The following is a 288,358-nucleotide window of genomic DNA, read 5'->3' as shown; positions in this document are numbered from 1 at the left end:
GTATGCAGGTTAGTGCAGGATCAGAATAAACATTTCTCCTTGAACCTTCTGAAATGATAGCAGCAGTTTCTGATCATCTGTATTTAAAAATATGCTACAGAATTCCACATAAATAATCCCAGGAACTGTAGTTACACAATTTATACACTTTCTAGTATCTCTAGTTGGCTAGAAGACTCCATCTCATCCAGGCTGACTGTAACAGGACCTGTTATTCATGCCTTCGGGTGTGGTTACACATCGCCCTATGGCAATATAGCAACATGGTATGGTGATGGAGCGATCACAAATCTACATGCGATCACCAGCTATGTCAGCGTAGCGGTGCACTCCCCAGGTACAGCATGCTGCTACGGTGACAGCGGCAAAACTTAGCTGCACGCCATGCACACAGCACAGTAACTGCCCACCCGTACTGTGCCATGCTTTAGTACTTCCAAAAGGAAGTACCAGTACTTTTGGAAGTACTATGCTGTAGCAACATCACCATATGATGACCTGTAGATGCGCCCTTTGTTACCTCTTGGACTCACTACAGGAATGGGATATCTGGGCATAAAGCCTTCAGCAATTAGGAAATTCCTGTTAGTGAAGAATTCTGCAGCAAATTTCTCTGGCAACACAGGCATGTTTAATGAACACAACAAAACTGCCCTTCACACACTACTCCGTCTTCTTAGAGAAATATCAGATCACGGTCAAGGCCTTGGTGGCCTAGGCTTAGGATGTCAAGACCATTTTAACTGCTGGGAAGGCACCTTTGGTCAGCAATTATGCTTCTGTGGCACAATGGAATTTGCCATAATGGTGAAAGCTCATCAGAACGTTCTCAAGGAAAAGTCTTGAGTGTGCAAAAGGCGTTCTCCCAGGAGCTGAGGACTATCAAAAGCCTCCTCACCTGCTTTAACTACAAGACAATACTATTTTTGAGCTTGCCTTCTTTAACATACATAAGTATCAACAGTTAGTTGTATATAAAAAAAAAATAAAAACCTCCTGAAACAAGACACTTCACTGAATCCATTCTGCTGCTGGGGAGAGGAGAGAACTGTATGTGATGTATTAGTCCTATTTCTTAATGTACTGATGGAAGGCACTGAGAAGATACCATGGTGATGAGCATTTACACTAGAATGGGAAGCCTTCTTTCTTGGATGTTACTGTATTTATATAAATGCCAGGGGTCTGAAAATGAGGGAATGCCTTCAGTAAACATATTTTTAGAAACTAGACCTGGTACACACATACCTATAAACATGCCTCTCCCTCTATCTATATATACATATACAGGCATGTTTATAGGTGTGTGTGGAATACATACATGCATATATATACATATATACACACACACATACACACACATATATATACATACACAACATATATGGTATAAGTAAATTAAGTTTCGAACCATCAAGCTGAGTCACCTGGGTCCCCCTTCAGTGGGACTCTGCATGGGCTGATGAAGATTAGCTTGTAACCCTAGGTCTTCAAGTGATTAAAACTACTCTCATGTGCAGAGTTGAGCAGGTATAATTGTTTGGTACCTTGGAGCCTAACTGGTGATTTCTTTTGTCTTTTAAATACAGGAGTAGTTCCTTTGCAGCTCCCATTTTTACATGCTAGAGCAAACTGTGCTACTTAGGCTTGATAAAAAGCTCAGTACTGAACAGTATATAGAGATATAAAAATACTCCTCTCCCAGTGGGGCAGGGGAAAAGCAGCAATTAAAAAAAACTGCAACAGCATTAAAAAAATTAATTTTGTTTTCAATATTTGTTTGTTTAGAAAAGCAACTTTAAGACAATAAAAATGCACACTAGAAACAACCCATTGCATCTGCTGGGCCTCAGACCTGTGGATGTTTCTTTCAGATCATTCACTGCTAGTCTAAAAAGGTATAAATCCAGTGAAGGTGGAGTGGCAGCCATTATGCATCACTAGTGGCAAACCTGACCCAGTAAGAAAGTTTTCCTAGGCAAGGTTCTTGTTTAGATGTTATTTTAACCCACCACCCATGGTCTGTCCTATTTTTGTTTGAGTCCCACAGGTACTAATATTCCACAAGGCTTCAGCTTTCTCTGACATTTGAGATCAGACACAGGCTTTTTCACTTCTAGCAGGGAAACTGAAGCATCTCTTTTTCTGGGCATACTATCAATGCTGTATAATGAGTAATTTTCTTTAATACTGGAAATTAAATGCATCATTACTCCATTTAGTGGCCATCTTTGTGCCTTAAGTCCGACAGAGACAGAAGAGTGGCAAATAAAGATTAATATCTATACAGAAGTTTGTCACTCCTGCTGATGCATACATCATCCTAACTTGATGGATCAGGTTGCTTTGATTTGGGTTATAAATTTGGCACCTGGGAAATAAAAGTTTTTACTACAAACATGACTTTATCAGTCTTAATGCTCCTGTGGTGTAGATAAGTACTTACTCTCTTTTGGGGAATGGAGGTAAAAGTATTAAGTGACTTGTGGCAGGTCACAAAGGGAAGAAAAATCCATGTGATCCTGGATCCCAGCCCCAATAGTTCAACCTTCCCCTTTCCCAAACTCAATGGGAAGTATTTAAAGATGTCCTACTCTGAAACTGAACAATGTAAGAGCAGTACTTTCTTAATCAACAGATGTGCTTTCCTTTATATAAGAGCCCCTCCTTGGCATTTTCTAAGGGGGACCTCAAATCTGCCAACTCTTAAGTTTCACTTGTTTTGTGACTACAGAAGAATACTTAGAGCAGTTCTTTTGTTGCAAAGAACTCAGAAAGACCATAACTGGGCAGGATGTTCTTAACATGTACAGATTCCTATTTGAAATCCCGGGTTTATCTTGTCAATCATAGTTGCACTCTCAATGGAGCTAACTTCGTGTGAATTCTCATAGCACCCTTGGAAGGTTCTCAAGGCACCCCAGGGTGAATGACACTCTGCTTGAGAACCACTCTCCACAGCCATTGCTGCAACAGAAGTTTGCATTGCCTTACTTCTGCAGTCCTGCAGAGCGCCCCCAACCACCACCACCAAGTGGGACAAGCTGGATTCTTTGCTTTGTGCACCCCACACTGAACTGTCGGCCACCTCAAGACCCATTAAGGAGATGATGGTAGACACTCTCCTCGAGCTGAGGGACTGCCAATGCCCTTCAAAACGAGTTCAGTGGAATGGCCTGAGCGTCTCACCAGCACGGCGATTCTCAAACAGCACGCCACGGGTGCCGTGAGACTCTTGCAAGGGTGCCATGGGCAGCCATCCAGTGGCAGGCAGCACCATTCGGCATGCGAATGGGAGTCACAACATCAACCCAGAGACTGCTCAAGAGGAAAAAAAAAAAGCTCTATTATTTTCCTGTAGGCAAAAAAAAAAAAAAAAAAAAAAGTGGAAACCAAGAGCTGGCATTTCAGAAGGGTGCCAGGAGTCTATAGCGGGGTGCTGTGAGCCCATCCCAGGGTGCTGGGAGTCTACCCAGGGGCTGCCGCAGAGCCCCAACCGCTGGCCAGTTCCTACCCTAGCAAATGCTGCCGGGGAAGGGGGAAGGCACAGCCCGAGGCGAGCAGGGAGCCGGGCGCGCCCCGCAGCCAGCCAATGCCCGGCCGCCCTCACCTGCCGCGCGCCTCAGGTCCGCTCCGCACCCCGCGCTGCCCTTCCCCCGGCGGCCGCTGGGTGGCGCCGCTCTGCCCCGGCCTTTGTCTCTCAGTCCCTGGCGGGGCGTGAGGGCGCGCGGCGATTGGCCCGGGCGTCTGCCAATCGGGGGGCTCGGAGCCGCCCAGTGCCCCCGCCCGCGCGGAGCTGAGCCCGGCTGCTCCCGCCCGCCTCCGCCCCGCCCCCCCCCCGCGCCGCCCTCGGCTCCAGCGCGGCCGCCGGCGGGTCCGTGCGCGGCCCGGGGGCGCCGGGCTGCAGCCTCGCGCCGCCGCCCCCCCGCAGCATGCCCCGCGGCGCGGCGTCCCGGCCAGCAGAGGTCGGGGGGAGAAGTTGAAGGCGCCGGGAGCTGCCCGAGGACGGTAAGTTGCACCTCTCCTGCCTGGGCTCTGCCTGCGCCGGGGCTGGGGGGCAGGAAACGGCCCTCTGCCCGCCTGGGGGGCTCCCTCCGGCGAGGCTGAACTCCCCCCTGGAAGATGCATTTCTCGCCCTAAAACGTGAGTGTGCCATTGCAAACCCCCACCTCCCCCAGAAGCATGATGAGCAGGAAAACTGCTCCTGCTCCCTGCCTCCCAGCGGGGCAGGACTTTGTTTCCTTGCGCCCCTTTGCCTAGGAGCCGCTCGGCAGTGGTTCAGATGCTGCCCTGGGACAGCGGCCACGTCTGCCACCGGAGGATGAAAGTTGAACTTCTGTCCCTGTCGCTACTTAAAACAAGGGGCTTTTTAAAAAAATTCTTTATTCTTTAGAGAGCCTGGTTCTGTGCGCCACCAAGGCAGCAGTAGGAAGGACTCTGGACCAGCGAGTCCTCTTCCTTGTTCCCCCAGTTGATTACCTTCCCTAACTCATAGATTTTTTTTTTTTTTTTTTTAAAAAGACAAGGGGAACTATTTGAATAGATCTGAGGTTGTGAACCAGAGAGATGATTGGCATACATGGCCTCTGTAGCAATACCACACACACACCCATGCACATATAGGTATGACACCTGACATGCAGGCATGGTGATCTGTTCACATTATTTTTTTAAAAAGCCCATAAACCTATAGCGTGGAACCATTGGACTTCGCAGTACCGAGTGTCGAGAGCTAGAGCACTGGAGGTTAAGGCTCATGCAGCATCCCTAACTCTTACTGATGTAGCTGCTTTCCCCCAAGACGGAGAGAGCCGAGACAGTGGCTTCTTTATATACTGAAAATATAGCTATAATAGTTGCACCATTCAGTTCAATTTCTGATTTTTTTGTATGTGCGGGCAGTATTTATGTGATGAAATACATGTGCACGCTCTGTTTTAGAACTAATATGCATTGATTTCTTTGAATGGACATCAGTTTATAACAGTTATGGAGATCAACACAAACTGCCAGGAGCATTATAAAATAAGAATCTGGGTTTTTAGAGGGAAGAGGTTGTGATATGTGTAAGGAGTATGTGGAAAACTCAGTCTTGAACTTCCTCTAGACACTAGGTAGGAGAGAGGCAGGCTAGCTATCTGTATTAGATGTTGCATCTCCCTCTGGGAGCAAGTGTGCATCTGAGCCTGTGCCCATGAACTTTACGCATACTTGGTTCAACACCGCTCAGTACAAACTACACACTGCTGGTTTACAGCCTGACAGCTAGCCACTCAGCCCATCTGTTAAAATATAACATGTATACTCCAGTCAGACAACTGGGAAGAGCAAACAAACAAGACGACATAACGTAAGGAGGCATATGTATTAACTTCTGTCTTGATATTACTTAATGGAGAATGAAGTCTTTGAGGACAAGCCACATTTATGAAAGTGCTGGTTCATTTGTTTTGCTTTGTTTACAAGTTTTTTTGGACAGACTTGGAAAACCATATAGGAGATATGTAGAATTTGACATACTCAAATAAAAATGAAGTTAAGGATGGGAAAACTCTTTCCCTATTGTAGTGGATTCTTACTTTAATATATTATGGGGAAAAAAATTGAAGTGTAATTTTACCTCTGCTTCCAGAAACATTGCAGCCAAAAGGCTGTAAGTGTTTATTCAGCTAACTATTCCAGCCTCTAGATTATTCTAGCTACTAGACTTAAGAGTTTTGCAATGAGAAAAACCAAATCTTTATGGATTTATATAAAACTAAAACCAACCCACCTGGAGGTTCAGCCTAGAAGGACCTCTCCCCTTTTTAAGAGATTTAGCCAATATTTGTTCAGCATTCTGAAGATGTAAAAAGGTTATAACTGCCAAATACCATTATCTGCACATTTTGTAAAACAGCTCAACTTCAATCTCAGCAAAATTGTGCTGTTTACCTCTTTCACATACCTTCAAAGATGGTCTGGATATTTAAGAGCAGGAGAAAAAGCAGTTTGGTAAGGAGAAACTAAACGTAGAAATCTAGCCATTTCCAAATCAATAAGCCATATAAAGCAAAGGCTTTCCATCTATTCAGTATTTATCTATGAAAAAGTTATAATACTGTTATGAAGATATTTAAATCACACCCAATGAAATCATTAGCAGCAGTGGAGTTCCAGCCAGTAGTTGCTATACTAACCTTATTAGAAACCAGCCGATGCAGATTCTGTCAAAAGAACCTTATAGGTGAACCCATTCACTTGCACTGATCCCCACTGTTTGCAAGTGGAGGTACACACAGCCCAAAAGATCAGACCCTCAGTTGCCTCAATATATGATATACAGAAAAGTGTTTCAGATGTGAGCCCATCCTGGATGCTATTTTGGGCATTTGAAATAGTGCTCTCTATCTAATTTGTAATAGTTTAGTTTTAAGGCTCTACAGTCTATGGCAGTGGTGATCAACTTTCTGGCCTTGCAGGCAGGAAAAGTGAACATGGTTCATCCCAGACTGGATCCCGTGAGCCAGATAGAATGTGGGGTTGGTGCATGAAGTTAGTCCAGGGGTACACCCCTGTGCACTCAGTGCAGCCACAGAGCTACCCCACATGCCCAGTCTGGCCATGGAGCAACCCTGCAGGCTGACCCAACCCCACATACCTCATCTGGCCACGGGGCCTCCCCACATGCTGGTCTATGTCATCTGGTTCATGGGGCTCCCCAAGGGTCCGGAAATTTGGCAGCCAAGGAGGGGTGACAGTGTGAATTGCCACAGCTTCCAAAGATGTTTCCAGAGTCTTGGCAATTTGTGCAGTTACTGCTCCCCTGCTACAAAATTTCTGGACCCATGGGATGACAGACAGCCCTGTGGAGTTGAAGATTGGGCATCACTTGCCTATGACTACATGTAAGGTATAACCAAATAATCTGTGTGCAGCTATTCTAGTGATGCATATGGTTTTTATAGTTAATTTTACATTAATATGGATGGAAGTTACTAGTTTTAAACCTTTCACATGATGGAACAGGTTAGGATTTATTATAGACAATAGCTATTTCACTCCCACATGGGCATAATTAATCAATGGCCTGGAAGATGGGATGGAGGATTGAGAGAGACCTGGACAAATTGGAAGATTGGACCAAAAGAAGTCCTTATTGAACCCCATGAGATTTCTTTTGGTCCAGTCCTCCAATTTGTCCAGGTCTCTCTCAATCCTCCAGATTCACAAGGCTCACTAAGGACAAGTGCAAGGTTCTGCGCTTAAGTCAGAACAACCCCACATACACACCGCGGTACAGGTTGGGGATCAACTGGCTAAGCAACAGCTTTGCAGAACAGGACCTGGGATTACATTGGACAATAAGTGGAATGAGCCAGCAGCGTGCCTTTGTTGCAAAGGCGGCTAACAGCATACTGGGCTACATTTACTGCGAACATTGCTAGCAGATCCAGGGAAGTGATTATTTGCCTCTATTCTGCACTGGTGAGGCCACATCTGCAGTATTGTGTCTAGTTTTGGCCGCCCTACTACAGAAAGGATGTGGACAAATTGGAGAGTGTGCAGCAGAGGGCAACAAAAATGGCTATAGAGGGCTGGGCACATGACTTCTGAGTAGAGGCTGAGGGAACTGGGTTTATTTAATCTGGAAAACAGAAGACTGAGGGGATTTAATAGCAGCCTTCAACTACTTGAAGTGGGGTTCCAGAGAGGATGGAGCTAGACCGTTCTCAGTGGTGGCAGGTGACAGTACAAGAAGCAATGGTCTAAAGTTGCAGTTAGGGGAGTTGGGAGTTTAGGTTTGATACTAAGAAGAATTTCTCTCATGAGAGTAGTAAAGTGCTGGAACAGGTTACCCAGTGAGGTTGTAGAATCTTGATCCTTGGAGGTCTTTAAGACCTGACAAAGTTTTGGCTGGGCTGGGCTGGGCTGGGCTAGTTAGGTATGGTTCTGCTTTGAGCAGGGGTTGGACTAGATGACCTCCTGGGGTCCCTTCCAACCTTCATTTTCTATGATTCTATCATCCTCAAATGTACATTTGCAGATTTTTAAGGCTGGGAAGGTCCTTTACTGTCACTTAATGTGACATTTTGGTAAACAGAGGCCTTAGAATTTCACCAGGTAGTTTCTGCATCAAGCCCACAACTTTTGTTCAAGGAGAGCTCTCATGCCACTAAATATGCTAGGAATTTAAGGGTGCATAGAATCTTGAGCAGGGTAGAGTCATAAGTAGCTATTAATATCTACTACTCCTTATATCTGTAATTGAGTAAGAACTATTTTGGTATATCATACAGTTGTGTACTTAGTTCCCATTAAAATATCTCTAGATAATCTTGTTTCTTTTGGTATGCATTCTGGTAAGATCCTCTTGCTACTACCCCTACAGAAAGGATGGGAACTTTGTGCTGCTATTGAGATAGAGGTACTTCGTTGAGTTGAGCTACGAATTGGTCTTGGGAAGAAAACTTGTCTCAATCCACAATTCCACAGTGGTATACATCTATCTGCCTTTTCATGCCATTCCTTTGTTTTTGCTGGATTCTGCCTATAGTTACACAAGTCAGATTCTGAGGGTTCTCTATCTTTTCCATGGCTGGTGTAGTTGGAGAGAGTTTGCTTCTGATATTGTTTTGTACCAGTTTTATAGAGCCATAAGTCCACTGTTCACTGGAGGTACTCCCAATTTACTTTGCTTCCTGTGAGCAGCTAGTCTTTACTCTTGTGTTCTGTTTTAGACCTGGTCACTGCCTCAGCTATTGTTTATCCTCTTCAGTGGATTTTGAATCCCTTGTCTGTTCTTCTTTTCCCCGGACTAAAAATGCTTTGCTGGGTAAGATGATTGCAACTACTTATCCTCTGATATGTGCCTTGCTATAGAAATCTATGCTTTTGTAACCTCCAGAGTGGATTACAGCAACGTATCCTACAAGGACCAACCCTTTCAGATTCTTTAGAAGATGCCAAATACAGCTGGTGGTGCTAACCACAGGAAATCTATTACAGTACTTCTCTAAAAATTATACTGGTTTCCTATTTGTATCTGTGACTTGCTTTCAAGTATAGCTAAAGGTGTTGATAGCAACCTATAAAGTATTGTGTGGTTTGGCTCAAGTTCTTCTGAGTGTCCCCCCACAAACACTTTCGCTATATGCTACCATAATCAGTTGTCAGATGGGTAGATCTTTTTGACCATCCCAGAGCAGATTTTGTCAATGGATCCAAGTGGATGGATCAGCTTGACTCTAAAGTTTGCTTCTCCCTTGCTGCTTGGGTTGATCAAGAATGCTGCCTTTTAGGATTCTATTTGAGACCAGTCCCTTTGCCAGAGGTAGGATGATTGAACATCAAAATCAGCAAAGCATCAGTTTAACAAAGAGGTTGACAGAATCACAAGGGTCATGCTACATGCCTAGGATGTGGCTGTGTACACTAGATCAAGTAGGAAAGAGCCACTAGATTATGGGGCTGGGAGGAGATGGAAAAAAAAGTGGCAAAAAGAAGGAATGCAGTATAGTCTCAAACAGAAGCCTAGAGAGATGTGGAAAATTGATTTGGACCAATTGCAGGAGCAAAAAAAATCAGAGACAGCAATGGCATATCTGTACCAGGGGTGGGCAAAGTGGCAGATCCAGCTAGCAGCTGGACTCTGCCCCAGCTCCTTGCAGTGGTGACAGCATGGTCCTGAGCCAGGGCAAGGGCCTTGCCTGCATGCCCCTGCCTGGAGCATGCAGGCTGCAGATTGTGGCTGTGCTCAGGCCCCAGATCAAGCTGTCCCCATCACAAGATCCCAGCAGCTTATGCCCCTGCCACGTGCCTTACCAGCTTGGCTGAGGCCAGTCTCCATGGCAACCCCAGCCTTGCACTATCACAGCACAGGTGTGGCTGGGATCCCCATGGAAACTGGCCCCAGCCATGCAGGCAGGGACTGCTGGGAAATGGAGTCCACTGCCGACCCGCAGGCCAAACTTTTCCCGTCCCTGATCTATACTGTACTGAGTGGCACTAGAAAGCATGCTGTAGATAGATGAATGTGCTTCTATTCTCTTGCTGCATACACCATATGCATTAAAATGACCTACCATGGATACCAGAAACCATTTAGCCACAGTAGCACAAGACTCCCTGGTAAATGTGAGGTACAGTACCCTCCATACTGCCATGGTTAGGTGGTTTCCTGGACTTTTGGCTACACTAGGACTGTGGAGTGTACCAGACCTGAAGGGAGAAAGCAAGGGAAGAAGGGAAAGGGGAGAAAGAGATCACAGTGGGAAAATAGATTAAAGATGGAAGTGAGAACAGAGGGATAGCGCAGCAAATGAAGCTAGTGCAGCAGGAGCAAATAGGAGAATAAACAATAAAGAAGAAGAGAATGATCAAACAAAAATAGGATATGTATATCGGGGAAAAAAAGAAAAGAAAAAAAAAATCAGTCCTGCCAGGTCCTTTCTTAGATCACTAGAACTCATGTACCATTAACACACAGTGGTGCTACCAACATAGGTTACTATTTAAATTAGTTAACTGTGAATCCACAGAGCTTTCACTTTGAAGGCTGTCAGCGATTGCTTATTTTATTCTTGCTCAGGGGATGTTGTGCTGTTCCTGCTGGAAGCTGTTGGGTACTGAGTAGCTACTTCTTTCATTTAGCTCATTGGGGCAGAGCTCACTTAAGTCAGATCTCAGTTGTGGGTGATGAGTACTTTGCAAAATGTTTTTGCTACCAAAAGCCATGTTTTATCTAAAAGAAGGACCAAGATGAAGTCTGCTCCTAATTCACGTAGCTTATTTCTCTCTCCCTGCAGTAGATGCAATAAAAACACACTCAAGGACATATCTGGCATTAGAAAGTATATAAATAATGGAAAAAAATGGTAGGCATTTTTTACCTGCCCCCCTGCCACCCCCAATTCATTTCTCCAGCCTTACCAGATAGCTTGCTAGTGTTTGCATATATCTATCAAACTGGCAATAGTCTAGTGATGTATATTACTCTTAAAGATGGCTGTGGCCAAGCAAAACTAGCCCAAAAGACCCACTATGGAGAACTTAATAAGATAGTTGTATTTTTAAAGTATGAGTTTGATTGTGTGAGAAGTTTGCCACAAAAAACCTCACATTATTTAGAACTACCAAGGTGAAATAGAACTTCTAGGATTATAGGCAAGTAGGTCTGGAACGGACCACATGAGGTCCTTTACTCTAGCCCCCTGCTCAAGTCAGGATCATCCCCAACTGAACCATTCCAGTCAAGTATCTGTCTAACCTGCTCTTGAAGATTTACAGGGGAAAACCTTGCCATAGCCATCTGTATTTCTTGCTATATCAGTTCACATTTTATTGTAGTTTTCTTATTTTGTTATACAATTTCCCCATCTCCTGTACTTTTCCTAGAAAATGGAACACCCTTGATCCCTCTTTAGCTACTGAACTTAAATGTATTTAAATGTAAATTAAAGTAACTGTGGAAGAAAAAAAAAGCTAATATGTCTCTCCCCACTATCTGATAAGTTTATCTAAGATACAAACCCCACCCCCTCCTCGGGTTAATTATTAGTCATGTTTCATGTTGCCGATCAAAGATTTAGCCAGCAAAATTATTAAGCACATGCATAATTTTAAGTATGTTAACAGTTGCATTGAATTACATCAGGCCAAAAGACTTGGTATGTGAGCAAGATCAGCATTCAGTGCAGTAACTTGGGGGGGGAGGGGGCAGAAAAACTGGCTGATAACAATCCAAGGGCATTTTCACACAGGCATGCATCTCAGTGGTGGGCACTTCGAAAAGCTCCGGGCACTGCGATTTATACAGTTGTATAAGTGGCAAAATGAGTTGCAGCGCTGAGAAAGTGGCAGCAGTGTGCTTTCGAATTAAAACACCTTGGACGTGCTTTAGTTCAAAAGAGCATCACCGCCACTTTCCACACTTTTGCCACTTACACAACTGCACACAGCACAGTAGACTCAAGCCTGCTCTGAAGCAGTGGATCTCTGGTGCGTTGCTGGGGGGAAAAAAAGTGTGTATAAATGTCCTAAGGTTTTGTTATTATTATTATTAATTCTTCTTTGTCCAATGCTTGAGTTTTCCCACCCCATCCTCCACCCTGGCCCTCAGTTCTCAGGTGTTAATTCTAGAGATGACCAAAACTGAGCATTTCCACCCTGCAAGACATTGATATGTTTGCATCTAAGCATCTAACTTTGGATGGGGAAAAAAAAGTTGGAAAATGAGAGAAAATTTTCACCTTAGAAGTGGCAAAACAAAATATTTTGTTTTGATCTTAGTTTTTCCCCCCTGTTTGTTTACCAGAAACAACTTTATTTTGGGTTGACTTTAATTACTACTTCTGCCTGAGCCACCACAGTACTTCATGCAGACTTTGGTTCCAGTTCTCTTGCATCTTCACCGTCTCCCATAGCCAAACCTCCCAGGCTGAGCTACATTTCCCATAATGTACCAGTGTCTCCCTGTTGTGGAACTATCACAGTTCATCATGGAACAACCATATTGAGGGATTCAGAATTACAACTCCTATAAAGTTGTAACAGAAACTTGGGTGTCCACAAAGCAGACATGCATTGTAACTCCTCCTGTACACCTCAACCAATAAGATAAAATCCTTCCATGTGCCACAGAAAGAGACAAAACTATCACCATGCCATGGCCACTTCACTGGCAGAGAATCATCTGAACTTATTTCACCTAGGAAAGACTGCAGAAATCCTTGATGACCCTTGCTAGTCTGATTTGAGGGAAAATTCCTTCCTGACCCTAAATCTGATGATTAATTTAACCCTGAGCACATGAGCAAGGTACACCAACAAGGCACCTGAAATTCTCAGTGTTGTGATCACCAGGTCAACACAACCAGTCTTCTACTTCTATCCATGGTAGTGCTTTCAAGGCAAAGTCAAAAAACAAAAACCAAACAATACCTCTCTCCCTTCCCCCCCCCCCAAAAAAAAACCCACCCAGAAGCAAATTCAAGGGTTAGGGGGTTTAGTCCTGGTCTCCACAGGCAACTTCCAGAAGCCCAGAAGCAAAGAATTGATGCAACATACTGTATTCACATGCGGCTTCCCCCCAAAATTAGACTTCCAAAATTGGGGTATATATCTTAGGTAGGGAAGTTGATTTTCTGCCCAGAAAGAAGCACCCCACTTTGATTCCTGCTATATCCAAAGGTTAATACCAACTGCCTTGTAGCACCAGTAGTAGCCTATTCAGGCAGCTGAAGGAGTGAGCTGACTTAATAGCTCACTGCTCTTCACTCCGTATGTGTTAATGGCCTCTACGTTCTCTTTTTTCCCCAACAGTTTTGCCATCTATCAGGTACTCCTGGGCTCTCTTCTCTTATTTCACAGCCTTGCAGATGGCTTTTAGTGCTCTCCAGATTCACAGATCTACTTGTGGAGACCAGTCTTCAACAGTAGCTGCAGTTTCAGTCTGAACAGGAAAGGGAAGGTGAAGGAGCTGAAGATTAGACTCCGTCCCTGCTCTGTGCAGCTGTAACTCTGAAAAAAGTCCATTTTTCTTCATTCTACCTTCCCAAAAACAAGGTATGACAGAGAATGCAGGAAGTAGAAAGCAGAGTAGTAGATTGGGTAGGGAAAGGGAATCAGAGTGGCACTTAGGAAGGAGGGTGTAGGGATACCTTTGGTGTTGCATAGCTGCCAAAAAACTTTGCTTCTCCACTGTACTGTTTGTTGGCTCAGCTCTTCCCAGTTTGATACCGTACAAGCAAGAAATGGTCCTGACTGCAAACAAGAAAAGCAGATGTATGGACTCTGATGCATATGGAATGAGTTTAGGGGGTGGAGGGGTATTACGTAAGAAAGTATGATAATACCATGCAACACATTTTGTAAGCATGTTAAGAATTTGAGAAAGAGAAAAGTGATCAAGAAGCAAACAATACAGAAAATATCATGACAATTACTTAACACAGTCTGCCTTACTTGTGCACACAAGACTAGGATCCTCTGTAATCTAAACTAAAGTATTTCCTCAAAAATATGAACCAATAATAGAGAACTTCTCAAGAGGCTATTGCAAGCCACAATCCAAGTGCAAAAACACTCTGATGCTCAACTACCACCTCTCTCAACCACCAGGAAGCTGGGGCTCACCCTACGGCCACCTTCTTTAGCTTCCCCCCTCTGTGGTCAAATCTTGCACTGTACAGCAAAGTGAAGAAATCCTGTATTGCTAAAAGCCTCCCATGTATGCAAGAAACTGTTGAGGGACCTCAACAGATCATTGAGTCCGACCCCCTGCCCTGGGCAGGAAAGTGCTGGGGTCAGATGACCCCAGCCAGATGCCTATCCAGCCTTTTCTTAATGACTCCCAAGGTAGGGGAGAACACCAACTCCCTTGGAAGCTGTGATAGGGGGCAGCTCTTGAGGGCAGATCTCATGCCAGCCCACCCACCTGCCATGACTTTGATGTTCTCAAACAGAGTGGTAAAATGCAGGAGACTGCCCATTACATGCCCCAATGCCAGGGGGCATTATCTGTGGCTCTGAACCTCCCTTACACCATAGCCCATGCCTCGCAGATGGTGTCCATGGTGGCATTATGCTCCTGGTCAAGCTTAGCCCTCACTGTCAGGCACACCCCCATCCCCACCCCTCCTGTCACTAGGGCCTCTTGCATTCCACCCCCTCTCACAGGGTCTCTCTCTCTCTGTCATCAGTAACTTATCCCACCCTTCTCCCTCTTTGAGCAGCTCCCATAAGCCATAGGCTTTATCCGGATCATACCTGGGGTAGCAGACATACAGTCTTTTGGGCCTCTCCCATAACCCTCACCTGGGTAGTGGCCAGGCAAGTTCCTGACCTGGGCCAAGCTTGCCTTGGCTGCTCCCGGGGTAGTTTTACATAAACATACACAAATACACACACACACTAGGCTCCCTGTTCCCCCTTTCTGGGGCTCCACACTTCTCTCAAATTGCTTTCCAGGGGTTGGCCCATATGCTGCCCTTCAGGCTGACCCTCAGCCCTACTCAGCCCTCTTCCAGGCCCTGACTACCATCCCCTCCTTCAGGGCTCCGGGGTTTCCCTCACCTGTGGAGGCTGCGGTAGCTGCAGCTGTGCCTGGCCCTGCCTGGGTCTTACACTCTTTTTGGGCTGAGGTGGCCATAGCCATGCCTGGACCCCTTGTACCCACAGTGTTGTGGGGGCTAGGGGTTAAGGCATCCCAACCCACCTTTCACCAGGGTGATAACTGGCCTGGTGCTTCCTGGGGACTCCCACTTTACCAGGAGCCCAAACCAGGCCACCCATCCCCAGCAGGGTGCAGTTTTTGGTCATGTCCAGGACCAAGAGCCTCCTAGCCATCCCCACAAGTTCTTGCCCTTACCCCCTAGGTTTTTCCTGCTGCAGCTCAGCTAGGCAGTGTTTCTACCTGGGCTGGCAGCAGCAAACAGCTGTATTTATATAGGCAGCCCATGTCTTAAAAATAGCTGCTGCAATCAAGCACCTGCTGGCTGCTTAACTCAGCCCTTAAAGTGGCAGGCACGGCAAGTGCTCTGCCACACAAGCCCATTCCAAATTCTGGCCACCCTTACTGTGAAGAAGTTGTTTCTAATGTCCAGCCTAAATCTGTTCTTTGTCAGTTTCTGACCATGTTCCTTGTTACCCCAAGAGGCGCCCTGGTGAACAGAGCATAAATTGCCCTTCAAGTATTTGAAAACTTATCATATTTTCCCTCTATCTTCTCTTCTCCAAATTCAGTAACCCTAGTTCTTTCAGTCTTTCCCCATAAATCATGTTTCCCAAGCCTCTAATCATTTTTGTTGCTCTCTGATAGACTTGTTTCCAAACTATCCATGTTTTTCTTGAAGTGCAGGGCCCGAAACTGGACACAGTACTCCAGGTAAAGCTTCACCCGTGCCAAATACAGTGGAAGAATCCCTTCCCTTGATTTTCAGGTGACACTTCTGTTAATACAAACTAGTATTCTAGGATCATATTTCCTCTCACTTTATTTTGCTATCTAAACAAGGCAATCTAACTTAATATCCTTTCATAATATAAGTTTTACATTCCAGTAATTATGCTAGTAAGTAGCCTCTCTCTCCACCTGTTCCAGTTTAAATGAATTGTTATTGGATAAATATGACCAGAAATATACACAAAATTCTACATAGGATCTTAATAATTTGCTTGTATAATAGTATTAATATTTCCATCTCTCTATTGAAAATGTCTCACCTACGGTACATCCTAGAGCCTTTTACACAGTCATATCACACTGGCGGCTCATGATCATCCTATGATTAATCAGTAAAATGAGGTCCCACTCTTTCTTCACCAGCTTCAAGCTATGAGGCCCCATCTTATGGCAAAAGTTCCTGGTATTAGTCCTTACCTGCCTGACTTATGCTATTCAGTTTCATACTACTCCAATTACTCCAGTCCACAAGATGGTCAAATTCTTCCTGTATGATAATCCAGCGCTCCTCAGCATTGCCAGTACCTCTTAACTTCTCGTCATCCATAGAATTTGTGAATCCATCCCTAATTTTGCACAATGACCAGGAAAGAGTCCGCAAATCATTTTCAAACAAAATATTTTATTTAGATTTTTCCCTCAGAGGAAGTTCTGCCAACATGGATCTCATCCTGTGGAAAACTTTCAATTTTGACAAAGCCCCAGGAAAACATTTTGTTCAAAATTATTTGACAAGGTCTCATTAGTTCCTACACCAGATTCTGAAGAATGGCAATTCCAGATGGAGTCCAAACAATAACAACCACAACAATATTTAATTAAAACAAAGTGATCCATTAATCCCTAATTTAATGTGTGAACTGCAGTCTCATGTTTGGATTGCAATATAGACATGCCTTCTGTCTCTTCACCTCAGCTTCACTCAAATAGCTCTCCTTACTCACTTCTCCTCTGCCCTGGCCCCCTCATGCCTTTTCCTTCCATTTAGCTTATTCCTTCCTAAGTACTCCCATTTCTAAACAGTCAAACTAGCATGTTTGTTACCATCACATCATTCATACTATCATCCCATGCCTGTCTTTGTTTAGATAGCATACTTTTCTGGGCAGGGACTGTTTATTGCTCAAGTTTGTACAGTAGCCCCATTCTTGGTTGGTTCATATATGCTGATAATAGCTCATTATGTGCAGTACAATTCCCACTGAAAAATGGAATTTTAGTACAAAACTTGTGTCTTTATAGGTGCTTACACAAATTACATTTTTCGCATGATTGACCCCCTGAAAGTGCTCTACAGCCGTGACATAACACATGTGTGGCTGCATAGCACTTTTAAAATAACCAGTTTCACAAAAAAAATAACCATGGTCAAATGAGGTAATAGATGAAGGAACTTATGTTCCCTCCAGGGTTAATTTTTCCCCCTTTGTGGGGGAGGGAAGGGGAGGGGGAGGAAGCAGCCAGCACAGAGCTGCAGGCTACTTTGACTGGCCAGAGCTGGAGAGGATGGAGGGCATTGGCAGAGTGGAACAGAGCCCTCTAGCCTTGCAGGCCACCTCTCCAGCTACCCTGGCTGGGGTATCAGGGAGAGCTGGGATGGGCCTGAGAGGTGAAAGGGCTCTGCCCCACCTCATTTCTCCTTTCTAGCTCTGAGGAGGCAAAGCAGCTGGCAGCTCCATGCTGGATGCTCCCTCCCCTTCCCCTGTCCTTGTCTGCTGACAGCCCCAGAGCTGTTGGGGGTGGTGCTGGGGAGAGGGGTGGTTCAGCAGCTTTCTCAGAGGTGAACACCTGTTGGGTTGGGGGAGGAGGGGCAGGGGCTCTAACTCATGATGCTTGATGTAAAGCACCATGAGTTAGAGTGGGGCCCTAAATATCTGTAGGCATCCTACATCTCTACTATTTGATATCTTTACACTTCTGTCCTTTTTAAATGAATCCCTACTCTTTTAGCAGTGTGCTTCTTAGTCTATGTTATATTTATATAAGTGATAGTATAAGGAAATTACAGTTAGAATTGGTGCCCATAATACTAGGCATTATAAAATTATCTGATGAAGGAGTCCATGTTGCAAGGAGATTTCACTCTGGAAGGAGAAATAGCCCATGAAGGTCAGGGAGGAAGAAAGGTCATCATGCTGTGTAGTAGCAAAAAATGTGAAGTGTCAGCTATCCACATCTTCCTGTTAGCCTGGCCACTCTAAATCTGTGGATTTTTTGACAAAGGTGGGCCTTGGTCTTCTGATGGAAGACCCACCCTGAAATAGCTGCATAAAAAAAGGCATGAAGGAGTAAGTGAGATTAGCTGGCAGAGAGAGATAAGCCTTTGTGAAGGATGCTTATGCAAGAGGAGCAGATTGGGAGCTTCCTTTCCTATCGCTGCTTACCAGATTTTCATTTACTCATTTACAGAAGTAGGGTCAATTTGAAACTTTGTGGGAATTTGCACACTACATCTTCTGTTAATCTCAGCTCTGTTCTATGAATTTCTCTCTCAATCCCTTGAGGCAAATGAGCAATCAGACATCACCCCCTGCTCAGGAATACTTATTGGGCTGCTCTAACATAAAGTCCTCCCTTTCTACCTCGAAACCACTATGCTTAAACAAATTAAAACCAAGTCTCCTAATTAACTGTATTCAAGACTGCTAACAAATTTAAATTAATCCAGTATTCAGTGGGCAATTGGGCAATGTGTCCATATCATACTGTGTTGCTTAGATGCAAACTGAGCCAGCTGGCACTCTCTTAGGGAAGTTCTTTTTCCCATGTTCATCTCACATTACAGGCTAGTGTCTGCCAGCATATCTAGAGGCGGGTGAGCAAACCCAGACTAAGTCAAATAGATGTTCATTTGTCCCATTGGAAGTTGGATCTCTCCCACACAAAGTTGGACAGTTATGTCCAAAGCCAGTTGTTTTTGGCCATGAGACAAACCTTGCACAGATAAAAAAAACTTCTTATGGCACAAAGCACACGGAATAGATCCAGACATGCTGGTTCAAGAAATGTAAAACCTGCTAACACTGCTCCACCATTCCCACAATAACTATACCTCTAACCCCCCAACAAAACTATCACCAATCCTGGATCTTATACCTACACCTCCAAAAATGTAATACATCTCATCCAGTGCACTAAATGCCTGGATGGAAAATACCTAGGAGAAACCAAACAACAACTGTGTACCAGAATGAACACACACCGAAAATCTATCGGAGATAAAAATACGCAATTACCTGTGGGTGCACACTTCTTATAAAACAACCACTCTCTCTCCAATCTCTCAGTTTTAATCCCCAAAGGGAATTTACAAAACGCCTTTTGTAGATGAGCCTATGAACTTCACTTCACTTCATAAATCTACTGGATACAAAAAATCATGGATTAAATATAGACATTGGATTGGATTTATGGCACATTATAACCTGCCTGCCATTTAATAATCCCAGGTAACCTCTCTACATTTTATCAGCTACATTTTATTGCCAGGTCAACATTTCCCTCCTTCCCCTCACCCACCTACCCGTCTCACACCTATTGTTTCCTATCACCTCTGATCTTTACTGCCATGTATTTGCATTTTCACAGACCTGCATTTTGCATATTGGCTTCTGTTCCACCCAGAAGAGCACACACAACACCAGCAGACTTTCCCTATGTCTGAAGAAGGGTGTTTATGCCCAAAAGCTTGCAAAGAACAATTTTTCCAACCTTGTCTGCACAGAGCAAAAAACATTCATCTTTGCTTTTGGGTCATGCCCATTTTCTGATAGCCAGAAGGTCAGTCCATGCTGCCTTGAAGTTGGGAAAATGGGGGACCAGGAGTAGGGTGATTGTTTGAGAACATAGGTTCTCAGGTTCCTGTTATCATAGAGCTTTTATCCTCGCACCATCCTTACAAGGTAGAGAACCACCATTGCTCCAATTTCACACATGGGGAATAGAAGCACAATGAGACAAAGGGCACAGCTATAGCACAGGTGGTGCTTAACTGAAACACAGAGAGCCACTCCACGCAGACGCTACCCCCTGAGATGGAAGCAGCATGGCTAATTAGCCCAGCTGCTGTGCTGCATGCATGTGGTGATGCTGCTTCTGGTTGGGAAGTAGCATGCCCAGAACAGCAGGACATGATTGTACATGACACTACAAGATATAGCATGTTAACAGTGGCTACAGGTACTTGTACATGCAACAGGGGTTTAGTTCTTGGGGTTTTATTTTATGCCTCCTAAACTGAAATGGTGGGCTTTTAACTGAAACCCACCGTTTCAATTTTACTTCCATCAGATTACAGTGAGGGGCCTGATCTTTTTTTCCTTTTTTTTTTTTTTTTTTGGTGGAGCTGAAGCTTGCCCACAGCCAGGAAGCAAGCTGCTGGGGGCAACCTGCCAGCAGGCTGAGTGGCCCCTGAACTGCGGGAAGCCCCAGACCTTTGGTGGTGGCACCCCCCGCAGGGCTGCCCAGGAAGGCTGCTAGTAGGCTGAATGCTGCCCCAGCTCAGAGGCAGCACCCAGCCCAATCCAACTGTTCCCTGAGTTTTCCTGTGGAGCAGCGCCCAGCAGGCTTCCAGTGGGTGGACTTGGGGAACAGTTGGATCGGGCCGGGTGCTGCCTCTGAGCTAGGGCAGCACCCAGTCGACTAGCAGACTGCTCAGTTGTCCCCAGGACCTGCCACCACTGCGGAGGGAAGGCCCAGGGTCCCCTGTAGCTCAGGTGCGTGTCATGTTATGCGTTAAGCTACATAAATGACATTTCATCATGTGTACATTGTGACAATCATCACATGTGCAGGTTCTTTAAGTGCCCAGCCACACAGGAAGTCTGTGGCAGAGTAGAAAATTGCAGTTGTCTCTCCCAAGCTAGTGCTTTTACTTCTGATCTTAGCTGTAAGAGGGTCTGGAATCTTTTAGGAGCATACTGACCGAAAAGAAGCCTCCTTTTAAGTTTGTGCTGCGCTGTGCAAAGGCAGCAGCTAATAAAGTCACAATGACATGTAATCTGTAATGGGTAAAGCAACTGGCATTTCCTGTGCAATTGAAACCTGGCTAGATATACTAGGTCAGGGGTGGACAACCTGTGACACGTGCATCACAACTGGCATGGACAGTCTCTGTGTGGCATGCAGCAGATCAGGGGAAGGGACAGACAGCACAGCAGCAGATAGGGAAGAAAGCAGAGCAGTAGATTGGATAGGGTAAGGGGATCAGAGTGGCACTTGGATACCTTTGATGTGATGTGCCTGCCAGAAATCTTGGCCTCCCCACTGCACTAGGTTAGCCTCTGTTGGCCCAGCTCTTCCCAATTTGATACCATGCAAGCAGGAGATGGCCCTGACTGCAAACCAGAAAAGCAGATGTATGGACTCTGATATATGTGGAGTGAGTTTCACAGTTGTCATGTCCAGATGGTGGCCATAAAATCCTGTGGAAAGCTTTCCTTTTCCAAAATGATCAGTTTGTTGCAAGTCCAAGCACTTGCATCACAAGTCTGGACAAACAATAACTTAGCACTATTCTGAGCCTACCCTGATGGTTGTTCTTTTAATTATTTGTGTGTGTGTGTGTGTGTGTGTGTGTGTGTGTCTGGTATTGTAGATTTGCTGCTGACAGACAATTTTTGATAAACTGCTTGCAAACTTAAAACACAGCCACAATTATATGAAAGTTATTCAGTATGCAAGTTGTAACAAAATCCCATTCAATTTCTATGCATCTGATTTATTTCCTTTCTGGTAATTGCTGCCTACCAGCATGCTTGTCTCCTGAACCTCAGCTTTCTCTTCTAGCAGTTAGTCAGTTTGATTTCACTTACTCTACACACCAGCATTAACAACCTGAGACTTTTTGGTGGAGGTGAAAAATATTGTCTGACACTGAATTGTGACATCCCTGAAGCAAGTGGACAGAATGAAGAGGCTATTTACAAAATGTATCTCTAATTATGCCCAAGTATGTTATAATCAGCTAGGAATGACAAAGAAAACAAGCATACATGAAAGAAGTTGCAATGAAGTACACATGAGAGAGAGAGAGAGAGAGAACATTTTAAAGTTTACTGATCCTTGCATCCTGATCCTTGTTTTCATAAATACAGTTTTGCAGGCAAATCTTCTTTTGATTACTGTCATGTGATGATATGAATAAATACCTATAATTCTAATCTTACAGCTCATTTGTAATGTTCCTCTGTTTTGTTTTAATATCTTATTTTGGACTGAATAGTTGAATTTAGCAGCAGTGCTGAAAGCTGTATTAATTGCAAGAGTAACTTCATTTTAACAAATTAAAATTGTTTTCTGAGCAGAAAGGTTATTCTAATTGCAAATTATTTTTCTGGAAACAGTTTTCTTCTAGAAGTGTAAACTGATTTCATACTCAATTATTCTGTGGCAACTGCAGACTAAAACTAGTTTGAATGGGTAACAAGAGCAAATATATTTTTCCAAATGCTGACAAATTGAGCTTTTTTGTTCCGACTCATGTTCCTGGGTATGTGGCCAAAAATGATTATACAAACTACTGACAGTCTTCCATGTACTTATCAGTGAACACTTGACAAGATTGCATTATAAAACAACATCTTGACCAAGAATGGAATCAGTATGAACAGGACCACGTCCTGAACTCCTACACAACAGGCAATGTTAAATCCAATATTAAAATCGGACATCCACATCTAGTGGTCCCATTTGGGAGACTTCAAATCTATGATGATTTTATTTCCAGATGTCACATCAGAGGCAATAAAAGGCTGGTAGAATACAGACCATTTTCTTTGTACACATCTCCTTGTGAGACTTTGTGTAGTATAAACTGATTTAAAATGCAGGTTTGTATTGAGTAACATTGGACAAGAGAGACCTCAGAGCACTGGTGAGCACTTGTCTGGGTAAAGATGACTTCAGCTTGGACATTGTGTACATGCATGTGAATGGATGTTTTCATGTACAGTGGTAGGTTGGCCCTGTAAGGTTCAACAGAAAAGCACTTTTACTCCTTTGGCTGTGTGGGTGGGAAACAGCTTGAGTTTATAGAAAATACATAGGAGAAGCAGTTGCAATTAGAAAGAATCCATAATGGTTGCACACACATAGCTGAAATACTTCTCAAGTAATATGAGTGAGGCTCTTCTGGAAAAGCCAAAGCTGGGCATGTGCTTTTCTGAGTGTGAATACTGTGCTTTGAAAGCTCTTTTATGATTCACAAAAGCAGCTGCTTTAGAGCTGGAGTGGCCATCATGTTTTTGAAATGCATTTAAATAGGTATACTGCAGACTGCTCCCATCTGTTTTGAAGATTTGGGGAGAGTGGGGTATTGGGGATTTACTTATTCACCAGTAGCAGCAGTGACATGAGTACAGTGTTGTTATTCATTCAAAATGAAGTAGTCCTTTCTTGACTCATTTAAGGTTTTCAGATCAAAGCTAGCAAGAAAACTCAACATTTTAGTAGGGTTCGGAGGGAAAGTAATCACTCTTTTTTTTTTACAAGTCTTCTGAAAGGCAATTCTCATTCAGCCATGCATTTAGAACCGCAGAAGAAGGTTCCTCAAACAGTTCTTCCAGTATTTCTGTATTAAAGAGCCAATGGTGAAATATTATCAGCATCAGCGTCTTATCTTGATGATTAAATAGAAGTAGTTTTGGAGCTCTTCATTTTGATTTTCAGTAACTAGTAACTGTTCACTTTCTTTATGCTTCTGGCTCTGTTTTTGCTACCTATTCTCTCAGTAGTTGGTCACATTGAGACCAGAAAGCCCACTTTTGTGGAGGCATTGCAACTGTAAACCTAAATGGTAGTGCAGGAGTGCTCTGAAAAAAACAGGCTTGTAATGTGTTATATAGCCACTGCTTGCAACTTTTAATTTTGCTGTCTAAACAAGGATAAATGGAAGTATGATCTTCTTTTGTATGCGTACCTGGTTATTAGATTTATGTTAACAGCACTTAGAGAAGAGTCCTGTAGAATTTAATGGAGATTAAACTAATAGTTTTCTATGGAGATTACTATAAAATCTAAACAACTGAATGAATAGACTTTACTTTCCACCAAGAGAATTTTTTGCTATCACATGCTATAGGATTTTTCGTAAGTGAGATGATATACTATCAAATATAAGCAAAATGAGGAAGATCAGAGAGTTTGGGTACCAAAAACTGTTTATATCCTTGAAGGTTCAGTTATGCTGAAGCTAAACCATCAGCTAAGCCAAAGTGGTCCCCAGTTTCAAAAGAAGGAAGGAGGACAACCCAGGAAACTATAGGCCCATTAGTCTTACCTCAGTCCTGGGGAGGCTGTTTGAAAAAGTTATCCAGGAGCACATCTGTAAGGGACCAGCAGGGGAGATTATGCTTAGGGGCAATCAACATGGGTTCATTGGAAGCAGGTCCTTTCAGACCAACCTGGTTGCCTTCTATGACCAGGTCACAAAAGCCCTGGACACAGGTGTCATGGTGGACATCTTTCTGGACTTTAGGAAGGCCTTCTGTCTCTCACCCCATCCTCATTAAAAAATTAGGCGACTGTGGTGTCAACTGCCTACACAGTCAGATGGGTCACAGATTGGCTAGAGGGCTGCACCCGGAGAGTGGTGGTGGATGAGTCATTTTTGACCTGGAGGGACATGGGCAGTGGAGTTCCCCAGGGCTTGGTCCTTGGGCCCCCACTGTTGAATATCTTCATCGGCGACTTGGACGAGGGGGTGAAAAGCACCTTGTTCAAGTTCGCAAATAACACCAAGATGTGGGGAGAAGTGAGCGTGCTAGAAGAGAGGGACAGGCTACAACTAGATCTGGACAGGTTACAGAGGTGGGTGGATGAGAATAAGATGGCTTTCAATACAGACAAGTGCAAGGTATTGCACCTGGAGAGGAAAAACCAGGAGCATACCTACAGGCTGGGGAACTTCCTTCTTGTCAGCACAGAGGCAGAAGAGGATCTTGACATTATTAGTGATTCCAAGGTGAACATGGGCTGCCAATGTGGGGACGCAGTCAGGAAGGCCAACCGCACCTTGTCATGCATCCACAGATGCATCACAAGCAGGTCCAACGAGGTGATCCTCCCCCTCTATACAACACTGGTCAGGCTGCAGTTGGAGTACTGCATCCAGTTCTGGGTGCCACACTTCAGGAGGGACGTGGACAACATGGAAAGGGTCCAGAGGAGGGCCACTTGCATGATCAGGGGGCAGTAGAGTAGGCCCTATAAGGAGAGACTACGCAACCTGAACCTGTTCAGCCTCCACAAAAGAAGACCGAGGGGATTTGGTGGCCACCTACAAACTTGCCAAGGGGGGCCAGCAGACAATGGGAGAGTCCCTGTTCCCCCAAACACTACCAGGAGTTAGAAGGAATAACCGCCATAAGCTGACTGAGAGTAGATTCAGGCTAGATATCAGGAGGCACTACTTCACAGTCAGGGCAGCTAGGATCTGGAACCAATTTGCTAGGGAAGTGGTGCTTGCCCCCACCCTGAGGATCTTCAAAAGGAGGCTAGACAATCATCTAGCCGGCGTTGTTTGACCCCAGCATCCTTTCCTGCCCATGGCAGGGGGTTGGACTCAGTGACCTGCTTAGGTCCCTTCCAACCCTACCAACTATGACACTATGAAACTATAAACACAAGAGGCCTTAAAGTATCTTAGCTTTAAGATTCAGCTAATATTTATCAGTGCAGTTTTCTGGCTACAAGTAACCTAGTATAAAATGGAGTTTTCAAGTTTCAGATTTGAGCTTTAAGCTTTGAAAAAAATCTTGTGTTGGAATTGAACAAGGAGGTCACTCAGTGGTGTAACAGGAGACAGGAAATGTCTCCGTTAAGATTAGAAGCCAAACTGATACATCTTGCCACCCTGTACTCTATTGTCCATTGTGAGCAGCTGAAGACTGCATGGACTAAGCTTTTCAGTCTAACACTATTAACAAGGTCTCGGTCTCATCTCCCATAGTCTCCAGACAGCTCAATTCCTCAGTCAGAAAAGGTAAGGAGTTGGGACTTGTCCACTGCTGAAGTTTTAAAACTCCAGAAAGCAATATTTTCACTGTGTTTGTGAAGAACTGCCTGTGTGGAATGGAAGATCCATTCAGATTTTGTACAAATGAAGAGGAAAGATGATCAGTGTTATGAACAGAGGAAATAGAGAATCCTATGCTCTAGTCTGAGTTGGGACATGGACTTTCCTTGTGGCCTTGGGTAAGTCACCTCATCTGCTTACCTACCTGTACAGCAGGGACAGCAGTATCCAGCTGTCACAGAATAATACTCTGCCTGATTTACTACTATGAAGTGTTTTGAAGATGCAAGTAACTATAAGTGTACAGAATTATCATCTGAAAACACTGCTAGACCCTTCCAAAACAGTTCCCACTATAATGATACTGTATAGTTTGGGATATGTTATCAGGGTGGTTGGGGGAAGGGGAAAGAACTTAGCTGTATGAAAGATGATAAAATATTTAGCAACTTTTTAATCGTATCGACTCAGACACCCAGGTTGCCCAGTGCAATGTTTTATCTTATCAGTGTGCTATTACATGAATGGTTTCCTGTTCTCCGCTCCAAGTGATAAATTCAGTGCGTTGACTAAGTGATCTTGTCAGCATTTGTTGATTGCTTAATTATTATATCTAGGGCTATTTATCCAATTTTGTTTCTCTCTCTCTTTCAAGATATGTGACCCTCAGATATAAAATCTATGCTAAAAACTACAATTTAACTTATGGATAGCAAGATGACCCATCTGTCTTGGAGGACGGACGGGAACACGTTTTTTCACACAGGTATACGCATCTTCAGGATTTTATAGGAGTTCAAAAAAAAAAAATATATACATATACACACACACATATATATATATATATATCTATATATATATATATATATATATATATATATCTTCTAATGTGCATCTTCAAAGACTTTATCAAAACAAAACAAACTTGACTCTAATTTAAACAAAATGCTGGAACAGAACAGCTTTTTCTGAATCTGATCTGCTTATAACACTGCATTTTTCTGGTGCCAGACTAAGACTTAGCTTTGGATACTGATAGAAACCATCCCCTCATGCTAGATTAAGCAGTTGAATACATGCCCAAAAGCCTGGGGTTATTTGGATGAGTAGATGGAGGCATGCAGTGATGATTGAATTTGAATCTGTTATGAGAGCAAGTATTCATTCACTCATTAAACATGGTCCTGAGCAGAAATATCCTAAGCTTATAAATATAGGGTTCTCTGCACAGATGGTTTGGGAGCTGCTGCTATAAAAACTTAGAGAAATTTCTAGACATATTTTCAGGGCAAAGCAATAGCTAAAACAATTCACTTTCCAACAACAGGATTCAGATTACTCTTTTGCATCCTTTTTAAAGAAGCTTTTAAGGAAACACTTTATTTGTAACGAAGCTTCTTGAGGTCTGTTACCTTTTAGCTAAGTTTCAAATCCATAATCTTAGTCATAACTATACATACAAAACTTAAGCTATTTTCTCTCAGCCACGGATTCTTTCCAGGACTGATAAAATGGGTCAAGCTCTCCCAGAAACCAGCTTGGCATTCGATTCTGGTATACACCACAGAGAAGCAGCAGGGTTTTGTTTCTTGTTTGCCTTAAAGACCTCTTAATTCACTAGACTTCCCAAAGGAAAGTAGGAGGCAGGTCGGTAGTGCTCAGCCCATGCTGGGTTCATTTGTATGCTGATTATACCATACTACTTTGCTGCCATGGGTTTGTATACTGCCTTGCCATATTCATTCGGATACTGTGCAAGGGAATTGAATAGGGTAACATGATGGGTCTCCTGAGAGAATGCCAGACTCTCTGCTCTTCAGCCTGTTTTTCTACTGGAGGCAGAAAGTGGTATTGATGCTGGTGTACTGGGGAGAAGGGAGAAGTCATTGTGAACTCCTCCTTGAGCCTGAGTCCAACAGCTGAGGAATGAAATGGAATAAGTGCATCTGGGGTGGAATCCTGGTAACACTGAAGCTGGTGACAAAAGATTGTGCATGGAATATGGAAGAGATGAAATGTAGAATCGATGCAACACTAAGACACCCCAAATAGTTTTCCCTCTCAGAAAACAGAACCTTAAGTAAATGAGTGACCAACAGCTGTACAGGTGAGCTACTATTTGTATACTGGCCTACTTAATATAATACAGGTGTAACGGGGGCCTTCTCAGGGCCAACTTCCCTGTGGTCTGCCCACCTGTTTCTGGACTAACCACCCACCTTCTCACCCACCACACCTTGATGATAATTAATTGATGTTTATTAAGCAGGAGGCTGCCTATTTCTTGCCTTGATGCCAGGGGTCACTATCCACAGCTCAGTTCCTCTCCTACACCACAGCCTAAGCCTCACAGATGGCATATAGATGTTATCAATATCACCAGCCCTGCATTGGGCCCCAGAATCCTACTAGTTGAACCCCACTTAGATCTCACCACTCAGGCAGCCTATTCTGCCTTCATTCCCAGCTGCATAGCTCCCCAAGCTGCTTCCCCCTTATGGGTGTGGTTCCCCCCCAGGATCTTCAGCTACTAGCCCTTGGCTGTTCCTCACGGTGGGCCCCTGGCCCTTCAACCCTTTTGGTCCTGGCCCTAGCTTCAAGCAGTCAAGGGATATCAAAACAGGTTACAAACCCAAGGCCCTACTCTCTCTCTCTGGGGTCTACCTTCTAGACCCTACAAGGGGGTAACCCACCCAATTGTGGAGGCTAGGGATTATGGTGCCCCAACCCACCTTTCACTGGGGGGCAGGGTAACTGGCCTGGCACTTCCTGGGAGCTCCCACGCCACTGGGAGCCCCACCAGGCCACCCACTCCCAGCCAGGTGCAGTTTTAGGTCATACCCAGGACCAGGAGCCTCCTGACCATCCTCTACAGCTCCTCCCTTACCTCCAGATGATACCTGCAACCAACCAATGTTATTACCTGACCTCCCAGCAGCAAAATGCCCTGTTTATATGGGCAGCCCTGAATCTAAAATGGCTGCCCTCATCAGGCACCTGCCAGCTGCTGACTTCTGGCTCTTAAAGTGGCAGGCACCAACAGAGCCCTGCCACACCAGGGCTGTCCACTTGGCATCCTGTAGGCCGCACATGGCCCCTTCAAAGGGGTAAAACTGCAGCTCCCAAGTGGGCACCTTTCCATCTCCTGCTCCTGCTGCCCTCAGAGTCTCTGGGCTTCCCCTCCCACCTCCAGCTTCTGCTGCCTGCCCCCGTGCCCGGGGGTGGGTTCAGGGGCACAATTCATGGGACCAAGGGATCCCATGTCCAGGAGGCTTGAGGGGATCTGGGGGGCTGGTGCTCCAGGGAGACACCCACCACAAGGTGTGGAATTGCAGAGGGACCCTGTACAGCATGGCATGAGAGCATTGACATGGTGCAACAGAGGATCCTTCTCAGCACAGCATGGCACATGTCCTATACAGCATATGGCAAGGGTGGGGGCAGGCCACATGGTGTGTGGCTGGAGGGCTACGGCCCCCAGCTAGTCAGACATTGAATGGCCTTGGTGTAAACAAATATTTCCTAATGAGAATTAGCTCAGGTTCCATAGGGTGTCTGTGACCGTTACATTTAATACCTGAAAATAATGTGACAGTTTGAAATAGCTTTTTTTTTAATCCATTCCTTTTGCAGTTTCTTTTTTTAATGAGCTATGGTGCAATTATGACTGATAAAAATATTACAGTCTTCTTAGTATCACACTGAGGTATGAATGAGATGAGAGCAACTAATTCATTCTATAACTCCATGCTGTGTTGATGATCTTTTCTTTAAACTACAGTCATGCCTTCATTTCCAACTTTTACAGTGGGAAATTCTCTCTAGCTAATTAGTTGTTTTGACCTCCCAGAGCCTTTGACATTGTCCCAGTCATAAAAACAGACAGCTGTTGTCATTAGCTGGAGGCTTTTAGTGTTGGAAAAATCTGTGCCACGATAGATGAAGGTGACAAGGCAGGAAAAACTGTTAAAATGATTGAGCAGGCTCAGCTCCCTCAGGGAAAGCAAGGATTAGAAATCCAAAAGCTCCTGCACTTCTTGCTAGTACATGTGCTAAGATCAGAGATTCCTGGGTGGGTGAGTGTTTGGAAGGGGAGGGCATTGCCTCCAGATGACATTTTTTTCATCCACAAATCTCCCTCTCTCTCTCCCTCTCCCTCTCCCTCTCCCTCCCCCTCCCTCCCACACCCACATCTTCCTTTTTGACATGTGATTGATACTCTGATTTCCTGAGACATATCCAAACTGCCCTTCCCTTCAGTCTTTCTTTTTTGTGAGCTCCTTTTTTCCTCTGTCACCGTATATGCATTTCCACAGAACCCTGTCTTGTCTCATTTTCCCCCTTATTTTGGACAGTTGCCTCTGTTTGAACTACCATTTTAAATGACTAAAGTTTCTCTCTCTATACCTAGTCCCCTCCAAGCCCTCTCTACTATCTCTGTCTTCTCTCATTATTCACAACTTTGTCATCACTCCCTAGCCAAGTCACTGAGCTTTTTTCTATTCCTTTCCCCCAAGGCTAAGTACAGATGTTTCTGAGGACATTAAATTGGGTTCAAAATGACCACCTGATTTTAAACTTGGCTCATCCTGGTGCTGCCCTTACACTTGCAGACACAGTCTCAGTGACCAGCAATCAGTCTAAATCTGTGAGTACAGAAGTTCCATGTTCACAAACTGGTCTAAAATTGCATAACCTGGTTTAAGATAAGCCTAGATCTACGTAGTATGAAACTTATTTAATTTAGGTCAGATTGGTGCATGGAACTTTTGTACACTTTCCCTGAGCGGCCCCAGGGCTGGGAAAACTCAGCCACTGGCCCCAACCCCAGGACTGCCTCCGCATCCTGACATTCCCTAATGCCCCATAATGTCTATACTTACCCCAAATGCACAATCAGTCTTCAAATCCTGCTATTTCTTTCTCCACATGATCTTCAAGTTTCCCAATTTTCTTTGTGGCCTCGCAGGTAAAAACAGTTGCTCAGGCCCTCAGTTACTGTAGCCTTGTTCTCACTGTTGACCTGACACCCACATGACCTTATGTGTTGCTTTGACCTTGTTAAAAGTCCAACAAAACATGTCCTCCCTTGTCACCATGATTTGCTCACCATATAATTTGCCATTTATGTCCGCTCCATTATGCTGCTTGTCTGCATCTCCTACAACCATTTTTATGTCTTCTTCTACGCTCCGTCATATGTAGAATGTCCTTCCTGAGCTCATCCTTAAAGCCGCTTTTCTTTCTTTGCTCAAGGAAGCCTGGAAGAAAAGTAAGTTGACTGATTAATGGCAAGTTGAAGGAAATTGGGACTAGTTTATATAACAGTTGTTTTTGGTTGCCTATGTAGTGCTTCTAACTTCAGCTATGTAACTACAGCTGACAATCTGCTACAATTAAACAAACAAAACCCCAGCCCAGACTGTATTGCTGTGGTAACACAATATCCTACTGCACTAAGATGTGTCCCCTTGCCAACTATGCAGTTCACTTGCCTACTGTGCTCCTTTCTCGGCCATCAGTTTACCTTTTGGATGCAGGCTGTGAATTGCTTAAACTACAGTTAGGTTTGTACCACATTTTTCCTTTGGAAAGCACCTACAGCATCTGGAGATAAACAACAGGTAAATTAGAAGTATTCTATATTAGTAATATTGTTGTCACTTAAGTGGATAAAATATTCTTTGGGAGCTCTGTTGTAATTGATGTGATGATATCACCTTGTTATAAAATGCTGCCAGATTTTGAAATGTAAAAATAAAACTGAAGCCTCAGAGCAGAGCAAGGGTAAAGGCTTGCATATTCATTGTGGGTCATTACAGTGTCAAATAACAAATCACTTCAAACAGATTTGGTATTCTTAGACTCTGACTTAATATGCTACCAAGAGTGAATGCCAAAGTTAATTAAGACTGTAGCTCTGGAAGCTGTGAAGTCTTCTCTTATTGTCTAAAAGCTTGAAAAATCACAGAGGCAAGGGTAAGGGAGGAGCACAGTGGTCAGGGAAGAAAGATTTCTCATGTATATATCAAAATGGGATGTGTATATTGTGGTTAGTGCTAGCCGAACAAAATCCTAGTCCTTTTCATTAGGGGTTCATGGGTTCATCAGTGGCAGGTCCTGTCAGACCAACCTGGTGGCCTTTTACGATCAGATCACCAGATCATTAGATGCAGGGGTAGCAGTGGATAACTTCCGGAAGGCTTTTGACACTGTCTCTCACCCTGTTCTCATTAAGAAACTGGGGGGCTGTGGTGTAGACACCCACACAGTCAAATGGGTCGCCAACTGGCTGGAGGGCCGCACCCAGAGGGTGGTAGTGGATGGGTCCTTCTCAACCTGGAAGGATGTGGGCAGTGGGGTTCCGCAGGGCTCGGTCCTCGGGCCCATACTGTTCAACATCTTCATCAGCGATTTGGACAAGGGGGTAAAAGCACCCTGTTCAAATTTGCTGATGACACTAGGATGTGGGGGGAAGTGGGAACAGTGGAAGGATGCAACAGGTTACAATCTGACCTAGACAGGTTACAAGGGTGGGCAGACGAGAAGAGGATGGGTTTCAACACAGACAAGTGCAAGGTGATGCACCTCGGGAGGAACAACCGGCACCATACCTACAGGTTGGGGAACTCCCCTCTTGTCAGCACGGAGGCAGAAAGGAATCTGGGAGTGATCATTGACTCCAAGATGAACATGGGCCGGCAGTGTGGAGAGGCAGTCAGGAAGGCCAACCGCACCTTGGCATGCATCCACAGATGCATCTCGAGCAGGTCCAAGGAGGTGATCCTTCCCCTCTATGCGGCATTGGTCAGGCCGCAGCTGGAGTACTGCATCCAGTTCTGGGCGCCACACTTCAAGGGGTGCAGGCTCCTACCCTGGAGGTGTTTAAGAGGAGGTTAGATGAACATCTAGCTGGGGTCATTTGACCCCAGTACTCTTTCCTGCCATGGCAGGGGGTCGGACTAGATGATCTACTCAGGTCCCTTCCAACCCTACAAACTATGAAACTATTACAAAGAGGAACTTTAATTCTTTCTAACATGTAAGTTATGCATAGTATATATAGTAATTATCTGCAATGGCCTAGGCAGTGATATACAACTTATACAGAACTAAGGCTAAAAATGTACCTGAGTCTTAAAAATAAAATAATGCACGAGCTTGGAAAACTCACCTACTGATAGGCCCATTTCTAGCATAATGACTCCTAAAGGTTGAGACCAGCATCTGTTGTTCATTGTTGCGCAGAGGGGAAATGCATGGTAGCTACAGACTACTTGTTGTGGGTTTTGTTAGTGGGTTTTTTGTTTTTTTTTGGGGGGGGTGGCGTTAAATCAATCCTAGGTAATGGGCAGCTCGTCCAGCCATTTCATTCACTTCTGGGTATGTAACAAACTAAAAATAGAATAATTGGTCTTGTGTTTGTGAATAGAACAATTGATGATAAAGTGATTCTGTATGAATGAAGTGTTGACGTCAGCTGTAAGTTAAAATGCTCTTGTGCTACTCTTTCTCTATTACTAAAAGCCTGATCCTTGGAGGGAGGAGTATCTGCATTGTCTTCACCGGGGATCATGAATGCTTTGCAGTTTTCAGATCTGGTGTTCTCAAGCAGGGCTTTCCACCCAAGGTTTTACTGGCTTCTGAACACACGGAAGAGTCTATGCCAACGAGCTTTTAAAATGTAGCTTTAGTAATAAGCTGTATGCGATTTATGAGAAAGTCATACCTCAGAATTTCTGTGGCATTCCTGCACTGGATAAAGATGAGAAGAAATGGTACTTCAGTCATGGCTGGAGTTTCACATATATAGACTTCATTGTCATAGCAGCTGCAATTTAGAATACAGATAGAGGCAGCAATAAATATTGCCCCATTAAGTGAGCAGTATTTGTTTGTTGCATGATTTAGGTGCTCTCAAAAAAGAACGTTACCCCTCCCCACTGAGGCTGTTCACCTCTATGACCTACATCTGAGTAGCTAGCCAGGTAATCAAAGACTGCAGCATCGAGACAGTGTGAGACAAGAAACCTCCATCTGAAAAGGCTTGGGGAAACTTGTCCTTTACAATATTCTCTGTTAAAGGGAGGCTGTCAGCTCAAAACCTAGTCACTTTTTAAAAACTAAGTTAAAAGTTGATTCCAATAACCAATCTATCCCAACCCTCCTGCCAGGTTTTTTTGTTTCACAGTTTCTAGGGTCAGAAGGGACCTGAGTAGATCATCTAGTCCAACCCCCTGCCATGGCAGGAAATAATACTGGGGTCAAACAACCCCAGCAAGATGTTCATCCAACCTCCTCTTAAAAACCCCCAGGGTAGGAGCCAGCACCACTTCTCTTGGAAGTTTTGTGCTTTTATAAAGATTTTTTCTTGTTAGAGAAAAATACTGTCCTTTGTCTTGTTGCTGTATAAAAAATCCCCACCCCAACATGAAAGAGAAATGACTAGGAAAGTGGAGCATGTACAGAGAACTGTCTAATACAAAAGTTAAATATTGCAGACCTCCCCCCACCTTCCTAATCTTTCGTTTTCAGAATTCACAAATGACTCAGACTTTCACGTGAAGAACCTGAGACTAAACATAAAAAACTTGATGCCAAAAAAAATTGTTTGAGAATGGTATAAGGAAGGGTTGGAACAGAAACTACAACATAACTTTTACAATCACGAGCACTAAGAATACACAATAAAAGCTTACATAGAAGAGCAGATTTACATTTGCAAGTTTCGGGGTCTGATCCTGGACCACTGGTTTTGTTACAGCGCTCTACAAAGTTGCTCACAAACTCTTATTTTGAGATGCATATAAAAATCACATACTGCTCCTTAAGTTGGTACTAACTAGCAAATAGGCTTTTGAACACTGTTATGGGTCTTCAGATTGGTCTTAGATACCAACTCTTTCCTTTTGTGACTTCCCCAGTTCTTTTGCATTCAGTGCTTTCCTCTCTCATAGTTCGCAGCCTGAACCCTTTGCTGACAGCACTTGTGTAAATGGTCTCAAGCCAATTCTCCCTGTAATAGATGCACTGTTTTTCCTCAGTTTGTTTTCTATGGGCAAAGGAGTGGGCAGGACAAGTGACATCTTTGTCTTTAAAATACAGTCTGTCAATTAACAGTGATAGTTTGCTGTTTGTTGGATAGCAGTCAGGGTTAAAATACGTCCCCCGGTAGAATACAGGAGCGTGCAAGTTTCGAGCATCGTCATGCTGGTATTTGTAGTACCATGTTTGTAGCACAGTGCAGGAGACATGCATACACAGTGCTCCCTGAGGTTCCTGCAGGTAGAATGGTACCTAATGATCTCTGTGGCAGAGCTGGTGCCATTGTGCAATCCAGCTTACTTTAAAATGTCAATTAGAGCAAACATTGTTGCTGTGGCAGCATATCCTCTAGGGAGAGCGAGTTTGGTCTAGCAGTTAAAACTGGACACTGGAAGGCAAGATTTCCCATTTCCACCTCTGCCACTGACTCTCAGCATGAAAGGGGGCAAGCCAGTCAGGTTTTTTCCTACCACAGTTTTCTCATCTTATCTGTAAAATGATTAACAGCTACCTCAGAGGCAATCTGAGTGCTGTTTCAAACCATTTTGGATCTTTTAGCAAAAGGACATGAGTAATTGCACATCTTTAATTATGCAAAGTCAGGGGGACAGTGTTCTTTGCTGCTAATTGCTGGGGACCAGAGGTCTTCTGGAGACGCCCCAAAAAGTCACACCAGATTTCTTCCAGATCACCTTCATGACAAGTTTGTTTGTGGATTTGAGGCCCTTTTCCGCAGTGATAGCCAGGCAATAGATTCTTATCTTAATTTTAGCCAAAGGGAAAAATGTTTTTTCTTTTCAGTAGCTTTGCTTCTTATTTACGGTGCTGATTCAATTGCACAATTCACCTCTCATAAAGGTTGCCTCAGCATTTTTACCTAAAATAACTGTATGATCAAGTTCCATTTTAGAAATGGGTCTGAAGCAGCCGTTGAGTGAACAGTGGCAAAAATATAGAAGTTCATTTCAAAACAAAGACAGGCTTTAATTTATTTTATTACTTGAAGGAAATGATTTCTTCCTTCACCCCAGTCAGTTATCCCCTCACCCTAATCATTTTTTCCATTTCCTGCCTGCCCGTTTTGGCCTTGCTGAAGCCATTTGTCTTTTCCACAAGTGCTGAAATGTTGCTGTTTGAGTAAAGCAACCACCTTCCCTTTTTTTGGTGTCTGCCTAATTTGGCTATATGTTCTCTTTCCCTCCTTTTTATCTCCTTCTCTCCTATTGTCCTGGGCACTCTCCACCACTAAGCCTTTCCCCATGGGCTTCTAGCATCCGATTCTACTAGCATTCTCACTGCCAGCTCCACCAATTTCACATCAGCCCAATTAGGAGTTGGGATTGGCTTTCTCTGAAGCCCTAGTACTCAATTTTTCAGGCTGACAAAGAAGGTCTGTAGATGAATGCCACATTCACTAGGGGTGCACCGATAGATTTTTTTGGGCTGATACCGATACTGATTTTTAAGGAGGCATATCAGCTGATACCGATCTGATTTCTGATACACAGGCCGGCAGCTTGAAAAGCAGTGTCAGGTTGGTAAGTCTGTTGTAGTGGGGGGGGAGGGAGAAGAGAAGGGGTGTGGGTGAGCAGATGGAGGCCCTGCGGTGAGGGAGGGAGTGGGGCTGGGGCTGGGGCAGGCACTGCCCAGCCAGGACTGGGTAAGGCATGGTACAGAGCCATGGCTCATCTGGGGGGGAGGGGGACAGCTCTCACTGTTGCGTTCACCCCAGGAGGGCATGGTGAGCGTGTGCCCCTGGATCTGTGTGCGGGGTGGGGTGGGCTGCCGCTGTGGGCTGGGGCCAGGGTAATGCTGTTGTCTTTCTGGCAGGGGAGCTGGTCCTGGCTGCGCTCAGGGTGGGCAATGGCAGTGCTGGGAGGAGGGTACGGGGTGGGGGGGCTGCAGCCTCCCCAAATTTCGCCATAGCCCTCCCAGCCCCCTCTCCCAGTGCTGCTGCCCACCCCACCAAAAGCACAACCCGGACCAGCCCCTGCCTCAAGTGCAGCCTGGCCCAGCCCCCTGCCGGGAAGAGCCCAGTGCAGCCCTGGGTCCAGCCCACAGCGACAGCCTGGCCCACCCTGCCCTGGGGAGATCCAGGGGAACGCACCCCCGTTGCCTTCCCAGAGTGTGTGGAGCAGCGAGAGCCGCCCCTCCCTCCCCCCCCCCAGATGAGCTGTGGCTCCGTCCCATGTCCCACCAGCTATGCAAGGCCTGCCCCAGCCTCTATCCTAGCCCCACTCCCTCCCTCACTGCAGGAGCCTCCATTTTTCTCCCCCCATGCTCTTTTCCCTACCCCACCCCTTTCCACCACAACAGAATTAGCAGCTGGATGCAGCTCTTCAAGCTGCTAGGCTGTGTTCCTCACCGCCAATGTGCTGCACTGTGGTTGCACGAATATACTGGGCATTTATTGGCAACATTATCATCCACATCAGGCAAAAAAAAGCAGATTTCCAATGCAGTCAGTTTTCTTTATATTGGTGTTGATCCAATTTCAGACTGATGTATCAGCGCACCTCTAGCAGTCATTTGTAATGTCAAATATATTTCCCTTAAAAAAACAGGTAGCAGCACTGCAGTCTTGTCTCAGGCTATCGTACCCAAAAGTTCTGGCACATCCTTAGATATTTGCATAGTGGTAAAAATGTACCTGCTTATATTTAAAAATGTTACAGAACTAATGCTTATAATCACTTGTTCTGTATGCTTTGGCTGAAGAATTTTCACAAAAGTCATAGAGAATCATAGAGAAATAGAGCTGAAAGGGACTTTCATGGGACAGCTAGTCCATCCCCCTGCCAGAGGCAGGGTCATCCCTATCCAAACCATCACATACAAATCTATTGTTTAACCTATTAGCAAAACTACGGTCAACTCTGACAAAGCTACAAAATGTAACATCCTAACCTGCCAAAGGGTAGAGCAATGAAACTACAGCAGCCAAGGTCCTGCTTGTGTAAAAGGTTGTTAATATACGCTCAAGAGATCCCAGATAGAAAGCCAAGCCCAGGTAGAGGGGCCATGCCCCCTGCTACAGAGGAAGGCAAAATTCCCCTTTGATACAGAGGTGGATGAATGACAGACAGACAAGGAAGGAGTGTTTATCTTTCTGCGTTTACTCCTCAAAATAGCAGCTACTGTAGGGATGGGTGTGATCAAAGAAGAAATTTAACACAATGGCTACCAAGCCCAGTGATTCTTAACTAGGGTGTTGGGGCCACAAGATCTGTTAAAGGTTGCCAGAAGGTAATGAGGAGATGCAGGCTCTTCCCTGCCTGGGCACTACCCCACCCACTACTGCCTGGCCCCTCTCCAAGGAGATTAGCACTACCATCAATAAGTTAGTTTTTGAAATGGGGTGCCACTTAAGTTATGGAGGGGTGCCTTGAGTATAATGTGTGCCTTAAGTCTGTTGAGGGATGCCTCAGGTATAAAAAGGTTGAGAACCATGAGCTAGACCTAAGATGGCTACTGAGATACTCCTTCATAAAATGTTTCAGAGTTGACGTTCCTTTTTTGTGGGGGGGACACACTGTTGTATGTGGTAGTACCTTGGCAAACAGAAATGATCTACCTGATGAGTTTATTTCCATTTTTGTTATTCATTAGACAAAACTGCTTTCCCCCTGCTTGTTGAAATCTTGTTGAAGTATTCCATGATGCTGAGGAATAGGAAAATGTAGACATGCCTGTCTGCAAATTTTCTTTCTTCCATTGTTAGGTTAGCTCTCATGTTCTGCAGAAGACATTCATAGTGAAATCAGTTAAACCTGTTTTTCTCATTTAGTCAATTAGAAGGAAAGCTTTCAGCCTGCCAACTTTTTGGTCTCCAAGGAGTCATTGATGGGTTTCAGTTTAACCCCAAACCTGCAAGCAGACTCCAGAGCCCTAGTTGGACTTGTGGACATCATTACTTAAGAGGGAAATGTTTGGAAAAGCATTGTTTTGTCTTCTCCAAACTGTCTTAGATATATGCAGATTCCTATCTGGGGAAGATTTCGTGTTCAGCACACATGCAAGATGAGTTCCAGATGGACACCTTTTAAATAAATCACAATAAACAAAAAATAGTTCCCAGTTCAAGCTAGGGCAAGTAAAAGCAATATTTGTCACTTTTTCAAATATCATTTTTTTCTGTTACATTTGGGTTTAAATTAATGCAGGAACTTGGAAAATGTATCCTCCTCCTCTTCTTCCTCCTTTTTTAGAGTAGCATACTTGATTCTTCACTTGTAACTTTATAGTCCTGTCATATCTTGTATCACATCACCACTGGTGTATACTGAACCATGACAAGGGGCAGAGCATGAACTATATAGACGGAAATTTAGGAGACAAACATATAAAAGTTAGTTGGCTGCTAGTGCGCTCCTAACCCAATCTGGCTAATAGGGACATTCAGCAAATACTACTGAAATATTTTAATTACTACCCCCAAAGCACTTAGCAAGCAAGAGACCCTTGAACTGAGTACAATAGTAGAATAATGCATATACATTCTTGATTTAGAACTGCACTTCAAAGACAAAAATATTCTCTGGCACCCACGTGATGGGTCGGATAAGGGATGGTTACAGTTGATTATGGATCTGTGTCAATGAAAGTCCTGGAGTACATCTATAAAGAGCTCAGGGTAGGATTATTAACCTTATACAAGACCCAGTGGTAAAAGTAATTGTGTGGTGGTATTGACTGTTCGGTACAATAATAAGATTTGAGCGCTTTTTTTTTTTGCCCTACTGCTTTGTAGCTGTTAATTAAGAGCACAGGGCACTTTCTCTTATATGGCTGGTAACTTGTTTTACTAAAACTGTCAGCGTCTGCACAGCAAGTAAAGTGTGCATCTTCTCTTTATTTTGCATGGCAATGAATAAAACACCATTGGCATGAGTTGTAAATCAGTTCTGAATGGTAGTTAGCACCCTGAAAAATCTTAGGGGAGTTACGTTAGCTTGGTGTATTAAGAATGCACCAGGTTAGACATTTTGTCACTTTGGGGAATATATTTATCAAGGAACGTAATCTAAGCACAATATGTAGGGGGCAAAGAAACACAGTAATGGAGGAAGCCGTCAGAGCTGTTAACTTTTGTTATTTCGGAAAGGCAAGCTTATATTATGTTACAGAGTATAGAAATCTTCTGCTGTTTAAAATTGGATGTGAGGATGCTGTGCCGTTGCCAACAACATTTGCATGCCAGTAATATTTTTCCCCTCTATGTGTTATGTTTTATGGTTTGGTTCACTTGATCAGTGCTGCTGGCTGCTCACCAAATCCTACACTCCAGCCAAATGAAACATCCAAGATGAATCTGTGCCAAATTTTGGCTAACGCAGTATTGGTTTGTTTGGTTTTTTTACAGTTACAATTTACAGAATTTAGCAGGAAGTCATTTACTGATATCCATTGCATCCCTTGGGTTGTATTTCATAGAAAAACAGAAACTTTAATCTTGGGCCTGAACCTTTGGCCCAGTTGAGATCCAGGTCGTCTTTTAGCCAAAAGAATTGCAACAGATAACGCGTCCTTATTTCATGGTGAAGCTCCTGTCAAAGTCACTCCTTTGTCAGAGAGATGGATCAAAAGCATTTTACATATTTTACTTTGTTAAATGAAAACACATTCTCTGCAGAAGTAGAAACTGACCACTTATATTAATGTGTCAGGGACATGCTGGTCTATTATTTATACCCTCAAATTTCAGAACTTATTACTTATAGATTAATTATTGCCATGGAGGACATTGCATACTCAGAGAGCTCTGATTAAAAAAAAAAAATAGTATGTACCAAAAATAACCAAATTGGAAGGGAAGGAAGGCCACAAGAATAAACAAGCAGGGCCCACTTCACTGTTACCCTTCACCTTGCACAGTCATTTAGATGTGCCAAGCAATTGTAGAACATTAAGCTGTCAGAATATTATTCTGTTACATATACTTTTTTGCTTATTTAAATGATCACTCAAGGAAGGAAGTGACTTTAAATCTGGCATAGCATATATGTTTCTGTGTGAAGAAAGTGACAAGGGAAGCATATTAATTACATACAACATTTTTAAACACTACAGATTATGGATTTTTTTTCCTTTAAACACTCTCCAGGTTTAGGCATGGCGTTAGCTCTAGTCGTCTTTATTTAGCATGAATATTTGAACTGGTCTTCTAGTTCCTTGCATCTCTTCTTGGGAGGTTTTTTTCCTACTTTTGCTTTTGTATAAATGTTTTGCTCTAAGTGAAGAATGAAATAGCTGAAAAACTATCACTGGAGGTATTTAGTCAGCCCTAGTAAGGGAAATTATAGTTATTTGTCCTTCTATAAAACAGTGACTTCATGAAGAGATGGCAACAATCTTAGACCAAGCTCACAGATAGGTTGAGATCAAAATATTCAGAAGCAGCATTATATTCTGTCTTCCTATTTTTCAAGTGTGGGAGAGAAAATCAGTGCCACCTTGGCAGTTGTTCCTGCACATCTTCTTTATAGATTCCTCCAGTTATAGGGTGCACTTGTGGCAGGAGTTAGAGGAGTTTTCCTAGTTCCCTTGGAGTAGGGATGGAGTATAATGAGCCTATCATAGTGCCCACCTTGACACACCTTGTCCCTGGGTTAGAGCTGTTGAGGACCCACCATTTTTGTTGATTCTGTCTTGGATTGTAGGTGCCTTCACTTCTGTGGCATCATGTCCAAGGTTTGTCAAAAGGGGCACCAAACAATGAAGATGCTCAAATAATTATGGCATAAGAGACTTGAAGTTAACACATGAAAAACCAGATTCTTGAATTCTGATTGAACACACGTTTTTGCAATGTATTAGCCAGGTAGCAGAACTCTGGCCCTTAAGTATATTGACTTCATAATCTTCTGTATAACTCTGTCTGTTTTATTACACAGTATCCATGACTAAAAAATGTAATAGAATTTACATAACAGGTTTGGGTACTAACAAAAAGGGGCAGTAGATTCCTTTGTGATGAATAGGAAAATAATGAAGCCGCCAAAAATAAAATGGTGGTAAGTGTGAAGTGCAACTTCCAAAATATTTCCTGCAGTCCGTACCACATTCTAAAGCTATACAAAGACTTGAACCAGATTTCCTTTTGTCTCAGTAGAAGAAAGTATATTTTTGGCTGTATATTTCTTCAACCTTATGCAAAAACAGTTCAGGCTGATGTATGAGATTTTTCAGTAAACTGGTCTGCAGGGAAGAAATAAAATTGTGCAGCAGGGATAGTGATGGGATTATGCTTGATTTCCCATAAAGTGCTGGTCCTTATTTAGTTTTTTTAAGTAGTAAAGGAAATTCAAATCTATAACTAACTTGACTGGAAACACCAGCAGAATCTCAGTATGTGCTGACAAAAGAGAATGAAAGAGTCTTGACCTGCTGATACGGTAATATGTGAGATCTCTAAAAATGGGGAGGGAGGGTAAATCTATTGTGCCTTTTTTTCTCTCTTTCATGTTTCAGAAAAGGCTTTTTTGGGGGTGGGGGCAAAAGTCTGCGTGCTGTACAGGGGGTTAGGGAGGTAAGGGTTATATCTGTTTTCATCTTTCTTGTTCATGCTGTGGGAGTGATGACCTAGCATTATAAGTCTTTTTAGCCCTGACTTGAAAGGGCAGGAATTTTTTTAGGAAAAAAACTTCTCTTACGCATCTTTTTTCCCCCCATAAAGCAGGCATTTAATCTAAAAAGTTTTTAACAACATTAATGTTTTAAACATTCTGATAAAACTATCTTCCCTTCTCATTGGCTTGGGTTTCCATCTTGTACTGCATTATACTTCCCCTAGTTTTCTACCTCTCAAAAGACTCCTACTGAAAAAAAAAACCCAGAGCAGTCAAAAGTCTAATATTTCTAATGGGAATTACAGAGAAAATTCTTTTTAGAATAAAATAATACTGGTATATTTTTGGATCTTTTATTCACTTGTATTACTTTTTCTTGTAGAAACTCTCCCTTTTCACTTGTAGTTCTCCTCTAAAGGACCCAAACTTATGAGCACTTATTTATTCAAGAAAATAGACCTGGCAGACCAGTCCCTAAGTAACTGGTAACTATTGACTTGGGTTACTGTTTCATTGATAATACTTCAAAGATGCACTTGTGTCTGGAGAGTGCAGAGGCTTCTCTTGTACATGCCTCATCTTTTGTAAAATCCTAAACTTTAGTCTGGGGTTTTTTTAGTTGTTTTTAACCCTCATGGTTACAAAGTTGACTCTGAGAGTAAGCCAGGATAGATCTACATTTACTAGCTTTTTGAACCACTCGCCTGGCTCCTGGCATTTCTAAGCTGCCTTAGGTTGAGTACAGTCAGTCAAAAAGCCCAAAGCTGAATTGATTTGATTTTTTCAGGTTAATTTAAGCTGCATAGATTGAACTAGTAAGCAAGTGAGCAGACATTCAGTTTTGATTCCAGAAATGCAGCCAAAATGCCTGCAGTGGCCGAGGCCAGAAGCCAGAAAGCGCTAGAGCACACTTCCCTGCTCAGCTGGAGCAGACAGCTTGGGCCAAGGCTAGCCTGCCCACCCTGTAAGGGGGGAGGAGGCTGCAGGGAAGGTACAAAGTAACTTAGGATTCTGGAGGACTGTGAGTTGACTTGAATCTGGAGGCGTTCTGGGACAGAAGTTTAATAAACTGATTTAACCAAAATCAGTTAAGTCTGATACTACATCCATCCAGGTTTATCTTAAACCAGTTTGGGCTATTTTAAAAGTGATTTACGTACACTGAACTTCTTTTGTGTTATAGATTTGAACCGGTTTCCAATCACTTGTACCAATTCATATGTAATTTCTGTCTGTAGCCTTAGAGTGAAAGTTGATTAGTCCTGTAAATTTGCACGGTCACTGCAGAATTATGAGGACAGCAGGGAAACAGACAAGAAGCAGGTCATTCTAGTTCCTGCCTCTTCTGCTGAACATAATTTAGCCTAACTGCTACAGCAGCATGAAGTTGCTACTACACTGCAGGACTGTGAACATTCATTGAGGGGAATGAAGCAGAGCCTAGGGAAAGTTTAGAGTAGTGGAGATCTATCCTCCCACTTTTGCAACTGCCAGAAGGTTCTGAGATGAAACAAATATAGAGACAGATAGAGAGTCTTGAAGCAGCCAGAGCAAGCTGTGGGAGGCTTCATTTTGATTAGAAACCTCATTGCTGTGGGCTGGTAGGTTGAAGGGATTCCCCAGACTGAATCTGAAGGTATAAACTGGCTTAGGAACCAGCACCTTCCTTTTGTCCAGTACCTCAAAAGCAGGAGGAAGGATTGCCATCTAACCTCAGAAATATAGTTTCAGTCAGTTTGGAAATGTCTTTTGTATGAGCCTTGATTTAGTCCTCTGGCTATTAAATGTCAAAATTCCTAAAACATCTGCGTGCAGTGTTTATAGGAGCTATGTATATGTTGGAGGGGAGGGGTTGGTTGAGGATTTTTGGAGAGGAAAAGGAGGATTGAATGGAATACCTTAGTTTAGAAAATTATAGTGCTGTATTGAGTGAGGCAATAGTGATTGGAGGGAGATGGGGAGAGAAAAGACAGAAGATTAGGAGACGGAGAACAAAATGTAGGTGCTAGTATAAGTAGAGGGTCTGGTAAAATAATAAAATGCACTGAAGACAAGTCAGGAAAATATACACTATAAAAGAAGTGGAATGAAGCCAGAATGGTGGGGAGGGTGGGGAGACAAGGATTGAACATAAAATTGGTTTACTCTTCCGACTAGATACAACACATTACATATAGGCAGTGATTTGTGGGAAGGGAACTTGTTATAGACATGGCTGCTTCCTCTTCCTGCTGCTTCTGAGGTCTCTGGGATTTGCAGTCCAGAATCTCGGCAGCAGGACTTTGTGGGGTTGCTCATCATTTCCTCTTCCTGCTTCTAGTTGCCTCTGGGATTTGTAGTCCACAGTCACAGCCAGCAGTAAGTTTTTAGCAGGGCAGGGCAGCTCTATACTCAGGGGACAGTAAGTTTAATCCCCCCGCTCCCCTCCCAGCCCAAGACCCCAGCAGGGGTTTGCCTGTGGGGACAGTCCATCTCCTCCCCACACCTCCCTAAAAACCCTTCACTGCTGGAGCAGACAGCACAGCCCAGCCCAGGGATGGAAAGCATGCTGGATGCTGGGGGCCTCTGATTCAACGTGAACCAGAAAGGGGTCTAGGACAGAAGTTTCATAAACCAGTTTGACCCAAATCAGTTAAATCTGATACTGCATTCAATAAGGTTTATCTTAAACCAGTTTTAGCCATTTTGAAGTTTGTTTATGTGCACTGAACTTCTGTTCTGTTACAGGTTTAAACCAGTTTCTGATGACTGAAAGTGGTCTATGCATAACTTCTGTCCCTAGCCTCAATAGCAGTGTTAGCATATGGCACTAAAATGGACTTTAAAGCAGTGGGAAATCCCGAGTCGTGCAAACACAAATGCAGTTGTGTTGGCGCAAACAGGAAATTTCATTAAGTATACACACGCCCAATGAGCAAAATGGCACAGGCATTCACTAAAAGTAAATGAATGATATGAGCCTGTTGTTTTATTTTATGACTTTTATATATAGCAACTTTTCATCCAGAAGAATCTGAGATGTCTTTAGAAACCATTGTGTTGGAACAGGCTGTTGCTGAAATTCAGCCACCTCTGAGTAAAATCATTGTTGTGTGCTGTTAAACAGTTCATATATTGTTCAGCAGGATAGAACAGGAAATGAGTAAGAATATCGTATCAAGTTTAGTCTCTAGAGGAAATTACGGTAGAGGAGAGTAATCATGTAAATTGAGGGTTAGTTGTAACAGCAAGGTTAATACCCCTGTTCTTCTGAAAGTGCCATGCTCTTTGACCATCAGGAGTGAAGACCTGAAACAGAACTTTGCCCCTTATACTTTACAAAAGTAACCCTGCTTCCTGCTCTACTGAGCGGTGAGGGTTTCGCATCCAGCCACTAATTCATCCTACCTTGCAAGTTCAGATAGGTTTAAACAAGGGATGCTTTGGGTTTATGTTAATGCAGTTAAAACAAGTGTTTTAAGATTATGACCTGCAATTTCTTATGTGTATTTCTTGAAAAAGGTGATATGGAAGATTTTGAAATTGCATGGGATACCCTGAGTTAGATTTTCAACCAAGAATTCCAACAAGGAATTTTCTTGCCATGGGACTCACCTGAACATTGGTATAAGAGGCAGCTCCTTATATAGCAACTCTAGGATTGAAGATGTGATGTAGGAGGAAAAAACTAGGGAGGGAACATAGGTGATTACTTCTTACCTGTGCTTATCCTTCATGAATATGGTCCATTTGAGTGGGGGAAAAAACACCAGAGCAGTCCTCTCCTTCAGACATGCACAAATGTGCTTAGGGGTTAGGGAGCCAGTTTTCTGAGATGTATCCCCATGCCAGCCAGAGCTCGACCATAGAAATGAATTTAACTCCATATGAACAAGTAAAATAAGTTTATTGTCTTACATTTAAAAAGAAAAAACAAGTTTGTATAGTTCAAGAAAAAAGATTTCTAAAGCAACGTACTTCATTAGCACAACACAACTCAGTAGTTTTCAAGACCGTCACAATGGACAAGACAAAATACCAGCTCAGCACATATTCATTCTATTGCGGGAACATACACTTCAGAGCTTGGCATCTGGGTCATGCAGCTGTAGGTACCTTATATAAGTTACTACCATCTATGCTGGCTCAGCTTCTAGATTATAGGGAAGATAGAGACGGGAAAGCAAAGTCTGCAGTCCCAATGCACAAACTCACTTTCTACTGTAATTTGCTTGTTTATGAAACTCAGGTAGATAAACACATTCAGCTGCCATGTTCCATGCAGTCTTTTTCTATTTAGGGTGTCATGGCTTGCAGTGCCTCCATTAGAAGGTTTTAGAGCTTTTTCCCTTCAGAAAGAGGCAGTGAAAAGATAGTGCCCAATTATAAATGCATATTTATTTTTCAGGGTGAGTTTATAATCTCCAATTTACCTTTGTGATCTACAGCATCTAGCAAGGTAGGACCCAACTGCGACTGCAGCTGCTTTAGTTAAAATACTAGGTACCACTAAGCTGTTCCAGAATATGTCATGAAGATTATCTTTTTTGTCCCATGGGCATATTTGGAGAGGAAGTGTATACAGAGATTGAGGCTTTGAAATAAAAGTGTCAAATTTACATATATCTGTTGCTCAGACTGGACGATTTGATTTTATTATGAGTTGGAGTAACTGGACAACTATTTGTGCAACAAATTCAGTAAGGTTTGATAATTTAAATGATTTATAAAACACTTTGGCCATGTGGAAAGGGTGCTTTTTGTTCCTGTTAGAAATGAAAATGAATGAATGTTATGTCTTCTGTTGTATGAAATGCACTTATTCCCTGGGCCAGGGAGTGCTGCAATTGTCTCTCTCCTTTTTAAGGCACTCTTGCCAGTAGTGCCACAAAGCAGTGTTCTTAATGGATGTCACACGTCTAACCCTTTCAGCTGAAAGAAAAATTGCAGTGTTAATGGATAGTATGAGATGGGGCTTTGCATGCAGAAGCGGGGACCTTCAGAATAGAATGGTGGGCAGCTGTAAACACTTAGATGACTGTGACCCCACAAGCAGGGTGAAAGCTACAAAGATGGAAAGCCATTCAAAACTGTCTTTAATAAAATAAAACAACAGTATAACAGACTTTTTAATCTTTCCTTTCCTTTCCTTACAGTAAATGCTGGTTTAATTTGCTGCTCGAAGGGGAATGCAAATAATGGCGAATTATCCAGTAGTGAACAATTAGCAGCAACTGATCCTGAGGGCAAGGATGCAAATTGAAACAATGGTAAATTAAACCATAAGGTAGAATAGTCCTGCAAGCAAATTAGCCAGAGTGTACTGTATGCTTGCAGCACAGAGACCTTCTAGGTTCTGGATGGACGCATCTAACTTGTATTAACGTTAAAGGCAATTATGCTCCCAATCAGATTACTGTGCTCCGTTGTTGCATCATTCAGATCCTTTTTGAAGCCCATATAACAAAGTGCATTGAGGTATTAGACAAGACATCTGTGAGCTAAAAATGGTAGAGTAGCTTGTGTAGCAATTAGACTTTATGTTTGAAACGCTTGTGTTTGTTGGAAAAGCGAAGTAGCCTACTATTGGTTGCTTTCTAATTTGTTCCATTTGAGGAGCTTCAGGGGAACACGTTTACATGCAGTAATCTTTATGTGCATTATGTGTTCAAGCAGTCATTGCAAGTGTCTTAGGTAACTGTTTTCCAAACATCAAGGTGCTTTTTATTTATGATAAGCCAGCATGAAAAATATTTAAAGAGGCTAGGGAAAGACGTATTTGGGGGCTGTTGAGTCTTTTTTAGTTCACTTAACAGGGTACACAAGAGTGCCTGTTGTATAATCTCCATTCAGTCCAGTTAATATTTAAAGGAAAGGAAAAAGAGTGAATCAAAACTGAAGTCTAAAATCTGGTCTTGTCTTGATTTGCCTTAAATTACAGTGATTTTCAGATATTAAATATGTGACTGATTTGGGCAGAGCAGCAGATTTTAAATGAATACATTTGTTCTTTTTTAAAGACTTTCTTATGCTTAGAAATAGAAAAGCATGAAATTAAGTAGAAAACATGTAATACACATATACAAAGCTAATCTGTGAAGAGAACCTATTAAGGAGGAGCAGAAATTACTTTTATAAGAAGCCTATTAAGGGTTGAAATCTCAATACAAAATGTTCGTGTCAAAATTAAAGATGCGCTGTGAAAGTATATGTAATGTCTTTGTAAAACAGAATTGCAACTTGCAGTACTTGTGGTATTGAGAATTTCAAGAGGGAAGAGCAGGGAGATAAATATTAATGGTATATGGCATGTGTATAAATGCCACACAGTTATTGCCTACAACTCTAGCAGATTTAAATTTCTGTTGCCATGAACCGGCTCTCCTTATCTGCACAGCTGTAGAAGAAACCATGTTAAACATATCTTCAAACTTGGGGGCGGGGTGGAAACAGGCTAGATAGGGTGGCCATCATAGAGGACACTCTGGTTTTCTGCTACTCTGTCCCCTGTTCTGTATAGATACAAAACCCGACGCCTTTATGTCCTCTGTTTTTCTCTCCAAGAGAAGAATAGAGGACATAAAAGTATTGGGTTTTGTATCAGTAGAGGACAGAGGACAACCAGACTGTCCTCTGTGATGCCTGCCGTCAGGCTAGATTTTTAGTTCACAACCTCTCCATATAATATTTTATTTTTCTGCAAATTCAGTTTAATTTAGGCATGAAATATTTTGTTGCAGAGCTGTCAGTGAAAAATTTAAATCCAGCTTTTCAAGGTTCATTTTCCAATTTTTAATTTTCTGTCACTCCATATTTTTGGCTACCTGAATCCATGCCATGGGCCCAGCATTGTCAAGAGAATCCGCTTTGACTTGGTTATCAGAGCTGAGAAAGAAGAGTGAGGGAAATTCTTCCAGTAAAATGTCAAGCAGTCATACTAAATTAGGTCCTCTTTTTTCTGTCCCAACATAATGCCAGATTAGGGGGTTAATATAGGATGTTATCATGTTTTAACAAAGGACAAAGTCCACAGTGGCTGTTCTACATCTGCTTGATTTTTGTTCATTTGGCACCTGTGTGTGCTGTTACGTGAGTATGGTAAAAATATCTATAGCCCTATAACTATGGAAAAGTGAAATTACACAAAATGAACTGAAGACATTTGGGGAAAAGTCCTTTTTTTCCACATAGCTCTACATAAATATAACTTCATACAAGTGTGCACATAGAGTATTTCTGGTTTTGTTTGGATTTTTCAGACTATCTGTTGAGTATTTTTCATTTTGGCTTTTTACAAAGTTAAACAAAACTGCTCCGAGCTTTGCCCAAACACTTGAACTCACTGGTTAAAAAGTAGTGCCCAAAATGCAGTCCTTTCCTCAGTGTGATTTTCAGAAACCTTAATTGCAATTGGAAAGCAATTTCTGTAATTTTATGGAAAGTGCAAGGCAGAATAACTGTTTATATTTATTGCTGTGATTTTAAATAAGCCTTTTGTAGTAATCTGAGAAGGAAGGCAAAATTGTAAGTAAGCAAATAAGGTTCTAGATATTTGGTTTTTATTTCTAAATTATGTAAATTGAGTGCTGCATTACTACTGCTGAGGTGATCCTTCATCAGTCTCGGTCCCATCAAAACCAAAGCTCTGGACATGCTGATAAAATTGAATGTATTCATAAAATAAGATGCTAACTAGACATTAAAAATCTGTGCATCTGTCGTGCGAATATACTGTGTTGACCGAGTTCAACCTATGAAACTAATGTTTTGTCAGGATTTCCAGACAGAAAAGCAAGTACCATGCTGTATCTCAGCCTTCCGAGAAATTTTAATTGTGCATTATTTGTGTGTTTGTACACACAACTCTAAGTTCCTAAAGATAATTACAAAAGTAAAAAGCCAGTTGAGGAGCTGGCTTTTAGGGTTTGTCCTTAAATATTTTGTCAGTTTAAAACAGGATTTTTGTGTTAACTCTTTTTTACATCTGCTACTTATGGATAGGTCAGGTCACAGTCAAACATTCACGGCGGGGGGGGGCAGCTTAAAATCTTGTGACTGAATTACTGACATTAGAGTCTGCTTCTTTCACATGTTTGTCAGGAGCTCTTTACCAAAATATTTTTCTGCAGATCGACCACGATGTTTCATTTCTCCATACTGAAGTAATGCGTGCTGAAATCAAGAACCAAGAATGTAGGTTTAGTCCTCCCAGACTACGTTTTGTCCTCACTAGGATTTGATTTTAAAGCCAGAAGGGATCACTCTGATCACCTGCTCTGAAATTCTACATAAAACAGGCTGTAAAATTTCACCCACAGATTTGTGCAATGGAAGGAACTGTTTTTCCCTGCCACATGAGTAAATACTCTTGGGCCCAGTGACTTGTGGTTGAACCAGAGCAGGTCTCCGAGAGATTCAATCTTGATTTGAACGTTCCAAGTGATGGAGAATGTAGGGAGGCTGCCTTTATCTCCTAATACACAGCATAAGTTGAACTGCCCCTGCTCCGTATGGGGTGCCTCAGTGCACCCCTGCCTTAAGGGCTAATGTGTGCCTCCAGACCTCCCCTTTAGCACGCCCCAAGCCTCGCAGCTGTACCGGACGTTCTCTTGTCATATATTCGCCCCTCCTGGGCTTCTGTTCCCCTCTCCCGGGCCTACTCGCCCCACCTGGGCTTCTGTACAGCTCTGTCGAGCTCTGTTCTGCTCGGCCCTCACTGGAGTCTGTGTCGCGCTGCTCACGCTTCCCTGCCCTCTCTAGGGCTCCCGCCCCCTCTGGGGCCTGTGCCACGCTGCTCGCGCTTTCCTCACCCTCTCTGGGGCCTATGCCGTGCTCCTCACGCTACCCTTGCCCTCTCTGGGGCCTGTGCCGCGCTTCCCGTGGTCGGGGCTCAGGTGGCCGTAGCCGTGCCTGGACCCCTGACCCTCCTTTGGGATCTCACGCCCTACTCGGCCTTTACTCCCAGTACTGCCCTGCTGGGCTGGGGTCAGGATCCCCCACTAGCTCCAGGGCTCTTCGCTGCCCCCTTTTTTGCTCCGGGGCTGGGCCAACACGCCCCCAAACAAAGCTGAGCCCTCACCCTCGCCCTCTCTGGGGCCTGTGCCATGCCTCTCGTGCTCGTTGCCCCCTCTGGGGTCTCGCTCATACGTTTCCCGTGCTTGGGGCTCAAGTGGCCGCAGCCGTGCCTGGCCCCTTGACCCTTTCCTGGGTCGCTTGCCCCACTGGGCAAAATACCGCCCTCACAGGCTGGGGTCCAAAACCCCGCACACCACGCCTCTCCAGCGCAAACAGCTGTGCCCTACTGGCACCGCTCGCTGTGCCACTACTGGGCACCCAGGACCCCCAGATTATTGGGGAGCTCCCATGAGGCCTCCTCACACCTTACAGCCTCACCCAGTCCTCCAGTATTAAACAGTAACCAAACCCAAAGCCAAACGGCTGTAACATAAACACAGTAAGCCTCCAGGCTTGTAACTCAACTCAACAGACTATATGCCAGCCAGCTATAACCCATCATTAGCCCCCGAGCTTATAATACCACCTCCGCTCTCTGCTGGCTCTCTCTCCTACGTCTGTCAGGGTTCTCTTTACCCCTGCATCATTGCAGCCAGTCCAAGTAGTCCAACTGCAACCATCAACCCAAGCTGCCCCTGCCCCTGCCTGGGCTGTTTATAAAGGCCGGGCCCTGCCCTCTTCTAGCCCGCTGACCAACATTAGTTGCCCTGGCAACCCTTACCTGTGCTGCCCTATTAATTGGCAGCTGTCCTTATTACTGTTGCTAGTAGCAAGCACCCTAGTGCTCTGCTACAGAGAATCTACCGCATGCCTCTAGGCTTGAGACTACTTATCTTCACTCTCATAAATGTGCTGCTTGTTTCCAATTAAAATTTTTCTCATCTTCAGCTTCTGGCCATTGGATCTTGTTACGTTGTGGATTTGTTGTGTTAGATATAACCTTCCTGTGTAGGTACTTCTAATCACCTCCTGGTCTACTCTCTAGGACCTCTAATTGGAGATATCTTTCCTCCCCAAGCCAAACCAATAGTCGGGTGGAAGTGTTACAATGGGGAATCTTTGAGCCGTTAGTTGTAGCAGTAAGAGCCCCATTTGAGCAAAGCAGGATAAGTATGTTAAGTCAATTCTGCGGCTCGTCTCTTCAGTTTCTTTCATGGCACATGTCTTTTTCAACTCTTAGATTCTCAGGAAGATACGTAACTTCTAATTCTGCCTCACATAGGCAGCTTAAGCTGAGAAGGTAAAAAGATGTGCATGTGCAAAGCAACAATGTTAAAACAAATTGTTCGAAAAGGCAGGAGAGCTGTGCGTGCTCAACAACTCTGAAAATTGCGCCACTTAATTAACGTATGGATGGTACATTTACCTATACATGTCTAACTTTAGGTATCTATCTTTGACAATGTGGTCTGGATACTTTATGGAGAACTATTTTATAGCTATACTTTTGCTTATTAAATTTAAGCTTTGTCAGCCTTCTTAGAAACCTCATAACGAATTACTGACAGTATTTTGAGAATCAATTTTTTTTGTTCCATGCGGATGTGTGTCTGAAGCAACGATAAGTTCCTTTTTATTATCAAATGTAGAAATATTGATGTAGCAAACACTGGCTTCCTGTGTGCTGGGCTGTGTGCAGGCAACTAACGTTGTCATTGCCACTGCAGCTAATGGGGGAAGAAAGGAGGAAGTGGTATTTCCATGTTAATGCAACACAAATTGGTGCCCAGCAGAATTCTCCATTGTAATCGCAGTCCTATGGGGAGACCAGAGTTTAAGCTGACCACAGAGATCTGGCAGTTGGGACTTGTACTGTAAGTCTTTTATACTCCGAGGGAACATTGTATGTCAGCCTTGAAGAATGTCCCTTCTACTGAGGGCTCCAGAAACCCTAAAGATGTTGCTGTATTGCCAGCTATACAACAGCTACCATGGAGGTGTGGTTCTATAAAGCTAGAAAATGATATAGCCCTTCTCATCTAGGAGGGCCCCTTTCTCTGTGGTGCTCAGTGCCTCAGACAGAGCTGAGCATCCTTGATTCCCTCTGGGCCTCAATTTGTCACTTAGCTTCCCTTCAAGGGCACTTACGCTTCAAGAAGATGGAGCCCCATAGTTACACTCCCTGCCCTCAGGTGGCAACCTGGTTACTTCACTGATGGAAACTTTGCTTTGTGTCTTAGCCATTGCTCTAAAACGCTTACCCCTGTGGCATTTAAATGGTATTCAAAATGATTGGTGAGCCAGGACAGCAAAAGTAGAGAGCTGGCTTTTTTTCTGCCTCTTGCATAATCAGCCAGATTGTTACCTGAATTCTTATTTGTATTCCAGTAATGCGAAAAGTTTCCAAATCCATTCTGCTAGGCACCATATCGGTATAAATATGAAGCAAAAAAAAAGTCCCTTCCCTGAAGAGCATACTAAGTACAAGACTAGAAATGACTTCTTGCAACACACAGGCAGGGGAGGGGCCAGAGATAACCATGAAATGATTCAAATCAGCATGAAAAGAGACAGAACACCAGGAAAGAAATCGTAGACCCACTAAATTCAATAGTGGGTGCAGATCTGCCATTTGATTTAATAGAGTCAGAGTTTCATTGAAGCTGCCCAACTGTGGTGGATCTTTTCTTGGTATTGCAGCAGAAGTGAATTTTAAACAGGGATTTGAAGGAAAACTGTTGCAGTTTCGGGGACACTGGAGAAAGCACAAAGGTAAATGTGTGAAAATTTGGCAAATGGAGCAAGTGGATTGGTATCCCTGCTAAAGTGAATATGGGGATTAATATCTCTTATCATGTAGAAGGTGATATGGTAGGAAGTGGGAGGGTAAGCCAGTGAAAGGTCTTTAAAAGTAAAGCTATATTCACTTCTTGGCCTCTTGAAGGCTCAGATCAAGTCTATGTTCAGTTAGAGGAGGGGGATCCAGTAGAGTGATGTCAAATCGAGGCGAATGGTTGAAGCAGTCGTTGCAGCTGAGTGTTTAAGTGACTGTAAGCGGATGCAAAATGAGGAGGGCATGGGTATGAATTAACTGTGTAAATGGAGAAAAAGGGCTGCTGCTCAGAGCGGTTATGTAGGAAAAGGCTGAAGAATGTAGATAACATCCAGATGCATGGATCTAAAGACAGAGCAGTCAACCCCAATGCCCAAACTGCAGGGCTGATTCCTAGACAGGATGTTGTTGTCCACTCTGACTGTAAAAGGCAGGGGGAAAAGAGTAAAACCTTAATTTGAGATTAAAACTTTGAAAGTGGTTATCGTTCAGGGAAGTGACATCAGAGTAACCTCATCTCAGATTGCCTTAAACTAGAAGAACACATGGCTGGTTCTTTCTCTTTCCATTCTTCTGACCAACCTGTGTCCAAGGAATTATTACACTAAGGCAGTCTCAGTCTCATTAGAGTCAAGCCACCCCTCTGAATATGCCAGGTCTTAGCTTTCACTCGGTTTTTGACTATGGAAAATGAATAGAGTAATTCTTCTGTTGGAAAGAACTCAAAGCCTGCAGTAAGTCTGAATGTTTTTGATTCCTATTTGAAATCCCTTTGTTTATCTTGTGAGTTGTGTAGGCATGTGCACGCCTAACCATGCTAATATTACACAATACCCTGCAGCATCCTTAAAAGAAACCTATGGCATACCAGGATGCTGTGACACCATGGTTGATAGTCACTGAACTACAGGCTGCTGGAGAAAAAGGAGGAGCTGAGTGCTTAATCTGGAAGGCTGGGTCTTGCCTAATCTGCAAGGCTGGGGAGATTTTGTTTAGTCCACTTTTTTTTTTTGCATTACCTTGTTTGGTTTGTGTTTATAAAATATCTCCTGCCAAACCCATCTCACAGTTTGTTGCTGAGCTAGGTTTCTGCTTACTCATCCCTCCAGTTGGAGGTGTAAAATACCTGTCCCCTTTCACCCTGCAACAGTCCAGCTGCACTTTGCAACATGAAAAGCTTGCTTGCATAGGGTGACCTTGCATCCCAGATTTGGGGCAGTCCCAGATTTCATAGGCTGTTCTGCCCTGTTGGTGTAAATTGAAGCAAGAGTCCCGGATTTGGTTGCCACAGGCAGAGGCAGTGCCGCCTCCTGCTGAGCACTGGCTGCAAGGGTGGAGGAGTGGGGAGGCAGCTGGGCTGGGCACTGCGCCTCAGCCAGAATGGCTGCCCGCCACTGGCAGCCTCATGCCCTGCTGCTGTGCGTGGCAGTCCCAGGCAGCTGCTAGTGGTGGTAGGGAAGGGCCACTTCCAGGCAGGTCCAGGGGATGGAGTCTGGCCACGGGCCTCCATGCTGTCTCACCCTGCCCTGCCATCAGGGCTCCTGGGAGTTGCAGGGTTGGGAAAGGGAGGTGTTTTGCACCCGAGATTGAGGTGGGGGCAGTGTCCCTGTCCCAGATTTCCTTACTCCATCCCAGATTCCCTTAATAATATGCTTACACTACCTCCATGGGGCAGGCCGGAGTGCTGCTGTGAACAAGTCCTGCCTCTTCACTCACACTCTCCAAATCCTGGGAATGAGGCGTCCTAGCCAGCTTAGAGCAGCCCTGAACCCATGCTGGCAAGCATGCCTTAAAACAGCCTAAGAGTGGCTCTGTGTACATGCACAGAGTCTGCATAGAGTAAGATTGAGTGGGTGGATGTATTTCTTGGCGGCCCTCCTTGGCACAGCACAGAGGTTGTATAGACATGCCTTGAGTTACCACACTCCTTGCAGCTTAAGAAAACTGTTGGCAACACACAAGCATTTCTGTTTGCCTTGCATTTTATTGCTGTGTGTCTTGGGATGCAATTATTTAAAAATGTAAATGTCTAAAATTAAAAATAGCATTCTTTTTGTTAATAGCAGCCATCGGGAGGACAAACGAAAATAAACACTTTGTATATGTAATCAGGTCAAATAGTCATTAATCCATACATACAGCTAGTTTGGTTTTTTTTGTAAAGAAGATTGTAAAAGTAAGGGAAGGTAAAGAAAATTGCATAAAGGGCACAACAGTTGTAATAATGGTTTATGCAACTGGTTGGTTTTAGGTCTAGAAATAAATAGCTCTTATTAATAGATCAGAACTCTTACCAGTAAGGGATGGAAACTATTTCTTTCCCTAGCTCACTCCCAACTCCATCCCCACCCAGGAACTAAAGGAAAGGAAATGCAGCTTTGAGATAAAGTAACCTTTGTATCTACATTTACAGATCGCTAGCATGGGCCACAAGAGCCAGAATGATTTGTCTGCATAGTATTTTTTAACCAAAGATGCCAGGAAGTTGATTAAAAATAAAGAAACAAAAAAAACCCCTGGGTCCAGATCACATTCTGTACACCGTTGGTAGACCCAGATGAACCGGCAATATTTTCCTATTTATCATTTTCCCAGAGGTGGGGGGAAAACAAATTGTGTGGTCAAAAACATAGCTTAAGAAATAAAACCTGGTGCAGTTTTTTTTACAAAGGTGGGAAATTAAAATTTTGGGAACCCATGAATAGTTTCAATGAAGGAAAAACTGGAGGAAATAATGTTTAAAAATGAAACTTCCCAATTTTTTCCCAGTTTTTGGCACTTTTGTTTTCAAATTGGCCTTAATTAGAAAAAAAAAGACAAAAAGATTAAAGGAGGGGTTTTTTTGCTCCCTTAAGGATCAAGTAACTTTGAAAGCAAAACAGAATGTTTCAGTCCTATATGGAAATATCCATGTGGTTTCATTTTGCTAAAAAAAAAAAATCTATTTTGGTTTAACCAGAACCTTCTTGATCGTGGAACCAAAAATCTATTACTCATCCAGCTCTACTCAGAAGATGATCACAGATATGAAAGGATCTGAACTATTCACTGAAAGGCTGAACTAAGCATCTACATTAGACAGTAGTTGGGGGAGACTGGGGGAGAAAGAAAATGGCAGCGTAGGTCTTTCCTGGTAGGGGCTGTGTACCTGAGTGAAAATAACCACCGTGGCAATAGACTACATTGAGGTATACCACTCAAGAGAATGAGTAGTCTTTACATGACTTTTTCTGTTCATAGGAGGAAGTGGTTTAGTGACATGTGGTTAATGTAATCCTCTTTTTGCCTACACAGCATCTAAAATGCCATGCTTTAGTTCTATGAAGTTGGAGGGGAAAGAACAGAGGTGGGTAGGGTATGCACTGTCATCCCCATCTTGGAGATAGAGAGCTTGTGGTACAGAGATACTGAAGTGAATAGGCACAAGTCAGTAGGATATCCAAGGATGATCTGACAGCAGAAAAGCAGTCCCACATGACAATCACACATTGTTTTTTGGGTTTTTTTCCAGGCACAACAGTATTTTAATAACTCAGATCAAATGGCTAAGTTAAAAATAACTAAGTCACCAGAAAAGTCACCCTTCCATGAAAGTCATATCCCAAAGGAAGAGAATAAGTTTCAGAGTACTTACAGGTCCTTTACTTTCCAGTAACCATCTTCTCCCAACAAAGAGCAACCAAATAAATGCCACTTTAACGTGATTAAACATCCCAGTTTGGTTTGAGATGTGTTCACTTCCACTGTTAATTATGACATGTTCTAAATAGTGTTTGGCAAAATGAAGTTCAGACTACAAAGTCATGCTCCAGATTTTTAAAAGATTCATTTACACCATTTCATGTATGAAGACAAATAGTAAATGTTCATGTATTGTAAGAATGTGCCCAGTACATCATCATGTGGAGCTTCCACAGTAGAACAACTGGAGAACTCCCTGTTGTATGTGATATGACAACACATAAATGTAAATTAAAACATGTACTACTTTGCAGAAGCTACTTTGCAACTGTTGTCTGGGACATCCTGTTGAAGCTCACTCTGAAATAATAAGCTCCTGTACAGCAGCAGTATGAAAATCAGATGTGTATGTATGTCTTTGTGGAGAAAAAAACAGAGAAGGCTTAATGGAGTTTAGTCTTTGGAAGAATAGACAACTCATTGAACTTAGGATCTGACCATCAAGAACACATTTGCTTTTAGGGAGGAAAGCAAAATTGAAAAATTTTGCAATTCAGTTTCGTGTAATGAAATTGCAAACTTTCATTAGCAGAAATCTACTACTGACAAGACTTTAAACTTGACCCATTTTAACTTTTAACTTTTAGGTTATCACTGTAATGCTGTACCTGCTAATAAAATTCAGAAAAAATATTTGGGATATATTCAGGTTACTTTGACATGAAAAAATCACTGTATTCCTAATGTATTTCAGAGGTCTCAGAAGAATTAGTGTTAATTAAGTCCCAAACACATTTAAAAAAAAAATAAAAACCTAGCTGAAGAAAATTTATTTTTTATTTTAAAATGAGAGATTAACTGGTTTAGATCCATGGACAATTTTTATTCATTTCTGACTCAAAGGAAAGGAAATAGGAAAAAGGCAAAGGAAAAAGAAGAAGTAGAAGTATCTAAGAACTTGGGGTTTTTTTTTCCTTTTAAAACATTGTAAAACACGTAAGTTTTTCTGTCTGGGAAACCTTTTATTCTTTGTGTTTTGATTGCTACTAAGTCTGATCCTTAGTTTATATTGCACAGCAGAAATCAGTTATACTACCATGCTATTGCATATCACCTTTATCCACAACTTTTTACTGTGATCATTTCTCCAAAATAAAGCAATGCATGACTTATGCAAACATTTCAGCCTTGTGAAGATTCCAAAGTTCTCCCCAGTCATTGTGTTGACAATACTCCCTATTTGTCCTATGAAATTGGTCAGCTGAGCAGTATGACTCTGTCACCCAACCTCCATGCCCCTTTCAAGGTGACAACCTGAAGACTTTCACCTTACATGTGCTATCACAGACTTTCATCGTGTTCCCCCTCCCACCCTCCCCGGAGTGTCTGTGTAGACACTTGAGAAGGTGGGATGCCACCAGATTCTGTTCTGATAGCAGTTCTTTCAGATAGGGTGAAAGCTCTACTAATGCCAGCTAGATAAAAGATCTACCAATACCAAGTAGTCCTTCGGTAAATAGACTGGAATCTCTTATAAATTAAAACTTGGATCTGAGGTTAGGCAAGGATACTTCGGGTTGATTACATGTATAACCAATCAAAAAGGTTTTCATTTATGTGTGTGTGAACATGCTGAAAATACCTTGTTTCATTTTTCCACACATTCATATTTTTAATTCAATATTTAGATGAAAATGATTCTTTTTAAAAGTGCAGTGAGGGAAACCTTCCGTTTTTAATCCTTCAACTTCCTTTTTTCTATTTTTATTTCTTCCAAAGCTAAAAACATTTTTTTTAAAGTTGAAATGTTACATTTTGAATTTGTCAGAAAACAAGCAAACAAACAAAAACAAAAAACTCCCACACCATACCCCCTGCCCCCCCTTTTTTTTGGTTGAATAGACTTTTCTGTTGAAAAAAAGCAATCAGCTTGTAATTAGCCAGTTGACTGCCCAGACCAGTCCTGTTTGAGTGGATGCAGACACTGGGCAGTGAGTGAGAATAAAGGGATGGAGTGTAGTTTGGGGATGATAGTAAACCGAAGATTTTTGCAGTAACCAACCAATCTATCATTGTATTATTTCAGATAGATGGAGTTTTCACTAGGATTTCTTGAAACTCCCTGACTCCATGAGTCTCTGGGGATAAACCAAAACAATTCACCCCTGCCAAAAGGGAGGCAGGAAAAATCCTGATCTTTGATTGTGGTAGCCAGACCAGGTTAAGTACTGTGGTGCTGATATCTCCATTTGAGCTGATGATTTAGAAGAGTGGTGCTCAACCTTCTAGCTCCATGGGGCGGATGACTGCTGTGGGGCTGCTCCCTGGACCAGAGCCCATGGGCAGAGTCAGTCTGGATTGAATCCAGCATGGGATTGGCATGCAGGGTCAGTCTCTGGGTAGGAGTGTGTAAGCCTTACCCTGTGCACCAGATATGGCTGAGTTGCGACCCTGGACCAGCATGCAGGGCATTGTCCTCCAGCCCATAGGACTCCCCGTGGGTCTGGAAATTTGTCAGCAGGAGAGATGAGACAATGCTGCCTCCACTCCCTCACTGACAAATTTCCAGATATGCGGAGAGCCCTGAGGGTCAATTAACAGCCGAGTGGGATGGAGGTTGAGCACCTTGGTTTAAAATGCATTTAAGTTGCACCGGTTGGTCTAGAGATCATGTGGAAGAAAAATCCTGTGGTTGCTGTTATAGACTATATCACTGGGCCAACAGTTTATGTCTGTGCGAGTTTCCATGAATGGGGAATTTTGAAGTCTCCAGTGTCAGACATTGACAGTAACTTCATTAGCAGTATGGAGAAGCTAGAACCGTTCATACACCTTGGAGTCCTACATTTATTTCCCCATGTGGACCGGTGCTTAAAATGAATGGATTTGACTCTGTCCATCTTCAGAGTTGGGGCTCTCTTGTCTTCAAAGCAAACAATATGACCATTTCACTAGTTTATGATCTCTGGAAGCCTGCCAGGAGTAATCTGTACTGAATCAGTACTGGTGGAGTCATTGCTCAGTTTTTGAAGTGAGGCACTTCAGCTGAGATGAGATTATGAAAAATGTTGTTTTTCTAAGAAATACTGTCTCACTGATCAGCATAAATCTGAGTCTTGTATGTCTGACTATCAGAGAAATGGAGATGCAAAGTAAAAAGAATAGGTAGAAGTAAGTGCTTGTTACTTTATCCTTGTCTGCCAGGGATCTGTTCTCTTTGTATCCCTTGTCTGCTGGGTGAGGAAGTCAAAAACATTTGTAATACTTACCCTCCAGATTATATCCTTCCTTTTTATTGCTGAATTCTAAGGGCTGACTGTTCCTTTCTAACCATATTGTTGACCAGTGTTATGATAGTTGGCATGAGAGGGACTAATTTAAGGCCACAGAGAGAGAGAGAGAGGCGGATGCTGCCTTAAAGCAATTGCTATAGAGCTGGCGTTTGTCAGAATGGTAGGGAAGTAGCAATGCTGAGTAAGCAGTTATTCCCTACAGGTTTGGGCAGATGCCAGTAGGCCCTTCTAGGCCTGTGTGTCAAAGTGTTACTCCTATGTGTTGGCTGTTATGGCTTTTTATTCATATTCATATTCCGTAAAGACATGAAGTCATGACTGCTGACTCTTTCAGCCTCAGTGGGGCTTGTGTGAGTCACAAGATTCATGCAATAGCCATGAGACCTTCATTGCCTAATATATTTATTATGGAATGAAAATAAATGCATAAACTTTCTGCATTTATAAAGCAAGTTTAATATTACAGCCGTTTAAAGTATTCTACTTCTGGCAGTTTATCAGTAGTTAAGATAGGAAAATTCACCATATGACAGCCTGTGATGGGATTATATCCTGCATTTTAACCTTTACCTGGTAATCAGGATAGAGCATTTGAGTAGTGACTGCTGCTCTTATCATGGCTGCCTTCAGCAGTCCAGTTCCCTCCATATGGTCCCCTATGGAGTGGCAATATTTACAGTGTGCTTTTGGCGCTGAAGAATCACATACTTCCCTGGCGGCAGTGTGGGAACTTGGGGGGCGGGGTGCAGCAGCCAGGGAAATCGTCTGCTCATAGTCAAGATTATGATAGTAGCATGATGATAGATGCAGCTTTTATTTTAATAGTAACTGCAGCTGCTTGCCCTTTCTATTGACTTTGGGGTCTTTTAATAGACTTCCAGCCAGTATCTCTAGCTGCAGGTGCAAAGTTGCACTGTCACACAACTAGCTTCCTAATCAGAGTATTTCTGGACAAACCCAGAATGCAGATCAGGTGTCATCATTTTTAATAATCACATGCATTGAAACTCTTCATTAAACTGCCACCAATGAAGCAGGGGTTGAGGAGGTAACTTCAGTTTTCACTTGACATGAGATATGTTTCTTTTTACATCATCAAAATAGATCCCTTGTATCCCAGTTGTAAGCTTTATTTTTTAATGCTTACCTCTGGAGGGGCAACGGAGAGGATGAGGTCACAGCTACAAGTGTGTACTATCTTAATGTCTTTATTGCCCCTCCATCAGAGCAGGAGCCCCCTGAGACTTTTCAATGCAATAGTGCTTTGACTTTGTTGCGGAAGATTTTAAATCAGACAGGAGATTGATATTTTGAGCCAGTCTTCCAGTTGGTATAGATCAGTCCTACACCATTGAAGTTGATCACATTATACTTGTTTACCTTGGCTAAGGATCTGGTACAGAATTTCATTCTGTTAACTTAATATTAATATTTTGTACAATTCTTTGAAAACATAAACCATAGTGTAAGGATAAAATATTCTTATTCATAATGATGCGCTAGCACCTGCAGTTGACAAGCCAAGATTTTATTTGTGGGGCTTGCTTGGCATTTGTTTGCTAGTAGTGAGAGGGAAAAAAATAGCAGCATATTTTACATTTGCGGTATTAAAATTTATGGGGGTGTTGTTGTTTTCCTATTGCCAAATGCTTTACAAGCCCCGGTTAGTTGAAAACTGGCAGATCATTGTTGTCATTAGTAGCAAAGAGGGGAGGTAATTGGTTTTGTGAAGGGTTTTAAAAAATCATAGCAGTGGCACAAGGTCAGGGTTGCTTGTTTACCAATAAACTTTAGGCTATTCATGAAAAAGGATTCAATTCATATTCCTATAAAATGCTGTAAAATAAAAGCCAGAACAGTTAGTGTTTATATACAGATTTAGCAAATACATAAGGCCACATTTAAACATTCCAGTATTGCCAGTCATCATATTGTTTTCACACTGATATTGCATTACAGCATTGTCCCTTGAGATGTTGTGACCATTAAACTAATCTTTAGGATTTGTGCTCCTTTGAACCCTGATCTCTATAAACCCAAATAAAATAAATAATCCATGTGCAGATGGAGCAGTCTAGAGACCTCTGTCTTCCAGGGCCCTGTTTTCAAAATTATCTAGCTAAACGTTCTAGAGCAAGATCATGCTGCTTGCATCATTGCCTTTCTGTAGCATGCACAAGTAATAGCAATTCCTAACCTTGCAGTTTTATTTCAGATTATTTTTATAGGAATTTTCTTTAGCATTACATGATATGTTGTTTCCCAGGACAGATCCTGAAATGAGCCCCTGTAGTGGTCAGATGCAAGGAACAGGCACTTTTCAGACACTGTTGAAGGAGAACCCCGAGGGGCCCAGTATATGGCTTCTGCGAAGGAGGAAAGGAAAATCACCATAGGAGAACATCCCCCAGCCCTCTCATATCTAATTCACTCCTGCTCATAGTTGTACTTGATTCCCCACCTTAGAATCATAGAAAATGAGGGTTGGAAATGTCCTTTGGAGGTCACCTAGTCCAGCCCCCTGCTCCAAGCAGGACTGATTCCAGCTATATCATCTCAGGCAAGGCTTTCTCTATCGAGGTCTTAAAAACCTCTAAGGATGGAGAGTCCACAACCTCTCTGGGTAACCTGCTCCAGTGCTTTACTGCCCTCCTAGTGAGAGAGGTATTTCTAATATCTAACCTAAATTTCCCTTGCTGCAATTTGAAACCAGGGCTCCTTGTTCTGTTAACAAGGAGCTCCTTGTTCAGCACAACTACAGCACTTCTGTTATTAGAGAATCCTCCTCAACCGTAAGGAAGTTTTTCCCATAAGAACAGCTTATTTTTCAAAGTAGCCCATGCATAACTGAAGTTTCTTCAGTAATCTGGGAGGAACATGTGTATAATTAAGGTATTAAAGCTCTTTGCACTCAACATGCAGGAGTTGGTGCTCTTTGCTGGCTTTTGGATTCTAGATGTATGGCAATCCTCACAAAAACAGTACACTGATTTGGAGGTAAGTGCTGGCTGATGCAGTCTTTCAGGTGGTCTTGGTTTTTAAATTGAATGGAATTAGATGCATGGCTGGCTAAATCCAATAAAAGACTTGAGTACTGCAGCATTTAGCTTTGTGGGTGCCCATCTTTTAGGCACCTAGGCTTCCTGTGCACCCATGGTCAGAGTGAGGTGCCTTGCAATCCAAAATACTTGCAGGCTTGCTTAGTTGTAGGCTGCTGACTGCTAACGAAACACAAAGCACAGGGTGTTGTGAATTCCAGCACGGCCCTGAGGCTTAGGTGCCTGAATTCAAGCTGCACAGAGATGCCTCCTGCCACTAGAGATCCACAGCCCAAAATCCTTTCCCGAGAGTAGGTACCTTCAGCTCTTCTTTGAAAGAACAAAGTAGGAGTCACTACTGTCTTTTTTAAAAATGGCAAGACTTTTCTTCTGAAGTTTTACTTTGATTTTAATCAGAAGAGATATATTCCAAATCAGGAAGAGATGATGCCTCTCATATACAAGCTCAGCGGTTAGAGCATTCCCCTAGGAAGAAGGCGACTTAGGCTTAGTACACTCCTCAGCCTAAGGGGATTTACACTCATGTTCCTACCTTCTATTTTGGCCGTCTACAAACTCACTGGGGGGGGATGGACAGCAGGAAATGGGGGATATGCTGTTTACCAGGGCACCCATCGGGGTAGCTAGAAACAGTGGACACAAACTGGAAGAGAGCAAATTTAGATTGGACATCAGGAAAAAATTCTTTATGGTGATGGTTGCCAAAATATGGAATATGCTTCCAAGGGAGGTGGTATGTCCCCTTCCTTCAAGGTATTTAAGAGGAGATTTCACAAACATCTTTTTCCTACCCAGGGCAGGGGGTTGGCCTCGGTGATTTAATAGGTCCCTTCCGACCCTAAAATCTATGAAATCTTAAAGACTAGCCTCTACTACTTCTGTCAAGTGTGCCACTAGTGACTAGGCAGAAAGGCGTAGAAGATTCACAAGGGCAGATGGAAAGTAAGCAAGACAAAGCATGGCACTGTGGCCAAAATGGTTGGGGCATTCAGCTGGGAGGAGAGTGTTCTGGATTTTGGTTCCTTCTGTCCCTAGGATTATTTTTGTGCTTTATCCCAATTACTGGTTAATTAAAATGCACAAACAGTTCAAACAGGTAGGAAATGAGAGACTTGCACTACTTGTTTATTCACAGCATCATTCAGGAACGCGAGGAAGTACGCCTCTTACTCAGATACACGTTGCTGTTTCAACTAGAATGGTTTTCTGTTGTTGAATAAAGCACTTAGTATGGCAACTGACATTTGGCTGCACAACAAATTAAAACAGAAGAGATCTGCCACTTCATTGTTTCTTGTTCTTTTTCTCTTCATTTGTTTCAATTTACCCACTTCTCCAACGAATTCTAGATCTTGGTTTTTGTCCTTAGGAAAGAAAGATACTGAGACATAATGGAAGTCCAGATGCTGTTACCAGAACATGGAGCTTGTTGCCTGTTTTTGCTTTTTCAACCTGTCCAGCAGTCACCAAAGGTTATGATATGCTGGCTGTGCTCACTATAAAAATGAGATGGGTGATCTCAGTTTAGTTCCCAGTGGACACTTTTCTCATCACAAAAACTAACTCCTTAATTAGCACACTTATTGGCCATTTCAGCATTGTCCAAGAATTTAATGGGCACAAAACAGACAGCTGGTGAACAGGGCTGTCCAGCAGACACGTCTTACAAGCACTGAATCCACTTAATCTTTTTAATCAACAGACAATTGGACAGTGGCATTTTGGAGAAATCCTCCCTACTAAGGAAGGACTTGAACAAGATTTGTTCTATTCCTAGTTAATGCAGTGACCATTCCTGTCAGTATTTTTCATTTAGGGTTAGAAGTAAACTGAAGCTTAGAGATTGATGCACACACCAAAAAGTACATCAAGTAGTTCAGAAACATTTTACCTCAGAATACCAGGTCATGAGAGTCAAGACTTAAATGTTTTATCTAGAATTTAATTTTCACACATAGTTGTGACATCTGTTAAACTCTGGAGGAGTTGGATATTGGAGGGTGTAAAACTTCTGACTAAATACGAGGGCTGCTTTTGATGGAAAATATCAAAAAAATTGACATGTATGAACAACTGAGAACAATGCCCAGATGGTGTAGGAAGTATAATTAACCACAAGCACTCAAGCAATCTTAACTAGACAAAGCAACATTTTCACAAACTGCTAAAGGCACTTTTATAAGAAAACTGATCTGTGTACTGATGGAAACATGATTGTGTCAAGTCATGATTGTGTCAAGTTATGGTTTGTGGCTTTGAGGGACTTTTGCAAACCAAACTCATGCATTTAAAAACACAATAGCCAAAGGTTCCAGATGAAGAAGGCATGCTACAGAGACCTAACCCACAAGTGCAAGGTGGTTGCCCATATCTATTAAACTTGTGGGATGAAGAAAGAATAGTTTTGCAAATAAGTAAAAAATAGGAGGTAGATGATGGGGAAATTGTTCCAATTGTTCTTCAAAACAAGGTGTGCTTTCCCCTGAGATACAGGAAGCAAGGTTTTGGGACCTAGATGAGCTCAATGCGTCATTGACATCCTGGTAAAGGGCTGCGATGAAAAGATTTTTTCTGGATGGCAGACCCAGCTGAGTCATCTGTATGATCAGTTTACTCCAGGGGTTTCAAAGATATCGGAGTTTGTGTCTCCTGAGGCAAGGACTCTGGTGTCATCTTTCTTTGTAGCTCGGAGCATGCAGTTCACTGCTGATCAAGTACTAAATCCTAAGATAGAATTGGAAACTGAAAGTATTTGATCTTGTTTAAGGGCTGGATTTCTGTTCTTCAGCCATGTTTGGATTATTGCTGAACTTTGTGTTAGAGACTCAAAACCTGAACAAGAGTTGTACCAGGGGATATTATTGCTGTTCTTTGTTGATGACTTTGTTGTTTGCTGGTTTATTCTTTCTGGGTGCTGTCCAGCCTTAAATAACCTTTTTGGCTCAGTCTTCATCATTTTCACATTTCATAAAAAAGACACTTGTTTTGAAGAGAGAGTGGTTCAGAAAAACTGTTGCCAGCACTGTTTCATTTGTGGCACAGAGCCTGTCTCTCCACTGCCCTGCTTGCTTACTATATATAATCATTGAACTGGTAGAACTAGCAAGGGGAGACCATCCTTGACTGTATCACTTATTAACATGAGCTAATTTGACCCTGACAGAGTTTCTGAAAAGAAAGTGTCATTAAGAGAATTGCAGAAAGCACATAGGAACCTAAAATTTGTGGACTCTTCTTGTCCACAAAACCCTCCCTTCTGGATGAGGTAAAGAAAAGGATGGAGCTCTTCAATGATTTTTTTCTTGTTATAGAACTGACAAGGCCAAAAGCCTGGAAGAGAAAGTTCTTTATCACCTACCACCAGTGCCAGGGAATATCAGGAAGCCTATGTTGCCTCCAGGGATTTTGTAAGTTATATTTCTGCTGCAAATGGAAGTGCTCCAGAGAAGGGAAAACTAAAATGCCCAGGTCTGGCACAGGGTATTCAGGAGGCAGGGAAGCCATTTATGCCAGGTTTTCCTTCCATTCCTCAGCAGTCTCCCCTACTCACCCAGCGTTTGGGGATTCTCAGCCCTGACACTTCAGCAGTTAGGCACTTTTTTTTTTAATGATTTACCATTGCCTTTTCATAACATGCTGATGCCTTCAGTAGGCTGTTCTACCCAAGATCCCAGCACCTACAGCCAAGTTCTAGTATTTCTACACTCTTGAAACCAACAGGTCATTTCTGCTGGGTTAATAATGCATTACAATACACAAAGCGATGCATGCACATGCATTTTGCCGTGACTTAAGTGGATCTATAATAAGTTATTGATTTAAGAGGATAGCTAAAGGAATTTCATAATGATTATAGCCCAAGACGTAATGGGACTTGATGGCCTTTGAACAATTTGGCCTGGGTCCCTGGATCACATCCACTTAAATAGGATGGGTCTCAAGGAGCAGTGCTTTGAGTCAGTAACAGCCCACTTGCCTTCAGCATGAAAGGAAAGATAATACTATTGGATTTAGTATGTGTGCCTCTTTTTAGGATATAAGGGGAAATGTTTCTGAAATGTATGATACATTAAAACACAAATATTTTTCGGTATTCATGTTATTGGGAAAGCTCAGGAACGCCGTCTAGTATAAACCCAGATTTTTGGTTGAAGTCTGTGAAAACATACCTTTTTTAGATATGGTGCACAATAAATTCCCTAAGATTTTGTTAACTTAAATGGTTCAGAGTCATCATTTCACTGTGGTTCCCTTATAAATCATTGTGCATGTTCCATGAGAAATTTCAGGGTGAAGGCAAGGACTTGGAAGGGAAGATTTTCAAACCGATTCAGAACTGGCAACTAAATCTCACTCTTTCTCAAATCTGATTTGCTCTTTTCTAAAGGATTGGTACTGCCCACTGCTGGAGATCACTGCCAAAACAGAAAACCATAAACTGGCTTCCTGTAACTAAAAAGGTTATATAAAGCTCACTTAGTAATACCTCAGCTAGCATTATGGGTCTAGTATCTGGCCATAAATGGCATGCTGAGAATTCCCCTGGTTAGGAGAGAAAGTCCACCTGTAAAGTGTATAGTCAATTAAGCTAGCTCCTACAGCAGCTGTCCTGATCCCATCCCATTTAAGGAACTTATTTTGGAGAGAGATGGGGTGTGCTGGAAGTAGAAGGGAGAAAGAATGGAGTTCTGGTAGCTTCAGCTAATCCCTTAGAAAGCTGAGGGCACAACTTGGAGCGACCCCTAAGCTGTCCAGGAGGTAGTACAGCCACACAGTCTTGGACCAAGCAGATGCTAGACATAAGAGAAGCTGTGCCCAAGAGCTGATTTCCACGCAGAAGCCAGAAGACGAGACTCTGATTCTAATGTACTCCAACTCCCAAGCAGACAATTCAGATTTCCTTATTTTTGTTCCTAATGATGTTTTAGTGTTAACACCAGCGTAGATTTCCTTTTCACTGTTTTTATTAGCTTTTAGCATTTCACTCGGCTTGGAGGATGAAAATGAAGTTGTCCATTTCTATTTCTGGTAAGGTTCACTTCCAATTTCTCATACCTTAGCACGATGCTGTGATATTTAGGTTGACGTTTTTCATTTCAAAGGCCACTTTTAAAATGGGTGAATGGAAATGGGATTTCACTTTACAAAACTGTTTCCAATCTCAAATCTTGGCTCTAATTGACAGGAGAGGGGTGGTTGCCTATGTTAATGTGAAGTCTGGCAGAAGGTACGGCAGGGCGGGACCTTAGGGACTAACTGGTTCAGAGCAGTAGCTTTTGTAAGCAATAACCTATTTCATCAGATGCTATGAATCTGATGAAGTAGGCCTTCGCCTACAGGGAAACTCATGCCTCTCTGAACCAATCAGTCTCTAAGGTGCCACCCTGCCCTACTTTCTGCCTAATTTGACACTGTCCCTTCAAGAAGCTTAGGTGAGAGGTAAAGGGATCTCAACTCTCCAATGAGTATCGGGAGGAAGCAAAATGATGACATGCCTTAAACCAAGAACATTCCTAAATAAAATCTTCTTTTGGCATTTGGAATTGTGTCAGAACACAGCCTCAATCCCTCAGTTCAGTGTTAGGTTTCTTACCCCACAATTCAACTTCAGAAGAAACACATTATCTAAAATTATAGACAAATCTTAGGCGTGCAGTTTGCTCTTACTGAGAAAAATGAACTCTCTTTGTTCTGCTTAGTGCATCTTCCTGTGTGGAAGTGAATAGTAGGGGAGTATTTTTAGTTACTTTTGTCTGGAGGGCAAAAGAGGAGAGGAAAAAGGAAAAGAGCCCTATTTGATATTTTTTATTTTTATTTAAAGAATGGCTTTTTAAACAAAATATTTTTGGAACATTATTTGCTTTTGAGTAAACATCCGAAGCTCAACTGGTGCCAACTAAAATACCATGAGATAAAATAATACAAAGTAAATTATCTCTGTTGGTGGCAGAAGGTTTTTTAGTTGACACCTTCAAAGATTACACAAGTCTATCACACACCCGTATTTTGAGAGATGTTTTACATGTAGATAGGTTAGTTTGGAGTGTGCTTCCTAAGAATAAAGTTCTACATGTGTGTCAAGGTATACATATTTATTAAGTGCCAGCAGTGGATCCAACCCTGGACAAAACACAGTGCTGATTAGACCTTTTCTGAGCAGATGTCCCACTCTTACATGCCAGTATATGCTTTGCTTTACACAGTAAGAGTGATCCAAGGCTACCCTGGAGCGCATGAAGTTAAGCATGTGGTGGAACTTCGTAGGATGAGGGTGTATTGCAGTGACTTCAGTGCAAGAGAGCAGATCTTTTTGCAAGACACAGCAAGGGGAGCAACAACAGCCTCTCTTGGGGTGGCTAGAATTGCAGGCTGAAGCCTGCAGCTCAACTTCCAACATAGACCTCGTATGGCTACAGCTGGAAATGCATCACTCCCACCTCTGACAGAATCCCTCCCTTGTCAGGATGTTTTCATGAAAGATGAGTTTTAACTCTGCAGAACTATAATGCTTATGGAAATCTTGTGGAATCTGGCTGCCCCAGTATGTTGCACCCTTCCTTTCTTTAGATTAGGTTTGTCTGAAGTAGAAAGTTTCATTTCTTACCAGAACAATATCCTTTAATGAATAAACATGGCTTCTTAGCATTGGATGAGAGTGATACTGAACTAGTGGCATCCTGCCAATATGTACAGCTTTGTTGTTGCCAAGACTCAACCTGTTTCTAAATGACCTATTTGCATATTCAGTCATTCAAGGGCATATTTTTAGGGCAGGTTTCTCATACCCAGTTGTCTAAACTTGGCAACTAAATCCATGTTTAGGCATCAAGATATTTAGCCTAATTTTCAGGGATGCTGAGTTTTAATAAATTCTGCTGAAGTAGATGGAATCTGAAAATCAGGTCACTTGTACAGGTATGGATATAGGACTCGGTCATTTGATATCAGATTTGATTTGAGACCTAAAAGTACTAAGAAGAGGTTTAACCATGAGATGGGAATCAAATGACAAAACGTCCATGTTTGATTTTTGGCTGTGTAACTAAGGGTTGATCTTGAAGTCCTCAAACTCGAACTGGATAAAAACGACATACTTCACACCATATTTCTTTATGCTATTTGGCTTCCCCTGGAATGGGAACTGCAACTGTTCTGATGAACAATCCTCATTCCTCTTTAAGTACCTGCATTTTCTGGGGAAATGCTATCTAGCAACTACCAATAGCAAGAGGTTTCCTGAAATGTGAGACAGTCACCTAAATCTGTTATAGCAACAGCTTAGTCGCTAGGATGGCAGAGATGAGGGGGAATGCAGGTGGTCTTCATCACCGTCTCCATCAGAAAAGAGCATATCAGAGTAACGATGTGCTTCATTGGACCTTTAGCCTTCAGGGTGACAGATCAATCCTTCACTTATTTTTCAGTTCTACAATAGAAAGGCAAGAGCCAAACCCATGTGACATTATTTCTGTATAGTAAGTCTTCTCTAGTCCTCTGAATCTTACTGGGAAAACTAGACTAGTACACTTTGGAAGAGCCAAAAATTCAAAGAAAAGCATGTAAATTAACTTATTATACCTTTTTGTTTTAGAACTGAGATCTTTGTTGCTTATGTTATGTGTTGCTTAAGGCTGAAGTGTTACTGAGTGTGTGTAAACCTGTTTAAATATAAAATATATTTACTTCAAATCTTGCTGAAGTTGGTGGCAGGATTCCTGTTCGTTTCACTGGGCTTTTGATCAGACTCTTACTTACTGTAAAACAATTTTGGGATGATTCTTAAACGGACAGTAGCCAAAGTCAAATTCCCATTTACAACCAAAGTGTTACCCACCTAGGGGAATTTTTTAAAAATTTTCCATAAGTTTTCCCCTAGGCTAACAGGTGGAGTGCTAGCAACATTTTAAGCACTTCGGTCTCAATCTTAAAGCATACATTTAATGGTTTATGAGAGTCATTCTCTATTTGTTTTGGTTTTGCAGAGGTCAGTCTCACTCTCAGTAGAATTCTTTGGTCTTTGCATGCTCTTGTAAGCGAGAGGAGAATCTGCCCCTGTGAGGTCCCACTGAAGTCACTGCAATATGCCTTTATCTTACAGCTCGCCCTTATCCTACTAAGTTCTACCACGTGCTTAACTTAATGTGCTTGAGGGTAGCCTTGAATTGCTCTTAGTCTGTAAAGCAAGGCACACACTGGCCTGTAAGAATAGGACATCTGTTCAGAGAAGGTCTAATTAGCACTGTGCTTTGTTCAGGGTTGGATCCACTGACGGCACTTAATAAATATGTATACCTTGGCACACATATTGAATGTTATTCCTACAAAACACACTCCAGACTAACCTATCTACATGTAGAATGTCTCTCAAAATACTGTTGAGGCTGTTGCTCCTCTTGCTGTGTCCTACAAACAGATCTGCCTGCCCTCTTGTGCATGCTGCCTATGGTGCATGGGAATATCAGCCTCAGGGACAGGTAGGGAGGTAATGAACCAGCTTGGGGCACCTTCTGCCCATCCTCCAGTGCTAAGTGGTGGTAAGCAAGCAAAAGGCAGGAGGCCTGATATTGGAGAAGGCATCTCAGGAATGCATGAGGGTCTTATCCACTAGCTTACCCTGAAGGAAGCCAGTCCAGCTGCACTTTCCCAGAAGGAAGCATTCTGAAAAGTAGGAAGTGGAGAGCTGGGCAGGAACTAAGGCTAATATCCTGGAAAGAGAAGGAAAGAAGCAGTGGTCAAGGGGATAGAGACGTAGGCAGGGGCAGAGGAGTTTGAGCACAAACCTTTCCAGAGAAGCAGGATCTGGATGTGGCTGTTCCCAGAAAAAAATGAAAGAGCAAGATGAGAGGTGGTACCTGCTGGAGAGAGGGCCCAGCAAAGGAACAGAGTGCAGTGTTTGGGTTTTGAGGGAAGTGCCCAGGAGTAAGAGAGGAGGCAGTTTGCACTTACGAGTGGTTTGCCCATCTCTGGGTGGATTTTCTGGGATGCTCACACACAAGGGGCAGTTCCCTGCAGGTGTCACAAATCAGAGGAGAAACCAGAAAAGCAGGGTCTGAAAGTTTATGCTTTTAACTCAGTCTCATAATTTTGAACTTGCATAGTTGGTGCTATCCCAGAGCAAAGTGAATTTGGATACACTGTAAAGCCTTGTCCTGATTTTCAGCCCTTGGTGACCTGATGTAGCCAGTGGCATTGGCATTAGTGGAGTTAACCCTACTTTTAAGCAGAGGTAACTTGTACCAGTGTAGATAGCAGCTTTGCCCATTTCTGGTAGAAATAGTGCAGGCTGCTCAGAGGGCTGAAATGAGAGTAAGGAGAAATGAGACCTCAGCCTTCAGTTCCAGATGTTCTTAGTTTTGTCAGTTAAATCAACTCACTTGCCATCACCAAAGCTTCTCTAAATTATTTTAATATGGATAAGAAAACTGGATGTTGGAGAAACAATCGATCAAATACTTCATTATTTCAATCCCTCCTACATAATGTCAGTTAACTCTTAAATGATCAAGCAATGAAGAGCTTTGCTTTAGAGCCAGCAAAGGTACCGTCTGAAATGGTATCCAGACTTTTGACTCACAGAATCTGCATGTGTAAATCAGGTGATTGTAAGACTGCCAGAAAATTTAACCACAAGTGTTTGGTGTGTCAATGGGAAGGGCTCCGTTTGGTTTCACTGAGGTAGATTGGACATTTTGTGTGTAATAGGGCAGGTGCAGATTAAGTGGACTGTGTGAAAGCTTGGCTCATGGTACCAACCTGTTGCCAGGAATTTGCAAAGCATAATTGGCAGCACATACTGAAACCCTACTTTATTTTCCTGGATTGTGCTAGTTATAACACTATTAGACACATGGGGCTTTATCACTCTTGCATTCTACCAGCTTCTGCTGGCAGAAGCCCAGGCACTGGAAAGTCCAGGTACTGGAAGGGTGCGTGCAGAGCTGCAGGCTATCTGCAAGTCATGCTTTTTCAGGGAGCCTGGAAACAGCTGGGACGGTTCAAGAAGCATAGTGACAAGGCTGGGGAATCTGGTCAAAACACCACATTATGGCTGAGTCATGGCTTCCTCGTATTTGCTCAGTAATCCAAAAACATCTTTCCAGGAAATTGAGACAGACATGTCCTGAACTTCTGTTGTTACAGGATTAAGAAAAAATGTTTCATAGTCTCTTCAGATATCTAAAGGAAAGAGACAAAAACCCTGTTTCCAGGACATCTTGTATTTACTGTATTGTTATAAGACAAGCATTTCACTCAAGTGGTCAGTTTTTTATAAATGAATCGTTTGGCAAATATTACAAGCCTGCTTTTTCACTGGTGAAAACGTTCACTTATGACAAGTGTCATAAAAGAAGCATACGAAATTAGCTGGTTTATTTATACGTAAAGAAACGCGTAAAGTTCGGCAGTGCCAAAAAAGTAGTAATTTCCTTTTATTGAAATCTGTTTTTCATATAAATACAAGACATACAAATGTTAGTGGCGATTTATGGATGGGCAACGAAGTTTAAAAACAGATGAGGACTGAAAAGGAGTATTCACGCAGAATTGCTTTTGTGTGACTGCCCAATGCTAGCATAGGTTTCTGTTGGGCATGTTTATACAACTGCACTTTACACGTGCTGTGCCACAGAGCGATGTTTAAAAGGCCCTGCAGCTCTATACGTTCAGACCAACTGAGCTGAAAATTTTAATCTGCAACATAAAAAAAAAAAAGAGTAAAACGTGGGCTGAAATAAAGCCAGCCCGAATTGCTCAATAACATCAATGACATTTAGCATTGCACTACTTACAGATTGTACAACATCACAGTGAAATCTTGCAAGCATTATGCAGCATCCCTTTGCTCAATGGTAAAGATGAATAACATCTACCCATTTCAACATTTCCAAACCTTTCCTACCACTCCCTCCAAGCTATTTTTTCTCATACGATGAATACTACTTAAAACGGCTATGGATTTAAACAGGATTTTTCTTCAGAACCGAACAGTGGTGTCATGAGAAAAGGTAAGCTGCAGCTATAGTTGTCCAGATGTAGTATTTATACTCTCAGAACATCCCTCTCTGACATTCTTTGTGAAAGGTAGCTCAGGTTTAATAATAGCACTTTGCACTTATGTAATTCACTGTTCAGTGTGTACTTTTTGTGCCCTTTTCTAGCAGCTTATCAACAGAGAATACCCATGCAGCTGTCAGCTGGGGGAATTATATCTTGAGCTTCTGTTAAAGCTTATGCTTTTTAACTCTAGAAGTCTGGTATTCAATCTGATGTGACTCCTCACGATGGAATTTGTTGCCTTTCCTCTTAGGTTCTATACTTTCCTTGTTGCAGACAGAGTTGGTAGCACTGGTAATTCAGGTTTCCTGACATCTTCCACACAAGATTTGCTTCTGGTTGCTTTTAATTCTGTCAAGCAGAAGACAGAGTCATCAGAGGGAGGAGAAAGCGTGAGATCAGATGAGACTGGAAGAAAGTCTGGAGGGAATCGACTGAGATCAGGTGAAGAGCTGCAATCGGGTGAGAGGGCTAGGCTAGACAGATTGAGGAGAACAGAAGTAGAAAGCTTGGTGCCCACAAGAGCATGCTGGAACTGGAAATGAGCCCGAGATGCTAGGGTAGCACCACCAGCCCTTAACTGTCAGCAAATAGCTGTGAAACCCGCTGGTGAAATGTTGCAATGGTTCCCAAACTCTGGCAGATTGCGCACCACCAATTTAAAATGATACAACCTTGAGTACCACCAGCAAATTTTTCAGTTCAACCTTAAGTACCACCAGCAAATTTGTGTCATATAAAGTAATTATAATAAATCTGTTAATGTGTACCACTGGCAGGTTGTCTGTGTGCCACTGGTGGTACCCATACCACAGATTGGGAACCACTATCGCATCCGCCATCCGCCACATTCAGTGTGACAACTTGCTGCTGCTTTGTGTTGCTCCATTAGTCCTAGTAGCAGAGATGTGTGCTGTGGATCTAAAGGGTCATCAGGAGGCCTCACTTCATTTAAAAAAACCCCAAAACTAAAATCACTGAAAAGACCTACCCTGAAAGAACAATTAAGGCCATAGAGGCAGCACTTTGCAACCCTAACACAGATTTCATTGTGGTTTTCTGCAGGTAAGAATTCTTAAGTTTCATGAGACCACATTACTTAAGAATCATGACTCCTATTTTGTTCTTAGTATGGGAATATGAGGTGCAAAGAGGCTAAGGGACTTGGTCACATAGGAAGCCAGCAGAACCAGGAGCAGAAGCCAGGGCTTCTGACTCCTAAGCCTGTTATACCCACTAGACCGTCTTACCATGATAGGCATCTCAATGCAGCTGCAGTAGCCTAGAGCTCCGTGTGGACTAACAGCGCAAGTATTTACCCAGGTCCTGGAGCAAATTATGCCATTGAGGTCAATGCCTACATGGCTGCAGCTTCATTGCTCACTAGGTACAACTCAGAAAGCTGAGTCACAGCAGTGACTGCAGTGTGAAGATGCCCATAGTCCCTCACTGCATAGTGGAGCCATCTAGTGTCTGTGGGAGGGAGAGTTAGCAAGCAGTGAGAGAAAGCAATTAGGAAAAGGTGACAACTATGATGCAAAGTTTTCAGGGAATCCTTGTCCTGGAAGTGGTCAAAGATTAAATAACTAAATAAATAATTAATTAATGTGTTTACCTGGGAGCTGGGTCATACAGAAATAAGGGGTAGAGGAAGGTATCCCTTTCAGACAACAAGACTGGCCTTCAAGAGAGCTGGGCTAAGCTGTAGTTATAGAATGAATGGGAAATAATACAAAATAAATTACAAAGCCTTTGTATAAACCAGTGGCATGGCCTTATCTAGAATGTTATCGTAGTTCTCATTGTTGGCAATCCCTTAGTACAAGGATGACAGTCTTCCAGTTAATAGGGAAATCATCAGTGAGTCCAGAGATGACCGAAGAGACAGATCTGAGACCCGCATGTTCAGCTGCAGACATGGCAAATAGTTCTGGGAGGAAAGAGTGGTGATGTCAGGTCACAGCTTTGTCTTTCTTGTCTATCTGCCTCCATAATGCGGTGAATTTGTGAGAAATGTTTGATGCCTTGTTGCACATCACTGCGCCATTGGGGATGATTCAGCGCATTGATGTTAATAGCATATTTCTTGAGATTAGCCATCAAAGAAATGCTTGAATCTCTCCTTTTTCCTTCTCTAGAGCAGTGACCATCAATGAGTTGTGAGTGTAGGAACTGTTTTGGGAGCCGGTTGTCAGGCAGTCTTATGGCATGTCCCGTCCAACAGAGTTAGTGCCATATAAACAAAGTCTCAATGCACTTGGCATTTGCTTGAACCAGAATGCTGGTGTTGGTTCTTCTGTCCTTCCAGTTGATACAGAAGATTTTCTGAAGACATCACTGATAGTAAAGTTCCAAGGCTTTCAGATGTTTCTGATGTCATCCAAGTTTTACATCCGTGCAGCAGGGTAGAAATGACAACAGTCTGGTAGAGGAGAATTCCAGTTTGGGTCCAGGTCATCAAAGACACAATGTCAGAGATGTCCAAAGGCAGCACTGGCAGATTTTATCTGGTGTTGAATATCACTATCTATGTTTAATTTTTAGGAAGGTAGCTACCTAGGTAGAGGAAACGTTAAACATTCTCCAAAGACTGTCCTCTAATTGTATATATGGAGGAACAGCTGGTTTGGTTGGTTTAGTGTGGGTTGGTAAAGGATCTTGGTTCTTTTGCGAAGTTGGTAGTGAGTCTAAGTAATTCATATGCTTTGGAGAAGCAGTTGGAAGCGAGCACTCTTCCATGGAGTGGGCACACATGATACAATCACTAATATACCGAAGATCAATAATGGAGGTGTTGGTTCTCTTGGATTTGGAACATAATTTGTTGATGTTAAAGAGATACCCATTCATGTAATGTTGAGCGCTGACTCCAGATAGAAGTCTGTCAGCAATGAGTTGTGAGATAGCTGAAATATAGATGGGAAAGAGTGTTGGTCCAATCACTCATTCTTGCTTGATTTTAGTTCTAATAGCAAAGGGGTCTGTTTCTGAGCCACTGCCTAGGATAGTTATTGCCATGTCATTGTGAAGAAGTCCAATGATGGTAATTAATTTTTACAGGCATCCAATCTGGAATACTGTATGCAGTGCTGGATCACTGTCTTAAAGAGGATATTACAAAATTGGAAGGTCTTAAATTTTTTTTTGCAAAAATCTTGTTGGTCTAATAAGAGATATCATCTCTACTATGAGTCCTGATTGACAAATATAGAAGAACTCCTATGGGGAAAGAAAAAGACAGATTCCACTGTAGAGAGAAAATAAGAGGGGACATAAAAAATAACTGAAATAATGAATGAAAGAGAGAGAAATCAGGAACTTCTGTACTTCCTATTTCAGATGCAGGAAAATGGCAACATTCGTTAGAATTGAAATGGGAAATTCAAGGTTCATAAAAAGGAAACAGTCTTTCCCCACCCAGAAGACTTGTATAATAATACAAAGTGAAAATTTTGATGGATAAGAATACCCAAAAGTTTTGTAATTGGCTATGAAAGTTTTTGTAAAGAATAGTAAAACCTTCCATGTCATGCTTACAAATCCCAGTCTAAAACGTGGAACATACAGCTACCATTACATTTCAAGATTGCCTTACCCCTTCACCTCTCTTGGCATTTACCTCAGTTTCCCCACTCTGAGTCAATCTGTAGTCCCCAGTAGTTTGATGGCTCCAGCACTGGTGGATTTGTGACAACCCAAGGGCTTAGGAGTAAGTCGCACAAGTCTGCCCCAGTAGAGTTAATAGAGCTAATCTAGTGGAAACAAAGCTATCACTCCTACTTCTTCAGATAACACAGTGCTGCAGCTAACTCTGGGTGTATCTGCCTTTCTGGAATAGAGTGATTTCTAGCACCTTCTAACCCTAGCATCAAGTTTTCCTATTGATTCAAATTCATTACAAGGAATTTTCTACCTTCACCGAAAATCTCTGCCTCATCCCCATGAACAAGTGGAAATATCAGCTCCTTCAACTCCCTACTGATTTACCTTGCCTAGGCTAATTCTATTCACCAGTACCCTTCCACAGGGCATCCTAGTTATCCAGGTACCCAGATTCTGCCAAACCATCCCTTACTCAGGTTAATTCTCTCTTCAGGGAACCTTAAATACCTTCTCTCTGAGGAGACGCTTAACTAGACACAAGTGAAGTTGAGTTCAACTTCCTTTTAAAAAATGACTGCATTTCTGGCAATCCCCAAATTAGACTTTACCCTGCAAGGTTAAATACTCCTGTTCTGTGATTTAGGCTCTTACCTGTGTTTCAAATCTATACAACTTTCCTGAAATAAAAGTTGGCAGGTTTTACAACAGGAGAAGAGTACAAACGCATATCATTGCTCTTTTTGTGCCAAAGCTCCACAAAGACCTCAGTGGAAAATGGGTTTGTAAAGCAAAATGTTGATGACATTGAGAAAATGTGGCATTATCAAGTCAGGCAAGGATTTGTAAGGGCAACATGTGTCTTGATTTCATTATTGGTCTTTAGCTCAACTGCCTTCTCATTACTACCTGATGCTAAATTGTAATTTTAATAATGAGCAGTGGGTAGTGTTGTACTGCAGGAAGGGTGGAGAGGGATATAGATAGGGGTCTACTTAAAACACATGGTGAGGGAGTAAAAGTTGTGGACCGCTCACAGTGCCTGGTGCAATTTTCACAGTCTTTCTTTTCTAGCAAGTCCTACCCCCACCTCCCACTGCTAATTGGCCAAAGGTCCCCAGCAGTCTTGCCCCTCACTACTGATTGGCTGAGGGCTGCCCTTCATGTGGCCCCACCCCTTGACACTGATTGGTGAAGAGAACTTCCCTTCATCCAGCCCTGTCCCTCACCACTGATTGGCGGAGAGAAGTAGGCACGCACAAAAGGCAGCCCTCTCGGCCAGTCAGTGGCAGAGGGAGGAGGCGCAATCACCATTTTGGCTGCTCCCTTTCGTGCGGGCAGCTTCCCCCTCTCCCCTGGCAGGCTGTGCAGCTGGGCATTTTATTTTTAGTAACTTTTTTTTCCCCTGGCAATTCTACCCAAAATTGCAAGGGATGCCAGTAATTATGGAAACTGCCTTTTTTTTTTCCCCCCCAGTTTCTGTGGAAATCGCAAATTGGGTAGATCCCTAGGTATAGACTTTCATAGCAAATGTAACAATGTGCTGATAGGAACACTTTGGGTAACCAGTTAGTGTGGGGGCTTTTTGGGTTTTTTTGATTTTGCATTTAAAGTGTCTAAGTTGATTGATATAAGTCGGAGTTGCATTTCTGTAAACCAATAAGAAGCGTATGGAAACATGGAATAGGGAAAAGAGAACAGATTTCCAAGTGTGTGAATGCTACAGATGCATTATGTGCTGTTTTTAATCAAGGTGCTGAAAAAGCACAAATGGGCAATTCAGATAAGAGCTCCACTTCAATATTTGTGTAACTTTTGCCTCCCACAGCCTCTGCATAAGAGCTTTTAGTCTCATGTGAATCAAAACCACTCAGGGTTTCAGAAAAGAATCTCTCTGGGTTAAAACTGAAAATCCACTATGATAATTGAATTCATCAGCATGATAGTGCTTTATGCTTTAAGAAGCGAGTTCAGCGTATGCACAGTAGCCAAAAGTGCAATGGGGATTCCAGTGTAAGCGCAGTTGAGCTTTTATTGAAACTCTCAGTGCCCTACTAACAGCTGCTTATGACTTCTCTAAAAAGTCTAGAAGTTAAGTCTCCTATAAAGAAAAATTGTTCATTTAAGCAACTCTCTGTTGGAGACCTGTTGTAAGGACTACTCCAGTGCTGACAAAGCCCAAGTATGAAGGCACTTCTATACTGCAGATAGCTAACATTAGGATGGAGAATGATTTATCCCTCTCCATCCTTGGGCAGTAGCATTTGTTTAAGGGCTTAGCAGCAACCTTTGCATCACATTTTGCTTCCTTAATGTACTGCTAAAAAAAGGGAAAGGCCCTTAGATGAGTTTATTATCTGCTTTTGTGCCTGTAGAAAGAGATCTGCATTCTGCAAAGCTAAAAACAAATGGGCAAGATAACATTTTGTTGAGCTGTATTCTAACACTAGGGGTGGCAGCCAGCCAGTAAAAAGAGGAAAGAGAGCATAAATTAATGCTGATGTTTTCTGGAACAGCTTCTTGTGCTTTTCAGTGAGTCAATGTGGGGAGAAGGACTGAGCCTCATGGCTAAAGAAGATAACTGGAACTCAGGAGATGTGCTTCACTCAGCCATAAACTTGCAGCATAACCTTGGACAATTCACTTAAAACACTGCCTCAGGGCTTTCTCTATGCCCTGTACTTCCCCATCTCACCGGGGCATAGTGTGTAGTGAAATTAAATTCATTAATTGCTGTAAGATGCTTAGGGTTTCTGAGAGGAAATGCTACAAATAAGTGCAAAGTACTATACTCATTCAGCATCTACACATATATAGTCCCACTAGGGATTAGTCTGGCAATGTGTGCTTTTCATTTCTGTCAGTGAAGCCAAGATCCAAATGCAAAATGTGCTCTGTAACTTGTGTAATATTTGTGGCACTCCCTGAAGGAAAGTTAGTCCATAAACAGATGAGTGGATCCCACCGAGTCATAACCTGTAGTGCTGTCATCAGTGACTAACATAACCTTGTTCCAGTATATTTACTTCCTAAACTAGACCTGGACCCGCTTTATGTCAGCAACCTGATATTTCTAGAGGGGCAACAAAATGGCTCTAGGTGGAAATAAATTAAGAAATAACAGCTAATGTATTTTAAAGTTTCAGACCTATGGGACGAGTAAAGTACGTATAGTATCTTTTGTTTTACCCTGCTGATCACAGGACAGATGTACTGAAATGGAAGCTATTTGCCTCGGAAAGTCTCATACTTCATACAGTAGTAACTGAACCTCTGTAACAACTGACACGCACAAAACAAGCTGACACAAATACAACTTAATGAGGAGAGGCTAAGGGAACTGGGCTTATTTAGTCTAGAGAAGAGAAGACTGGGAGAGGATTTAATAGCAGCCTTCAACTACCTGAAATGAGGTTCGAAAGAGGATGGAGCTAGACCATTCTCGGTGGTGGCAGATGATGAAACTAGAAGCAACCGTCTCAAGTTGCAGCAAGGCAAGTTTAGATTAGATATTAGGAAGAATTTCCTTACTAGGAGGGTAGTAAAACACTGGAACAGGTTACCCAGAGAGGTTGTAGACTGTCCATCCTTGGAGATTTTTAAGACCCAGCTAGACAAAGCCTTGGCTGGGATGATCTCTGTTGTGGATGGTCCTGCTTTGAGCAGGGCTTTGGACTAGATGACCTCCTGAGGTCCCTTCCAGCCCTCATTTTATGTGATTTTATGATTCTAAATGGCGGAGGGACTAAAAGAAATATGCCGTGCCTTTGCCATGCCAGCTACCCATGCTTGTCCTGAACTCATTTTAGTGGGGTCATCCCGAAGTGTAGTTGTGGTTTAATAATCCTTTTTCACTTCATGGCATCTTCTGTTAGAGGATCTCGTAGCCTGAAAGCAAGGACAAGAGCCTGATGCCAAAAGCAAAGTGAAAGGACTAGAATTAGGGAGATTATATGGCTTGAATGGTACAAGAAGACAACCGTTTTTGCAGCACAAGGTTGGCTAGTGTTGCAGTAGCCTCGGAAAGGAAGGAGCACATAATGAGTATTCTCTCCAATAAAGCCCTTTCTCTCCGTGTTCAAGCAGCACAGGCAATAACAGGGTCAAGTCTAAGGCCCGGCCTCCACCAGGTGTTCATTTTCAAAACTAGAGGGAGGGATGTTGTGTGGGAGTTTGTCTCAACTATTTTTCTTGCTCAACTTGGTCCCTCCCTAGTCGGGTCACTTGTTACAATGCCAGCTTACTCCACAACTGCTGGTATCGGAAGTAACCTTTCAGTATTACAGCTCTTTCGCCTCAGTGTTACAGCACTCACTAAATACCATCTTGCCTTTGTTCTTAATCTCTCCCCTTTTGCTAAGATATTGTGGCCCCAGAAGAGAGATTTCCAGATATTTCAGATGGAAAAACATTCAGAACGACTGTAACAATACACATATTGACTTTTGGATTTTGTTAGCTAAAAAGATTTACTATTTTTCAAAGTCCACATTGACTTCAGTCAGTATGTACCTCTCAAGACTAATAATATTGGTATTTACCCCGGAGCGCAATACGTACGTATTATTTAACCTTGCAGTTGTATGACTTTTAAACATAGAGTCTGGGATGCAGTTTATCTGAAAGACACGAAAGAGGACTGCATTCGGAATCAAGCAAATTACATTTTAGATTCATGCTAATGTGGCGAGGAAAAAAAAGAAAGAAAAATGATAGTCTCAAGGCCTGATTTAATTTCATTACTGAAGTCAGAAAAATTGTATTTTCAGTAGAAAAGTGAAAATTATAGTGAGAGAAAAAAGGATCGTGAATAGTTGGCTGAACTGGGCTGGAATGTCATTGCAGTGCTATATACAAGGATTTGAATTAACATCACAGATGGGGGAGAGCTACAACTAAGAAGAGTTCTACATGCTTTAATTTTCTGCATTTAGTTGCATCATCTGGTGTTTCAGCAAATGCTCTTAAACTCATCAAGTGTCTGATGGATGTGTTTGTAAAGGCTTGGATGGTCACTTTATATGGAACAATAAACCCACTATTGTACATAATGAGGTCAGTGAAGCAACCAGAAGAGAAATATATAATTCCATAACATGGGTCTATAAGCACAGTACTGTCTAGGCTATTTCAGTTTAATGAAGCAGATGCTCTGCTGCTGCATATTCTTTCTGAATAGTCTCAGCATGTATTTTAAAACTAAAATGATGCTGGTAATCGTGTCCCCACATTCTCTCTTTGGAGAGTCCATTGGTGCTATTCCCATAAGAAGTCTGCATCTTTTACGTGTTAATGGTTTTGAAATTAGTCATTGGCTTCGTCTTCATTGTAAATGAGGGTCAGAGTGCAATTTCCTTCCTTCCCTGTTCTCTGAATGTTGAAACTCCTCAGCAGCAGCCAGTTTGCTTTCTGACATACACACAGTCTGAAAAGTGGCTGAAATGTTTCCATAAAAGGGGCACAGTCCCAGGCATTTTTCCTGTTCTGAGAAGCCTTTGTAAAGCTTGTGTTGCAGAAGTGGCAAATCATCATCATTGTCATCATCATCATCACATCCATGCATCTCACAGCCTCACTGCCAAAAGACATCCATTCAGGCGACTTTAGAAAGCAAACGCTGCAATGGCAATACCTATTCAAGCCCAACCAGATTAAATTACTTGATTTCTTTTAAAACACCTAAAAAAACCATCTGTTTAAAGAATTAAATGATTCATTTTTAAATACAGCGTTTGATTCTTAGCACGCCATTGGCATTATACAGATAATGATGGTGTTTGAAACATGAACTGAACTTTTTTTTTAATGGTTTAAATGTTGTATTCACATACTTTTATCGTGTCTGGCTTCAGCAGGTACAAATAATATTTCATAGCTCTTGCATAGTGCTTTACATCCGAGGGCATCACATGAGTTTAGAATGGAAGTTAGTATTATCCCCATTTTATGGATGGAGAAATCAAGACCTATTTTACATGGAAGCACCTGGCTCCAAGTCCAATCTATTGAATTACCTGCCTGTCCTAAAGTCACATCTATACTTAATGAGCAGCATTATAGGGAGCAAAAAGTTTATTTTCTCATCCTCCCTTATTACTAATCTACCCCTTGGTTTACAATTGGCACTACCCAGGACAGCATATAAAACATACTCCTTTCAGTGCTGGGAAAATGAGCAAAGCATACAAGAAAGCCATATGTAAGCTATGATTTTTACCTCACCTTGTGGCATAAGTTATTACTGCATGCAGGCTACTATTAAGTGGGTTCATGTCACAGATGCTTGCTATAGGATTATTTGCTGTTACTGTGTTCTGCGATGTGTTGGTGATGTAATGCACTTAGCAGTAATGGGCTATTTTCACAGAGGAATTTCAACTTCAATGTCTACTTTCTCTTTCGAGAGGTAACTTAGTCTGTGGTCAAATGCAAGCATCAAGTTAAAACAAACGCGCATGAAATGCAATCTACTCTTTTGCAGCAAGCAGGGAAAAAAGACAGACAAAAGGTTTCAATGTTTTCATTTATCACCATGACTTTAGAAGTACAGAGAAAAAACAAAGAAAAACCTCCACTTGCCACCACTCCATAAATATACATACTGCTGTTTTTCAGCAATGCATAATATTTTAAGCTTCCTTTCAATACTGGGAACATTGTGGAGGTTTTTTTTTCCTTTAAGTCTCTTGTAGCAATCAATACAACAGAGTTACGTGCTCAGCGACGTGCCTGCTGCTGTATTATTAACTGCCACTGTTTTTTTTTTCTTTCTCTGTGTGTAAAATTTTTGTAACAAGATGAGGAGCTGCTCTAACCCTCTTACATTTTAACTAATGGGATGTTGGTGGCCTGTAATTTTGCATTTGCCGTTAACGGCTCGGGTTTAATAAATTGTTTTCTGATCTTTTCCTAGATGGAAATCCTGTATGAATGTGGAAGCCATTAGCAGAGTAATTGCTGTCTGTTACCATGACAACCAGCCGCTGCAGTCACCTGCCCGAAGTCTTACCAGACTGCACCAGCTCCGCTGCTCCCATGGTGAAGACTGTGGAGGATTGTAGCAGTCTTGTGAATGGACAGCCGCAGTATGTCATGCAAGTTTCAGCCAAGGACGGGCAGCTGCTGTCAACAGTAGTACGGACGCTTGCCACGCAGAGGTACAGTAGTACCAAATCAAGCAAATATATAATTGATCATTAAACTATTCTAGCTAGAGAGTGCAGAAGAGAGCTGTAATTACAGCATTCAGGTGTCTGTGCCAGCCAAGAATATGTTTTGTTAAAAAAAAAAAAAAAAAATCAGTCGTATCCATTTCTATGAGCGTTAGGTAAAAAAGCTAAAATTCACCGTGTTTAGTTTTCTAAGTCTCACTCACCAGCAATTAGAAAGATGTGTGGCTGCTTGTTTAAGATTTATTACAATGAGATTATAATTAAATTATGGTCATAACAACTTTATCATCACTGTGATACCATCTATAATTAAATCCGTGTCATTCTGTCTTCGTGACAAAGAATGGTAGTTCTTTCTCAAGATGTAGATGGTCAAGTGAGTAAGCTGCAGCCGTTTCTCCTGATTTGTAGAAGGAAACTTCAGGGGTAACATTCTGATCTCTTGTGCATGCTACTCATTACTTACTGATGATAACACTCATTCCAGTGATGCTTCATACCTGTGTTTCATCTTGAATACACTGTCACTCTGGGTACAGGGTACTGTATATAGTGTTCCTTTCCTTCCCTCCCGCAAGTGCTGGTTCTAACACTTTCAGAGCACATTTTGTGGAGACTTGCCATCCAGCGTGCTCTAACTCACCGAGAATCTGTCTCAGTGACTCACATGCAGGCTTTATTGCTGGAGCTGCTTCTCAAGTGGTAGGAGTCTGCATCAACAGCACAAAAAGCTGACAAATTACGTGGTGAAATGTTGATAAATTGAAACACTAGGTTAGTTTGATAGGTTATTCTTTCTTTGTTTGGCTTTTCTGTTTGGGGGTAGGTTTAAAACCAGCTTCACTTAAGGATTTTTCCTGCAGCACATCCCCAAAGCATTTCTGGGCACTTATTCCTCTATATCGTGAGTAACTGATAAATAAGTGGGTGCAATAGCTTGTTGTCTACCTCCTTTCTTCTTCTCCAAGTCTCAGAAACTTTTGCCTCCCAAATTGACACTGCATAAACCAGAGGAAGAAGCACTTGAACAAGAAAAATATCAGTGACTTCAACCATATGTCTACTAAGTACACACATGGGGAACCTTCCATGTAGTTATGCTGGAACACAGAAGCAGAGAAAAAAATGCTCTAGAATACTGTGCTGCACCAACCAGTAATACTGATCAGCTACTTCCCTTTCTTGTCTAGCAGCCCCTTCAATGACAGACCAATGTGCAGGATCTGCCACGAAGGCAGCAGTCAGGAAGACCTGCTCTCTCCATGTGAATGTACAGGAACCCTGGGGACTATTCATCGCAGCTGCCTGGAGCACTGGCTGTCATCTTCAAATACCAGCTACTGTGAACTCTGCCACTTCAGGTTTGCAGTAGAGCGCAAGCCCAGGCCATTGGTAGAGGTCAGTAAATGGGGCATGTCCTCAAAAGCTTAGCTTTAATGAACAAATGATGTATGTTTTTACACAAGGATCACAGAGACTTTGCTGCTTCACTGAAGCAAAAGAAAAGCTGTGCATTTGGGGCACTGAGAGGTGGGGGCAAGAGCGCAGAGAGAAGGCTGGAATAACAAAAGCTTCATTCCTAAGGCAAGCAACATAAGTGAGAATAATACAAGTGATGTTTTTGCTGCCCTATATGCATCTAAACCAGTTGGGTCTTAACCCTTTTAGATTTGAGGCCCCTGCCCCTTGTTAGACTCAAGGCACCCTTGAAAAAAAATATTACCTCTTAGTTTTCACTCAATTTTTTTGACTATGGAAAAATAAGCAGTTTTTTCTGCTGCAGAGAACTCAGAAAGCCCACAACAGGTCAGAATGTATTTAACACTTCATACTCCTACTTGAATGCTCTGGGGTTATTTTGCAAATCATGTTTGCACACTTAACAGTGCTAACATGGTGTAGCACTCTAGGGCACCCTTATAAGGATCTTGAGGCATCCTGGATGAGAATCACCAATCTAAATGAACAGTGTCTTTGCCAACAGTTTGCAGAGAACGCATAGTATATATGCAATAATGCCCTTTGGCTTGCTAGAGAGATACAGATGGAACAGAAAGCAATGCTTAATCTATGGAACAGTAGACAAATATTAGTATTTGCAGTAGTAAATAAAGGTCAGGCATTAAAAATAAACAGCTCACATGTCTGGCTTCTGTATCCCACACAGAGAAAAGTTTTTCTTGATACATGTTGTGCATTTTAGCAGTGCCGAAGTAAACCTTCTTGCTTAAGTACCAAACTAGAGTAACACGGGACAACAGTTTTCCCTTTGTCAGTTAAAGTTTGGCTATTGTCTGCTGCAGCTGCTTTAATTAATGCATGGAACCACCAGTTCTGATGTGATAAAAAGCAGACTAGAGATTGGGTTCATTTCGTTGATAACCTTTTTTTCCTCCTTTCTTTTTATTGCAAAAACATTGTGAAATCTGAAGTGCCTTTTGAAATTAAAATTTAATTGACAATAGTGAAGTTCCATAAAAAATAGAAAAATCTTCTACAGTGTTGCTTGGTGACATGGAGTCTTGATGATTATCTTTTATCTAAATTGTGTATGTGCTTCATACATGTCTTATTTTGGATTGATCTTAAGATGGAATAACTGGTGACGTGAAAACAAGATTTGTTTTCTTCAATTGATCTCATTCATTAGCAGCAGGAGGTAGCTTTTGCATTTACTAATCGGATCCCTGTATCTGCTGGGAAAACTGCATAGGCCCTGTTGGGGAAAGGATGGGAAATATTCTTCAGAGGTCTACCAGTGATATTTTGTGCTGGATCAGTTTTAAGCATAAGAACACAGAAGCCCCTTTATTTTTACTGGGGTTCAGCAGTGTATTCATTATGAATACTGGTCTCTATGGGCAGATCTTTACATGTGTTCTGCGGGTGGGGGTAGGGTGCTTTAATTAGGGTGGCTTCGAGAGCTGTTCTAATTGAAGCACCCACAGCATCTCGTGTATTCAGCATCCTGGGGCTTGTGTAGATGAAACAGGGGCCCTACATTAATGCAGTGGGTTTTAAAGAACACCTCTTCAATTTAGGGCTGATTGAACCCCCATGTTGTGCTCACACCCCGCTGACTTACCTGCCTCTGGCAGGGAGGGGAGGGCCAGCTGCCAGTGGGCAGAGTGGTCCCTGGGCTGTGGAGAGGGGATGGCTGGTGCTTCCCTCTGCAGCAGTGGTGGACCCCCCCCACAGGCAGCACCCGCTCCCAAGCACCTAGCTCAGGCAGTCCTGGGGGCCACCACAGCTGCGGAGGGAAGCACTAGGCCCCCACACAGCTCAGGCAGGCAGGCTCCACCGGGGGGAAGAATAAAAAGATCAGGCTCGCCTCTTTCCGTGGGTGGAGCCTGCTTTCCCCGGACTGCTGCCAGGCTGCCTGCAGGGCTTCCTGCAGAGCTGCGGAGCTGCGTGTTTCACTCTGAGGCTGTAGGGGCAGCAAACTAAAACCCCTCAAAGGAGTTTAAGTTTGCTGCTCCCCACATCATTTAAGGTGCATCACGCTGCTGAATTTCCTACAGCAGCTGGAATTAATGTGCAATATGCTGCCAAAGCATGCAAACACCAACATCATTAAAGTGGTAAAAAAGCATTTAGCCTGCTTTAAAGTGTAGTACACACATGCCTTTCGTTTCGTCTACACACGGCCCAGTTCTTCAAAATGGCAGCAGGGGCTCTTTAACTAAATCTAATTTGACAAGTTTTAAGTGCCCCCACCGCTATTTTGAAGTGTGAGGGCACTGAATACACAAGACGTGGAGGCTGCTGGAGCGTGCTAATTAACATGCTCCAGCAGACTGAATTAACTGAGACTGCTCCTACATGCTATAATTACTGCGCATTGGAGCAGCTTCCTTGCACATCTACAGACACCCTCTAGCTTCATCAAATCGGAACCAAAATTCCTGTCCCAATTCTGTCCCATTTTCCAGTAGGTTTTTTGAGTCTCTGATTATGACACCAGCCTTTCCAGGGAGGCCAGTCTCAGTCTGAGAAATGCTGATTTTGAGTGTTCCCAGGCTAACAAAGACTAAACAGTAAAATGGTTATAATTGGAGAGTCCTCAATAAAGATAGTTCACTTTTGTTTTCCCAAGCTATTTCTGATCCTGCATCAGACAACATGTAGCTAGATAGATGTCAGATGCAACAGGTGTGATGTGTTTTTTCATTGCGGTCTCTGCTCCTGTGAATTTGCCTCTTCAAATGCAAGAGAAATGGTTTTGAGACTGTGTGAGATAGACAGCTAGATTCTGGGGTCCAGCTTATTCCAACTTTTCCCTCACAATGGACTACTCATGAAATTTTCTTTGCACAAATGGAATGTGACATTTTTCAGAATTAATGATGATTGAACAAGTTGAAAGTGAAAGCTAACCCTTCCAGAGCTGGGGGAGTCTTGCTGTTTGATCATTCCACGCTAAAGGGAAGTTTCTCTTTAACAAAAAGCAATAAAAAAAGTTGTCTTTGGTTTCTGAATTGGAGGACAAATGAGAACCAGGTGCAAGGACATTTTGAAACACAGTATACATTGTTAATTGACTTTTTTTTTCTTTTTACTGTGTAATCTTTGCTAATTTCTCAGCTACCTCATCCTCTAAGACTTTATAGCATGATCAGCAGCGATGCATTGTTGTAGGAATGTGCGTGTATGTGTATGTATATATGTATGTTAAACACAATTTTTAAGACTAAAGGCCTCTCCACGCAGACAGTTAGAAGGGCCAGATTCTCTGGTCCACCATATTCTCTTTGTGCCACTTGCACACTTTCTCTTCCAACTTCTTCACCTGCGGTGGAAGAAACAGACCAAGATATTTTGGGCACAGGTTGGGAACACAGCAGAGCCAAGAACCATTACATTTGATCCTTCATCAGCAGGTGTTATGTTTACACTAGTGGGAAAGTTAGAGTTGGCTCTCTACTTCTCTAAACTCTCCTAGGGATGGAGAGCTGAAGAGTAGGGAGTTGCTGCCCAGTCTTTGGCTCTGCCCCATTCCACTAGGTCTAAGCACAGATCCAAGATAGGACTGAACCTGAGCCAAAGCTGTTGTGTTCCAGTAAGAGTTAGTTATCCATATGGTCTTCTGACTGAAATGAAAGTTGCAGCTGTACTCTACCTACATAAGATTAACTCTCTTTTACAGATGGTTAAAGCCAGAACATCCATAATGCTCATCTCATTCAACCACCTGTATGACACAAGCCCTAGAACTCTGCCTAGTCATTTCTGTATAATTTTCATATTATGCATGGAAAATCCAGCACATTTGTTGATCAGTACAACAGTTTTCACACACTGAAATGCACATGCTTTGAATGGCTACCTTGAAGTAACTAAATTGGTCCCATATGCTTCTTGAACACCTTTCTCCTTGTGATGTTTTTCCTAAAGAAAAACTGTGACTCCTGCCTATTAAATGAAATGTTAATTTATTTTCTCAGAAAATGACTAAGAAAAGGATCATATAGTCATCTTCTCATCCCTCTCTCAATCTGATCACGTCCACTCATGCTGATTAATGGTGAAAGAAAAAAAAGATGTTAAAAACAGTTTCAGGTATCTTGCTTGCTTGAGTGGAAAGCATCATATCTGGAGCGCACTCCTATCTGTAGTGGTCATACATTTAGGGCCAATAAGCAACAGTAGCATGGATGCCCACTCAGCCATACAGCTGGGTACATTATCATGATAGCACCAAAGGATCCTCTGTGTTTGTAATGTGTTAATGAGGACCAATCATGCAATGCAGTACATTTAAAAAAATTATTGTTGGCATTTGCCATTGGTTCTTTTATAAACCAACCCTAAACCAACCCCAAAGGTCAGAGGTTCTCCCAAACCCGGTAGCCCATAGACATGCCACTTTCTGTAGCTAACAGCACTGAAAAGGGAAGCATCACATCCAGGCACACTTGACCCCCTACCCACCCCCACCTGATACCATTCTTAGCTGAATCAGCTGAGAGGAACCTTTGACAGGGAGTCCAGAATCACACTTCTGGAGCCATAGAGACGACACTATCCACCAGGCCTTAAGTGAAACCATGTATATCTTAATTTGTCAGCAGATTGATGGGCAACCTCTTAATTTCCCCCCCTTTTATTCCCAGTGAAAACTGCACTATGTTTGATACTGAACTATGTCAAATTTAGGAAGTTTCATAGTTTCATAGTTTCTAGGGTCGGAAGGGACCTGAGCAGATCATCTAGTCCGACCCCCTGCCATGGCAGAAAAGAGTACTGGGGTCAAACGATCCCAGCAAGATGTTCATCCAACCTCCTCTTAAACACCCCCAGGGTAGGAGCCAGCACCACTTCTCTTGGAAGCTGGTTCCAGACCCTAGCTGCCCTGACCATGAAGTAGCACCTCCTGATATCTGACCTAAACCTACCCTCTGCCAGCTTGTGACCATTATTCCTGGTCACTCCTGGCAGTGCTCGGGGGAACAGTGACTCCCCCAATGCCTGCTGATCCCCCCTGACTAGTTTATAACAGGCCACGAGATCCTGTTGAAAGACTATCCATGAAAGAAATCCATTAGGTGAGAGCTGAGATGTGTAGGCTTGATGTTCTTTGTGATGAGCTGGGAAGGATCTCAAAGACATTACCCAGTACAGGGCTGGGACACATCTTTCCAACCACACTAGTGGGAGCTGCACCAATGGGGGGCCATGGATCCCAGGGACCACAAGCATCAGGGACCTCATTTTCCTCCCACCCCTCCTCCGAAATGCACTGGACTCCCAGGTGCTTTCCTGTGTGCTGTTCGCCACATTCCCCCTCTGCACCATGCTGCTACTGCTATTGCCCCACCTTTCTGGTGCACCAGATACCCCCTGCCCCCCCCACTGTGCTGCACACCCAAGTGCCCTGACTTGCTCTTAGCTTCCTGAGCACAAGGTCCATTGGTGCACTGTGCTACTTGGGTATTCACAACTGCAGCCTACTCTAGCTGCATCACCACATTTCACCCATTGGGGCAGGGGCAGGAAGGGAAGGCTGGAGGAAGGGGGAACCTGTAGCCTCTGACTGCTGCTGCAGCCAGAGCTGAAGTAAATTTACTGAGCTTCTTTATAAGCAGTGCTCTTTTATTCAGACTATATGTTTTATTGCTACAACAGTGTCCATAGCCAAGAGATGCGCAAGTTTATTAATGAGCAGTAGATGCATGTCATCGCACAAAGTAGATGGCTGTATGCTTTCATTCTGTGTTGCACTTCAGTTTCTCTCTCATCACTGCCTATGTTGATCTCATTTGTCTCACTTCAGAAGCACGTATGGACCACAGCTTCCTAAGCAGGAGGGGTGTTGATGCATGCACTGCCTCACCATTTCTTATCACATGCTTGTATCTTCAAGCTGGTGGAACAATGCATTTAGAACAGAGCCATCAGGTCAGCGGAGAAGTGTTATAATTGTACATAAGTAGGATTGAGAAAGTGGAAAAGCTGCACATGATGTTCTGTTTTTCTTTGTATTGGAAAGGTATAGTGATACTTTTTTTTATAGTGGAGGAGATGAGATTTCTTCATGCCTTCTGCTTTATCAGTCTTCGTGGCTTGATCAGAATTGTATGAACAATTTAAAAGGAACTTGTCCCCTGCAGGCTGAAGAGGTTTTAGCCAAATTGAAACCAGGGCCTGTTTTAACACAGTTTAGTTACTTCACATCTTATTAATTTTTGTGTGTTACATGGTGGATAAGCATTTTGAAGGTGCTTTCATTATATCTTCATGTGGGGGGGAACCCAAAAACCCTTTCTAAAGAGTGCTGAAGACCCAGCCTGTTTTACATGCTGTTCGACAGCGGCATGGCAGAGTTCATCTTGCTATAGTGACACCCCTTTGTACTTTTTAAAATTGCAGTTCACCAGACAAGTGCACAACAGCAACAACAGCAGCTTTTATCTGTTGATCTGTAGAACATGCAGGACTTGGCTTAACATCTTCTCATTCTTGAATCAGACCCATGTTGGATTTGTTCTTTATTCTTGGAAATCAGCACCAGTAGTTTAATCTATTTTTCTCCTGCCTACATGATAATCAATTACTGCATTTTTATCAGACAAGAGACAGCTAATAATTCAGTTGAATACCCTGACACGGCATCTGTTCAAAGAACTAGTATCCACCTCACTAAATTATTATAAAGTTGTGATAGGGGTACCTTAGTCAGAGCTAAGGTTAAGATTTGAAAATAATACAAAGCGCCACTTTAAAGTGATTGTTAACTGTGTCTTGGAGAAAGCATTATGCACCAAAGTTCTGTTCAGTCAGGCACCTGACATATTAAGTTGAAGATACGTGAGGGTTCCCCCCCCCCCTTTTCCTCACCTGTCACTTCAGCACTTTGCTGCAGGAGCAGATAATATATAGAAAGTGCATTCAGATTCTGCAGAAAGGTTCAAGGAAAGCAGACACGTCTAGAGCGTAAACATAATTTAAGAGCACAGCGTGTACCATATGCATCGAAGGTAGCTGTGTTCTGAAATCCCTGGAAAATCCAAGCCATTACAAGCAGGAATTTGGATACTGGTATACTCCAATTTCTAGTTCTGTTTGTTGCATTCCCTGCTGTACTTATATTTATGCTAGACATCCATTGTTGATTTTTAAGTAGCAATTCCCATATATCAATCCAGCCAGACTGAAGTACAAGCCTAAATTATCTATTGGTATGTTCATTAAATAGTTACCATATTAAGCATATATATTGTAAGGAGAATGTGCTATGGAAAAAATCAAGGAAAATGAATATTAGCTTAATAATAATGGCTAGGTGCAACATTCTTGGTATCTGCCAATCTTTTGCTAGCAATGGAGGTAGTGCCAGGAAAAGCAAACTCTGGGCCTGGAAGGATTAAGATGTATTATAATTTAAAACATTCAGCAACCTTGCACTGAAATATGAATTGACTTTCTGTGCAGGGCTTTGAGCCGTGCTCTCTTTTTATCCTTTGGGGTTTTTCCTCTGTGCATTCTACCTCTCTGCTGCTCAGTCAAGCGAGTGGTTGCAATTCAGTTACTGGAACAGAGAAACAGTAGAGCTGGTTAACACAGTTTGCAAAAGGATCATTCTTGAGGCCAGAAGGAAAACGTATCTGATGCATAGTCACCAAGAAGAAAAATTTGCTGGAGTCTGAGACAGAGAAGGTGTTACTGCCAGTGCAGCATATTCAGCCCACGGAGCAGATAACTTTATAACACAGTTCTAAAGGGAATAAAGGATGTGGTGCAACATTATCTAAGCTCATTTCAAAGATAAGAAACAGAAGCACAGGAGACTCTGAGGGGAAAAAATGACCCCAGACAACTAATATAAATAGCTTGAAAACGAGCTGGACTGAGAGAAGCAAAATGGGCTGCAACAGCTAACCTTCATTAATCTGCGACACAGTAATAAGCCAGCAGGGTTGAAATCCTGGCTCTGCTGAAATCAGTGGACGTTCTGCCTTGGCATCAGTGGAGTCAGGATTCTGCTCTAGCAATTCTTAGGGCTACTCAGGCAGCAAAAAGCACCTGTAAGCCTGCCCTTTCGAGCACTAAAGGAAAGTACCTGAGTAAGAAAAACAAACCCGAGTGTTACAGAACCGTTGTGATATCCCTGTGTCAGCCTGCCTCCCATCCTCTGCTCAGGAGAGAAGGCCAAGCAAAGAGAGTGTGTGGTTGGGGTACTTCTACTGCCCAATAATTTCCAGCTGTGGGAACAGCCTCTTGGGACCATAATTTAAAGCAGATTTGTACATTTGCACATTAATTGAAGTTACATGTTTAATTTTTAAGAACGTTATGAAGAACAGCTTTGACTTACTGGAAAGACAATAAAGGTTTTAGGATGCTAATTTCCTTAAACGTTTTTTCAAACTGTTACTCTTCCAACCAGTTACTTCCTCAATGCGGAATAATCTACACAAGTCTAAACACTGACTAAGCAATGCATGCCACTGGGAAAGAGAAACAAACAAAAATACCCTCTGCTTTACTGTTTTAGAGAACACATGGGTTGCAGAATTTCTAACTTTCCCCAACAAATCTGAGGCTCTGTTACAGCTCTGGGTTGCAATCATGTGACTGGCGGGGGGGAAGCCGCAGGAGTTGATGGTGATAATACAGGAAAAAAGAAAAAAAAATAAAGAGTACTTGCAGGCCAGGTACAGACTTTACATTTTTACAGCCATAACTGATCAGAAACCAGTCTATACTCATAACAGAACAAAAGTTCGGCATACATAGACTGGTTTAAAAATGGTGGAACCCAGTCTAAGATTTGCTCCCCCACTAAAGGATGAACATGTTCTGTTGTGTTCACTACTGAGCTAAACTTTGCTGCTGACAGATGCAACTTAGATTGATTCTGCTTTGGATTGTTTTGAATGTCTGTACCTTGCTACAGGGAGCAGAAAGAAACATGAAACCCTTAGGACTGAGACCACTCATCTCTCAAGTTTTGAAGGAGCAGCCTTCAGAAAGGAATGCTGGGAAATGTTCCTATCAGGAAGTGAACCCAAGTGGGGCAATTACAGGGGACGTACCTGAATTATCTTCTTTAAAGGTTAGGGCTCTAGATGGAAGACGATGCAGATTTTCAGTCCCAACTCCGTGTTTTTCTTGAGGTTTGGTTTCCATGATAGAAACTGAGATGTTTTGACATCATCTGTGTCCTGCTTGCAGTGTCTGCTACTACTTTTTAAGATGGCCTCCAGTCGCTAGATTCTAGACATGGAAAATTATAAATGTGTTATTATTTCCCATGTCTAGAATCTAACTATTGCAGGGTTGTGTGAAATTTGTTTCATAGCTCCCCTCCCCGGTGGGGGGAGAATCAGTAGGGGGGAAAGCTGCAGGAAAAGCAGCAGTGGAGAACAGGCAGCCTGACTCCTGCCCTTTGTCCCACCCACCTTGCTCACCACCACTTGCCCACCACTCACCCCAGTGCCAGTGCCCCCTGGCACCTTCCCACCTGCTGCCTGTCCTGGTGCCTGCCTTCCTACTACCCCGTGGTGCTTGACTCCCTGTCCCCATTATCACTTGAGCTCCCGGTGTCTCACCCTTACCACCTGTCCTACTTAGTTGTCTGCTGCCACTGCTACAGCTGCCCCCACTATTTGCCTCCCCCTACTGCCACAACCTATACCCCAGCTCCAGCCAGGTAGCAGCAGCTCCCCTGCCACTGCATGCTCTCCCCCAGCTACACCGTGGGGACTCCCCCCACATCCCACAGTCTCCCCCATGCCCACCCCACTACCCAGTCTTTCCCATGCTCAGCACCACCTCACCACATGATCTCTTCCACGCCCCCCTGCCACACATTCGCTGCCCTGCTGCAGAGCCACCTCAAGCCACGGTGGCTTCAGCTAGGCAGAAGTGACAGCAGCTCCATCCCCAACGCTGGTACTTGAATCCAAGACACAACTTTCCCATGTTAATATGGTAGCATGTGTCTAATTACTGTGAGAGTTACCAAGCCACCAGACAACATTCTTTAGTTTCTAGATCTGAATTTGTAGCTTGACAGTGGAAAGTGTTTGTCCATAATACGTCTCCAGAGGTGCATGAATATGCATGGCTATGCTTTGACCACACCTTCAGCTGCGGTGCAGATAGTTGTTAACTGCCTTACTCTTCAGCTGAGGAACAAAACACGATTCTTGTGAGTTCCTTTTCCAGAATGCTTAGTTTGGTCTCCCTGCCTGGGAATAGCATTATCCAAAGTTTAATTCTTTTCGTGCACGAAAACAATGGTTCCAATGGGTAAGCCTTCTTGGATACATTTTGAAATTAGTTTATTTACTATGAATTTCACCTCAGATACAAACCTAAAGTGGATAATAGGAAACTGTTTAGAGAGAATAAGATTAGGTGATACAGGATTCCTTACTTAGAGCAGTAATTTGATATAGCAGTTTAGGAACCCTCCAATGTTTTCACTGTCAGATAATTAGACTGCTTTTAACCACTTACATGTCCTAACCCAGAAATAGAATATAGCCTGTACTTGACATTTACAGTGCTGAATGTCAGTGGAATGAATGGCATGGTGAGTACCAGCTAATCCGTATAACGAAGTGCCTAGTGTTAATAAAGTAGCAACCTGTCCAATTCAGTAGTAGAGCCTCTTGTGCATATGTAACTCGCCACTGGCATAATTCCAGGATCTGGTCCATTTTTTCTACTCCCATTAAAGTGAATGATAAAACTTGTAAGGTTTTCCATAAGAGCAGAACAGTGGGCAGCTGTGGACTCTCAACCTGCTCTCTTGGTAGTATTAAACCAGGGGTGACCAACCTGCAGCATGCATGCCACAACTGGCACAAACAGCCTCCATGGGCTGGCACATGGCTGCTTGGAGAGGAGACAGGTAGCACAGTGGCAGAGAGAGCAAGCAGCAGAAAGCAGGGCAGCAGCTTGAGCAGAGGGCCAAATAGCAAATCAAGCAGGGGTAGGGATCAGAGTAGTACTCAAATTATGGGGCTAACCAGTGGGGGCTAAAAATGTTGGGCCCCCACTGGCCTAAGCCACTTCATAATTGTTTTTGCTACCTACAGTGTATATCTGATTTCTCACATAAATCTTAAACGTTTAATTTCAAGCCCTTGCTCCATATATTTTCTGGGGCCAAAAATAATTCAGTTTTTTCATCAATAGTATTCCTTTGAAGTAGATTATTCCAGGTGCATGCACAGTAGGGCTACATACAGTGCTCCTCGCCATCACTGCACGTCATCCCTTTGAATGATCCAAAACTAAAATGATTTCATTTAAAAAAACACTTAATGTCATCAAGTCCCAGCTTCTTCAGTGAGGTGAGCTCAATCAGAATGAATGCAGGTACACGTGGTGCTCATGGCAAAACTGGAGTGTGGCAATGCAGTTACCTAGTTGTCATCTATAACGCTTCAGTGATACAAATAAGAGAAACAAAAGAGCACAAAACCTACAGTGATATGCTGCCCACATAGTAAACACACACATTAGTTGCCCCAAGCATAAGGGAATCCAAATTAAGTTCATTTCCCATTTAGAAAAGTGGTCCTGGTGGGCGTTTATAGACATGCCCCAGGAATGGAGGTAGGCGGGGTGGGGGCGCTTTAATTAAAGTATCTGAAGTGTCACATGTATCAGTGTCTACATGCTGAAAAATGGCAGTGGGGGCACTTTAACTAAAGCTCATTCAATGAGCTTTAGTTAAAGCACCACCGCTGCCATTTTTCAGCACAGGGATGCTGATGTACATGAAGCTGGAGTCTGCTGGTGCACAGTAATTACCATGCTTCAGCAGACTCAATTAATCAAGTCTGCTCCAATGTGCTGTAATTGCAGCATGTTGGAGCACCCTCACTGCACATGTATAGGCACCCATTTGCTTTAGTGCAACAGTGGAAATTTTCTCTATTGCTATGGTTATTTTCTCCATCAGCTTCAGAATAATGTCTCACGTAGAGATGAAAGCAGTTTTATAAGCACGTTACTCTACCCCTACTTGCAAACTTGCTTCCTGCCAGTGTCAGGTTTCCAAAGGGTTGTGGTGCAGTGTAATTTAGCTTTGTAGGTTGGCCCAAAGAAACTCTGAACATTTTCATGGAAGGACATTTTGAATAATATTTAAGTCTTGGGATAGCAGCATGATCAATGAGACTTAATTCTGCTATTATGAAAGAATAGGAGGTGTGGGCTTTATTTAGCCATAACTGTGAAGAGATTATTGCTTTGTCATAATACAGGAGCGTCAAACTTACCTTGCCTCATGGGCCAGAACTGGTACACAGGCTAAATGAATGGTGCAGGGGCAGATTAGATCCATTGGACCCTCTTATGCCAGTGTTTGAAGCACCCACTCCAGCCAGTCTGTGACATGGAGGGAAGAGGTTGGGCATCCCTGGAGCCTTGCTTGCACCATAGGAACAAGCCACAGTGATGAGCATTTTACATGTTGTTGCTGGGCCTCCAGCACCATGGGTTTTGACCAGGCACTTACTTGGCTGCTGCCGCAGGAAATTCTCCCAGTGAGGCGGTGGGTTGGATGATCTGGCTCTTTGGGTCACATCTAGCTCATGGGCCATATATTTGACACCCCTGCCACAACAGAACTACAGAGAACTGGAATCCTTATCATCTACCTCCAGAAAATACAGCCTCTACTATATGGGTTGAAGGCACATATTTGTTAATTGTCACCTATGTTTTTCTAAATGAGAGCAGCCCCTGAGGCTATAGTACTGTACCCATAACACATTGTTTTGGTTTTCTAGCCAAAACAAAAGAATTGATAAAAGCTCATTTCAGATCAACCCAAAACAGAATTGTCCTTTTGTTTGTCAAAATGGAAGAGAGAGAGCTTGTTTTGGGGTAAAATATTTGTTCTATTTGAAATAAAAAGTTCTGTTTTGTGAGGTTCTTTTTTCATCACTTGATTGAATTTGGGACAATTTGGTCTTGAAGCATTTTGAAATGAAAAAGTGAAATATTTCCTTTTAAAAAAGTTGAAGCAAAATATTTCAAGATTTTTGACGTTGAAAATGTGTTTTATCAACTTTATTTGCTTAGTTGGGCATGACCCAAGATTCATTTTTTCAGTGAATTCATCTGAAAAAAACAGTCCACCCAAGTAGATGGCACAATCCTGCTCCCACTTAAACTAGGCAAAAACTATTTCCAGATATCCACTGACAACAGCAACAGGAAGACTAACAACACAACAAAAACTATTAACAAGTGTGCTTGATGGCAATCTGTTTTCATAAAGTATGGTTGGTGCCAGAGCTTTTAAGGAGCATGAACCATTTGGAAGACTGGGAGGGTAAAATATGAAGCTTTTATACAGTAGAGAAACAAACTCAGAAAATAAAATAACATTTCATATTGGGGCGGTTGCATAAATACCCTTAACTCAGAAATAACTTGATGGCTTCTTTTTTTTTCAAATTTTATATAATCTTCTTTACCTCCACAGCAGTTAAGCAGTTTTCTTACAAAACTAATTTTCTAAGCCAACACTATGGGAACTGAAATAGGATTTCCATGAGAAGCTGGTTGCAGCCTTAGGCTGTAATCCTGAAAATATTTCTATATGAGCTTTACTCATAGATATGCATGTGCGTTGTCTGACTGACATTAGCCATAGGGAGAAGAGGAGAAACTGCTACCATTAAGTTCATTGTTCATGTATTTTGTTTTACAGCTGGTGGAATGATTACCTCTCCCTAATCAAAGTGTAAAGATGTGCTGCTTCTACACATGCTGCCCCAGTTTCAACTTGTTCTGCTTAGTTCTTTTTCCCATTAGGACTTTACATTTATGATACATACCACAAAATGCTTCAACCCCAGTCTCTTGTTTTAGAAGAGCAGTTCTCTATTCTGTCATGTTTCCTCAGATATGATGAAATAAACTGATTAAAAGGAAACTCTCACCACCTATTCCTCCCAGGAGTCTGAAGTTTGAAATTATATGATGATGTCAAAACATTTGTCAGTATAGTCATGTCAGAAGAGCTAGTTGAGTGCATGAAGTTTTCCATTTAAACACCAGGGATGATTTTGGAGGAAAAAGTATACTGGTTGCAGATATGTCTCATTATAATCTATTAATTGGCTTATAGACCTAAAGTCCTTTAGGGAATGTCACAAATCCACATGAAATTTCTGACTGCTAGAGTTTGCATTTAATTTAGTTACAGGATGAGTAGAGTCACATGCAGCTGGTCATGTTAATATTAATTGCCTATCTGAATAAGGTCAAAAGTTAATTTTATTCTACCTGATATAGGTAATAACAAAATCAACTCTGCTTTGAAAAGTGAAAAAGTAAATGGTACATTCTAATGCAACAGATCCTATGCATGCTCAGTCTTGTGCACTTACCGGTGGTACTGTAAATCAGGGGAACTGAATCTCTCTTCAGCAGTACAGGAATGTCCCGGGAGGACAGTCCTGGGAGGGCAGTCACCAGAAGGCAAGAGAGGACCACCCAGTAAGGACCCCACTCTAACCCCTACCCATCATTGAAACGCCCTTCTCCTGGATAGTCAGACCCTTGCTTCGGAGCAGTATGGGACACCAGTATATACTGGTGTTCATTGATTATGCCACATGCTATCCTGAGGTGATACCCCTCTGGGCAGTGATGGCACCCCAGATAGCAGAAGAGCTCATCAAATGGATTGCGAGGATGGGGATACCGAAATAAATTCTCACCAACCAAGAGCAGAACTTTATGTCAGGGGTACTACGGACCAAGTGCCATACACTCCAAATCAAGTAACTCCAGACCTCTGTATACCATCCCCAGACCAACGGTATGGTTGAGGGTCTTAATGGTGCTATAAACGGATACTCCAACAGTGTCTACAGGGCAATCCACAGAAATGAGATTTGCTCCTCCCGTTGGTGATAGTTGCAATTCAGGATACCCTGCAAGAGGCAACGAAGCATTCACCATTTGACCTTGTGCTGGGCTACCGTCCTAGGGGCCTGCTGCAAACACTGTGGGAGGACTGGGAGCAAGATACTGAGGATGCAAGGAACCCCACCACCTATCAACGAGAATTTCAACAAAGGATTCAGGTCGCCTAGGGTATCTCCAGGGAGAGCATGCATGAAGCCCAGCGTGCTGGCAAAAGGAAAACATCCGTACCAGAGAGAGGGAGTTCAAGCCCAGCCAAAGAGTCCTCGTGTTCCTACCCACATTCACGAGTAAACTGTTGACAGAGTGGCAAGGTCCCTTTGAAATAATTCGCCAGGTGGGCCTGGTTGACTACAAGGTACACAGACCTGGCCACCTATGGGAGAAACAAATTTACCATGTGAACCTCCTAAAGAGAATGACACAATTCTGAGGGATGGGCCATGTTCATGGAAGAGGACCAAGAGGACCTCGGCCCTCTGGAAACTACACAGGAGGAGCTAAAATCAGAAGTGGAAGATTTGGTTCAGATAGGAGAAGAACTATCGGTGCTCCAAAAATCTGACATGCAGACAATGATACGAGGATTTAAGGATGTTTTCGACAAAGAGCCAGGGTGGACTAAGACACCTGCCACGTAATAGTACTGCCTCCTGGAGCAATAGTTTGGAAGAAATGGCACCTAATACCTCATCACTTTTTTGGGGAAATTTGCAAAGAGATCCAAAAGATGCTCAAACAAGGCGTAATTCATCCATCCAGGAGCCTATGGCAAAGCCCATTAGTCCCAGTCCCCAAGCCGGATGGCTGCCTGCAGCTGTGTGTCGATTATCGCCGCCTGAACACGCTGGCAGTCTTCGATGCATTCCCCATGCCCCACGTGGCTGGATTAGTGAAGCGCATAGGAAAAGCGCAGTATATTACAACGCTGGACCTGGCAAATCCTGGTAGCTAAGAGGGACTGGGCTGAGACAGCATTTGGAACACCCTGGGGCCTCTATGAGTTTATATGCATGCCGTTTGGACTCCATGGGGCAGCAGCTACATTCCAACAGCTGATGAATCAGATACTAGCTCCTCATGTGGAGTATGCGACAGGTTATATAGACAATATTGTCATATTTACTGAGACACACAAGAGGGCACTCCAGGCCATATTGGCTGAACTGCGAAGGGCGGGGATGACAGCAAACCTGTGGAAGTGCACGTTGGCCCAAAGGCAGACCAAGTACCTGGGTTTTCTGGTTGGGCAGGGAACCATTAGACTGCTGGCTGACAAAGTAGAGATCATCCGTAAGTTTGCAATGCCCCAGAACAGCCAACAACTCCGGTCGTGTTTGGGGTTGGTCAGTTATTACCAACGGTTTATTCCCTACTTCTCTGAGTTGGTGGCACCCCTCACAGAAGCCTTGAAAGGGCGGCATGGGAGCCATAAAAAGGACTCCAGAGATGACATGTAATTTCGAGCAGCTAAAGAAATCCTTATGTGAGGACATGATAATACATACACCTGACTTCCACAAAATATTAATCTTGCACATGGATGCATCAGAAAGTGCCACTGGGGCAGTCCTGACCCAAGTGGACAGTGGACTAGAGAGAACCAGAGCCTATGCCAGCCAGAAATTGTTACCAGCAGAAACATGGTACGCCACAGTAGAAAGGGAATGCCTGGCAATTCAATGAGCGGTCGAGCATTTCTGGTACTACTTAATGGGGAGGGAATTCAAACTCGTGACAAACCACGCAACCCTAAAATGGTTTAGTACAGCCAAGATGGATAATGTCCATATCACTAAGTGGGCCTTGGCCCTGCAACCATTCAAATTTTACATATCACACTGGCCAGGAAAACAACATCATAGCAGACTTTTTATCCAGGTGGATAAGATAGCAGGGGATGAGAGTGGGCCCAGTGACACAGGACATCAGGCCTTTCAGACATAGGGAATACAAGGTGGGAAACCAGACCTGAGGATTAAGATGCCCCAAGGCATCTTGAAGGGGGGGGGGTTATGTCCCGGGACAACAGTCACTGGGAAATGGGGGACACCCCCTCCCCTGCAGTGGGACAGGGGACAGAACAGCCCACTGGAGCCCTGAAACTAGGGCAAACTTACCTTTTACAGCAGGAGAAGAGGCAAACGCGCTGTGCCGGCATCAAACAGCCGCACGGTTTGTAAGCCATGCCTACTTCCGGCTTGGGCTGGCACAGATGGGTGATATCATCCCTGGACACTGCCCAGCCGAGATAAAAGCTGGCACCGAGGGAGATGCCAAGGAGGCAGCGCAGGAGGCACGAGCTGCAGATGTTTCCCACACTGGGCTTCCTCAACTCTGGCATGTATCGCAGGAGTTGGGACCAGGACACCAGAAAGGGGTCCCCAGTGGAGGGGAGGACCCCAGATGTTGTTGGGGGGATGACAGGATCCATAGAAATCCAGAGGCTATGAGTAGGAGGGGGAACAGGCCACGGCCCTATCTAGGATTACGGGTGAAGGGTTTTTTTCTTTTTTCCCTTTTCTCTGATGCTTTTGATTGAATATATCCCCTTTTGATGGGGAGCAGCCTCAAGAGGCCCTGAGGTAAGGGCAGGGGCGGAAGTGGCACTCCAAAGATGACCGGAGGGTCATGGCCAATAACCAGGCCTAACTGAAGCCCCACAGGGAACCCTGGGGCAGGACAGAACGTCCCAGAAACACAGGGATGGAGACATTGCATACCACTCTGTGAGAGGGATGGGCAGAAGCAACATCGGAGGGTAAGCCATATGAACACTGAGGGCTGCTGTATAGGCTGGCACATGGATGGGGTGTTGGGGAGGTGGAGCCCCACGGATACCCGCCAAGGGTTGCAGCCAATCTGAGTGAGCCCACTGAAGAGGAGCCCATCACTGGGGATATCATCAAAGTTCTGGCAGGTGAGTCACTGGGCTGTCCCGGGGTGACCGTAGATTCATTCAGAGGCCGCTGGAATCCATGCAGCAGCTGATACTTGGCACAAGTGCTAAAGCGGCTCGCGAGCATATTTTGGAGACCAGGTGGACACAAGGAACATAGAGCTGGAAGAGAACTTCTGGGTTATCTTGGTCAGTCTCCTATCCCAGGCAATCAAGTCATACAGTTGTTGTCAAAAATCGATCAAGCTCCATCTTAGGACTACCCCTATTGGGAGCCAGTTCCACAGCCTCACTCTTCCAATGGTTAGAAACCTTTTTCTAACTTCCAACCTACATTTATTCTTGGCTATTTATTCCTGTGCCAACATTGTCATGTAGGATCATAGACTAGTCTGGAAGTCATCTAGTTTGATCTGCTTCTCAAAGCAGGATCATCTCTGACTAAAACATCCCAATCAAGTATCTGTCTAACCTGCTCTTAAAAGTTTCCAGAGATGGAGATTCCACAACCTTTCTGGATAGCCTGTTCCAATGCTTAACCACGCTCATAGTGAGAAAGTTCTTTCTAATACCCAACTTAAATTTCCCTCCTGTAGTTAGAGACCATTGCTCCCAGTCCTGTCTTTGTGGCAACAGAAAATAGTCTAGTTCCATCTTATTTGTAACCACCCTTCAGATATTTGAAGACTATTATTAAATCCCCCCTCAGTCTTCTATTCTTACTAAATAATTCTTGTTCTTTCAGCTGCCAGCTGGCTAGTCCCTCACTGAAGCACCTTTGTACCCCAGCCAGTCCCTTCCTAGTACATTGAGCTGGAGGGGCAGGGGGGAGCAACCCCAGGCTGACAGGCCGCCCCCCTGCTCCAGCCCAGTTCAACGTGTTGGGCATGAGTAAACTCCAGAGCTTGTTGCTTTGGAGTTTATTGCTCCCAGGCACATGTTCAAACGGCACACCCAGGAGCAATAAACTCCAGAGTTTATTCCTGTGCAGTAATTGCTCATGTAGACATGTCCCTGAAGTGCTTAAATAGTGCTTAAGCTTAAATTGGCTTCAATAGGATGTTTTTTTCCCTTATGAATGATTGACTTCAGAAGACCAATCATGTCCCTTCTAGTCCTGCATTTTGCTAGGCTAACTAAGCTATCCACTTTTAATCTCTTTTCGCAGGACAGGTTCTCCATTCCCCTGATCATCCCAGTTGCCCTTTTTGGCAACTCTTTCTATTTCAGTGGATCTTTCTTGAACCTAAGGGCACCTTTACATGTGTCCAATGCCTGCTCGAATGCATTTTATTTAGAATGTGTCGGAGCAGACTTGATTGAGTCATCTGGAGTGTGCTAATTGGCATATGCTCCCCAGCCTTGACGTCGCGTGTATTCAGCATCCCTGCACTTCAAAAGCTGAGAGCCATGGGACTCTTTAGCCTGGAAAAGCGCAGGCTCGGGGTGATCTGATGGCCACCTATAAGTTTATCAGGGGTGACCACCAGTATCTGGGGGAACGTTTGTTCACCAGAGCGCCCCAAGGGATGACGAGGTTGAACGGTCACAAACTCCTGCAAGACCGTTTCAGGCTGGACATAAGGAAGCATTTCTTTACTGTCTGAGCCCCCAAGGTCTGGAACAGTCTGCCAGCGGAGGTGGTTCAAGCACCTACATTGAACACCTTCAAGAGCAAATTGGATGCTTATCTTGCTGGGATCCTATGACCCCAGCTGACTTCCTGCCCTTTGGGCAGGGGGCTGGACTCAATGATCTCCCGAGGTCCCTTCCAGCCCTAATGTCTATGAAATCTATGAAAATGGCAGCAGCGGTGCTTTAACTAACCAGCGCAATGTGCTATGCTTCTGAGAGCTGCTGTAATTAAATCACCCCCCTCCCTGCTCCCACCCACCCTGGAGCACATATAAAGCGCCCTGAGTGACCATGGCATTCCAGATGAAGTCTTACCAGCATCTTATACAATACCATTAATACTTCTCTGTTTCTGTGCAACTCATCATCCATAGTGACCTCAAGATCTTTCTTTCCTCCATGGTTGCCTTTACAAATATTTCAAATGGTGTCTTCCACATTGTACTGCTTTGCATTTGTCAGTGTTACGTTTCACCTCCTGTCACAATACCGGCTCACCTGGCTTAATTAGGGCCCCCTGAAGTTCCACATGATCTTGATAAACCTAAACCATGTGCCATCCAGAAGTTTGGTAACGGTTCTGTTCACTTGTCTCAGATAATTAATAAATATATACAACAACATAGGATCTAGTCCTGAAATTGAGGCACCTTATTGTTCATCTTTACCAGGCTGAAAATTGATCATTTATTTCTGCTTTTTGTTTTGTTAATTGGATGATTCTCTGAAAGTTTTTTAAGTAGTCATGGGGAAGAAAGTAGTTTCCTTAAGAGCCTTTTGTGTGAAACCTATTCAAAAGCTTTTTGAAAGGCATTATATTATACCAGCTGCTGGTTCTTTTTTCATTATCTTGTTGCAATGCCTAAAGAAGTATAGTAGAATTGGAAACGCATGACTTTTTGTATTAGCAAAGCCACCCCAGCTTGTTCCCTAGGTGTTTTCCAGTGATATTTTTAAGCATTATTTCCAGGTGTCTCTTTGGCCCACTGAGTCCTCATTACATGTACGAGAGAAGGAAAAGCAATTTGTCTCCTATTTGTTAGATTAAATTTGTAGCGCTGAAATGCAGGGGGTTGTTTTTTGGAGGTGGGTTTTGTTTGGTTATTCAGAGACAAACTTGGGTCCCCACGCTGTCCATCTTCAGCTTATAATTTACTCTCCAAATTCAGTTTCCAGGCACAGTTGTGACAGCTGACAGATGTTTCGTGTCAGCTGCTGTCCAGTACTGGATCGCTCAATCGGGAGTATTGGTCGTGTTCTGTTCTTGAGTTTTCACTGCCTCAGTCTGTCGCTTAGTTTCTCAGCGAGTCAGTTTCCCTATCTGTAATTTGGAGGCAGTAATGCCCACCCATTCGAGACCTACAATAGGCAATTCATAAATGTGTGATGAAACTTTGTGAGCTACATATCTTTCTTTAAACAACCATTTCTGTGGATGCCACTCCATGGGCCATGGGAATAACCACGTGTAGATCCTCAGTGTATTGCAGAACTACAATACACTGTGTGGGAGAAGTGTGGATCTAATGGTAGCATCTGGCTTTACATCTCAGTCTTTCACAGCACACTCATATCTACTGTACCACCACATTAAAATCATCCACTCAGCACTTGCTGCAATCACCGTTCAGGTTTCAGTTTCATGAAAGGATTTGCTAGCTTGACTTTTTAGCTGTCAAATTGGTTGACAATGCACATTTCCAAAACAAAAGACAGAAAACTAGAATCTAAACAGAAGCATGTTTCAAAGTAAGTGTTCTACCTCAGGAAGAAAATGGTGACATCCAAGTAGGCAATGAGGTGGTTTTTGTGGCTTCATATTTCAGAACCAGCTGATTAAATATATATTTTACCATATTTCTTGAGATATAAGGCCCCTTCCTAGCCCAGACCCTGAATCTATTCATTCCCTAATCCAGTAGTGCTCAGGCTTTTGGCCCAGATCGAGCCCTGCATACCAGAATCAGGGCCCACAGCTGGTCCTCATGCATTTAGATCGTGCCCTGGGGCCTGGCACCACTTCTGCCATGGGAGTCCAGCACTTCCCCCTGCCAGCCCTGTGTGGCAGGGTTGGGGCCTGGAGTGCAGTGCCACCCTATAGCCTATACTACCCATATCATCTATACTACCCTGGCACATATCATCTAGTGCGCAGGGCCTGGGGCTCTCCACAGGTCTGGAAATTTGGCAGCAGTGGAGTGGTACTACTGCTCTACCACCAAATTTCTGGACCTGTGGGGAACCCTGCAAGCTGGATAACATGGCCCCGAGAGCCAGATCTGGCCTCAGGGCCAGGGTTTCAGCATCCCTAGTCTAATCAGTATAGCTCTCATCCAACACCTGACTCACTCAGATTTCATAGTCTTTTTTTACTGGACCAGTTGAGTCATTAAAATGAGGACATATAGGTTGGTTAACGCATGGAACAGCAGCAGCCCTTATCCCCTCCTAACATCTTCACAGAGCCTATCAACACTTGCATGGTCAATAATATTTAGCTGGCATGTGTCAAAATAAAAATGTTCATTGAAGTGGACAGAGATTATAACTTAGAAAAATCACAATGTGCATTTCATGCATATGCTCATTCCCCTTTCCTCAGGATCAGCTGCTTTTTCTCTCTTGAAGCTGCAACCCACTACTTCCAGCTCTTTCCCTGGAAGGTTAGTACCAAGGGGGGATCACATCCTATGAATTGACTGGTACATCACAGGGGGGTAGGCTAACCTGAAACAAGCAAAACTTGAAATCATGCTGAATGTCCCTTTTAGCACAGGACAGTCGAGTATAGTGCTGAGGAAAGCAGAATTTACTACTTTTGGGCCTGACCTGGGAAGGTGATGAATACCTGCAGTTCCCATCAAGATCAATGGGAGCTGTAGATGCTCAGCAGCTCTTTTTGTAGGTCACGGTTTAAAGAGAGATTTCACAACATCCTTTGACAGTCACCTTTGAAAGGAGAATCTCCACCCTGGTGTCCTTTCAGTTTCTCTTTTTCCTGGAGGTTTCTCATTACATGGATTCATGGAAATGGAACAAGGTGAAGGTTGTAATCAATCATGTCTCAGAACCAAAATGTAATCTGGTTCTGTTACACACTCCCCTGCTGATCTCCTTGGCGGTATTTTCTCAGTAAATGAAATAGAAACTCCAAAAGAAGCACCCTAAGTACAGAGTTTTTATAAGGACCCCTCCGGCATTACAATGAAATAGAAAAATATGCAAAAATGCAAAAATATGCACATGGGCACAAGGTGTCATGTTCATGTTTAATGTCCTTCAGACAAACTGAACCCCAAATCCGTATACTTTAAGTAGCAGAAGAGGTTACGGCACTAGTTGACAAGAGAGAGGAAATCCTGTCATTTTTCCATCCTTCACAACTGCTCGACAAGGTTGCAGATTATTCTACTTCATACTTACACGGCGCTTTGTTTTCATCACACTTTACACAATTAGGGTAAACCTTCAAAAGTGATTTAGGAGCCCACATCCTATTGAAAGTCCCTTTGAAGGTAGAACTTTGGCTTCCAAGTCAGACATGTTATCCTTGCTCTGATTACTTCTCGCATGTGAGACAAGGCGGTGGTGGTGATGATGGTAGTGGTGATTTCCATTTTCACAGAAGGGGAATATAAGAATGAACAGTCCAGTGACTGGTGTCTTTAGGCTACCGTCATATCAGGTCAGGAGTGTCTCATTCCCCATTGTGCCCAGTTTCTTGGACTGTACTCATTCCCAAGCTGAATAGGGACAGAGCAAGTATTTAATTTCAGATGTGGGGTTTTTTTGGATGTGGGTATGTGTATCATTGGGACTGAAAATACAGGGAGGTATTTAATGATGTGTGATCCATATCAGGCACTCAGCACAAATCTGTGGTGTTTCTTTTTTGCTGAAGGGTAAATCTGAGTTACTGGAAGGATAGGGAATTTACCATGGTTATAAAGTGCCTACATCAATGGCAGGTATGGGAACTAAGTTTGCCTTCTGCTTACATTATTGAAAAAGGCTACCCTCACCTCTGGAAACAGCAAAGTCTATCAGAGAGGGTGTGAGACTAGAAATCAGCTTCAGCTCTAGCCTGGGCTCTGACATCAATCTGGTGTGTGAGATTTGACAACTCAATTGACCTCAATTTCCCATCCCACTGTTTGTCTTGCCTGCTAGTATTGTAAGCTGCTTGGGGCAGGGATGGTGCCTAATTATACCTGCAGGCAGTGTCTAGCATTACATGGCTCTAATCTTTGTTGGGCCAGCAATAAAACTAATTGCTGTATGGTGCCATATATTACATATGGATGCATCACCATACATTCATGGAGGGAGTTAAAGGAATGAAAAGATCCTCCAGAACAGTCACAAAGTCCTGGCTTGACCAACCATTGCAACCTGTAATAATAGAGGTGCAAGGTTTGGTCATCATAGCAATTTTCCTGAGTAAGCATTGGTACAGTTAAGCACTCTTATATTTTATTAAACTCTAGCGGTGCACTGGACCCATTCCCCCAGGCTGACCTTGACCCTGCTTATTATAGAAAGGTTCATTTTTGACAATAGTGTGGGTGGGAAACCTTCTCTTCAGTATTTCTTGACTCTTGCACTTGATTTTACAACAGTAGCATTCATAGTTTCATAGTTTCATAGTAGCTAGAGTCGGAAGGGACCTAGGTAGATCATCTAGTCCGACCCCCTGCCTTGGCAGGAAAGAGCACCGGGGTCAGATGACCCCGGCAAGGTGCTCATCTAACTTCCTTTTAAAAATCCCTAGGCTAGGAGCCTGCACCACTTCCCCTGGAAGCCGGTTCCAGGCCCTAGCCACCCTGACTGTGAAGTAGCGCCTCCTAATATCTAATCTAAACCTACCCTCCGCCAGCTTGTGACCGTTATTCCTGGTCACTCCTGGCAGCGCACGGGGGAACAGGGACTCCCCCAATACCTGCTGATCCCCCCTGACCAGTTTGTAGCAGGCCACAAGGTCCCCCCTTAACCTTCTCTTGTGGAGGCTAAACAGGTTCAGGTCCCGTAGCCTCTCCTCATAAGGCCTGCCCTGCTGACCCCTGATCATACGAGTGGCCCTCCTCTGAACTCTTTCCATATTGTCCACGTCCCTCTTGAAGTGTGGCGCCCAGAACTGGACGCAGTACTCCAGCTGCGGCCTGACCAGTGCCGCATAGAGGGGGAGGATCACCTCCCTGGACCTGCTCGAGATGCATCTGTGGATGCATGACAGGGTACGGTTGGCCTTCTTGACTGCCTCCCCACACTGCCGGCCCATGTTCATCGTGGAGTCAATGACGACTCCAAGATCCTTTTCCGTCTGCGTGCTGGCAAGAGGGGAGTTCCCCAACCTGTAAGTGTGGTGCCGGTTCTTCCTCCCCATGTGCAACACCTTGCACTTATCAGTGTTAAACCCCATCCTATTCTCATCCGCCCACCGTTGCAACCTGTCAAGGTCAGCTTGTAGCCTATTGCACCCTTCTAGTGCACCCACATCCCCCCACATCTTAGTGTCATCAGCAAACTTGAACAGGGTGCTTTCTACCCCCTCATCCAAGTCACTGATGAAGATGTTGAACAGTGCGGGCCCGAGGACCGAGCCCTGCGGAACCCCACTGCCCACGTCCTTCCAGGTCGAGAAGAACCCATCCACTACCACCCTCTGGGTGCGGCCCTCCAACCAGTTGGCGACCCATTTGACCGTGTGGGCATCGACACCACAGTCTCCCAGCTTTTTGATGAGGACAGGGTGAGAGACAGTGTTGAAAGCCTTCCGGAAGTCCAGAAAGACTACATCCACAGCAACCCCTGCGTCTAATGATTTGGTGACCTGATTGTAAAAGGCCACCAGGTTGGTCTGACAAGACCTGCCACTGATGAACCCATGTTGGTTGCCCCTGAGCATGCATTCCCCCGCAGGGCCCTCCTGGATGTGTGCCAGGATAATTTTTTCAAAGAGCTTACCCGGGATTGAGGTAAGACTAACTGGCCTGTAATTTCCCGGGTCCTCTTTTTTTCCCTTTTTGAAGATAGGGACCACATTGGCCCTCTTCCAGTCCTCCGGCACCTCACCAGAGCACCACGAGTGCTCATAGAGCCTTGCCAGGGGTCCCGCAGTGACCTCGGCCAGTTCCTGTAGAACCCTAGGGTGAAGATTGTCCGGACCAGCGGACTTGAACACGTCCAGCCTCTCCAGAAGTACCCTAACTAACTCCTCGCTAACCCCTGGCCCAGGCGTGTCTCTCCCGGGGCCCGAGGGGGGCCCAGCAGGGAGGTGGCTGAACTGGTCCCTACTTAGGAAGACAGAGGCAAAGAATCGTTAAATATGTTAGCTTTGTCATCTGGCGTGATGACTAAGTTGCCCATCGTGTCCTGCAGGGGCCCCACATTACCCGGGACCCTCTTTTTACCCCCTATGTATTTGAAGAAGGACTTCTTATTGTCCTTAATCCGGGAAGCTAGTCCTATCTCCATCTCTGCCTTGGCCCTCCTGACTGCCCCCCTACATCCTCAGGCGACTGTAACATAGTCCTTCTTGGTGATGACCCCATCTCTCCATTGGGTGTACGCCTCCCTTTTAGCAAGGAGACATTCCCGGATGCTCTTAGTGAGCCATGGGGGTTTATGTGCCCTCCTGCTCCCTTCATTTAACAGGAATGTGTTTAACGTTGATATCTATTTATACAACAGAACGGAGAAAACGTAAAGCTGAGACTGGAGATTAAACTACTACTGAGGTTTTGGTTTTGAGCTTTCGAAAATTATGAGGAGATAACTTGTATTTCTAAGGGCTACAAAACCAGCCTGACTCATGTGGTTTATACCACCATGTTCGTATACAATCCCTCTAGGCTTGCCTTAAGCTTTATGATAGTTCGGCAGAATTTCAGTGTTATCATACCAGGAAAAGTGTTGCTGGTATCACAGCTATGTTACTCCATGATCCTTATGATATATAAGTATTAGCGTAGACATTGGCTGCATCTGCGAGTCACTTGCTGCACAGTAGCTCATCACTGCTGTGCAGTAGCATCACCAGGCACAAACCGTAATGCGAGCTACTGCACACAAAGCATCACTAGGCAACTATGCTGCGAGGCTACTGTGCAGTAACAGCAGTTACTGTGCAGTCATTTAGTACTTGATTATGCAAGCACTAAATGACTGCGCAGTAACAACTGCACAGTGGGAGGCTTGTGTAAATGCTCCCGTTTCCTACTTACATCTCTCAGAACAGAAGCAATTATTCTGTATGTTGGCCTCCATTTTTCCCCTCCCATTCTCCCACTTGCCCTTTATTGCAACCATTCCTCCGCCTTTCCCACCGCTGCTGCTTTTCTTCCGCTTCTCTTTTTTCTCAGCATCCCTGGAAACTCTCCTAGCATAGTACAGCCTACTGCCTCATTAACAAACATAATACTTGGGCTGGAAAAATAAACTATTCCTAGCCATGCTCCCTGGTTGAAGGTGAACATCTGGTTTTGCTGCTTGAAGGACTGTGTAGCACAGATCCACGTCTAGACAATCTGCAGTGTCCCAGCTGAGGTGAGGCAAGGAAACTGCCTGTGAGCTGGCGGGTTTCCTGTCACACTGCTGGTCTGCAGTGTCAACATCGATCTGCTCAGGCTTTACTGCAGGCTTTTCATTGCTCACTCGGTGCTCTCAGTGCAGCTGGAGAAGCAACCAGGAGCCATCTTGCTTTTACTACTTCTGTTCTGGACCTGGCAAGCTCTGCAGCAGTAGATACAATAAATGTCTGTACAAATAACATTGCAGGGACTGGTGTCTGGGTATGTCCATTTTTTGGAAATGGCCCTCACTTTACAAGCACAAGCACAAAAAATATTAAAATATGATATCAAAATAATAAGTAATGTATTTTTCCGTAATTGTATGACCAGAAAACTCTGCCTAATTCCCATTTCCGCACCCCGCCCATGCAAAAAAAGTGTCTGGAGTGTTTCAGTTGCTAAATTGCTTATTTCCATATAGGCTTGCGCTCCCAACTCATTTCAATGAAATGTTTTTCCTTATCAAGTCAGCCTTTCCTAGACCTGAGCAAATGATGTTTCAGCTACATATGGCTAAGAGGTGTGGTGTCAGCGAGTAGCAAGAGAAATCATCTCAGGTGGGAATGCTCTTGGGACCACCTGAGTGAAATACTGCATTCTCTATTGCCTTTCCCGCTAGAAAGGGCACAAGAAATCCACAATTTGAAAGGCAGCAGCTGGTTTCAGCTAAAAACACTGTCCCTCTGTTGACACTTGTTTTGTTTCATTTTCCTTCTGCAGTGGCTAAGAAACCCAGGCCCACAGCATGAGAAACGAACTCTGTTTGGAGACATGGTGTGCTTCTTGTTTATAACTCCATTGGCAACCATCTCCGGCTGGCTGTGTCTGCGGGGAGCAGTGGACCATCTGCACTTTAGTAGTAGGCTAGAAGCTGTTGGCCTCATTGCACTCACTGTCGCACTCTTCACTATTTACCTCTTTTGGACCCTAGTAAGTGCTGATTTTTAGTTAACTATCGCATAAGAGGGAGGGGGATGAGCTCATTTTGATCCCAGGAATGCCAAGTAACATTATGGAATAATCCTATAGAATTAAAATTGGAAATGGTCACCTTTCCATGACTCTTTTGGACTGCTGGCTATAATTTAATAGAGACTTGCATCCTTGCCATAGAATTCTGTAAGACCCCTGTACAAAGACTGTCATTTTCTATTACATTCTGTAATTTTCTTTTAGTTATGTCTGTAGGAAACCTTGTAATTTCATCCCAATTAAATTCCATTAGAGCTCCTGCATAAAGGCAGTTTGCCTTTGGTATTTGGTAATTACCGAATCTGAAGGCCCCAGGGGATGGCAGGAAGAAGTCAGTGAGCAACAGAGGGGAGAAAAGTTCAAGAGAAATGCCACAGAAGTGAACTGCCATCAAAGCCATTGGATGGAACAGGGAGAGGTACAAGAGAGCCCTGCATGTTTAATATGGCTGCCATGAGGCAGTGGCATAATAAGTCCTCTATTCTAGTTTTGATTTTTGTGATCTTACAAAGAGTACAAAAGTTGCAGATTCAATCCTAGTAGAACATTTTTACTTCCCTATATACTTAGGCTTCCACCTATTTTGCTGTTGAGTTTACTACAGGATCCTCACTTTTCTGTGGAGTAATGCGTGAGCATCCAAGTGTCCTTTTAAAAACATCAATACAACCAACCTCATTTCAACTCCCAAAAGGTTGTGAATAATATTTTCCAAATGGGGACAGAATGTAAAGGTTGGTCTGTTATGAGAAAGTTGGCATCAAAATTAGCCATATTAGCACCGTGTGGCCAGCAGGAATCCATGCTAAAATGCAAATATTCACAATGTGTACAGACTTTAAGAGGACACAACACTGAGTCCATGCATCTGCAGAAAGCCAGATATAACAGCTCTGGGAAAGGAGCAAATTGAATTAGACTTCTGGCCAGTTTTCTAGCATTTTACAGAAACCTACAGGGAGCTCAGAAATTTTGCTGATGCCACCTGTAGTTTCTTTTCTCTACTGCTGCTAGAAACAATATAGACAGCAATATTTCCTTTTGGCAAGTGCAGCTATATTCCATACTAGGCCACCCTACCAAATAGGTGGCACTCTGCTTTCAGGGGGCAGTCTGTTCTTACTTCCATCCAGCAGGCTGCCATACAGAGGTTGCAGATTTCAAATGATCTTCAGTACAATTTTGTACTGCATATGTAAGTCACCCTGGGAGCCTAAATGCTGCCTGATTTGATTTTTAATTATGTGTTCGCAAATACCATTAGGATTTGGGACTATGAAAAAGTAACTCTGCTTAAATATTTGGGTTTAATTATTCATGGTGCACAGACACTTCTGTCACCACTCATTAAAATAGTTACAGTGACAATTTAAACTGCAGCGACCGAAATCTGCTTGCCCGTTGCATTTTCAGTGATAACAAGAACATATATTTAAATGTCACTTTGTATTCATTTCACAATAAAGCTGTCTCCTCCAGGAATATGCAGGGAAGTGGTGTCTTAGAATTTGTTAGGTGCTCAGAGACTAAAGTGATGAGTTAAATAGATATGTTATAAATACCTACCTCTGTGTATTTCACTGAAATAAAGTACGTTTCTTGCCCACTGCCCAGCAAAGACAGGACTGGTCATATGGGACATCCAGTTCCTCTCTTAATCTATTATTAAGGCCAACTGGTGTGCTAATAAGGCCATGTGATGTTCAGGAAAGAGGAAGGGAACAGTGGCTCACAGCACAACAGCAACCCCTTCAGTATGGTAGGGAGCATATCTGAGGTGCTGCTTGAAGCATTAGTACAACCTGTGATGTAGGGGCTAGTAACTGCACCATGACTCTACTTCCCAGCTACAACCTCTACACCTGCCAAAGGCTTTGCAAGACATAAGTACATACGCAAAGCAATTGCTGTGTTTGCGTGAAAGGTGAACGATACATACAAAACATTTTCAAATACATTCTTAGCAAAACAGTAAATTCTCTAAGGTAGGCCAAGGTGATTAGCGGCTTTGGTTGCCTATGTTAAAAGGGTCTGATTTTCAGTAGTGCTGACCACTATGTCTTGGAAAGAGAGAGAGAAAGAAAGAAAGAAAAGCAAGCCTCTTGGATCACCTCAGATTTTTCAGTTATCAGTTACAGTTACAGTTACAGTTACATTTGAAACCTTGACTTGTCTCTAACTTTCTCTGCAACGCTACCCACACACATTCACACAGAATGACATACACATGTGAACAGAATTGAAAGCTTCCACAGCTGCCCCACTCCAAGCTGAAGTGCTCCATTAGGATAGAGCAGGGAACATCTTCATCTGAGGGAGATGTGTGCTACAAGTGTAACCTGCAGTCTCCTTGAGGTTTTGGGAGAAGTGAAAGAAATAAATCTTTGTTTTCCTCCCAGAAAATTGGTTTACTTTCACTGGAAGCACAAGCTGGCTCATATGACTTAGTTGCAAACCGCTATATTGCAGTGAACCGAGTTTAATGGGTTGAAAATGAGATGCTGTTTTTGGCAGCAAGGAAGCTATTTCACCCCATCCCTAAGTTAAGAGTCAAAGTCCACCCTGAGACAGACTTGCAATTCCTCTTTCTTTACTTGTTGTCTCTGCAATCTCTATACAAACACACATAGCTGTCCCCAAGCAGAAAGCTTCCAGACCAAAGATTTCTATTTAAAGCAAGAGTTTAGGGCCAAATGGAAGTTTGACTTAGCCCTTGCTCAGTCTCTCTGACTCCTGCAAGATGGGACAGAGTATAAATCAGAGCAGTTGTTCCTCAAGGGTTTGAAACAGTTGCTGGTGAAAAGTAAAAGGTTTATCTTAATGATTCCACAAAGCATACGTGAATTTTAAAGATGGATTATTCCCCCCTCCTTACTCCCCAGTGCTAATAGCAAGGGCCACAGACTTAATCCAGTCAATGATACATATTAAAAAGTCTGTGCTTTTGTAGCACCTCAGGAGTTATTAGAATAGCTTCTCTGCAATGCAATAGTAAGCAGCTGTGGCTGTCGCCAAATTTCAAAAGTTGACATTACTTGGAAACTGCCTTAAGGCAAGAACCCATGGTAAACAAGCTGTCAAGCTTAACTAGGATATCCTGTGAAAATGTCTTAAACAAACAGCTTCAGCATGGCGCAACAATGCAGCTACTCCTGAAAGGACTTTGCTTGGTACTTGTGTAAAGCAGTCCTTGGGTTTTTTCATGGTGTTCACTTCAGCAAAGTACCTCCATCAGATTTGCCTAATGTCCATTGCTACTAGCTCATCCGATAGAGACCATTCAAAGTTCCTTGATGTTAAAATGGCAATGCAAAAAAGGTATACAAAGAGACCTTTCAGTGAGAGCCTGGTGGAGAAAAGGCCCCCGCAGCTTTTACCACAGTGAGCTAGTCAAGGTTAGTATTTAAGTAAAAATGACTTTTACCTTGTCTCTACTAGGATTTTACATTGAAATAGCTAGCTGAAGTAATCTTTCTCAATAAAAACAAACATCCAGAAGGACATCAAGCTCTATTGAAGGCATTTGCATTACTTAAAAAATAGAGCTAGTTTACATTCCTCAACCACCCTAGCAATGAGCACTAGGATTGTTCACTTCTGGCTCTTCCCTACCAGAAAACCAACCTGAGGACATGTCATGTAAGCAAACTTCCTTCCTGCTCCCAGAAGGAAGACAAGTGCCTCACCTCTACATGCAGCAGCTTCATATGACCCCATAGTTCCTGGAGAGTCAACACAGGTGGCACAACTGTTTAAAAATCAATGACAGATGATGGCTAGATCATCCTCACGTGCAGTCTTAGTAATCCAGGTTCATTCTGTTGTCTGTGCATAGCAGCTCCCCTTATCAAGATTATCACCTAGTACCTTTCAACCCAATCTTTTCCAAAGCCCTGAGACACTGAAATACATAAACGCTCACACTGGGCACATGTACACAAGATGCTTTACTGCATGGCAGACTAATTTGCTGCACAGTAAAATGTCATTGGCTACATGTATGCAGCATTAGAGCACCAGATAGACCTGTCATATGCAAGTGGTATCCATCAGTGCAGTAAATTACTATGCTTAAATGTATGTGTAGATGGTGACATTGGGGATTGTCACCTGGCCTGTATTTCTCTCTCTCTCTCTAATTCCATCTCTCCACACTCATACTGCACGCCCCGACCATGCTTAGTGAAAAAGTGTAGGTCGCCATCCTGGATGTTAATCTAGCTTCAAATCCATTTGAAACACCAGGTGTTAGTGCCTTTTCTTTGCTAGTCATCTCCACTTCCACTTGCAAAGACTAAAAAGAAACGGTGGCACTGTTAGCAGAACTTGAGTCTGGATCCAATTAAATTGTGAACCAAGATGGACCATTTTTAGTATAGTGAAAATTCTTGAGGAGCCAAACTTTGTTGAAGACCATAAGTAGCTTTAAAAAGAAAGTCAAGTACACCTGAATTGAGACAACTCATGCTAACACAAGAAGCCCTGCAATTTTGTTCCACAGTATGGTTAACACCTCTAGTATTTTCATGCAATCGTGAGTCTGACTCATTGACTGAGAAAAAGGGGAGAGGAAAGAGAGCCTGAACCTCCACTAGTAGTTATGTATGGCCATACCTTTAAAGTTACTTGCAGAGCTTCACCATCTATTCAATGACATTGTCAAGTTGTCAACATTTAGCATTTAAAGGAGCACATCAGCTAGGTTTGTTTTCAAATGGTAGGCAACTTATCCCTTAGAGAAGTGGGCCTGATTACAGAATAGAGGGGGACGGGCAGCTAGTTTGATAGATTCTGAAGACTACCAGCAAAAGGGAGGCGAGGCTGGATTGTAGCATGAACTATGTCCCACACTCATCCATTTTTCTCCGATCAGAAACTTGGGGGAGAGGCCATTCAAGAGTTGTCTTTGGCCTCTGATGGCCATCTCCTTGCTACTGAATTTATCCAACTATTAGGCTCCAGGATGGGAGAGTTCAGCAAAGAAAATGGCCAAGAAACAAATCAGTGAAGTGGGTAAATTGTGCCAGAGGTACAGAGATAGTGGGGTTGACGGGAGAATAGTTGGTTTTGTTAGAAAGGAGTTGGTAGTATAAGAAAGTGGCTTCTTGAAGCAACTAGCAAAGGGAAGACTGAAAACAAACACTAATTCTGAATGCAGTTCACTACAGGTAGGATGCATTTTTCATACTAAACGTTCATTTTAGGACACAAGATGTTTCTACATTTAAAGCATCTTTCCCCTCCCCTTTTTTCTCCCAGGTGTCATTTAGGTACCACTGTAGATTATACAATGAATGGCGTCGGACCAATCAGAGGGTGATACTCATAATCCCAAAGTCTGTCAACGTTCCTTCGAACCAGCAGTCCTTGCTGGGCCTGCATTCAGTCAAAAGGAACTCAAAGGAGACAATCGTTTGATTTCGGCAGTTTCTGCACTGGGACCATGCACTAAATATACTTTCTTAAACCCGGTGGGGTCTGATTCCATCCAGAACCTGGTAGTATGCTATTCTGATTTATAAACTCTTTGCAGAGGAAGGAATCACTGTTTTAATTCAAATCATGGATGCTGCAGTCATATGATATTTGCTAAGCTGCCAAACATGTTTATTTAGCAGATACTGTATGGAATTCTACAACCTTGTGTTAATAGCTGCATCATCAGTGATGCAAACCCTCATTTTTTTATTATTGTTTAAAAATATTAAACTATGATAATTAACAATGCAAAACAAATGTAAAAAGTGCTTTCATTTTATTTTTTGTTTGCTGTTTCTGCAGTATCATTTTTTGAGGTGGTTGGATGGGACACAGTACTGTATTTTTAATTTTTCTGAACCAAGAGGATGGCATTACAGGTGGATATTCTGTTACAGTTCATTTTATTTTAAGGACATTTTATACTAAATAACTTGGATTATTAAAACAACTTTTTTTCTTTTTTTGTTTTTTTTAAAGGAGTAGTGCATTCTACAAAATGACATCTCTAAATACCATAATCATTAGAAAACAAATATACGTTCTTTGTTGTTGGTACATAAGGTATGATAGAAAAATATTTTTAATAATAAATTTAACGTACGTGAAAGAAACATACCTCATGAATTGCTATAATCTCCCTACTCAAAAAGTGTTAAGTTGTTTAGCTTCCAGAAAGGAATTCTATTTACAGGGTTATTTTTCTTTGTATTCAGAGGGAGATTAGTGCAGACTTAGGTGCTTTAAATTATACCAGTGTAAATCCAGCTTTAACCAAGTTAATTTGTATTTACACAAAGCTGAATTTGGCCCTAACTGTTTAACATCAATTTTGTAAGAGGAATTCTGCATACGTAATGAATTAGTGGATCATTAGATGTTTTCTAGGGAGCCCAGACCTGTCTTGCATAATAATTAGTGTTACTCTAGAGCTGCTGAACTTTCAGCTCAGCAGGTAAATTTAGTGAAATGAATATAAACCCTGATCTCTCATTGTAGTATTGAGACTAAATCTGTCCTTAAAAAATGTAAGAACAGCATAGTGTCATGACCAAACCCAATTTGGAATGTGACTGCTAATTTTTTTTCATCTTGGGTGGCATTTCCTACTTTCAGCCATGCATTTTTCTAAGCATCAATTAATTCAGTAATTTTTAGGTTTGGGCTCAGAAGGGAAACGTACTTACGTCAAAAGACTCATTTGGTAGTGAATGCTTCAATTGCTAATAGCTACTAACAAAAGCTGCTGACAAACCAGTGACACATAACCTACTTGCAATTTTAAAATATGGATTTCTGGAGCGTGACATATTTAGAAGGTAATTCCAACATCTGCTTGGTTTCACACCTCCTTTTATTTTCAAACTAAGCACAAGGTGAATAGCAACAAAGGTATTGATCTATATTTTAAGGTGAATCAACCTGATGTGTTTGTTGCCAGCCAAGATAGCCATTTAAAAATGGTGCTATAGCAAATGCATACACTCACAAGCTCCTCAGCAAGTTGGTGCTGTCTTCACTCAAATAATCTGAGTGAAGACCAATAGATGTTTTCCCCTTTAAGACATGTATTTTATATTCCACATAGTCATCATTCCTTGACAGAATATTAGAAGTTATACCATCTATACTCTTAACTGATCTTCCTCTAGTGAAATAATGCCCATTTTGCCTATGTCACACTACTTTCACCACAGTGAAACAGGATCACTGTTACTTGTAAATCATGGACTTGAGCCTGCAAATCTATATTCATGTAGATATAGATTATGGTGGATGGTTACAGGACACTGAACTATGTTCAATAAGGAATAAGTGTGATTAAAAAAAAAAAAAAAAAGAGATAAAACAAGTAATGCCCAGACTTTAAAACTGCAGAAGTCTGTTACCTTAATTCAATAGTGACTTAAAACTTGCTTCTCCTTTTCTCCTCTAAATCCATAAAGTTTGGCTTAAGAGCTACAGTATCTATAGTCAACAATTACTTTCCCTTTTCTAAAGTATGAACTTGAACATGCATCACAAGAGAAATTATTTACCAGCAACTGGAGTTCTCTGACATGTCTCATCCATAAGGGTGCCCCGACTGTGGGCATGCATACACCTTAGTTACCTGCCCAGAGATCCTTGGCCTGAGCAATACCTTTAGGATATTGCATGACCCTACCCCCATCCTGTGCAACACAGGGGCTAAACAGTAGTGCACCCCTTTCTGCAGTTCAGCTCCTCTTCATCGCCTCTTCTAAAGACAAAACACTCCTGTTGGCATCCTTGGCTGGGTGCCCAGGGCAGAATGCTGCAATTCCTCACTGATGTCAACGGAAAGGTTCTAGTATCAAAATCACCTTGGCCATATATGGGCTTTCAGGATCATCTTGTGTTATGCCTGCAAAATCAAAGATATAGGTGGGAAGGCATATAGAAGGATTCTGAACCACAGGATAAGGCAGATTTTGGGGCACTAAGGCTAGATACAGACCTTCCCTGGAACAAAAAAAGGAGCAGCAGTTCTTGCTAATATCAACACAAACAAGTTTCCCTTGGGTGACCCTGATCTGCAAAGATGAACCAGATCCACTTGTGCTGTACAGAGATGAATGGGCTGAGGAGGGCTGTCTTGGAGAACAGGGAAGTGCCCTGTGAACACCCAATAAACCACTTCCATAAGCAGAACACTTCCCTGCACAGAAGGCAAGTCTCATACCACCTGACCTTCTGATGAGAAGATTGTGGTAACATGGTCCATATCGATCATGAAAGCATTGGAGGAAGACTAGGCAAGCTCTGGGTACTTCCCTGAGATCACTGTGGAATCTCACCTCCTCTGGTACTTGGAAGCTACCCCGCCTAGCAGAGGAATCTATCACAGTGGTCAAAGATGGATGCAAAAGGAGCAGGGGCAACCATGAACTAGTTGTTTACTTGGTGAGAACCTCATGATATGGAAGTAGGCACGTCAATTGAGAGATTCGAATCAGGTCCCTTGCCTTAAAGTCTCATAAGAAGTCATCTTTCTAAGGCTTGAAAAATTGATTAGTTTGCATGGGTACTTGTAAGATCACTGGTACTAGGGACTGACCTCAGAACTACCTTCAATAAACAAGGACAAATCAAGATTACTATGAGGAATGAAAACTATAATTAATTAAAGCAGAGTTAAAATAATGTGCTTAATGGTTAGAAAGGTCCCTTAACCAGAGGTTTGTGTTTAGCTTAGTTCTCACATTCTGCAGTCTATTTTAACATTTTAAGCACAGAAGATGGCTTAGTTAAGGAAACAACTGAGACAGGTTCTTCCCTATTCGGTATAAAGGCAAGAGGTTCTTATTATGCAAAATATTACTATATAGTACTGTGCCTGACATGAAGAAGAATGCTGCTAGTAATCTCTGAGACCCCTTATTCATGTTCTCTTTTCATGTTTTACACTCACCAAAAGGAAACATTATGATGCCTCATTCTTTTCCTTTCTTCTCCAGTGGCAGCAAAATAGTAGGCTGAATGTAGCTAATGCTCTGTTCCCCCAGTCCTTCTGGACCAAAGTTCTGGCAAACGGAGAAATGATGCAGAGCTGGTCAGTAGGAATCTTTTAAGACAGCGTTTCCCAACCTATGCGTCACAACCCAAAAGTGGGTCGCAAGAATATATGAAAGGGTAGTGAACAAATTTTAAAATGGATTCTCCTTTAAAGGAGAAAAATGTAGGAAATTGTGGCTTTCCCCTTGCACGCTGGCAGAGTTCCAGCCCTGAGGGGGCTGCTTGGGGCCCCCCTCCCCTCCCCTACACACTGGGGCGCTGGGGCAGGGGTTGGGACCGGCCATCAATGTTTACAAATGGGTCCCGGTACAAAAAATGTTGAAAACCATTGCTCTAGGAGTGATTTTTTTCACCAGAGTTGCTACTTGGATGCACGCACATTCAAAATTGAAGTTCTTGAACAGAAGCAGCAACACATTCACTTTTTTGCTTCTGTAGAGATTTTAGTAGTAGTAAATACCTGCAGCACAAGCCAGAGCTAGTAGACCTCTGACAGCACAACAATGGCTCCATTGTACTATCACATGACAGCTCCAGTAAAAGGGTGGGGGTGGGGAAAATAACTGATCAAAAGAATAGCTTTTTATTTAATGCAGCTCATTCTCCTTTTGCCTGACAGTATCATGCTTTTCCATGTGACTGGCTTTGGGTTTCCCACTCATTTTAATTATAATCACACAGCAGAGATGGGAGTGGTACTTGATTTCATATTTTTAATAGAAAATGTTAGTGAAGGAATGTGCCAAACTCATTTGGGAAGCTGCAGATATGATGTAGCTTTCATTGCCTTTGCACCCTCATACTGTCACCATCCTGACACTGATGGTAGAGATCACTCTCCTAAATGTGTGGAGTTCAGGCCACATACAAACAACTAAGAGTATCTGTGTAAAATGGAGAAAGCCAGTGCCATTCTTACAGGTAGTGATAACGGGATATGACAAACTCCAGATTAAACAAATACATAGTTTTCTAGATTAGACAGATGCTGACATTTCATGTCTTGAATTTAGCATAGATTAAAATGCTAATTAATTCTGGAACCACCAAGTACTGGAATCAACAAATCCACAGTAAGCAGCCAAGCTTTACAAGCTATGACTTGGAGTATAACATTTAGAAAATAAGTATGATATGAATAGAGTACAGCATAAAACACTACAACAGTTATTTGACAGGTACTTACTTAAGACATCTCTCTAAAGCAGCATCTACTATAAGGATTCAATTTCTAACAGGTTGCATACTCAACACCACTGACCTTCCTGAGATGAACTGAGACAATGATGTCTTTGAAAACTCATGGTGGTTGGGAAAGGTCCCAGTTGATTGGCAAAGGGCAAATCTGGTGCCCATCTTAAAGAAAGGGAAAAAAGGAGAATGCGGGGAACTACAGACAGGTCAGCGTCACCTCAGTTCCTGGAAAAATCATGAAGTATGTCTTCAAGGAATCCATTCCTAAACACTTGGAGAGAAGGCGATTAGAAACAGCATAGATTCACGAAGGCCTGACCAACCCGATTGCCTTCTGTGATGAGATGGCTGGCACTATGGATGCAAAAAGGAGTAGCAGATGCGATATACCTTGATTTTTGCAAGGTTTTTGACATGGTCTCCCACAACATTCTCACAAACAAGCTACGGAAGTATGGGTTGGATTAATGGACTGTAAGGTGGATAGAAAACTGGATGGATTATCAGGCTCAGAGGGTAGTAATCAGTGGCTCTGTGTCTAGTTGACAGCCAGTTTCAAGTGTCATCCAGTCCCACAGGTCGGTCCTGGGGCCAGTTTCGTTTAATATCTTCATCAAGGGCCTGAAGGATGGGACGGAGAGCACCCTCTGCAAGTTCGCAGATGACACCAAGCTGGGGGGTGGGCAATAGTAGAAATGCTGGAGGGTAGGGCTAGGATTCAGAGAGATCTAGACAAATTGGAGGATTGGACCAAAAGACATCTCATGAAGTTCAATAAAGACAAGTGCAAAGTCCTGCACTAAGAACAGAACAATCCCATGTGCCGGTACAGGCTTGGGGCTGACTGGCTGGGCAGAAGTTCTGGAGAAAAGGACCTGAGGGTTACAGTGGACAATAAGCTGAATATGAACCAACAGTTCTCCCTTGTTGGAAAGAGGGTGAGTGGTATACTGGGCCAGCAGATTGAGGGAAGTGATTCTTCCCCTCTATTTAGCACTAATGACACCACATCTGGAGTACTGCGTCCAGTTTGAAGGGTCCAGCAGAGAGCAATGGAAGCAGTTAGGGGGCTGGGACATATGACTTATGAGGACGGGTTGAGGAAATTGGGTGTATTTAGTCTGGAGAAAAAAGAGGATTTAATAGCCTGATGGAGGGAGGGCGGGGGTGTCCAGACTGTGGAGCTAGACTGCTCAGTGGTGGCAGGTGACAGAACAAGCAATGGTTTCAAGTTGCAACAAGGGAAGTTTAGGTTAGATATAAAGAAAAAAACTCTCATGAGGAGGGTAGTAAAGCACTGAAACAGTTTACCCAGAGAGGTTGCGAACTCTCCATCCTTAGAGGTTTTTAAGAGCTGGCTGGGATGATGTAGTTAGGGCTGGTCCTGCTTTGAGCAGGGGGTTGCACTAAATAGTTTCATAGTTGGTAGGGTTGGAAGGGACCTGAGCAGATCATCTAGTCTGACCCCCTGCCATGGCAGGAAAGAATACTGGGGTCAAACAACCCCAGCAAGATGTTCATCTAACCTCCTCTTAAACACCCCCAGGGTAGGAGCCTGCACCACTTCTCTTGGAAGCTGGTTCCAGACCCTAGCCGCCCTGACTGTGAAGTAGCGCCTCCTGATATCTAGCCTAAACCTACCCTCTGCCAGCTTGTGACAGTTATTCCTGGTCACTCCTGGTGGTGCTCGGAGGAACAGTGACTTCCCCAATGCCTAGTTTATAACAGGCCACAAGAGCCCCCCTCAGCCTTCTCTTTTGGAGGCTGAACAGGTTAAGGTCCCATAGCCTCTCCTCATAGGGCCTGCCCTGCTGCCCCCTGATCATGTGGGTGCCCCTCCTCTGGACCCTCTCTAAGCTGTCCACATCCCACTTGAAGTGCGGCACCCAGAACTGGACGCAATACTCCAGCTGCGGCCTGACGAGTGCCACATAGAGGGGGAGGATCACCTCTTTGGACCTGCTCGAGATGCATCTGTGGATGACCTCCTGAGGTGCCTTTCAACTCTCATTGTCTATGATTCTATGACTGAAGAGCTTGTTTCCAGCAGGGGTGCACCGATAAAGATTTTCTTGGATGATACCGATAGCCAATGATTTACCAATCATATCGGCAAATGCCGATCGGATAACCAATATTTAGTAATAGCACAAGGCATTTTAAAACTACTGCCCTAACCCTTTTCTTTTTTTTTTCATGATGCGCGCACACACACACACACACACAACTTCTGCCTGCTCTGGCCCTCAGTGAGAACGGCAGTGACTGTCTTATTCCCACACATCTCCCCATCATCCATGGCACCTACCCACGGCCCCACTCCCCAGGCAGCCCGGGCTGCTGTCTGCCCCACTGGCCCAGGACCGTCCTGTGGACAGCGGTGCCAGGCACATTTGGAGCCCCCGAGCATGCCGCTGGCTCAGCGCCAGCGGGCCGTGCACAGCCAAGCTCCCACAGCTGTCCGGAAGAAGCCACTTTTGCAAGGGCGCTCAGTGCCCGGCAGAGTGGATCATCCCACGCGCAGCCCACCAGCTCCGTGGCAGTCCGGCGCTCAGGCCGCTGCTCCGCACGTGGTGTTGCCATGGGAGCAGCAGCAGGAGCCGGCAGCGGTCCCTTGGTTGCCGAGCACAGCACCCTGTGACCACTCCCCTGGGCGCCCCTCCTCGAGCTGCTCACTGGGACCTGGAGTCTGCCACAGGCAGGCCAGTGGCAGACCATGGGAACCAGAGCACATGGCCATAATTAATCAGCTATGACAACCAAAAAAAAGCCGAAAGCCAATAAGATCATTTCTCCTTTTAATTGGCACCAATCCCATAGCCAACTCATGTATTGGTTCACCTCTAATTTCCAGCCTTGCAGGGAGTGCTCTGCTGAATGGAGTTTCAAAAGCTTGTAAGGAACAAAGCCTGTAGTGCTTTTCTTCATTAGCCAAAGAGAGAATGGCCCGTCATAAATGCACCAAGGCTTCCATCTCTTCAATATTTTCCTTAAACGGACTGCAGATCAGCCAGTTTCTTCTACCTGCTCCGTAAACAAGTAGCGCCCTATGTACCTCTTTGCAAGACTCTTGTATAACTATACATCTGTCCTCCACTTTCCTTTTAGACTCTCCACTACTGAGGTGTTGAGGTCTGCTTTGTTAAGCAGGAAATGTATATAGCATTTGCTTTAAAACAAACAAACAACCACCCATGGAGAGGAAGGTTTTCATATTTACAGGACCAGTCCAATTTAATTAAAAGAAAGAAACAAGGGACAAGTTGATCAACTGTAGGAATCTTGAAAGTTCTCGACTCCGTCCACTTTACCAAAGTGGAGCAGGAGGCTCTTAAAAAGCTAGGGGACAATAAGCTGCTCTCTCTCCCCCCTGACCAACAAGCCACGCTTGTTGCTTTTTTGTTTTGTTTTGTTTTTTTAATATGACCTCCAATATATATAGAAAAACCCAAAACGAGTGTGAATCTCCTCAACTTGAGGCTCAAAATTAATCATCCCCATCCCCTCCTCCTGACATTTCAGGAGATGGGGATGTATTTCCAACCAGAAACCTGCTTGCTTTGTGCATACAAACACAATTAACACAGAACCAGACTAATCCGGAAGAGCTAAAGGCAAGATGCAAAAAAGGCCTTAATGGGCCCAGGGAAAAAAGGGAGGGAGAGCAAGATTTTTGGCCACCATGAAGAAGAGAAACCCCAATTCCCATTGCACCATGTTACTGCCTCTTACAGACATGGTGGTTAATCTAATGCAGACTCTAAACTAGAGGAATTAGAAATGAGATCCAACATGCAGGAAATGAGTACTCTGGCTCATTTCTGAACTGTTTTGCTGAATTTAGACAATCCTAAAATCTTTGAAAATAAAATGAAAGATGCCCAACTTTCATGTGGTACTTTGCAGTTTAAGATCAGCTTTCAATTATCATATAACAAGGATCTTCATAGAAATGTTAGTTCCAGTTGAGTTAATTGCTCTAGGAACAAAACTACTTTTCAAGGCACCACTGTAATGAGAACACTGAAGGTTACGCAAAGAAAATAAGGGCTCGCTTCTTGGTCAGCAGGCTTCTTTATTTTTCTTCCCCAAACATTATTCCCTCTGGCCAGGACCTTTCGCACTGCCAATTAAGTCAGATTTAATTCTCCTTGAATTTGGAGCATGGCTCAAAAACAACACAGTTCTTATGCTGCTGACCAACTGCCAGCCGGCTATGATCAGGTTTTCCCTGCTTCTGGCACATTTCCTACAGGAGAAATAAGCAGTACCACTCTATTACAGTCAATAAAAAGGCTTTTCACATGAATGGGACCGTTAGGGGTATGCTCTGAAAATAGTAGGTCAATAATATGCTGTTAGATGCCTCAAAGTGCAGCATCACTGTCCTTTCTATAAACTTACCTAGCATGCTCTCGCCCACAAGACAATTGGATATTTATCAGCTGCGTATGCTTATTTTTTGTGCCAGATGTTGGTATTAGCAAAAACCTTGTGGATCACAGCTGAATCATGAATCTGATAGAGCAACATTACTACCAATAAGAGTAACAGGTCTAAATTACTACCAATAAGAGTAACAGGTCTAAACTTCCTTATCCCCCATTTCATATGCTATTTATTGAAGTTCTTGAGAATTATTGCCCTTATTTGGGGACTTGAAGTCCAACTGTCACCTTAAATCATACAAACAAGCCGTTTGGATGCCCAGCTCTTCAGAACCAGTGTCATTAGGCAGCTGTTCAGGCTAGCGTGAAGTCAATTGATTCCAATCAGCAATTCACCATCACTAAGTCAAGATGCTAGGAACTGAACAGAAAATAAATGATATAATCATAAAGGGAACTGTGCAAGTCAGGATTGAAGCATGTTAGAAAGCTTTACATGATCAATCACCCAAGCAGTGCACGTTCTGTAGAACAAACTACACTCAGATCTTCAAAGTTGAAAACATGAGCATAAAAAAGCTTGAAACGTTAGAGCCAAGTACAGATAGTCAAAAAGCCCAAGACTGGATCGATTCAATTTTTGCAGGTTAGTCTAAGATGCGTAGATTGAACCGATAATGGAGCCACATACTTGCAGTGGCCCAGGCCAGAAGCCAGGGGGCACTAGAGCACACCACTCTGCTCAGCTTGGGCCAAGACCAGCCCACCCAGCCTGCAAGGGGGAATTTGCTGGGAAGATGCAAAGCATCCTGGGATGCTGGAGGACTGAGCTAGCTTGAATCTGGAGGGGATTTAGGACAGAAGTTCAATAAACTGATCTACCCTAAATCAGTAAGTCTGACACTACATCCATGCAGGTAAACCTGCTTCAGCCATTTTGAAAGTGGTTTATGTGCACTGAACTTCTGTTGTTACAGATTTTAACTGGTTTCCAATCACTTATACCGGTTTGTGTGTAATTTCTGTCCCTAGCCTAGGTGAGCAAACATATCCATGTAAAATTCAAATGGCAATTAGTAGTTACACCTGGTAAAATAATAACAGTGGATTGACACAAAATAAGAGGTGTGAATGCTATAATCTTCACAGGAATAGGAAGAGGAAGTCAGGAGTATACGAAGACAGCAACAACGTAAATATTCCCAAGGGAAGACAATATATATTTAAAACACACACACACACACACACACACACACACACACACACTCTGCAAAGGAACTTGATGAGGCAGGATGCGTTTAAGAGACCAAAATATTACTAAATCTCCATTCACTGCATTTAGGAGAACTGTACAGCATGATGAAGATTTCTTAAATCTTTTTATGCCAATATCAGAATTCTGTCACATTAAGACTGCAAACTGCATTAAAGCATTAAGAACTTTGCATCATACACTTTGGGGCAGATTTGACAGCTTGCTTTGAAAAGAAGAGGAATGCACCTAAGATACAAAACTGCTCAGGCATTTGTACCATGAGAGAGAGCTGTCAATTAAGTGGAGGGAGGGGGACCCATAAAGGACCACTTAAGGTGGGGGGGGGGAACCTAGAGTGACAGTAGATTAGAGATACCCACAACTCTTAGCAATTAAACTCTTAATCATTTAGTACTTGGGAGATTTAAGCTCTATAAATTCATAGCTATTCACTTGTCTTTATATTGCTTTAATGCACTGGTTCCCAACCTCAGGGTGCAACACAAACCAGGGTCATGAGGGACCTTGAGTAGAGTCAGGAAAGGCTTACACACACACACACACACACACACACACACACGTGCAACCCAGGAGCAGTGGGTGGGCAGGCGGGGCAGGGCCGCCATGCACAAAGGGGGCAATGGTGGCTCACCCACCCCAGGCCACTGCCGCACTCTGCTCCCAGTGGCCTCTGTGGCACCAGGTCAGGAGGTCCTGTTGGTGGCTAATGTAGTGTCATAGCAAAAAAAGGTTGGGAACAATTTCTTTAGCGGCTATAAATAAGAAATGTACTTGCTTCCACTTCTTTTGGGGAAGAACAAAAGGTGCAATTTCAATGCTTACCCAAATTTCATATATTCTATGGTTTGTCTGCATTAGACTTTCTTAAAGCAAGAGTTACTGCTGATTTCAAGTACCCCAAGGCAAGCTAGTGCACTTTGAAAAACCAGCAAGACTGTTTCTGTTCTGTAGAAGAATCTAGCCTTCAATCTTAGAGAAATTAGGGCTGGTGGATTGGAAAAGAAAAATAGTACACCATCTTCCAGCAGAAGGGCAAAGATGATCACCAAGAGATAGGCGACTATGCTTCAAATTTCACTTGGTAGTTAGGACAGTTGGAATGGAAGCCTCCTAAAAAGGAGAGATGATCTTGCACAGCAGTGGGCAGCCCACAAGGCTATTCTATCCAGCCCATGGGGCTCCTCCAAAAAACAGTTGTTACCTACCTGAGGCTGCCCCTGTGAAAGCCATTGGGAGGCAGGCTTTCAGAGGGTGTGTGCGATCAAACCAGGCGGGCTCTGTGCCTCCACCTCTGTGGGGCTCCCAGCACTCCAGCTGGAAGCTCCAGTGGAGACACCAAGCATGATGGTACATGACTGAACAGCTAGTGAGTGGCAAGGGGAGCTCACATCTGCAGTGCCAAGGAACACCACGTGGAGGCATGCAGCCAGCCTAGCCTGACCTGGCAGCATATGCTTCCGGTGACAAAGGTCAGGGGTTAAGGGGTGGCACTTCTGGTCCCAAGATGGTGATCAGAGGGCACAGCACCTGCCAAGGGGTGGGGCTACCCTTGTGGCCCCTGGCAGCTCATCAAAAGTCATTAAGCAGCCCTCCTGTCAAAAAATTGGCCACAACTTTGCATGATTCCAAATGGAAGTCTAGCCCAGGCAAATCCATCTAATCAAATCCTTTTGCTATGGAAGAAAGCATCTCCAACAGAGGACAGGTAGGCCCACTCCACTGTTTAGAGCCAAGATTCACATGAGACAGGCTGTGGAAATCCAGATGGTGGGTCCTCTCACCACTCTAGCAGAGAAGGTTATGAGAATTAGAATCGCTTTAGCCAAGCTGGGCCATTAGGATCAACCATGCAGAGTTGTACTAAAAGATGTATGTGATGATGGATCTCTCTGTTCTGTAGGCTGGCTGCTTCCCTGCACAGGAGGGAGAAGAGGATTTTATGGCTCCTTAGTCTGTCAGTATAGAACATCACAGCAATATTGTGCATCTTGACACAATGCTCCTCACTGTGCAATAAGAATAACTGGCAGGCTGGGTAGAGCCTTGTTATCTAGTCCATGGAGCTCTCCACAAGTTGGCAGCAGGGGGGCAGTGGCAGTGTTACTTGCTGCTCCACAGCTGCCAAATTTCCAGATCCAGGGTCAGCCCCGTGGACCAGGTGGCCCAGTTCTGTGTCCAAGATGGGGTACATAGGAAAGCATGGGGCCTGATCCCAGCACTTGGTGCTGCACAGAGTGGGGAGGGAAAGGAGGTAGTATGGAGCTTGATCCCAGTGTAGAGGGGCAGGACCAATCCAGGCACAGGGGGTCCAGGGAAAGGTAGAGCAGGGTCCAATCAAGCTCTCAGACCAGCCCTGCACTACTCATCTGGCCTGCAGGGCCAAAGAGTTGAGCACTAGGGGTGCACCAATAACAATTTTTTGGCCCAATACCAATGACCAATTATTAACAAGCCATATCAGCCAACACCAATCCACTTGCTGATATGCAGCCCAGCAGCTTGGAGAGTACCATCCAGCTGGTAAGTCTGTGTGTATGTATGTGGCGGGGGGGGGAGGGGGCAGCAGATTGAGGCCTCTGCAGTGAGCAAGGAAGTGAAGCTGGAGTTGCACAGCTGGGGCAGGGCATAGAACGGAGCTAGGAGTGACTTTTTCAGGGGTCAGCTCCTGTTGTGCACACCCTGAATCTGTATATGGCACAAGGGTGGGCTGACACTGCAGGTTGGGGCCAGAGCAGCACCAGGCTCTTCCTGGCAGGGAGGTTGGGCCAGAGCTGCACTTGGGGTGCAGGGAGCAGTGGAAAGTGGGAGTTGGGGGGTGGGGCTACAGCAAATTTTAGGGTGGCTGTAGCCCACTCTGTTGTCCCCCCTCCCAGCACTACTGCTGCCTACCCCAAGCATAGCCCTGGCCCAACACCCCCCGCCAACCCCTTAGAAGAGTCCAGCGCTGCCTCGGCTTCAGCCTGCAGTGGCAGCCTGCCTTCGCACCATGTGCAGATCTGAGGGGCACATGCCCCCCCCCCCATGCCTCCCCCAGGGGTGGGCGCAGCAGCAGGAACTGTTCTGCCCTTAGACATCCAACACCGTGCTCTGTCCCACCTGCCCCCACCCCATTCCCTCCCTCACTGTGGGTGCCTCGATCTGCCCCCATGCCCCTTCTCTCCCCACCAGACATATTAGCTGGATGCCATTCTCCAAGCTGCCAGGCTGCATTCCTGGCCCCATGCATGCTGCAGGTGTGCACGTGGCAGTTATCAGCAAATTATCAGCTACATGAGCCAAAAAGATTGCTAATAGTATTAATTTTCCTTTTAGCCATGCTGATACAATACAGACTGATGTATGGGTGCACCTCTATTGAGCACTACTGTTTTACAGCTTGCAGTCAAGTCACTGACACGTACCTCCATCCCTGGTGACTTGGAGAAAAGAAATGGGACCCCACTGAGACACTGATCCAGATTCTTCCACTGAGAGAAGACAGACCCAACCAGCAAGGGAACAGTCATCTCCATCCTAACAGTAGGTCACCAAGATTGTGATTTATAGGAGGTACCGACACCGAAGTCTGTTCTAGTGCATCAGATCTTCAATAGCCAAGCAGTGGAAGTCAAGCAGTATCTAGCTGCTTTATTTTACTCTCAGCCCTACACACACAGGACCAAGAAGACTCGGAAGGCCAGGGGATGGGGGTGGGGAGGGAGCAGGGAGGAAGATAAATGAAACACGCCTTCTCCACAAAACCTGGGGATGAGACCATCTAGAATCAATTTTAGGTCTCTCCTCCCAAGACAACTTCTCTGGTGGCAATAAGGAAAGCTGCCTTGTAGGGAATTCTTGCTCCTGGAGGTTCTGTATCCCAGGAGTGGAGGTTAATTCCACTGGATTAACACAGGTAAATCCAAGTCTGGCCTTGTGTTCCCTTCTGGTCTGTGAAGCAAATCCATCTGCAGTGACTGGAATACTTCCCCCACCAGGGCACTTACCATGCCCATCTCTGACAAGTATAGCCCGTTCACTTGAGGGGAAAAGCTTAACCGAGACACATTCAGTGGATAAGGAAGCCAAACTCAAAACATTGGAATCTTATTCAGCTGGATAAGAGATGGCACCCACCATGGGAGCCTTAGGATCTCACCAGAAAGACAAAAAATGGAGGTGAAAAAGAAAAAGTGAAAGTGCAAAACTAAGGGAGGGAAAGAGGAGTAAATCTTTTTCTGAACAGTCAGCAGATCAGTCTTATGCAAGAAAACAAAACAGTGAAGCATGCAGCCATTTATAACATCAGCACTTTGCATACAAAGTAGGACATCAGCACATTGGAAAGTTACTGCTAGGATAAAGTCTCTAAGCTCAAGTGCCTGAGTTGCACGCATTCAGTGAGATGTGGACCCATTATGTCCAATCACAATGAAAGAAAAATCTTACTGAAATACTTGGAGAAAAGAAAAAAAACAACAAAAAATGTCAGCTAAACAAGAAACCTGTTTTGTTACTTTCCGGTCCATGTTAGGCAGGAGGTTAGATCTGATGATCATACTGGTCTCTTCTGCCTGAACAATTTTGGCAATGTCAGACATGCTAGCTCCACATAGTAATAATTTTGTCAGATATGCATAGCTCCACATTCCTCCATGCCCTAGTTCTGAATGAAAATAAACCTCACGTTAAACCAAAGAGTTATTGAAGTCTAGGTGGACTATAGCACTGGGATTGGTAAAAGCAATAGATATACAGCAGTAGTTAAGATAACTAGGTTTTGCCTTTCACCAAAGATGGAACCACCATTCTGGATGGGGACACACAAAATTAATCATTGTATGTGGTAATTTATGTGGTATTTATTTAGATTTTAAAAATAGAAGAGAAAAAGCAACTATTGAATATTTGATTTTAATTTCACAAATAAAAATCACTGACATCTCATGCTGCACTGTTATAAGAATAAAGCTTCTATGGACCTGATGGAGAATTAAGGATTAAGAAATGGAGGAATGAAGATGAATGAGTGAATACTTGTCTTCATTACACTGAAGTTAATTCACATTCTTACAGCATCTTTCATTCAAGAGATTCATTTTAAGTGTTAAAAGTTCAAATGCACTGAAATCAAATCACCCTCAAATCAGAACACTAAGAATCATCTCCAGCTAATCAACTTCTATTAGAAGCCTTCCATTCAAGTTGGTAGCCTACAGAAATGAGCATCTCAAAGCAAAATATTTCACTCAGATACATCTCTGGCATTGAGAAAGAAAAAACCAGCAGGTGAGAAGTCAAGTAGAAACAGAAGGACACAATACAGCATATCTAAACTTCATTATAAGTATTTGTAGGTCTCATCTATTTGTAGTCAAAAGAATATGCTAAAAGGACTTGTTATTTTCACTGTAAAAAGTGTGACTGAACAAGAATGCAGCTTATTTTATGGAAATTACAGAACCAAGCACGAACATGCCACCTGTTTCAAGGGCCTAGTCACAAGACTAGCTACATAGATCATTTCCAAGAAAAATGAAGCCAGATGCTACTTAAACAGGGACTTCTAGTCTGGTGTAAATGAAAATTGGGCTCTTAACACATGTGGAAGGACATTTTATTGGTAGCATGCAACTAAACTACTGAACATTTCTTCATATGGCAAGACAACCCCATCTGTTGAGAAACGTCAGACTTGGACAAGACTTACATACTTGTTATACACTAGAGAAAGATCTTCGTATGTTAGCAAGGGGAGGAAGAAAAAAAAAAGACCATTCATATGTTCCATCACAAATGGAGTAGGTCTGCAGAGTTAACCGTTCTGTTAGTTTATTCCCCAACTTCTGGTCAGCTTTTCAAAAACAGAACTTAAGAACCACGTGATGCAACCCAGGATATAGAGACAATTGTATCAACATTAAATGATAGTTACAGCTGAAGCATTCTAAACCAAAAGCATTTTTTTCCCCTTTAAAGCAGAAAAACAAATTAGGCTTGCCCCCCTCACCTTGCCTACTGCATGTTATGGGACATCAAGACAGCAAAATAGCTTTAGGTATAGTTCTGTACAAAGGATGGATGCAATATTTGCATTAAGAAGATGTTTAGTGCTTCCACAAAAACAAAGTTGCTCTGGGTAAATTAATGCAATACCAGCCCTTCAAATTTTAAGTGAAGTGTTTAAATGAAGTGTTTTTATAATAGTCAAAAGGAGTTTGACCTTTTAGTTAAACAGACTGGATTGCAAAAATCCAAGTAAACTTCTTGGGCTTGAAGCGTTTGATTTCACTATTCCCAATAATGGAAGTGAATGGAACTGTCACAAAGAAACTCTTGGACATTTCCGAGTCATTTTGATAGCAAGATCCCCATCTTGTGGTAGGATGTTTCATTGTGAAACATCTCCACAAAAGGGTTGGTTATATTCACTGATGCGTATCTTCCTAACTCACAGAAAACACAAAAATGTTATCAGATGATATTTTCAGAATAGAATAGCCTGCCAGTATATTTATGATAAATGCCAATTTGCAGTGGACTCAACTCAGCCCAACTTCTAAAGTCATTTTCAAATACTAGCAACCCTTGTCCATGTGCTCATTTCTATCTATCTACCTACCTACCTTTCAAAAATTGCCAAATATAGCTGCTAGTTTTAGTGACAGAGTGAAAGGACTGATCCACTTAGTTGGCACCGTTATGCTTTAACTGGAGTTGTTTCCAAGTTTTAGAACTATCAGATGAGAAATTAAAGTCCCTTTGCTGGTAGGAAAGATTAACTGAACAGTGCTTTGAGTTTACAAGAAAACGGATAACCCCACAATTCTCTCAGAAATATTAATTAATTCTTGTTCATATTAATATCACCAATCAAATACAGAAAAAGTTTAGAACATAAAATAAGGGAATGTTTAAAATAGAGAAGCAAACAGTTCATGGAAATCAACAAGTCCAAACATGCAACTAAAAACAAAAAGTTGGATTGAGTTTGACAGAAACTCACGCAAAATTTAAATGTTTCCATTTTCCTGATTTGAGCCAGAAACAAGCGAAGTCAAAACTGCTACAAGAAAAGCTATTCACAATATATCTAGAAATTTGTGGTGCTTATCCAATGCACTTCTGAAGTTCACTCACCAAAATACTGGGTAGAGTTGTTCTGTTCATACCAAAAATTCAAATGCACCATGAATTACCAAATATTTACGGTAACCCTCTGAAACATCTGGTAACATCCAGGAGGGGCCAGCAGGGGACTGCATGCTTAGGGGCAACCAACATGGGTTCATCAGTGGCAGGTCCTGTCAGACCAACCTGGTGGCCTTTTACGATCAGATCACCAGATCATTAGATGCAGGGGTAGCAGTGGATATAATCTTCCTGGACTTCCGGAAGGCTTTTGACGCTGTCTCTCACCCTGTTCTCATTAAGAAACCGGGGGACTGTGGTTTAGACACCCACCAGTCAAATGTGTCGCCAGCTGGCTGGAGGGCCGCACCCAGAGGGTGGTAGTGGATGGGTCCTTCTCAGCCTGGAAGGACGTGGGCAGTGGGGTTCCGCAGGGCTCGGTCCTTGGGCCCGCACTGTTCAACATCTTCATCAGCGATTTGGATGAGAGGGTAAAAAGCACCCTGTTCAAATTTGCTGATGACACTAAGATGTGGGGGGACGTGGGTACATTGGAAGGATGCAACAGGCTACAATCAGACCTGGACAGGTTACAAGGGTGGGCGGACAAAAATAGGATGGGTTTCAACACAGACAAGTGCAAGGTGATGCACCTCGGGAGGAACAACCGGCACCATACCTACAGGTTGGGGAACTCCCCTCTTATCAGCATGGAGGTGGAAAGGGATCTGGGGGTCATCATTGACTCCAAGATGAACATGGGCCAGCAGTGTGGAGAGGCAGTCAGGAAGGACAACCGCACCTTGGCATGCATCCACAGATGCATCTCAAGCAGGTCCAAGGAGGTGATCCTCCCCCTCTATGCGGCACTGGTCAGGCCGCAGCTGGAGTATTGCGTCCAATTCTGGGCGCCGCACTTGAAGAGGGATGTCGACAGCATGGAGAGGGTCCAGAGGAGGGCCACTCGCATGATCAGGGGACAACAGGGCAGGCCCTATGAGGACAGGCTGCGGGACCTGAACCTGTTCAGCCTCCAAAAGAGAAGGCTGAGGGGGGATCTTGTGGCCTGTTATAAACTAGTCAGGGGGGGATCAGCAGGCATTGGGGAAGTCACTGTTCCCCCGAGCACTGCCAGGAGTGACCAGGAATAACGGTCACAAGGTGGCAGAGGGTAGGTTTAGGTTAGATATCAGGAGGCGCTACTTCACAGTCAGGGCGGCTAGGGTCTGGAACCAGCTTTCAAGAGAAGTGGTGCAGGCTCCTACCCTGGGGGTGTTTAAGACGAGGTTATATGAACATCTTGTTGGGGTCATTTGACCCCAGTATTCTTTCCTGCCATGGCAGGGGGTCGGACTAGATGATCTGCTCAGGTCCCTTCCGACCCTACAAACTATGAAACAGTTAAGGATTATGCATACCGCCGAGTAAGCTAACTAACCACATAAAACAAACACTTCGCTCCAAATGATACCATCAAGTGTATCCATCACCTCTGCAGGAAGCATTCAAAAATCAGATAGCAACAACACTTGTTTGATAAACACTGACCAATACCCCAAACCTTCCTCTTGCAAGTTGTATCGTATGAAGTAGTAGTGCGAATTTTATTAGCCAAATGGCATTTCCCATTAGCACAGATACTAAACCAACTTTAATTTGCTTTGATTTTAAAACAAAATTAGCAGATTTCATTATTTAGGTTTTTGGCGCTCACAATTCTACAGGAAAATCCAAATTTCAGACCCTCAGCTAGGCTTTCTGTAGGCTTGATAAAGTTTGACCCACTGGATTAATACAGGTCTTAAACATAGATTTTAAAAAGAGTACAAAAACCTTCCATGTTTACAGGGACCACAGTATTTCGGAAGTGGAAGACTAAAATTAAATTCCATATTTTATCCCATCTAGCCTATTCCCCAAAAAGGAACATTGGGAAACTCAGCTTGCTACTAAAATGTGAACAAACAAGTCAGTTGATAGTAAAACAGCCTTTTATTTGTTAATATCACATAAGAAAATTTAAGCAAGTTACACTAATCTTTAAAAACACAACTAACGCGTTTAACATGAACCTCCCACCCCCCGTTAAGAATCTAAGTAAAGAAAAAAAGTACCAATAAAAAAAGTTTTGCTGCATCTTTCATCCTCTGAGTGCTTACGTGATCATTAGGCCATGTTCCTTTTTCAAAGTTTTTCTATAAAAGTTTAACTTGATTGTGTAGTAAAAACACAAAAAAAGAGTCTTCAGTACAAAAGAGTTCAGAGCATTGAAAATGCTTCCCCTCCCCAACAGCACCTAATATAAAAGAGGTCAACAGCAGATGGCTAATCTAAGTGGTGTAATCTAAAAAAAACAAACCCCCAAAACACAGTGGCATATTTCCCTTCTAACAAAGATAAAAAGAAAGCCTGACATAAAAATGAGGAGTCATTTTCAAAACAGTACATAGTTCAGTGTCAGCAATTCACATCTTGCAAGAAAGTTATGGATATGGTTTTGTTTTTGTTTTTTTACAAAACTTCCTTTTCAGTGACAAAGGAAATTAAGGCCATCAGACTCGCAGCTTAAAAATTCACAAAGGAAATACAAAAATATGTTGTGCTTCTGAGAAGACTGCTCTGTAGGCAAGGGTTACCATCATTTGAGGAAGCTGGTTGGTTGACTTGAGGAGTTACATAATGGCACAGCTTCTGTTGCCTGCCCTAGGATCTCCCTGTTATGAAAAGAAGGAGAATTAGCTCTGAAAACCTCTAGACTGAAAAGCTTCATAATGTAAAGTTATACACAGCAAATGTACGCAACGTGTAAAGTTATACATTTGGTACAGTTTAAATGAAATCTACTAAACAGCTTTAACTTGGAGTCTTAGAGGAATATTATGTAGCCTGTTTTGGAAGAGGGAGTAAGCGAAGGGTAACCACCAAAGCAAAGTTTAAAAGAAACTTTCCAGAGAGGAATGCTGAGAAATCTTCTAAGTTACATAAATGGCAAGATTATTAGGATGTGCAAGATACTAGGCAGGGGTTTTGTGGAGTTTTTGTGTTTTGTTTTTTTTGGGGGGGGGGGGGGGTTGGGGGGGAGGTATTTAAAGTGAAGTCAGCATGCCTATTTACTCATTTCTAAGATGTGCCCCCTCCCCCCGTTCAGCATGGTGGCAGGGCAGGAGGTGCGAATGTGGGGTCATGAATTAGATCCCAACCCCATGCTCCCCCTGTATTGGCAAGAAGCAGCTCCCACAGCTGGGAACTCCCTCAGTTGAGGGACTCTCAATTACAGGGATGCCTGATGCACCCCTGGGGCTGTGGGACCAAAGCTGCCATTATCCCACAGCCCCAGGGATTTCATGCACACTCGAGGCAGCTGCACAACCTGGCTACCAGGACCCAGCTAGGTCCCAGCACCCCATGTCCACAGCTGAAGGACTCTGGGTCCCCGTGCTACCAGGACCCAGAGCCCAGCAGCTGCTGGGCTGAGTCCCACTGTTCTGGGACTGGCAGGGGCATGGTGCACCCATCCAGCTATAAGGGTAGCACACATTTTCAAGGTCTAACTTTATAGCTGGTTGGAGCATTTTATGGCATGATAGCTACTTTGCATATGTAGCTGGTCTGAGGGTAACTGCACAATTTACCAGTTAATTGCGCAGTAACTAATGTGTAGAGGGGGCCTATAGTAAATAAGCCTTTTGACTTTAACTAATATTATACATGGTTTGTACTCTATACAAGTAAGTACAAACATGATGCTTAAAAAGTGTGTTTATGGAGTAGCTGTGCTAAAACCTTTAGCAGTTGCAAAAGAGGCAAAATACATAAATCCTGGATGAACTAAGTCTATGGGTACCTACAGGTATGTTTCTTTCAGTCAGTATTTTCAAATTTGCCTCATTTTCATGTGCTCATGGACAGCAGGGTCTGATAATAAGAGTGATGTGGGGGCAAAGGGACTACCTAGCTTCCCAGATTTATTTTCCCTTTTGTCTCACTCCCACTGCTACAGAATTAAAAAACACAAACCTTCAATAATTTTATACATGATTTATAATAATTGTCCATACTTGAATAAGATGATGGATTCTATGCAAGTATGGTACTTTCCCTGTGGCAGTGGCGAGAGGGATGAATTTGAAAAGAACTCTCCAATAACTAGATTCTAGACATGAAAAATTAAATGTATACATTTTCTAATGTCTAAAAATCCAACAATTGGGGGAGTCATCTTAAACTCAGGGTTGTCTTAGAGTCAGGTAAAATATAGTAGTTATGACATTTTTCTTAAAAATATGAATTGGTTAAAGGGGTTGACAATCAAATGAACTATGTGGTCCCAAGAGCTGAACAGTAGCTGAAAGCATTTAAACCACAACAATTTAAAACATATTAAAGCCCGATTATGCAACTTTATGGAATGTAAGCGAAGCCCAGCAACTGGAATTATTTCCTATAGAAGCCAGAGCTTTTTTCCACCCCCATTGTGTGCGTGCTTGCACACCCACACAACACAAACTAGTATATCCTGTATTACCTTTGCCTCAATATACACCAGAAATTTAAGTCATAGTTGATGTGGGAAAGTAAGAGTATTTTTACAGAACACAAGGTAAAGTGTTGTGCCGAGCCACTCTGTACTAGTCATATCTGTAGAGAAAGAGTAGCCAGTTTGGAGTATCAGCCTTTTGGCTAAGATCAAGTACATGTTTCAATTGTAAGTCTATTTTCTTCCAAATTTGCTATAAAAACTGCATTCTATTTACATGCAGTGTTTACCTGCAATTGAAATCTTTATAGTCCTGACTTCTGTACTTGCAGCATTTTTATTGCATGCACAAAAATAAAGTCAGAACTTTTTTCTTTTCTTTTTTTTTTGGGGGGGGGGGGGTGGGGGGGGGCAGGGAGTTATATTAATATTTTTAGTGCATTTTACCTCTTAGGCCATTTCCTTGGTTATCCAATTCTCCCACGGGATTAAAGTATAGCAGCAGTCCAAGGTCTTTATTTCTTATGACTGGGAGGAGAGGGGCAAAGCTCCCCCCCCGCTTAAAGTTGAACTTGAAAATGTGTCAGGTTCAACTTAGTTTCCCAAAATTAAATGGTTACATGCTTAGGTTTTCATCTTATAAAACCAAAACAATTTAAACAAGTTACCTGCTGGTGGAAAAGATCCTCCTCTTCAACTGGCTCAATTGCTTCTTCTTCAGCTTCCTCCTCTTCACCTTCACGTAAAATTGTTTTGAAGACAGTGCTTCTCTGAGCAACTTCCTGCAATAAAATTAGTTAAATTAATTGCTTGTGAAATCTAATTTCATTAAGTCTAGAGACATTGTGCACTTAGTTCAGGTATCTTTTTTATTCCTACCTGAAAAAAGTGGGAATATAACACAAAGTTGCCTTTTCAGAGGGCTTTCCTATGAAATTCTTTTAGTCTATTAGGTCCCATCAAAATCTGAGTCTAACTTTTACATTTGTATCCCCCTTGTTGCATTTCCTGTTTTAACTAAGTACTTCTGGTATCCACTTCTTTAGGTACCAGAACTGTTCCTCAAATTAGATGCATTTATTTAAAAACCTGGTGTCTTGCACCCTACTTGAACAGATGAATGGTCACCAAAAGAAACTTTATTCAGCTTCACAAGATCTTAAGCATCAGAGCTAAGCTGTAGAGTTCATTTTTTCTGAAAATACATGGGGTAAGAAAAGTTTGTACGAGTAAAAGACAGTGGTTTGGAGCATTACCGTGAAACGTAAGACCATCATGACAAGAAAGTCAGTCTTAAGATTACTCTCAAACCCACACGATTCTACCTCACTTATCTGCAGTAAACTACTGTTTCTTTACCCAAAGTCAGTCCAATGAGCAAGTCAGAATGGGTTTAACTATGTCTAAAAGCACTTTACCTCTCCCTGAGAGTTTTTCAATATAACTTTCACATCTTCGCCAGTTCCCCAGGAATTCTGGTTCTTCCAGATGAGGTCAGAAGGAGGGCTGGCAGCTACCCCAGCATTTGCAGCCCAGATCTAGAGAAAAGAGGTCAGAATCCAACCTTAATGGAAAAAACTTTTATACAATATATATTTGCATTTATGGTTACAGTATGAGCAAATGGATTAGGTGTGATAACGCAATGAACTGCTGCTCTTAAGGAGACTTATAAAACACTGGCTGTATACTTTTAAAGGATACACCTACATGTACCTCTACATACTGGATGGTTCAAAATGGACTGCCACCTTTGTGAATATAGGGTCAAAACTGAAAATGCACAAAACATCTGACTCCCTGTCAAGAGGTTAAGGAGAACCCAATCATCTTGCCAAAAAACTAACGCCCTTAAAGCCAGTACAAATGCTTTTGTCTTATTTTCAGATCATTTAATAAAAAGGACAAGACTGAAAACTCCACTGGATTTTCACATCTCTGCTCCTTCAAAATAGCTGTTTCACAGCTAAAAATATGAGTTTGGTTCACTTACTGTAACAGTCTGGCCTGCCTTTAATACATATCTTGAGGTATATTTGTAAGTGGCAGAAGTATCTCCTATTTTCCTGATCATCTCCCAGCCTCCCAGTGGTTGATCCTAATACAAAAAGGGGGGGAAAAAAAAGATTAAATTTCTATCAACTACATAATCTTCTGCAAAGCAAACAGAACACATCCTCAAGCCATTCAACCACTGAACTAGCTGTGGAAGGTTTCCTGTAGTAATATTTGTTATCACTTTGTTCTCATAGTTACCTAGATTGCTTTTGAATTTAATCATAGCAAATTGCCCCATGTCAGTATTGAAGATTATGCGAGTTGGCAAAGATTTTGTTTTGGCATCATCGGCCATTTAAGCCGATACTTCTTTACAACTAGATTTCAACATTTTTTTTTTTTTTTGGAATAAAGTTTTGCATACAAACATGCTTGATTTCCTGGAAAACCAGAATTCTCTGGTCTGTCAGTTTTGTAAGACACATACCTTTTCATGACAATGGTACGTTTGTGTCATAACAGCATTTGCCAAGGTTGATTTAACACTGCTTTTCATAAGCAAAGCTAATGGAAACTGACAACACATTTATAGTGTCTGTAGAATAGCCGTTTCCCAAAATTATATGCAGAATTTAAGCTTCTGTTTTTAAAGATTTTATTCTTCTGCCATTTCCCAAACAGCAAATCAGCCTACCTTCATAAGTATGGAGACCAGCTGAAACATGGCCATCCTATTTATCTCATGCAAGTCAGAGCTGGCTGATCCCTATCAAGTTATGAACTTAAATTTTCAATTGTAAAAAACAGATCTATACTTGTATGAGAATAGAAACGTTATTGCACTGCCTCCTGGACAGTCTTTCCTGAAATGGTGACCAAAGTCACCCCACTATAATGGAGAACCGTTACCACTATAAATAACTCATATACTTACTCCCCACCCCCAAATGCAACAGTTAGCTTAATACAAAGGGGTCCAAATGAGGGGGGCTAACTTACAAAGGTGAAACTCCAAAAATCAGTCTGGCATCCCACACCCAAAGAAGTCTGAGCCTTGAGTCTAGCCTAAATCTAGCAGCTAGAAAAAAAACCTAGAGGGAGAGATTCTGGACTCCCTAGCACACTCTGAGCTAAACCTAAAAAGATATTCAAAGCTGTTCAGGAAACATGCAACATGTTATTTTTAAGACTTCACAAAGCCCATGCCTTTGCTTCCACTAGCACATGCTCCTGAAGACAAACTGTAAAGCCAGTCTACTCCCAGTAAGCATGTCCCTAAGCTACTTGGAAAATCTGAGGTAGCCAGCACTTAAGGCACTGTCCTCAACCTTTACAAAGTCAAGGCCACCACTTGGCAATCCTGGATGAGAACAACTATCGGTGCTGCGTGAGCTTACCTGAGCACTTCCCAGCTGGGTTCTGCTGCTGACAAGGACTGTGCCATGTGGACATGCTCCTCCTGTATTAGAGCTCCAATCAGCCTAAAGCAGGTAGGAGCCGCCTTGTGCTGCACAGCTCTTGCTGGTCCAGTACCCCTAATGCTCTCCCCCGACTACAGATAAAAGCAGCAGATGGGGCAGTTCCACTTCCAGTCCTGTCCCTCACATCCTCCACAGGAGGAGCATGGTGGGGGGGTGGGGAAGATAGTTGATTTAAGTTGACATTTTCTAATACAGGGAGAGCGGGGGCAGAACATGCAGAGCAGTTTTACCTGCTACCACAGCACCCAATTGAAAAGAACTGACATATGGCAATTGAGCCACCACATCCCGTTGCCATGAATGGATAAGAAAAGTTTGAGCCCAAGAAGAATGCTAGGGAACCTCATGGGTAAAAAGACAATACATTCATCTACTTGGACCACAAGGAGTATTTAAAGAGCACAGGGATCCAGCTTGGTAGGATCAAACATACAACCAGGTGACTGACCTGCAATGGCAGCTCTATCAGGGTGGCAGCTTACTACGCAGATGACGAAATGACACACCCAACGTGTGCTCTGGCCTAGGTCAACAGGACCCTGAAATCACTTCGGGCCTCTAGGAGCTACAGTAATATTAATAAATACAAAGTTGTCTTAAATAACCAGAAACAGTCAGTAGCATCTGCTACATATGGCACCAGGAAGAAAAACAACCCCAAATGAGAGCACTGGTTACAGAGCGTAATTTGGGATCATTATTTTAGTTCCTCACGCTAGAGCGATCTAGTTTTACCAATGTGCTTGGGCACAGTGACACACTATATAAGCCTGAAAGCCACATATGCAGCCATGAGCATCTCCTCCTGATCAGCGTATCAGAACAAGTTAGATTTACAAACCTGCTCTGAAGTATTCTTCAAGCGGATAAATTTGCCATCCACATCTATCTCCTCAATACAAACATTTCCAGTAGCAGATGCTGAATGGGAGATGCTGACACTACTGCTGGCTTCAGATTCTTCCACATCAATTCTCTTCCTCTTTCCTCTGGTTGTGCGTACACTACGACTTGATGATGCCCGAGAGACTGTCACTCGAGAAGAAGGACTGGGAGAAAGTTTCAGCCTGGATTTGAAAGGGAAAACAAACAAGAGACCCCGAAACATAACTTTAATATACAAACTTTTTCTATACATATGCAGGATAACAGAAAAAGCAAAAATAAGTTATCACTTCTGTACTTGTGCTCAAGAAAGCGTAATTTGGCTTTATGAAAGACTGCCATTGAAAAATGTCACAGCACACTTCTCATTGTCCTATACTGCGCCAATGTCTTGGCTTGACATTTCAAGAATTTTATTACCACTTAACCCAGACGAACAAAACAGTATTCTTACTGCTCATTTATTTTACAACTGAACTCCTCTGCCACACATTTTAATTATTCCAACACTAAGAACTCCTTCCCTTTTCATTGTTAAGGTTGCTGAAAAGAGCACGAGCCTTTGTGAGAGTGGCCTGCAGAATTGTTCACAATATATTAGGGGCGCGTTGACAGGTTTTTTTTTTGGCTCAGTACCAATGGCTGATTTTTAAGGAGACACATCAGCCAATGCCAACCCAACTGCCAAGATGCGGCCTGGCAGCTGGAAGAGTAGTGTCTGGCTGGTAAGTCTGTTGTCGGGGAAGAAGCCCAGGGGAAGGAGGGGTAGATCATGGCCCCCAGTTAGACTGGGAGTGGGGCAAGTGCTGCCCAGCTGGGGTGGGGCACAGAATGGAACTGGGGGGCACAGCTCCTGTGCTGCACACACCCTGGGAGGGCATGGGGGATTGTGTGCCCCCTGATCTACATATAGGGCAGGGACGGGCTGCTGCTGTGGGCTGCGGCTGCACCCAGCTTTTCCAGGCAGCAGGGGTGGCTTGAGCAGAACTCAGGGCGGGCAGCTCTGGATCAGGACTATGGGAAGTGGGAGGCTATAGCCACTCCAAAAATTCACCATAGCTCCCCTCCCAGTGATACCACTGCCTGCTCCAAGCCCAGCCCTAGCCCAGCCCCACACCAGGAAGAGCCCAGCACAGCCCCAGCCTGCAGCGGCAGCCCACCTCACCCTGGGCACAGATCCAGGGGTGCATGCCTCCCCCAGGGTGTGCGCAATGGTGGGAGCTGCCCCCTGTCATTCCTGCACCCTCCAGACAAGCTGCTTGCAGCTCCATCCTGTGCCTTGCCCTAGCTAGACAGCATCTGCCCCTGCCCCACTCCCCCCATTCCCCCACAAGAGACTTACCAGCTAGATGCTGCTGGACTGTGCTCCTAGCCACCTGTGTGTTGCACTATGGCTGCGTGCATGCACGGGGGCATTTATCTGTGACATTAAAAAAATCGGCCACATCAGCCAAAAAAGCCATATTGCCAATACTGTCAATTTTCCTTATATCTGTACAATCCGATATGGGACCAATGTATATCGGTGCAACTGTACAATATACCCGCTTTGCTTTTTAAAATGTCACAAGTTTCATGTCTTATGAAAAGCTGCACCTCACACAGGGCTATACTGGCCTGGATTCCATTTTGGAAGCATATAGTGATCAAAGACTACAGTATCAGTACACAGAGTTTGATCTGATACTGACTGAATTACTAAATACATGTATCAAATAACTTGCCCCATGCCTTCTCCCCTGAACCTAACCTAAAATCATCAGGGCAATTAATAAAGTTTCCAGTGCTGAACCAAGGCACATTAACCTTTTGAAGTGTCACCTCCGCCTCACGTGGAGGAACCACAAGCTCTTTAGACCTAATTTAAAAAAGTAAGATTTAAACTGTAGGTCCAGGTTGGCATTTCATGTAGGCCAGAGACACAGCCTATGAAACAATAAGCATGATCTAGTTCAATGGTGCTCAACATATGTGGGCCAGATAGGCAATGCCCAGTTCATCCATGGGCCGGATCCCAACAGTGGTCCCAATCTGGCACTCAGAGTGATTGCAGTGGGATGCCATGCAGCTGGGCAAAAGGTGTTAAGCAGCCCTGACCTGGCCTACAGGGGGAAGAAAATGACTTGGCCCCAACCCATCTGCAGGGAGTTTGGGGGTTGGAAATTTGGCAACAGGGCAGTATTAAATTACCACTGCTGCCCTGCCACCAAATTTCTTGAGCCATGTAAGCTCCACGGACCAAAGGTTGAACACCCCTGCTCTAGTTATTATGGTTATTAGTGTAATATGCAAATACAAAAGCAAAACAAGAATATAAGCTACTTAATACTCCAATACTTTTTTTTTTTAAATAATATAATGGTCTAGTTTTTTAGTTTATGAAAGCTGGCTAGTAACACAGTAGCCCCTTCGAAAGAACAACTACAGCGAACCTCATAACTAAAGTCATCACAGACCTGCATCTTGATGAGCCAGCTTGGGGGGGAAAGGATATGGATTCCTGCCCCAAGAAAGCTGACCTATAGAGGTCAGAAATTTAAGTGAGGTGTCCACAGACATACAGATGCATTCAGAGTTTAACTTGGAAGCAAAGAACCTGAAGTGCTTAATATAGTGTCCCAACTTAAGAGCTAACTAGCTTAATAAAGTTCCAACAGACACCAGTGTTCAATGATACATTGACTCCATACCTCTCTTCTTCACCCTCCAGGAGTTTCCTGTATGCATTGATTTCCATGTCAAGGGCCAATTTAACATCCAGAAGTTGTTCATAATCATTCAGTTGTTGCTGCATCTGGTCCCTTATCTCTGCCATTTCTCTCTCTTTCTCAGTCAGCATCCTGCGATAGTTCTCCCTTTCCTTAGCCAGGGTGTCTTCCAGTTCTTGCATCCTATCCAGCCATGCTCTTGACTAAACGTTGAAAAAACAAAACAGTGGCAACATAAACTAATTTCATAGATGTAGAGTCAGAAAGGACCTTGTAGATATTCTAGTCCAACTCCCTGCCCTGGGCAGGAGAGAAAACTAGGCTCAAATGACTCCAGCCAGGTATTTACAGGTTGAGCCTCCTCTTAAAGACCCCCACCAGGGTAGGAGACATCACCACTTACCTTGGAAGTTGGCTCCAGATCCTAGCTGCCCGACTGTGAAGCAGCACCTGCTAATGTCTAGTCTAAACCTACTCTCTAGCAACTTATGGCTGTTATTCCTTGTTACTCCAGGAGGCGCTTGAGGGAACAAGGTCTCTCCAAAACCCCACTGGTCCCCCCCTAGTAAGTTTATAGATGGCCACCAGGTCCCCCCTCAGCCTTCTCTTGCGAAGGCTGAACAGGTTAAGGTCCCATAGCCTCTCCTCACAGGGCCTGCCCTGCTGTCCCCAGATCATGCAAGCAGCCCTCCTTTGGATCCTCTCTAAGCTGTCCACATCCCTCCTGAAGTACAGCGCCCAGAACTGGACGCAGTACTCCAGCTGCAGCCTGACTAGTGTCGCACAGAGGGGGAGGATCACCTCCTTGGCCCTGCTTGTGATGTATCTGTGGATGCATGACATCCACAGTTAGCCCTACTGACCATGACATCCACAGTTAGCCCTACTGACCATGTCCTCGCATTGCTGGCCCATGTTCATCTTGGAGTCAATAATGACTCCAAGATCTTTCTGCCACTGTGCTTTTGAGAAGCAAGTTCCCCAACCTGTAGGTATGCTGCTGGTTCCTACTGCCAAAGTGCAGTAACTGACTTCATAGTTGATAAATCCTAAATCCATTTTGCCTTCCCTGAACTCAAAATTCACTAATCTTCAGTTTCCTTTACTATACCATGCCTTCCACAACGATGCAGTCAGTCCCACTGAAGACTGTACCAGCTATGCGTATTGTACCTTGACAAGAAAGTGGTCAAAATCTGTTTCTGAAGCAGTGACATTAAATTATGACATCTCAAAAAGTACTTAAAAAGTACAGTTTGAGACTTGGAATACACCCGACCCATACATGCATGCAAATTCAAATGTACAATTTGTTACTTGTTAAATAATAATTTAAAAAAAAGCTCAGGAGATGTCAGGAGAACCAGGGTGTTGAGTACTAGGATTTTAAAATTATACTTAGGATGCCAGGAGCAGTTTTAACATTTTAAACCCCTCTGTTGTAATCGTAATATTCTATACAAGTATGACTTCACTAGACTTCAATGGCTACCCTATAAAGGGAAGCCAGTGTGGTCTGTATGCTCCTTTTCCTCCCAATTTTATTAGCACACACAAGTTCAGTCATTCAGGGACCCCAGTACTGGCACAGCAGCCACTGAGATCATTAGACTTCCAGCTGTAAGCAAACAATGCAAGCAGTTATTTTTTCTTGTTCCAGAGACCAAGCACCTGAGTGCAAGGTCCAAGATGGCAGTGGGGAGGGATCGGGATGGTAACAGGGACAAGACCTCAAACCACACACGACTTAATAAACTCCTTCCGGCATTTCCTCAGAATTTAAAATCAGCTCTGTTGTTATTAACAGTTGTGTGTTAAAAAAAGGATTCTGGATAGTTCCACACTGAAACATTCAACATGATCTCCGTTCAATCCCTCCCATTGCCAGCCTTACATGCTGCCCAATTTCTGTTTTTTTAGTCACCACTGGCCACCAGCAAGGGGGGAGGGGAAGGGGAAAATGGCAGACACATTAATACCCTGGGGACTGGCCCATGTTGACAAAAAACAGGCTTGGCAGCTATGACGAGAACCTCCATAGACTAGATAAGCACCCATTGGCTGGTCAGAGGAAAAACACAGTATCCCATCTCATCTGAGTTTGAAAAAATGTTGTTCTATAGCAGGGCTGTCACAGGCAGTCCAGCAATATTAGATGCTTGAAGAGCACCATCATCTCATGCCTCCCTATTTATTTATTTACTCACAATGATCCTTTTTTTCTTTTTTGATGAGGAGAAGGGGAGACCGTCTACTCTGAACAGTGATTAAAAGGAATTCCATGTTGGTATTTTCATGACTTCCAAGTTACATCTGCTCTATTTACCAATACGAATAACCTAGAAACAATCTGTGGCTGAGAAGGACAGCAGAAGTGCTCCATTTCTTTCCCCAAGATGTTTAAAGGAAACTTAAGAGCAGAAGATATGCACCACCCATCCTTTATGCTCATTATGGATAACACAATAAAGAACAGTGTGCATGTGCACTGTACAAATATGGGGGAAGTGGGAAGGAAAGAGCTCTGAAGTCATGTGTGTCAAAGTATAGCAGGATGCACAAATGGACAAGCACTGTAAAAATCTGTTGAGAGTGGAGAAAGGAAAGACCTTTTAAAGGTAACCGGTTTTCAGAACAACTTCCCCTGTACAGAAAATTGAAATATTTGTATTTTGAAGTTTACATTGTAGTTATGATGCAACAGAGTTAGGAAATACTTTCCTGGTAAAAAGATCTCACACTGTTGGAGGAAGTCCTTCTGACACTCTGTTCCAATCACTGAAGTACATCTCAGTTTCCCCATGATAAATGTTAGATATATCAAGGCCAAAAAAACCTAATCTAAGAAAAAGATGCTAGGAAGACACCTTTAAATCATCAAAAAGGTTGTTAGGATGAGGTTTCTTCTGATTTTTGCTGCGAATTTCCTAGATACTTAAGGAAATTGATGCATCCACATTAACTTTAAAATGGGAATAACCATGCCTACATACATAAGAAAGTTGTACAGCTATATTAATTAGTGTCTGCAAAATGTGTCTTTGACGGACAGGCAAGTAACATAACAGGCCATGCCTATTCCCAAAGGGAATGAAAATAAACCCAGTGGATCAAAGGAAAAATCTAGGTCTCAAAAAAAGTCTAGACTCCCCCAAAAAGTTACACATTACCCAGTTCTCCCAATCTCTCCTCCCACACCTGCCAGACTATCCAGTTCTATATTAAGAACGTATTGGCCTCCAATATAAAGCAATCTAAAAATGTATGCCATAACTATGGCCTGACTAGACTTAAACTTCAGGAGACAAACAGAAGGCTCAGACAGATCTGAAACAGTGACAGATGTGAGCCAAACACATACGTCATGTTAATCTGGCACTTATTGTCCAAGTGACTTTGCACATGCTTACATTTCTGGCAAAAAATCCAAAGGTCTTAAAAGTAAGGTTGAGGTGTAGGAACACTACTAAAGCTACATTAGTAAAAGACACTGTCCTAATGAAATGACTTCGAGTCATTTTCATTAGAGGAAACAGAGTAAGAAGAACTCATATCATCCCAATCCGGAGGGATCAGGAATAGTCACAAAAGTCTATAATGATAGAAGTTTTTCCTTCTGAATAGGGTACCTAGAAGAATCACCAGTAGCTTGCACTGTACAAAAACCACATGCTGCCCTGGGTAGTGTCTTCCAGAAGAGACTGACATCCTGACAAGTTTGTTCACTGAAAATTCCATGATACTATTTGGTCTTGTCACAGAAATCAACCTTTATTGATCAACTACACCACGTTTATTGATTACTTTTAATATATGAAGCAATTGAAGCAGCCTATTCCTCTATCCCCCTAACAGCAGAGAAGAAATAGCAGGTTCCTGTCCTGCAGTGCAGTGTACCTAGGCAACAAAAATCAGGTCTGCATGTTCTCCCACTGAAGTCCACAGGAGTTTTGTAGACAGAGCACAGAATTTACAGCCAGTTACAACAGGAATCCAAGGGTCTGGATTTAGTTTGATTTTTTCATAAAATGTGTTTTACAGTTGTTCCAGGCAAGAGATGCTGGTGGGTTAGGGTATTTCAGCAGAACATGGACATTGTCTACTGAGGTTCACAATTCGTATGTTTAATTCAGAGTCAGTTGAGAAACTATATCAACAATAATAGGCAAGAATGCTTTTTCCAATCTTTGTCTTGGAAAGAAATCATTTTGTCTGCACTAGGCTCTTCTGGGAGATCAAACTCTGCTAGTGCCTAAAAGATCTTATTTGGTAGAACTTGACATATGAACTATGTGATCATTGTGTTCCGTGTCTGGCTTACAATTCAATGCAAGATACTAATCTAGAAAGAGGTGCAAATTCTGGTCATTTTATAAGTCTGCTTACATTCTTACGCTTCAGTCCTACAGTCACCATTTTTAGAATGCAAGATGTGGATGCAACATTCTTGATGGAGTGATCAAAACCATAAAGGAAATGTGTCTCCAATCACTAGAATAATGAATCAATTATTGATGAACTGAAACTCTGGAAGGAAGATAAAGGTTCACAAATCTCTAGGTACAATAGAACTTTGCAGTCAGCGTAAAGTTTATCTATGACAGAATGGAGCTCATCCAGAAGCCAGCCCAAGATCTCCTCCCAAAAAAAGAAAGGCTGCCACAGAGCAACAGGGTGCTGAGGTCTAACTGCAGTGTGCACTCTTCTTGACCATGCTTCCAATAGAAAAGAAGCAAAAAACAGAACTCTGCCGGCATGCATTGCTACTCTGGAGAGAAAAAGGGAACTTGGCCATGACTAGCCATGATGCTTAGTAAGTTACTCAAGGTGTCCAATGTATTACAAGAACTTAGCGATTAGAGAACAAACAGTGCAGTGGGGAGAGGGAGGGGGAGTGGGTATGGGCATGTGAAGAAAATGAAACCTCCGATTGTACAAGTGGAACAATCACTACCTAGACAGCCTGCTTTCACGAAGCATAACACAGAACTGGTTGTAACAGTCAAAGGAATCTCGTTCACTTGTCATTAGGCACTTGACTACCAAAAGAACTGAAAATGGAAAGGGATCAGAACTGGTTGAATATATTTTGATAAAATTTATTGATTAGAGAATGAAAAAAAGGAAAGTAGAGCTTCTTTAAAAAACAAACAAACAAAACTTTTAAACATTTTTTAAATGTACAAGCAGGCCTTCTAATACCACAGCAATACATTTTACACAGCAAAACTTTTAAAAAATTTGCAAGAGAGACCTGAATTTTTTTCCCCCCACCAAGCCTCCCTTAATATTTTTTTAAAAGTATTTCTCTTGCCTATTCTTTAGGAGACCTGACAACTTCAGCATACCCTCAAGATACCCAAGCTATGGAGCTATTGTACCCTCATGACAGAAGGAATAAAGTGTAAACTGACTATACACAAAGCAATTGTCAAATTTACAAAATAAACCAAATGGAAGGAGTATTTTCACTCCCCTCTTAGTTTTAACTTGTAGAAGGTAAAGCATTTTCCAGAAAGCAGTAATAACGCCCATTCCAAATCAACATATATCTTAAGATACTTAAGATATTCAGAAAGGTACATGAGAAATAATAAGAAAAATTCAAGCCATAAAATTAATTTAACATACATTTTAAAAAATAAGTCCTTTACATAAATTAGTCATTATTTTAATAAAAATAGTAAGGACAAAAACACAAGTAAGTTATTACCTCTTTCTGTAGGTTGGAGAGCTGGGAAGAGAGGCTTTCAATCCGCATCCGGCTTTCTGTCAGTTCTTCTCTTACAGAGTTGGCTGTAGAGCTGCTCATCTCAGAGGAGAGCCTGGCATTCTCAAGCTAACAGTAAAGCAAGTTGTATATCAGTCTCAAATCACTTATTGTTAACAACTGGGGAAGATGACACTTGAGAAATTGTATAATAGTACCGCTCATAAACCACGAAGTTCCTGTCAGCAGCTGTAATACAGGAAAACTTTTCTGGTGTCAGTTCTAGCGCTCCATCACAGAGCTGCCAAAGAGTCCTTTAAGTAGATGTGCTGGGTGTAAACAGCTGTACAAGCAGGCCTTCTAATACCACAGCAATACATCTCAAGTATGAGCTGTAAAATGCCTTCATCTTAGGCCTTTCAGTATTCAGCTTAAGATTTTTTTTATGTATGGCCTCCTACGGGGGTGCTGTTTATGTAGATGCATATATACAGCAAAGATCATGAATTCATTAGACAAGCCCCGTTTAAACTTTAATTTTCAGTCATGGCTGGGATGCAACATTGAAAGTCTTAATCACTACTTTAATCAAGTTCTATATACTTCATTTCTATTTCTATTACAATTGTGTAACTGGTACCTAAAAATTTACTAAAAACTAAAAGGTCAACACCCAACAGAAATACTATACTTAATTTAGTATTAAGTGGAAAATTCAACAATTTAAAGCCTTTATCACTTCAAAATGTGATCCAAGGTAGATTAAACACAAGGGCACAAATGGAAGTATGCAAAAATGTTCATGAAGCCTTTTTGTTTAAGCTAGTAAAACACAGGAAATCTCTAGTTTTTGGGCTAGTTCTCAGGGGAAGAAGCCATCTCAAATTTTAGTTAAAAGTTTTTCAAGGGAGATTAATTCTAACATGACCACTAGTAATGGCTCGTTACAATTAGACCGAACAATTTATCTTTATTAAAGAACACAAGTTTTACCTACTACAAAATTCATTGGTAGCATTAATGGAGACAGGGAAAGGAGTGTTACCAGCTATAAGATGCTTGAGGGGAACCTTTTTAAACTGACAATGGAATTACAGAAAAGTTACGGGGGAAAAAGTATATGAGCACATACACCTATAGAAATACTGAATCTTAATGGACAGAGAAAAATTAGAAAGAAAAAAAAATCATACATTTTAAAATTCAGTATAACCTTTAAACAAATAGTTGTTTTAAAAACAGTTGCTGTTATGATAAAATAAAGTGTTTCAAAAGGCTGCAAGAAGAAATGTAGTCTCACTTTGGCATGGTAAGTCTGTTCAAGCTCCTCTTTATACAATTTCACTTGTGCATCATGTTGTTCTCTGATTTCATGAAGCGCTTGGGCCAGTTTGTGTTCATACTCAATTTGGCGCCCAGAATCCACCTCAACAAGGCGAGTCTCATGTTTTCTTCTGGTCTCATTGATCTCCTAACACAGAGAAATAAGGTAACCTTCAATAAACATGGGTACAGTGATATGATATTTCTTGTCAACATGAGCTTTAGATATTTTAGTTAAAGGTAATGGATAAGCAGAGATGTACCAACATGACAGGACGCCCAGACCAGCTGCTAGACACACAGGCAGCAGTGACTTCCTATTGCGGTCACAATGCTGGTGCAAATGTGAGGTTGCAGCAACACCTGTCATCCTCCGCTATTCCCAAAGTTGGTGACTGAGGAAGCTTCCCCAGTGTCCACACCGTAGTTATGCCTTAGTAAAGTGTTGGGAGTATTTTGTAAAAATTTTCATGGTCAACCTTGATAAACTACACTCCAGTGAACCAACAGAAGTTTCACAAGGTATGTTCCAGGTTCGTACAAGCACGATATTTTAAACTGGGGCTATCCCAACTCCAGTGCAGCTAGGGGCTGCACAGCCCCCACCATACTGGAGTGAGAGGCAGCTGAATAGGCCCCACTGGCTGCAAGCTAGCCAGCTTGATGTCTTTGCTTTACATTGCACTATGTTAAGTAGCTACTAAGAGGAGAGAACATGTCTGTGTGTCAGACAGCATTATAAAAGAATCGGAAGAAAACAAACAAACAAAAAGATGCGTTTCAGGAAGTGTACCGATAGAGATTTTGGGGGCCGATACCAATAGCTGATATTTAAGGAGGCATATCTTGACAATACCGATCCAGTATAGCTGCCTCCAGCTGGTAAGTCTGATGTGGTGGAAGGGATGGGAAGGGAAGGGATGTCAGAGGGGCAGATCAACACTTGTAAATTTGTAAGTGGTGGTGAGGCAGCAGGGGCAGGTGCTGCACTACCCAGCTGGGTCAGGGGCACACGGGATAAAGCCATTGGGAAGGGGGGGGGGGGGGGGGCGGCGGCGTGGCTGCTCCTGCATGCTCCCCCTGGGAGGAGGACCCGGAGGGGGACAGTACAGGCTGCAGCTGTAGGCTTGAGCTGTTGCTGCACAGGGCTCTTCTCAGCAGGAAGAAGGCTCAGAGGGGGCTGCAACCACCCTGAATTTTGCTGCAGTTCTGCTCCCAGCGCCACAGCTGCCCAGCACAGCCCCATCTCCACCCACATGCCAGGAAGAGCTGGGACTGTGTCAGGCAGCTGCAGCGCTGGGAGCAGAGTAGAGCTGCAGCAAAACCTGGGGTAGCTGCAGGCCCATTCCAATACTGCTGGCACCCGCTCCAAGCCCCGCCCGCACTGAGAAGAGCCCTGCACAATGCCAGATCAAGACAGCAGCTGCAGCCCACCGCCCCGCAGATCTGGGGTGCAAGTAGTAACAGAAGCCAGCCCCGCTTGGTCTTGCACAACCATCCCCTGCCCCAGTTGAGCAGTGCCTGCCCCCTCCTCTCCTTCCCTCACAGTGGAAGGCACTGATCTGCCCCGCACGCCCCTTCTGACTAACCACAGCTGTCCTAGCTGCCGGCTCTGCTCCCCACAGGCATTTATTGGCCAAATTATCAGCCCCATTGGGCCAATATCCGATACAGCTAATTTTCTTTATATCTATACTTATCCGATATCAGACTGACATTGGAAATTTAATCTGCTCATTCTTCATTAGCCTTAGGGCATGAAACAACCAACAATGAACAGCAGAAAGCTGAAAACAACACTGGACAGAAAGAAAGAAGCAAAACCCTGACAATTCCATTATTTGTAAAGAAGAGCACTCAAATTACAAGTTATACCATTTGAAAATGTACCTTTTCAAAAAAAGTTACAAAACTAAGAAATTGCAGGTTGATAGGGACCTTTTAACAACAGCCCTGCAGAAGTTATTTTCCTTAGTCAAGTACTTTAATATAATTAAGTTTTATATCTATTTATTTATGATTGTAAATATAGGAAAGCACACTCACTTCACATCTGCCAAGGTAACTTTGGGGGGGGGGGTTTAAAGGAGAAATCAATGAAAGTCCTATCACAATTCAGTAGCTTCCTTATGCTTCTACCACCAGCATATTGAAACCTTTCATGAGTCACAATAAGACAGCTAAAATAATCCCAGTGTTTAATTTTGTTTCCCCTAGAACTGTTGCATTTAATCCTAAAAGATAATTACCTCTTCATATATATTTTTACGGAAATCCAAGTCCTCAAGCAAACTCTGACAACGATTTTCAAGATCCACTTTAAGTAAAGTTTCGTCTACCAGCTGTTTCTTGGCAGCAGCCAATGAGGCTTCCAACTTAAAGGAATAAAAGAAATAAGATGGTATTGAGTTTGAGGCAGAACATACAGCAATCAGTCACTAGGCCTGTCATTAGTACTTGTGAATAAACGGTACACTAAAACTGAATTTAGGGATTAAATAAAGTCCATTTTACTTCACCATCTGCCATGTTTTGTTCATATAGTGCTTCAATTAATTCAAAGGTACTGTAAACAAATAAAGACTTATTGTGAACAATCAGTTTCCTTTAGATCTGCTGACAGATCGAGTGTGTTGTTGGATGCTCAGCTTGCACATCTAACACAGAACGCTAAAAGATAAAAGAAAATAGTACCAACTATTCCAGGTACACTTTTGTAAACCTTCAACCAGTTTTACACAGGTAACGGACACATACATCTGTATGCTACCAGTTTAAACCACATTTGGAGCATTCCAAGTGAAAGAGGTGTCAAACATTTGGCCCTGATTTCAGCAATGGGGCAAGCAATGGCAGTGTTCAATTCCCATGGCTCCCCAATAAAATCCTCGATATGAATGACCAATAGGGACTTGCACAATGCAACATTGCTGTCTTTTTAGTAGCAATGGGGCAAGCAACTGCCCAAGACCACAGAGACTCAGGAAGCTCTGGGGGGTTAGCACTGCTGCTGCTCACCCCACCACTGGAGATGAATGGCGCCTTACACCGGCCAAATAAGTTTGACACCCCTTCTCTAAGTATTTTATGTTTATACATCCCCAGTTCTTAATGAGTGGATAACTGGGTAACGAACCTATTCACCAGAAGTCAATGATGGATTGGGAACAATTTCTACCATCTTACCTGTGCAATCTGATCTGTCAAATCCTCAACTTGTACTTCCAGACTTTTCTTATCACCAAGTGCCGTGGCTAGTGCAGCATCTTTGGAATTTATGGCTGCTTCAAAGTCTCGAAGTTTGATTTGGGCCCCATTAAAATCAGATTCTTTTTTTGCATAGCTAGAACAAACAAAAGACTGCATAAGACACAACAGTTTAGAAATGCTCAAAAATCCTAAAATCAGATTAAACTTTTTTTTTTAAATCTTAAAATATTATACTGTATTTTTAACCACACTTCATCTTAATCTAAATTATACTGCTTTTATTTTTGGATTTAATCCAAATAAACCAATCAGTTCTGCTACATATTAATACAGCAATCCAGTATATTCATATTGTAAAGCTATCCTTAGGTTGCAGAAATCCAATTTTGATAAAACTATAATGCCACCACCCTCTTCCCCCTTTTTTTTGTATTAGTTTTGTTTTTCATATGGAAATGCCCAAGTTTAAGAAATGAGTACTTCAGGAGTATAATGTGCATCTTAGGGCCCAGACATACAACATTCATAGTGCTGTAATCCGTTGTTGTAATATCAAGGAGTAGACTTGTTATGTTACCTACTCAAACCTGATGCAAAATTATACAGGAGGAATCAGGTGTGAAACCAGTTACAGCAGTGCACGTTATTTGCCTACAGCTTATACCAAAGGTAGCTGCTGGCTCAAGGCAAAAAAGCCAAGCAATGACCTACTTTCTCTGCCATCTAGTGACAAGGCACTACAATAGCCTCCTACTGTACACACTAGTACAGAAGCCTCACTTCAAAATGAGTTGGAAAGCCATTCCTGAATCTTTCTTCATCCTAATAAGCAAAGGCTACCATCTTAGATGCAAACAACCTTGCAATATTTTTTATTTAGTAGCTTTTTTCTATTCAGCACCACTCTGCGGGGGGGGGGCAAAGTATGGCCTACAAGCCGGATCTGGCCCATGACTGGTCCCTCAGTCCTGCCTGGCCCAAGCACTGTTCTACCATGGCATGTCCTGCCGTCCTCTGGGCACACAGCCAGCTTTCCAGGCAGCCCAGGTGACAGCAGCTCCTCCTGGCTGCCAGCACCACAGGCTCCAGCCCTGCGGTACAGGTGGGGACCTGCACTGTACAGCCCCAACCCTGTGCCTGCTCTCGGCTTGCCCACCCAGACTCAGCAGCTGCAGCACAGGACAAAAGCTGTTGCTCAGCAGGGAGAAAGGGCTGTTGCAGGGTAGGGGCTTCCATGCACACCCCACCATAACAACAAGCCCTCCCCTCAAACCCCACAACTAGGGGAGCACCAATAGAGATTTTTGCAGCTGATACCAATAACCAATTTTTAAGGAGGCATATTGGCCAATACCAAGCCCATTGCCAATACCACCCCAACAGCATGGAGAGTTGACTCAAACTGGTAAGCCTGGTGGGGTAGGAGAGGAAGGGAAGGGGCATGGGGAAACAGATCAAGGCCCCCCACGGGGATGGAGGTGTGGGGTGGGCACTGGATGGAGTGGCAGCTTATCCAGAGGAGCGGGGGGCGCAGCTCCCATGGCTGCATGCTGCTTGACTTGGAGCCACTGGTCCAGGAGGGCACGTGGGGGGTGGCATGTGCCCCCGGATGTATGTGGAGCGGGCTGGGACCGGAGCTGCACCAAGCTCTTCCCAGCAGGGCGGGGCTGCACTGTGCAAAATTCATGGCTGCAGCTCACTCCTCCCCCATAGCCCACTTCCAGCTGTGCCCCGCCAAGAAGAGCTTGGTGCAGCCCCATGCACATCCAGGGGCACATCCCCCCCCCCAAACAAGCAGCAGAAGCAGCAGTAGGAGCCACCAAATGAGCAGGCAAGCACTGGACAAGCCACCGGACCAAAGGCTCCTGGCCATGGCAGGAGCCTCTCCTCCCCCAACTTTGATGAGCCACAATACTGGACCAGCCCACCCAGCTCTGGGAATCTTGATCTGTCCACCGCACAGCCCTTCCCTCCCACCACACCAAACTCACCAGCTGGAGACCCCTCTCTACGCTGCCGAGCTGTGCTCCATACCGCCTATGCTGCACTGCGGTTGCGTACATGCACAGACCATTTATTTATTGGCCAAATTATTGGCCTGATATGGCTAATTTCTGATATATTAAGTTGTATTTATGTCATTACCAGTCCAATATTGAACTGACGTATCAGTGCACCCATAACCACCCCCATGTGCCTCTGGGTAGAGCCCTGCACACTATTACACTCACATACCCCACCACACACATGCACCCCCCCACCCCAAGCACACCCCCACATACCCCATACCCACACACCCCTCCACGATATTAAAAAATAAGGCTTCATTTTAAGCTATTATGCAATCACCTGTATGTATACACACACCATACAAACGCACACAAATCAGGACAAAAATTTTTTTTTTTAATAAAAATTTAAACATTGTCAATGTTTGATTTTTAGTATATACATTTGGGTTTTTTTTCTGGTTCCAAGACAGCAAACCCCCTTCCCAAAAGGAGTGGTTCTGGGGGCAAAGGGATGGACTTCTGATGGCTAAGATCAGAGGCTAGGGGGTGGGACTTCTGGTCCCAAGATAGGGATCAGGGCACTTGTCAAGGGGTGGGGCTACTCTTGCAGCCCTCAACAGCTCACCAAAACTTGTTAAGCAGCGCTCCAGCCAAAATAATTGCCCACCCCTGCTGTAGACACTTCATTGTGGCAACAGGAAGTAAAATAACTCCCTTGACCCACTGTACTGAATCCAAAAGGGAGACCAACATATTGATGGAAATTGTTTTTTGACTAATACTCATGAGGTCCCCATAAATGGAAACTATAGCCTGGACAGGGAAGTTTAACAAACATGGCATCTAAACATGTTTAGAACAAGAGTAAAGATACCCAACAATCTTGCCTAAGCTACTGTCTGTATTGTTACTACCACCTGAAGAAACTGTAGCTGAGGAATTACAGATACCAATTTTCTTAATATTAGAAAGACAACCAGTTATTGTTTCTAAAATGGCCATGAAGACAATTTTTTCCAGTCCTGGTTGAAGCATAGCTATTACCCAACACTCTTGTGCAAGCTTTTCTCTACTAGATAAAGGAAAAGGGTACATAACAGAAACAACAACAGAACAATTAAATCAATACTACTATACCCTTTAAGGCTTAGGTTTAGACATCATTTGCAACTGACTTAATAAATTATAAGCGAGATTAGCAAGTTTTAAGATACAGCTGTCAAACATCTTCTCCCTCCCCCCAATCAGCCATATCCAAAGCCTTTTTAAGAACTAAGCAGCAGCTCCAGGGCAGCACCATGCACAAACCATGCTGTAAAATTTAGAACTGGCCAAGTTATTATATTAAAGATACACTGAAAATACCCGGGGAGTTTCCATTTACCTATTTTTTCTGCTTTGCCCACTCTGGTCTTTTAGAGAGGACAAAATCTGAATTTTAAAATAATGACATTACCTTAAATCATTTGGCCCTTCAAAATAAAGAAAAAGGATTCCAAGGCACAATTTTAAAGTTAACTTCACTTTTCTTGTCTTAAGTAGGTTTTCTATATTGAAGAGTCCTTTAAAAGGTGCTAGAACTCTTAAAAACCCAGAAGGCTACTCCAAAAAGAAAACAAAAAAAGCAAACACACTTGACATTTGATATTTAAGCAAACAAGCAGAGAGAAAAGCCATCTTTCATATCCCATAAAAAGGGCATCTGTTGCCTCTCTCATTAAGAATATTAATCTTGGCAGTAAGAACAGGGGTCAAGGCTTATTCACTATAATCACACAAATAGTCTAGCTGGAGGAAACGATAAGTGTGCTCTCAGATTAACAGAAGAGCACATCTAATTGTAGCCCAGCTTTGTCAGCAAGTGACTAAAATGACAGCAAACTCAAAGTTTGCCTACAGTGTGGTACTACAGCCACAAGATGGCAGGATTAAAAACCAACACGGCAATAAATAGTCACAGATTAACAATTAAACTTTAATCCAAACTGGTGCAAATATTCAGAGTGAATCACTGAAGCTTTAAAACCTAGATACGAAACTGTAAAAGCACGGCACACTTTTAGATATTTCACAGGTCTCCCCTTCCCTTCTTCCCCCACCAAAAAACCCCAAACCCTGACTTGCCTGCCATTATTTCCTCTAGGAAATTTTCAACAGAATGAGAAAAAAAAATGTGTATACTACCTGAGCATTTCAAATGATCATCTCTTCGCATTTACTCTGAACTGAAACTCTACACACTGAGACCGAAATAAATATTATCAGTAATTTTAGTGCAAGCCCACATGCAGACATTTATTTCAGAATCCAAAAAACAGGGAAGAAACTGGCAGCTGATTTAAATTAGAAATCCCATGATGAACAGCATGAGGGGAGGGGAAAAAAAGAGCATCATATAGATTCAACCTCAGAACCATATTGTCATAAGACACCATACTGTTCAAGTAGCTTCCATGGATTTCCCCCAATCGTGGTATACACCTTACTCACTGCAGATGTAATATATATTTTAAAAGGTTTGCTCAAGATTTAGGTTAATTTTTAGGAAAATATAGCTATCTAGGATTATGGAAGAAGCGAAAAAGAATATAGTACAGGACCAGCTAGATGTTTCTAACTGTATAACTAATCCCCAGTTAAAAAACCATATGGAAGTACAGACTTCCTAGTTTCTCTCCTAAAGTAACAGTTTTGTAACTTATTTCAGTTGAAATCCTTGTACACCAATAGTACCAGAGCCAAGCTCTAAAATACTTTGAAAAGCAATTTCAGAAAGCTCAGTAGAATTGTTTGAATCATACCAACTTAAATAAAACTATTAGCCATAACTAGATAATGCTATATAGCATGTTTGGTTATACACATCTCATTCATTTAGCATAAAACTTTAGTTTGTCAGCAACACTATCTTAACTTTTCCTTCATAAAAATGAAAGTTCATATCCAAGTAAATGTGTTTGCCAGTCACCCCAAACCGTGCTGCTTAAGGTAATCTAGCTCTCAAATGCTTGAATCCTCCATAAATAAAAAACAAATAATTGCTTTAAGTAGCACCCGTCTACTTGATTATTACAATTCAAGCAAAGAGAAATACCGTATTTTTTGGACCATAAGACGCACTTTTTTCCCCCCAAAAGTGGGGGGAAAACGAGGGTGCGTCTTATGGTCCGAAGGTGTGTGTCCCGGGGAGACGGGGCAGAGCTTGCCCGCGGAGGCGGCGGAGCCCGAGCGGGACATCCGCCGCTTGTTTACGCCGGGAGCCGGCAATAAAAATGGCCGGCCACCGGCACACATAGTCTCTCCTGCCATAAAAACTGGGTGCGTCTTATGGTCAGGTGCATCTTATGGTCCGAAAAAATACGGTATCTTTAAAGCCAAATAAACTCTCTCCAATTTATTCAGCATTTACCAAGGCATAACTTCCTCATCTAAACAAAAAACAAACAAAAAAACCAATGTGCGCTACCGTATTTGTCAAGTTTGCCAGCTGTCCGTAAAATTTATGGACATAAATGTTAAAGTCAGGCTAAAAAACACCTGTCAGTAAAATCTGTAAGTCAATGCAAGCCATCCATAAAAACAAATCAAGCCCCAGCAGCTTTGTGAAGCTCCCTCTCAGAAAGAAGCTAGACAGCTAGAGACTGATTGAAAAACAAAGCACAGCAGAGGGACCTCTTACTTGCAGGGCATTGTAAACCCCATATCCTTTACCCAGCACCATGTGCTGCTGCTTCCCATTCTGTGATGCTGCTAAATTGCAGGTAGGCCTCTTTGATGTCCAGTACTAGGACAAGAGAAATGGGTCCAGTGGGGGTAAAGCGGGGGGGGGGGGACAGCATGGTGCAAGGTGCAATCAGGGGCATCAGGGTGTGGGTCTGGTCCCCAGTGTTGCCTGTGCAGCATAGCCGCAGAGCAGGACAATGCTGCGTGCCATGCCCACTCCAGGACAAACCCTGGATCCCACATGTGATATGAGGCTGGTCCACAGGTCCAATTTGGCCTGTACACCAACCCCAAGCCACCCATCCAGCCCACGGACTGACATTTCTGCTCTAAAGTAACCTGCTCCCCTTCACTTCTGACTAGCACGGATATAGCAGAAGCAACAAGTAGAGAGAGCACCAATAGCCACATATTTAAATGTCATCTTGTTTACCTCATAGGCAGGTGACTTCAGGGTTGTTAAAGAATATCCAGACACACTAAATATTGTCTAAACATATAGCACTGTCATCATCAACAGATCTGTTCCAGCAGCATACTTAGAGAGAGATTATGTGAACATAACCGCATGTTCCATCAATCTACTTTCCCCAGTGCAGTAGCCAAATGTACTGGGTTATGTAGTGCAGAGATATCAGAGGTAGCTCAAGTACCAGAGATGGGTTATCTGCACCAGCAGAAAGCACCACAAGGTAGTAGGGTAAACTGGCCTACACTGAGCTCTGCACTGCCACAGCCACTGATATCCAACTTCGCTTCATTTTCTACTATACACCTACCTGGCCATTAAATACTTCAAGTTAGGGGTGCACTGATAAAGATTTTTTGAGCTGATATCAATGCCCGATTATTAACAAGCCATATCGACTGATACCGATCCAAATGCCGATATGCAGCCCAGCAGCTTGGAAAGCAGCGTTCAGCTAGTAAGTCGGGGGGGGGGTGCCCCGCAGAAAGAGGCCCCTGCAGTGAGGCAAGGAAAGAGGCTGCACAGCTGGGGTGCGATGTAGGTCTGAGCAACAAGTGGCTAGTCCAGAAGAAGTGGGGTGGGAGGGAACAGGGACTCCTGGGCACTGCATGCTCCCCCAAGGGAGGATCTGTGCACAAGGTGAGGGCAGGCTGCCTGCACGGGGCTGGGGCTGCACTCGGGGTGGGGAGCAGTAGTACTGGGAGAGGAGCTATGGGGGGGGCCTACAGTGCAACTGTAGCCCCCCCTCCCAGTGCTGCTGTCACCCACCCTGAGTGCAGCCCCAGTCCAGCCCCCACCCACCAGAGTTCAGCACCACCCCTACCTCCAAGGGAACAGCCCACCCTCACCCTGTGCACAGATCTGGGGACACATGCCCTGCCCCCCATGCCTTCCCTGGGGCTGTGTACAGCAGCCAAGAGCTGCACCCCTCTGTCCCCTGCACATCTCCATCCCATGCCTCATCCTGGCTGTGCAACACCTGCCCCAGCCCCACTCTCTCCCTCAGCACAGGGGCCTCGATCTGCACCCCCCACACCCCTTCTCCCCAGACTTACCAGCCGGATACTGCTCTCCAAGCTGCTGGGCTGCACTCCTGGCCATGTGCATCCTGAGACTGCGATAAATGCCATGTGCATGTGCAGCAACATTATCAGCCATGTCGGCCAAAAAAGCCGACTGCTGATAATGTCAGTTTTCCTTTCATCAGTGCCGATACAATGTGAACCAAAGCATCTGTACACCTCTACTTCAAGTACAGCAATAAATTGTTTTAGCCCATTTGATGAGCTGCTCTTCCACTGCACTTATGTAATAAGATCTTAAGGATAAAGCAAAACTCTGGTTACTGATTGCTTAAGTATAAATGTGGTGTCACTTTTCACAATGTTGTTTTCTAAAGCAGAAAAGACAACAAAGCTGTTTTTAGTACAGAAGCATATTTGCATCTAATTTACTGATTACACAACAGCAGGTGTGAAAGCACTGCCACTTGCAGGATTAGTCTTATCACAGTATGTATTAGTACACTACTCTTTACAACAAATACTTTTCCTGTGAATAGGATTTCAGTTGAGAACTTGGGGCCCAATGCTTACACCTCAAAAAGATTAGGGGTGAACCTATTTTGTTTCCCCATAAACAGGCTCAAAAGATGCTTCACTAAGCCCAGTGAAGAGGTGAAGGTATTGACTCTTCACTAAACAAAGAACTGAATAAAGAAGTTGTCCTACTGCAGACCCCTTCTACACAAAGGAACTGAAAAAGCAAAGCTTTCTTTTTCTAGTCTGATAGATGAAAGTTTCAAAATCTCTCATCCTGTTCAAATAGCTAGGTAGAGTTCTTTTATCACGCCAAACCTGCAGTCCACAATCCCCTTTATAAGCTTGGCCATAACACCAGCAAGTTACCCTACTGTTATGAAACTGAGAAACTGTTTTGGAAGGAGTCTGCAGAGACATGAGCAGCAGGTCTGCCATAAGGGCATGCAAACCCCTTATCTATCTATCCCAGGAGTACCAAATCTGTTGGGCCCCATAAGCCAGATCTTAACCATGAGGCAGGCTTCTCACAGGCTGGACAACCTGCAAGGAACTGCACTAAATCCCTATTGCTGCTGGAAGCCAGTTTTGGCACAGCTCTGGAACCTAGAAAAGGTTAACACCATTGCTGCTTGTCCCTCTGCCCCTTTCCAGGCTGCTGATTTTGTTAGTGTGGGCAACTATAAACCCCAAATTTCACCAGAAGGTAGATGGAAGGAAGGAGTGAGCAGCATTAATTCCTTGGGTTCCACAGAGACAGTGAAACAGCAGGAATGCAGGGACTCCAACAGCTGTGGCAGTTAGCTGGGCAGACCAAGTCTGGCCATATGTCTGATGCCCCTGTTTAGCTAATATATTTGTTATTACAAGTGCTTCTTAAGCAACAGACAAGTTAAATGAAGTACATTCCTCAATAGGTTCAAATGGGGAGCTCATTACCTGCAGACCCAATTGAGGTCCCTTAATATTCTCCCATTTAAGTGGTTGTGTTAACTACGCCTTATTTTTAAGTGATATCACAGGTGAACATGAATTCTATCAGCATGCACAAAATATGTCATTATTCACACCAAATGCACTTTAGGAGACCATTTCATCTTTCTAGGTACAGCTAGAGAATAAGCTACCTAATACACAGAAGAGGTGTTTGTACAGCATCTCTGCCTTTGTCAGATAACAAACATGAAAATCTATCCCATTTAAAATCATAACATTTACAAGTAAACTACTTTCTAGAATAAGAAATTATTGAACTTCAAATACAAGCTATTCCCGTCCCCCCTGTCCCTTAAAATCCTTTAGCCTTGGCAAAAGAGCCAGGCAATATATTATCCCAGTCTGTTAAGATAACAGACCCTGCACATGGCCAGGAATTTGTAAGTTTCCTTCAAGCGTTCAATCTTTTCTGCATACCACTGTCTTAACCATATGGGAGCAGTTAGAACCACACTGTACTTTTGTATCAGTGGAAAACAAAAAAAGCACACAGCAGACCAAGAAAGAAAACATGAAGACCATGGTGAGATTTTCCTATAGATAATATGGAAGTGTGCAGCCTTTAAAATGAGGGCTTCAAGCCAACTTGAAGAGATAAGGTAAGAGATGCCCAAGTCAAAATAAAGAACCAGGTTTCCTGACGTAAGAGCTAGTTATATCAAATTTATACCATCTTTTTTCCCCCCTGGTACCAGGAAATACCTGGGATAACTTCAGATATTTCTAAAGGGTAGTCTCAGGGCTTCTGCTGCTCCTATCAGCAAATTTCTCCTCTTACCACACTACAGTGTGGAACTAGGGAAATACAAAAAAGTGGGGTAGGGGAGAATGGAAAAAAGGTTTTGAACTAATAAAATTATTTGAAAGGTAAGCTTACACTTGGGTGACGTAACTGGCTGCTGTATATCAAAAATGAGACAGCTGGTCTCCCAAAAGGAAGAAAGTGGAATAAACCCATGATTGATCTTTACGGCCTAACTATTACAACAAGTCTGACCTGACATTTGACAAAAGGTATGGCCAGGGTATAAAGGAAGCTTGAGAGAACTCCACTTCTGCCAAGGCAGCGAGAAAGATACTTGCTGCTGCTACCAACACCAGCACATTTCAGCATAGTAAGACAATTTAAGGGATGGCTGAAAGAAATCGTTCCAATACTTGGAAGTATCCAGATTGTGACTGGATATTTTAATTCTCCTTCTCTGCTCTTTGGAATTGATATAATGAGCTTTCTTTCATGTGGTTTAAGTCTCGTCAGAGATGTTCGGATGTCACCACATACAAATGTAGGACATGCAGAGATCATACTAGACACTGTGTTTCATCTTTCTAAAGTCTTCAGCTAACTTTAGTGTTAAATAAATGCATCCCTTCAACTCTAAGATGCCACACCCTGGCTTTTGCCTGTGGAGACCTATAGCAAATACACTTGCCCTCAGGAAGCTTTAAGAATGTGTTTCACAACGATCTGATCCATTATCAAAGCATCCACTTCTTTATTTTGTGAAAACACTTCCAGAAGATCAAATAATGAATTTTTTCCCCTGTAAGTGGAGCTTCTGTCTTTCCAGCACCCATTGGTATTTCCCAGGAAAAGCTGAAGAACACATTTTTCTTCACAGAGAACCAATTTCCTACCCTGACAGAAGATGGAATAAAAAAAGGAGCCTACTCTTATTTACTGACTGCTATTACAATGAAATAGAGAGAAGGTTACTTATAAAAAAAAATGGTATTCTTCATAGTTATCCCATATTGACTGTTAGTTGCCAAAGACTATTTTATCAAATACTGATAAAAATACTTCCTTATGAGAAGCAGAATAAAGAAAAAAAATTCAAGAACCAGGTGATAATTTTCCTTGGCAGTCACTAAGGGAATTGTCCCATCTACAAGATCAATAAATTGCAAACAACCTTCCTAAGAAAAAACTGTTGCAATATCCACATTCTCATCAGGTGAAGTCTCAGTCTCCCGTTCTTAATTTAAATTAGTTTAAATTACTGATATTCCACTTCTGTCAGGGGTTTCTTCTCTTCCTCAGCATGCATGTCCAGTCCTAAGATCCAGTTAGTTCATTCTCCTTATCTATACAGGCTGCTTCTGTATAGGCAAGGAGAACAGTTGGATCCTGGTGCCTCAGATCCAGTTCAGAGTGGGTTGTAGACTGTTAGTGAGAGATGCCAATCTCCCAAGGTGAGACTGAAAATGGTCCCTGTGACAAGAAAGCACTGCCCAACATAGCCAAGTAGGTCACCACAGTATTTGCTTGTCTAGTCCATCACCACAATCCAGTAACATCTCTCAAAAGGGTAGAGATGATTTTGTTAGTCTAAAATAGATGTAAATTCATGTCTTGAAAAACTGTGAAGACTGAAGGATACTGGTGGTCACAACTGGCTAAACTCTTTTTTAAACTGTAACACCAATACATAGCCATCAGAGATGTAATCAGTTCTCACAACCAAAGAATGATAGATCAACACTTTCCAAGGCAAACACAAAGGACTTTTTGGAGATAAAAAGCTGAGAAGACTTATCTAGTGGAGAAAGACCAAGGCAGCACACACTTTTTCCTGCAGAGATACAGTTAAAGAATCCAGCTGTGTACAGATTCATGCCATATGAACTGCTGCTGTTAGAGGAGCTGGTTGGACCAGAGGTCCCAGATGTAAGTTTCTTCTTTCACAGTCCTTTGAATTGATCTCTGATCCTGCTCCAAGCGATCAAAAGAGTTTCCAGGATGCGACTCTGACATTCATCTGAGCTCTAACTCCAACTCATCATCTCTTCCTTGGAAGATGCATGCTGGAGAGACTACAGGTCCCTATGCCCGATGCCATCTTGCTAAAGTTTCAGAAAAACCTGTACCGTTTCTCTGAAAGAGAAGCACAGCACCCTCTGCTTCGGTTTCTTCCCATGCATGTACTGCTGCGGTAACAGACACTATGGAATCTTCAGATTTGCAGTTTCTTAGCATACTGGATGTGGCTTACTGTTAGTTTGTCTTGGATTAGAATAGTTCCTAAGCATGTAGTTGGTTCAGCCTTTTAGTATAAACTAACACCATCTTTGTTAGATGTATGCTCACACACATAATGGGAAGGCTGCTAGACAAGACTTTGCACCTCAGGAGAAAGGACGCTTGCTATCTAGGCGTTTACTTCTCTTGGCTGTGACACAGGGAGAGCTCCGCCCCCAAAGCCACAGCTCCTGGGGCTGTAGGTTGTTGACCACTGTAGCACCTCTGCTGCTATTCACTTTACAGCTGTTTGGCAAACCTAAAAGATTCGGAACTATTTCAATACAGGCAATCCCCACTCGCTTAGTGCTATTTCACTATAGCACTGATTTTAAATACATACCTGATTCCACTTAGCACTCAGAGAGTTTCATTATAACACTGAGCAAGTGGGCAAGGAGAAGCAGTGGTGGCAGGTGGGGAAATGGCAGTGGCAGGCGGGGAGACAAGTGGCAGCGAGTGGGTGGGCCAGCCTGAGCATGGGGCCCATGCTGGTACGGGCCCAGCGCAGGACAGCAGAAGCACGGGGCCCAGGCTGGCACATGGTGCCAGAGCAACCGGTGGGAGAGGAGAAGTGGCAGCACCAGTGGTGAGAAGCGGCGGTAACCAGTTATTTGTTTCCATTAATTCCTATGGGGAAATGGGTTTAGCTTAACGCGGTTGCACTAAATTGGTTCCAGATAAACGGAGCATTAGGAGTGCTAAGTGGAGGTTGCCTGTACTACTATTCAAAGCCTCATGGACCACAGGGAAATCTAAGCAACAAAATTACAGGATTCTCAGGAACCTCAAGGTTGTATACACAAGCTTTAGAACTACTGAAAAGACCAGAGGTCCTAGATACCGAAATGAGTTCAGACTTGCATCATCGTACTAGTAAAATAAGAGGACTCTCTTGGAATACATTTAATAGCATGTCCAACCATATAACCACAGCAACTGTTAAGTTTAATAATCAAAACCTGTTCTGCGAGCCCAGTGCTTCCTTCAAGTAATTTAAACTGAAGTTTAAAAGCCATGCTGGGATGAAAACCACACTGCATTCTAACATCCAATGGGAAGAGTCCGTTTCACCTACAAGGTGCGTTATTTCCAATTCATTCAAAACCATAAACATTCTTGTATTTTATTTGTTTAAAGCACCCTGAAAAATGTTAATCCTCAGAATCCCTACAATTTGAGAAGTCTCATAGATGATAACTATTCAAAGTGCAAACATGCTTTGCTTAAGGACATACTGCAAACCTAGGTCAGAGCTTGGATAAAGTCTTAGCATTTTCCCAACTATCCACCCTGAATTCATTCCCCAAGATAATGTTGCAATTGAGAAGAAAAAATATTTTTTAAAAAATAATTAAAGACGGTTTCCTCAAAACAGTCTCTCCAAAGCAGAGAAATGTACCACATGTGCACCACAGGAAACCCTGGAGCAGCTGTTTCAACTTTGCTTGCTTTAATACAGCAGTTCTTCTGAGCAGTTGCTCTGTACACCAGCTGTACTATACTTAACACTTGCCCAGTCATTCAAGCTGCTGCCCAATAAACAGACCAGTCCTACCTCACAAATCCTTTGTTTTAAATTAAGAATTTGGAAGAAAGACTATAGTTTCACAGATTAAGCAGAAGAGTTACTGATATTGTATAAGAGTACAGGTTGTAGCTGTGTTGGTCCAAGGGCACAGGCAGACAAGGTTCTTTGGGTAAATCTGATATGTTTTATTAAACCAACTGAAGTAGTTGAAAACATTCTTCTTTGCAAGCTTTTGGGTATAAATACATTTTGTTAGATTGAGGAAGCATCTGCAGTTGGTGTGTGCTCTTCCTGGATGGAATGAATAGTAATGGTATTGTATAAGAAGCTTGAGGTGGCCGGGAAGGAGGAAAAAGAGATAGTGGTGGAAACAAAGCAAGAGACTAGACTTGTTCCTTCCAGAAGTTACCAACTTCACAGTAGCATTCTAATATGCTTGATGTCAGCCAATGACAATTAAAACCTCAATTTATATACATCATTTGTTTCGACGTCAGATTTTACCACATCTTCTCTGGGGAAAGAACAGATGTGCCTAGCCATTGGACAACTGCCACAGAGAAATCTTAGCCTGTCATAAAACAAATGTTAGTTCACTTAGGAAACCTCATGTTTACAGAACAGCAGTTCACATTTCCTAGAGAGCATAGTTAAATCATGCAATGAAGAAATTAGAAGAATCTCAACTAATTATTTTTAGCCTAGCACATAAGGTAATTTCCAAAATGAGCATTCATCAGTAGACTTCATCTCAAGAGTCTGAAAACAGAGACTGGCACAGGAAGAACAAGCATGACCTTTCCTTATTCATTTTGCTAGAACCTCACTCAGAAGAAGAACAGGTGACAGTGAGTTTCATGAACTACCTCAGTTGCACCTCAACATTTACTCTCATTATTTTTGATTTTGCTGCTCATTTGAAACAGCCATTTCAAATAAACAGAGCATAAATTCAGTAACCAGAAGAGTCAGCATGATTACAAGCACAGGATGCTAGACTGGTAGGTAAAAACCATTTGAGGTCTACTCCTGACTAAAACTGTCCAGCGACATTAAGCCCTCATCTTCATATTTTCATCATAAATTTCCCCTCTAGTTCTTGGTTTGCATTTAGTCACTTCCTGAAAGATCTTGCAGCACAGCACAGCACGTCACTCTGTGCAACCACAATCCTGGCTGAGATTTCAAAGCATTACTGTTAAAAACTGTAAATGATAATTTTTTTAATTTTATTAAGAGATTCAGTCTACAATTGTGCCTATTTGCTCAAAGCCACTCCACTCCGATTGGGAATCCTATATTGCAAGCCACTGGCAACGTGTAGGGGGTGCCCCCTGGAAGCACCAGCCACAAAACCAAAATATGGCAATAGTCTTTTTTTTTATGCTACAAGTAATTACCCAAGCTAGTGGACTAAAGAGACAGAGAGAAATGGTAAAAGAGCTCAAGGAGAAGAAAGAAAGCCAGCACCTTGCAATAAGAAGAGTGCTCAGTAGACCACTATAAAAGGTACAATTTGCACTGAAGTAACAATTTAATCCAGGGCAGTATGAAACTCAGCCCAAGCTAATTTACCTGCCAAGAAGTAGGGTAAATTAGCCTGCACAGATTGCAGCTAGACAGCTTCTGGTATCCAAGCTAACTAGCACAAAGCTAAGTCTGATCTCTCTGCAGCAGTGGTTTTCAACCTTTTAAAATTCATGACATGCCTCAAAAAAATGCAGGCTCTTAGTTTTTACCTTTTTTGACTATAGAAAAAGAATCAAGTTGTTTTTCAGCTGCAAAGAACTCACAAAGACCACAACTATGGACTTCAATTAGAATTCTGTATTTATCTTGTGAATCATGTTTGCATATGGGACAGTGCTACCACTGGGTGGCATCCTACATCACCCATTAAAGGCTCTCAAGGAATCTCAGGGTACAGTGACACCCTACTCAAGAATCACTGCTATATAGCATAATGTAGTCTGCAGATGAGAACAATGCAATGGAAAAGATAGAAAGTCACAAGTTGGCAAATTTTTCACTGCAAAGCACATGCTTTTCTCTCAGACTACCAGACCTGCCATTCGCAATTATGTAGACCACTAAAAACAATTACATACCGCTGTATTTCAAATGCAACTTGGGATACATTAAAAAAAATAAATAAAAGCAGCAGATCACCTCATTAACAAACCCTATGGACCACCAGAAAACACTCCTCTTCTGCACTGCTTTGAAACCCTCTTAAATTTTTCTAAGATGTTGAAAGTAAAAGTACAAAGAAACCTAAATAGCTATGTTTGAAAATACTTAACAATCACCTAGAATTATGCACCAATTAATTAGCAAGACTGCAGTCATAAAAAACAAATACATTTTCTATTGAGGAACTCTACTGTTACATTATTCAACAAAAGGACCTACTGGTAGGGAAAGAAAATATTGCCTTTGTCCCATGGTAAAACATTTTTTGCAGCCAACATGTGTGCTTTATGGCAGGAGAGTAGACAACCTGGAGTTGCCTATATTCCCTCATCACCCCAAGCAGGTAATCCCCAGGGCATCCCCCACACAGGACATAACAGAGGCACAGTGAGATGTGGGACTTGGTGCAGTGAAAAACCTGGGGAATTTCCAGGGCCATCTTTCCACACAAGGAAACGCAAGTTCCTCTGTTTGTAGGGGTGCACTCCAGCATTACCTCACAGAATCAGGCCCCCTGTACCTGCTTTGCCCAATAAAGCCTAAGCTTGCTCCTCTTGAATGCAGGGCTCTCAGGTTTTCATCCTTCCTTGGGGAAAGGACTATACCTCTTACACAGAAGACAACTTCTGGGAAAGTGAATGAACAGTGTCAGGACACATCCCAGTACTGCTGATGCACTTGATTTGGCGACATCTGTTTATACCAGGGGTGGGCAAAATGCGGCCAGCGGCCAGATGCGGCCCACCAGGCCATTCTATCCAGCCTGTGAGGCCCCTAAACAATTTAGAAAATTAATATTAATCTGCCCTGGGCTGCCTGTCATGTGGCCCTCGATGGCTTGCCAAAACTCAATAAGCGGCCCTCTACCCAAAATAATTACCCGCCCATGGCTTATACCATCAAAAAGGCATAATCATGATACAAACAGAATAGTGTGGTCTATGTCTTGCACAAAGAGACAGCCCCTACCCCAAAGAGCTTGCAACTCTTTATAAAATAACAGAACAGATAGATACAGACAGATGGTGAAGTACAAGGTAACAATGAGACATTAGCCAGCCTGACAGGCCATGGTCTCAGCTCAACTATTGTCAGTTTCTTGTGTAGGCATCACAGCCTACAAAAAGGATTTGAAAGACAACAATGATGTAACCTTCCAGATGCTAATGGGGTGCTCCTCCCAAACATGAGGGAATAGGCAAATCTCAAAAAAACCAAAAAAAAACAAAAAAGAGCTTTACTAGGCATACTACAGAAGATTATGCTAGAGGGAGTTTAAGGGTCTCTTTCTAACCATACCCACTTGGTACAGAGCTATACTTGGGTATGTTCAGATGGCCCAAGAAAATAAAGGAGCTAGGGGGTTTTTGTTTGCGTGACAATCCTAAAAAGAGTCTGGATCTTCCACAAACCAAATTTCTAGAAAAAGAGAAGGAAAGTTCTGACTTATCTTTGCTCCTCCTACTTATCAGCTTCAGGGAAATGACGCCACCCTACCTCTGATTTTTTTGAGTCCTCCTCACCCACATGAATTTTAGTGCCTGCTTTCCAGACAGTTAAAAATCTCGCCAGTTTAACATTTCTGTAACTTATGCACAGGGCTCTGTACCAACAATTACACTGGCTACCCTGTTAATTACACACTGCTACTGTTCGACTAACCTATGAACAGAAAAGGTATCATTTGAGCTGTTTGCAGACACAACTGAAGGGATGCACTAATGCTTTCATCTGAAACTCTCTCCCCCATGGCAAATAATTTTTGGGGAGGGGGTTAAACCCAAAACCTCCTACTAACCTAATTTTAGGACAAGCCAAAGAAAACTCAGCACCAAACATGGTTAAAATTCAAATAAAAACTAACAAAACACCTGTACCCAATTTGAATCTTGTGACAACATAACTGAAAGCTTTGTTGAACAGATTTTAAGATGTCCAGAGAAAGCAGTCCCACAAATCAAGTCTCTTGCAAGATAACATGGCTTGACTTGTCCTCCTCTTTTTTTTTTTTTTTTTTTTTTAAAAGTCATAGGACATTTAATCATGGAATATACTTCAATATCTCCCATATTAAACCTCTTCTAATCTATACAAGGCAAGGATTTTTTAAAGTGATATCTGAGATCTGAGTAAGGGTACTGGGGTATCCACAAGCTTGTCTAATTCCATCCCAACCATTCAGCTGGTCCAAGAAGGATAACTGCCCACAAAAATCCCTGTCTCATGTATTTCCTGAACTGGCACAACTACAACCATCCAACACTTCTAATCTGGATGTGACTTTCCATTTCCTTTCCAAAGCCTTCCCTATTGCAAAAGTTATTTTAAAATGTCAATGCATAAAACCCACCAGCTGCTCCAAAAAAGGAAAGCAACAGTCCATCACCACAAAACAAAGGATGACCTTGAACCTCCAGACCGAGAACCTAGAGACCACATGGACTTCAGTCCCATTTGACGGGTATTTACTCAATAAAACCGCTTAAAAAACAAAACACACAAAAACCAATGCACACCCTAGAACCAGGTTTACAGGTTTTGTTATTCAAACTTCAGTTATTTTTTAAGTTTTACAGCCAAAAGAGCAAGACAAACAAACAAGGCTTGCTGTGCAGAGCAAATGGGGGTGGGGGGGATAATACCCAGCTGGGACCACCCACCCACAGCAATTTCTGGCCTTTTGGCCTGCTCAGATTAGGAGCTGGCTGTGGCGGGGGCAGCATGCTGTCCTGTGGTGATAGGGTGCCCAGCACAAGGGGCCTGTTTGTGTGTGGCTCTTGGGCGTGACTGAACTCAGCGCGACTGTGATGATGAACAGTAATAGATCCTAGGAGGGTTGGAAGACAAAGCCTTCATCAGGATGGTCTAGTTGGGGATAGTCCTGCCTGGAGCAGGGGGCTGGACTACATGATCTCTTGAGGTCTCTTTCCACCCTCATTTATGATTCTATGAAACAAACAAAACCCTAAGTACTTTTCTTCCTCCCAGGTCTCAGGTTAACAGGGGTTTGAGGAAGGACTAAAGCAGGGGTGGGCAATTATTTTGGGCAGCGGGCCGTTTACTACGTTTCAGCAAGCCATCGAGGGCCGCATGACAGACAGCCCAGGGCAGATTAATATTAATTTTCTAAATTGTTTAGGGGCCCCACAGACCAGACAGAATGGCTTGGCGGGCCACAGCTGGCCTGCGGGCCGCATTTTGCCCACCCCTGGGCTAAAGGGACACAGCTAGGGACATGAGGAGGATGCTCCCACGACAAAGCTGGCTCTTGGAGGAGGGAGCTCCGTCTCTCCACCAACCTTTGCTTCTCCACATCAGCTGGGGGCCAGGCTGAGGCACTCCAGATCTCTGTGCATCAAGGAGCTTGGGGTGGGGGTGCTTCCTGTGCAGACACAATGGAAGCTGCCGGGACCCAGGCAGGGCTCACAGCCATGCCAAGGCAGAGGGAGGGCAGGATCCCACTCAGGCCCAGGGCAGGGCAGCCCCACAATTCATCCACACCCACATGGGCTGACACATGGCCCCCCTTGGAGAGAGAATGAATGGGAGGAAGAGGAAGGGAGGGAAAAGGGAAGCAGCAGCTTGCCTTGGCCTAAAAAAGGAGGGAAGGAGAAAAGCAAGGGGTAGGGGGACAGAACAGCATTGGTCTGTGCCCTGGAGGGGCAGCCACAGGGCTCCAAGTCTCGCTGGGGGGGTGAAGAGGCCCAGGGTGGTGGGAGACAAAACAAAAAAGAAACACAGGGTGAACCACTGCCCCATCCCGCCCCAGCTCAGACCCCCTCACACACACATTAAAAGACATCAGTCCCTCACAGGGAAGGTTGAGGAAGATGGGGTCACAGAGCTGGCACCTTCCCCACCCCAGAAGTGGTGGGGCAGGGACTGCATGGGAAGCCAGGGCTGCTACTACCCCCATGCAAGCTCTGCAACACCCCTCCCCCCTCAACAACATACAATGGGGAGGGAGGGATGCTACCTTGCTACCCCCAGCTGCAGCCCCCCCCCCCCCCATCTTGCAAGATAGCAGGGACCATCCCCTATGCATCCCCCGCACCACCACCATGCACAGGGGATGCTACCTTGCATTCCCCCAGCTGCAACGCCCCCGTGCAATCTCTGCAACACCCCACTATCACCACGAAGGAGGAACGGGGTTGAAGAGGGGAGGCTGCACGGCCCCTCCCCCCCGCAAGGGAAGAGGGAGAGCGGGATTGGGGCACTACCCCGGCGGCGCGGGACACTCACCTGCACAGCAGCTGCTCGTACTCGGCGCGGATCTTGCCCAGCTCGATCTGCAGCTTGGCGCGCTCGTGAGCGGTGTCGTCCAGCGCCCGGCGGGCGTCGGCCAGCTCGGCCTCGTACAGCACCTTGAGGCCGGTGAGCTCGCGGCCGCGCACCTCCTCGCGCTCCGTCACCTGCAGCTGCAGCGCGCTGTTCTCCGTCTCCAGGCTGCGCACCTTGTCGATGTAGACGGCCAGGCGGTCGTTCAGCTGCCGCAGCTCCTCTTTCTCCTGCAGCCGCGAGATGCGCGTGGGGCTCAGCGGCGTGCTCACCGCGCTGCTCGCCCGGCTCCGCGGCCCGGCCGGCGTGGAGGCCGCCATGGCCCGCGATCGCGCAGACTGCGCGGGGCAAGAGCCGATGCACGAGAATCAAAGGCTAAAAAGCGGGGCGGTTAAAAAAAGGCGCGCGAGGCTGGGGGGGCGGTGATGCAGGCGCAGCCGGTGCAAGAGGGAAGCAAGGGTCGGGGAGAGAGCTGGGAAGCGGGGGCGGGAATAAAATGAAGTGGAAAAGGAGGGAAAAAGAGCTGCACGGTCCCCGCTGGGCGGCGGGAATCAAAGGCGACCGGGGGCAGCCGGCCGAGGAGATGGAAGGAAAAAAAATAAAATGAAATAAGATAAGATAAAATAAAATAAAGTGAAATGCAATAAGAAGCCGAAGGGGTGCAGGGGAGGGCGTGCCGCGGCCCCGCGCCGCCAGGCAGAATGAACCGCTCGGGGCAGGCGGGCTCCGCTCGCTCCAATATGGCCGGCGCGCGCGCCGCCGGGCTCCCCTCCCCCGCCCTCCCGCCCCCACGTGACCGCTCCTCGGCCAATGAGGCATGGGGCCGGCCCAGACTCTGCTCTTTTATGGAGATGGTCACTAAATTCAAAACCCGCCGCCCGCCTGCAACTGTCACGGCGCGCGGCCCCGCCCCGCCCCGCCCCTCCCTCTCCCGCGCCCAGCCCCGCCCCCCACGGGCCCGGCTTGCCTCTGCCTGGAGCCCGCGCCCGGCTCGGGCCCCGCCCCTAGCGCCCGGCGTGCGGCGGGGGAGGGGCTGCTGTGCCCGCCCCTCTTTGTTGTGCGCCTGGGCATGGAGCCCTCATCGGGGGTGCACTCTTCGCGGTTTTCCACTCCCCACACACAGCCTGACCCCGAGCGCCTCCATCCCCGCCAGGCCTGGCGCCTGGGGTTTGCTGCAGTCCCCAGGGACCAGTGGCTTGAGAGACTTGAATGTCCCAGCACTAGCGGGGCGGCTGTGGCGGCACTTTGTAGTTGCCCGTGGTCCAGCGAAGTTCCAGGGCTGCTCACCCCCCCTCAGCGCAGCGCCACATTGTGCCAGTGCAGGCACCCGCCATGTGTGCCCTGCCAGGCCATGCATGCTGCTGCACATGCACAGCCGGGACCCATGGCAGGGTTGGGGTGGAGTCAGACAAGCTTGTGGGTGCCACAGTACCCTTGCTCAGGTCCATGGGTGACTGGTGCCACCCCAAGTCTGGGGGAGGCTGGTGGTGGCGGAAGTGCCCCCCTACCAGCGACGCACCTAATCTGTGCCCCCTACCAGCCAGAGCGCTCGCTGTCAGGGGGGCATGAGTGCTGTCGGAGGGGGCACATGCCCCCCGTGTCCCACCTACGTGTCACCTATGCTCAGGTCCTAGATATCACTGCACACACACATACCCCCATGACCCATGGCAAGGTTGGGATGGACTCAGACAAGCTTGTGGGTACCACCGAAACCCTTGCTCAGGTCCTAGATACCACTTTAAAATCCTTGTCTGAGAGATCATGCCAAAAATCTTTCCCTCCACGTGCCCACTCTTCCTCACTAAAGCCACGGCTAGCTCCCACCCTTTGTTCCCTTCGCTTGCTGGGAAGAAACTCATTCAGCTGTTTGGTGTAAACTGGTTTTGAAGTGAGAGATTTCGCTGTTTGCGTCTCAGTTTTGTGAGAGGTGACAGCCTCAAGGCATAGTCGCATCAGTGCAAAACAACGCTGAGCCAGGGTCCTGAAAACACCTTCCATCTCTTGACTCCTAGGAGCACTCTCACTGAAGGAGACATTGCTTCAAACACACACACCCTCCAAAAAAAAAACCAGGCCACATGGCCCTCAGAAGTTGTATGCAGAAGTTCCCCATTAAGGAAACAGACAAAGCATGCTGGATTTTCCAGGACAGTTCTGAATTTCTGGGATGTGTGGCTGTAAGGACTCTGTGAAATAGGGTTTCACTCTGACTTTGAAAATTCTGGTCCCAGAGCAGTGCCACGGTGTTCTGCTTAGGGCTGGGTCGAGGGTAGTGCACACCATCCAGTTGTACAAGTCCCAGCTGCTCGAGGTTCCCTTCCTCCCCCTCCCCAGACTAGGATTTCAGCCATGACATTGGCAGCTGTTGTTAGTGTGGTTGTCTAGAAAACACAGCTAACTACTCTCTATTTAGGAAAGAGTAAGAAACAAATTGACTTTTATTAGTAGATGTTTTGGATGGGGAATCCAGGAAAAAGATGACAAAGCTGAGATGGAAATACAAAGCGCCCGAGCAAGGGACTAACAATCGAGGGATGGGGAAGAGGAGGGGAACGCGACTAGGTTACATATGATACCATGTTAGCCAACTAAGCCCAGGGGTGGGGGGATGTGGAAGGGGGAAGTGGAGGGGGGGGTCGCAACACTGAGAGGGAAAGGAGATAGATACACACATACCCGTTACAGTGGTCCGCAATGTTGGAGGAAGTGGCTCGGAGAGAGCGTCTCAGTCCATAAAGTCCGATCGCGGGGGTCCTCTTCGGGTAGGGCGGGGTCGTCCATGGCAGCGAAGTCCTCTCGAAGCAAAGTGACGCTCAAGACAGAGTTCTTTTGTGTGCTATCGATGGACTCCCTAGACCGGGAGTGTCAAAGATCTCGCCAGCCCATGGATCCCCATCGTCCAGCCCCTGGTGCTGAACCTGGTTCTTGAGTTGAGCCACAGGCCACATGGGGTGGGTGCTAGACTGACCCTATGTGGCACCTGCTCCAGGACCTTTACATGCAACACCCACGCAGAGCCAGTCTAGGACCCGTCACTGTGCATCCTGGTCCTAGTGCCCACGGTACCTGCTCTGACCAGTCTGGAACTGGGCCACACACAGTGCTCACTCTCACCTGTCTGGGACATGAGCTGCTTAATGGTGCCCACTCCAGCTAGACTGGGGAGAGTACCACATACAACACAGGTCCTGGAGCGGGTGCTGCGTGTGACACAGTCCTGGATCAGCCAGAATGGGTATTAGAATGGGCATATGGTGAAGGGGGTCCCCCACATGTCAGATCAAGTACCCACTCTGGCTAATCCAGGACAGTGCTGCACATAGTGCCTGCTGTACCTGGTTTAGGAGACCTGCTGCACATGGGAAAGTAGCAGACCAGATGGAGTGGGCATCACACATGATGTGTCCTGGATAGGACAGAATGGAAGCTGTGTGCAGCACAGTTCTGGATTTGCTGGAGCCAGTACCATTGTCACTGGATCCAGTTGGCGGAGTGGGGGGGGGGGGGGGTATGTGGGCCCAGGGGCAGATCGGGGGAAGGGAGGTGCAGTAGTACAACTGCACCCCCCACCTTGTTCCTGTCCCACCCAAACTTTAAAACCATATGCAATGGGAGGAGAAGTAGTATTTCTATTCAGACAGCACTGAAGAAGTTGATCTTCAGCTGAATCATACAGTGCTAACCCCTAGTATATTAGTAAACTGTCTAGCTTCTCTTTAACTAGAGAAAAAATATGTGATGTTGCACAGCTTCTGCTCTTCAAAAATCATAGATCTTCCCATGCATGGACCTGATCCAGCCCATAGGGCTGGCCCTGCACTATTCATCTATTCATCCAGCCCATGAACCAGTCTCCCTCCATGTGTCGTTTTTCTAGTTCTGCCTCTGGAGCTGGGTCAGCAGGAAGTGTTGGGGGACTGTTGCCGTACATGCTCCTCACCACATCTCTACAGCACACAAATGCTGTGTAGGGCTTTTATCTTTAGGGGCCAACCTCTTTCCCCATCTCACTCAAGGGACACAAATATAGTAGCCTAGAACAATGTCCCTTCCTCCCTCCCTAATAAGAAAGACATTTAGCAGGACACTAAAAATCTCTCCTGCCCGCATCATTCATTTAGTTTACAATAGCTTAATGTAGCTGTGTTGATTTAGGTCAGGGGATGATCTGAATGTTAGCAGGGGGTTCCAATATTTGATAGAGAGGCACTGGCCAGTTGTGGGAAGGGCTTACTGGAAAGAAAAGCAAAAAACCCCAAAAAACACTTAAGTATTTCATAGGTAAATTTCCTTAAAATCATTTAACGGGATTATCTCACTGTAGAATGAGTTGTGGCTAAAGCGACTTAACTTTCAGAGAGCAAAATCTGGGACACAGGTCCAAAGACTCCACAGACATTAGCAGCCCTGAAATTGGCAGCAGCCCGTTAGTCTGAAGGTGGTGTAATTGTAAAGTTTCCAAATGTTGGCCCTGGTCAGAATGCAGTCTAGCACCTGGGATCAGCTGTTTAAATGTGGACAAAAACTCTCTTTGTAGGAAATCTATCCAGAGCACAGACTGGACATTTTTTAATGTCCTAAAAAATCTAGAACAATGGTTGCTCTTAGTCACAGCTCTGCCCACTAATCCTGATAATTTTGCATGAGATAAGGCTATCCCTATAGATGTCATGTTTTACTGTGCTAGCTTCAAGACTATCACTTAATTCCAACTCCTTTGGCTCCTATAGATCTGCCTCGCACTTTAAGAGGGGTGGAACTCCAGTTCACCCTGGCCTCTGTGATAGTAGACAATCACAAACAAGACCCTCTGTTCCTACTTTTTTTTGCAATTAGCACCTTTGCTGATGAGGGCTATTACTTACCAGTAATTCTGTTTCTTCTTGCTTTCCCCTGATATTTCCCAATATTTTGGAAACAGCAGAGCTGGCTGAAAAAGTGGAAATGGGAAGAAAAAAACAGGATATCATCTCTGCAGCACCAGCAGCAACATAAAATTGATAGCAAAGTAGGATTGCAGCATAAGGTAGTTTTACGCTGCAGCTGGCAGTAAAGTGAAATGATCAGTGTACACTAGCAGTATCAGAACTAAATAAAAATTGGAATATTGAAAGACAAGCTGGGGGACCTGCTGGTGTTCAGCATTAGCTCTGATTCCATCTGTTTTGGGCAATTTATTTGGATTTGATTTGGTTTGTTTACTTGTTTGTTTTTAAGTCCCTTAGTTTTCATTTCATCAAGGAAGTAATTTTAACTTTGTGATTCTGTTTTAAGCTTGTGTAACAGCGAGCCTGAGGCTCCCTGTTCCTTTAAGAGAGAAACAGCTGGGATGGGGGGTAGTTCTGCAGGCTAGGCAGGGTGCAACAGCTGCAGGTTGCCAGGGCAACTGAGCAATGAGGCAATTAGCAGGCACCTTCAGGCAGCCCAGGCAGTTCCTTGACCCAAAGGGGCAAGGCCCTGGGAAGATACAAACTTGGAGCCTGAGCTAGCCAGGTAGTCTCTCCCTGGCAGCCATAGGGTAAAGAGCTCCTGGCAGCAGGGCTCCTGAAGGGACTGTGGTATTACAGGAGGCTAAGGGAGTTCACTAAGATATAGTTCAGAGCTGGGAGGCTGTCCTAGCTGAGCAGTGAGAGATAATTTCCCCTCTTAAAAGCACAGAGGGCTGCCTCCCCCTTTATGTTATGTTATAGCCCTAGGCTTATGTTTATGTTTAGGGGCTCAGGTTTATGCAATAGTTATATGGGTGGAACTGTAGGGGTGGTATACAGGGGTCCCATTAGTGCCTGAGGAGCAGCCATGCAATTGCGTTGAGCCCTGCCAGGGGCAGGCTCAAGGCCCAAGTAAGAATTGATCCTAGAGAGGAGTAGAGTGCAAGGCCACAGAGCCAGGCAAGGGCCAGGGGCCTGGCATCCTAGAGGGCCACAACCAGGCAGGGACCAGGGGCCCAGTACCTGAAAGGTCAAACCAAAGATAGTGCCTCAAAGCTAGTTCTGATACAGGGGGCCTAGGCCTAGCTGGGAGTAAAAGCGCAGAGGCTGAAGCCCCAGCAAGGGAATAATGTTATGGTAACACCTGTGAGGCTTGGGGTGTGGTGTAGGGAAGGACTGGAGCCATGCAACTAGCCCCAAGGTGTGAAGTGCCCTCTAGCAGTACAGGTATAGAGTAAGGCCCAGCTAGGGGCCTAAGAACCAGTGAGGCCCAGCAGGGTGCCAGAGAGCCCTAGCTGTGGTTCAGTCAAACTGGGGCCACATAATTGTCCATGGACAGCTGCCTTTTAGAACAAAAGGAAACATCAAGGCGTGGCAGAAAAGTTAGAAGGGAGGACACTCTATGGGCAGTGCAAGGCATGATCATAGAGCCATCAGGGAGTGTCACTGCTGTCCCTGGGACCCTCATGTGTTACAGCTTATTATTTCTGAAGCAGAGAATACTCTGATTGCTAAAGGACTTTTGGGTGGGGTGTGTTTCCTTTCTCCTTCCAATTTTATAATTGGGTCAATATAAGATCTGATGTATTTTTTGGCAGGGGAACTCAAAGTTAAAGACACTTGAATTTGCTGCAGCTCTAACCTTTCCCTTGTCACTGGGTGATTACATATTAGCTTTTCAGGCTTTTATGTTGTTTGGAATCTGTGAGACAAATCAGGTTAGCTGATTCTTAAAAAAAATAGATGGTAACATTTAATAATTGGATCTAGGAAGGTCAGTTTGTTTATTGTAAGGTGTCACAGGGGCACTCAGGTGCCCCGTTCCTAGGAAGAAATAAGGGCAGTTGCCACTCTTTAGGGCAGCCCAGGTGTCGGTTGCTGGGGCAACCACAGCAGGTCACCTGACCAGAAGGGGTCCGGGCCTGGCCTTTATACGCAGCCCAGGCCGAAGCCTAGCCGGCAGTTCCCTTTTGGCAGCTGGAGGAGAAAGACCTCTGCAGTGGAGTCGGGCTGAGTCGAGCAAACTGACAGAACAAGTAGCTGCATCATGTTGCAGGGTAGAGAGAACCCACCCTGGGAGGCTTGGCCGGAGAGACTGGTGGGACTGGGTTGTATGTTATAGCCGGTAGGCTTATTGTTCTGTTACAGCTAATTGGCTTATGGTTCTGTGGTGTTATTTGTGTAAAGACTGGAGGACCGGGAGAGGCTGTAGGGGACAGAGGAGGCCTTAATAGGAGCTCCCCTGTGGAGTGGGGGGGTTCCTGGGTGCCCTGGGAGGGCACAGCGGTTGGTGCCGGAGCTGGCACTGCGGGTGAGCGCCGGAGAGAGGCGCGATGTTGTGGGGGTCGTGACCCCGGCCCCGTGGGGGGGGGCGGTATTCTGCCCAGTGGGGCATAGGCCCCAGAGAGGGCGAGGAGCGCGAGAAGCGCAGTGTAGGCCCCAGAGAGGGCGAGGAGCACGAGAGCTCAGCGTAGGCCCCAGAGAGGGCGAGGGGCGCGAGAGCGCAGCGTAGGCCCCAGAGAGGGCGAGGGGCGCGAGAGCGCAACATAGGCCCCAGAGAGGACGAGGGTCGTGAGAAGCGCCGCGTAGGCCCCAGAGAGGGCAAGGGGCGCAAGAAGCGCCGCGTAGGCCCTGGAGAGGGCTGAGTGCGCGGTTAGAAGCCTGACGGGGCTGAGCGCGTGGTTAGAAGCCTGACAGGGCTGAGCGTGTGGTTAGAAACCAGAGAGGGCTGAGCTTGCAGTTAGGAGCCGGAGAGGGCTGAGCGTGCGGGCAGGAGCCCAGACAGGGCCGAACATGAGAGTAAGAGCCCGGACAGGGCTGCACATACATTTGACAGGCCCAGAGAGGGCGTGTATACAGTAAGGGCGCGAAGGGCACGTATACTGGAGAGGCCCCGGGGGAGGGGCGCTTATATTGGAAAGACCCCGGAGAGGGCATTTACAGGAGAGAAGCCCGGAAAAGGGCGAGAGTGTGAACAGAAGTCCGGGAGTGTCGAGTATATTGGGCATGCATATTGAGGGACCCCAGAGAGAGGGGGTGCACATATTGAGAGACCCCAGGAAGGGGCAAGCATACAGACACGAGAACATCCGGCACATCTGCGAGGCTTGGAGTGTGCTAAAGGGGAGGTTGGAGGCACGCGTAGCCCCATAAGGCTGGGGTGCACCGGGTCAGTACAACCAGGATAGGGGACAGGAGATACTTGAGCACCGTGTCCAAGGGGACAATAAGGCATTATAAAACTATATGACACCAAGACGTGGCGGGCGAGATAGAGGGTGCTGAACTGCCTACTTGGCACGGCAGGGGGGCGCTAGGGAGATCATGGCAGCTCCTAGGTCCCCGTGTCTTGACATAAGGATATATCACTCTATACAAAGAACAGGTATTTTTCCCCATACTAAGTGTATACCTTCAGTTTATCAGGCTCCAGTTTTAATTATATATCTCAGTCTAATGAAAAAACATAGAGGAAGAGTGAAGATAGTCAGCTGAAGATAGGGTAGGGTGGCACCTTAGACTAAGTGTTTCATAGAGGCATAAACTTTTGTAGGCAACCACCTACTTCATCAATGTCTAGGAAAGGGCCTATTAATCTAGTCATTTGTAGTGTCTAATAAGGGAGGTGGTTGCCTACAAAAATTCATACCTCTCTGAAACTTATGAGGCATCTCTGCCTCAGGTGTGTTGGTCTAACCACCTTGGTGAAGATTGTATTTCCTGATATATGTCAGCAAAAATAATGGATTCTTTAAAAGAAAACCCTACAACTATCCCATTTTAAAGTCTCCCATTTGAAGTGGTTTAGAATACTGGTTAGCTCCAATACTAGTAAAGGATAATTCATCCTAAGTTATCATATATTATTGATTATATTTTTGTAGCTTTTATTTGCATGGGTCTGAAACATCTTGATTGTTCCATTAATATGATCCATCTCTATCCGTCAGAAAATGGAAAAGCAGGAAATGTCACCCGTGTCAACTTTTTAAGGCAGAGCTGTCCAACGGCCGGGGGCACACATTCCCTGGACACATACTACATGGCTCCTGGCTGCACCATGTGCGCCCCCACCCTCCACAATGCCATGTTTTGGTGCTCCCCCACTGCACCATACAAGCACACCCCCTCCCAACTGCTATGTGGCAGGTGCCCCCCTGCTGTACCACATCAATATTGCCATACCATGCAGGGGCCCTGGGTCTCCCCAAACCATAGGTTCCCACAGCTCTTTAGACTGCTCTGTCCCACAACCAGTGGTGAGGCAGGAAGCAGAAGCTGAATATTGTAATATACCAAATAGTTCTGGAAAGCTTGTTGCTGATCAGGGCCAGACACAGAAATGGCAAACTGGGCACCCGCCCAGGGTCCAGACAGAAAGAAGGTCCAAAAATGGTAATTTTTTTTCCTGTTGTCCAATTATTATTATCGTTATCTCTGACAAAGAGGGGCCTGATACTAAAAGTTGGCTCAGGGCCACCAGAGGTCTAGGTATAGTGCTGTTCCTGATATGGGGCACATAATCTGTATTAGAGATTTCCGTTGTAAAAGTCTGTCAGTGACATTCCTAAATTAGGCAGAGAGGTTGCTACTGAGTAAAACAAGAGGGCCTAAGTACATAAATTGTAGAATCATCAATGTTTCATTGACTATTGGTCAAGGAAATTACAGACATTTTTTTTCCTCTTAAGTCATAGAATAAAGCTGCACAATACAGTGTTTATTTATCCTGTTGGTTTATAACTTAGCTTAAGCATTTTTCTTCTGCTAAAAGTAATTAAGTGGTCTACCATGTTTTGTAACTCATGGTTAATTTGTGGTATACATTATGTATTATAATATTGCTTTCTAATTACATCTAAGTTGAATACATTTACAGTTAGAATAAATTAGATTCAGATTTCTCCTCTGTGCACAACTTTTGAACTCTTTGAAAGAGTGCCCTTGTTTAGAATTAGCCCTATTTTGAAGCCCAGGCCTCCTGCAGACCAGATGGGCTTTAGATCAGGGAGGAGCTGCTGTGATCAAGTTCTGCTCTTACCTCCTTTATTGAAGCAGGATTCCAAAGAAAATAGAAGACCAGAGCAAGCCTTATTGATCTCACTTCAGCATATGACACAGTATGGATAAAGAGTCTTATGGTTAAATTGATGAAGACTATCAGGTGTTTAAAGATTATTACAATACTGTTTAATATCTTATCCACACACAAAGTTTTCCTTGATGGTAAAATAAGCAGGCCTAGATTTGTCAACAACGGTTTACCACAGGGCTCTGTTCTGGCACCCATGCTCTTCAATTTGTATACATATGATATTCCTTATACAAAATCAAGAATATTTATTTACACTAATCATATCTCCATCCTAACACAGGACTCTGATTCTACTAGCATGACTGAAAAGTAATGATTTGGCAAACTTAGAAGACTGTTTTAATGGATGGTATTTGAAGCCCAACCCATACGAAACAGTTTATTCTTTTTTCATCTCACTAAAACCCAGGTGAACGCCCAACCAAAAATCAGCTTTTGTGGAAAACTGGTCAACTATGAACCCAGCCCCAAACATTTAGGAGTCTACCTTAACCACAGTCTTACCTACAGGCATCATTTACAAACAAGTGAAAACAAACTTGTCACACCTAATAACATCATCTCAAAACTGACTGGTACAAGTTGGGGAAGTAATGCTGAAGTTCTTAGATCACTGGCACTGGCCCTCGTTTATTCAGCAGCTGATCATTGTGCCCTAGTTTGGGGCAGGAGCACCCATATCAGACTGATTGACTCTCAGTTGAATAAAAAGATGAGACCTATAACAGGTACTTGCAGATCTGCTCCTGTTCCTTGGCTGTCTGTTCTATCTCATATTCTTCCTCCTGATCTTTGATGTAAACAGGCTATTTAAGACAGGCTATAAAAATTGCTTACATTCAGTTCACTACCAATTTTTGAGAAACTTAATGATTCCCTTAGGCCATGGCTTAAGTTGAGACGGCCATTTTGGAGTCCAGGAAAAGAGCTGAATGACAGAAACTTTGATATCAAGAAAAAATGGATCTAGCAGTGGAACATAATTGATATCATTAATAATTTTTTTATCACGGACCCTACATCTAAACCTCCTGGCTTTGCTTTACCAAGGTGGTTGAACAGGGTGGTACTGGACAAAGTAGATGTAACTACCTACTACATAAATGGAATTTTGTTAAAGACCTCAACTGTGAGTATGGGGAAATCCAAACTACAGCACACAATATGGAGGAATGTCCTATTTATCATTTTAATGGCTGCATTGAAGACCTGCACCAGACTACTGACAACACCTTGCAATAGATGTCAAATCTAAAATTGTCACTCTAGTCCAGGGGTGGGCAATTAGTTGGGCTACATTTCCACTTAGGGAGTTTGGTAAGCTTTTGCAAGCTGGGTCAGCACCCTGCCACCCCAGCCCACAGCTCACCAAAACTCCCTAAGTGGCTCTGCCCTTTGCTCAGCTAGGCGGATGGGATGGGGCCATGGGTGGGCAGGGATTGGCATCTGGGAGCAGGACAGGCAGGTGGGGCTGGGGCTGGAATCAGGATCTCAGAGCCATGACAGCACAGGGCCAGGGCCCAGAGCAGAGCTGTAATCCACTGCCTCCACACCCCTGCAATGGGCACTGGTGTCACAGACAGGGGCACATGGGGAGCGAATCATGGCTCTGCCCCAGGTCCTGGGTCCATGGTGTCACTGCCCAGTGATCCTGGGGTTTGTATGGAGACTGGCCTGGGGCCCATGTGGGCAGGCTGCACTCAGCCAGACAGATAGGTTGCGGCAGGGGCTGGGGCCAGAGCTGGGGCCAGGGTCAGGATCACAGGGCCATGACAGCACAGAGCTGGGGCCAGGGCCAGGGGCAGAGCCACAATCTGCTCCCTGCATGCCTCTGGCAGCAAAACCGGCACCTAATACAGAGATGTGCAGGCGGTGGATTGTTGCTGTGCCCTGGGCCCCAACCCCATGCTCTCACCAGCCTCTGATCTCAATCCGAGCCATAGCCTTGGCCCCACCTGCCTATCCCGCTCCTGGAAGCCACTCCTCACCCTCCTGTGGCCCCATTCCATCTGCCTGGCTGAGCACACCTTGCCCATGTAGGTCCCGAGTCGGTCTCCATAGACACCCCACTGCCTGCCCACTGGCTCCATCCGCACCCCAATGGTGGGTGCGTGGTGATGGGCCAGGGTGCCCAGGCAGTGGGGTGAAGCCTGGCAGTGGCAGCAGAGTCTGGTAGCAGTAGCTGGAAGAAGCTGCTGCTGCAGGGAAGCGAGTATGGCCCCCAGCCCCGCTGTGCGCCCAGCAGCAGCAGCAGGATCAGTTGCACTTGCCATGGCCCAGGCTGTGTTAAAATCCCTTGGGAGACCAGATCCAGCCTGTGGACTGTATTTTGCCCACCCCTGCTTTAGCCTGCTCAACCCTTGATGCTGTTGTTTATAGGTTGTTTATAGCTTGTTCTGTCATGCGGTTCCTGTATTCCACGTGCATAAATAAATAAGATACTGTATGGCACATTTTCCAGGCATTTCTATAAACATTTTCATCCACTGATCAAACTACATTAATAATCCTCCTGTTTAAATTTAAAAGATTTCTGTCTAAACTGGGTGGGATTTGCTTCTTAGGTGTTTTTAAAAGGACACTTAAGCTTTTCATTTGTGCAGTTGTTTAATATTAAATGATTCAGTTGTGTGCTGCTTTGTATAAATGAATTTCTAAAATATTAACAGGTTTCATGATTTACAGTAAATAAGCTACTTTTTTGCCTGTTTTCAAATAGTATTTTTAATTAAAATGGAATATACCGTAATATTTCTTTTTCTAACTGTTAAATAGTTAAGATCCATAAAATAAACACCAGAAGGATCTGAGTCTGAAAATACATTTATAATTAAAGATTTAGGAAAGACTACCCTAAAGAAGATAAGCACTGTGACAGAGCACATGTTTTAAGTGCTATGTTATATAATCTAATATTAGCATCAATATTTATTAACAATTCTTTTGTTATTTTCTGTTTGATTAAAACTCAGCTACAGCAGCAACCACAGAAGAAAATGCTACAGTCAGCACTTTTAATGAGCAGTAAAAGATTGTACAAAATAAAGCGTGTTTCTGTAATAGCAGTAGTTAGTACAAGCCAATGCTTTACTTAGTTACACCAATTTAAGCTCGTACAACTTCACTGACTTCAGTTGATTTCAAATTACAGTGAGTTGAGTAGGAGAAGCAAGCTTTCAGTTCCTGATTTGTCATATTGCTTCATCACACAAAGAGAAACAAGGAATACAGAGTAATTTACAAATTCAGCATTCACTGATGAAATAGTGATTAAGAGACAGAGTATAGATCAAAAGTGTACTCTGTACTGCTCCCATTTCTCTCATTAGGCAACCCCATACAAAGTCCAAAGTTCAGTACCAAGGCAGGTCTCAAGTGCAGAAAAGCATGGTTGGCTTTTGCTTCTTTTAATTAATATGAAAACTGTTCCTACACTATATTCTGAGCATTTGTGTCCAGGCTATATACAGGTATTTTGTTATGAGTAGAATATCTTACTTCTGTATATCACATTTCCATGATTTTATACAGTTTCTTGGTTTTAAATATAATGGGTGCTGCTCACTTCCATTAGATATGGTGTTCTGTCTACTGTCACAGGGTCTGTCAGTATTCAGTAACTATCTGGTAAACTTTCTTTGATTTAGCTGGCACAAATTTTGTGACTAATATGTTTGCATAGGATGTGGCTAGAAAGCACTGGTAGAGACAGAGTTGCTATGAAACAGAATCCTGTTTTCTTTTGGGATGACAAAGGGAGGGAAAGCATCTCTGAAGCTGTTTGCAAAGGCAGTGAAATCTGAAGAATCTTCACTTCAGCAGATGGAATAATAGCAGTGCTCCTCCCTGTTGTTTGGGATCAGTAAAGCAAAATGATGTCTGTTAGATAACTGCATAAATGCTTCCATAGTCCATGCCTTTCTAATTTCTGCTCCCTGTATCTGGTAACTCACATGAATTAGTAACTCTCATGAATGAACACACAACTCATTCCTGAGTATAATTTTAAGCCTTTCATAGGCATAACATGCTGAAAGTCTTTAATTGTACATTGTGATTGACAAATTTCACACAGTTGTAACTTGCCTTCATTTCCACTATAGGAGAAATGGAAACAATTGATGAGCACTGTGACTTTTTTAGCTGGGTAGAAACTTTTCAGTATTTTTGTTGTGTTTTGTCTCAAATGTGTTTGTACAACTCCTTTATTTTTAATGTGCTTTCTGAAGTTCCTAAACTAGAGTGACTAAGAGATTATCAGTTCAGGCGCTACCCTCTGACACCTCTGCTATGTGCCTGCCTACCATACATATTGAGTGAGTGAGTTGGGGGAGGGGAAGAGGGCACAGTCTGAACTGGCTGAACTAGGAAGGCAGGAAGAGGAACGGGAGGCAGCAAAAAGGAAAGTGTTTTCCTGAAACACCAATGCATATGTAACCACCACCACCAGGACTTGAATGGGACAGCTCAGCATTTACTGTAGCTACCATTTTCCGGTCTACCTTATTGATATGTTCTACACTTTTCCATTTGTATGAGACAGGCCATCCTATACTGGGGTGTAATTTACAGGAATATACTTTGTTGATTTTTGCTCAGATGGCATCCTTGGTACATTTTTAAGTACCAGGTGTTATTTGGCCTAGGGACACTTTAAAGTGCTTGCTCTTGCTCCAGAGCACCTTCTCCCACACAGCAAGGATTGCAACAGCCCGGAAGGGAGAGATGAGATAGGGAAGAAGGAACAGGAACTGATAGTGATATTCATCACTCCACATGGAAGAAGCACAGTTTGGTAATCCTCCCTCCCCCCTTCCAGGAGCCCTGCATGCGTCCAAGGTGTCCCTCACAGAGCCCAAGAGCAGACACTGGAATGGGGGGAATTGCCCACTGACTTTGCTATCCCCAGCCCTGTCCAGCCCTCTGCCCAGCTGCTCCCTGAAGCTGGAGCCCTGGGGCCACGAGAGGAAACAAAGTGAAGGAGCAGGGAAAAGGGACCCAGTACCCCATGAACATGCTTCTTACAGCCCTGCAGCCAGAGGAGTGGGTCAGGAGTGATGCTGTGGCTTCCCTTGCCTGGGGTCAGCTGGAATGGCAGCAGGCAGCAGGTCCCCCTTCCCTCCAGGCTTCTGGGACCTCAGGGAACTGGAGCTGCCAGCATGTGACCTTGACCATGGAAATGGGGTGTGTGACTGTGCACTGCACCCATCCTGGATCCACCTCTGGCTCTGAAACATTAAAGAAAAAAAAATAGTTGCGATCCACATGCATTGTTGCCAACTCTTACAATTTTATCCAGCATCTTGCAAGTTTATCTTGACACCTGAATTTCAAGAATCCTGTGATTATAGGGAGATCTCAGCTTTCATTTAAAAAAAAGGAAGCATCTGGTCATCATTATGCAGAAAATTTTGACCGGAATATGTTCATACAGGTCAAACGAGCCAACAGAAAGAAGCAAAATTGTATTTTTAAGTATCAAGATTTTAATGTTAATCTCATGATTTTGTGGGGTCCTGAATCATAGTTTTTGACTCCGTGGAGCAAGCAATGTTGCATATCGTCTCAAGGGCTTAGAAATTAGGAGAGTCAAAGGTTGGATATTGTCCTTACTGTTGTGCTACAAGTAGTCAAACTACTTTTAAATCATAGATTTATTACAATAGATCCAGAAGAGGTCTGCAAACATTTTATAAAGAATTTAAACCCCTACAAATAGCTTTTCTTCTCTTCCCCTTTCTGTTTTTCATATTTCCTTTTTTCTCTATTTTAATAATTCTTCAGTTTTTTTCAGCGCCACCATTTTTTATGACATTTTACTTTTTAAAGTTTCATGTATATGAAACTTTTCCCCCAAAGCATTTCAATTAACCTTTTTCTCAATCTTTATTGATTATTCTAATTCAGCAAAACAAAATAAACAATTTTAAAATCAGAATTAAAGCAAAACCCACTGCAGTCACTTTTAGCTTAAAACCTGAATTATGCTAAACTATTACAACTGCTGTGGACTGATAAGGCCTTTCTTTGGGATTATTTCTTGATAGCCATACAGTATGCAAATATCAGCTCTCTTGGATACTGATCTCAGTTTCCTCATCTCACAACATGATTGCATCAACCTCTGTTCTTCTCCCAACTTGTCAGCTGCTACTTTACACAGTTTTGGTCTGCCGCTAACCTTACTTCTCCCTATCCAAGGGTGTGTTTATAGTGCTTTTAGGAAGTGTGACTGCAGCAAGCATAAGAATACCCAAATGAGTGTTACCTAGCTAGCCTGAGTAACAACAACAATGGAAGTGTGGCAGCATAGGTTTCAGGGTCAGCTGTACAAGCTCCTTGAGGGTCCTCGGCAGTTTCTACACAATGAAGGTCAAAATTGTCTGAGCTAGCTAGATTAAAACTAGCTCAGATATACTAACATAAACTGCCATCACACCTCTAATTGCCATGCACATATATCCCTAGTCATCTCCCACCTGGACTATAATTGGCCCTCTGTATCACTCCCCTACAGTCTGTCCAAAACACAGATGTCAATATGGTTATTCATCCAGTTAGTAAGACTAAGTTGCTTCTTTCCCTGATCTACTCTAGTAGCACCCTCTCTTGGCCACCAAATCCAGTTCCTAAAGCTTCTTCTCTTTTCCTTTAAAGCACTGCATAGCTATATCTTCCTAAAGTCCATCTAGAATGCAAAGATAGGAAGATGGAGATTAGATTTTATTGCATTAATAATTATCTTAAAAGTACTTCATGTTAACTTGGCAATAAATGTATGCCAGGCTAATAAACATGTTTGGACATTATCTTTGGATTCCCAGCGACTGGTATTACATTGTTTTTCGGGATGAACCTTAAAATCAGAATATGTTAGCTATCTCAGCTGGGAGCTGTTCCTGTTGGAGCCTGTTAACCAGAGCAGGTCCCTTGTCATTTTACAGACTTTTCTTCATGTCTCACTTTCCAGAAATTTTGAAGCACCATAAAGACATCCATGATGATTATATGACACAAGCTTTGTCAAAACTGAGGATATGACCTATCAGCTATCAGTAAGGAATATGAGGCCACTACAAGACATGACTTGTACCAGGGGCGTTTTCTGCACTTTCATAGAAGGGTAAACTGAACAAATGCAAATCACTTTACAGTTTATAGTATTTTGGCTGTCGAACCTTGTGATTTGTACTCCGGCTGTGCCATATACTAGTCAATGGTAACTGAAATCTCTATTTAGACAAGGTCTTAGGACATGTCTGCATTTGAGATTTATTCTGTTTTGACTTTGCATTGTTTTGTATTAAAATCTCTCTCACACAAACAATTTTTTTTCTTATTAATCACCTGCACTTGAGCTCCTGTTCTTAACCATTTGGTGGCCAGTTTGCTGAGATATGGAGTGAGTTTACCCACACCAAGGTATGTGTGAATGCATCCCCACCCCAAAACAAGTGTTGCATCCATAGCCAGTCTTCCCACTGGAAACTGCCCTGCTTTGCTGTCTAATGGGGTCACCTATCTGTTTACCCTGCATGCCCTCGTGATATGTCTTTCTAATGATGTCACCTCTCTGTTTAAATGGTGGAGTGCAGTCAGGTGCTGTCCTATCACTTCCAGTTCATGGGGAGTACCTGTACTATACCTGTACTATAATCCTGGTATAGAACAAGATTATAGTACAGTATATACTTGTACTATAATCCTGATTATGTACCAGTTATGTCTCTACTGAAGTGGGACTTTCTGTATTGTCCTGCATACATCATATCTCTGCTGCACTCCAGTCTGGTACTGAAATTATGAACCTTGTTGTAAGTTTAAGAATGCCCACCTTTCCAACAATAATTTAGCACCGATACACAAGCAAGTATGATAACAAATGCTGAGCAAGAAGCACAATCAGGACACTTACTACTGTCGGAAGAACGCAGAGAAGCTCTTCTGGACTGCAGAAATACTAGGCACAAATAAGCCCTTTGGGAGAATGAGCATGGTTAGCTGGTTCTCTGAGAAGCTTGATCATGTCTTTGCTAGATATTTCACCACTCAACAATTCTGTTATTGACTCTTTAATCTACCTGTTTCCTATTTGCCACTCAATAATAGCTGCATTGAAGACTACATTCTCAGGATCCCTGTATAATCTTTCTGTGTCGTATCCTCTCTCTCTCTAACCAGTCACCCTCCCAATTCCTTCTCCCCAAAAGGTAGTATCACATAGTAAAACCAGGAGATAGATTTAAGGTGACCAAACATCCCAGTATTTCCAGGGCAGTCCCAGATTTCAGAACTATGCCCAAGTATTCCCTATAATAGGATTTCCATCTTAAATTTGAAAAAAAAATGATCTCATAGAATGCTATGCAGCATCATGTTCAAGGGTGGCATTATGACAGTGCAAGTTATGTCACTGCTTGAGCTATTAATTTCATAGCTGCACTGGTGAAACATCCATAACATTCACACATTCACACAGGTACAATCACAACAACCAAAGGAGACCTGCATGGCAAACCTCAGATGCAGTTCACAAAACAAACATAAAATGTAATAATTTGCACCAGTACATGTACCCAAGAAGGTATGTACAGTAACCCTACTAAATGCCTTGTGCCCAACCTTTTGGCCTCATGGGCCGGATGAGTGGTATGTGATGGGAGCATGGGCTGGATCCAGTCTGTGAGCCTGACGCAAAACACATGGCATGAGGGCCAGATTGGGCCTTGGTCCCACATACCATATTGTGGCTACACTGCTGCACAAGTTTAGGCACCAGTGGCATGGCCCCAAGCATGCTGGATGGGCCCGGCTGCCTTGTCCTGCCTTCAGCCTGCCATGTGCCAATGGGATGCCATGTCATCTAGCCTGCAGGGCTTGGAAATCTGGCATTGGGAGAGTTATTAATTGCCACCACTCCTTCCCCTTTCTCCCCACCAAGTTTGCAGACCCTTTAGGAGTAATGTGAGCCAGATCACATGGCTCCATGGGCTAGATGTGGCCTACAGGCTGTGATTTGAGCACTCCTACCTTATGCTGGAGCATATATACATTTCTTATGCTCCTAGACTGAAAGTATGAGGAAAACACATCCCTCATTCTGTGTCCTTTTAGTGGGCTGGCTGGCAGAGGCTTGTAGCAGATTGCACACTTCATGCTGGAGGAGTCTGCAGGTTTGCAGGGACTACAGCCAGCTCCAAGCAGTCAAACCTAATGACAAGTCCGCTGGGAGGCCTGGGCCAGCTGAAGTAGACAATTGGCTGGCCACAGAAAGTTAAAGCCTCCTAGGGGAGGGAGGTAGAGGAGAGTGAAACTGAGAGAAAGAAGAACCAGGCTACTCCTTGCGGTCTGGAAAGAGACTCAGGTTGTAAGTGTGGAAGCAGCTGCACCACAGCAGGACCTGGGTCAGAGTCAGACTGAGAAGGAAGACCACAGTGTGGAGGAAGCAACAGTGAGCCAGAGGCACCGTCTCAGGTCTAGGGGAGACTTGGGACTGTGAGTGCACCCTGTATGGATTATGCTTGCTAAGTGGGTTTTTGAATGCTGATTAACGTTGGTGATGGTTTTAGAGAGGCAAGCATGCCCAAGAAATAAAGAACTGTGCAAAGTCTAAATGCTTTTGAACTAAGCAAAACCCCAGACCCACTACAGTCCCCAGCTGATTTTTGTTTCCTCTCTGGTTGTTCAAAGATCTCACTAGGGGTGTCTGCTTCATGCTCACCCCCATGTGCGTGACTCTTTTTCTCACAAAGGTTTTGCAAAACTCAGAAAGCAGAATTAGCATGAGAGAGGGTTACCCTTATTAGCATCACAAAGTTTGTCTGTTTACCTTACAGTCCTCCATAAGCAGATGCCACTGCCTTCCTATAACTACTTTGAATGTAGCTGAATAGTCACCTTCTTTTATCCAAGTATCCAGCTAAAAGCTTCACGAGCCAAGGGAGCAGATGGTACATTGGAACTCCCAGAATAGATGAGGAATGGTAATGTCAATCTCCAGGTTCATATAGAGCAGGGCTGTCCAAGATATTTGCGTTGGCAGGCCAGGTATGGACAGAAGGGCTTGTAGAACGTAGCACAGACCTAAATGTCTGGGCATCATAAGCCTTTCCGTATTACCCTGCATATATATCATGATTACCAATGAGGCCTTTTCCAGCAGCATGGAGAAATACACTTTATAATGAAGAATTCAGAGGCCTGCTGTTGAAGCTAGATTATGTTCACCACCCTGAGGTTAGCAGTGTTCACCAGTGAGGCTATGCTGGGAGGTAAAGGGGGACTCATAGGCCTTAGCCCAGTGGTGGGCAAAACAGCCTACCAAAGGTTTCTATTCAGCCTGTGGTGGGTCCCTCGGCCCCATCCAGTTCCGACGCAGGGACAGCTCAGGCCATGGTGCACATGGCTGGTCTCACCACCCCCAGATACATGGCCGGATGGGGGTAGCAGGGTGGTTAGACTCCACTTTTTTCCAGCTGCCACCATTAGTATCTCCACTGCTGTTGGACCTGGCCCTGCTGCCTGGGCACCCTGGCCTGTTCTGCTTGTACCTGCTGCCAGGGATGGTGGGTAGATGTGTAAGCAGGGTTTCATTAAAACCATCTGGGACCCCCATTGGCAGGGTGTGCTGTGCTAGGTAGATGGGATGGGGCTGCAGGCAGACATGAAGTAGCATCTAGGAGCAGGATGGGCTAGTGGAATCAGAGCCAGGGCCAGAACATGGGGTGGCACAGGGCAGGGACCCAGGGCAGAGCTGCGATCCACTCCCCGCATGCCCCTGGCCATGGAACCAGTGCCTGTCACAAGAATGTGCGGGGAGTGGATCATAGTTCTTCCCTAAGCCTTGGTGCCATGCTGTCACTGACTCGTGATCCCATCCCATCTGCCCAGATGAGTGCACCCTGCCTGCAGGGGTCCTAGCTGGTCTCCGTTGAGACCCTGCTGGCCTACTCTGTGCAGCACCTGTGGCAGTAAGTGCAGGGCAGATAGGTTTAGGCTAGATAAGATCAATTGTCCACACCCTACCTCCAGCCATGCCAGTCCATGTCAGCACCCTGACTCCCCCTGGCCTGCAGCAGCTCATGAAAATTCCTAAAGTGGTCCTCCAGCCAAAATAATCGCCCACCCCTGCCTCATCCTATGAATATTTGGATTCTTAGTCTGAGAATATCATTATTTTCCAACAGGAAGTTTATGATGCAGTACAAAAAATCCCAGAAAATGCACAACACACCAGTAGAACATTGCATCATGGGATTTCTGATCAACATGTAGGGGCCTTATTTTGCAACACTGCTTTGTTATATAACCACTGTGATAGCTGGTAAAGGTACTTGGATCACAGAATAGCAATGTAGTATATACATACCATTTCTTTAATGGTCGTTGCAGATCTTTTAATCCAGATACACCAAGCCCATACAAGCTTTAAATGTAAACATGCCTTTATATTTGGTTTTATACCAACGGTGCCTTTCTTTATACAGTACCTATGTAGGAGAGGAATGTCAATGTTTGTTTGGAGGGTGTTGCAACCACCACAGTACAAACTTGCAAGCTAAAAATTGTTGTCTTTCAAAAACATCGAGGAGAGAGGCACCACCAGTTACTTACGGTTTTCCAATGTGATTTGGAAAACAACCCATTTTAGATGGGTTTTTTTATATATTTATGACAGTGTAATGGAATCCTCTCAAAAGATACACTACAGATGCCGAAGTTATATGCTGTGACTGGCAATATTTTCCATGGGATTTATAATTTCAGATAGCAATACAGGTGGCGATAATCACCAAAGGTAAAGAGATTACAGGCTAAATGTGGTGAACTGCTGGCATAATTTAAAAAAAAAGGCTTTCTAGGTACTATAAACTCCTGGATTAAATCGTACATTAAATAATATACATTTTCAGTATTCTTGGTATGCAAACAGCCAGTTTGTTTATAACTGGCTTTATAGTAAGCATTTTTTCTACAAGACAATTTAAAATTAAGGTAAGGAGGATCATATCCCCATTCCTTTCTTTTCGTTTAGGACTGAGTTCTGTTCAGGGAGAAGACAATGCAATTTCTGATAGTGTTGATTGTTGCCGCTACAATGGTCTGGGAAAAATGCAAAAGGCAAAAATTCTTATGGGTGATATATTTTATTGCACTGCCTGCATAGTTGGGATAGACATAGACAATCTTTTGTGTATTATAGCATCTTCTGAAGCAGAGTACTGTGATACCCAAAAGCTTGTCAATGAAACTTTTTGCTATTGGCTTTAATAATAAGTGGGATAGGCTAACCAAGAATTGTTTGTTTTTTCATAATCTTGTCTCTGAGACACTTTTGGCAAAGTATTTATTTTATTTCAGTATTGAACTGGGTAATTGGCTGGACTGTAAAACTTGAATTTGGTTCATATAAATGAGGCTGTTTTAGTTCTACAGCAGTCCTATGTAATCTTTTTAGTACTTTTATTATACCACTTAATCTACATTTATTTGTTTTTCTTCATGGGAGCTGTTGCTTGAGTTTATTGCCATTTCCATTGGGTTTTTTTTCCAATGAATTTTAATTATGAGATGGAATCAAGGATTTTTTTCTTTTAAAATGTATCTTTTAAAGTGCAAAATAGATATAATTTTAACAGGATGGAGATACAGCACACCAGGCTTAGTTCATATTGGATATATTCTGAGTATGTCTGAAAGAATACAGCTCCTTGATTTAAGTGGTACATAAAGATAAATATAGGTTTTCAGTATAGCTGGTGGGCAAACAAACAGCTAGTTCTAACACAAGAAACAGGCTCCATCTGTCTAACAGCTTCTTGCTCTTTTGGTGACATAGCAGCTGAGAGCATTCAGCATAAACTCCACTTTTCAGCTGCAAGGCCTCTGACAGCAACATATTCCTTCCGGTGGAAATTCCACAAGGCTCAACTGTTGCCTTTTCTCCGGGTCTAACATTGGGGGGGTGGGGTTTCAAGAAAACAGGGGTTCAGAGAAAAGTCCTTGGTTTCTTACCCAGCAATCTGTTGCAGCATTCAGCAGTGCATCTGTGGAGCCATCTATCTCCACCTGCTTTTCAGTTTTGAGGAGTGCCATGACAGAAAATGCAATAATCTTTTTCTTTTTTTTTTTAACAGCCCAATTTACTGTGGTTGTGAATTATGAGACCTAAAGGACTGTATGTTTCAGGAAAAAAAACATATCCACAGTCATTCCCACGTATCTGTACTCTGAAAGATTCTCAGATGCAGTTTACTATTGAACACTACAAGACAACTGCTTAGCTTCTAATTCTTGGGTCACAGGCATAACAAGGTATAACTACAACAGTTTACTAGCTTTATCTTTCAGCTTTGAAAACAACATGGGGAAAAATGAATTTGGCATGGTGCTCTGTAGTCTCACTACCTAACCTTGTTTCAGGTGTAATAATAAACTGTATCTCTCACTGGCTTGCCAGCACTCCACACTGTCTGAAATCAATTTAGATTAATAGTACTGTAACTTTGCCTAACTTCTTCTATAAAATAAACGGTAAGAAATAAAATCATAATAATAGTTGTATCTACAAAGTGGGCTTTTCTAAGTGTTTGGAGTGCTGTTCAATTCATAGTGTAATCAATAGAAAAGTAGTCACCTAATGAAAAGCTCAGACTGTTTATGCAGGAATCGAACTCCTAAGAGTGTTGGACAGCCAAAGATTCGTATGTCGGCAACATGCAAACTGGCAACAGTCAGCCAATCTGAATGCAGCGGTCTGGACACTGAATGGTTATTTGAGATATAAACACACAGTTGGAAATAGTAAATCAGTTGGAATGCAGGTAATTAAATTACTGAGAAATAAGGGCGTAATTTTGAGAGCACCTGTGGCTCCATTTGATTTCAGCCAGAGTTGTTTGTGCTCAGCAACTCTGAAAATGGTGTACGTAAACAAGGAACTGTTCTCTGATTGTACTCAATCTTAGTAGAATGAGTCAAGAGATGAACTCCATTACAGTTCATCAACTGGGACTGGAACTTGATCTACTTGCTATAAATTATCAGCCTAAAATGGAGCTGAAAACAGTGGTCCAAACAACTTTTTGACCATTACCAACTCTTGAAATTTCTTGTAGGCCACAATGTATCCTTATCACAATTTTAATTACAAACACAATAGTGGAGCATATAGATTAGTGTGCTCAACAGACCACTTACGACTATGAGTGGCTTCTACAAACCAGCGTTTGAGAGCCACTAATCTAATAGCTTTTAAATCTCTTATTGGAAGCTTCAGGAGCCTTAACTATGTGACCCAATAACTAGAAAGGGACAAATATTCACACTATGTCAAAATGGGTACTGTCAATAGCCAGCTTATATTACATTTTTGTGTTAGGGAATCTCAATGTTATTAATTGAAGTGGTGAATATTCACAGCGGGAAAGTTAGTGGAATGTTTCACTTGTTGACCAAAACAAGAGATCTCTACACAACAGATATTACTACATATATTCACTGAAAGGATCTGGTTTTAAAATTTGATCTCTGAATTGCTATTAGGTTTCATCCTTTACACTAGCATTTTCTTTGTTTTAGGTTGCAGTGTTGGGTAGGAGAGCACAGGGAACCTCTTACCAGCCTCTGATTCCTTTAGGACTCAGTGTAGGAATTTTTCCTGGTACATTTATGCTCACAGCATGGCATTCAGCAAAATGGGTGTCTTTTGTCCCCAGATATATGGGTTTTTGAGCAGAACCTCTGTAGTGTGATAAAAATGACTTAATCCCCATCATTTTTTATTAATTGCTTCCTTTTACAGAGTGACAGGAAAGGGTAATAACACTTACTGAAAGTAGTGTATGACAATATTAGCACATATACAAAGGTATTTAAGTTTAGAAAATTAACTGATAATACAGGATGAATTATTCTCCTTTGACTGTTCTCAAACTATTTTTGGCACCAATGACTGTAGTCATGAGTTTGTTCTTACTCCTCTGGTGCACAGTGAGTAAGTTCTCTCAAAAGAAACAGCCTATTATCCCAGCATGAATGAGCAATTAATAAGCTATACCAATAACAGCAAAACAAATGTGATCTCTGCATGACCACCTGGGTTATTCTCACACTGTCTGCATCCTGTATGGACTCATTCTTGCTCATATGCTTAGCAATTCCCCAACAACACAGAGTTAAGTGCTCTGTGTTTCTGGTTGCATGTTCCTGCCATCATAGCTGACGTGGATATCCCAACCAATTTCTATCTTTTTGCTCCTATTTTCAAGCTTTACTTGCCTCCTTTTTAAATTATGAAAAGAATGTTACATCCATCACTTTATGGGCTGGCTACAGGGAGAAAATTTGGAATTCTTAAGCTTATCTCTTCATGGTTTGACAGATCCAATTATTAATTCCAAGTAGTTTATCTCAAAGGTCCAAATTCCATCCTGGGGTGTGAGATGCCTGGTTTTCACTGACTTCAGGGGCTCTGCTCATGTTCAGCGGAAGACAGAAGTGGGCAAAAGGCCATTGGAGCACTATGCACACATTTGCAAAAGCAAATACTATATATTACCTTATCCTAACAGGATTGTTGTAAGTAAAAATTATGTCAGAAACTACAAAAGAACGAAGAATTTGGGTAACTATTTGCTCTATCTGCTGGATTTAGTAGACAGACACTTAAACTCATTAATAACGTTGACTTTTTGGGTTGGTTTTTTTTTTGATAGTCCACATAAGAAACAGTTTCTCATAACAATGGATTTATTTAAATAACCAACTAGTTCAGGTATTGTGGTAAAGAAGCTAGTGTAGTGCAAGGAAAGGGGTTACTAAGGTAATGGAAGGAGGTTGCAACAGGAGTCTCCCTTTGTCATGTGGAAATACATTTCCATAAGCCTTAAGGGATTGTTTCCAACTTCCTTGAACACTAATGAGTAGTTGCACAATCAATTCATCTACAAAATCCAAGATACCTGTAACCATTCTTTGATTTAGCCTCTGGTGCCAACATTCTGCAGAGATGAATCAATACTCTAAAAGCACACATGTAAGGGTGCAGTAGTTAACCTGAAAGAGACCCTTTACACAGGCTTGTAACCTGAAAAACCAGAATAAACTCTGTTGCTGTTTTTTTTCCTTTCTTCTTTCCCTTTCTCATGTCAAAACATGACAAGGTTTTTACCTAGTACTCTTGCTGAAATCAGAGGACCTCCACTCCCTCTGCACGCTAATTCCCAACAACGCAGCGAAGTAGAAAAATATGATAACCTATTCAGTCTCAATTTTTTCCTGTTGGAGACTAATTCCTCATAGTTCAGCAGTCAGAATAAGGTCCATGCTCCATTTCAGTATTGCCAGCCTTAGGCATTCAAAATCTTGAGGCTAAAAAATAATAGATGATGTATTTTATTTTGGCTTTTGAGCACATACTGCTCATACCTTTGAAGTGTCTCTACAGTAATCAGAAAAAAAGAACTGCAATTCTCACAGAAGTAAGTGCCTGACTCCAGGAGCTGGAACTTGAAGACAAACACTGTTACAAAGCACATGATAAAATCATGACAGCAATCTTACTTAAACCCAGTTAAACACTCAAAATACATCATGAATGGGATTCAAATGCTGCAGTAGCTCAATATGATCTATTACAAATAGACACATTGCATCCTAACTGGCTGCATCTACATGCTCCTATGTGCAGTGTCTGTGTGTGCCTGGAACAGCAGGGTGGAACAGCCCTGGGTTGGCAACAGGCTGGGGGAGGATCAGACCTGGGCTCCAGCTGATGGTGTTGTATGGCGAAGGGACTGGCTGGGTCATGAGTGCACCCGAAGTGCAGAGCCAATTTATGCCCAGGGCTGATTGGGCCCAATTTATGGCCAGGTTAGTGTTTGCATGTGCATTTCACCGCAGTTAATAACTCTGCTGTAAGACAGTACTGTCTCCAAGCAGAGTTAGTTTACTTTGCCCTAACACTGGAGCTCATGTAGATAGGGACCCTTTACTGAAGATATAATTAGTCAACTCTGTAAGAAAGCTCACGTGTAGATGCACCCACTGCATACTGAATTGTTAGAAAGGTGCTGCATATTGGGCCACCATTTAAAAACAAATTTAGGAAGATATTCAAGGCAGCAACAACAGATTACATTGATATTCTAATCAAGAAAAGGAGATCAAAGTGGAAAATACTCTATTTGCTATTAATTTATGCATGTGCTGCTTTTGTATACAGACTTAAAAAAAAAATTGCTTCTATCCAGAGCCGACACAAGCAGGGTACGGGGCCCAGGGCAAATCAGCCTGCCCCCATTCTGATCCCAAGTGCCCCGGACCTGAAGAAGCTGCCTCCGCCATCGGCAGTGGCAGTGGCAGATGGGGGGTAGCGAGTGCCTGGATGCCAAGTCACCGGCGGCAGTGCAGAATTGCCATGGCCACTCCACCCAGCTCCGCAGGGCCCCCAAAGCACAGGGCCTGGGGTGGTTCACCCTCCCCCCTAGGGATGGCCCTGCTTCTACCATCTTGCCTAGAGCAAGATGTGCCATAAATGCCGTTGTATTGAGAAGCCTGGTGAGATGGTTAGAAATAGTAAGCTAGTTTGTCTTAACATGGAACAATTTAAATATGGGCATAGGCAGCAGGAGAAAATATGATGGGGGAGGGGCTTATGGGTATGGGGGCAGTGCAAGGCACACCTGCCTGACCTCCCACAGAGCCATTGCAGCAGAGTGTACATTGGGGGTGCTGGGCATGGCACTGCAGTGGTGGGGTATGGCAGTGGCACTGAAGCAGTGGAACCACGTTTATGGGGGCTGAGCCCTTTTAGCCCTGGTCTTCTGCTGCCTCTAAATATAGGGTAGTTATAATGACTCCAGTAGACTTACTATGGTAAGTCTGTGCAGACTTGGGCTTTGTGAGCTGATATTTAAAGTGGTGTTAATTCCTGACTTCAGTGGAATTTTTCCAAATTCACAACTATGAAACTGAAAGCAGATTCAGGATCCCTCCCTGTCTGTCTTTATGCAAAAAACCCCTTTTCTGATTTATAGTATTACAGCTTTATGAATTTCTTCCCCAGCCTGGCACTGAGCTGTGGGGAGATGAAATGAGCCCAGGTGGGTGCTTTCCCCCTCTACCAGGCAGACCCTGGCTGGGGAGGCTAGTGCCAGGCCAGGGGGTGTGTTCCCACCTGCTGCCCCTCTCCTGCCCCTCTTGGAGGGGTTAGGGCTGGGGTGATCCCAGGCTGGCTCAAGCTGTGGGAGTGCAAAAAGCTCCCTGGTGGGTGCTTTCCCTTTTGCATTGGGAAGACCTTGACTGGGAGGGGGGCTGGTGCAGGTGCTGGAGGAGAGGTATATTTCCACCCACTGCCCCCACTTTGGAGGCAGTAGTTGGTGAAGGGCCTGAGCTGGGCTCAAGCTGTGAGGGGCATGAAAAGCCTCCCCAGTGGGTACTTTCCCCTCTGCCCTGGGCAGATGTTGTCTGGGAGGCTTCTAGGAGGATTTCCCATCCCCTGCTTCCCACCCCCTCTTGAAGGCAAAGGGCTGGGGAAACATAGAACTACAGAAAGTTAGGGTTGGAAGGGACCTCAGGAGGTCATCCTGTCCAACCCCCTGCTCAAAGCAGGACCAGCCCTTACTAGATCATCCCAGCCAAAGCTTTGTCTATCCAGGTTTAGAAAACCTCCAAGAATGGGCTTCCATCACCTCTCCAAGTAACCTGTTCCAGTGTTTTACAATCCTCCTAGTGAGAGAATTTTTCCTACTTTCTAACCTAAACTTCCCTTGGTACAACTTGGGAAGGGGTGGGGCTGGGGTGATCTCAGTCTGTTTAGAACTGGCGCGGGGGCAAAAGCCCACCTCCTGGGTGCTTTCCCTCTCCTCCCTCCACTAAGGAAACCTCATCTGGGGGTTACCTTTGGAGGTAGATGGCTGAGGAGGGCGCAGGTCTGAGCTGCCTGGCTCAGTGCTGCAGGGAGGCAGGCTGAATCTCTTGGGTGGGAGCTTCCTCCCCCTCAGGCCCCAGCTTGGGGAGCAAGTGCCTGGTGGGAGTGGGGAGGCATACATTCCCCCTCTCTAGAAAGCTGAGGCTTGGGAGAGGACAGGGCTGAGCCGATCCCTGCCCAGCTGGCTGGGCTGCAAGCATGGGGAGCAAAAAACCCCCACCACAAGGACTTTTCCTCTCCTTGCTGTATTGCCTGGAGCTAAGGGGGCTTAGGCATCTGTTCCTCTGCCTCCCATCCCACTGGGCTAACAGGCCCAGAGTGGAAGCAGGCTGGGGAGCTGAGGCTTTAGTGCCTGAACTCTGTGATAGATGGGGGTGGGGTCAGCCTTGCTCTGTTGGAGCAGATAGCACAGCCCAGAGCTGCAAAGCATCCTGGGATGCTGGGGGACTGTGAATTAACTTGGATCAGGAAGGGATCTAGGACAGAAGTTCCATAAACTGGTTTAACCTAGGTCAGTTAAGTCTGAGACTACATCCAACCAGGTTTATCTTAAATCAGTTTCAGCCCTTTTGAAAGTGGTTTATATGCACTGAACTTCTGTTCTGTTACAGGTTTAAACCAGTTTCCAGTCACTTAAACCAGTTCCTCTGTCCTTAGCCCTTGTAGCTGTCTATACCATATAAGCTATTTTGAAGACAAGCATGTATTAAATAATGCTACATATTAGGTCAAACCTCACTGAAACTAGTGGGTGTAACAGCTGTCCTTGTTGTAGGATAAATATAAAAAAGTAATTAAACTCCTTCATGGAGAGGAGAGCTGAAACAACTCCTGTATCATCCAACACAAAGTCACATGGCAAGACTAAAATTGGAGTTAACTATCTAGCCCAAGTTACCTGTTTTTACTGTGATATGAGGAACTCTGGTGAGTAGGGAGTTGATTGGAGAAATGTATCTCTGTGTAAGAGGAAAGCAACAAAAATATGCCAGAGAAGCAGGCAAAGAGAAGTAAGGAAAACTGAAAAGACAGCTGAAAAAGCCCTGGTTGCACAGCTTTGAGAAAATCTCTCTTTCTCTCAAGTGTTATGAGCTATGCTGGCTGAAATGGGCTTAGGTTCCTTGCTTCCAGATGTATTTCCTTTTGTTTGTTCTGTCCTGTATGTCAAGACAGAGAATATTTTTGGAAATACACCTAAACACACTAAGGAAATACCTGTTTTCATCATCAATTTTTCTTAGTTCTGAGAACAACCCACCAGCATTGCAACATTTGGCAAATCACTCAGGACAAAAATGGATAACAATAGCATATGCACTAGTTGTTGCTGTGCACATTCACGCCTTTGTTTCAGTGTTCAGATTCTCTCAGTGCTTGTGTGTTGTATCTGCCTACCCTGCATACCCCTCAAATGTGTTTTATATACAGCAATACCAGCAGTGGCAACTGACAAAATGGCCAATATCCCTGAGACAAAATAGGGGTCCTAGACTCCCCAGCCCTTCAGCAAAACCAATTGGTTTATCTGTTTACCAGGGCTGTATCCCTACCTTCCAGTGTTCTTCACTCTGAGACAGGCCCATCAAGTGTATCTGCTCCTACATCAGGGGCCTGGCTCCAAGGCAGACCATACCGCAATCAAAGACTTGCTGTTTTGAGTCTAGTTAGGACAGGGAACCTTACTATAGTTGTGATCCCCACCTTACTGTATGGAGCTCAGACATGGACAAATGTACAAGAGACACCTCAAGTTGTTGGAGAAGTACCATCAACGCTGCCTATGGAAAATCGTACAAATCCAGTGGGAAGATGGATGCACCAACATTAGCTTCTTCTCACAAGCAAACACCACATGGATCAAGGCGATGATCATCTGACATCAACTTTGCTGGGCCAGCCATGTCATCCACGTCATCGAGACTCCTGAAGAAAAGTTTATTCTCCCAGCTCAGTCAAGGTATACAATGAAGAGGAGGGCAGAGAAAGTGCTTCAAGGATATCCTCAAGGTCAACTTGAAAAATCTCAGTACTTGAAACCTTATGACAACAACAGGAGATGGAAAAGTGGGAGCAGCAGAAACAGCGTTTCACGGACCAAATCAAGAATCTGGAGCCACCCATCCCTCATGGGAATACACGCCTGAGTTGCAACAGAGTCTGTTTATTCCAGATTGGCCTCATCAGCCACCTTTGGACAGATAAGACAACAGTGGAATACAATCATCCTTGACTGTACAGGATTGCCAAAGAAGCAGCTTTCAGCATAATTAGGACAGGGAACAGATCCGCTAAGTATCTAGGCAGCTTTTCATAAAAGAGCTTAATCTCAATGTGTTTCCAGATAAACATTCAAGGGACAGCTAGTTGGCAGTTTATTAGTTTAGAGTATTAAAAAAAAATCAGAACTTCTGGTCATCTCTAATTAGTGTAGTCCACCCTATTTCTGTGTCTGAGTCTCCCTGAAATCTGATACCAGTGTAATGTTGTGAGATTTAAAAAGCATGGAGCGTTTCTTCAGATTGCTTTTCCATACTTACGCAGTGTAAATGTTAGGTTTTAGGCCTTGCCTGTTAAAGGGATTAGCCTCAAAAGCAAAGTTATTTCCACCTGTGCTTTCAGTGTCTATTCTGGAGACTTTCACCATATCAGCCACCAAGTACTGAAACTAAGGTTAAGACGCAGTGTGTTAATAAGTCACACCAGGCCAACATCAGTTTGGAATAAGGGTTGGGAGTTAATTCCTGAACATGAAAGGAGCTATTTCATTACTCCTCATATGCTGTCTGGATCATCCAGTGGTTTTCTTAAAGAAAAGAAATAGCGTTATTTAACAAGTGCAGAACAATTTCAGGAGACAAGTGTCCTTTCTTATTGAAGTGAATGTATTAATCTTTTTGTCATTCCCATAACATTCCCTATTGTAATTCCTCCTCTACTAGAACTGGCATAGCTGGATACATTGATATAAACCTCCTCTAGTGTTTATTAAGCTGGAAAAAAAAGTTGCAAGAATTGACAAGATAGCAAGAGTGTAAAATTTTAACTAGAAAACACTCTGCTTCCTTACTAAAATATTCCCATTAAAAACAAGCAAGAAGGAAAAAAAAGCTGTTGTGAACAATAACTACTAATTAAATACCAAGCTTTTATCAACCAACACGTTACTTATAGCAGATATATGTCAAAAAGCTTCTTTTGGGAAAGTGAATCAGATTCATAGAGTTAATGCTAAACTGCTTCTTGGTGTGTGTGTGGGGGGTTGTAGATAACATTTCTTTTGGGCTCTGATGTGCAAATATAAAACAAACCTTTGCTCTTAAAACTGACTCCTTTCCAATAAGTGTTTTTTCTGTTTTGCTATGTAATGCTTGGCAGAAGAGTGACACTTAGTGGAGAGAGAAGAGAAACTTTGAAAAACATTAATCTCTTTTGTCTTGCTACTTTTAATTTCTCACTGAAGAAGCATATTAAAAGTACAACTACACCCCTCCACTTTGCACATCTGGTTAGCATACTGTGGTACTTGGCAGCAGGCTTTATTTACCCAGTCTTGCTTCAGGTTTTTCTGCCCTTTCATTTTTCTCTTCCTTCTACAGAAAATCAAAGTCAAGATAGCAGGCGTTTCCTTAATTCACTCCTTGGAAATGTCTAGTTTATTAACACAGTGCTCAAAGCACAGATCTCCCACCCAAAATTCTTAGCTGTCTCATAGCCTCGAATCATGGTTGCTAGTCTTGTCTCTGCTAAGGCTTTCCTTCTAGCAAACGCTTACAGGTTTCTCTCTCAGCCCTTCTACTTACCAGCTTTGAAAAGCTCTTGTACTAACCATTCCCTGATTTTTCTCATATTTCTTAAGGCTGAAAGAGCTCACCTACCTCCATATACTATAATGGGCTCGGTTACTAGTTTTCTAGGTCACTAGTTCCCACTACATAAGTCTTATATTGTTTTTCTTATACCCAGGAGGGTGGGTTTTCTTTGCTACAGATGAGGCTAATCCACTTCAAGAGGTACCTCTGCAGAAGAAAAAAAACCAACAGAGCTAGACTCAGGAGAAGACATGTTATTTGGCTTATCCCCATGCAAAAAAAGAACTCTGAGTTAGTCTACAGAAAAACTCATCCTGGGTTGCCAGAGACAGCTTCTGAACTGCAAAGTGGGTAGAGAGTTAACTTAGCTATTGTGAAGAACAGGGGTTGGGGTAGTTGTAGTTGAGGAGGTGGGAGGGTGGGGTGTAGTAGAGAATAAAAAGGAAAATCCCTCTATTCAATTAGGTAGATATTTATGTGGCAGAGCACCTTTGGGTGTCTGTCACTTCAAGGCCTTGAGCAGGCTGCAGACCAGCCTGCAGGTGGGAACAGACCCAATCAGGCCAATCAGGCAGTCACATGGCACCCAGAAGGCTGCCTGATTGGTGTAGGGCTAGGTAGCCACGGTATAAGACCAGACCCAAGAAGCAGAGCTGCCAATTGCAACTGGGGAGCTGAAGAATGAACATCACCTGGTCTGAGTGCTGCTGTTCCCAGAATATCTGGAGGTCAGGGTAGGGACTATGGGGAAGGAGATTCCTAGGGACCCAGGGGGGTCCAGAGCCCTTAGGAGGGGGCTGAAGGCCTGGGGCTGTGAGAAGGCCAGCTTATAGTGAAAGGCTAGGATGACCTATAGAGAGAGGTTGGGTAGATAAGGGCCCAGAGATGACACGGGCCAGCCTGAGCAGAAGAGACTTAGTTTGTGGACCTACACGGGGGCTAGGTAAGCCCCTGGTTAGAATGGGTGAAACTGTGGGTGGCTGAGGACAGGCCTGGGAAAACCCAGAGAGTGGAGCTGACCTTGGAGGGGGTCTCTGGAAGCAGGGCTGGCCCACGGTTTTTTGTCCCCCCCGACGTGAAGAAGCTGGCAGTGGCAGCACCATAGGGCTGGGGGTGGTGAGTGGCCAAAGAAGCCAGTGGTAGCAGGGGTGGGGGGTGGTGAGATGCCGAAGAAACCAGCAGCATTGGCAGTAGGGTGGGGGAGGAGGGTGAGTGGCCAGACATGAAGCCGGCAGTGGTGGCATCAGTGCAGAGTGGTGGCAGCCACCTGCCCCGCTTGCTACAGCACTGACTTGGAGTGTTCATGGCTGTAGGGGGCCCCTTGGCTCTGGGCCCCCCTGCGACCACGGGTTTCACAGGGTAGGGTGGACCAGCCCTGTCTGAAGCGGCTCAGATGAGCCCAGTGATGTAAAAGGCTGTTTTATAGCAGATCTCTGGGGCTCTAGGCAAGCCTCGTGTGAGATTAATGATTTGTGGGGGGGCCTCCTATTGACAGAAAGGGTCAGCTGTTTGTGGATTGACCTAGGGCTCTCAACTAGCCCAAGCTGGGGCCAGGGTCTGAGTGGCTGAAGGGCAAGTATACCAACTGCAAGAGGCAGGCCAGAGTGGCAGAGAGCCCTTGAACCCTGACTGGCCAAGTAAATGAAGGTCTCAAGGGAGAGATCACTGGCAAGAGTGTAAGGAGGTTGGTCAGCAGGTAGGCTGGAATGACAGTGGCTGAAGCTCAGCCACCTGAGGGGAGGTATCCTGTAAGAGGTCTGAAAGAGATCTGGGGCCAGTGACTGAGGGCTATGTTATAAGGTGGAGGCTGGAACAGGGTACCCAGGAGTGAGCAGCCCAGGAAGAATATCCAGGAGCCCAGAGACAGAGGAGAAAGACCAGGGCAGTTAGGCCTGCAGTGGTCGTGAGGCATGACCTTAAAACTACATCCTGCTGGGGTTGGATGGTGTGGTGGTGCTGCCTTTGGTGGGGTAGTCTCCAGAAAATGCCACACCAGTGCCTCCCTAGTGAAAAGCAGGTTTGGGGTGCTGGAAAGTCTCAGCCCCCTCTACCTTGTGGGTGACTCTGTGGAGAGGAAAGGCTAGTGGAGCACAGCCTGAAAGAAGCACCAAGTTTGGGTGGCAACACAGGGGCTGGGAGGGCCTTAGGCCCAATGCCTGAGATGGTGAAGCCTAGTGAGAGGGTTTAATAAGAATGAGGCCTAGCAGGAGGCCAAGTTAGAGGTCCAGGCATGTCAAGAGACACCTGAGGCCTGTGTGGGCCATAGGCCAAGTTTGAGACACCCAAGGCCAGAGAGGGTCAGAGGCCAGAATCAGCCCACAGTGTGGGGTAGAAAGCCTGATGCCCCATCATAGAGTAGGGCCTGAAGTGGGTGGTCTGAAGGTCTGTGAGGGGTCAGGACCAAGAGTGCAAGAGATGAAGCCTGAAGGACTGTAGAGAGCAGGAAGCCTGGGTGGGCCTGAAGGGCTGTACTGAGTAGGTGCGATTGAGGCCCAGTGAGGGGGGGGTATGACTGAGTCCCAAGAAAGGGGCAGAGTGAGTGTGGCCCTGCTAGCGGCAGTATGAGAGAGGCTCAGCACGGGACTACGTTCAGCCCAGTAAGGGGCTAAGAGAATTGTCACCTGTATGTGATGCCATTTGTGGGGCACTGGACACAGTAAAGGGAAGGTTGGAGCCATGTTTTACACCCTTGGCATCAGGGCGTTAAACGGGCAGCCTCCTGCCTAGAAACAACTTTTTTTTAGCTGCAACAAAGGCATGGCAGGTGAGTCGGGTGGGTGGACTGCCCTAGACAGGTGGGCATGCCGATGTTGTGACTGGCTTTGGGAAAGCTCTCTGTCACAATATAGCTTGAGGGAGACCCAGATCACCAGCCTCTTCCAGCAGTCCTGACCCTTTTCCTATGGTTCAACTCCAGAAACTGAGCAGGAGAATGAATAGCTTTCATTGGAGCTGCAGAACTCAAGCATTTGTAAATTCCTCTCCCTTCCATCTAAGCTGGGAGAATATAAACTTCTGATTGGATCACAAATCTAAAGCAGGCAAGAATGCTGCTACTTTATAACACAAGAGCACAGAAGAAAAAGATTGGGATGTTAAATTAAACAAAACCTTGTCGACTGTCTGAGACAACTCCATCTGTGGGAGACTTCACAAATATACTCCATAAGTTCCTCTTCCTCCCAATTATAAGTGTTTTGACATTAAGAGAAGTTTTTATGAATGTTTACAAGTACAGAAGTGTGACATTGGCATTCTTTGCATGTTGAACACATTCTCATCTCTAGAAATGACCACCCAAACTAAAAACACTTTACCAGAGAACTGGATAATCAATAACTCGTTGAAAAATGACAACTCAATCACACATGAGATTCAACCACCTTTGAAGGTTACATTAAAGATAATGAATAACTTTCCTGTAGTGACAAGGGTGTCTAATTAAACGCGGCTAAAGTTGTTCTTGTAGACTGAACTTGAGGGGATAAAATGAGAATGTGAGAAAGTAAACAGTGAAAAATAGCTCAGAAGAATGGCATAAAAATAAAAAACCAGGGATACTGAAAACAAGGATGAAGTTTTAAAATGACACAATGTAAGAAAAAGTGGATAGCCTGCTGGGCTGCCAGCTAAAGGGGAAACAAAGAACACTGGTGAGATGGGTTAGGATCACCCTTTTACAGGTAAAGAAACCAATGTATGAGTGAATTAAGACCTGTCTAAAGGATTGTTAGTTGTAGCTGTGTTGGTCTAAGGACATAGACAATGATCTTAGGGTAAATGTGATATCTTTTATTAAACCAACTAAATACTGTAGTTGAAAAAAGTGTTCTTTGCAAGCTTTCAGGTACAAACACCCTCCTTGGCACCTGAGGAAGGGTGCCAAAAGCTTGCAAAGAACAATTTTTCCAACTATTTAGTTGGTCTAATAAAAGAGTGGTCTAAAGCAACAATGTACTCAGAGCAGGCTAATACAAAGATGGTCCTGTCTGCTATCTTTGTACTTGCACTCAAAAGAACATTTGTGTGGTTTGACTGATCAGCAGAAAACCAGACAGAGGGTGAATGGGGGAGGTGGCCTTCCAGGATCACTAGCCTGGTTCTTAGCATAAAATAGAGCAGCTCATGTCTTCTTTATATTACACCCATGGCTTCAAAGGGCTGTTATGGAGACATGAGATCACCCAGGGACATGGGAACCATAGCTATGTCTGTCTCTTCTGATCCATTTTGAAAAGATGGAGATGTAAGAGGCATTCTAGTATCTGTCTATCAGCTGACAATTTGCCAAGGTAGGAGAAATCCCCCATGCTGGGATTTGCAGGTTTTGTGGCCTCCAGGACACAAAATCTTGTACTGGGTCAGGGTGCTTACACCATGGCCTTGATTCTGTCTCTTCAGAAGAAAGGGATTAGGAAGAAGGATAGTAAATAGAGGTCTCAGAACTCACGAAACAGGTACAGACCAAGGTAGACCCCAGATATTCTGCTGGGTTGGGTTTCTGACTAGTTTGCAAAGATGAAGTTTTGGCAAATATGCTGGAATACACCGAGTCAAAGCAAACAGCTGCACAAGACCACTGAAGTGCTGTATCTGTTTGCTGTGGTTTTCATTTCTAAGTGTTGCTTTTCTCATCCACTGCACAAGACTGCTGATGAGCTCCAGCTGAGTGCAGACATATCCACCTTTGAAGTAAAAGCCACAGCAAACAGGTGACTGGCTTGTTCTGAATTTGGCAACCCACTGTGAATTAAGCAGGTTGCTAACCATCAGGATACCATACATGCATATGCCTGGATCTCTTGGGCATAGCTAACACATAGCTTTGTGAGATGTAGCTTGCAGGGCCAGCTCTACAGGCTGAAACAATGGAAAACCAGCCATGTCTCCACTTCTTCAAAAATTCTTTTGGGTGTCCTGTGTCCAGTGGGATAGAGCTGGAGCAGCCCCTGTACTGCTATGTGAATGCAAGGGGTGCAATTTTGCCTTGGGATAAATAGGAAATATTGCCTTCCATGCTCTCTCCCCGCTGCATACCCACACAAGGTCAGGGATGCCGGCATGACAGGACCCAAACAGAATGCTAAACAGTGAAGAGTTTTCACTTCAAGTCACCTTGTGCCTGCTCCAAAGCCATGATGGTGCTAAGACAGAGTTAGTCCTCAGCCTGAAGACTCATGTGCCCACATCTGATCCATCACAAGACCAAAGCTTAATCTTTTACCTGGATAAAAGCTCTCATGTTAAAAGGCTTCAAGATCAAAATTAAAACACAGAAGAAGCATGTTGTTGTTTAGTCTTCAGCTATAAAAGCCAGATAAATGAGGCAATCCAGGTAGCTTAAAAGCAGTTATCTGTGAGCTCAGCTCACTGCCCTAGCCTTTTCTGTTTGGGTCCCTTCCACTATGAAGAAGCAATGAGAGCGTATCGGCCTCTTGTATCGGATCACATGTAACTGTGACACACAATTTTCCCTGATTGCATTTCTTAGTGGCCAAAGAATGATTCTTTTTAAAAAGGAGCTATTTAAGACATGAAGGAGATCTCATACCAAATATATGATGTGACATCTTGGGAACCTTTCAGAATGACAGTATCTCTTCAAACAACTGACTTTAATCAGATACTTAAGGAAAAGTGCAGATGCAAAGAAACTAGGCTCTAAATAGTTATTATGGGTTTAAACTGCAGCAACAAAGATTAGATTAACTCTCAGATAAAAAAGAAAACTTCCTTACTGTAAAAACAGCAGGACAAGGAAAAAAGCTGCCCAGGGAAGTTGTTGAATCTCCTATACTAGATGGCTTCAAGAAGCAGCTGGCTAGGCATCTGTCTGGGATAATATGGGAATAGTGTCTCCTATCTTTGTGCAGGGGGGGGTAGACAAGGTGACCCCTGATTTCCCCTCCAACTCTTGATTATTAAATTATTTAGGATTGTTTACCTAGTGTCCACACATTAACATGAATTGGACAAAAAAACCAAACAGTTACAAGACCACAGGTTTGTGAAGTTGGGTACTCAAAAGCTGAGAAATACCTGATAGTTCAAGATTGTTCCTGCAGCCTTAATTTGGCCTCTGCATATGCAACTGTATGCATGATGATACAATCTTTAATTACATTGCCATGTGCTGTTTTGTTTCATAGAATCCCCGCCTCATTCAGTGCACAGGCTGGACAACCCTCAATTGATTTGCTACTATTCAAGATTTTGATTTCTCTTCACTGTACACCATGTGGCCCTCAGCCTTCTTTAGTGCACACTAGTAAACCCTGCTCTAAAGACAGAACTTTTCATTTCTTCATGATCTTTTTTATAGTACTTATCACTGGAGTATCCAAGTGTTTCTCAAACACTGAAGACTATATTCACAGTCCCCTATGAGATGAGGGGATGCTGTTTCTCATTTTACAAATGAGGAACTGACACACATAGAGATTAAGGTAAAAGTATTGTCTAATTCTGATTACCAAATTAGATATAACTGAGACTTTACTTGTTAGAGTATTTTACATTATACAGCTCTTAACAGGAACTGGGCTTTGAACATATAGGGCATGTCCAGATGAGTGCACGTGTGCATTTTCCCAGGGACAAATAGCAGGGGCACCTGGGCTGGCTCCAGCAGCCTTACCTGGGATTCTTGGGGCCTCCTGGGGCTGCACCAGCAGTGATCGGGGCATGTAGACCTTGGTTGGCAGCCACGCGTGGCTCTGGCTGGCCAGATTCCTGTTTCAAGCGACATATGCTGCAGCCACGTGCACTGCCCCACTTTTTATTTTAACCTTTTTTAAAAAAAAAATTCCCAGTATCTAATTTTGGCTCTGTGCTACAAATATGCAGCACAGAGAACCTTTTCATGTGCACTGTGTGCATTTTGCAGTGCCTCAAAAGTCTGTTGTCTAAGACCCCTGCCTCAGTCACTCTAGAGTCTGATTCATTCTTAGAGCAGGTCTATCCTCTGTACTGACTGAGGCAGGGATTCTGTTGGAAAAAATGGTTTGTGACCAGGTAATTTGTGCCCAAGCGCAAGCACAGAATGTCTTAATATCAGAACTTCCTCACATTTGAGTGCTTGAATCTGCAATATATGTTCTTTCAATGCAGTTCATCCCCTTCCCCCCACTTTCCCTGGCCTTCTCCCCCACCTACATTAATTGAAAAAGCAAAGCTTTAAAAAACCCAGACTTTAATCAGGTAGTTTCATACTGATGGCCACATGATGTATCAGTAGGGCTGGAACTTTCAGATCCCTTGCAGACACCTGTCAGTTCAGCTGATGGAGCACCTATAGCTGTTCCCTTCTAGGACTACATGACCAATCTCAGCTGGACAGGACCATTGCAAGTACATCTTCACAGTCTTTGCCAGTGGGTTTCCCAGTTTTGTTGGCCATAGGAGAAGAACGGTTAGAAGCAGGAATCCTGAGTTCCATTTTAAGTGTTGGAAAGGAGTGTGCTCTGTTCAAGTGGAGGCTGGTAGTTGCAGCTATTCTGGCCCTAAGCCTGAATGTTTCTGTCTCCTCCATTTTATCCTTGTATTAGTCCAGTCTGCTCCTGCTGGTTCTCATCCCAGTACCATTCTCTTCGCCTGTTCCCATCACTTCCCATCTCTACCCCCGACTCTTCTTTCCCCTGGCATAGTTACCTTGCCCAGCTAACCCTTGTCTCTCAATCAGGACTCTGAACTTGCCACTCATTGTCTTTTCCCATGCAATGCCCAGTTTTCTTGCCCAACCAGTCCCAGTTCCTTACTTATTTGATCTGCCTCTCCCCTCTAGTCATCTTTCATTTAGCAGGCTCCTTGCCTCATTGCCCAGTCCTCCCCATGCATCCTAGCTTCTTCTTGTAACTGTCTGGTTTCCAGTTTTCTTGTCCAGTAAGTCCTAGTATCATCTTCCCCTGCAGGCACTCATCTAATCTTTGTGTCTTTCCAGCTGGTTCCATGTCTCTCCCTTGTTTCTACCAGTTTCATACTCTCTAACAGGTTAAGTCTCATTCTTCTTCTCCAAACAGTCCCATCCAACATCACTCTGCCTCCCAATCCCTGTCTAGTCCCTCTCCCACAAGCTAGACACAGATTCTTTCTCTCCAGTCTCCTGAGTCCCAGTCCCAGTCTCACTGGGCTCCTTTTCCAAAGTAGCTGTAGTTTGGAACCATCAGATACTGGGCTGTTGTGTCTTAACCAGTTTAAAGTATATGAGAGCATATTATGCAGCACTGATTTAGTTGGGGTAAGCAGCTCTGTCATACTTTGCTGAAAGTAGTTGCCTGTTCTCACATATTATGAAATATCCTTACATTTCACTATCTGGAGTTTTGATTTATTAAAAAAAAATGTCAAGATTTTAAGTTGCAAGAAGCCACTCTTGAGCATCTGAAAAAATAGAACAGGTCAATGCAGATGCTTTTTTTCCCTCCATGCTTGTATATTTCAGCAGTAGCTATAGAGAATGTTATCAATATTTCCATGCCAAGAAATAGCTTTTGGAGCCAGGAGTAGGCATGGATTGTTTCCAGTTACAAACACCGAAAAGAGACTTTTAATGGACACCACAATGTAACAAAATGATGCTGTGATAAAGTCCTATAGGATGAGTTTCTGGGGTGAGATTCTTGAGGCCTAGCATAGAACAAGTAGCCCGAGGGAAGGAGGATAATGGTAGCTTTGAGCTCTCTCTCGGCTGTAATGCTGGGTCTATTGTTGGAAACCAAGCTTCCTCCTCCTAAAGCATGAGGCAGTAAATACTGCCTGAGCTGGAAGACAAGCTTATCAAGCCAATGCTGCAGTTGGTCATTAACCTCAATATATGATGCAATTACCATGAGAACAAGGCAGGACAATACTGAGTGACTGTGAGTTACATTTGGCCCCACTGGGGAACTGAACCCAGGTCACTTACGTGAAAGACAGAAATACTATACAGCTTTCTGAATCTGGTGGCTTTGGGAGCTGACATGCTACTGACGTCACATTTGGCATAACTGTGGCAGGCTGTGGGGATGATCTAAGTTATAGCAGCCCACTCTGGGCTGGTTAAGAGCAGCACTGCTGCTAAGAATGCCCACAGTATTATCAACATGCCTGGCCCCATCTTCCCTGGTGTGACCCTCTATGGCAAGTGTTGCCAGGCAGCAGTGTAGAACCATTTATGCAGCCCAGCACAGTATATACTTCATGGAAAATCTCCCCCTATGTAGCTGCAAGCCTTTTAAATGCCTCTGTATGTTGCAGTAAAAGGGTTATTAACTCCTCCATTCTTTCTGGCTTCATATTTTTATTTCTGTATTGGTGAAAGAGATTTATGTCAGCTGGAGATTTATCCACAACTGCTCTAGCTCTGAAGGGAACAGTCATAAGCAGTAAAAATGTAATGTTACATTTTTCTTCTAAAGAAAAATAAACGCAAATATTTTAGATTTAGGCCCACTTAGGGAAAAACACTATTGTTGTGATTAATATTTCTTGACTCATAATACTGAGAGCACATTAATTATGAATAAAAATATTCTTTAGGCTCTTTTACTCATTTGTTTCCATGGCAATTTTACTTATGACTCATAAGGGCTTATTACTTTGAAGACAGCTCCTTTGCTTTTCATCTACTAGTTGGGAATGAACCCTCTTCAGCCCAGAACACAGAATAATAACTATTTGGAAGAGAGCACTCTATAAAGGGAATACATTTTAAAGTTAAGTTTTGATGTATTTATTAAAAAAAAAGGTATTATCATATAAAGTACCAAGGTAAGAACCTAATTGTCTTGCTTTAAGTGGTTGTAAAATACATATTTCTTATGGAAAAGCTCTTTCTATATATCCCAGAACTTTAATAAATGCTGAGCAGCTTTCAAATGTAAACCATGATTATTTTTTTCTACCAATGCAGCCCAGTATGCCATTAGCCTTCTTGGCAACTAGGGCACACTTCTGGCTCATATTCAGCTTATTATCCACTGTAACCCCCAGGTAGGTTTCTGCAGAGCTGCTGCTTAGCCAGTCAGTCCCCAGCCTGTACTGGTGCATGGACTTGTTCCTGCCTTAGTGCAGGACTTTGCACTTGTCCTTGTTCAACCTCATGAGATACCTTTTGGCCCAATCCTCCAATTTGTCTAGGTCACTTTGAATCCTAGCCCTGCCCGCCAGCATATCTACTTCCCCCAGCTGGTGTCATCTGCAAACTTGCTGAGAGTGCACTCTATGCCATCTTCCAGGTTGTTAATGAAGACATTGAACAAAACCAGCTCCAGGATTGACCCCGGGGCACTTCACTTGATACTGGCTGCCAACTAGACATTGAGCCATTGATTACTATCCTCTGAGCCCGATGCTCTAGCCAATTTTCTATCTACCTTACAATCTATTCATACAGCCTTCCTTATCTTGCCTGCAAAAATATTGTGGGAAATTGTATCAAAAGGCTTGCTAAAATCAAGGTACACCACATCCACCAGTCTCCCCGCATCCACAGAGCCAATCACCTCATTAGAGAAGGCAATCAGATTAGTCAGGCATAACTTGCCCCTGGTGCTGACTGTTCCTAATCACCTTTTCCCCCTCCAAGTGATTAGAAATGGATTCCTTGAGGATCTTCCAAATGATTTTTCCAAGGATTGAGGTGAGGCTGACAGGTCTGTAGTTCCTTGGATCCTCCTTTTTCCCTGTCTTAAATATGGGCACTATGTTTACCCTTTTCCAATCATCTGGGGCCTCTTCTGATTACCATGAGTTTTCAAAGATGATGGCCAGTAGCTCTGCAATCACATCAGCCAACTATCTGAGCACCCTCAGGTGCATCCCATCCAGCCCCATAGACTTGTATATGTCCAACTTTTCTAAACAGTCCCTAACCTGTTCTTTTGTCACTGCTGGCTGGCCACCTTGTCCCAAACTATGCTGCCAGGTACAGTAGTTTGGGAGCTGACCTTGCCCATGAAGACAGGAGAAATAGGCATTGAGCACTTTAGCCTTTTCTGCAACCTCTGTCACAAGTTTGCCTCCCCCATTCAGCAAGGGACCCACACTTTCTCTGATCCTCTTCTTGCTACCAACATCCTTGTAGAAACCCTTTTGTTACCCTTCACATCCCTTGCTAGTTGCAACTTCACTTGTGTTTTGGCCTTCCTGACTTCATCATTGCATGCCTGAACAATGCTCTTATATTCTTCCCAAGTTATTTGTCTAAGCTTCCACTTCTTATATGCTTCCTTTTGGGGATTTAGTTTACTGAAGAGTTCATTGCTAAGCCAAGCTGGTCTTCTGCTTATTTGCTAGTCTATGGAAGGTTTGTTACCTTCCTTTTAGAAGCTACCTTACCTCACCTTTGAGAAGGCACTATCACCTAAAAAAGGGGAAGGATGCAGTGGGTCAGCAAGTACAATGAAGAAAAATGAGAGGAAAGCAGGTTAGCTATTCAGCCTGATGACATTGGCAACATAGTAGATTCTCTCCAAGAAGACCATGGAGGATAAGGGCTGGGATTAGTACCCAATATCTTGGAGTTGGCAAAGGAAAACTGCATATGGTAGGATGGTTTACTTAAACCGAAGGTAAGTATCTATATGTCAACATCAGCAGTTCCCAAACTGTAGGTCGTGAACCCAAATGAGGTCACATCAGCAGATAGGGTCGTGATAAATGGATCCAGGTTATCTATTCATTGTGGAAAAAATATGGATTGTTTCCTTTAAAGGAGAAAAATGCAGGAAAATGTGGGTTTCCCTTTGTGGGCTGGAAGAGTTCAAGCCTGCAAGGGGCTGCTTGGGGCTGGGGGAGAGCAGGGGAGGGTGATTGGAGGCAGGGGCACACGCACGTCAGCCAAGCGGCAGTGGAGAGCAGCTCCCACAGCTCCCTCCAGGTAAATCTATGGGGGCAGAGGGGGAGGGCACAGGTGACACATTGGAGGAGCAGAGAGGGCACAAGCAATGTGCTGGGTGGAGGGGTGCAGAAGGGTCAAGGTGACATGGCATGTGCCCCCCTGAGATTTCTACACCTACAGCATGGGATGGGCTGTAGCAGGGCCAAACCAGCTCTGTATGCTAGGCTGTGGAGCCCCAGGGGGAGGGCAGCAGGGCAGAGCGCCTGAAGTCTGCAGTGGGCAGCCATGCTACCCACGGGTGGGGGGACCCAGGCTCCATGCTCTGCTCTGGCCACAGTAGCTGCTGCCTCCCACGGGTGGCAGCCAGGGCTTGGGTGATGCTGGGGGGGTGCGGTGGGGGCTGTGGGCCCTGGAGCACCTGGGAGGTGTGGGGGGCTGTGGGTTGGACATGAGGGGCCATGCTCAGGAAATGGGGCCATAAATAGGGTCATGCTGAGGAAAAGTTTGGGAAGCCCTGGTCTACATGCTTTTGATAAAATATATGCTGAAGTGAAACATTTCTATGGGCCTAAGCAGGTCAAATTTCAGGCTGGTGCTACTTGGCATTTCAAAGAGAATAATCTATTTTAAAATGTTAATTCTACTTTGAAGAAAAAATTGCACTGCACAGCATGTGGGGGTTTTTTTGCAGCAGATTTAAACCTCATGGCCTACACAGTTCCAACCTGACTGAAACAAATGAAAAAAAAAAGATCAGAGTTTCTTCCGCCATGCATGAGCAATTGCGGACTTCTGGTATCTGGAGAGCGGACTATGCAAAGGAACATCCTGAATCACCATTTCATAAGAAATTTTCTTCTGGAGGAGTTTACGGTCTTCTCCATGGCAATGTCGTTCCCTATGCTTCAAAAACAGACTATCTTCCACTGCTCCAGAATATATCCCAGCAAGCTTTGCGTGCTGAGGAAAGAAATTTCAATGGTTATAGCTGGTGTCTGCTTTTGTCTTAAGTAGCCCTTTAAATAACTGTGCTGTTTACCTGAAAACCCTCACTGATAGGAGAACAAAGTATTAACTGATGGCTCAAAAGAACAACACTAAGCAAGAATTAAAGCAAATATAGTTGGCTACATATAAAAAACACCTAAGACAAATTTTCAAATAATTCTCCCATAAGCATATAAGCTCAACAGCAGTATATTGGTGTACAAACCCCACCAATTTCTTCAGGCAAATGCACACTAGAATTAAGGTTCAAAATTATCTGTACACAGAAGTAACATTTGCCTGTCTACTTCCTACACACAGGCAGGCAAGGTTCGTTGGGTAGATGTGATATCTTTTATTAGACAAACAAAATAGTTGGGAAAAAGTTCTTTGCAAGCTTTCGGAGACAAACGCCCTTCTTCAGGCATTGGGAGACTCCATACACACACACACACACACGCACACGCATAATTATTCACATAATTTTTTTTGACTGCTATATGCATCTATATTTATTTCTGTATGCTAAGTATGTCCAGATCATGTTTCAGAGGTGAGATTCACAAAGAAACCGAGGAGACTAAAATGGGACGTTGTAGTTTTAGGTGCTGAAGTCCAACAGCACAAGTTGCAGAAACCTCACCTTCAGTGCTTAGGCAAAGATGCCACAGATGCCTAATTGTTTGCCGGAAAATTTACTTGGCACCTAGTGCGGCTTCTCTGCATAGCTTGAGAGGCCACCATCTTAGCACTGACAGATGTTCAGGCACCTGTCATCTGCCCAAGGTGATCTGGGATGCACAAATTATACACACCCCCTTGTACCAAAATCCCCTCTGCAGCCTGATTTAGTTGGATTTAACTGCTTTGAGTTCAGCACTCACAGCCACATTCATTAAAAATCAAGGAGGGGTGGTGATAGTGGTATACACACAGTTATACATAATAGCCTAGTGGGTACAGCTGTCACCCAGGAAGTTGGAGACCTGCATTCTAGGCCTTCCACAGTCAGAGAAGATGTGAATCTACATCTCCAACTTCCTGGGCTATGAACTAAACTTGAGTTTCTACAACTGTCTTAGGCAGTCATGGCCTTTCCAGAGCAAAAAGAAAAGATACTTTAAACATGTTTCCATGTCCTTCCCTTAGTCTCTCAAATCAGAATTCCCATTTGTCTCTCCTTTCCCTAATCCTGATAACATCATTTCCTACAAATCTCCTTTGTTCCCACCTCTTACATGTGCAGACCAGCCCATCACTGTTTTCACAACATTAGATAATTATACCACAGCTGCCACTTCAGCTCTGCTACAGTGTCTTTTAATTAGGAGACTTTTCCTTGACATACATCTGCAGGCTCTATTATTTTGGGAAAATGAGAATACTGCTGCCCACTTTCTCACAAGTACACAGAAGCTAGGTCAGATTTCTCTCACCTCCCAAGTGGTCCACTGGCTCTCTATTCAAATTGCCTTCCATTGCTCTCATCAATCAGTTTAATTTGGCTAGGAATTTCCTTAACTCTGCTTAAGTGATTTCATTTTGTGTTGCACTTTCAGTAAGCGCTTCTGGAATGCTTTTACCAAATTAAATAATAGGGGCAGAGGGTTCACTGCTAAGGAAGAAAATGGCTGGGGGGGGGAGGGGTTGGTGAGATTTCCCAGGAGGTACATAGTCAAAAGGTGGGAATTCACAACAGAAGATGACTGTTTCAGATGTTAAAAATTTCCGAGTAAAAAGCTAATTCACTAATATAGACAAGACTTGCCTGGCCTGACCTTTTGCAATATTGCCAACTCTCATGATTTTTGGCATTGTTCTTAAAGTCTATGCTTTGGGAATATTAAAAACTTAGCTCTTTCTTTTATATATGTATATAAATATATATAAAAGAAAGTGCTACATTTTTCACATTTCCAAGGCGTAGACTTTAAGAAAGACGCCAAAAGTCATCAGTTGGCAACTCTGCTTATGTAGAGTTTAGAGGATGGCTTGGATGGGATGGTTTGGATAAGGATGATCCTCCTTCAGGCACGGGCTGGACTAAAATCAGTGGTTCTCAACCTTTTTTGTACTGGGACCCAGTTATAAACATTGGCTAGTCCCGACCCAGGGCCCCTCACTCCTGACCTGCTGTCCCCTGCTCCCAGGCCCCAGCCCCCAGTGTGTGGGGCAGGGGATGGGAGCGGGGGTATGTGGGACATGAGGGGTCCCAAGCAGCCCCTTGCAGGCTGGAACTTTGCCAGCCTGCAAGGGAAAAGCCACGGTTTCCCACACTTTTCTCCTTTAAAGGAGAATCCATTTTTAAAGTTTCCTTGCAACTCTTTCATATATTCTTGCAACTCATGGGTTGAGAAATGCTGGACTAGATGACCTGTGGAGGCCCCTTCCAGCCCTATTTCTCTATGATTCTATGACCTTTGGAAATCATGCCAATGGGAGCTGCGATTGTTCAGCACCTATGAAAATCAGGTCTCTATTAAGCTATGCTCAAGAGGAAATGGTTTCCTGCCCCTACTACCTTTAAAGCAAAGTGCCTGTTCTTCATGTCTTCTTTCCAGGGCATCACATACCGCTCTGGAATCATCCCATGTTTGCGTGATAACTCTGGCAGATGGCAGTGAGTGAGCCTGGGGGACATAAAACATGTTTTAAAGGAGCGTTTGATAGCGTTAAGGCAGAAGCCCATAAAATTAGTAGCTAAAACCAGTAAATCTATCCAATTTACGGAGGGGGAGAAAAAGCCTTTCGTATTGCAATTAGGATGCAAAAAAGCATTCCCTCCTTCCTGCTGCTAAAATGAATGATCTTACTGCCATTTCCTTCTTTGACTGGGGTTAGGGTGACCACTTTTGCAAAACCACCCCCGGTAATGAAAACTTCTGCAATGAGCCTATCAGGAAAGAAAGAGCCAAGGGGACAGGGACAGTTTGCTTGCTTGCTTCCACTTCCAATTCACTGCAGGCCCTGCTCACTGGGGCTGGGGAGGAGGACTGGGGTATGAATTACCAAGTAGTGCTAAGCTTGTTGGGGGGTTGTAAAGGCTGTGTCTGTGGGGGGGGGGGGGGTCTCTGGTTTCCCGATCCCAAAAGCTTTGTGGACAAGAGGGAAACACACACACACATATGCACATACACACACACGCGTGCACACACACACATATATGCATACACACGTACATATACATACATATATATACACACATATATGCCTATACATACACATATATACATATACACACATAAATATACACACACACATAGATATGCATACACACGTACATATACATATATACACACACACATATACACGTAGCTTGCACTGCTATTCTGGGCTCTCAGGCTCCCAGGCCGTGCCGCAGAGGGAGGAAGCAGCAGCAAAGAAACAAGAGGCGAGACGCCAACCCAAAGGGGATTCAGGGCAGAAGCCCCTGGCGGTGCCTGATCGCGGACCGCGCAGCCGCAACCCCATCCCGTCCCCTGCACGCGGGAGGCAGCCGCGCGGGGGCAGGCGGGAGACGGCCCCGGCCGGCCCCCCTCACCTTCGTAGCTCTGTGTTGGTGCCGACGGAGACCATGGCTGCCGTGCTCTCCCGCCCCCCGGTGCCGCGGGCCCCGCGCTGGGGCCGCCTTTGTGACGCCGCCGGGGGCGGTGGGGCCGCGCCTTCCCTGCCCGCCCAGTGCCCAGCCGGGCCGCGGGGGATGTAGGCATGGGTGCTCGGGGAGGAGACACCGGGCTCCTACCATCATGGGCGCGGGGTTCCTAAGGAGCTTCCTCAGCCGCGCATCGCCCCTTGAGAAACCGAAGAGAAGCGGGCGGGGGGAGAGCGTGACGCCGGTGCTGGCGGCTAGGGAGCGCGTGCTTCCCGCTGCAGAAAGACTGAACCGTGCTCTAGGGCAGCGGTTCTCACCTTGTTTTGGGTACCAGGCCCCATTGATAAATATCGATGGCCAGCCCTGAGCCGGTGCCCCGCACTCCCGATCTGCTGCTCCCTGCCCCCCAGCATGTGTGTGGGGGGGGGAAGTATGTGGCGCATGGTCCCCCCCATGCAACTCTGCCAGCCGGCAAGGGAAAAGCCACCGTTTCCCACATTCTCCTTTAAAGGAGAATCTGGTTTTAAAGTTTGTTCACAACTCTTTCATACATTCTTGTGACCTACTTTTGGGTCACGACCCGCTGGTTAAGAAACACTGCTCTAAAGCAGAGGAAACCCCGGGGGGGTGGAGGGGTATCAAGTCAAGAAGAGACAGACCTTCAAGGGAAAAAATTAGACCCCATTTTCATACTTTTTCAAAACTGTTTTATTTAACCAGGTTAGAAACAAGACACCTTACTTGGTCTAGCCCTTTAGAAGTCTGCGCCACTCCACTCCTGGAAAACACATTTCAAGAAATCCACTTAGAAAATCCCAAATTTTCTCTTTTTGCACAAGCTAACCAAAACCTGAGCAAATGTTGCAGCGAAGGGAGGGGTCTCACAATGCAAGAGGTCAGTTGTTAAGAGATCATGCTAACAAATTTGTAAGTACCTTTAAACTACTCCCTCAGTCATTTTGCTGCTTCCAGAGTAGTGCAGGCAAAGCTTTGTGTAATTTTAGGCATTTATTAACCCCACCTTTTGGAAATATTGATGTTACAGATCTCAACAGAAAACAAAAAGCCCAGGAACGTTAAGTGTATGCATGTTCTTTTAAAGATGGATAAAAGCCAACATGTTTTTTTTAAATGCAGATGATTGTCTCCCAAATCACTGCATTGAATTATCCAATTTAAGGAAACTCCTATTTTCATAAGCTTCACCAATCTTTCAAATCTATTCAAATAAAGAACTGCATCTGGCTTACATTGGGTTTTTTATTTCCTACTGTAGTGAAATCCATGAGAATTTTGAAGGATCAGGTTGTCTATTTCCACAGTTGGAACGTGGAGTTCATTAAAATGCTGTGACTATCAAACTGAAAATGAAGTGCTCTATTTGTAGAACACACAACTATAAGTAGCATTAACATATTTCAGATGTCATGCATCGCAACAGAAATTAGTCTGCTACACTGAGCACCCCCCTCCACACACACGCACATGGCTTAGCACTTCTACACCTATTACATCTTCAAATTACTATACAGATGTTAACAAAGTCAGGCATCAACACCTTCTTGGGAGAGGTAAGAATGAGTTATTTTGCAGATGGGGGGGGGGAGGACCAAAGTGGAGAGAAGTAAGAGAAGATGGTGGGCTCTGAACCTTGGGGGGTTGCCTTACAGGCCTGTGGTCAAAGCTACCTGCCATTCGAACAAATACTGGGGTGTAGTCATTTTGTAGGATTTCCATAACACAAGATTTGTTTCTGCACATGTGCAGTCTGGAACAGACAGAAATAGTACAGACACATCTTCAAAAAGAGACTCGGATCAGCGGCAGCAGCATCTAGCTCATTCAGCAGGAATTCAGTTGCAGTCAACAGACTTTGAGGCCAAAGGTACAACCTATGCCAGTTACAACGATTACACCAAACAAGCAGTTAGCTTAGCCCACTCTTGTTACAACAACAACAAAAACACTCTGTCCTGTCCCATTTAAGGATCTAGAAATCATGGACTGCCTCCACTGCTCACTCTGAGGAAGTGGTTATTCAAGGGACTGATGATCGGTTTAATTTTGGGAAACTGAACAGAGGTCTTAATCCTATCAGTAGTACTATTTTTGTCAATACTTTGCCATATTGACCGTATCACACCTTTAATACCATGTCTTACTGGAGATCAGATGTTCCATTACAACTATGAGTGGTGCCTGACTTTATATTTAATCTGTCAAAGTGAATGTTTGTTGGTTAAGCAGTAGCCCTGAGTTGATTCCAAAACTTGCTAAATGACTCAATTTAGGCAACACATACTGTGAAAAAGAAAACAGTCAACTAAAACACCTAAAACATTTTCTGGGGATTCAACAGAGCAACAAAATAGGACACGTAACAGCGCTTCCACACCGTTAAATTTACATAATAATTATGTATTTTGTCCAGCATACAAGTGTTTCCCCATCATCTTTATTGTGAAACTTATGAAAACAAGTTAGAAGTATAATAGAAAAGGCTGATTTAATATACTCATAGAGATATAGTTCAAGTGTTCAGTACATTATTGATTAAAAGATCTCCAAATCATGGGCGTTATCCATTTCAATGGTATCCTCTGGATCCATCTTTATTTCACTGTGTCCTTCCATCTTTATTTCACTGTGTCCTTCCTGTAAGTCATCAAGAGAAGCCAGGGCCTCGGTTGTATCACTAGCAAAAGTTTCTCGAGATGCGTCATCATATTCTTGAAGGTTGAGCCCTTTAATAGCTTGTTTCATCTTCTTCCCCAGAACTTGCATTCTCCTCTTCTTAGCAGCTTTTTTGTTTTCATACTCCTTTTGGTTTTCTACATAGAAAATTTCCTGGAAGAAGAAAAATTTGCTTAACATATAATAACTACTAAATGTTTAAGAGCTAAGGAGAACCTAATCAGAGCACGGAGTGTTCTATTAACCTAGTCATATATTCTAAAATTATATTAACCTTTAAAATTAAAAAAACCCCTATTACCTAAGAAAAAGAATATGCAGAGGCTACATTTTTAGACAGATGCCCTACACACACATTTTGCTGCTGCATAATTTCACGTCTTTTTCAGCTTCCTTAGTGGAAAGGGTAACAATATAGAGGACCAGAGCAATATTTATTTAAAAGAAAACCCCTAATTTTTCTGGACTGAACCAAATTCATACTAAAGTAGATGGTCCTGTAGTTTGTAACAACAGAGCAATTCATGTTATTTCATCTCAAAAGGAGTGATAATTCAGCAGCCTCAGTACAACAAATTTAAATTCACTGTTCATACAATTCAGAGTGAAAGCACAGGCTGGGACTTGATGGAGAGCCTGAAGTGGCAGACAAACTGCAATAAGGAATAGGAGGGGGTAGACTCTATTCCTGCCTTTGCCATAGAGTTCCTACATGATACCAAGTAAGCTGCTTAAACCAATTTTTCCACAAGCTGCCACTATTTGCATCTTCCTTGCTTTTTGGATACCCAATATGAAGCCTTGGGATAGGATCTGTAAACTGATATATAACACTAAAACTGAAAAATCACTAGGTGGCCACCAAAATTGGAGGGTACTTTTGATTTTAATCCATGTTTCAGTTTCTTCATCTAAAAATGTTGTGAAAAGAAATGTTCACTAATGCATGTGAAGCACTGAGTTATATAGTACCAAGTATGACAGAACAGCTGATAAAAAAAAAATACTAGCTCAGAGCAGGATTTAACTAGTGTGTAATCAATAAGGCACTGGCCTACACACTGTGCAATGAAGATAAGGCAAAATAGCGAACAGTTCTTACTTAAACAAGTATTCTGTGCATCCCATGCACAGAATAAGGCAGAGGTTTTGGTGGAACAAGTAATTTGCATTTTTTGTAGCTAAAAGCCATATCACAGTTTAAGTGGACAAATGGGCTAGAATAGACGGTTGGCATTCCCTAATTCTAAAACCACTGGGTCCACAGCCTTAGTAATGTACTTTTAACGTAGAGTGTATGTGTGTGTGCACGTGTAACTATTAAGCCATTGCCTTTTTGTATTTAGACACTTTCCTTGCCTGCTCAGGAATACTAATGGGAATTTGCCCCTTTACTCTACCGTTATTTTCTTAACCAACACAGGTTTTTGTACAATTTAGCCTCCTCTTGAAACCATGCATAAGAAGCACTATGAAAATTAAATAAAACAATTTAGTTTTTAAAAAATTTTAAAGTTTAAATTTACTGAAGACAGTGGCTGCAATTTGATGCTTTTACCTTGATTTGCTCTTCTTTGATGCTGGGTGTGTTTTTCAGCAGGTTTAAATAAACTCCCCCAGGTGTTCTTCTTCTGCTGCCATTCTGTATAAAGAGAAAAATAAATTATTCTCCATACTACCACATTAAAATGGATTAAATATTTGTCATTTAAGAAATCAAAAGTTCTGCCTTATTTATATTTAAGCAAGTCTTTATTTGCAGAAATTTTAATATTTGCACTGTGGTAGTAGTGACTCAGACTCACTATAGTGACCAGGATACTCTGGGCGCTTAGAGACTGCAAAGGCCGGGTCCCAGTATGTAAGGTATTTAATAAATATTCCTCATCCAAAGAGGTCTTGTTTGGGCTTGTTTTAGCTATAAGGACCAGTGACCTAATATAGCACTGCATGCTCAGGATGGTGAAGGTGGTGGTGGTGGTGGGGGGGTGGTTTGCCTTTAAACTCTCTCATAGTAGAAAGAACAACTTACTGCCAGGTTAGGCAAGTAATATTTACTGCGCATACTCCTACCCCACAGTAAATGGAAGCTAAACTGTAGTAACAGCCCTCAACGAATGGTGGCTATGTGATCATGGACTAGCTTCCACATACCACAATGTTAAAGCATACATATGAGCAACTGATGCATGGTAAAACCACGTTCCTTTTTAACCTGCAGTAAGTTGTTCTTACGACAAATATCATTAGCTAGTCAGGTAACCATGTTCCAGGATTTATTTTCCCAAAGTTCAATTACAACCTAAATGCCACATCCTAGTGAGTGAACAGGTGGAGACAGCTTTTGCTTGATAATATAACAGGAATCTAAATACTGTTGCAACTATTTGTATTTCTGAAAACTGAAATGTCTAAAACTAAGGAATTACACATTCAGATTCTCTCAGTGGTTGTCTTTGGTGTGAATGTACTGAATTGACTCATGGCAATATTACCTAAAATTTCATTTATTAGACTCTGTGATGTCTGATAAATCTTTTATTTAAGAACTCTAGAGCTCAAATATTTTCAAAATGTAGTGCTTTATTTAAAGAGAGATGAAATTACATGCATTTAGATGCATTAAAACCTTACTGCATTTTTAAAGATAATCCTGAAATCTCGCTCCTTGCACATACAATCTATGCTTCAGTTGAGTTTAGTGCTTAATGAAAATGTTAATAGTAGGTAGCTGTGTCATATAAGAGCAGTGGTTCCCAACCTTTTTTTGCCGCAACCCGCTGCTGGGATCGGAGTGCAGCGGCAGCCCAGGGGCAGGGGAGCTCTGGGCACGTGGTGCGGCTCGTCCTTTGTGTGCAGAGCCACCGGCATTGCCCCTGTGACCCTCATATGGATCATGAACCAAGGTTGGGACCCGCTGTATTAGAGAGTACGTGGAGCTAAACTTTAGAAAAATGCAAATGTTCTGGACATTTATTCATACTGCTAACGATAACAAAATGCAACACTTCCCAGTATGCTCTTTCAATATCAAAGATCATAACTTTCTGCCAAATAAAAACACAGTATAAACTCAGGCTCTTCTTTTTATATTGGAATTCAAGTGCAATACACAACAGTTCCAAATGGAAACAACTGAAGACACCTATACATTTATCGCATCAGTCCACAGAACCCTAACAAAAAATAGGAATTTGTTAGTTATGGCTTTGACTTCCAGCTGAAGAACTTATATAGCATACACACACATAATTGGAGGTACGTGCTTTCATCTACTTTTGGCTAGCAGATGCTTTAGTTTTTTGCAGTACCATGCATTTCTTATTAAGTGAAGTCTACATAATTAGCTACAATGTTTATACATACATTTGTTAAGTAACACTGTCCACAGTGGTTGCCTGAAAAATCTGATTTAAAATACCTTGTATATTAATTCATGTTATTAAGGCCTACCTAATGTTTTATAGAAAGCATAACAGCCCCTAATAAGCACAGAATTTCTTAATATGTACCTATCTTTAAATGGCTCAGTAGTCTTACTGAATTTGATAAGACTCTTAACCTTGGTTCTTAACTTCATCCATGTGAGTTGTTACCCAAGTCAGTACTCAATAATTCCTTTCATTAGGCGTATGTAAGCAAGATATAGAAGGGCTCTTGTCTACAAACTTACATGTGCAGGTAAAAGTGCAATGACAGCTAATGTGCAATTCACAGAATCACAACTCCTGCCATGCCACGAGGAGGCGTGATTTTAGGATCATGAATTAGATTCCATCATGCCTTACTGCCAGAGCAGGGGGAGCTGGCAAGTAAACTTCCATGGCTGGAAGCCCCATCAGCTGACCTGGGCTTCCAGCCATAGGGGGAAGGGCGGGGAGGCAGCTGTCCCTGTGGAAGGCAGGTCACAGGTGACAATGCCCCAGTTGCGGGGGTGCTTCATGCACCCCTGTGGCTGTGAGATCATGTCAGCCATGAGGTTGCATGTAGCACCCCCCTGGCTGGGAGCCCTGCCAGCTGAGCTGGGGCATGTTCTCCCATGGCTGGGAGCTAGCAAGAGCTGGGAGCTCCCAGGCTTAGAGTTGTACATGGCAGCCCCCTTTCCCGTGATTGGGAGCTCCAGTTACCCGATGGGGTTCTCAGCCACAGGGGCCCCTGGCCAAACATTGAATTTATGACATGATATGAAGCAGCTAAACATTATTACACATTTTATGGAATAACTTTGTAACTTGTTCCTCTTTTTATCAAACCATTAACTGAATGAACATGTAACAAGGTGACCATTTAAGGCATGATTACCTGGTTAATCATGCCTTAAGTGTAAGATGTAGATGGAGTCCAAAATGCAGCAAAGTTAAATGTATACAACTGTACCTTTATCATAACTGATGAAAACGAGGGAAGAATTATGAATACTGTGGAGTACGCCTAAGCCATCCAGCTCTTTTGACTTCTGGTGGTATATTGCTTATGTATAGAGATCTACCAAATTCACAGTTTGTGTGAAAATGCTGAATTCAGCCAGTCTCCACAAAAAAGCCTGTGCCCCATGAAAAAGGGCAGGGACCACAGAAAGGCACAAAACTGGCAAGTTGGGGTGGGTGGGGAGCGCAAAAGAGCTGCAAAAACAGAAGAGGGCAGGAAGCCCTGGCACCCTGAAGCATGGGGGGAGAGGATGCAAATCAGAGGCTGAGCCCCTGCTGTAGGCTCAATCCAGGAGCCAGCCAGGGAAGCTGAGAGGGTTTTTGGTGCTAGCTCTTAAAAGTGCCCACAGGCATGTTCCTGCAGCATGCATGCTTTGCTTCTGTCTGAGGAAGAGCAGAGATGAACCTGAAGTCTTGTCAAGAATGCCAAACATGTTTCAGCAGTGGACCAGGCAAGATAGTATCCTGCAGGGACCTACCACGCAGACGAGGCCAGACTTCTGTACCACCTGTAATCAAACTCTGGATGGGTCCATGAAAGCCAGCATTGATTGTCACTTGGAGTTCGGAGGTACACATGAAGAGGAAGGCTGCTTCAGAGGCTGAAGGTTAGAGCAAGAAGCAAGTGACTATGTCTGGTGGCTAGAAACCTTTAAATACCATTTTGCTTTTGGGAATTGGCTTGTAAGTAAAATAGATATGTATTAGAACAATTGCTCAAGGGAATGGCAAGGGTTAACCGATTGAAAAAAAGCCTGTTTGTGACAGTTTCCTTCAAGGCCCACTGTGTCTGAAGCCACAGACAAAGGCTGGGAAATTGAAGACGTGTACCCCACTGTTCCATAACATGAACAGTGTACCCAAACAGAGATAAGGGACTCTGTAGCATTGGAGCCAGGTCACAGTGCCCAACTACAGAGCCCTTGGTATTTCCATCTCATCTCCAAATTAGGAGACTGGTAAAAGCCTAAATTAAGATGTGTGTGCATATGATGAGTTTGTCAAACAAAGGAATATACTGACAGACCAGAATATGAATAGTATGATGACTACAGGGAGACCAATCAGTGATGCCTGGGAATGAAGAGTCATTAGAGGAGGAGAAAGAATACAAAAGGAGGGATTTCATAGCAACAAAGGATCCCCAAGAGGGGAACTGAGGCCACCATGGACAGAGGGCACACCACCAGCCCATCTCAACCACTCCGCTAGTGGTGGTGGGGCTTGGCTTTTGACCTCCAGGCTGCTAGCATCTGACATTCAAGAGAGAACCTCAGAGTGAAGCTTATGTATTGGCCAGACATACCTTCCCTGTAGCCCTAAGACTGGAAGATACTGAGTCTACTTGCCTTACCTGAATTATTCTTATCTGCCATCACTGTGTATCAATAAAATTCACTTATTATCAAATGGAGAGGTTGAGGTTGGTTTGAGGATTTGGATCCACCCAGAACAAGGTATCTGGGTCATAAATCCAGTGCCAACAGTGACTTCCCTGTTTAAAAGGACCATAGAAAGCAGCTTGGCAAGGCAAGAGGTGGCATTTTCCTTTGTGGAGGCCTTTGCAATAGCAAACATCCCACTGGAGAAACTAGATCACATGAAGTTAAGGGACAAACAAAACGTGCCAAATGCTGGCAGTTTTCCATGTGCCAACAAACTTTGCCAGGACTATCTCCCTGCAGGGACTGCTTCACATGTACAATCCATGAAGGCTACCTTCAGAGAGTATCATTCCTTTTCCATTATGGCTGATGAAGCCACAGACCCTGAAGACAACTACATGCTGCACATTTTATTTATACCAGGGAGTTGAACTGACCAGGACCTGCCTATGTTTCAAACTGAACTGATCCACCTCACATCTGTCAATTTTTCTACCATTCCCAAGCAATTGTGAAGGTAGCTTCAACTATGGTGTAGACTTTAACAAGATCTCAGCATTCCTGTCCGACAGCACCATGTACATGTACAAGGCTTTCCCCAATATGCTCCAAGGAATGCTGCCCAACATTCCTTATGTCCCCTGCCATGTGCACATTCTGTCCCTAGTAAGTAATATTTGGTATATGCAGTTCCCCAAGGTGGATAGTCTGGTGTCCTCTTTGAAGAAAGCCTTCAAGCCCTGTCTGGATCATAAGGTCCAGTACGGGGAGCCTGTCAACTGTCAAAGTGGGGATTCGCATGGCACTGTGCTGTTGCCATCAGAGCCTGTGCTCACACGGTGGAATTCCTGGTTCAACACGGTCTGTTACTACCAGCAGTTTGCAAGCGAGGAGCTGGAAATCACACCCGGCACACGGTATGTGCAAGTTTCATGATCACCTAGGGCAAGGTGACATTCAAAATCAAATGATGTTTGTGGCAGACAATGACACCTTCATGGAGCTCCTGACCTTGTTTGAAGGCCAGCAGGTTGTGAACCACCATGCATACAAGGTGATGGATTTGATAAGCTGGGTTGAAGAGAGTGCATTGCAGGAACTGTCACGCTGCCCTTGTGAAAACCAGCACACAAGAGACCTGTTCCAGGCAATAGCAGTGAAGGTGAAACATTACTACAGGTATGACACGTCACTGACACTGCGGTTCAAACAGCTCGCTGCCCCCTTCTTTAGTGCTGTTTGCATTTTGGACCCTAACCAGGTGTCCTTGCTGAGTTTTGACCCAGTTCAGCTTCTGAAAGCAATTCCTGGATGGGGAAAGAATATGACAATGAACATGCTGCTTATGTGAACTTCAAGGAGTACCAGATTCCTGTGTCCTGGGACTTTGTGATCAGTTTCCACACCTTTACATCCTGGCAAGATGTAGCAACACCATTCCAAACAATGTGGTGGATGCTGAGCATGTCATCTCACTGTATGGACAAGTGTTCACCCACTGAGACAGAGAATGTCTCCAAGCCATTGTAGCTTGGTGCAGCATGCTTGCAGTTAATACATAGCATGAACAGCCTGGCTTAAGGTTAGCATTCAGTTTCAGTAAACTCCTTATTACAGGAGTAAACTCCCCCTTTAATAAAGGTGTATATAGTTAATATTAATTACAATTCATGCTGTGCATGGTATAGCTTTATTTTCATAAGATATTTCAGTTTAGAGTTTAATTAAGTGCTTAGATCAAGGGTGGGCAAAATCTGGACTGTGAACCCTATTTCTGAATGGCACTTGCTGCTGCTGCCAGACTGAGCCCTACTGCCCAGGCACTCTGACCCATCCTTCCTACACCCACTGCCAGGAATAGGACCTATGTGGGCAGGGCATACGGTTGGGATGTGGCGACACCCCGGGATCTTTCACAGTTGGTAGGGTTGGAAGGGACCTGAAAGGATCATCAAGTCTGACCCCCTGCCATGGCAGAAAAGAGTACTGGGGCCAAATGACCTCAACAACATGTTCATCCAGCCTCCTTTTAAAGACCCCCAGGGTAGGCCCACCACCACTTCTCTTGGAAGTTGGTTCCAGATCCTAGCCGCCCCGACAGTGAAGTAGCACGTCCTGTTGTCTAGCCTGAATCTACCCTCTGCCAGCTTGTGACCATTATTTCTCGTCAGTCCTGGGAGTGCTTGGGGGAACAGGGACTCCCCCAATGCCTGATGGTCCCCCCCCAACTAGTTTGTAAATGGCCACTAGATCCCCCTTCAGCCTCTTCTTGTGGAGGCTGAACAGGTTCAGGTTCCTTAGCCTCTCCTCATAGGGCCTGCCCTGCTGCCCCCTGACCATGTGGGTGGCCCTCCTCTGGACCCTTTCCATATGTTGTCCACATCCCTCCTTAAGTGCAGCACCCAGAACTGGACGCAGTACTCCAGTGTCATATAGAGGGGGAGGATCACCGGACCAGTGTCATATAGAGGGGGAGGATCACCTCCTTGGACCTGCTCATGATGCATCTGTGCATGCATGACAAGGTATGGCTGGCCTTCCTGACTACATCCCCACACTGCCACCCCATGTTCATTTTGGCATCAATAATGACTCCAAGATCCTTTTCTGCCTCTGTACTGACGAGAAGGGAGTTCCCCAGCCTGTACATATGCTGCTGGTTTTTCCTCCCCAGGTACATACCCTGCACCTGTCAGTGTCAAAACCCATCCTGTTCTCATCTGCCCACCCCTGTAACCTGTCCAGGTCCAATTGCAGCCTATTTCTCCCTTCTAGCGTGCCCACTTCTCCCCACATCTTAGTGTCATCTGCAAATCTGAACAGGGTGCTTTTTCCCCTTTGTCCAAGTCAGCGATGAAGATGTTGAATAGTGTAGGCCCGAGGACCGAGCCCTGTGGTGCCCCACTGCCCACATCCCTCCAGGTCAAAAATGACCTGTCCACCACCACTCTCTGGGTGCAGCCTTCCAGCCAATTAGTGACCCATCTGACTGTGTAGGTATCAACACCACAGTCTCCTAGTTTTTTAATGAGAATGGGATGAGAGACAGTATCAAAGGCACTTCCTAAAGTCCAGAAAGACTATGTCCACCGCAACACCTGTGTCCAAGGATTTTGTGACCTCGTCATAGAAGGCCACCAGGTTGGTCTGACAGGACCTGCCTCTAATGCACCCATGCTGGTTGCCCGTAAGCATACTCTCCTCTGCTGGCCCCTTGTGGACATGCACCAGGATAATTTTCTCAAAAAGCATATCCATGACAGCATGGGGCAGGGCCAGAACAGAGCCAAAATCCACTGCCGCCACACCCCTGTGATGGGTGAGGGTTCTATGGGCTGGACATGCAGGCAGAGGATCATACCTCTCCCCTGGCCCCACCCCATGCTGTCACCAAAACAAGATCCTGGCCCTAGTCCTGGCCCAGCTCCCTGTCTGGACATGCAGATCTTGGCTGATCTCCATGGAGACCTCAGGAGAGCAGGTGAATGACAGCACGCTGCCACAGAACCAGGGCTCTCCTCTGGCTCAGGCACTGCACTCCCAGGGTCTCCATGGAGACTGCCAGGAGCTGTGCAGGAAGGGCTGCTAGGAAATGGAGTCTGGCCAGAGGCCGGATCCAGCATTTTGCTCACATCCCTGACTTAGATGGTATTATTTAATAAAGTGTATATAGTTGGTATTACTTGCAATTCATCGTGTCCATAGCTTTATAAGATATTTCATTTTAGACCTTAATTAGGTGTTTAGGCTGCTTAATAACATGTCAATCCCCTGATTAAGCCTGCAAAAGCTATTAAATGACATATTATTAAGCAGTCTAGAATGTGGTTAGTGGCTTCTGTGGGCTTGATGAGGGGATTAAGTCTGCAGAAATCATTAATTGATGTGTTAGCAAGTCCCGGTTTGGGACCATTGGTCAATGTCTGGGGAGGAGTGGGACTTCTGGGGCCCCTCAGACAATGGTATGGGGGTGGCGGTCCCAGGGGGGGCTGCTAGGTTTGGACTGGGAAAACGGAGCTGGGCACCACGCTTGGACTGTAAAAATCAATGGGCAGTTGCCCCAAACTTGGTAGGTTCCTACCTGCATATATAGGCCAGCAGTACCAAACATCCACACTGTCTATTTATGGTGACCTGTATGCAAAAACTAAGCTGTCATTATAATAGGAAGTTTCTGTTCCCTGTGTTAAGGCAACATCCCCAAGAAGTAATCAACACAAAGATGTCTTTAAAAGTCAGCAGAGAGTCTAATACAGCAGCTGAGAAATGCAGACACTCCTGCCTCAATTCTTTTTGTTACATTGTTTGCTCTGAAGCTTTATAGCAGCATTAGCTATTTACCCATGTTTTCTCACACACAACACACCTTCCAAAAAAAGATCTTATTTTGGGAAAGCAGAATGAAGATTTTTCCAGTCATGGCTGAATTCAGACTGCAGGGGATCTTGATCTCATGACTGAATCCTGACCAGTGCTGCTTATGCAAAAGCTTGTGTTAAACTATTCACAGCCACTGGTGAATTGGCAGCAGCTTCTGGCTACTCAGCTAAAAGCTACTTCCAATTCTACAGCAACTGTGAAAGGGTTAACACTGTACCTCTGCCCCCAAAGTAAACCCCACCCCTCCCTTCCTGAGGCTGGTATGGGGAGAAGCATGGCAGCCACTTCAGTGTTTCCATGCTTCCATTTCAGTCTTAAAAAAAAAAAAAAAAAAAAAAAATCAACTTTCATGCTTAAGACAAGAACCCAGATTTTGGAAGGCTAATTTTTGGGGGCAGTGTAAATGTGGTATAAGAGTAAAAAAGGTAATTGTGGATTGTCCTCATAGTTAAATGTAAAAGAGAAAGAAATGAAGGTATTCCTAAAGTAACACAGGGACTTTGGAAAACTTCATCTAGTGCTAAAAATTCAACAACATTATTTATTACAACAAGACTGAAAAAACCTATTCCTACTTTTATTAATTTTTCTTACCACTACAAATAGTCCACCATTTTGTTCCACTTCTGCTGTTTCCATAAGTAGTTCAATAGCTTTCCTAGTCCCAATGATTTTCACTACTCGTACTATCAGATCTTTCTTTGGTTCTCGAAGCCTTAAAAAACAAACAAACAAACAAACAAATGCAGTCAACAGAAATTCTCACACGCGTAAATTTGGCATGTTCTTTCAGCTGCACTACTCAAATAAATCAAGACCGTGAAAATGTTTATTCATAATACTTAAGATTCATGTATGCATTGCTGCGTGGGACAGAAGCCTGTAAACCAAATGCACATGTCTATTTTTTCCTTTTAAAGATTTGCCCCACCAACCTACCGTTAGCTCAAACTCAAAATACTGTGTTTGACAGACACAACTGGAAATAGTATGCCATTTTAAATTGCTTTAAATAAAAACCTGATAAGCAGTTACACTTCCTACCCACCGGTATGTGGAATGGTCTTTTTAGCAAGGGCCTTTTCAGCACGTAGAGCATCAAATGGTAGTCATTATGCAAAGGAAACTGTCAAACTCATTGTATACAACTAAGGGCTGTCTCTCTCTCACACACCCCATGCAAACAAGACAATTATTTTTCAGTCATCTTAAGTTAGTTGACTGTAAGGAAGTGAAACACTTAGAAAAATGGTGAAAATAAGTGTCCGTTCAAATCCCTTCAGTGTCATTTTCTGCACGAGAGAGTAGAGTACTTCAAGGGGTTTTTTTGTTTTTTTTTAAAAACATTAAAAAGGAAGACTATCAGAATCAAGCATTCTACTGCAGTGCATGCAACTCAAAATGATGCTATATACAAACACAAAAAAACCCTGAGAGTCAAACTGACTTGCCCAGTGCTAGGCAACCTTTTCCAGCTGTGGGCTGGAATGACCCACCTTGCCTCAGAGACAAGTGGGTAAGTGGGTACTAGAACCCACCTGCCACTGGCACAGTTCTCTGCAGTGGCATGAGCCAACGTCTGCTGCTGAAGCCCCCCACCTGTGGGCCAAATTCAAAGGCTTTTTGGGCTGGGTCCTGGCTATGGGCCACAGGCTGGGACCCCTGGATTAGCCTGTTTTCACTATGCAAACAAATAAATGCAAGTGATAGCCTAAATAATGAAGAGTATATAAAATTTTAGGCAATATAACCATATAGTCTATATGTTTCTGTAAACAAGCTATTCTAGAGTAGGAATTATATTCTTAACTTTCATTTTGATAATCAAGGTAATAATGATAGAAAGATGCTCTTCTCTAGTAGTTTAGAACATGGGACCCATGTATATACCTAGGCTTGAGCACATCAATAGTCCCATTAAGCTCAATGAGAGTACTGTATACTTGAAGTTAAGATATAATTTTAATGATCAAAGTCCTGAAATTGTAAAGATTTACACATGGGCTTAATTTCAGACACAAATATGAGTTCAACAGGATTACTGATGAGCTTGAAGCCAGGCACATGCTTATGTCCCTGCAGAATTAGGGCCCAAATTAAATATCACTTGGAAAGGGATGGGAGGTACAGGATGAAAGGGGGTTAGAAATAAGAGTCTTGTGAAAATACAGTAAGAACAGGTAGCAGCATTAATCTGTATCCATCTTTGAATGCACGTTGTCTGAATCAATTTAGTTTCCTGTTGGCACTAAGCACTAGAAGTTCACGCACTGTATATGCTACTACACAAAAAAAAAAGATTATATTAAAAGAACATTATTAAAGTTGCCATCTAAGTCAGGAAATGACAGATTTAAGGCTGCCTATGCAATCTTATTTCAGCCCCAATGTGCACATGTATTGTGATAGTCTAATTATATGATAACATTGTATTTGCAGGAGGAAAAGATTTTTGTGGGAGTTATCTTTTACTGGATCAACTGCATGATCAAGATAAACTTAGAGCTCTTGAATGGAGTGCATTCTTCTTCACATCATTCAAAAGCTTGTTTTAAGTTCATCCCAACTATGCAGCTGGTCCAATAAAAGATATTCCCTACAAAAATTCTTGCCTCTTGCATATTACTTGGAGCATCAAAGCTGGACATCACTCCTAAACACTCATTATGTACCGCATTAACTTTGGCTCACATGGGGACAAAGTTTAATTTCTGAACAACTATCAGAAATTTTATGTTCTCTACATTATTTGATAATATTTGACCTTCCTATGCACAATGTTCAGATCCTCATGGGCTGTTCATCCTCATCAGATAGTAACAATACAATCTTCACCATGTTTTATATAAAACCCATCTGTCATGGGGGCATTATTCTCTGTTATACAGATAACGAAACCAAGGCACAGAGAGTTAAGATTAGAAATATCGACATTGTTGGCATCTAATTTGAAATATTCAGGATGGTCTCCACTGATTTCAGTTCCAGCTATGTGCCCAACACTTAGGCAAGTCAGACTAAGTCAGGCACCAGACAAATGAGAAACACAAGGAGTGATCACTTGTGACAGGCTTGAATTAACTAACTTGACAAGCATTATATATGAATTTTGTGACGGGGACAAAATCCAATTCTCCTGAATGGCCTTAATCATTTTCTGAACAATATTTTTTTCCCTTCCTACAGTTTCCTTATATACTATATATCTTCAAATGTATGCAACTCAGGCAACAAATAAAGCAGGGTCCTATAACTAACAACCTTTTTCATTGCAAAATATGATTCTCAACCAGGATGTCATAAGAGCCTTTGAAGGCTGTTCTGGGGTGCCGTGCAAGATTAGCACTGTTCAGTGTGCAAGTACCAAAATATGATTCACAAGATCAACCCATATATTCCAACAGGAATCTACAGTGTCAAAATCATTCCGACTTGTCATCCAAGTTCTCTGCAACACAAGATTTATTCTATTTTTTTTTCTTTTTTGACTGGAAAAAAATAGAGTGAAATAAGTTTCTGAAATGGTGCTGCTAAATTCAGAAATGTTATGGAAGAGTGCCTTTAAGTCTACATAAGTTAAGAATTACTGCTCTAGAGCCCTGAAACATTGCTAAAGCATAACCCATTTCACATACTAAAGAATCCAGGAGCCCTTTTAATTGCAGTTGTGTTGCTGTGGGTTATGCCATGTCTCTATACCAGGAAGAAGAGCCAGCAGTATATCTTTCCTGTTCTGGCACTTAACTCCTTGATAGCCTGCCACTGGTCTAGATCTTTTCAAACAAAAGATCACATTTTTAATAGGGTAAATATATCTGTTTTCCTAGCTTTGTTCTGAATAATTTTGGCTGCAAATTCCACCCTCCCAGAAAAAAAAAAGGCTGATGCTCAGACTGGAAATTTTCCTAAATGGAGAAGTTTAGCAGTTATAAGTAATTGAAAAAAAACCCAGAACGTGACACATCCTCAGTCTGCAGAGCTACAATCCCCACTGCAAGGATGCTACATTTGCCTCAAGATCCTGGGTGCATGTATAACTTGAGATTTGCTCCTATTATTTAACATGGCCACCTAAAACATTCTACACAAATACAGCCTTATTATTTACTTTGCTAGCTTACATATAAATAAAGGATTGAGGAAATACCATTAAAAAGAACAAAACGCAAAAAAGTCTCACCGATATGCAATTTCATCTGCCACTTTTTCCTCAGAATCGTCTTCAGTAATCTCATACCTCCCTTTATAATTCATCTCTTGTCTTTCACCCAATCTCTCCTTAACAGGCCGTTTCCGTTTGAGATGACCTTTTCCATTTTCTTCCTCCTTTGCCACTGATCTTTTGTCATCCTGCATGTATTCATCCAACTCTTTGTCTAAAGATTCCACCTCCTCCTGAGCTTGCTTCATAAGTTTTTTGGCCAACAAGTAATTATAAGTCTCAGACTGCCTGCTCTTGTCAATACTACCTTCCATTCCTAAAATCCCAAGTTCAGTGGCCACTGCATCCTGATTTTGTTCCTGAAGCACTGAGCCCCAAATGTTGTTGATCTTTCTACCTCCCACAGCAGTTGTTTGCTTTTGCTGGCTCTGATTAAACTGAAAAGGCTCTTGTTTCACAGGAGGAAGGTTAAAGCATTTCTGTCGTTTCCGTTTCCAGAAACTATCATCATCTGAATCCGAAAAACTGTCCTCGCTGGAGTCCAAACTTTTGGTTGTCCGATAAGGAATAGCTGGTGCACATCCTGAAATGTTGCCCTGGAAAGGTCTAGCTGCATTGTTATCATCCTGTGGCTTCTGAAATACAAAAGTTAATTTTATAAATTAATTCTCATTCATTAAAAAAAGGAAAAAAGTAGGGCTGATGTTACTAGGGTGTTGTTATGGAACTGCTGTATTTTTAATGTCTCATATGGAAGTAAATGGCAGCACTTGCCATTAGGGCAGGGGTGAGCAAAATGCAGCCCGGGGGCCAGATGTGGGCCGCCAGATCATTCTATCCGGCCCGCGGGGCCCCTAAAAAATTTAGAAAATTAATATTTGTCCACCCTGGCTGCCTATCATGTGGCCCTTGATGGCTTGCCAAAACTCAGTAAGTGGCCCTCCACCCAAAATAATTGCCTGCCCGTGCATAAGGGTCTATAGCTCTTACCACGAGTTATTAATTTATCCCTCGGTCCCTTCCAACCCTAATTTTCTATCATTCTATGATTCTATAATCTTAATAACTGTACTCTGCCCAGATAAAAAAAAGCAAGCTAAGGAGATTGGAAAAGCTAGTCCATCCAGTTCGACTCTGGGGAGAGAGCAGCAGGTGTTAAAAAAGAAATTCCCAAACAGGACAAAAAAAAAAAAGAGACAAAGCAAGGGGTTAAAAAGGACTCAAAGGAGTAACAAAAGGTTACAAAATAACAGGTGAATCAGAGAAATAGGGCTGGAAGGGACCTCCAGAGGTAATCTAATCCAACTCCCTGTTTGAGGCAGGATCATTCCTATCCAAGCCAAAATCTAAGAGAAGGGGTGGGCAACTTTTCTGACAGCCAGGGGAAGGCAGTGGCCTTTTCAACAAGTCAAAAGAAACTAGCTTGGAGCAAAGATAGGGAGGGGCACCCCAACTGAGAAGACAAGCCACAGCCAGCAGGGAAGGACTCTGGATGGAGCTAACTGGGAATTCCCCAACAAAATGAAGAGCTTTACAAAACTGGTGGTTCACTGAGCCTAAAATGTCTTGAATTAGATTAACTTTTATCAAATCCAAGGCCTAACACCAAGGAAACCCTGCATGGATTCTGGTCAGTTCTGCTCCCAGCTGGTGACTCTGGAAGATTCATGGGGTGCAGCTCCAGACCAGTCTGTTAACTGGTCTACTCCAAAACTGTAATTCCTGCAGCCCCTGCAGCAAATCAGTGAAATTGAAAGAACATCATTTTCACTGCTGGCATTAACAGGAAAATGAACAAGACTGACAACTCCAAGAAGCAGCTGTAGGGTCTGGGCAGTTTGCTGGAAATTCTGGACAGTTTGGCTTCAATCTCATCTGAACCAAAATCAAATTTCAAGATTTCCTATGAAGCAGAAGCCCCCTTTTGGGCCAGGTCCAAACTCTGAATGTCCCAAATCTCCAAAGTGGTGAGAGAACTGAGGTAAGGAAACTAATATGAGATTTACTATTATCTAGCATCGTGCATTTCTTACATTGTCTTAATAAGGAGCTATATGTGTCTAAAATTCAGGCAAAGTCCACATTTTTGTCTCACTAAACACATACCCCTGCAGAGGGAAACTGTTAGGGGTGCACTAATAAAGATCTTTTGAGTCGATACTGATGGCCGATTACTAAAGAGCCACATCAGCCGATACCTATCCCATTGCTGATATGCAGCCTGGCACCTTGCAGAGCAGCATCTGGCTGCTAAGTCTGTTAGGTGGGGAAGGAAAGGGGCAGAGGTGAGAGATGCAGACTGAGGCCCCTGCAATGAGGAAGTGGGGCTGGGGCTTGGGCAGGCACTGCCCAGATGGGGTAAAGTGTGGGATGGAGCTGCAAGTGGCTTGTCTGGAGGGGTGGGGGCAGAGAATTCTGTTACATGCACCCCCAGGGAAGCATGTGCCCCCCCAGATCTGTGCACAGGGCAAGGGCAGGCTGCTGTTCCGGGTTGGAGCTGTGGGCGACACCAAACTCTTCCCGGCAGCAGGGGGGCCAGGCCAGGGCTGTGCTTGGGCTGAGCAGCAGTGGTGGTGCTGGGGTGGGGGTAGAGGGCTATGGGGTGAGGTATGGCCACCTCAGAATTTGTCATAGCCCCCCTCCCAGTGCCACCGCTGCCTGCTCTGAGGGCAGCCCCAGCCCAGTCCCCTCAAGCTGGGAAAAGGCCAGTGCCCCTTACAACCCCAAGTGAGCAGAGTGAGCCCGCCCTTGCCCTGTGCACAGATCCAGGGGGCACATGCTCCCCCCACCCCCGATGCCTTCCTCAGGGATGTTTGCAGCAGCAGGAGCTATCCCCTGCTCCCTGCACCTGCCTCCTTCCCCCCCCCTCGATGAACCGCTTGCAGCTCTGCCCAGCCCGAGCCCCACTCCCTCCCTCACTGCAGGGGACTTGATCTACACCCCTCCCCATACCCCTTTCCTTCCCCAACAGTCTTACCAGTCAGATACTGCTCTCCAAGCTGCCAGGCTGGCTGCACACATGCATGCGGCATTTATTGACAACATTATCAGCCACATCAGCCCAAATATGCTGATTGCCAATAATGTCAATTTTCCTTTTATTGGTGCCGATACAATATGGGCCTATGTACTGGTGCACCTCCAGAAACTATAAACCAGAGGACACTCACCTAGCTAGTGTTCTGGGTGACACGTACCTAAATTATAGGGGTAATGGTGTCAGCAGTGGTCTAGAGGGCCTAACAATCTTGAATGTAGTTTTCTGTCTCAGAAAAGGACAGTAAATAAGGGTCTGCATCCTGAGTGAGCAGCCTATCAAACTTACTGAAGAACAGGGCCTGGAAGAAAATCAGAGCACATGGATCCAGTTAATTCTGACCAAACACAGCAGACCAGTGAATGTCCAGCTGGGGAAATCACTGTTGAAGCCCAGACAATTTACAGGAAAATCATTCTGAAACAAATACAGCTATACCCTGCTTTTAGACAGAAACTTTATCCAAAGATTTCACCAAAGATTTCAAAGCATTCTACAAAAACCAAGTCACCCCATGAGGGTACCCTGGAGACTGCCTAATTGCCCCTTCCCATGTAGCCAATGGGTAAACTGGAAAATTCAAAAGCAACTCATTTACAGTTGCACACAGAACCCGTAAAGGCTGATAGTGATAACATCACCCAGAGTCCTGGTTCCCAGTCTTGGACTAACCAAAAGACAATCTCAAAACAAGGATCCCAGGACTTCGTCTCCATTACTAGTTCTCTGCCAGCATACTTGAGCCACCAAAACAGAGTGGCTAAAGCACATACACACCTGCACGGCTTTGCACAGCTCCACTATGGCAGAAGTGCTGGCAGGGCATGCATTTGCAGGGCTGGACCAGCAAACACAAAGCCGGGATGCACCTATGTGCACCTTCTCTTGACTGCAGGGTGGCCGAAGCCTTCTGCTGCTCATGTTACTTGGCTGACACATGCAGGGCTGTCACCACACAAGAGCTGGGTGCAAGCATGGCCACCCGCTCTGTTTTGCCAGTTGGTCTACTGGGAAAGAGCAGGCTAGGCCTGACTCGCCATCATTTTCAAAAGGTGATGTTCAAGAAAAGGGACCAGGAAACAAAACAAGCTTTGAAAAAATTATCTTTTCTCCCTTTGATGAATCCATCTCCCTTGCTAGCCCAGCTGGCCTTGCACTGACCTGCCAGCATTACTGGGAGGAGGTGTTAGGGGGGGCAGAGTAGACACCTTAGTATCCCATATTTAACCTCTTTAAATCAGGAGGGCTTTTGGTAGCCCAAGTGGCTCCAGGCACGCTGCCAGGACACCTCCACCCATTGAGCACCCACCTCAGCACGATGTTGAGGGGGATACAGCTCAGAAAGGAAAAAAGCATCTTGATCACATGCATGAGGTGGCACTGGCTGTCCAGTTACCCTAGCCCAGCTTCTTCTGCCTCCCCCTTTCCCAGGGGGGTCTGAGACCAGGACAGGAACCTAAAGTGAATTTAGCTACTCCATCAAAGCCTCTTCAGGGCTTGAAGGCCCAGCAAAGGAGGTGGGGTAAGGCCAGGGGCTGGGGAAGGTGTTCCTGAACCCAAGCCTGCGGTTCCCAGGGCCCCTGACACGAGCAGACACCCCAGAGCCACGGGGCAGCCCCACGGGGGCGCCAAGGTCTCCCCAGCCCGCAGCCCCCCAGCAGCGGCGGTTAACGGGGGAGGATTCCAGAACGAGGCGCTGCCCCTCCCCCCCAAACCGCGCGCAGCCGGAGGGAGGGGTCGGGCGGGGAAGAGGATGCGGCGCCTGCAGCCTCTTCTCACCGGCGGCAACGGTCCGGGAGCGGCGGCGGCGGCCACAGGCATGTCGGAATCCGAGTCGGAGATCTCGCCGTCCTCCACATCCTGCTCCATGCCCCGCGCCTCTAGCGCCATCTTAGCCCGAACCGCTGCGCACTGCCGGCGGGACTCAGGCTAGGGAGGGGCAGGAACGCGAGCGCCGCGCGTTGCCGAGCGCGTTGCCGGGAACAGCCAATAGCGCCGCCCACCGCGGCGGGGGCGGGGCTGCCCCTGGCTACGGCAGGACTCGGCCCACCTTGCGCAGCCTACTTGCCCCGGCATGCCTTACGCCGGGTAGCCCAGCGGGGACTCTATGTCCCGGCATGCCTTGCGCAGCGCGAGGGGGACGCGGGGCATGCTGGGACTTGGAGTCACTGCCTTGGTCCTGCCCTCCACCGAGGGGTCGTGACAGGGGTTACAGCAATGCTCTGTCCCTATGACGCATCGCAGCCTTCCTGCCATCCTGCCATGTCCCTTGACGTTGTGTTTGTACGTCACGGCGTTGCTACAGTCTGTTTCAGTGCTTGGGCTCACCACATGATATGATACTATATCATTGCTTGTGACGGAAAAAGCACCCCCCTCTGCCTACGGATCCGGGGGGGGGCGCAGTCTCAGTGGCCCCACAGGCCTTTCTGTCATGCGCGTGTTTCCATCTAGCATCCACCTGCAGCTGTGCTACAGTCCGCCTGCTCATTGGCCCCTGCTCCGTGGACTGCAGTCCCTCGTTCTCTCCATAAACACGTTTTGGTAATAGTGCTTCACAGTCAGGTGGCACCTACCTGGCGAGGTTACATTTGCAATATGGTCCATCATTTAACCCACAGCACAGGTAACATAAGATGCCACACATTGGGCGTGTCTACACATTCATTAATATGCCTTAGATTTTGCGCATTTAGTTAAGCACCTCTTTAATGAAGTACTAAATGTGCAATACCTAAAGTTGCTGCGCAGTAGAGCTGGCAAACAGTTACTTAGTGATGCTTAGTGCTCATTAGCCTAATAGTTCTGCGCAGTAGGCTATTAGCACGGTTTTTGCTGTGTTATTAGGCCAATGTGCAGTAAGCATCTCCTGCAGACATGCCCACTGTCTGGCCTTAATTTCCAGAGCTAGCTGAGAGAAAAAAACCCTGTAAAATGGCTTCTGTAGTGAATGTCCAAATCCTGAAGTCCAAATTCATCAGGCCTGCAAGGAGCTGTACAGTGGAGCTTTTTGCAAAATCAAGGCTTTAGTCTCTAATCAGGGATACACTCCATTGATGGCAGTAGAAGTTTGCCTGAAAACTCTGGGATTTTTAATTGTAAATATTTTGTTCTCATTCTGGATGCATAAATGTGTATAAATCACAAAAACTGTAGCCAGCCAGAGACCTGTGACTTGGGTGCAGGGGGGGAGTGCCCTCCCATGTAAAGTAGATACATAACTGATTAGATCATTGGATTTAACAAAAAGCTATCAATGGCTCAATGTCTAGTTGGCAGGATATATCAGGCAGAGTTCCCCAGGGGTTTGTCCTGGGTTAAGTATTGGGTAATATCTTCATTAATGTTTTGGACAAGGGGATCAAGTACATACTTAGCAAATTTGCAGCCAGCACCAAGTTGAGTGGACTTGCTGACATTGTGGAGGGTAGGGCTAGGATCCACAATGACCTGGATAAACTGGAAAAATGGTCAATCAATCAAATGATACTAAACAAGGACAAGGGCAAATTCTTGCATCTGGAATGGAATAATTGCTTGCACAAATATAAGTTGGGCAATGATTAGCTAGGCTGCAGTACTGCAGAGAAGGCTCTGGGGTTTACAGTTGAGTAGAAACTGAACACAAGCCAACAAGTGCATTCTTGCTGCAAAAAAAGTCAACTTCGTACTGGATTGTATTAATAGGAGTCTCCTGCGAATTAAGGGAAGTGAGGGTTCCTTTCTGTTCAGCACTGGTGAGGCCTCATGTGCATGGGCAACTGGTGCCACCTATGTCAGGTGGCTGGTCAGTGACCAGGACGGGGGCTCCCCTGTGCCCGGTCATGCTGACCAGGAAGCACAAGTGGCACTCCCAGAAGTTCCAGTGGTGTTTCACCTGGTGCCCCCACTTCCCCGCAGTAAAGACACCAGCACTCCTGCCTGCCCCCGCTGCCCATCTCCTAAGCGGGGAGGGCTGTCTGTCATGGGGTACACCAGCACTCTCAGGGGGTGCACATGCACTAAGTTATTTAGTTTACAGAAGATAAGAAAGAGGGGGAATTTGATAACAGTCTTCAAATACCTAAAGGCAACTACAGAGAGGATGGAGATGGGCTTTTTTCTGAGGCTGGAGAGGACAGGGCTAGCAGCAATGGCCTAAAGATTCAGCAAGGGACCTTTAGGTTGGAAATTAGGAGGAACTTTCTGACCATGAGGATAGTCAAACATTTGAAAGTGCTGCCTACAAAAATTGTGGAATCTCCATTGTTGGAAATTTTTAAGAGCAGGTTGGACAGACATTTGGCTAGGATGGTTAGTCAGGGCTGATCCTCTTTTGAGCAGGAGGCTGGGTTAGATGACTTCATGAGGTCCCTTCCAGCCCTACTTTCCTATACGTCAGCCCCAGTGGCTGAGTGGTTAGGCCATTTGTCTAGGGACTAGGAGAGAGATTTTAGGTTATCACCCCAAAAGGGGTTGATGTAGGTCTCTAACAATGCTCTAACTACCATACCACAGATCAGGTGTTATACAGCTCCCTCTTCAACCTTCTTTTTGGAGCTGACCCACTGTCCTTTACATTTAATAGACATTGGATAAATGAACAGAACAAAGCAGAAGTTTCTGTTTCATTGAAGAGCATGAGTCCAGGCTCAAACCTACGCCCCCCTCAATCCAGAGCATTAGGCATCTCAGTGAGCTATATACCCTTCTAGCTTGTCCCCACATACCTCTTCTTGTCCCTACATGTTGGCTGCCCAGAAGGGCCAGCTTCAAAAGGAATGCTAGGGAGACACCTGGAAAATACGTAACCCATGGTATGTTAGCTACAACACTGAACTGGAAACTCAGAGAAAGAAACAGGTTAAAATCCCCCTGGTCAGGGTGACTTGGAACCCTGGCCTCTTGCTTCTAGGCAAGTACCCCAACTACTCAGCTATTGGGGCTGAAACATAAGAGGGCCATGCTTTCTCTGAGACTTATGCTCAGGTACACTTGTACATAGCTATGTACATACGTGGCCAATGTGTAGCCTACTGAGTATGCTCAGTTTATGCATGCATGCTTGTGCACCTACAGTGCAGAGATGGAGCTAAAAGTATCTTGGTATGTATCTGGAAAACTGACATTTAGTCACACAAAAGGAATTTGAATTCTGCCCAAAGTGACTTGCCAAAGGTCACACAGGTGATCCATAGTGGAGCAATCCAGTCTGTAATGCAAAGAATCCTTGCAGATGCTGTGGCTTTAAGGTCATTGTGAATCAGTCCTTTGAGCACTGGGCCTTGTTCTGAAAAGACAAGGTCTGTGCAATATTTTCAAAATATTGATAGCACAAACAGTAACAATTAATTAGTGAATTAATTAGCAAATGTCTCCTTTCAAAATTCTACAGGCTGGATGTGTTACCTACTCTTTAGGTAGCTGTTTCAGAACTTCAGTACTTAATACTGAAAGACAACCTGTCTTCCTAGTGACAAAGTTATATACAGAAGTGTACATCTCCAGTCTCTTTTTATTGTCCCTTTGACAGGTGTCAGAGTCAGAACTTGTGAACTAGATCTCTCTGAAGTTTCAGTCGGGTTACCTGAGTTCATAATCTGTGAGGCATCTTGTCATTTTCAAACACAGAGAGAAGCTTGGGATCCTTTTCTTTCTGGGTGTTCATTGTGTCAGTGAATGGTAGGTCATGACAGTTATGGCCACAAAGGTCTCTTAATTAAGTGTATCAAGTATCATTCTAAAGATATGGCCTTACCTGATTCACCCATGGGGCTGCTGAAGTTCCAACTTCATCACAGACTACATAGCTTGCAGCCAGCTGGAACTTGTTTGATCTTAGGTATTCAGCTAACCTTTTAGGAATCAGGCTTTCATCAAGAGATACAGCTAGTTGAAGACTGACTGACTGACTCACGGGATTCCCAGCTATAGAACTTTTTACCTCTGGGTCACAAGTTCAAATACAACCTAGGCCAGTAGTAACTGAAATTTGTTTTCTGATATGTTTTTGGTGGATTATGTAAAAGGAACTGACAGTTTCATTTTAGTGACAACTGGCACCCTTTTTGGTAGTCTTAGCAGAGTGGGCAGTTATTGAATAGCCACAGAGACTACCTGATCATCTATAAAAATAGTCCCTGCAGTTAAAAAGGTACGCTATCAGTAGGGTGAGGAAGCATGTATTGCTTTTCCCTTGGCTGCGCTTGTCCTATTGGTAGATAGAAAACTTTAACTTTTAGTGAAAAAGTTAGGTATCTTTCAGAAGACCTAATTTCATTTTGAAGTAATATTACATCAAGTTATTTCCCTGCTCCCAGCTATACATAGGCCGCTACCTTTTATACACAAGGTAAATATACTTCATATAAAGAAAATATAGACCAGCCCTGCACTCACTGAAATCAATGTTATATTTTGTTCTGGAATTGACTATGTAGCATGTTTGTTTGTCCTAAGGATTTTCATGAAATCACCAACAGATTACACTTTGAATTTGGAAGGCTTTTTATAGAACATGTAGTTTTATTAATGTGTAATTCTTTTGTGTTGCTTTCTTGGACCAATATGAACATTTTTTCTGGAATAACACTATCACTTAGTTCACACAGAGCACTTATTTTCAGTTGCCTTATAAAGGATATTGGTATTAAATGCATTGCACAGAAGGGAAAACTGAGGCACAGAGAGGGAAAGCGACAAAAGTCATTCAATAGATAAACCTGAAAGTAGAACCCAAGTTCCCTAAATTCCAGTCCAAGGGCACTCACATAGCTAGGAATGAATTTATCCTTTGATGAATTAAACACTGTGCACCCCACTGACTGCCAATCAAAAGGAACCATAATAACAAAATATCTCCCTTTACTTTGACAGTTGACTAAAATTCTGTTCTGTTGCAGTTTTATTTCTATCATCAACTCTTTAAATCTTCCTTTTTCTCTCAATGACTACTTTTTAAACATATCCTTACTTCTATCATCCCAAAAGATTCATAACTACAAAACTACTTAAACAACTTTTTTTTGGTATGGCATAATTAACTTTAAAGGACTATTATTAACAGATATTAAAGAAATGGAGATCACATGAACTAAGGCACAGACTTGCTTACTGCTGTTACATCCTGACCCTTTAAACAGATATACTTAACTTTAAGTGTGAGTATATTCATTCAGTTTAACATGCTTAATGTGTCAATTTTCTGTGCAAAAATGAAGCTTAATTCCTACCTATGGGGACTTTTTACCATCTTGTACTGTCTATATTTTTTCCAGAGCCTGACAAAGGGACTTTGATTCCAAAAGCTTGCAGAAAAGGACCGTTTTCTTGCGATTTCCCAGTTGGTTTAATAAAAGGTATTGTTTTGGAACCAAGAGTTCTAGTTTTCTGTATGTCTAATTTTTTCATAATTATTTTGGTCATTCACAACAAGCTGTTTTCCTGAATAAGTTTAGCTGCTGTAGTGGCTATAATACATAATCTTTATTCCTGTAATCTTTAAAGGAGAATTACAGTTTAAAGGGACATGAAGACTTGTAGTGACTAAAAACTTAATATGATTTGAGAGAAAAACACAACAACAGAGTAGCTAGATCCTGAGCCTGCAAATACTTGTGCATGTGCTTAATTTTAAGTATGTGGATAGGCTGTTGAAGACAGTGGAGGTGAATTGGAGTACTCATATGCTACAATATCTAGCACAACAGTTGTGTCCCCCCCCCCCCATGTGCCACTTGTCATAGCTGTGGAAAAACTTTTAGAGCAAAGATTGCACTCCTCAGACACCACCAGTAATCCCCTCCCCAGCAGACATCATCATCCTTGTTTTGGGGGACAGCTGATTCATTACTATTATAGTTAATGTAGTTACGTGAGTATTTGTTGTTGTATTTGCAGGACAGGCACATTCTAGTACCCCTTTTGTTTGCATATTCCACAGGGCAACCCCCTGCCCCACCAAATATAGGAAAATATAACTGTAAAAACACAAATGTCAGCAGGCAGCTCTTGCAGCAGGTACAGGACTTAACATCATTTTTTTAAAAAGATTTTTTTTGTGTTCCAAGCCAAATCAAGTCCAAATCCATGAGTCAGTCCAGAACCATAAGTGGCCCTACAACTGGCAAACAACCTCCACCCTGCTGGGGGCTTCAGATATTTCCAAAGTCTTTTGGCAGGCATCCTATGTTGCAGGCCTAAGCCTGGAGGCTTGGGGTTCAGATGTCCCCAAGTTTCACTTGCCCTCAGCCATATGGTCACAGGAGCAAGCTAGGGAGGAGCCTCCCATTTCTATCAGGTGGGCTTTAAGCCCCAACACCTTGGCAGATACTAAACGGCACCAGATAAACAGCTCTCCCCTGGAACGCTTAAGGAAAACTGCTTTCATGGACCCATATACATGGTGTTTCCCCTATTTTGTTCTTTTATATATATATAATTAGTATTCAAGGCCAAATTAGCCAAAACTAATTCCAAATCCAAGAGTCCAGAACCATATGTGGCCCTAGTACTACCAAACATCCTCCACCCGCCCCTGGGGCTTCAGATGTTTCCAAAACCTTTGGCAGGCATCCTACTTGCAGGACGTGTTTGGGGTTGGGATGCCCCCCGAGTGTTGGTTGCCTGCAGCCATACAGCCCTCCGAGTTGCCACCACATCCGGCAGTAAAAGGCAGCCCCCTGAGAGGTCCCTGGGCCGCGAGGGCTTCCACTCCTACTCTTCGGGCTACTGGGACTTCCCAGTCGCGGCTGGTTTCGTGGCCTGGTGCCTGCCCAAGGCTTTTATTCCCACCCCACCCGCCAACTTCCACGGGCAAACAAAAACCCCCGTTTTGCGGCCGATCAGCAGCCCCGAGGCCTGAAGATTCAGCTGCGAAAGCCAGCCGGGGTTGTGCCCGCAGCAGCGTTTCAGCCGCCGAGGCCGAAGCAGCCGCGGTTGCAGCAGCCCAGGCGGGCGGCGGAGGGGCCGGGCCCGGCGCGGCACCAATGAGCGCGGGGGGCGGCTCCGGCTGCACGGGCTCGGCCTGGTCCCGGCGCGATGCTGCGGCTGGGCCTCGCCGCCTGCCACCGCTTGGTGCCGCCGCCCTGCGCCCGGTCTGCCGCTTCTATGGCCTCCCTGCTGATCCAGCGGCCTCAGTACGCCTGGCTCCGCGAGCTGGGGCTGCAGGAGGATAACGACGGCGTGTACCACGGGAGCTGGGGCGGCCGCGGCCAGGTAGGCGCTGGGGGCGCGGGCCCGGGAACCCCCCCCGGCCTGGCCCGGCCCTGCCCTGCCCTTAGAGCCGCGTGGCGCAGCTGCGGGTCGCCGACAGTCTTGAAACAAGGGGTTTTCCTTTAAAACACAAACCCGCGGCCTTCCCCTCGCAGGTTGGCAGACCCGGGGCTGCTTGGGGCCTCACAACCACCCCTCGCCCCACACTAGGGTTGCCAGCTCTGACTGAAGCTGTTCTGGGAGATTTTTTTCTTCTTTTTAATATACCCTGTTCAGCTCTCCCGGATTGCTTTCAGTAGTCATCGGGAGATGGATGCCGATGCGGGTAGACTCCCCGTCAATGCTGCCCCACACGCTGGGCGGTTGGGAGTGAGGGGTGGCCATCGATGTTTACAAATGGGTCCTGGTACAAAAAGGGTGGGGACCCGCTGTTTTAGAGCATCTCTTGATCTGTCCCAGTCCTGGACTTCTTCCAGGTAATAGCCACTGAGGACTGAATGGCTCCAAGTTTGCATGGTGCAGCTTTTGGTGGTGGGCTGGGCTCCTCTGCGCTAGGACATTATCTCCCAGAAGCAGCCTGACTTCAGCCATTCTTTTTTCCCCCCTTTCTGGAAGAGCTTTGTGTATCTGTGCATATGTCTGTGTGTGCATTGACAATGTGTAGGGGGTGCATGCAGGCGCACGTGCACCCCCTGAGATAGGCCACGCTCCCCCTGGAAGTGCCAGCCATGAAACCGGAAGTGCCACCAGCAGTTGTCTGCTGCACCCCTCATCCCCCGGTCAGCAATCGGCTGCTGGGGACCCTTCTTCCCCCTGTCAGCGATCTGGTGCCCCCCAGACTTGGGAGGCACCAGTCGCCTGCATGTATGCACTGGGGTGAGGGCTTTTGGATATGGCTCTGTTACGCCTCCTTGAAAGAGAGAGTTTTTCTGCCACCTGCATGAGCTACTTGGCACCAGTGAAAGCACAAACGGTCCCTCCTCCACTCTTTCCCCTGTGAAGCATATTCTTGATATTGCATGCCTGACTGTAAAACTTTCTCTTTCCAGGTGGTGACAACGTATTGTCCAGCTAACAATGAGCCGATAGCAAGAGTCCGCCAGGTAAGCTTTTGTTAATTCTCTCTGGCACTTGAGAAATGGTATGCAGCAGCCCAAGACCAGTGTAAACACAGATGCTTTGATGAGAGCCAAGCCAATAGCTGGAAAGGAAGGAGGTTTGTGATACTTATCCAGACCTGACCTTTCCCTGATTGAGGCCTACGTCCTTATGAGCTTCTCTCTGCTCCATGTGGCCCCTTGGTGCACTTATTTTGAACCTGTGACCCTCACTCCTATCATCCCTGTGTTGGTTTTTCTGTTGTCCCAGGCAATTGGCAATATGTCCTTAGCAGCCCCTGCTATCGAGGTGGGGTTTATAGCTTTACATGATGGGCTTTGGGCCAAGTATAGTACTACCAGCTTCTAACAAATTAGGTAGCAGATGAGTTGGACATGCCACAGTAGCTGCTGGAATGTTCTTGCTCTATTTTAGTTACTAGATTTCTTCTTGCGCTCAAGCTGTGGTCAAATAGGTAGATCCAAACAGAAGGTGGCTATAAGGGGCAGTGAGAGAGAAACTTTCCCAGGGTTTATTTTCATTCCTTCGTTCTGAATAGGCTTTGAGTGTTTCGGGCTTTGAATCAGAGGGTATGGGGCATTTGAAGCTGGGAGGGTAGGTGCTCATCTCTATTTTTATCTTTTATTTTACACTAAAATTTGGATTTAACGTAAATTGGTAATGTGCTGTGGATGTTTACATGATGAGTGGTCCTTATTGGGTCATCTTATGACATCTGAAAGAGAACTTTATTTGAGAAATTTAAGTTGGATAGCAGGTCAGTTTCCCAGACATTCTGGGTATTAATTTACTTCTTAAATACCTTGCAGTTAAGAAATGTTAGAAAATCACATGTGTCACAGTGATCAACCTAGCTTAAAATGTAACACGTTGCATTTACAAATGATATCTGCTTATGCAGCACAGTCCACAGAAAGTGCAGTTATGCTTGGGTCACACTTGTTTCGTGTGTGCGTGTGTCTGTGTGTATGTATGTTGCTCTCCTATTTAAATACTTGTTCATTTTAGGCCAGCTTGGAGGACTATGAAGAAACAATCAAGAAAGCTAAAGAGGCATGGAAGGTTTGGGCAGATGTAAGTTGGCAAATGATTGTTTATATTTTAAAATGTCTCTACAGCAGATAAAAGCTCATGGAACCATTAAATTGTCATTTTTGTTAGAGACTTAATTAAGACTGTATGTCCGGTATGGTACATTAAGCCAAAATATTGTACCAAGGTTTTAAGGATAATTCAGCACCCTTTGTAATTCTTGGCTGTTATAAAAGGTGTTAACTTCTAGTCTAAAATGTGATTTTTTTTTTTTTCCCTCTCGGCTTGCTGGAACATTAAGGCTACACATAGCCTGGGGGTCATTTTTGCTAGATAGAAGGCATGCGAACTTCAGGAAACCTGGCTGAATATGTTCACAAAACCTGGGGTAATTTGTCTGAGTTTTCATGATAAATGTTTTGCAACATTGGCTGCAGGAAGAGAGGATACTAGCGATTAAAAAAAAAAATGTATTAAGAATTACCATCACAACAAAAAATCGCACATGCTTAGTGCTACCGTCATTTTTTTCCCTGCTAGGTAGGTTCCTTCCCCGCAATGCAACAGCTTCTACAATGCAGTTATGCTGTGCACTGTTAACATGTCTGGGTCATGGAAAATTTGGAGACAGGCTTGTACAGCATTTGAATGAAAAAACCTGGCATATGGGTCTCCCTCTTTATTTCTTCTTCTTGGGCAGATCTATACCAGTTCTATCTTGCTGCTTATTTCAAATAGCAACTTTGTTACTTACAAATCTCCCTGATGTTTCAATGTTGTATTGGATAATCATATACCCTTACAACATTTATTTTTACCAAGTTACCTCTCTGATTGTTTCACACTAACTCTGCCTGTCTGGCCAGCTACTGTTGTCTTACATGATTGGATGTTATCCTTATAGATGGCAAGTTTCTATATTGAAAGCTAGATCTTGCAAGATACTAAGCATTCTGGCCCTCAGCCAGCGAAAACACTTTTCTTTGCCCCAAGAGAACATGGATGAAAAGTTGGCGTTTGCTTTTTTTTAATCAGAATATTTTCATAAGAGGTGTTTGTCCTGTCCTGAATTGTTTGTAGGAACTATAAAATGGTGAGTGGATTTTTGTTCTGAAGGTGCTTTAAGCTCACGTCCCCAGGCACCAATAAATCAAAGTACCAGCTGGTCTGATTTTTAAGCCTGGTTCCATTTCATTTTGTGTGTGAGAGCTAACTGCTTTTAATGACTGCTAACATGCATTTCTGTTGAAATGTGAATGGTGACGTTTTCCCTAAGTTGTGTAACCCTATGTATCTCTGTTTTTCCTTTTCCTTCCCTTTTCCTCTTCCTGATGTCCTTTATGCTGCAAGCAGTTATGTACATACACAATTGTCTAGTGTTGTCAGTTTCTGTGATTTGTATCACAAATGTTTGGGATATGGTTTTTTCCCCCCAGAAGCTTCATCTGTGGGAATAAAGTGAGATTATGTGAGAATCTCAGCTTTTGTGGAAAAAACAACTGTAGTCTTCATGGACAGGAGGGAAGAACCTAATGTGAAACATGAACCCCAAAGGCTTATAAACCAGAAAGCTAATAAAAGCTAATAAAAAGAACTATTCTTTTACAAAGCATTTCAAAACAGATTTTTTTTTTCCATCTCAAGGTTTCGAAGCCATGATTTTTGAATAGGTGGGGATGAGACTGCTGTAATTCTCAGCAGCAGTTGATGAGCATCAAGTTTTGCCCAGGATTAAGTTTTTGTGATTTTTCGGGAACCTAGTTCACATGAAATATGAACACTTTTCATACTTGTTTAGTTTTAGAGAATAATAAATAGCTGGCTGGTGGGATAGGAATATTGAGCTGTTCTGCCAACACAGTAAGTAGCAGACTGAATGTGTATGTATGTGGAAGGCACAGTGCTTTTATTTCAAACCATCTCTTTTTTATGAATATATGTTTTTGCCTAGATTCCGGCACCTAAACGTGGAGAAATAGTGAGACAGATTGGTGATGCCTTGAGACAGAAAATCAAAGTTCTAGGAAGCTTGGTAAGTTGTCCTGAAAAATGACTAAATGCTTGAAAAACCTACTTTAATGTACCCCTGTGTAATATTTGTCACAGATTTCTAAATACTTTGTTGGTTTCCACTAATGTATAGTCATCAGGAAGTAATGTTAAAAGTAAAATTAAAGCTCTTATTTTGACAACCTATTTTAAAGAGGATGCAGCTTTTGATCTGAATGTTTAAGCTGATTCTGTCAAGATTCATAGTTTTTTTTTTCTGTCTTCTCTCCATTGCCCTTCCTGTGCTACTTCACAAATTTGTGTTTCTCATAATGTGTTTAATTAGCTTGCAGAACATTTTCTTCAATAAGTAAGATGTCTTTAAAATTGGAGTGTCAAAATACATTTCTAAACTAATAAATCTAGTATGGGTTTTTTGGAAATATTGAGTATTGGTCTAACTTGCTCAGTTCCCATTGAAATTGGGATCAAAGTACCTTAGAACTTTAATCAGAGCAGGGTTAGGCCAGCACTTAGTGCCCTTTAAAATCCCACCTTTAAAAGGGGTATCTTCAGAACCTGTCTTTAAAACATACGTTCATGATCACACTCTTCTCCATTTTGTCCTCCCCCTCCTGGCACCCTTGAGTACTGTTTGCAACAAACCTACTAAAAACAGGGAAAAAAGGAAACTGATTTGAAGCCTGTATGGTATCCAAAGAGATACTGACAGTTGTCTGACAGGAAGGTCAGAAAGCAGCAAGGTCACAAGATACTGTTTGATACTAAAAGTGTCCTGAAAGAAGAGTTCCTCTAATACAAACCTTTTAAACTTGAGTGCATTCTTGTGACCTGCCACCTTTTTCAGAGACCAGGTATGAAAATCCAGGGGGTTATGAGGTGAGATTGCTCTGTGATAGGCTCTCATTAAAAGTTGTGCAGGATGTAAGGGCTTAAGGATTGTTTCTTTAACAAACTTGTTAGTGACTTCTTTCTTCTTTTTTAACTAACTTGCAGCTTTTACATTTTATAAGGTTTGTCTGCACATGGGGTTGTTGAGAAGCAGCCGTTGCTGAATGGCTTTACATGTGGCTAAGCCCATTTAATTGACTTACATGATTTTATTTTTAGATGATGGACACTTAATGACATTGGTTGAATTAGCGGGCTAAGTTACGTCTGTGTTCAACCACACTACTGCTTCCCTGACTATCCACATTATATATCCCTTGCTTCAGCTCCATTTTGCGATCTTATGAAGTTGTATGCTCTCAAATGCGATTGTGACCAACCTGGCCAGGGAGAAAGTGCTAGACTCTTGGGTGAGATCTATGCCCTGTGTTATGCATTAATTTAAACTGTGTAAACGCGTCTTTTCTGCTCTCAGGATAAAGAAGGGCTCCTAAGGTATTCTTTTTTTCTTGTAGGTAGATTTAAATTCCTACCCTTTGCCTTGTGAAGAAGCCTTAAATAACATATTGAGAGGCAGGTTTCATGCAGAAGTCACTCTAACACATCTTGCTAATAAGTAGTGTTTTTTCATCATAAGTCACTAAAGAAGTGTCTCAATGGCTCATTCCAGCACAAACTAGAAATGCCCAAGTTAGCAAAACTCTAATTATGTGATGAAAAAGATTGAAACAGATACTGTATGCCCACGACAACACTTTTTATAAACTAATTAAAAATCTATTATGGGGTTTTGGGAAATATTTAGTATTGGTTTAACTCAACTAGTTCCTATTGAAATTGGGGGCAAAATAGCCAATACTTGGGTTTGTCAAATGGTGAGTGATATCTGAGATAATCATTATCTTCACTTTGGGGATATGCTGACTTTCAAGTGCATGTTTATTCCCACTGCCCATCCTGGTTGTATTGTGTTCATTTTGAATCATCTTTAGCAAAAGATTTTAGTAATTTTCCAAAAGTAACTTGTTTTCAATGCCCAAATCAACTTGTGGAAGGGATCTGACATTCAGAAAGTGGGTGCTTAGCACTCTTTTAGAAAATTTGACCCTTCTGGCTGCTCATGTTGTAGCGCTTTAAAATCATAAACAGTGAGGAAGTTAGGCCTTCAGCTATGGAACTTTTCTAAAGGAGAGAGAATAATGGTCCATTTCTCTCTCCTTAAGGACATTTGGACACAGTAATTCTTGGATCTATACCTATGGAAGTCATTATTGATGACTTTTTCTATCAAGGGACAATTTTCTGTCCGGTTTAAAATGGGCAAACTTGATTAATCAGCTGGGGTGAATACCCTAAATCACAGGTTGGCAGCCTATGGTCTGCAGGTCAGATCTGGCCCACCAAAGTAATTTTAACCGGTTTGCAAAGCTAGGGCTTCAGTGGTCGGAAGAACAAGTGGCATTTGGTCGTGGAAAGCAGCGACCCATCTATCCACCTTCAGAATGAGCTGGGTTAATTTAGCCTACTGTTGCCAAAAGGTAGGCAAAACCCTTGCCCTAAATTGTGTGGAATGTGACTTTTGACTTGATCTTCTTTTAAAACTGTCCAAATAACCAAGTAATGGATGAATTACTTATAAGGTACAACAAATATATGTGAACAGTCTTAAAAATACTATCCCATTGATGTTTTCAGGTCTCTTTAGAGATGGGAAAGATTTTTGTCGAGGGTATTGGTGAAGTTCAGGAGTATATTGACATCTGTGACTATGCTGTTGGCTTGTCCCGAATGATTGGTGGACCTGTTTTGCCTTCAGAAAGTAAGCATGTGTGCTAATCTTTGTATCGATGATGTTCTGAATATTATGGTTATATACTCCAGAGAAATATCTGCACTGAAATATATGTGGATCCATATCACTCGTGTACTCCCATCTACTTGAATAAGTTATTAAACTGCTACAGTGAATATCCATCCTTATCTTTAAATGCAAAACCGTATACATGGGGCAACAGAATTGAGTTTCCCTTAATTAACAAAGTCACTAGATACAATGTGAGAAGAGGAAAGCAAAAATCTAGCTAGCTTTCATTGAGAGAGGCCTGTTAAATTTCTTGCAGATAGGTGACTAAAATAACATTTGTAACTGCCATATCCTTACTGTTTCCCTATCATCCAATTGACTTGATTATGCTTTGCATCCTATTTACAAGTATGGTGCAGACTGCAGCTGGAAGTACCGGAAATTAGAATAGGCTTCATCTATTAATGTTTTGCTGAAAAATAAGGTGATTCTTTTTAATACCTATCTTGTACAATGCAGAAACAAGTTTCACTGTATTTTTCAGTGAACAGTCTTGCTAGAATGAGGAAGTAGTCTGTGTGCTAAGATATTGTCATGCTCAGAACATCTTTCATACAGATTTTCATTTCTGGCATCTCTGTTTTTGTTCCCAGGTAGGCTGTTCTCATTTCCTTTCTTTTTTGTTGCTCTCCTAACAGTTATTAGAAAAATATAGCAGAGCTTAGAAAATGTGTTATTCAGCAGAGCTTATACCTTCTTTTTGTTCTAATAAATATGCAGTAGTTCTATATTTATGTTACCTGCATTATTATAGAACAATAATTTAAGTTTTGGAAATTTATGTTTAGAATAAAAAAATAAATGGTCTACATATAGTATTTAGTACTAAGGGAACAAATGGAGGACTGCCTATCTCAACACACGTAAGCTAAGATTTGCATACAAGCTATTTTGCATTACATTAATCTTGGATAAATAAGTGGCTATTGAAGGTTAATAAGTTGGTCTGTCAACAGCTTTAGACTACCTCTCAGATCCTCCTGGTTTGTTGTAATTCATGTTCTTTCCTCCATGATCTATTGAACTAAAAAGACACGTGCTCCTCCATGTAAGGACCCTCACACTCAGATTGCTATTATCTGTTCTTATTTTTAGGAGCTGGCCATGCCCTCATAGAACAATGGAATCCTGTGGGGCTGGTAGGAATCATCACTGCATTTAACTTCCCTGTAGCAGTGTATGGCTGGAACAATGCAATTGCAATGATCTGTGGGAATGCTTGCCTCTGGTAAGATGTTCTGATTTTCATTTGCTCCAAATACTGTAAACCAGAATGATTATAGCAGTAGCTTTTGTTCATAAGGTTACCTTGTTTCCTTGGCACATTGTTTAAACCAGGGGTTTCCAAAGTTTTTATGCTGTGGCCGCAGCCCGGCAAATCGTGGCCCAGCAGTCACAGCTGACCATGGCCAGAACTTCTAGCTGGAAGACAGGTAAGGATACCCCCCACCCTGCGGGGTCGGGGTGGCAAACACTGTGCTGCTGCGGGCCCTGCAGAAAGAGCCACGGCTTCTTCGCCCGGCTCTGGGGGTCTGTGGTTTGCTGGTCCATGGCCACATCTGGTCCAGTAGCTGACTGTGTTGTGGTCGGCAGCAGGCTGTGGCCCAAGGATTGAGAACCCCCTGGTTTAAACATCATTTATTTGTAAGTGCCAGATGGACACACATAACTGCAAATGCTTAACTTCTGATATTTCAAAGTTCACTTCAAATCTGTCTTTAAAGGTCCACCTTCCTCTCTTGTATGTGTATAGCACTCAGTATATTATATCAAGGAATCTAGTATAGATGTGCAGTATCATATTACAAATAATAGAGAAGAGATGTTTTCAAAATTGGGTGCCAAAAGGTAGAGACTTAAGAAGCCATTTTCTTGCTCTGGGGTTCTGGGCACCTGTTGTGCAAACTGACGTTAATAGAAAGTTCTGTCTGTACCGCACTGTCTTAGGTTGAACTGTTGGGTTCAGCAGATTCCCCATGCTTGAACAAAGGATGTACTCATGGTTGTTTTCACCCTTGCAAAACTTTATTTAAGGATACTCGCAGAAGCAGGCGATAGAACAGAGCAGAGAGGACAGTCACCTCACATTGGCCTTAGGCAGCAGCTGCTACCCTGCATGGTTTCCCTGGCCCTGGAGTGTCCCGATCCCAGGGATGCGATAGCCTGTGCCAGGGCTCTGTGCAAGTCAGGACTCGTGCCAGAGTGGAGGAACCCATAGCAACCCAAGAATATACAGCTTATATAGTCTGAAGTAAACAATGTTATCACAAGCTAGGAAAATGGGGATGAGTCGTGATCCAACACACCTGGTGTTTACCACATTCCACTGTATCACAACATTCTACTGTCTAGGTTCATGGCACGGTCACACTCACAGAGCAGGAGGCTATGTGCCACTTCACCGGCCTCCTATGGAATCAGCATGCAAAACTTTTGCTATTAGCACAGCGTGCAAAACTCTTAGTCTTAGCAAAGCTCTTACTATTACAAGCACCCATGAAAATGGAGCCACTCATCTTCACTTTTCTGACCAAATATTCAGATTTGCAAGTTCATTTATTGTTCTGTACCTCAAATTTTGGTTTATACTATACCACAGAAGTTGTATATCTTAAATATTTTGGTCTTTGGGGAATTAAAATGACTTTTTTTTTCCTTTTAAGGAAAGGTGCTCCAACAACGTCTCTCATTAGTGTAGCTGTTACAAAGTAAGTATCCAGAAATGTTATGCATCACAATTGATCTTTCATTTTATCTGTTTGCATTCTTGAAGTTCTGTGGCTGGGACGAAAGTGGCTTTCTCTCCACCTTTTACCATGTGGGAAGTAATGATGTATACATTGCCTAAACTTATTCTTGTTGGGTTTTTTTCTTCTGATGAAAGCGTTGAGCTTTTGAGCAGTAGTGGATTGGCTTTCCTGGGAAGGGGAAAGTGATGTCGTTAGCATCTGAATTTATTCTAAATGTAACTTACTTTACACAGAGTTGGAGTGTTGTTGTAGCAGTGATGGTCCAGGAAATATGAGGGGCAAGGTTTTTTTTTGGTGGTATCTTTGTTTTTTAGACTAACTTCATAATTGGGAGAAATGTTGGACAAGCTTTCAGGAATAGTTTGCCCTCCCTGAGAGGACCTGCCAGACCTGAGGAAGGGCAATCTGTACCTGAAAGCTTATCTAAGATCTCTCACAGATATGCAGATAGTCCAGTAGAATATACTACCATAAAATCTTCCCTTTAGTTCTCTTAATTAGAATGGTGTTGCAAAGCAAGCTCTCCTGATGATTGCAAGCTCTCTCTCCTGAAAATGCCTCTACACAAAACCTTGTATAATCCAAAACTAATAGCAGCAGTGCAGCATGTTTCCTGTGATTTAAAATTTGCTCACATACAAAGAGTAAGAACTGTTAAGACCCTTTCTGACGACTCACTGGGTGATGCCAGCCATATTACTAGCAACGCTTTGTTGGCAGGGCTGCCCAACTTCTCAGTGACTGGGGGCCACAACCAACACAGGCCTCATGACAGGTGGAGGGGTCCACACATTAAGTGGGCTGCAATACTGCAACCAAGGCCCTTCACCCCGTTCCTTGAGCAGCTTCCCACTGCACAACACACATAGCCCACCCCATTGCTCATGGCCTATGTGGGCAATTGCTCTTCTACTGTTCCACCATGCATGCAGGCAGCACCCACTACCTCTCCACTGTATACATGAATCGCCCCCTTTCCTACTCCCAGCCTTTCACTGCTCCCAGCTGCTTTACCATATGTGTGACTGTCACTCCACCATGCACACTTTCCAGCTGTGGACTTCCATGTGCTACACTGCCCCTTTGGGCAAGTCTAGGAAGCAGAAGTTGGAAGGAAATCCCAGAGACCCTGGCTACTCCTGCTGCAGCCAGAGTTATAGGGGGAGCAGGGGACAGAATGGATTATTTGCTATCCACTTACCATGGTTTAATTAAATGGGAAATACCCAAGCATAGGTTTTCATCCTTGAGAGTTTGACACCTTTATACTATTTCTGAGAATAAATGAATGCTGAGAATAAATGAATGCAACCTTCAAGGGTAGCGCTGTGAGTGACACTATGATCAAGATTTTGTGTACCTCTGTGACTTGTCTCTGTGCTAGTTGCTTCCTGCAGTGTATTCTAATCATGTGGATCATGTTAATAGTATGATAAAAAAGCTATACTACCAAGGTCTATAAGAGAAGAGAATGCCCATACTGCATCTGATGCAGGTTAGTAAAGTCTATAGACTTTGTTTTAATATTTTTATCTTGTAGCAAAAAGGCTTTTTCACTGTTGACTTGTCACATACTTCTGACTGAGTTTTCTCAAATTCCTGCTTCTCAGAAATGTCTCTTTGATTCCAGGATAGTTGCCAAAGTTTTGGAGGATAACAAAGTGCCTGGAGCAATCTGCTCCTTGATATGTGGTGGAACAGATATTGGGTAGGCAGAACTTCTTGCATTTTATAAGCAATGGGTTAGAAGAAGGGATAGCTTATGGGGTTAGCAAAAGTATTTTCAAATTGGCCTATCTACAGGGCTTCCAGTACCACTTAAGAATAGAATTCTGTTATGAATATAACTGACTTGTAGTGTTAACAATAATCATAACATCTAGTGATATTGTATTTGCATTCCAGTGTTCTTAAATATGTAACAAACTGAATTGAACTTCCCATGTTCAGTATATGGGATGTATTGCCCATTTTCATTTTCTTTCCTAAACTATGTAAACTTGAGCAGCCATAAAAGAACACAAACCAGGTCTAGTCTCTGCTCTTTATTCTTCAGCCTGGTCAGATCCCACCCTCAATCCCTTGCCTGCCCCCGCCCCCGCACCCAGACAACCCTCTGAGCACATCAGTGGTTGATATGTTTTCCCTTATAGGTGCATGTACACCCAAAAAGGACCTACTTGTGTGTCCCTAAATGGATTGTACCACTTCCAAATGTAATGATCCAAGCTATTATTCATGACTTGGATTACTACATATGGAAATGGCAGGTATTACACCAGTTGTAAAAAGGACTTGGATGACCATGTCTTTTTGATTAGGGTTAGGCCTCAAAGTTAATTCAGTTGTTGTCTTACTAGTATCTGATGTGGAAATATATTCTGGCACTGATGTTTCCTTAACTGGGGTTCCTTTTGTACTTGATCTTTTTAAAATGTGTACCTTTACATAATAACCACTTGTATAAACATAGCATTTGGTTATGATGGAGGAGCAATGAGTTACTTATGTCAGCAGGCTCCAACTGTTTGTTCTTTTGTTGACCATAATTGTATATTCTGTTGTGTAGCACAGCAATGGCGAAAGATGAAAGAGTGGATCTTCTGTCTTTCACTGGTAGCACTAAGGTGGGCAAGCAGGTTGCACTTACTGTTCAAGAGAGATTTGGTAAGTGTAAAAATAAGGGGCTAGCTTTTCCTCTTAATTTTGTTGTTCTGTTTGATTTGTGTGGGAAAGTGTCAAGCTGTAGTTTCAAAGTTTCCTTATCTGCCTTTTCTTGTTGGAAGTGCAGCAACAAAGCTATGAATCAAGCTTCAGGCTCTGTTCTTACAAATTTAGTCTAGTCCAGGTGCTTCTTAGGGTCCCCAGAAATGTCGCATTTGTTGTCCTTGTGGGGCTAACAGCACAGATTTTCAAGGCCTTTCTGAGCAGAACTATTCCTTGTTGAGCATGATGACATTAGGATGGACAGCACCGGTATCTTAGTGAAGTAATCTCTTGGTATCCATTCCTCCTCACCCAGATGTAGCTATCCTATTTGTCATATTTTACAAAGAAATCAGCGGTGGGCATTATCTTTAGAATGCTGTTAGACCTCTTTGGTGCAGACCTAAATAGACCTCTATTTAGTTATGGCTCTAGCTATATACAGTTAGTTGCATCTAGGTGGTTCTCAGTGGAAAACTGCAAATCTCAAAGGTCTGACTTACTATCTCTGAGTGTTTTGCATTGCATTATCTCAACCTTTGTGATTTGAACTATGTTAAGGGCTCACCTAAGGATGGAGGGTCACCCCTTCTTTCCAACTTTGGGTGGAGGGAGAGGGGACCCTTTCTAGGTGAATAAATCAGTCAAATTAACTGTTGTTTTTTTTCTTACTTATTCCCTTTGATTTCATCAGCACCTCTCTCATCTTCCAAGTCTGACCCATTTCACTCATTTTAAATTCTGTTTGTGTTTTTTCTCTTAAATTCTCTATCACCTTATTTTACCTCTCCTAGTTTTCTTTACTTTCTCTTGGTTCCAGCAGCATTTCATGGTCTCCCTGTACCTGTTTTCATCTGTCTTCCTTATCTAAAATGTATTAATGACAATTAATATTAAGTACCACTTCTTCCTTTTAAAAGGATCATTAGTTGGATACTTACTATAAAGATAATTGTTATATATCTGCAGACAGAAATAACGATAATGCCTTGCCAGTATCTCAGATCACCTACTTGCTGTGGGTCAGATGCAAATATCCTTGAGTAGTGCCACTAAAATAAATGGGACCATTCACAGTTAACTTGAGTTACTTAGCTTGAGTAAGAATATCTTAGTTCAAGTACAACGGGCTCCTGAACTCCTATAACTGTTCTCTTGTTTTAACAGGCCGGAGTCTTCTAGAGCTTGGTGGAAACAACGCCATTGTTGGTAATATGCAATATAATAACCTCTTTCAAGACAAGTTATACTCTCAGGCCCATAGACTTAGGCACTTGTGCACTTTTGACTTTAATCCTCCATATTGTTGGAATGTACTTGAACCTTAATTCTCCATGCTGTTGGAGTTCCATTCTGGGAGGAGATGGGGACAGAGGCTTCTGACAGATACTTATTCAAAGTAGTGATTTTTCAACCAGGATGCCTTGAGATTCTTCCAAAGGATGCTGTGGGTGCCACTCAGTATTAGCTCTGTTAGGTGTCCAACCATGATTAACAAGCTAAACCCAGAGATTTCATATCCATAGTGTTAAAACAATCTGCTCTGGTGTGGTCTGAGTTCTTTGCAACAGAAGAATTGCTGAGTTTATTTTTCTATAGTCAAAAAGAATGAAAACTAAGCACTTGATGAAGGGTGTTTGTGCCTGAAAGCTTGCAATTTAAAGAATTTTTTTTTTTGCAAAAATCTTGTTCGTCTAATAAAAGATATGACCCCTATTATGAGCCCTGAAAACTAAGAGCTGGTATTTTCCAAGGGGCACTTCAAGCCTGTTGAGGGATGCTTCATATCTGAAAAGGTTGAGAACTACTGATTGAAAGGCATGATGGGATCTGATCTCTGATTCCAACAACTGTGCCTCCTGCCATGTCACAGGTGCTGACAGGATGTGCAATTTTGATATTTAGTATCAGATTCCAAATGCACCCTATTTATCAGTGCAGGAGGAGTCTGGAATCATGATCCTAGGCTCCCTCTGCACCAGCAAGTTGAAAGCCAGGTGCCTGATACTCAGCTGATTGTTGGCCAGCTTCAGGAACACACCAGGGCTTGAACTGGCCCTGGAGCAGCCCCGGGAGTGAGAGTCAACAGTCAGCTGATTGTTGGCTGGTGGGGACTGCACTGGGACCAGTTTGAGTCCCAGTGCTGTCCTGAATCTGGCTGACAATTGGCTGAGTGTAGGCCAGTTGGAGGCCCTGGTACGGTTCTAACTCTGCTGCACCAAGGGTGCGATGGACACCGGGTACAAAAATACTACACTTTTTTTTTTTTTTTTTTTGGTGTAATATTTTTGTGTCTGGTTTCCCTTTTTAGTGGTGCCAATAATTTCCTGAATGTGTGATCAGATTACTATGTAAGGCATGATTAACATACTAGTTGCATCTTACTTGTATTGTCTGCCAGCGGCCAGATTTAGGGAATTAATTGCAGTTTCCTGATCTAAAGTCAAATTATGTTACTTATCAAGTTTTATGTAAAGAGGCCTCAATAGGCCAGAAAACCAGACCTTTATGTGTTAATTCCAAATACATGAAGGAAACTAGTTTTTCCAAGTTGTCTTAATATACCTCAGCACACTATATGTTCATCTCTTCCCTAATGTCGTCTTACAGGCCTGTTACAGTTTACTGTGAACAGATTAACTTTGATCCTTTGAATTTAGAGGACCTTGGAACTATGACGTAATAACCTTTCATCTTGCCTGCCAGTTAGATTAATATACTGATATTTTTGTTGTTTTTTATCCTTCAAGCATTTGAAGATGCAGATCTTAACCTAGTCATCCCTTCTGCTCTATTTGCTGCTGTGGGGACAGCAGGCCAGAGGTGCACCACTCTCAGAAGGCTGGTAAGTAAATACGTATTGAGCAGTTGAGGTGTTTTGACCTTTCAGAGTTCTGAGGTTAAAAAAACGCAAACCAAAACAAAAAACAGCTAACCAATCAGGATAGTGGAAAATAACCTCTATTACTAGTAAAATATCCTTACTGTATTATGAGAGAAAATAAGAAGCTGGCCCAACCTATCTTCCTTAAAAGTAATATTTTAGGTCTCTGACACAGACTACTATGCTTCTTAGCTGTGCATTTACTGAGTTCTTGGGTCTGGTGTTACTCATTTACTTTATGTAGAGATTTGGGGGATAAATGCAGTAGAACTGTGACATGTGACAGTTTCATGGCACTCCTCCTAAAAGGTGGACAGTTGTCCTGAAAGAATGTCTTTGGACTCTGTTCTGGCCAGCAGCAAGACCAAGGAGACACTGAACTCTCTCCCTTCACACGCTATTAACTGACAAAGACTTGTAATGCCTTTGCCTTTGACCTGTGACATTCTGTTTAGTTCTTGCATGAAAGCATCCATGATGAGGTGGTGGAGAAGCTAGCTAAGGCCTATTCCCAGGTCCGCATTGGTGATCCATGGGACTGTAAGTAGCTGCTGTTTTTGTGTCTTTTTTTTCTTTCTTTTCCTATACTTAGAAGGAAAATGATCAGTAAAAGAGCAGAATATATGTATTTATTTATCACTGATGTCCATCGGGGAATAGGAATAGGGACTCTGAAATTGTGGGAGAATCCAGTTAATCCTAATTTATTTTGTTCATTTTGAATGCATTCAGTGGCTAGCTTCTCAGAGTGCAGGGTGACCAAAGATGTTAAAATATGTATAGTTGTCCTAAAAGAATGTTTTTGGACTGTGTTCTAGTCAGAAGTGAGACCAAGGGAACAGAGTGAATGCTCCTCTACCCCCATTTGCCATTAACTGACAGAGACTTTTAATGCCTTTGACTGTTCCCACCTCAGCGATAGTACACAATGTTCTAAAAACAGTATCTAAGAAGTCTTGCCACTTTACAGCTCTGTACTGATGCAGGTGTCATGCATGGGACCTTACATCTCTTCCTATCATACCGTGGCATTGGATCCTCTTAACCTCCTATACTTTAGGCTGGTGTAGTCTTCATGGTCTAGATTAAGTTCTCATGTGCCAACTACTCATGTAGCTACAATGTACTGTGTCCTATATTCTCTTTCAGCTCTACAAAGCCATGTAAATAAATATGGCTTTTAACCTTCAATAATGAAGTTTTTAAATACATCCTCTTGCTTTTCAGCCAACACTCTGTATGGGCCTCTCCACACTAAAGAAGCAGTGAAGATGTTCCTTGAAGCTGTGGAACAAGCCAAACAGCAGGGTGGCTCTGTTGTCTATGGTGGCAAGGTGACTTGTTTTTCTTAGTTATGCAGTTGAAATAAAGGACATTTTGTAAGCCAGAAAAGCAATACAAACTTCATGGATAGGCCCACACCATGTTTCAACTTGTTACATCCAAGATTTTCAAGTTTGTAAATCTGGAATAGAGCATAAATAATGGTCTTTTGATATAAAATAAAAGACTTATCTAGGGTGGGTTTGACTTCTCTGAACCTGAGGCAACAGGTGGAAGAAAAGAAGTGAAGTTGGTTTGGGAGAAATGAAAGCCATGTTTCATTTTCTGGTCACTGACTTGACTCTGGGCCCTGCGCTCTTCCCTATTCACAGTATAATATAAATATGAAAATATAAATTGCTATGTAAGTGCAGGATAATAAATTAGAATCTCAGCTGTAAACAATGAACCTGAGGGGTGATCAGAAAATTATTTGCCATACATGCTAGAATCCTAACCCAGTGTCCATCAGTGCTCTGCTGTCAGGTACTGAAATTACACTGTCCTGTCATTTTCAAGGCAGCTATTAGAAGCAAGGTACTCTGAATAACAAGGTAAGGAGCCATAATAGAGTGCAGACAGCTGAGGAGAGGCTGAGTCAGTCTCTGTGTAACATTATAAGGAGTAATAATGAGGTGCGAAAATCTGAGAGCAAGCTGTTCTTGTATGGATTAGCAGGCACACTTAAATCAGTTTGAGAGGTGCCTTTAATATTGAAATCAATGGGATTTGGCAAATGCTCTTGTCAGCTGCATGATTCAGATGGCTGCTTGTTTTACCTGTTGGCATCTTAAATGACTTGTACTGTGTGTATAACTAAAGAAAAGCAGCTCCTGTGTTTCCAGACCCTGGGCTCCCATTATTACAGGCTTGAGCTACACTACATAGATTTTTCTGGCAGAACTTCTGATTAATTGCAAGATGCTAGTAAGGCAACCAAACTACAGGATGGCATTTGCTAAGCAAAATGATGATTTGGTTGAAACAATAACTTGGCTATCATTCTTTTTGTGTGTGAAAGGTTCTAGACCGCCCTGGAAATTATGTTGAGCCAACAATTGTGACTGGCCTTCCTCACAATGCACCCATTGTGCAAACAGAGACATTTGCTCCTATTCTCTATGTACTGAAATTCAAGGTAAGACTTTACTTAAGAAGCTTTAGTCTATAATTTGTTTTGGTACTTTGTGCACCTTATGTATGAAAGGTAGAAAGAGAGTCAGAAGAAAAAAATAATTTTATTACATGGCATGTTCATCAAACCAGTATGTTAATTCAGGAAACAGTGTAGATTAGCTATTGATTATTGTCTTGCTGTCTAGTGCACCTGCATGAATCAGGACTATGTTGTTGTTGTTGTTCTTCTTTATTAAATCCTATTTGAAAAGTGTGTGAAATAAAATTAAAAAGTCAGTGCCAGAACTGCAAAATGTGCTTGCCTAGATGTCAGAAAACCATTTCTTTGCTTATGTCTTTCTGTATGGCCAGTATGTGCAGGCATTCTTGTGCATGACCATGGGTACTGCTCTTTGCCTAGTGATATTCAGTATAGTACATTTTGACTCTTGATTATGTTGGCATTCACAGCCCCTTATAGTGTTCCTTGCTTACCTTCACTAGTTGTGCACTTCTCTCTAGGCAGAAGAAGAAGCTTTTGCTTGGAATAATGAAGTAAAACAAGGTCTCTCCAGCAGCATCTTTACCAAGGATCTGGGCAGAATTTTTCGCTGGCTTGGGTATGGCTCTTCATATTTTTTTCCTTCTTCATAAAATCTGGGTTTACTTTTTTTCTCTCTCACATCTGTATGTATAATTTAGTAGAATTTTACTTTTTCAAGGTTTAAATCCTCTTTCTAGGGAAGAAACTTGTCTCTTTTTCTTGCCATGAATCTAAAGAGATAATGTCTTATCTTTCTTGTAGGCCTAAAGGATCAGATTGTGGCATTGTGAATGTCAACATTCCAACTAGTGGAGCTGAAATTGGAGGTGCTTTTGGTATGTCACTTGCATTTCCTGCCCTGATACTTTGTTGTCATTCACCACAGTAAGTGGGACTTAAGGGTGTAACTTTTTCAAAATACAAGGGTTTTTCTTGCAAACCTGTTGTTTGTTTTCTTAGAGAAGTATAGTGTCTGGTAGGATTGAGAATTATGAAAGCGCTTTAGGGATAGTTTAATCCAAGTCTTCTCATCTCACTTAAATAGGCACATTTTGGCTTTGAAAAATTAAGTGATTGTAAATCAGATGAAATCAGTGGATTTATTTTGGATTTACATTGCTATAGCAGAGAATGGAAATCGGCCAACAGTAAATTTCTGTTCTAGTTAAACATTTTATCTAATAAAAAAGTAGTGTCTGAAATATATTTTGTATAAATGAGTGTAATTTAAAATGTTCAGGTGACGACATGTGAATTAAAAATTACCTTGTGGTTTAAGGCAGGGCTGTCCAACTGGTGGCCTCTGGGCTGCATGTGGCCCACAAAGAGTTAGGTTTCAGCCCCCAGGCTCCTGCTCAGCTGCCACGCCCCATCATTTCTACTTCTGCAATAGCAACCAGAATCTCCAGTCTCTTTTCTACACTTTCTATACCCACTGCAGGGATTAGGACACGGGGTGCAGTGTTGTGTGGTGCACTGTGGAGGTGAGGGTGAGCATGGAGGAAGGTGTGGGGTCGGGGGCACATGGTGCAGCCGTGAGAGGGACTGCACCTGTGTGGGCGCATAGTGCAGAAGATGACATGGGGGGCATGAGCACATGGTGCTGGGGGTAGGGATCATTTGTGCCATGTATGGCCCAGGGGCCTGTGTGTATAGCCCCCTAGCCTGGATGTGCATAGTCTAGATGTGCGTAGCCCTTGGGCCCTTAGAAGTCAGGCAGCCCTGACTTAAGGCACCTTAACCTTTCACTGGGTTGAAAGAAAAGCTTTAAGATCAAAATCCTAATTACTGCATGCAAAAAAGACCTGTGTGAGCAAGGTGATACTTGTTTTCTTAAGGGGATTTTTGAGCTATATATGCAGCTCTTCTTTTATGTCCTCTTCCCTAGGAAAAAGAAATTAGAAAGGAAAAACAGGACACAATATTGCCCTCAGTTAATTTATCCTGTTAAAACAATCAACCAACCATTGGCCATATGTGTAATTAAATTGTCAGCTGGAAGGCAGATATTTTCAGACTGAGATATCAATATGGATATAGTGTGAGCAAAGGAGGATAGCCAATATGCATCTACAAACACAACCCTCGTTCTCTCCTTAGTACAAATATAACTTATTTGAAGTATGGGTGCCTGAAGTAACTGCAGAGCAGTTACTAATCCTTAGCTGTATATTTTTTTTTCAGGTGGTGAAAAGCACACTGGTGGTGGAAGAGAATCTGGCAGTGATTCATGGAAACTCTACATGAGACGGTCAACTTGGTGAGAGCTAGGCTTCCATAATTTCATGCAAATAAATGCAGAATTTCTGCATAGACTTGCTAAAGTCCAAAGCTTATAAATCTTCAGTTGCAAGTGCTCATTGCCACTGAATAGAGGATAACCATTGCCAAATGTAATATGCCTTCTCTTTAGCTACAAGAAGGTAGTAGAATTTTGTGGAGCCTAATAAAACATATGCCTCCCCACCCTTGCCTGCAATATATCCCTTTTGATAAAGAGGGGACAGTCCTGATTTTTGTAGAAGGAACTGATTCTTTAAAAATGTACAGCTTAATCTGTTTGAACTTGAACTTGACTGACTAAAACGATGTTGCTGTCATTCAAAGGGAAACCTAAGGTAGCATCTACAGAGGGTGGGGCCACAACGTGGTGGCAACATTTTAAGTAGATATGAAGTATTTCCATAAATTTCCTAGTTCCTAGCCAATGCTGCCACCTGAACTGCCACATCTTTACTCCTGCTGTTTCTTATTTTAGCTAGGTAGTATTTAGCCTAGTGAGGTCTACTCCACCTGCCACCCCTTTATTTTGCTTTGTGGACATTATGTGGTTAAAGGTGACTAGAGGATTATATCTTCTCTCTAATCTATCTAAGACAAGTTACTTATGGAGAGAACAAAGTCCTCCCCTGCGTGTAAATTTGCCAGTAGTGGCTGGAGAGAAATCAGTTCTACCCTGTCTTTTAATTTAAAACAATGAAACTGGCAGCTGCCTTAAGGAAGCCTTGTACACATGTAACAGAGATCACATAACTGAGCTCCATTATCAAGTCTCTTTTCTAAATTCTTGTTTCTCTTTCAGCACAATCAATTACAGCAAGGATTTGCCTTTGGCTCAAGGAATCAAGTTTAATTAAGAGTGTCATGAATGGGATTGTCCTGAAAATGCTTAGCATTTCAGAAGCTTGCACCTTTTAAACTTTACAGTAGAATTGAAATTATACTGCACAGCTACAGTACTTTTATGCCAGAAAGCCAATTGCAGTAAATCTTGCTTCAGTTTCACTAATGTATCAAATACTTATGTCAGATAAAATATATGTGATCTTCAGGAAGCAGTATTTGCCTCCAAACGGTGCTGCTTACACATTCTTCAGATACCTTTCCTGTGTGTCTACGCAATTTCTGTGCCCTAGCAAGCACTGACTTTGCTGTGGGTGTAGTAGGAACATCCACATTCCTGAGATGCATGATCAGTGTTTAACCAGCATCTGGTCCTGTCAGGAATTATAATACAGGGGCTACTTTTAAATGCACAAATAAAACAACATTTGAGAGACTCATGGTTCTGACTTTTTTTTTAATGACTTCATTTGGTATAATTTTTGCTTCACTAGCTCCATTTGAGATCCTAGTATTAGAATTGCCGTTAAGCTAGAAAGCACACCTTGGGGACATGTACCACAAGTGGGAATGTACTTTTCTCCAGGGCAGCAATATGTGCCGCTGCTGCTTGTCTCTGGGAAACGCCCATGCATTTGTGCTCTGGCATACGGCACATTGCCTTGGGTGGGGTAGGGGAGGCTGGGGCCAGCACCTGGGCTGACCTCTGCAGCCTTACCTGGGGTCTGAGGGCCTCCAAGAGCTGCAGCCATGGCAATCTAGCAGCACAGAGCCTAGCCAGGTTAGAGCTGGAGCATGGCTCTGGCCAGCCAGGCTTCAGTTTCTGGCTGCACATCCTGCCTCCATGTGCACCACCCTGCTTTAAGATCTGGGTTTTTTTTTTTTACACTGGGATCTCCTGTCAATCCCCCACAAAATCCTTAGGATCGCCTTGTGCCACCCCTGCAACCTAAAAGCTACCTTTTATACTGAGGAATACGCCTACTCCAACTGAGAAATACTCTTCTTTATGGGGAGAAGCATGGTGATTGAAGTGTTGTTCCATCACAGACGTGCGCAGCTGGTATAGTGACCCTGAGGCCAAGAAGCTCAACTAAGTAATCTAGTATATATTATGTGCTAAAGGCCAGTCTTCATTTACTCCATGTGTAGGGAGTATAGTATCCCAGAACCTGGTGATACTGTTCAGTTTTGGCTGTGTTTCAGTGCCACAATTTGGCTTGTGACTTATTGTGGATCTATCAGCAAAACTACTGAAGTAACAATGTAGTCAAATCATGTTAGTCACAATCTTGTTTATTGGTTAAATCTTCTTCATGGTATGCAATAATGTGAGTATATTAAAAAGTATATTTATACACACAAAATATTTGGTACTGTTCTAACAGAAGAAGCTTTTTGTAGCAATTTGTAAATGTATTCACATCAACTTCATTTAGTGGTAGTCTATTCCAGTTAGGTCAGCGTAGGTTTTGAATATCCCAGCCTTGGTTTTGAAGTGACTGCGTTTACCAGAAAGCATTTTTTCTTCACAATGGTTACTCTAGTGAGAAATGAGAACTGCTTATTGCTGGGGAAATGGGTGATCATTGTTTGATTAAACTGTTCCTTTCCATTTCTTTTTTTTTTAATATTTTAAGTATCTTGGAAATGATGCTATGTTAAAAAAGCTTTGGGTTTTTTTTATGTTGTTTTAGCATACAGTGTCAGGCTTACAGATGAGGTGGTGTGGGTTAAGAATGGAAACACGTTTTATAGACTCCCCATCTCGTTTAATTACTTTTCATTTTTAGATAAACTGCCTTCTCTTCCTATTACTGCAACGGTCATGTTAATGAAGAGACCTCTTCAGTCCAGGGTTGTGAGCTGAATAAGCAACTCATTTAATGTGAAACTGAAGTTCCCTGAGATTCTGATGTGGTACGTACAATATCAAGGCTAGTTCAGGTCCCTGGCTTCAAATATTCCAAAATGGTCCATGGAATATGAACAAAAATAGCTTGGACAGTGATTTTATTTTATTTAACTTCTTTTCAATTCACTGTTTGAAAGAAACGATAATAGTGACTGAGCTGTTTACTGACAAGTCAGAAGCTATTTTTTTTAAGAGACTAAGTTTTGGATTTGGGGTATTATAAAGGCCTGCTCCTTTTGTCTTAGTCTTCTCAGAACTCCTATGGTCTTGCAGGACACGTCTACATGAGACATTGTCACTTTTGCAATGAGCTACAGTGATGTATCTCGTTGCTATGGTGACGTAGCATCAGCAGGCATGAACTGTGATGCTGATGCTACTGTGCAGTAGTGTCAGAAATGACTTGTGTAGTGCCAGGACTGCACAGTAATGGCAATTACTGTGCAGTCTGGCATACATGTAGACGTGCCCACAGAGAACTTTTAAAAAGATTTCCAAGCCCTTCAAGAACTTCTGCAGCTACTACTGTACATTGCTAATTAGATTCCATTTATCTTCTTCATAGAGAATAAATAATAGGTATCCATTATTTACTGTGGCTATAATTTTATCTAGGCTTCTGCTAATGTTATAAAACATGCACCCAAAGCTTATGTTGTTTATGCAATCACTTGAATTCTGAAATGGGATTATGGTTCAGACCTTGCATGTACGCACACCTTTTTGGCCACCAAAGTGTTGTTCCTGAAGTTGGTGTGGGGAACATGCCATTTAGAAACCAACTCTAATTGTGGGTATGATAGTTGTGGTTTTTTTGGGGTTTTTTTGGTTTTTTTTGGCATGGAATTAATGCCTATAAACAACCATGTTTACGATGGACTAATAAAAGTAAGTGGGTTTAAAGATACCATAAACATGCTGTTTCTTAATTTCTGGTTTAATTATCAAAGTCCATTCAGTACATTGTAAACTGTATTAACTGTCATTTGATTATTGCACCCAGAGGAAGCCAGTTTGAGTACTCATAAAATATGTCCTAGAGCTACTAGTGTGTTACAAAATGTAGCTTGCAGTTTTAAGACAGCTGCTGTTGGCAGCTTCTGTTGTTGCATAAACTTAATTACCATTGAATGTATAACATCAGTGAATAACAAGTGTTAAATGACATGTGATCAATAATTCATTTGTTAGCACGGTATCTTTTACTATGAATGACCTTGAAAGGAAGACAAGGTAAATAACTTCCTCTTTTTTGGCATCTTATCTGTACCCAATAGAACATACAAATCTTACCATTGATGCTTCTTTTCATATACAGCATAATTGTACCTTCTATATCTAATGATTAGAAAAAATAATACTTGCCTATAAAACCATGGTAAAAAAACTGCTGGTGTCTTTAAATTCTATTGTTTCTTAAAGCAGTTTATAGTAGTTGAGGAAAAATAACGATTTCAGTGCTATCAGTCTGGTTTCAAGTTCAAGAGCTAGTGGATACTACTAGCCAGTAGTAAGTCTCAAATTGGATTTTTGCAAATAGCTGCACAGTGATGCTGAGCATAAAACAACTTTGAAGGCGTTCATGTCTATGTTCTAGTACTAACAGAACAGCTAATTTTAGTAATGCCTTCCCTCACAAATTGTTACATCAGGCTTTTTCCTCTATAATATCCCTCTTACAAATCTTATGTTTTGCTTTTGAACACAGCAGGGGTTCAAAACCTTATGGTTACCAGAACTTGAATTTGCTGCTGCTGCTGCCTCTAGCATATGAGCAATAATACAACCTGGATGCTGTTTCAGGACCAATTCTCCACTGTATTTGGTGGGAGTCTTTGCATTAGTTTCAATGAGAGGGTGAGCCCTAAACGGCTGACCATATTAGTGCTCTTTGTCTAGATCATCTGTCTTTGGAATCATGTTATGATGCTACTGCAGTATGTAGGTCACTAGGCACAGATTGTATGACAGAGTGCTCTTGATGCTGAAAAACTGAGGGTGGAGAGAGAACATGAATTAAGATCTATTTTGGTGTGAAGGTCTTTGTTATCTGAGAGGTTAATTCCATGTGAATGTGACTGCAGAGACCTTTGCAATGGCTCTGACTCAGTGGGTGCATTTACATGAGATGCTACAGCTCATTGCTACTGCTCAGTAGCATTGCCGGGCACTAACCATGCAGCGATGATACTGCACAGTAGCTTGTTGCTACTGCAAAATAGCATCTGGCAAAAACTGTGTGGTGATGGTACTGCACCGTAATGCCAGTTACTGCAATGTGCAGGTACTGCATAGTCATTTAGTACTCGCTCTAAATGCGTAAGCAAGTACCAAACGACTATGCTGTAACAACTACACAGTCCGTCATGTGTGGACACGGCCAGGAGATCACAAGTGTGGAGTACAGTCTGCTTGTGTTCCTACATCACTAAAATTTTTGCCTAAATGGACCTCTAAGAGTACAAATTACTTCCTTAAGTATAAAGAGATTACATTTTGTTATTGACAAGCAAAAATGTGCTGAACATTGCAGTACATCTAGAAGTTGAACGCTAACTTTGATTAACTGAGTTAATTAGTTTGCAGATCCCAACTGTGTAACATTTTCTTTCCAGTTATTATTGGCTCCACTCTTTCCAGTTATTATTGGCTCCATTTCAGAAATGATCAGTTGAGGGGGCCCACTATAAACACTCTGTCTCCAATTTTATCATTTATCATTATTCCAATGTGGAATTACCTACAGAATTGTTTATAATGTAAAGTTTTGTAGAGGAGGGGGATAGAGGGAGGAGAAAGTCACCTCTCCCGTACAACATGGACATATTTCAGTATGCTGGAGCAAAAGCCAGTGCTTATACAGTGAGAACTTAAAATATATGTATTTAAATAATTTCTTTTTGTGGCCCTCCAGGTGTCGCTGTTGGTCAGAACAAAACCCACTAAACAAGCAGTGTCCTTGCTTTTTAGATTGCCCTTTTGCCCATGAGGTTGCTATAGAACAGCCTCTGCATTTATTAGGCAGATGGGTAAAACAAGCCTCTCTCTTTTTTAAGACTGCCTTTTATATTTCCACACAGCTAGAAACATTACTTAAATGAAATATACATTTCATTACTTCATTTCACTTAAGCCTCAGTTGATAAATACAATTCTTATATAAAACACTACCATCCCCCAATGTCAAAAAAGAATATAGTATTTTTGTTTTATTTGCAGTCTAACACCCATCATACGCTAGAGGTGTGTCTACACATGCTTTAATGCACAGTAGCCTATTTTACTGTGCATTATAGCATCACGTCTAAAACCATGCTAATACGTTACTGTGCATTAAGTGTCGCTAAAAAAGCATGCGCTTTCACTACTGTGCACTGGGGCAGCCTAATACACATTTAGTAGCTTACATTACTGGTACTAAACTTAATGCATGGTAGCAAAAGCACATTGACCTGTATCTGCACATTACAGTTTAAGAGCTTTGGAGTCCTCCAAGATACAAGAGTGCAACTTTTCTAGGAAGAACAAACCAAATTTACTAGATGCCTTACTGCCTTAATTTGGTTTTCCCTTTTGTATGGCAAACAGTTTCTCACATAAACTAAATGCTGTGTGACACTGATAAAGTTGCACTCCTGTATCTTGGAGGACTGCAAGTTTCATGATACCTTTTTAAGTTGGTATCATTTACATGTCTATAGCATCTTTTATCAGGGGATCTCAAAGCTCTTAACAAACTGTAATGAAGTTAGTCTTGCAGTCTCAGATAAGGTAGCGTTATTTCCCTGGACTTAGAGATGGAAAAATAAAGGCAAAAAGGGGTTAATGAACTTGCCAAGATGATACAGAGAGGCTGAAAGAGAACCAAGAATAAAATCCAGATCTCTTGTCTCTGAACTCCAAAGGGTTTGTTTAATCTCCATGAACTTTCATGTTCTTTCACCTTTACTCTCTGAAAAAACTGACGAACAGACATGCTTATTGTCAGTATTTGTTTTAGATTAGTCTATAATGATGAAACATTCTGTGCCTAATACATGCCAAGTGCAACTGAGAAGGGTCTGGGCAAGTTCAGTATATAGCACTGCTTTGAACTATATTCTTTCCATTACAGAACAGGAAATGCCTTACTAATGAAATGCTTATTTTTCATGAAACATTACTGAAGTACTATAATCAGGGTTATAGAGAGTGCACGTTATCCTGTTGTTGCTGGAATTATCTTTATTATTAAACAGTGCTAATATAATGCCATAAGTATGTATAGCCCTTAACATTGACTCAGAATATTAACTCCTTACTTATTTAACGAATATCCCTTTGAAACCAGTGATACTGCACAAATGACTAAGTGCTCATTAGTGTGAATGAGGGCTCCAGGTGAAGACGGACAGGATCCTTCCTCTGAACTGGATCACAACATAGAAGTAAAATAACAGGCAGGTGTGAAGGAAGAAGTAATGTACAGAGTGACATTATGGCAGTTCAAGACGATTGCTTTTGGCTGACGGAAAGGAGTTGGATTCAAGTCCCTGAATCGGGAATGGTAAGAGATGGATACTATGAAGTAATGCAACCAATCATGGATGCACATAAAGGAGAGAGAGATTAAGTTCTTGCTACTTCAACAGCTTTTTAAAATTGTGTATAATTTATATGGTTTAAGAAGAATTTAAGGGTAAATGGAAAGAAGATGGGATTATGGGGGGTATTTCAGGAATGGGCATAGAATAGGAAAAGGCAGGGCCCAAAGGAAGGAGGTATAGAGGGAAGTAGATTAGCAAAGCATAGTGTCCAAAACATAAGAGATGGTTGGAGATGTGATTTGGGAGGGGGCATAGCTTTGAAACTGGGGATGAAAAACTTGGAACTAATAAAGGACAACAAAGGGAATTGAGGAAAGAGGTCAGTAGAGCAGAATAACAAGGTCAGTTTGGCAGCAGTAATTTAGATATTGGAGAATATGTTGGGAACTTTGGAAGAAGATGGGATTAGTGCAGGTGGGAGGTTACCAAGGTATAGACTTGAGGGCAGGGATAGAAAGGAACAGATATTGGATCTCTTGTAAAAGAAGAAATGATGGGATTTAGCAATATCTGTTACTGGGCAGGGAGAGAAGTCAAGGATGACTCTTGTCACAGCACTGGGAATGGGAAAGATTATGAGATGATCTACTATGAAAAAGGCAGGGACAACTGGTGACAGAATATAAATTTTGTTTTGATATTTTCTAGACAAGAAAAATGGCTGCAATCTTACTTAGCATGTGGCTCGTAAAAACTTTCTCTTTGTTTTTGTCAGCTCTGATGTTATAATCCATTTATTTCAAACCTTGCTACAGCTGTATGTTTGCTAACTTTTGTGCTAGCCAATATTTGTTTAAAATGCTCCAGCATGCATACTGATTGTCATTCGCTATTCTGGTTGCTTCTCACTAATTCCTTACTAAACAGTAAATACAGTAAACTAAACAAAGTATTGCTGAATTTATTCAGGATGGGCTGTTCCAACAGAATGACTGGTACATTGGTTATCACCTGCAATTATTTTGCAAACATCTCTTCGTTAAATTGCCAGTTGGTTTGCTTCCTGCTGTGAAAAATCTGTCCGTCCCTCGAACGTTAACCCATTTTCCTGGGCTTTTGTAGTAAGATTGTGGCATCAGTTTATCAGTGAGTGACAGTGGATATTGCAGCTATTCTACTGACTGGTGGTGCATTTTCTCTTGTGGCTGTAGAGACTGATGTTAGACTTGCAGGTCCTGCCGTAGTGGTCACAGGTGTACATAGCACTGGGGGCTACTTTACTGACAAGCTGTTTCCTTTGGTTACATTTCCATTGTAATTTGAGTAACCATGTCTTGTCATGATGTTGAACTCCATGATTGAGACGGGTCTGCTACTTTGTCCTGTCTCTTGCTAAAGTCTCCCAAAAGTAGTCAGATTAAGACATTGGCAAATGAGTGTGACAGGTTTGCAAATGCTAAGCAATTTGCCTTGTCCACAGCAAGTCTGTGGTCATGTGGGGAATAGAGCACAGATTTCATGCCAGAACTCTGTGGTTTAACTACTTGGACAAAGCTGCTACTGATGCTGCTTCATCACGAAGCCGGGTTGAACTACCATGAAATCACACTCCTAATTCTTATCCCTGATGACAGGAGATCTGAGGCTGCTCCTGCTGTAGTTTAGGGGAGTTCTGAGACAGACTTACATGAGACAAGACTTCAGTACACTTTTCCAGAGGCTCTGCTGTCTGAAATCTCTCATCTACAGTAACTCTTGCTTGCCTTGAATTGCCTTGCCATAGTGTGACCTTCTTGTAGTGCCTCCCTTCCATGGTGGAAATGAAGGTGCCTGGTGTAACCTTTCCAAGGTAGCTGTAGTATTGATTGGGATTAGCCTCTGGTTGGGAATGTGAAGGGAGCAGCTCCTGCTGGAACAGAGGTTTCTCAGAGCTCTGAGAACAATGATCCTCTTCTCATTCTCTGGGTTTAGTGTAATCATTAACCCTGATTTACATGAGTAGGAACTATATATACTTGTATGTCAGGCTTCGTAAGTAGACAAGGTTCTTTGGGTGAATCTGGTATCTTTTATTAGACCAACTTAAATAGTTGGAAAAAAAACAATTTAGCTTCGTCAAAGTGAGGAAGTCTCTGCAGTTGGTGTGTGCTCTTGGATGGAATGAATAGTGATGAAGCCAGAGGCTTCTTTGTCCAACTATTTTTTTCCAGCTATTTGAGTTGGTTTAATAAAAGATATCAGATTCACCCAAAGAACCTTGCCTGCCTATGTCCGTAGACTAACACAGCTACAGTCTACACCCCGGGCTTCATAAGTGAGAGCTGAGAAATAGCCTCCCAAACCCCACACTGAGCTTAGTGCCCAGAGACTCTCCTTTTTGTTTTAACTATCTCTAAA

General features: G+C 43.4%; 5 protein-coding genes and 1 long non-coding RNA gene across 11 annotated transcripts in view; 2 read left to right on the top strand and 4 right to left on the bottom strand.

Moving 5' to 3' along the window:
- The window catches only part of LOC149868387 (uncharacterized), an 8,957-nt gene extending 5,291 nt beyond the window's left edge, over positions 1-3,666 (bottom strand). Inside the window, exon 1 of the long non-coding RNA XR_016441241.1 lies at positions 3,611-3,666. This is a non-coding gene — a long non-coding RNA (uncharacterized LOC149868387). The remainder of the gene's footprint in view (positions 1-3,610) is intronic.
- Positions 3,667-3,818: 152 nt separating this feature from the next.
- On the top strand, positions 3,819-122,879 carry MARCHF3 (membrane associated ring-CH-type finger 3). 5 transcript variants are annotated; one of them, XM_090038481.1, is made up of 7 exons: positions 3,819-4,008; positions 47,707-47,820; positions 85,940-86,183; positions 87,389-87,596; positions 115,428-115,637; positions 115,933-116,097; positions 120,939-122,879. In XM_090038481.1, the coding sequence occupies exons 3-7, from the start codon at positions 85,996-85,998 to the stop codon at positions 121,095-121,097; spliced, it is 930 nt and encodes a 309-aa protein (XP_089894607.1). In that variant the 5' UTR covers positions 3,819-4,008; positions 47,707-47,820; positions 85,940-85,995; the 3' UTR covers positions 121,098-122,879. The 5 variants fall into 5 exon arrangements, with proteins under 5 accessions (XP_089894607.1, XP_089894608.1, XP_089894606.1 ...); XM_090038482.1 differs by lacking the exon at positions 47,707-47,820 and having other exon boundaries at positions 87,392-87,596; XM_090038480.1 differs by lacking the exon at positions 47,707-47,820 and having other exon boundaries at positions 120,939-122,431.
- A 17,753-nt stretch (positions 122,880-140,632) lies between these two features.
- Positions 140,633-180,968, bottom strand: LMNB1 (lamin B1). Its single transcript, XM_090038479.1, has 11 exons — positions 180,181-180,968; positions 160,428-160,584; positions 159,491-159,616; positions 157,219-157,389; positions 155,922-156,047; positions 150,191-150,411; positions 147,457-147,682; positions 145,130-145,234; positions 144,555-144,674; positions 143,805-143,918; positions 140,633-141,373 (listed from the first exon to the last, which is right to left on the bottom strand). Exons 1-11 carry the CDS (start codon positions 180,534-180,536, stop codon positions 141,332-141,334), a joined length of 1,764 nt encoding a protein of 587 aa, XP_089894605.1. The 5' UTR covers positions 180,537-180,968; the 3' UTR covers positions 140,633-141,331.
- A 1,716-nt stretch (positions 180,969-182,684) lies between these two features.
- On the bottom strand, positions 182,685-229,522 carry SPMIP10 (sperm microtubule inner protein 10). Its single transcript, XM_090038478.1, has 4 exons — positions 229,332-229,522; positions 228,312-228,420; positions 185,085-185,149; positions 182,685-183,012 (listed from the first exon to the last, which is right to left on the bottom strand). Exons 1-4 carry the CDS (start codon positions 229,364-229,366, stop codon positions 182,808-182,810), a joined length of 414 nt encoding a protein of 137 aa, XP_089894604.1. The 5' UTR covers positions 229,367-229,522; the 3' UTR covers positions 182,685-182,807.
- Positions 229,523-230,066: 544 nt separating this feature from the next.
- PHAX (phosphorylated adaptor for RNA export) lies at positions 230,067-251,545 on the bottom strand. Of its 2 annotated transcripts, XM_090038475.1 has the most exons (5): positions 251,247-251,540; positions 246,449-247,065; positions 242,863-242,983; positions 233,635-233,718; positions 230,067-232,229 (listed from the first exon to the last, which is right to left on the bottom strand). In XM_090038475.1, exons 1-5 carry the CDS (start codon positions 251,355-251,357, stop codon positions 231,936-231,938), a joined length of 1,227 nt encoding a protein of 408 aa, XP_089894601.1. In that variant the 5' UTR covers positions 251,358-251,540; the 3' UTR covers positions 230,067-231,935. The 2 variants fall into 2 exon arrangements, with proteins under 2 accessions (XP_089894601.1, XP_089894602.1); XM_090038476.1 differs by lacking the exons at positions 230,067-232,229; positions 233,635-233,718 and adding an exon at positions 233,747-234,993 and having other exon boundaries at positions 251,247-251,545.
- Positions 251,546-258,383: 6,838 nt separating this feature from the next.
- On the top strand, positions 258,384-279,956 carry ALDH7A1 (aldehyde dehydrogenase 7 family member A1). Its single transcript, XM_090038472.1, has 18 exons — positions 258,384-258,662; positions 259,709-259,762; positions 260,787-260,852; positions 262,762-262,842; positions 265,407-265,530; positions 266,671-266,803; positions 268,239-268,283; positions 269,956-270,033; positions 270,895-270,992; positions 272,199-272,240; positions 273,782-273,876; positions 274,371-274,455; positions 275,143-275,249; positions 276,260-276,376; positions 276,877-276,974; positions 277,160-277,233; positions 278,582-278,657; positions 279,480-279,956. Exons 1-18 carry the CDS (start codon positions 258,486-258,488, stop codon positions 279,532-279,534), a joined length of 1,605 nt encoding a protein of 534 aa, XP_089894598.1. The 5' UTR covers positions 258,384-258,485; the 3' UTR covers positions 279,535-279,956.
- The last annotated feature ends 8,402 nt before the right edge of the window (positions 279,957-288,358 follow it).

Source organism: Crocodylus siamensis, chromosome 3 (genome assembly GCF_052110815.1).
Source record: "Crocodylus siamensis isolate JL-2025a chromosome 3, ASM5211081v1, whole genome shotgun sequence".
Lineage (NCBI taxonomy): Eukaryota > Metazoa > Chordata > Crocodylia > Crocodylidae > Crocodylus > Crocodylus siamensis.
Note: the sequence above shows the minus strand (reverse complement) of the source record. Positions and strands in the feature narration are given on the sequence as shown.

Bases quoted from the DNA above. Each gene is read 5' to 3' on its own strand.
- SPMIP10 (XM_090038478.1), bottom strand. From the start codon at position 229,366: ATGGTCTCCGTCGGCACCAACACAGAGCTACGAAG. The intron at 185,150-228,311 runs GTAGTAGGGGCA...CCACTTTTTCAG, and splicing joins ACAGGCACTTTGCTTTAAAG to CCAGCTCTGCTGTTTCCAAA. The intron at 183,013-185,084 runs GTAAGTAATAGC...TTGCTTCGAGAG, and splicing joins AAGAAGAAACAGAATTACTG to GACTTCGCTGCCATGGACGA.
- MARCHF3 (XM_090038481.1), top strand. From the start codon at position 85,996: ATGACAACCAGCCGCTGCAGTCACCTGCCCGAAGTCTTACCAGACTGC. The intron at 86,184-87,388 runs GTACAGTAGTAC...TTTCTTGTCTAG, and splicing joins CGGACGCTTGCCACGCAGAG to CAGCCCCTTCAATGACAGAC. The intron at 116,098-120,938 runs GTACAAGAGAGC...TTTTTCTCCCAG, and splicing joins ATTGGATGGAACAGGGAGAG to GTGTCATTTAGGTACCACTG.
- PHAX (XM_090038475.1), bottom strand. From the start codon at position 251,357: ATGGCGCTAGAGGCGCGGGGCATGGAGCAGGATGTGGAGGACGGCGAG. The intron at 247,066-251,246 runs GTGAGAAGAGGC...TTTGTATTTCAG, and splicing joins CTCCCGGACCGTTGCCGCCG to AAGCCACAGGATGATAACAA. The intron at 242,984-246,448 runs GTGAGACTTTTT...TTGTTTTTTAAG, and splicing joins GCAGATGAAATTGCATATCG to GCTTCGAGAACCAAAGAAAG.
- ALDH7A1 (XM_090038472.1), top strand. From the start codon at position 258,486: ATGCTGCGGCTGGGCCTCGCCGCCTGCCACCGCTTGGTGCCGCCGCCC. The intron at 262,843-265,406 runs GTAAGTTGTCCT...TGATGTTTTCAG, and splicing joins TCAAAGTTCTAGGAAGCTTG to GTCTCTTTAGAGATGGGAAA. The intron at 273,877-274,370 runs GTAAGTAAATAC...CATTCTGTTTAG, and splicing joins GCACCACTCTCAGAAGGCTG to TTCTTGCATGAAAGCATCCA.
- LMNB1 (XM_090038479.1), bottom strand. From the start codon at position 180,536: ATGGCGGCCTCCACGCCGGCCGGGCCGCGGAGCCGGGCGAGCAGCGCG. The intron at 143,919-144,554 runs GTAAAGTGCTTT...ATTTTATTGCAG, and splicing joins TGAAAAACTCTCAGGGAGAG to GAAGTTGCTCAGAGAAGCAC. The intron at 141,374-143,804 runs GTAACTTGTTTA...TTTTCATAACAG, and splicing joins AGGATCTTTTCCACCAGCAG to GGAGATCCTAGGGCAGGCAA.